The sequence below is a fragment of the Eptesicus fuscus genome, chromosome 20, assembly GCF_027574615.1.
Source record: "Eptesicus fuscus isolate TK198812 chromosome 20, DD_ASM_mEF_20220401, whole genome shotgun sequence".
NCBI lineage: Eukaryota > Metazoa > Chordata > Mammalia > Chiroptera > Vespertilionidae > Eptesicus > Eptesicus fuscus.
Window position 1 is genome coordinate 2,262,562 of NC_072492.1, and position 243,646 is coordinate 2,506,207.

The 243,646-nt window shown below is 54.1% G+C and overlaps 8 protein-coding genes, 2 long non-coding RNA genes and 1 other non-coding gene across 17 annotated transcripts; 6 read left to right on the top strand and 5 right to left on the bottom strand.

The window, feature by feature from the left end:
- Positions 1-910: 910 nt before the first annotated feature.
- On the bottom strand, positions 911-14,434 carry B9D1 (B9 domain containing 1). Its single transcript, XM_008156202.3, has 7 exons — positions 14,252-14,434; positions 12,822-12,890; positions 9,798-9,909; positions 5,005-5,101; positions 4,022-4,084; positions 1,519-1,586; positions 911-1,210 (listed from the first exon to the last, which is right to left on the bottom strand). The coding sequence occupies exons 1-7, from the start codon at positions 14,312-14,314 to the stop codon at positions 1,068-1,070; spliced, it is 615 nt and encodes a 204-aa protein (XP_008154424.2). The 5' UTR covers positions 14,315-14,434; the 3' UTR covers positions 911-1,067.
- Positions 14,435-27,674: 13,240 nt separating this feature from the next.
- Positions 27,675-31,798, bottom strand: LOC129147332 (uncharacterized). The gene is made up of 2 exons (XR_008554702.1): positions 31,015-31,798; positions 27,675-27,911 (listed from the first exon to the last, which is right to left on the bottom strand). It is a non-coding gene; the product is annotated as an uncharacterized LOC129147332 (long non-coding RNA).
- A 65-nt stretch (positions 31,799-31,863) lies between these two features.
- MAPK7 (mitogen-activated protein kinase 7) lies at positions 31,864-37,592 on the top strand. Of its 2 annotated transcripts, XM_008156204.3 has the most exons (7): positions 31,864-32,212; positions 32,492-32,728; positions 33,640-33,805; positions 34,662-35,743; positions 35,853-36,523; positions 36,896-37,029; positions 37,173-37,592. In XM_008156204.3, exons 2-7 carry the CDS (start codon positions 32,497-32,499, stop codon positions 37,324-37,326), a joined length of 2,439 nt encoding a protein of 812 aa, XP_008154426.1. In that variant the 5' UTR covers positions 31,864-32,212; positions 32,492-32,496; the 3' UTR covers positions 37,327-37,592. The 2 variants fall into 2 exon arrangements, with proteins under 2 accessions (XP_008154426.1, XP_027988010.1); XM_028132209.2 differs by lacking the exons at positions 31,864-32,212; positions 32,492-32,728; positions 33,640-33,805 and adding an exon at positions 34,393-34,567.
- On the bottom strand, positions 37,511-40,546 carry MFAP4 (microfibril associated protein 4). The gene is made up of 6 exons (XM_008156232.3): positions 40,493-40,546; positions 39,960-40,044; positions 39,559-39,713; positions 39,161-39,257; positions 38,910-39,092; positions 37,511-38,656 (listed from the first exon to the last, which is right to left on the bottom strand). The coding sequence occupies exons 1-6, from the start codon at positions 40,496-40,498 to the stop codon at positions 38,409-38,411; spliced, it is 774 nt and encodes a 257-aa protein (XP_008154454.2). The 5' UTR covers positions 40,499-40,546; the 3' UTR covers positions 37,511-38,408.
- Positions 40,547-63,274: 22,728 nt separating this feature from the next.
- On the top strand, positions 63,275-68,346 carry RNF112 (ring finger protein 112). Its single transcript, XM_054709657.1, has 14 exons — positions 63,275-63,328; positions 63,503-63,543; positions 65,009-65,243; positions 65,402-65,605; positions 65,717-65,842; positions 65,965-66,069; positions 66,428-66,478; positions 66,732-66,788; positions 66,867-66,941; positions 67,053-67,167; positions 67,311-67,477; positions 67,552-67,605; positions 67,703-67,777; positions 67,876-68,346. Exons 1-14 carry the CDS (start codon positions 63,275-63,277, stop codon positions 68,344-68,346), a joined length of 1,830 nt encoding a protein of 609 aa, XP_054565632.1.
- Positions 68,347-84,155: 15,809 nt separating this feature from the next.
- Positions 84,156-99,095, bottom strand: LOC129147302 (uncharacterized). 2 transcript variants are annotated; one of them, XR_008554667.1, is made up of 2 exons: positions 98,545-99,095; positions 84,156-84,664 (listed from the first exon to the last, which is right to left on the bottom strand). It is a non-coding gene; the product is annotated as an uncharacterized LOC129147302 (long non-coding RNA). The 2 variants fall into 2 exon arrangements; XR_008554668.1 differs by lacking the exon at positions 98,545-99,095 and adding an exon at positions 97,448-97,982.
- On the top strand, positions 98,198-219,695 carry ALDH3A2 (aldehyde dehydrogenase 3 family member A2). Of its 5 annotated transcripts, none has more exons than XM_054708804.1 (14): positions 98,198-98,201; positions 200,623-200,787; positions 201,501-201,524; positions 203,217-203,448; positions 204,103-204,188; positions 206,188-206,396; positions 207,827-207,944; positions 210,291-210,434; positions 210,561-210,702; positions 212,196-212,362; positions 213,586-213,685; positions 215,482-215,717; positions 216,445-216,547; positions 217,960-219,695. In XM_054708804.1, exons 2-13 carry the CDS (start codon positions 200,635-200,637, stop codon positions 216,508-216,510), a joined length of 1,677 nt encoding a protein of 558 aa, XP_054564779.1. In that variant the 5' UTR covers positions 98,198-98,201; positions 200,623-200,634; the 3' UTR covers positions 216,511-216,547; positions 217,960-219,695. The 5 variants fall into 5 exon arrangements, with proteins under 5 accessions (XP_054564779.1, XP_054564777.1, XP_054564780.1 ...); XM_054708802.1 differs by lacking the exon at positions 98,198-98,201 and adding an exon at positions 200,461-200,529 and having other exon boundaries at positions 200,624-200,787; XM_054708805.1 differs by lacking the exons at positions 98,198-98,201; positions 210,291-210,434 and adding an exon at positions 200,521-200,538 and having other exon boundaries at positions 200,624-200,787.
- TRNAW-CCA (transfer RNA tryptophan (anticodon CCA)) lies at positions 98,742-98,813 on the top strand. The gene has a single exon. It is a non-coding gene; the product is annotated as a tRNA-Trp (tRNA).
- SLC47A1 (solute carrier family 47 member 1) lies at positions 120,793-158,941 on the top strand. Its single transcript, XM_054708806.1, has 17 exons — positions 120,793-120,927; positions 127,287-127,388; positions 133,662-133,730; positions 138,253-138,401; positions 139,244-139,286; positions 141,909-141,953; positions 143,237-143,334; positions 143,613-143,710; positions 143,807-143,920; positions 144,000-144,067; positions 148,485-148,593; positions 148,698-148,773; positions 151,539-151,608; positions 152,250-152,382; positions 155,587-155,681; positions 156,601-156,676; positions 158,374-158,941. The coding sequence occupies exons 1-17, from the start codon at positions 120,793-120,795 to the stop codon at positions 158,601-158,603; spliced, it is 1,710 nt and encodes a 569-aa protein (XP_054564781.1). The 3' UTR covers positions 158,604-158,941.
- On the top strand, positions 176,947-180,671 carry LOC129147386 (cytochrome c oxidase subunit 7A2, mitochondrial-like). Its single transcript, XM_054709331.1, has 2 exons — positions 176,947-176,956; positions 180,268-180,671. Exons 1-2 carry the CDS (start codon positions 176,947-176,949, stop codon positions 180,522-180,524), a joined length of 267 nt encoding a protein of 88 aa, XP_054565306.1. The 3' UTR covers positions 180,525-180,671.
- A 1,876-nt stretch (positions 219,696-221,571) lies between the features above and the next one.
- On the bottom strand, positions 221,572-242,098 carry SLC47A2 (solute carrier family 47 member 2). Its single transcript, XM_008156236.3, has 17 exons — positions 241,988-242,098; positions 240,592-240,693; positions 240,280-240,348; positions 239,526-239,674; positions 238,692-238,734; positions 234,105-234,149; positions 233,788-233,885; positions 233,430-233,527; positions 232,420-232,533; positions 231,509-231,576; positions 230,537-230,645; positions 229,688-229,763; positions 229,277-229,346; positions 223,780-223,912; positions 223,617-223,711; positions 222,510-222,603; positions 221,572-221,792 (listed from the first exon to the last, which is right to left on the bottom strand). The coding sequence occupies exons 1-17, from the start codon at positions 242,096-242,098 to the stop codon at positions 221,572-221,574; spliced, it is 1,695 nt and encodes a 564-aa protein (XP_008154458.2).
- Positions 242,099-243,646: the final 1,548 nt, after the last annotated feature.

Below are 243,646 nucleotides of genomic sequence, written 5' to 3' on the forward strand. Positions count from 1 at the left end.
CGGGTCAAATTCACTGCCAGGCTGAGGAAGACAAGCTGGTCAGTGGCGTTGCCATGACAGCTGGAGGAAGACGGCCGTGCCCTTTGGTGGACATCAGAGGTGAGGTCCGATGGCCCGGGGGTCGGGGAGCTGATGGGGAGGAGGAAGTGCTCACAGGAAGCAAGGACCCAAACCCCATGTCTAAGCCCCTGTGGAGCCTGAGGGCTGAGGGCTGAGGGCCGCGGCTGCGTAGGGCCAGCGGTGGAAGGCACGGTCCCATCAGCAAGGATCGAATCGGGAGCCGCTGGTGACGGCGCTCCAGAGCGCAGCAAGGGGGGGCCGAGGCGGAAGGTCCCCTGTGCGGTTACACGCGGTTACACCTCTGGTGCCGAGCAGAGACGGGCAGGGCAGGCCTTCCCGTGGTCTTAGGACAAGTTCCGACGCAGCGAGGCCGTGGTCTTCGGAGCTGAGGAGCCGAAGCAGGCACTGTGGCTCCCCTGAAATCCTGGGGTGCAGGCTGGGCATGCCCCATCCCATCCCATCCCATCCCACTTGAAGCTGGGGGGCGGGAGGGACGCAGTCACTGCGGGCCCAGGGTTTGGGGGGTGGGGGGTAAGAAGGCCCGGCCTTGGGCGGTGGCAGGTGAGATGGTGCCGTGGGAGAACTCCCTCAGCCCAGGGTGCTGGGTGCCGCGCACCCTCCTCGTGCTGTGAGGCTGGCCAGGGCTGCGGGGCATGTGGAGGGCGGGTGGGGCCTCTCACCCACCTCCTCCTAACAGTATTCTCTCTGTTGCCAAGGAAGGCTGGTGATCGGAGCAGGACGGGGTGACAGGTGCTTCCTGGGAACAGCAGTGTGAGACAGGCAGGTCCCGGCCCGGCTCAGGCCCGGCGGGTGCGGTGCTGAAGGGGCGAGGAGGCAGCCCAGGCCTGGGTTCTGTGACAAAGCAACAATTTATTTTATGAAAATACCCGCCCCCCCCCAAGTGCACTGGAGTCAGGCGGGTGGGTCGGCGGTGGCGGCCTGCGTTGTGGGAGCCGCTCAGTCCGCTCGCTGCTTGGCCAGGCTCACTGGGCGGAGGGGCCGCGGCCTCACTGGGGCAGGCCCTGGGGCAGGCTGGGCCCCGAGACCCCCTGCGTGTCCGAAGGCCCGGTGTCGTAGCCCAGCTTCCGCATGTCCTTGGTCACCACGTTGAAGAGGAGAGTGACAAAGCCCTGGGAGCGGACGCGGGTCACTGGGGATAGAGGGGAGCGTCAGCCGCCGGGCAGACGAGCCGGCTGCTCGGGGCCCGTCTCCGTGCTGTCGCCCGGCCCGGCCACAGCGCGCCCTGCCCCCTGGAGAGGCTGTGGTGCTCACTGGCAGGTGGAGGCCGTTCCGGGGCCGGGCAGAGCGGCAGCCCTGTGCTCCGACCAGGCCTGTCTGGGAGACGCCCCGCAGCCAGAACCCGGGCCCCGCCCAGCTGTTCCCAGGGGTTCACCTAGTCCCTCCCGGGCTCCAACCTGTCTGCGGGGTCAGGGGTGGGATTGGGGGATCAAGCTTTACCTTCCCGGCCTTCACCCTGAGCCACCACCTTGGGGTCCGTGTACTCAGGCCTCCGTCCCATGAACCAGCTGAGAAGACAGGAAGCCAGGTGAGCCGCAGTGCCCGGGGCCCACAAACAAACTAAAGTGGGCGCTCTCCTGGCTTCTGAAACCAGCAGCCCCCCCACCATACCACCCCCCCTCCGCACCAGGGGCAGGCCCTGGGCAGAAACTGCCCCCACCTCCCTCGGCCTGTCTGAAAGCGAGGCCACCACAGGGGCGTCGAGCTGGCTTGACTGGCCCCGACACCCGCTGAGCCCACAACACCCGCACTAGCCGCTGGGCGAGGCCGCCTGCCCGGGCTTCCGGAGCCTCCTGCCCTGCGGGGTCACAGGCCTCCCGTGTGGAAGGCACGAGGCACCATGGGCGCGAGGTTGCTGCGTCCTGGAGAGGCCTGTCCTCAGCCTCCTGGACAGCAGCTGGCCTGCGGGAGGTGGGGGCTCCCCCAGCTCAGCCACCCTGGCGTCCACCTGTTCGAGGTGCGCGGAGGCCCAGCGAGGGGCGCATGGGCTCCCAGCCCCCCGGAAGGGGACAGGGACGGAGACGGAGCCCAGGCTCCAGCTGGGACTGACAGGTGCGTCACGCTCTGTGCCTCAGTTTCTCCATCTGAGGAGTGGGGCTCTAACAGCAGCCACCGCAGGCGCAGGGCAGCAGCCCCACGAGCCAGGCACGACCCACCGCTTCTCGGAGGGTGGTGAGGGCGCTGTGGAGGGCGCAAAGCAGGAAGGGCCGAGCTGGCTGGAGGGCCAGGCCGGGGCCAGGCGAAGTGAGCCCTGACCGCAGACGTGCCCACGGTTCCTGAAGCTGTGCCTGTCGGAGGGACTGTCACAGGCTGAGTGACGGCTCCAGGATGCAGGGCCTGGCCCGGCCCGTGCGTGTGGCCTCGTCTGGAAGACGGGACCTTGCGCGGGTGACCTGGGGGAGCTGAGCCCGGGCACACTTCGGCCTCCCGTGGGGCCGTCGATGCCACCAGGAAGGTCCTCGTGAGAGGCAGGGACTGGAGTGACCTGGCCACGAGCCGGGCCACAGCCCGCAGCTGGAGAAGGGGTCTCCCCCGGGCCTGGAACGGGTGCGCAGCCCGCCGACACCTCCCAGCCAGCAGTGCTGCCTGCACTTCTGGGTTCAGAACTGGAGGGGAAACCTGCGGGGTTCAGCCATCAAGGTCGCGGTAGTTTGTGCGCGGCGGCCACGGGAGCGGAACACTGGGCGGAAGAGAATGCAAACAGCAGGCCAGGGAAGCGGAGGGCGGAGAGCGGGGGCCGCGGGAGAGCCAGGGCACTGGAGAACGCCGGGACAGGCCGAGGGGACCGGCCACCCCAGGTCTCGGGCCTGAGCAAAGGGGCTGCTGGAGCTGGGCCCTCGGAGGTCTGCCTTCACCCCTTAGACCTCTCCCGCTCGGCCTCGCCCAGGCACCGGGCATCGGGAGGCAAGAGCCTCGACTGCTCTGCGAGCCGCCCGGCCCCCTCAGAGCTGGGAGCTGGGGGTGCAGCAGCGCGCCCCCAGGCAGGACGGCTGTGGCTCTCACAGCCCTTGACCTTCCCGTGCCCGCTGACGGGCCCTGCCCTGCTTCCCCAGCAGCCCAGGGGATGGTGCTGTCACGCCCCCACCCATCATGGTGGCCTCCGAGGGGCCTCTAGGGGCAGGAGGCACCCAAACTCTCCCCTCCCTAGGCCTCAGAACTCAAGAGGCCTGCTCGGTCCTGGCCCAATGCCGCCCCTCCGCCCCGGCCCAGCCCACAGGGGCAGTGTGCCAGCTGCCGCCCCAGAGCCTAGCTGGTCGTGCGCTTCCCCTTGTCCTGCTGGTGAACAGAGGGTCTGAGCCTGCTGACCTGCTGGGGAGCAGCGGTGGCTTGTAGCTGAGCTGAGCTGATGGAGGCTTCTGTCCCCACCCACTGGCCAGTCAGCCAGGGCCTAGCTGGTTCCCCACTCCCACTTGGAGGGAGTGAGGGCCAAGGCCTGAGGTTCAGCCTCCCTGGACATCCGCCACCAGCACTCCCTGTCGGCCCTGCTCCCCCAGCACCTCCACCCCCCCCTTGCTCACCAGCTGCGGGCTGGCTGCTCCTAACGGCTGAGTGCAGTCTCCTAGGGCCCTGCCATGCTGTTCCTGTGCCTGGAAAGTCCTTCCGGATCCACCCTCGCCGGCCCCACCCCTCAGCTCAGGGCTCTGCTCAGAGGTCACCGCCTAGAGCCCCAGGCGGAAGGCCTTTAGCAGCGCCAGGCGGAGGCCTAGGCGGTTCGGCGGCCGGCTCACTGCGGCGCCTCACGTGCTACCATCGGAGCGTTTTCCCAGCTGAGACTTTTACCAGCGCACACATGGACCCGCACGGCCGTGTGCTGCTGGGACCCGCTTCCGTGTGCCCCAAAGCTGGGCAGCTGGGCGGCCCGGCAAGGTCACCTGGCACAGAGAGGGCAGCTGTGACACACCCAGGGCAGGAGGAGGGGTGGAGCGACGTGTGGAAAACCCACCTTGTGAACTTGTGCAGCTTAGATGTAGATTCTGGGACGAACATGGGGATGGTCCTCTTGTGCCTGGAACAGACGTTTGGGGAGACGTGCTGAGGGACAGGGAAGCCACGCCGCTGCGGAGCCTCCGGCGAGCGGGCAGCCAGGACAGCCGGGGCAGCGCACGAAGCCAGGCTCGCAGAGCGGTACCTCAGGAGCCTTTTGTCCTTGTAAGCGGTCAGAAGGATGCTAAGGTTACACACCTCAAACCTGAGGTGCCGGCGCCCACGTGCCCTTAGAGAGCCGTCCTCCAAATGTCCAAATGCTCTGCCATCTTCAGGGCCCAGCGCGGTGCCCTCCCGCCAGGAAGCCCTGGCAAGCCCTGGACCTCGGCCCGCCCTGGTGCCTGCCCAGGCCGTCTCACCCTCAGAGCCCGGGGCCTGTCCCCCCTCCTCTCTTGGCCTTCGAGTCTGGCCCTTGTTTTAACAGCAGAACTCAGAGCAGCGCACCCGGCGCCTCCTCTCTCGGCCTTCCCCTGATCCACTCCGTCCTCCAGGCCAGCGACCTCAGCCTGCTCTGTGCGCCAGCCCACTGTCTACACTCCCCCTACGGTGCCTGACAGGGCTGCCCCTCCACGGCACGGCTCTGGGGCTCCTGTGTCTGACACGTCCGTGTCCTCTGCTGCCAGGAGCACCGGGCTGCAGGGCAGAGGGAGGGAGAGGAGAAGGGCTGAGTGCACTCCGACCCTAATGCCCAGGCCCCTCGGAGTGGGCGCAGCCCCGCAGGATGCCAGCACTCCCTCCACCCCGTGGTGTTCAGGCGGCAGCATGAGCCTCGCCCACTTAGGTCTCCTTCCAGATATGAGCTGCCCAGAGCCCTGGGTAACAGCACATTCCCGGCCTGGAGGTGAAGTCTGTCCCAGAAAAGGCCCTGCTGATGCCGGTTCCTAAGCCAGAAAGGCCCAGCGAGGGACGGGCGGTGCGGAGGGCAGGAGAGGGAGGGCCTACCTGCCAGGCGAGAAAGGCACATGCACTGCCCCGTAGCCTCGGACCACGTCGTTCCCGAACACGTCTGGTCCGTACACGCTGAGCACAATCTGTGGCCCTGGGAGGACACGGCAAGTCAGCATGCGGGGACCGTGGGGGAGATGCAGGCAGAGGGGAGGAGGGTGCTCAAGCCCGGGGCAGGGGCCTGGCAGCAGGTGCAGACCTGGGACCCCTGCAGCACCAACGGCTCCTGCAGCCCAGGTCCAGGTGCGGATGAGGGGACCCAGAACCTGCAGGGCAGGCCCCTTGCTTGGCCGATGCCAGTCAGAGCCAGGGTGCTGCCCGCCCGTCATTAGACACATGGAATGGCTCTGAGCCCTTTAGGGACGGGCCAGGAGGCTGGTTTCTGTCTGGGGAGACGTCAGAGAGAAAGCAAAGGCCTCCCTGCACCTCCCTTTACATATTAGCAATTATGCCGACTGGTGGGCTCGGTACCAAAAGGTTGCTGGTTCGATTCCCAGTCAGGGCACCTGCGGGGTTGCAGGCTTGGACCCTGGTAAGGGGTGTCCAATATGCAGCTGATGGATGTTCACGCTCACATCAATGTTTCTCTCTCCCTCTCTAAAAATCAATACAAAATATTAACTCCCGGGTCCAGGTAAAGCTGGATCCCGGGTCCGGGTGAGGCCACGCGCCCCTGGGTCCGGGTGAGGCTGGGTCCCCGGTCCTGGTGAGGCTGCACCCCTGGGTCCAGGCGAGGCCATGCGCTCCTGGGTCCGGGTGTAGCTGGATCCCGGGTCCAGGTGAGGCCGTGCGCCCCTGGGTCCGGGAGAGGCCACGCGCCCCGGGGTCCGGGTGAAGCTGGATTCCGGGTCCGGGTGAGGCCGCACCCCTGGGTCCGGGAGAGGCCACGCGCCCATGGGTCCGGGTGAGGCCACGCGCCCCGAGGCCTGGGTGATGCTGGGTCCCAAGTCCGGGTGAGGCCGCACGCCCCTGAGTCCAGGTGAAGCCGTGCCCCTGCGTCTGGGCAAGACCAAACCAGAGGGAGTCGGACCTGCATTACCACCATTTGTCCACCATCCAGAGCTGAAGGGTCAGTGCTGACAAGTACACATATGGAACTGGTGGACATTGAAATTGGGTCTCAAAAGAACTTCTGGTCCAGAAAGAAACTCACTACAGACTGATTCATTTGCCTGTCACCATAACTATTATTGCTCATCTCACATTCGGTTCTTATAAGTATACTAGCTTTCCCGTTGCAGGAAAAAATCCTGCAATAGGATTTCCTGCTGCACTCTACCCTGCCTCTGTTCCTCCCTTGTTCGCCTGCCTCACCTTCTCCTCGAGCCCGCCCGCGTTTCCCTTCGCCCCTGGCCCCGCCTCCACTCCACCTTTATCACCCGCCTCGCCTTCTCCTCCAGCCCGCCCGCCTTTCCCTGCGCCCCCGGCCCCACCTCCGCTCCGCCCGCCCCGCCTTCTCTTCCAGCCCTCCCTTGTTTTCCTTCACCCCCGGCCCCGCCTCCGCCCCGCCCGCCCCGCCTTCTCTTCCAGCCCTCCCTTGTTTTCCTTCACCCCTGGCCCCGCCTCCGCCCCGCCCGCCCCGCCTTCTCTTCCAGCCCTCCCTTGTTTTCCTTCACCCCCGGCCCCGCCTCCGCCCCGCCCCTCCCTCTCCCCCCCCCCTGCTTGCTTGCTTCTTCAAAGCTTTACTCCCTTCTGCAGCTGTTGGCTTCTTTGGACGCTGTCTTGATATGCAAATTAGCTGCCATCTTTGTTGGGGCAATTTGCATACTCATCCTGATTGGTTGGTGGGCGTGGCTTGGCTGGTGGGCGTGGCTTAGGTGTAGCGAAGGTGCGGTCAATTTGCATATTTGTCTATTATTAGATTAGATTTCTAGTAACACATGATCTCACTCATCTAGGGGAAATGATGAACAACATAGACTGATGAACAAGAACAGACCCAGAAACAAGGAGGCATCGATCGGACTGTCAGGCCTCAGAGGGAGGGTAGGGGAAGGTGGGAGAGATCAACCAAAGGACTTGTGTGCATGCATATGAGCCTAACCAATGGTTAAGGACAACAGGGGGGTGGGGGCATCCGTGGGGAAGGGTGGGGGATGGGAATGGGGGGATGAAGACAAATACGTGACACCTTAATCAATAAAGAAATTTTAAAAAATAAATATTAACAATTACACCTGTTTCCTATTTACATCAGGCATCTCGTCATGGCCCCTGATGATGGCAGTGGGGGCTGACCCGGCGGCCACCAGCAAGAGGCGCAGGCAACTCCCACCTCAGGTGCTCCCGCCTCCTCGAGGCCTGGAACAGGGCCTGAGGCCCAGTGTCAGCAAGTGTGAGGGAGGCCTGTGCCTTCCTGTCACTGGCCTTCAAGGTCACCACTACCCAGAGCTTCATGAAACCGCTCCTTTAAGGTTTCACTGCCAGAGAATGCACCCCAGCAGGCAGGTGCTTTGGTCCTGCCCCCTTTACTGAACTTTCCGGAAGTGAATCTTTGTACCCAGCTTCTTTAATCCAGTGTTTGTGAGACTCGCTCACGGAAGTAGGCTGGAGACCTTGTCCTGGCTCTTGGCCACCCGTGCCTGCTCGTCTCCTGCCCGTTTGCTACAGGACGGTCTTTCTCACGGTTTGGAATGTGTGTGAAATCTTCGCTCTCACTCTTCTGACTAGAAGCCTGTTGCCAGAAGCCAATTCCAGCATGTCAGCAGGGCTGAATCATCTGGGATGGCTGAAAGGCATTTCCCCAAACCTGAAAGGGATGCATTAAATGATTGCTTGCTGCCAGACAGCTCAGGGCATCTTAATCTACATGTTATTGCCTCCCGTTGGCCAAACACCTGAACAGCCATAGGCAAATCCTTCCATTCTGACAATGGACTCCGTATAGGAAACCCTACCCTTCGATGGGTGTCACGGGCGGGAATCTTGGTCAGGGCACATACCCAGGCATCTGGTCACCGCTCAGTCTCCAGTAGGGGGCGTGCAGGAGGCAGCTGATCAATGATTCTCTCTCATCATTGATGTTTCTATCTCTTTCCCTCTCCCTTCCTCTCTGAAATCAATAAAAAGAATGGATGTTGAATTTCATTACACGTTCTTCATTTATGGGGATGATCATGACTTTTCAGTGTGGTAGATCACATTGGTTTATTTTAGATGCTGAGCTTTGTATTTTTAAAATAAACACTACTGCCGAAACCCGTTTGGCCGAAACCCGTGGATAGAGCGTCGGCTTGCGGATTCAAGGGTCCCAGGTTCGATTCCGGTAAAGGGCACGTACCTTGGTTGTGGGCACATCCCCAGTGGGGGGTGTGCAGGAGGCAGCTGATCGATGTTTCTCTCTCATCGATGTTTCTGGCTCTCTATCCCTCTCCCTTCCTCTCTGTTAAAAATCAATAAAATATATTTAAAAAATAAAATAAAATAAACACTACTTGCTCATGTATTATCTCTTTTGTATCCTGCTGGATTCAGTTTGTGAAGATCTTGTTTGGTCAAGTCTGGATGGTCAGGAGCTGGGCTGCCATCTGTGGGGCTGGCCTGCCTCCACTGTTCCTCATGCCAGGGTGCAGCTCTCTGAGGTCTTGGCCCAAGTTGGGAGGACTGACCTGAGGCCCTGCACCCAACCCTTCTAGAGTTCTGCACACCGCTTCTTGGGCCCTGAACCAGGGAAGCTGTCAAGTCCTGATACCCCGGCCAGCTCTGCTCAGTGGTTAGAGAGCCAGCCTGCACACCAAAGGGTCGGGTTTGATTCCCGGTCAAGGCATGTACCTGGGCTGCAGGGTCACCAGTCGATGTGACTCTCGTACAGCTATTTCACTCCCTCCCCTCCCCGTCCTTTCAGTTGCTTGTTGGACTGGTTTCCTCCTAGATCCTGGCCTGGTAACTCACTGCTCTGCTCGCCACCGATGCCTTCAGGGGTTGTGTCGTTTTGGCCTTTCCGTGTTTCTCTGCCTCTCTTAGCCGTCCTCAGCAAGAGGAAGCTGTCACGATCTAGGCCCGCTCGAGGGAGCCATGGGAGTTTCTTGCTCGTGAGGATGATGGCAGGAGGGCCGTCCCTGCCCAGGAGGGCCGCCAGGCAGCCCTGCTCCAGACCCCCGCCCCGGGGAGCCTGCCCCGGCCAGTGCAGCAGGAAGGCGCGGACTGTGAAGTCGAGCGGCCGGAATTTAAGTCACGCTCAGCTACTACGGTAAGGCTGGAAGCGAGGAAAGGCTTTTGAGTCTGTTTCCTCACGCGAGGTACGATCGGAGAGTGCAGGACGGCCCACCACGCAGGGAGTCACCGCCGGGCACTGGCCCCGGCCTCGCACACAGCAGGCAGGAGGGAATCCTGTAGGCCAGGGAGCCTTTGAAAGGGGGTCAGGAGTAGGATGTGGGCCCTCGGAGGTGTGAGTAGGGGGTCAGGAGTAGGATGTGGGAAAGGTGTCCTGGGCGGGGAACAGCACGAAGCACCGCGCAGAAGAGGCCACGCCAGGGACTGCACGGAGGAGCAGGAGTTGGGGGTTGCTGGGCACAGCCTGTGCGGAGGCCGCGCAGCACCCAGCACTCCAGATCCCACAGCTGCGCCCCGGCTCTGCCCTTCACCTGAAGCTGGGGCCGCACCTGACTCACTCTGAACCTCGTGGAGAGGAACTGGGGTGGGAGGAGGAAGAAATGGAGGAAAATGGCCAGATGGCGGGTTCAAGGGCCCAGCTGATGGACCGTGGTGGGCAGGAGGCTGAGGCTGAGACTGCCCTGGGGTGGCCCCTCCCCCCCACGCCCCTCCGACCCGCAGGGCCCCTGCAGACTCACAGCCGAAGGGGTTGGTGCTTTTGAAGGTGACGTCGATGGGGAAGTTCCACACCAGCGCTTGCTGCACATCTCGGCTCTTCGATGTGATTTGGGAGATGCCCTCCTCCAGGCCCTGAGGACAGACAGGCCTGTGTCCCAGCGCCGGCAGCCAGGCCCTCACCTGGGCCGGCAGCTGGGCGGGCCAGGGTTTTCACTATCTCCTGCCAAAGCACTAACTTCCAAACAAAGGAACTAGGAGACACCGGAGCAGTTCCTCGCCTGTTGAGCCTGCATTTCATTAGACTGGCACCTTCAGGAGCCACCTTCGGCCGTGCCGAGACCTCGCCCCTGGCCTTCCCGAGGGAAGCGCCTCCAGCGGGGTTTCTCTCCTCCCGCGCCCCCCCATCACCCAGCATGAGTGTTCTTTTCTCTACACAAAACACCACCTGCTGGACTCCACTCCCCCCATCAGGCAGGCTTGCTCCCCTTCAGAGCAACCTTGAAAGAGCTGTCCAGACTCACGAGCTCCAAGTCCTTCTTTGTTTTTCTTTCGCGAATCCGCTCCAATCTGACCACTGTCCTCCTCTACCAAAGGGCTTTTGTAAATAATACACTCGGCTTCGGTGGTGACGTCTATTCCTCATTTTATCTGGCCACCGTCAGCACCTGATACAGACGGCCACTTCCTCACCCTCCTCCTGGCCACCGTCAGCATCTGATACAGACGGCCACTTCCTCACCCTCCTCCTGGCCACCGTCAGCACCTGATACAGACGGCCACTTCCTCACCCTGCTCCTGGCCACCGTCAGCACCTGATACAGACGGCCACTTCCTCACCCTGCTCCTGGCCACCGTCAGCACCTGATACAGACGGCCACTTCCTCACCCTGCTCCTGGCCACCGTCAGCATCTGATACAGACGGCCACTTCCTCACCCTGCTCCTGGCCACCGTCAGCACCTGATACAGACGGCCACTTCCTCACCCTGCTCCTGGCCACCGTCAGCACCTGATACAGACGGCCACTTCCTCACCCTCCTCCACTGGCCTCCTGGGCACCTCACGTCTCCGGGTCGCTCCTCCTCCCGCAGCCCCTGCTCCGTAGCTCCTCACAGCCTCGGTCGTGCGGAAGCACCTAGAGGCTCAGTCTGGAGGCTTCTTTATCTGTACTGGGGTTCTCATCAGTCTCTGAGATTTCAATGCGGTTTGTGGTTATGATTCCTAAATTCACCACCTTCAGCCTGGTCCTCGCCTCTCAACTCCCGATCAGCACTGCCCTGTCTCCAGTCGATTCCACGTCTCCATCTGGACCGCTCGTGGGACCCTTACACATGCCAGGCCCAACGCGGGAGAGTGCTCCAGTCTGTTCTACCACAGCAACTCCACGCCCAAGCGCCCCAGCTGCAAAGTGTGGCCTTGCTCTTTCTTTAAATCCTCACCCGAGGTTACTGTTGCCATGGACTTCTAGAGAGGGAGGCAGGGAGGGAGGCAGGGAGGGAGGGAGGGAGGGAGGCAGGGGGGGAGGGAGGGAGGCAGGGAGGGAGGGAGGCAGGGAGGGAGGCAGGGAGGGAGGGAGGGGGGAGGAGGGAGGGAGGGAAACACCAATCGGTTGCCTCTGCAGCGGGGGCTGGGGAACCGAGGTACATGCCCTTGACCAGGAACAGACTTGGTGACCCTTTGGTCTGTGGACACCACGCTTGCCCTGGCTGGTTTGGCCCAGTGCTTAGAGCGTCCGCCACTCCTAACTCCTCCTTTTCTCATGCCCACACCTGCCCAACAGGAAAACCTGTTGGCACTATCTTCAAAATATACTTGAAATTCAACCACCGCTCACCCCCCCACCGCCTCCCCGTGCTCACTGCCATCGCCCCACCTGTTTAGAGTTGATGGTTCCCTGCTTTGGCCCTGGTTCCCCACAGTCCACTCCAACAAAGAAGTCAAAGTCTCTGTTAGGAACACAGGTCAGATGGCCTTTCTCTCTGCTCACAGCGCTCGGAGGGAGCCCCAGCCCACCAGGGGGAAGGTCAATGGTCCTTATTCTGAACTACCACATCCTCCAAGACCTCCCTGGGGCCTGCTCGTCCCCAAGCCTTCTCCTTGCTCACTGTCCACCCGCCACACCGGCCTCCTCAACTGCTCCCGCCCGCCAGGCACACCCCTGCCCAGGGCCCTGGCACTGCTCCGTCTCCCTGGCACGCTCTTGCCACAAATGTCCGCATGGATTGTCCCCTCACTTCCTTCGGGTCTTTACTCGAAAGCTCCCCTCTCGGCGAGGCCTTGCCTCACCACCGATCTAGATTCATCTCCCTACCACCCCCCCAGCTCCCCTTCCTAACTTCGCTTTCTCCTCAGCACTGCGACTTGCTACTCACTGTCTGTCCCCAAGAACGTGCACCCCAGGAAGACAGGGACGGCAGCCCCAGCACGAGGCCCTGCATAAAGCCGTCAGTCAGCGGGCCCCCAGAAAACAAGTCCTGTCTCCTCGGAGACTCCAAGAGGTCACGGACGTTTGGCCTCCATTTCCTCAACTGCCTGTGGTCAAACGAGAGCTCTGCCAACAGTCAGCAGGGGGCGCGGCCACGGCCCTGGCCTGGGGAGACAGGCTGGTCCTGGGGAAGCCTTGAAGGGAGAGCTCCGGAGTCCCCACAGGCTGAGAGGCCAAGCAGTGAAGGACCAGCCCAGAATGGACAGCTCAGCCAGCACGCTGGCCGGTCTGCACTGCCCACCGCTCTGAGTGCTGCCGCGTGCCGCTCCCAGGAGAGGGTCCGAGAGCAAGCACAGCCCTGGGGGTGGAGCCAGGAGGAACACGCTCATTTCGCTCATTTCGAATGCCCTCTGAACGAAGTCTACCTTTCCAACAGTTCTGAACGGGGAAGGGAAGGGGTGTGTCTGGCCTTCAGAAACTCCAGGTCTCGAAGGTGTGAGGTGGGCCCGGGCCCAGCTGACCGCGGTGGGGCCCAGCTGACCGCGGTGGGGCCCAGCTGACCGCGGTGGGGGCCAGCTGACCGCGGTGGGGGCCAGCTGACCGCGGTGGGGCCAGCTTACCGTGGTGGGGGCCCAGTCATGGCCGTACACAAAGCAGTACTTGCAGTAGAGGTCATCGTACTCAGGAAACTGTGGAGACAAGCACACACAGGTTGTTCAGGGAACGCACGCTGAGCCAATGCGTTGGCTGCGCAGGGATAGCCAATAGCAATTCTGAACTTGAGACGTGGGCTAGGATCTTAGCGGCGGCCATGGATGTGGACATGGGGTTCAACGTCGGGGCTGGGGTGTGGGAGTGCAAGGGAGAGTCCCAGCTGCTCCTGCCCCTGGGCCTTTGCACGGCTCTGCCTTCCGTCTGACATGCCTTTCCCAGCCCTTCCTCTGGCACACTCCTCACCACAGGGAGCTGCGAATCCCAGGCTATCTCAGGGCCACCTCCTAGCTCCTTTGGCCCCGGTGCTTCCCTCCCTCGAAGCATTTGCCTGTGTTTATTCCTGTTGACCCCATCAGACTGTGAGCAAGGAACAGGTTGATGGCTTTCTGCGCCCCAGCGCCTGACACGGGGTGGGCACAGAGACGTAAGGAAATGGTGGGAACTGAACCCAGGTGCCATCAGGACAGCGTATGCACGGCTACAGCTGAAAGCCTGGAGTGGGGGGGGTGGGCAGAGGCTGGGCGGGTGCTTAGAGTGTGGACACACGACTGAGCCCAGCGAGAGCCCCTCAGCAGCCCGAAAGGGCAGTGTAGCCAAGCTCTGGCGCTACAAAGACCTGGTTCAAACCCCAGTTTTGCCACTTCCTTTGGGCAAGTTTTCCCATCTGTAAATTGGGATGCTAGTGATATCTACTTCACAGGGTCATTGTGAGGCTTGAATGAGCAGTGCTGAGCACGGAGCTTGGCACATAGCAAACACCAGGTGAACTTTTAAGACATTTATATATATACACACATATAAACAAATGGTTCTTATAATGTGTGTGTGTGTGGAGGGGTGGGAGAATGGAGAGTAGCGTCCCCTTGCGTCTGACAGACACGTCCTCCCTGGACCATTCCAAGGCACTACCATCGCAGGGTTGGAGTAACCAAATCCTCTCTATTCTAACCCAGGTTCAAAGACCTGAGAGTTCGGAGCGCGGGGCTGGGCGCGCACGGGGCGGGGCGCAGACGCCTCGGGCGCCCTCACAGAGGACCAGGCCCAGTGCGGGCTCCGCCCTCCCACCCGCATCAGGCTCCTCAACAAAGGGCGCACGACCCGAGCCCGGGCCACCACCTGGCCGGGTGTGGCCTCGCTACCAGGCCCGGCTCTCGTGTTCCACACCGGACATCAGGTTTAAGGATGTCCGGCAACCTCGCGCCAAGCTTCTCAGATGCTGGCCCCTCCCCGCCTAACTGAGGAATGCTGAGCCTCTGCGGGCCACACAGCAGCTGGGAGGTTGCGGGGCGGCCCCAGGGTTTGGGGAGCGGGCCCGGTCGGGACCCTGGCCGCTCACCTGGGCGCTCTCCACCTGCCCGCTGACCATGAGCAGGAAGACGCTGGGGCCCGCGGCCGCCATGGTAGAGGGCGCGGGGAAAACCACCCGAGTGCCGCAGGCAATTGCGAAGAGGCGCCCTAGTTGCCCTGGAAACAGACGGCGTGGCTCGCGTCTCAGACGCGGGACCTTCTGCGCAGGCGCGTGGGCGTGGGCGTGGCGGCGGTGCGCAGGCGCAGCCGGCGGCTCTCCTCTCGGGAATGCTGGGAGAGAATGCGCGCGGCGGGCGGCGCGGGGCGGGAGGGAGAAGCCGGCGCGGCGCTTCGTGGGTGAGTCCGCTCGGCCTCGGTCTGCGCGCCCCACGCGGAGGCGCGCCCGACGGGGGCAGGACTTCGGAGGCCAAGTGGTGCAGGCAGCCCCGGGCCACGAGACGGCGCTGTGGCGCTACAGCGAGGCCGGACGCGGGGAGCCTGCGGGGCGTGGGCCCGGCGGCGCTAGTCGCAGGTACAGCGCGAGCTGGAGCTGGGAGCTGGGCGCCGCCCGGGCCTGAGGAGCACCAGCAGCGCCCGTTGTGGCTTTTGAGACCTTCATCTCAAAATTATTTTTTTTTTTAATGAACAACACGCTACTTTTCAAGAGGAACACTCTATCTTTATTTTTTTAAATCCTCACCTGAGTTTGTTACCAAACTCAAAGGGTTTGCTGCTTGGGGTGCTCTATTCAAAAACAAGACATAGTTGCCATGGCTTACACACACCATTTGGTCAATTGCATGTTGATTTCTTCTTTGCAGTTGACTATACTTATCTGGTTGGGTTCCTGTCCAGCTCATCCTGTTCCCAGCTGGTCTGCAAAATACTGTGCTGCATTTTAGCTTTCAGCAAGAATAGCATTTAGTAATGGCCTAGGCTCTTATCCTGGCTAACAAAGGGGTGAGCGCTTCCAGACAGAGCACAGTGAATGCAAAGGTCCTGGGGCGGAATGTGCTTGAGGAACCGAGAGCAGACTGCAGCCTGCTTGCACTGGCTCACACGAGACAACTTGCCTTCAGTGCTGTCACGTTGGTGGCTTGAAGTCAGCCATGGAGGAAATATTTACACCATGAAGATCAGCAAATGCTAAAATAAGGGCTTTTGATTTTTTATATTTTATTTTTTTAGAGAGCCACTTTACCAGCAGACCCATGGGGATAGGAGATGGGTTTAGAGAGCTCACCAAGCCCAGATCACCAGGACCTCAGAGTGGCTAGAGGGTTTTGAAGCAAAACACTGAGGATGGATGTGAAACAATTGGGTTTTAACATGGTCTCTTTGGCCACCATGTGGGTGGGGGCCAGGGGATAACTGAGAGGCAGAAGCAGTCATCCAGGTAGGGTTATCAGATACAGCAAATGTAAATACCGGCTGCATACAATATTTGGGATATACATAACCAAAAAAATATGTTTATGTGAAATTCTAACTGAAATGGGCATCCTGTATTTTATCTGGCAGCCCTACCTGTAGGAGCCATGTAAGAGAGCTGAGGTCCACACTGCTTCTGGAAGGCTTATTGCTTGATTATGCCTCCCCCCACCCCAGTCCTTAGGATGGAGCCTCCTTCATGGCCATTCCCTCCTCCTGGGATGTTCAGAGCAAGATCTGTACCAACCCCACCCCACAGCCCACACCCCAACTGACCCTGGACCTGCACATATCCCTCAGCCATTTCCTCTGTGCTTTCCAGCATATCTGAAAGAGGAAACAAGGCAGCAGGTAGATCACAGATGAATGAAAGGGCTAATCTCACAGGAAACAAAACGAGCTGGAATTGCTGCCACACTCTGTACTCAGCCTCAGAGAAGATGGTCCCTTCACTGACTGTCCCCACCTCTGTCTCTGTTACCAGACAGCCCCCCCCGAGTAGGAGGGGAGGGCTGTCCCCTTCTCGGCTCGTCAATCTCATAAAAAAGGATTTCAGATGAGTGACAGAAGCATTGAAGCAAAGCAAGCAAAATTTTTAAAAATATATATTTTTATTGATTTCAGAGAGGAAAGGAGAGGGAGAGAGAGCTAGAAACATCAATGATGAGAGAGAATCATTGATTGGCTGCCTCTTGTATGCCCCCTACTGGGGATCGAGCCCACAATTTAGAATCAAACCCGGGACCCTTCAGTGCACAGGCCAATCAATGCTCTATCCACTGAGCCAAACCAGTTAGAGCAAAGCAAGCAAATTTATTAAGAATACACTTGGGGGAAGAACCAAGATGGTAGCAGTATGTAAACAAGGTACTCACTTCCTCCCACAACCACATTAAAATTACAATTAAAACACAACAACCATTATTCAGAACCACCTGAAATCTGGCTGAATGGAAGTCCTACAACTAGAGAAGAAAGCACATTGAGACTGGTAGGAGGGGTGGAGGCATGGAATGGGCTGTTCCAATACCCACATGTGTTGTTTTTTTAATTGGGAGGGATATCTTGACTGAGGAGGTCTCCCATGAAGAGCAAGGGGCCCTAGCCCCACAACAGACCCCCCACCCAGCCAAGGGTTCCAGAGCTGGGAAGAGAAGTCCTCATAACTTCAGGCTATAAAAACCATCAGGGATAGTGATTTAGTGACACGGATTTTTAATGGAGTTCCAGGCAGTTCCTCTTAAAGGGCCAGCACACGGACTTACTTGGACTTGCTACCTCTGAGTTCTAGCACTGGGACAGTGGCTTAGGGGGATCCAGGAACCTACGGGGAGGAACTGGATTGTCTGGCATCAAACAAGGACTTGGGGGCAGCATCAGTCCAGACAGGGGTTCTCACAGCGGTCATTGTTCCTATACTGAAAGCTCCTCTGTCACAGAGCTGACTGGCAGGGGCCATATCTGAATCTCCATCAATCTAACTCACACTGTTCACCCCACCTGGTGATTCCCTGAGACCCCCAACCCACCAAATTTGCAGCCCCACCCAAGCTGTTCGCAATGGCTTTCCCATATGAATGGCCTGTCCTAGCTCAGGCTTCACACTTTGCTAAAATCTCTCAAACAAGCAACAATTGGTGTCAGTGTACCTCATACCATTCAAAAAGAGGCTCCAGGCTGGGCACTAGCAGCAGCCTGCCTTGCTTCACAACTTGGCCTCTCCTGGGTACTTCCAAGCCCAACACAAGTAACAAGTTGCTCTGTAGCTACTGACAGGTGCCCCCAGGCAAAGCACAGGCAGTGGCAGACTTTGCACCTCCTGGGAGGCCCCAGAGCCAGTGCACCTGGTGGACAGCTTCAGACCACGCCAGATTACAACTCTACACATCCACAAGTGACACACTCAAGGGGTAGACTCAGTGAGCATCAAAGCCCCACTGAAGCAAGTCCTGCTCCATAGGGGAGTCTCCTGCATAGCAGCTCTTCCATTATAGTTCCAATTGGCCTGGAGGTCACCTCCTCCCAGTGACACCAACAACAATCAAGGCTCAACTACAAGACAGTGCACATAGCCCACATGGGTGTGCACTAGGGTTCCCAGCTCAATTGACTGAGGAGGCTGAGCCACTGGGCCCTACAGGACACCTACTACACAAGGCCACTCTACCAATTCCAGGAGATATAGCAGCTCTACCTAATACATAGAAACAAACACAGGAAAGCAGCCAAAATATGGAGACAAAGAAACATGTCACAAATTAAAGAACAGAAGAAATCTCCAGAAAAAGAACTAAATGAAATGTAAGCTAGCAAACTACTAGATACAGAATTCAAAACAATGGTTATAAGGATGTTCAAGGATCTTAATGAGAGCTTCAAGGGACTTAGTGAGAATTTCAAGGATCTTAGTGAGAACATCAAAGACATGAAAAAGTACCCGTCAGAAATTAAGGATACACTAACTGAAATGAAGAATAACTTATGCCCTGACCAGTTTGCTCAGTGGATAGAGCATCAGCCTGTGGATTGAAGGGTCCTAGGTTCAATTCCGGTCAAGGGCATGTACCTTGGTTGCAGGCACATCCCCAATAGGGGGTGTGCAGGAGGCAGCTGATCGATGTTTCTCTCTCATCGATGTTTCTAACTCTCTATCCTTCTCCCTTCCTCTCTGTAAAAAATCAATAAAAATATTTTTTAAATAAAGGATAACTTACAGGGAATCAACAGTAGAGTGGAGGATGCTGAGAATCAAATCAGAGATTTGGAATATGAGGAAACAACACCCAATCAAAAAAGCAAAAAGAATCCAAAAATATGAAGATAGTGTAAGAAATCTCTGGGACAACTTCAAGTTTACCAACATTCGCATCATGGAGGTGCCAAAAGGAGAAGAGAGAGCCAGATATTGAAAACCTATTTGAAGAAATAATGACAGAAAACGACCCCTACCTGGTGAAAGAAATAGACTTACAAGTCCAGGAAGCGCAGAGAGCTCCAAACAAGATGAACCCAGCCCTAGCTGGTTTGGCTCAGTGAATAGAGCATTGGCCATGGACTGAAGGGTCGTGGGTTTGATCCCAGTCAAGGATTGGTTTTGGATCCGGGTGAGGCCTCGCGCACCTAGGTCCGGGTGAGGCCATGCGTCCCTGGGTCTGGGAGAGGCCACGCGCCCCCGGGTCCGGGTGAGGCCATGTGTCCCCGGGTCCGGGTGAGGCCTCGCGCACCTAGGTCCGGGTGAGGCCATGCGCCCTTGGGTCTGGGAGAGGCCACGCGCCCCCGAGTCCAGGTGAGGCCATGTGTCCCTGGATCCGGGTGAGGCCTCAGGCACCTAGGTCCGGGTGAGGCCACGCGCCCCTGGGTCTGGGAGAGGCCACGCGCCCCCGGGTCCAGGTGAGGCCATGTGTCCCTGGATCCGGGTGAGGCCTCGCACACCTAGGTCCGGGTGAGGCCATGCGCCCCTGGGTCTGGGAGAGGCCACGCACCCCTGGGTCCAGGTGAGGCCATGTGTCCCTGGATCCGGGTGAGGCTGGGTCCCGGGTCCGGGTGAGGCCACGCGCCCCTGGGTCTGGGAGAGGCCACGCGCCCCTGGGTCCGGGTGAGGCCATGTGTCCCTGGATCCGGGTGAGGCCACGCGCCCCTGGGTCTGGGAGAGGCCATGCGCCCCCGGGTCCAGGTGAGGCCATGTGTCCCTGGATCCGGGTGAGGCCTCAAGCACCTAGCTCCGGGTGAGGCCACGTGCCCCTGGGTCTGGGAGAGGCCACGCGCCCCCAGGTCCAGGTGAGGCCACGTGTCCCTGGATCCGGGTGAGGCCTCGTGCACCTAGCTCCAGGTGAGGCCACGTGCCCCTGGGTCTGGGAGAGGCCACGCGCCCCCGGGTCTGGGTGAGGCCATGTGTCCCTGGATCCGGGTGAGGCCTCGCGCACCTAGGTCTGGGTGAGACCACGCGCCCCTGGGTCCAGGTGAGGCCATGTGTCCCTGGATCCGGGTGAGGCTGGGTCCCGGGTGGATGAGGCCGCGCGCACCTAGCTCTGGGTGAGGCCACGCGCCCCTGGGTCTGGGAGAGGCCATGCGCCCCCGGGTCCGGGTGAGGCCATGTGTCCCTGGATCTGGGTGATGTCTCGCGCACCTAGGTCCGGGTGAGGCCACGCGCCCCTGGGTCTGGGTGAGGCCACGTTCACCTGAGTCCGGGTGAAGCCGTGCCCCTGGGTCCGGCCGAGACCAAACCAGAGGGAGTCGGAGCTCCGTTACCACCATTTGTCCACCATCCAGAGCTGAGGGGTCAGTGCTGACATGTACACATAAGGAACTGGTGGACATTGAAATTGGGTCTCTAAAGATCTGTTGGTCCAGAAAGAAACTCACTACAGACTGATTTATCTGCCTGTCAGCATAACTATTATTGCTCGTCTCACATTCAGTTCTTATAAGTATATCTCTAGTGACACATGATCTCGCTCATCTAGGGGAAATGATGAACAACATAGACTGATGAACAAGAACAGACCCAGAAACAAGGAGGCATCGATCGGACTATCGGGCCTCAGAGGGAGGATAGGGGAGGTTGGGGGGACGGGGGAAAGATCAACCAGAGGACTTGTGTGCATGCATATGAGCCTATCCAACGGTTAAGTTCAACAGGGGGTTGGGGCATCCGTGGGGAGGGGTGTGGGATGGGAATGGGGGGATGAGGACAAATATGTGACACCTTAATCAATAAAGAAATTTAAAAAAAAAAAAGGATTGGTTGCAGGTTCCCAGCCATGGTCAGGGTGCATGCAGGAGACAACTAATTGATGTGTCTCTCTTACATTGATGTTTCTCTGTGTCTCTCCCTCTCCCTTCCACTCTCTCTAAAAATCAATGGAAAAATATCCTCAGGTGAAAATTAACAAAAATATAATTCTTAAAAAAGAAGAAAAAAAAGATGAACCCAAAAAGCCACACCACATCAAGACACATCATAATTAAAATGCCAAAGGTTAAGGACAAAGAGAGAATCTTAAAAGTAGCAAGAGAAAAGCAGTTAGTTACTTGCAAGGAAGCATGCAAAGGACTGTCAGCTGATTTCACAACAGAAATTTTGCAGACCAGAAAGGATAAGTAAGAAATATTCAAAGTGATGAATAGCAAGGACCTACAACTAAGATTACTCTATCAGCAAAGCTGTCATTTAGAATTGAAGGTCAGATAAGGAGCTTCACAGACAAAGGCTAAAGGAGTTCATCAGCACCAAACCAGTATTGCATGACATGTTGAAGGGAAGAAGGAGGAGGAGGAGGAGGAGGAGAAGAAGGAAAAAGGGGAGGAAGGGGAGGAAGAGGAGGAGGGGGAGAAGGAAGAGAGGAGAGAAAAGATAAAAATATGAACAATAAAATATGAACAATAAAATGGCAATAAATACATAATATCAACACTTGAATATAAAAATAAAAATAAACAAAGAATCTAATGAACAAAATAAACTGATGAATAAACTAGAACCAGAGGCATGGAAACATGGAACAGATTGATGAATCCCAGAGGGAAGAGGGGAGGGTGTGGGAAGAGATTAACCAAAGAATTTATATACATACATGCATTACCTATAGACTCAGCCCACCCACACAGGCCTCTGGAAGCCAGGACAGACAATAGGGTGGTGAAGACCTGGCAGGAACCAGGTGGAGGGGGATAATCGGGTGAGGAAAGGGGGACATCTGTAATACTCAACAATAAAGATATTTTTTAAAAGAAAAAGTAAAAAAAAAAGAATACACTTGGCATAAAGCACAAGTGGGTAACCCAGCTAGTCTGAACACATGCCTGAGGGGGGCTTAAGGGGGCTTTATATCCTTCTCCCTGTAAGTTTCAAAGCTCCCCAGCTGGATATCTTGGGTATAGCCAGACTAGCTGGCTAAATTTCAAAGTCTCCTATATTATTGTGGCTTATCTCAGAATGTTTGTACATACACCTGTCATCTTATTTGGCAAATCCTAAGATGGCTGACTTCTTGGTTCAGGGGGTGAGATAAAACTTTCCCCCTTTTCCCCTTCCCCTCCTCCTGCCTTCACAGTTACCTTTCCTAACATCCCCCAAGTGATATTTGTCCTTGGGTTTAGCTGGCACAAATGGCCTTAATTGGGTCATTGTTCTCTATTTTCCCAGGCCAGGGCGATTTAAGCTATACGTATAGTCTCTGGTTAGGCAGGAGAGGTATTAATCCTTTGCTCTCAAGTGTCCTTGGTTGAGGAAGATAAGGTCTTATGATTCACAAACTGGCTGCAAGCTACACAAACTATTTGGCCTTGTTTAATTTTATTGTCTCGGTTTCTCATTCTACTTGGCCAGGAATTTTCTAGCTTCTCACTGTTCTGCCACATCTCCTCCATTCTTCATGAGCAAGGCCTTGCAGGCCTGGGTGATGGACTTGATTCTGAGATGGGGGTACTACTGTAGGGACATGATCTGACCTGTGTTTTCGAAAGGTCGCTCTGGCTGCTGAGCAGAGAATAGATTATAGGAGCAAGAGAAGAAATCAAGAGGATGGTAGGAGGTGACTGCGATAGTCCTGGTAGGCATTATGGTGGCTGGGACCAGGCAGTTAGCAATAAGAATGGTGCTTCTCCTACCCGGTCTTCCCAACTCATTCTGCTCCAGCCAGTTTCCTTGCTGTTTCTCAAACACACCTCAGGGCCTTTGCACTTCTGTCCCCTCTGCCCAGAACGCCATTCCCTCAAATCTCTCCACGGGGCTCATTCCTGTCTTCCATCAAGTCCTTGCTATAATGTCACCATCTCTGTCATCTTTCTCCGACCATTCTATTTAAGATGATGACCACTCCCCCATCAGCACTCCCATCTCCTTCCCTGCTGTAGTTTTCGGCACGGAGCGCATCACCTCTGAGACACTGTGACTGAGTGATTTCTCTGGTTGCTTTCTCCCAACCAAAATCTCAGTTCCTCCAAGGCAGAGTTGGTGACTGTCTTTTTCGAATCCCCAGCACCTGGAATAGTGCCTGGTACATAGTAGGTGCTCAGTATTGTTGGATGAACTAAAGATTTGGACTTGGGCCCTGCTTTGGAGTTGTAGGTTGGAGTGGTAGATAAGGTGAGGGTGAATTCCAGGTGCCTGGCTGGGATGGAGGTGCCATTTGCTGAGATGGGGCCTGGGATGGTGAGCATGGTATCAGTCACAGGAATCGGCCGGCCTGGGTGTATCCCCTGGGGGATGTCTGAGGAGCACTTGGTATTGGATCTGGATCCCAGGGGAGAGAGCTGGGCTGGAGCAGGGCTGTCAGTGCAGAGTTGGGGAGAAGGAGCGGAGTGAGGAGAGGGCCCCTGGTCCAGCCTCAAGTTACCAACGTTCCAGAGGACAGAAGACCCAGAGGAGTGGGGATCAGGAAAGGTGTGTGGCCATGTGGTTGACATCCATGATGACATTCATCTTGTGTCAATCTCTCTTGCAGACCTGAGGACAGAGAGCAGATGCAAGTCTTTGTTCTGGGAGTCCAGGCAAGCACAGGCAATGCCACTTCAGTGTGTTTGCTCAGCTCCTGGGACTACGAAGGACTGCAGGGGCAATGGCAGAAGTCCAGGCACTGTGACAGACATCACCAACCTCCCACTCAGCTCTGCAGGGGGCGTGGGTGTGCTGAGGATGGAAGCAGTGGTGAGGAGGGGCTCGCTGAAAACCACACATGGCCCCACGCTGGAGCCAGTGGCCTGAGCTCAGCCGCCCACGCAGGCTCTGGAAGCCAGGGACAGCCACTTCCCAGCGGCTTTCTGCTGTCCCTCCACCAACACCGCATCTCACGGCTGCCCTTGGGGTAGCCCCTTCCTGTGGAGACACTGGCGTGCAAACGCTGCTGGTTGGATGAGCCAAAGATGCGTGCTGGGAGCGAGGCCTGGCTCTGCCATGTTCTGTGTCCTATGGGCAGGTCTGCCCTACCATTGAGCCACACTGCCTGGTTGCTGGGTCCCAGGCAGCAGTCCCTTGGAGCCCCTCCTGGCTCTGGGAGTTTATAAGCTCTGCCTCTCTCAGCAAGCCCTGGTCTCTCCAGGTTAAGCAGTGCCCACCATAGTCTCTGTTAGGGTCACCAAAGGAGGAATGCACGAGGCCAAAGTGGTAAGGGATTATAATTTTACTAGAGGCCCGGTGCATGAAAATTCATGCACTGGTGGGGGGTCCCTCAGCCCCGCCTGCCCCCTCTCAGTCCAGGAGCCCTCAGGGGTGGGAGGCCAGGGGAAGGCGACACCCCATCACACCTCTGCTGCTGCCACTGCCGGCAGTGCAAGCCTCAGCCGGCCCTGGTTACCTGAGCCTTGGGCAGCCCTGGGCGACTGGGCAGCCACCATCCAAGGCTTGCCTGGGCCTCGGGCCAGCCCTAAGCAGCTGGGGGGCTGAGGGGCTGAGGGGACTGGGGGACTCCAGAGGCAGGCGTGGAGCGGGCCCAGCCTTGCCGCGCACCTGCCGCCCTGGCGGGGCTGGGCTGAGGGGAATGGGCGCTGCCATCTTTGAGGGTGGGGCAGTCAATTCGCATATTCCCTCTTTATTAGATAGGATTAGGTCATCTGCCTACCAGATGGGCTGAGCCCCAAAGAGTCAGAGGTTTTTGTTTTTTAAATATATTTTTATTGATTTCAGAGAGGAAGGCAGAGGGAGAGAGAGAGAAACACCAATGATGAGAATAATTGATCGGCTGCCTCCTGCACACCCCCAACTGGGGATCGAGCCTGCAACCCAGGCATGTGCCTTTGACCAGAATCAAACCTAGGACCCTTCAGTCCACAGGCTGACACTCTATCCACTGAGCCAAACCAGCTAGTCAGAGGTTTTTAAAGGACTCTAGGTGGACTTTTTCTGGGCAGAGAATTCTCTGGATGGGTCTAGATTCTGGGAAACTCCGGAGGAGAGAGATAATGATCTTAGCAAGTGGAATGTGGCCTAAGCAAGTGGAATGTCCATTGTGAAGTGGCCTAAAGGTCAGTTCCCAGGGGAGGGGTATCGATTCAGTTATTTGATCAGACTTAACAGTCTCCTATGTGGAAGGCACTTCTCCATTCCTTCCTCTTTCCCTCAGGACTGTGGGGAGAAAGGTTGTTCTGGGCACTCCGTGTGCTGAGGCAAAAACAGACCAAGTAGAAGCAATGGAGGGGAGGAAAGGGTGTGTGTGTGTGTGTTCTATCTGCATGTGTCCCTGTGTACTGTTCCTGTGTGCGAACCTCTGTGCATGTTTGTGCAAATCTGTGTGTGAGTTGTGCGTTCCTGACTCCCCATGCACATGCACATGCACATGCGTGCATAGTTATGCCCCTGAATTGTGTGCACCGTGTGGGTATGAGCATGTCCTTGTTCCTGGGAACCGAAGTGGACTGTGAGCACTGTGGTGTGACGGTCACAGAGCAGAGACAGGCTGAAGCTGCCAGCCAGTGCCTGCCTCACACCCACCTGTGGCCACACTGCCTGTCACCTGGGAGACACTAGGCTCTGGACTAAGTGAAGCCTTGGCACCCGCCACCTTTTAGAAAGAGCATGGGAGCGCCCAGGGCAGGGTGAGATGAGGAGGTGGCTGCACTGGGGAGAAGATGGACCCTGGGTTGGGGAATCTACCCTAACCCCCACTCCCTCAGCCGGCCGGCCTTCAGGGTCTCCTAGAAGGGGCCTGCCCCTCTGGGTCGTGGGCACCAGGGCACCTCCCACCTGCCCTCTTGACCAATAGCTCTGGCTTTGCCTTTTACCTATTCAGTATCTGTTCTCCATGCATTCCTTCCTAACAAACCTTGATTTGGGGGACAATGTACCTCCGGGGCTGACCAGCAGCCCCTGAGCGGCGGACGAACAGATCGCTCTGACACACGTTTCTGTGAGAGAGGCTAAGGGGCTGTTTTACTCTAGAAGTAAAAAGCAACCCTGTTCGCCTGCCTCCTTTGGCTTTTATTGTCCTAACAGCTGGAACTCAGATTAACCTCTAGACACAATCAGCAGGTAGGCATCCTTGAGAAACTATGTGCTTCTACAAGGTCGGTCTTTAAAGACTAAACAGAGAGATTCTAGCAAAACATCCGGGGGATCGGACTTGTTTGGAAAAGTCAAGGCAGGGGCTGCCGCCTTTGGCAAGGTCCCCCCAGAGACCCCCAGCCTCTCAGAGAATCCTCCTTACAGACATCCCAACCAAGTCCCGTGCTTCCCCACAAGGTACCTATCGAAGCCCTTTATCTCTGGGCCTCCCTGGCAGCTGGTGGTGGCATAGTTCTAAGGAGATGTAAGTGCATGTCTGCTGGGGGCTACCAGGAAGGCGTGCTCTTGTGATGACAGAGGAAGATATAGCAGCCTCCCTCCTTTTTTGTGTTTGCAGCTTGAATCTGATGGCTGGAGGGCAGCAGCCATCTTGCAGCCCTGAGTTAAGAGAGGCCAACTGTCAGTAGGATACTGGAAATGCAGAAAGATAGAGCCTTAGTGCCCGACAAGCATTACTGAGCAGCAAAACCAAGGCCAACAAAGTCCTCTGGATTTCTTATGATGAAAGAAAAAGAAATCTCCATGTGTGTTTAAGCTAGGTTGGTGGGTTTGTTACTTGCAGCCTGATGCAGTCTTAACTGATCACTCCAGGTTGAGGGCAGGAGAGTAAGTGGCCAGGCATGCCATGCTCCCACGCCCACCACTCCCTCCAGCCTGCTGAGTCCTGCCCACTCCCAGCCCCTGCCGTTTGTGTGGTTAGTAGCAGGATCCACATTCAGACCAGGCCTAGAACCAGTTAGAATTCAGACCAACTCCCTATTTCAGTCTTCAGGAGACTCTTCCTGCGTGACAGGCCATAGCTCACTGCCCTCACCTCACAGAGGAGACAGAGGTTCCCGGGGGCGGAGGCTGGCCTAAGCTGAGGGGTCACAGCTCAGTCGCTACCTCTTGGTGAGTTCTACGGTCTCACAGAGGGAGTTCTTGCCAAACTCCCCTCGCCACCTGTTCCAGTGGTGCCTACGATGCCCCCACTGAGAACGGACAGGTCGTTTGCAGATTCATCCTTTAAACTGGCCCCCTTCTTGGGAGGGAGCGTCCCGTCTGCTAGTCCACAGGCCACCCTCCCCATAGGTGGCACCAGGAGCAGGAGCAGGAGAGCAGCTGAGGGAAGCAGGGAAGCCCTACCGCCCTCTGCAGACTAACAACCGCCCTCTGCCGGCCACCACCTCAGTGGTTGCCAGGGACTGGGTGAAGGGAAACGAGGGGTGATTATGAACGGGCTTCTTTGTGGGATGATGAAAATGTTTTCAAACTATGTAGCGGTGATGGTTGCACAACTGTCAACATACTATAAAACACTGAATTACACATTATCAATGTTTCAGAGTATGTGGATTATATCTCAAAACAGCTCTTATAAAAAAAAGAATAAGCCCAGCCGGCGTGGCTCAGTGGTTGAGCATCGACCCATGAACCAGGAGGTCACGGTTTGATTCCTGGTCAGGGCACATGCCCGGTTGTGGGCTCCATCCCCAGTGTGGGGCATGCAGGAGGCAGCCGATCAATGATTCTCTCTCATTACTGATGTTTCTATCTCTCTCTCTCTCCCCCTCTCCCTTCCTCTCTGAAATCAATTAAAAAAAAAAAAGTATGAGAGACCTCGCTGGTTACTGATACCTAATGATCTTCAGAAAAAGTGTGTAAAATGCTACCTTGTGTATATTAAAGGGGAGGTGGGTAAGAATGTGTATTAGTATTTGCTTGTGTTGAATTTATATTGCTTGTTTCTTACTTCCAGTAAGAAATTATAAAAGTGCCCCCTAGGGTGGGACCAAGATTTTTCACTTAAGCCTTTTGAACCACGTGCAACAATTTTTTCTTAAGAAGTGGTCAGTTGTGACATATGCAGCAGAGCTCAGTGAGCCAACGACAGAAGAATGTCCACTGGATCTGAATATAGTTGAGGACCTGATGACTTTTCCAGGAGTCAGGTGGGGGTAGAGCAGAGGAGCTCATGGTGGGGTGGAAAGTAAGTGAGAATCAGCAGGTTTTGCCAGAAGAATGTTGAGCTCTGTAACTTGTATAAAAAGCCTAGCTGAAATACTTACAGAGTAGAATTTATTTATTTAGAGTAGAATTTAAAGCATACAGTTTTTGAGTTTCTTCTGATATTTTATGTTTTGTTCCTGGACCAGACAGAACCATCACATAGCTGTCCACTTTGTTTCCCGGAAAGATGTGCTTACGTGTCCTCCGTTTGTACACCTCTGCTTACCCCGAGGACACCACAGGCCTGTGCTGCACACATTTCACCGTTAGGGGAGATCATCTACTGCATCACCTGTAGAAAAGCCATCAAAAGTTACTTTCAGGCCTCAGTGATACAAAACGTTCACTTCCCACAAGGATGGTTTCTTTGTGTTCAATCACGTAACTGATAATTTGGCTTTTTGCTATGCTGTCAGGAAAATCAGTAACAAATTTTATACAGTCAAACCTCGTTTCTCGAAGGTCTCCCATCTGGAACAATTCGGTTCTCAACCAAGTTGTTCACAGAAAAAATGTCTTGGTTGTGGACCAAAACTTGTTTTGGACCTGACAACCCTTTCATGCTGATGCCTCAGCAGGACACAAAGCATCTATCAGGCAACAAACAACGGAGAACGGTTAGCACAGTTTTAAAACACAGAGACAACCAAGAGTGCTAATGTTGCTAAGGCTTTGAAAGTGCTCACCAAAACAGCACAGCCAAGGGAACAGGCAGAAAAACTGCTGGTGACTGGATAAACGAAACGCAGCTGGTGACAGCATTTCAGAAGCAGATACATATTAAAAATTTGTTTAAGGCTAGTAGGGGTGAGTCAATAAATTTAATAAGTGTTTATTTATAGATTAAACAGCACATTAGACATGCACTATATATAAGAAAGATTAAAACAGGAATCATTTGGGGGTCTGAAACGAATTGATTCAATTTATATTACTTCTAATGGGAAAAATGATTCAGTTTTCAAACAAATTGCTTCTCAAACAGCCTTTCGGAACAAATTAAATTTGAGAACTGAGGTTCCACTGTAGTTCAACCATAGCTCAGGAGGCCCATATGATCTTTTTTCCAAAAAAATATTTTTATTGATTTCAGAGAGGAAGGGAGAGGGAGATAGAAACATCAATGAGAGAGAATCATTGGCTAGCTGCCTCCTGCACGCCCCCTACTGGGGATCGAGCCTGCAACCCGGGCATGTGCCCCTGACCTGAATCCAACCCGGGTCCCTTCAGTCCGCAGGCTGACGCTCTATCCATTGAGCCAAACCGGCTAGGGCTGATCTTTATGTGTCTAAATACTAGATACCTATTTGTTCTAATACTGATACTGACTTGTACGCCTAAATATATTTTTTCTAATGTTGATTTTTTAAAAATGTAGTATCTACTTTTCTATGACAATGTATCCCAATAAAACTCTTAAAATTCAATGCAAAAAAAAAATTGTGGAAGAGTTAACAAAAACTATTGATACCATTGTAATTCAACAGTTACTAGTAACAGGCAAGGAGCAGGGGGAAGGCCACATATGGGCACCCCACTTGTGCAGCTTTGCCAGGAAGCTGCAACTTAACACTCCCCAGGAAGCACCAGTCTATTCCCTCTGCAGATCGCTGGGGGGGGGGGGGGGGGGGGGGGGGACTGGACAGGCCAGAACAGACGCATGCCCAGTAAAGTGCCAGAAGGTAACTGTCAGTTATAGCCGGGAACAGGTCATTGGCCAGAGTAGGTGTCATTGGCCACTGCAAGCTCAGGATGATTTGAGAGGTTTATTTTTATTTATTAATTTTTTAAAATATATTTATTTCACAGAGGAAGGGAGAGAAAAAAAATCAATGATGAGAGAGGATCATTGATCGGCTGCCTCCTGTACGCTTCCTACTGGGGGTTGAGCCCACAACCCAGGCATTTGCTCAGACTGGTGATCTCCTGGTTCATAGGTCGATGCTCAACCATTGAGCCACACTGGCCGGGCTGAGAGATATTTAATCTCCTAAACAAGTAGTTTTCTCTTTTGTGCTCTTGCCCTGGTGGCTTCTAGCGCTCTCTTGGACACCACACAAAGGACTGATGGACTGCAACTAGCCTGATGGGACAGCTCCCCCAAGGAAAGGGAACCTGCACACGGGCTTTGCTTTTAGCTCTCGAATCCCCAGCTGCACATCCTCCAGGATTAGATGAAGGGAAATGGGACTGTGCAAACCTGGCTGTAATCCCACAGAAATAAAAATAAAGCTTTCTACCACATCTCATCCTGCCATGGGAGCCTCCAAAAACGCTTATTCCAGTCCCGGGTCCGGGTGAGGCCACGCGCCCCTGGGTCCGGGTGAGGCTGGGTCCCAGGTCCGGGTGAAGCTGGATCCCGGGTCCGGGTGAGGCCGTGCGCCCCTGGATCCGGGTGAGGCTGGGTCCCGGGTCCGGGTGAGGCCGCACCCCTGGATCCGGGAGAGGCCACGCGCCCCTGGGTCCAGGTGAGGCCAGGTGCCCCTGGGTCCGGGTGAGGCCAGGTGCCCTTGGGTCCGGGTGAGGCTGGATCCCGGAACCAGGTGAGGCCGCGCATACCTGAGTCCGGGTGAAGCCGTGCCCCTGGGTCCGGGCGAGACCAAACCAGAGGGAGTCGGACCTGCATTACCACCATTTGTCCACCATCCAGAGCTGAAGAGTCAGTGCCGACATGTACACATAAGGAACTGGTGGACATTGAAATTGGGTCTCAAAAGAACTGTTGGTCCAGAAAGAAACTCACTACAGACTGATTCTTTTGCCTGCCACCATAACCATTATTGCTCGTCTCACATTCGGTTCTTATAAGTATATTTCTAGTGACACACGATCTCACTCATCTAGGGGAAATGATGAACAACATATACTGATGAACAAGAACAGAACCAGAAACAAGGAGGCATCGATCGGACTGTCGGGCCTCAGAGGGAGGATAGGGGAGGGTGGGGGTAGGAGGGAGAGTTCAACCAAAGGACTTGTGTGCATGCATATGAGCCTAACCAGTGGTTAAGGACAACAGGGGGGTGGAGGCATCCGTGGGGAGGGGTGGGGGATGGGAATGGGGGGATGAGGACAAATATGTGACACCTTAATAAAGAAATTAAAATTAAAAAAAACAAACAAACAAACAAAAACGCTTATTCCAGCGGTACCCCCAGAGCCCCACTCCCACTGGAAACAGAGGAAGACCATCCACGCTTTTCTCCGACGACACTGTCACCACTAGAAAAGGGAGGGTCTTCTGTGTGTGGTTTTCTTTCATCTGAATTCAATACCCTGGCATATTAAGTTTGTGAAAATTAGTGGAACTTTATGTCTTAATAAAAATTTTAAAAACCCACAATAGTGGGGAGTATAAACAAAAGGAAAGTTTGGGAAGTGTAGCTAGGGCTTACCAAAACTCACTGTGATCCGGTCCGCTCTCCGCCGCGGCGGTGCCAGAGGAGACCCAGGGCCTCGGACCCCCGGCTTCCAGCGCGTCCCGCTTCGGTCGGGGCAAAGCTAGAACCAGGGGCTGCGTCCCCCGCCAGGCCGCTCCCCCCGGTGCCCGCCTTCCTTCGCCTCTCACCGGTGGCCCCGGCCGTCTGCAGACCTTCCTCGGGCCCGCGGACGCCGCCTCCGGGCGCGGCTCAGCATCTGCGGTGAGCGGAGGGCGGCCGCGCCGGGCGGAGGCTCGGTACCTGAGCTCCAGGCGGGCTCCGCCCTCTCGGGCTGCGGGGCGCGAGGGCCCCGCGGAGGCGAGAGGCTCGATGGCCCTGCCCACGCCCCGCCCCGCTCGCCGCCGCCCGCAGAGCCCGCGGCCCGGGGCAGAGCCGCCGCGGGGACGCCCGGAGGCGGGGAAGAGCAGCCGAGGCCCAGCGACGCCGGGCCCGTGAGGAAGACCGGCCCCGGGAGTACGCGGCGGCCTCGGGCTGGACGCTCTGGAATCCCGAGGCCCGGGAAGCTGCGAGGACGTGACGGATTCCCTCTGTGGGATGCTGTGTCCCGGAGCCGGCTCCCCGGAAGACGGGAAAATGGCGGGCACTATCCCCGAGCGACGGGGCTGACGACGGAGATGGGCCTAAAGAGGGGGTTTCGAGAGCCGGCCCCCGGGACAGCCCCGGTGTCTCAGCCCCTCGGCGCTCCCAGGCCCGCAGCCACCGGCCCGCCGCCCGGCGGATCGGGACGCGCGCGCACGGGGCGTGGCCTCCCTTTCAGCTGGGCCGGGGCTGCCTGCGCGCATGCGCCGAGGCCGCCCGCCGAGAACATCCCTGCGAGAGCCGAGCGCACACTGGGCGGCGTCCGCCCGGGAGCTGGACAGCGGCGCGCGGAGGGGTGGCGGATGGGGGCGTGGCTTCCTCGGTAGCTGGGCTCGTATTGGGCGAAGCAAACAGAGGGGGTGGGAACTCCGCAGAACCCCCCGGCGATTGGCCAGAGGCTGGAGGGAGCGTGGTCTTGGGAGGCGGGGCGGAGGGCCCCGAGGGGCACAGCGCGACGTTGAGGTGGTGGCGGCGGCCTTGAACAAGTGAGTTTTGGGGTCCCCTCCACTGGGCCGGAAGCCGGCGACCCGCGGGGACCTCCGAGAGCCCGAGGGGCGTCGGTGAGGCGCGATCGGTGAGTGTAAACCGGGGACAGCCGGTGCCCCGCCCCTCCCTTTCTTCCTGGACCGCGCCTCGGGCGCCTCCCCCACCCGACCCTGCGCTCACCGGACCTGGGCCCTGAGCTCCGAGTCCCGGTGTGGACATCTCCCACGTGCCAGCCACCCTCTTTTGCCTCCTACCCGGTCTCCATCGGCTTAGGGAACTTGGAAATTCCCTGGTCCTGCTCCCCAGCCTCGGAGGGGAAACTGAGGTCCTGGCGGGCGGGCCTCGCCTCACCAGCGTTTTCACGCAGGCGCCATGGCCGAGCCCCTGAAGGAGGAAGACGGCGAGGACGGCTCTGGGGAGCCCCCCGGGCCAGTGAAGGCGGAACCGGCCAACACCGCTGCCTCCATAGCGGCCAAGAACTTGGCCCTGCTGAAAGCTCGCTCCTTGGATGTGACCTTTGACGTGGGGGACGAGTACGAGATCATCGAGACCATAGGCAACGGGGCCTACGGGGTGGTGTCCTCTGCGCGCCGCCGCCTCACCGGTGAGCTTCCCAGGTGTCCTGTTCCCAGATGTGGAACCGCTTCCCGAGAGCAAGAAAGCTGCCCCGTCTCAAACAGCCAGGAAGGAAAGCTGGGATGCAGATTCTGGTTTAAGTCAAACATGGGTTAGGTGCCATCTGGTGCCAGGCTCTGTGTTGGGCACAGGTCTCAGAGACTCTGCCATGATGGTTTTGCCAGCACATCAGCCGACTTCCTCCTTAGAAAAATGACAGTCCGATTGGACCAGGTTGGAGATCCTGTGCTGGGTAGAGGTAGGGAGGTAGAAAGAGCACAGGCATTATGGAGTCTAGACTACCACTAACTAGCTATGCAACCCCCAATAAGTTACTGAGATGAGATTTCTTTTTTTAAAAATATATTTTATTGATTTTTTACAGAGAGGAAGGGAGAGGGACAGAGAGCTAGAAACATCGATGAGAGAGAAACATCGACCAGCTGCCTCCTGCACACCCCCTACCGGGGATGTGCCCGCAACCAAGGTACATGCCCTTGACCGGAATCGAACCTGGGACCTTTCAGTCCGCAGGCCGATGCTCTATCCACTGAGCCAAACCGGTTTCAGCGAGATGAGATTTCCTTATCGATAACTTTGAGCTATTAGTAACTGTCTCAGGAGATGGATGAGACGGGAAAACCTGATCATGTATGTAAAGTGCTTAGCACAGGGCTTGCACTAGTAGGTGCTCAGTATACAGTAGCTGCTGTTATTCAGTATGTGGTCGCTCCTTTGCTCGCTCCTGCCCCCAGCCCCCACCCCTGCATCAGCCCCTGCTCCTGTGGCCAAGTACACGCTGTTGTTATTTGCATCTTGGATGGGAGGTGTTGAAGGCGGCCTTGTGCCACTGCAGCTGCCCCAGGTACCTTCCAGTATCTGCCTTTCCTCTGCTCCCAGGCCAGCAGGTGGCCATTAAGAAGATCCCTAATGCTTTTGATGTGGTGACTAATGCCAAGCGGACCCTCAGGGAGCTGAAGATCCTCAAACACTTCAAGCATGACAACATCATCGCCATCAAGGACATCCTGAGGCCCACCGTGCCCTACGGCGAGTTCAAATCTGTGTAAGGAGGGGTGTTGGGAGAGGAGGCTGGATTGGGATGTTTTCTGAAGGCTGGGACAGGATTGCCACAGTTCTGGAAGGACAGCTGAGCCTCATGTAAGGCAGGCTGGAAAATTCCCACAGTTCCAGGACCAGTGTTCCCTTAGGGCAGTGGTCGGCAAACTGCGGCTCTGTTGACTAATGAGTTTGCTGACCACTGTCATATACTACCCTTTACCTCTTTGCACACAATATGCCACAATTGCCTAATCCTCACAGCTTCCAACTACACGGTAACATTTAGTCTAGCAGTGGTCAGCAAACTCATTAGTCAACAAGAGCGGCAAACCGCGGCTCTCGAGCCGCAGTTTGCTGACTACTGCCTTAGGGCATTCCCAGGGACAACTGTGATTCCTCAAGAAGAGTACAGGTGCTACAGTTTTATAGACTCAGTATATGGGATGGCAAACGTAGGACACTACTATAACCACACCCTCCTTTTCCCACAGCAGACATCACTAGTCAATCACAGAACACTTTCCTACAGAAAATGGACAAGATACCACAGTTTTCATCATAGTCTTTCAAGCAGCCACTCCCATATAATGGAAATCGCTGCCAAACGAAAACTATTGGCCAGCCCTGGTTTAGTCCAACCTCATCTTTTCTCTTATGGGGAAATAGGTCTGGAGAGAAAGGGCTTTAATTCACTTAAGTTCATGGAAAAGCTGTAGAGACTCTAGGATCTTTATACCATGCTGTTGGCCCCCTACAGAATCTGAGGGTAAGGCCCTTACATGTCTGGAGTCAGGAGGGCATGGTGAGGTTGGGGCTGGAGTGTGGGTAAGACAGCCATGCCTCTTCCCTGTCGCTTCTAGTTATGTGGTCCTGGACCTGATGGAGAGTGACCTGCACCAGATCATCCACTCCTCGCAGCCGCTCACACTGGAGCACGTGCGCTACTTCCTGTACCAGCTGCTACGGGGCCTCAAGTACATGCACTCAGCTCAGGTCATCCACCGTGACCTCAAGCCCTCTAACTTGTTGGTGAATGAGAACTGTGAGCTCAAGATCGGTGACTTTGGCATGGCACGGGGCCTGTGCACCTCGCCGGCTGAGCATCAGTACTTCATGACCGAATATGTGGCCACGCGCTGGTACCGTGCCCCTGAGCTCATGCTGTCGCTGCACGAGTACACGCAGGCTATTGACCTGTGGTCCGTGGGCTGTATCTTCGGTGAGATGCTGGCCAGGCGCCAGCTCTTCCCAGGCAAAAACTATGTGCACCAGCTGCAGCTGATCATGATGGTGTTGGGTACCCCATCGCCAGCTGTGATTCAGGCTGTAGGGGCTGAAAGGGTACGGGCATATATCCAGAGTCTGCCACCACGCCAGCCTGTGCCCTGGGAGACGGTGTACCCAGGTGCTGACCGCCAGGCCCTCTCACTGCTGGGGCGGATGCTGCGTTTCGAGCCCAGTGCCCGCATGTCAGCAGCTGCTGCCCTTCGCCACCCCTTTCTGGCCAAGTACCATGACCCTGATGATGAGCCTGACTGTGCCCCACCCTTTGACTTTGCCTTTGACCGGGAAGCCCTCACCCGGGAGCGGATTAAGGAGGCCATTGTGGCTGAGATTGAGGACTTCCATGCCCGGCGCGAGGGCATCCGCCAGCAGATACGCTTCCAGCCTTCTCTGCAGCCTGTGGCCAGTGAGCCTAGCTGCCCCGACATTGAGATGCCCAGTTCCTGGGCTCCCAGTGGGGACTGTGCCATGGAGTCACCTCCGCCAGCTCCACTGCCGTGCCCTGGCCCTGCACCTGACACCATTGATATGACCCTGCAGCCACCCCCCACGTTGGCCAGTGAACCAGCCCCTCCAAAGAGGGAGGGTGCCATCTCCGACAACACCAAAGCAGCCCTCAAAGCTGCCCTGCTCAAGTCCTTGCGGAGCCGGCTCAGAGGTGCCTTCCAGAAGCTGCTGCTGACTGGGGAATGGGGTGGCAGGAGAGGGACTCTGGGCTTGTACAGGGCCACAGGCCCTTACCTTCCCCCTGTCCAACTTCCCTGTAGATGGGCCCAGTGCCCCCCTAGAAGCACCTGAGCCTCGGAAGCCAGTGACAGCCCAGGAGCGCCAGCGTGAGCGGGAAGAGAAGCGGCGGCGGAGGCAGGAGCGAGCAAAGGAGCGGGAAAAGCGGCGGCAGGAGCGGGAGCGCAAGGAGCGAGGGACTGGGGCCTCTGGGGGCCCCTCCACCGACCCCCTGGCTGGGCTGGTGCTTAGTGACAATGATCGCAGCCTGCTGGAGCGCTGGACTCGGATGGCCCAGCCCCCAGCCCCCACCCCTGCACCTGCCCCTGCCACAGTAACAACACCTCCAGCCCAGCCCACCAGTCCTGCCGGCTCTGTAGCCCAGCCCACTGGACCCCCACCGCCACCTGCAGGCGCCACCCCTGGTCCTACACCACAGCCGGCCTGCCCAGCCCCTGGTCCTGCTCCCCACCCTGCTGGCCCTCCTAGGCCTGTCCCTGGCCCTGCTGCACTCCAGACCACCACCACCACCTCCAGCCTCCTGGCCCCCCAGTCGCTTGTGCCACCCCCTGGGATGCCTGGTTCCAGCACCCTGGGTGTTCTGCCTTACTTCCCATCTGGCCCACCCCCTCCAGACCCCAGGGGGACCCCTCAACCCTCCACCTCAGAGTCACCCGATGTCAACCTGGTGACCCAGCAGCTGTCCAAGTCTCAGGTGAGAGAGAAGCCCGGCCGTGCAGACCCTTGGACCTGGGCCCAGGGAAATGGGTGTGGGAAGTCCTTGCTGTTTGGTGGTATGTCTTGTTCCACGAAAAGTGAGCAACAGAGGCTTTATCTCTGAACGTATGCCCATGCTCGTAGGAGGAGCATAATGCTGATGAGCAGGTGGTTGAGAGATGAGTACAATGCTCCCCAGCAAGGGCCCGGCCTGGAGATGGGCCCCAGCCAGCTCGCAGGGATTGTCGAGGCTGGCACTGGTACCCATGGGCGGGCACGCAGGCGGAGTCTTGAGCAGTATCAGGACGGGTTCCCTGCAGACCTCTGCTCTTGGTGGTGCCTGCGTTGTAACCCGCCAATATGCCCGCAGGTGGAGGACCCCTTACCCCCCGCGTTCTCAGGCACTCCGAAGGGCAGTGGAGCTGGTTATGGTGTTGGCTTTAACCTGGAAGAATTCCTAAACCAGTCTTTCGATATGGGTGTGGCGGATGGGCCACAGGATGGGTGAGTTGGCTGGATTGAACTTCTGGAGCAGAGCTGGGTTCCTGAGGCAGGAGGAACGTGCCTGTGGCGGGGGGAGGGGGGCGGGGGGGGAGGTGGGGGAGCCAGCCCCGGTAACAACTCTCCCTGCTCCCCTTTCCCTGCAGCCAGACAGACTCGGCCTCGCTCTCAGCCTCCCTGCTGGCTGACTGGCTCGAGGGCCACGGCATGAACCCTTCTGACATTGAGTCTCTGCAGCGTGAGATCCAGATGGATTCCCCGATGCTGCTGGCTGATCTGCCTGACCTCCAGGAGCCCTGAGGCCCACAGCCTGTGCCTGCGTGCCAGGGGAAGCCCGGATCCCAGGCCCGGCAGGGGCAGCTTGGCTTGGGATTATCCTGAGGTTCCTCTGAGACCCACCCACAGCCTTAAGAAGCCACCTGAGCCACCACCGAGCCATGACAGGATCAGGAAACCCCGCTTCCCCGGGCGATCCTTCTCAGTATTGTATTTTTATTGTGTAATTTTATTATTAGTCATTCTCTTTGCCATAAAAATGAGGCCTGTGAAATAGAAGGCTCCCTCTGGCGCTAACTCCAGGTGTCTTTTTGGAGTGGAGGGTGGGGTGCTGTCAGTAAGGGGAGGGAAGAGCCAGGCCCCACATTCGGGGGCCAACAGATGCAGTTGCACGCACAACAGCCCCAGCCCGCTCGCTCGTCCTGAGGCCGAGACCTCCTCTCCCCTCCTGCTTCCAGCCTCCGCCAGCGTCCTGTGCTCCTCACGCGGCCAGACTTCACCCTGGGCCGGGCCGGACCTCGGCAGTGCCTGCCCGGCTTGTGGCTGTTGGGGGCGTGCAGTAGCTGTGGTGAAATTCAGTTTGGGCATCGAGCTTTGGAGGCGTGGGACAGGAAGCAGGGAAGCTAAGGTGCTAGATGGGGCGAGGGGCCCACGGTGCTCACCACTAAGAAGTTGGTGGGAGGAGCGAAGGGTGAGACATTCTCTGAGAACAGCCAGGGGTTGCTAGGGTGTGCGATGGCGGCCGTGCAGGTGGCCTGGCGTACTCTGGGTGCGGATCACACCAGGCGCACCCCGACAGATGAGCGCGGGAAGGAGGCTGGCCAGGGGGAACACCAGCCTGCCGCCTGGGCGAGCGGCTCCTGGCTGGGTGTTGAGCGGAGGCAGAGGAGGCCTGGGAACTGGCTGGCAGCTTCGCCTCGGGTGGAGGGGAAGAGGCCTGGCTGCGGTGGACGCCTGGTGTGACAGGCTGAGCAGGGGCTAGAGCCATAAAGCCCTGTGAGAAGCAGGGCTGACGGGGAGGGGTGCTGGGGGGCGCAGGCCCAGTGCGGGGAGCACTCCTGGAGGCCAGCAGCCAGGAGCGCGGACTTGGGGCCAGGCCTCAGGCCTCAGGCCCGGCGAATTTTCATCTCGGTGCGCTTGAGGGAGTAGTAGAAGCCCTTCCACTGGGCCCAGTTGATGCCGTTGGCGTAGGAGAGGTGGGAGCCCCCCAGGTAGAAGCCATTGAGGTTGGCGAAGTGGCAGCTCCGGAACCAGAAGGCTCCCGAGGACAGGGCGGCGCAGTTCTGCAGGAAGAGGTCCTGATCCCGGTCGAAGGTGGAGAACTTCTGGCCGCTGTGGTAAGACAGGGAGTCGCCTGGCGGGAAGAGGGATGGCTGAGCTTACAGGGGCGGGGGGGAGGGGGGGCGCCCTTCCGGAGCCAGAGCCTGGGTGCTGAGCTGTGCAAAGAGAAGCAGCTGCTCCAAGGCAGCGGGCGGGGCTGCGCCCAGGGCTGCGGGGCTGGTTGGGAGCCAGCTGTGACCCTTCCTGGCCCGGAAGGGAAAGGGGGCCCGTGGGGGGTCAGAGACAGCCCGCCTTCCCCCACTCCCCTCCGCCTGCCTGGAGGGTACCTGCCCCGCCGTCCTCGAAGCCGGCCACGTAGAGGGAGTAGCCGTCCTCCTCGGCGCTGATGGCGTTGGGCGCGATGGAGAAGTCGGCGTACTTGGCATAGGCCGTGTTGTTCTCAAAGTCTTCCAGGTCCACTCGCAGTTCGTACTTCTGCTTCAGCGTGAGGAGGTGCAGGTTCTGCAGCCCTGTGGAGGGCAGCAGGTCAGCCAGGTTCTGGCCCCGGGGCCCCCCACTTGCTTGGGCCCCGCCTTACCCAGCCAGTACTCCCCATCTGCGCGGCCGAAGCCCAGCTTGTAGTCGTTCCAGCCCCGGAAGAAACTCACTGAGCCATTGAATCGCTTCTGGAAAACCTGGAGCAGAGATGACAGGCCTGAGTTTTCAGGGTCCAGGGGACAGGGGCCTCGCCCAGGTCTGGGCCTGAGGTGCGAAGGTGGTTTGTTAAAGGACTGAGCAGGGACACTGGCACCCCTTGAGCAGCTGCTGAGTGCTGGGAAGAGGTCAGGACGGTTTCAAACGCCAGGGTAGGAGTCCGTGTTGGCTGTGTGATTACAAACTACGCCGCGGGGACAGAGATGGAGACATTGAGGCTCCCGAGGTGCGGCCTGGGCACGTGCTGGGACCAGACCGGGCCGCTTCCCTCCTCCCGCTCACCGTCCACTTGCCGCCCTCCGTGGTCATGTCGCAGAAGACCGGCACCGGCACGCTGGGCCCCTCGGGGTAGATGAGGTACACGCCGTCCGTCTGGTAGCCCTGGCTGTAGATGTCGTCGCAGTCCAGGGGTTGCTGAAGGCAGGACCTCTCCAGAGCTGGGGGCCGGGGAGGGGGAGGAAGGGGCTAAGGCATAGCTCACACCGTGCACCCCACAATTTGCCTCTGTCCCTAGGGGCAGGGTACTCTCACAAGAAATTGCAAGAGTTCTTAGAGGGGGTGCTCGAAGGGCATCTCATCCACCTGTCCCGTTTAGAGCAGCGGCCGAGTCCTGAGAGCTGGTGGGCTCCAGACGCTGGCTCGGAGCCTCTCCCGCCCGCCCGCCCGTGGGCCCGGCTGCTTACCATCTCCTCGGATCAAGGGAGTCTGGGGGGCACAGTGGGGAGTGGAGAGCAGCAGCAGCAGCAGCGGCGGCAGGGCCAGGAGGGTCTGATGGCAGGAAATCCGGGTCCTCAACACAGTCCTTCCGACGCCACAGAGCCCCCTGCTTTCTCTGCACTCCCCCCGCCGCCCCCCCCCCCAACCCTCCACACACATACACCCCGACCCGCCAGAAACCCGCTCTGGGCCGGCTCCGCGCCCTTGGAGACAGCGAGCTGCAGTGAGAGCCCCGGTGCTGTCCCAGTCCCCCCTCTGGCTAGGGTCCCCTCCAAAAAGGCTCAGTGCTGTCCCAGTCCCCCCTCTGGCTAGGGTCCCCTCCAAAAAGGCTCAGTGCTGTCCCAGTCCCCTCTGGCTAGGGTCCCCTCCAAAAAGGCTCAGTGCTGTCCCAGTCCCCCCTCTGGCTAGGGTCCCCTCCAAAAAGGGCTCAGTGCTGTCCCAGTCCCCTCTGGCTAGGGTCCCCTCCAAAAAGGGCCCAGTCCCCCACCAAGGCCCGTACCTTCATGCTGCCAGTTCAGCTCGGAGCGGCTGGGTGTCTGCTGCCCCAGACGGCGACCGCGCCGAGTTATGTGCTGGGCCCCCGCCAGCTGCCGGGCCCCACCCGCTGGAGCTGCAGAGCCCCCTCTCCCCCCCGGGCGCCGGACCAGCATCCGCTGGAGCCAGGGGACCACCTGGGTCTCATTAGGCCTGTCTGGTAGACGCCGCCGACGTTAACTCTCACTGGCTCGGCCCGAAGACTTTTCCTTTTCTCCCTCTGCTTCCCAGGCCTGTGTCACCCGCTGCGGGGGAGCTGGGGGTGGGGGAGGGGTGCGTGTGCCTGGGTTCTGCGAAGGAGAGGCCCACGGGGCACAGCTTCAGAGCCCCCTTGTCGGCCAGGCTGGGGTGGGCGAGGAGGCGGCAGGCTCCTGGCAGGGCTGGGGCATTGCTAAGCCATGAGCACGGCTCGCAGGCGTCCAACTGCTGTCTGCTGTCAGCTCCAGCTCCAGCCAGGGCCCTCTCAGCCCCTTCCTTCCCTCCAGACTCCCCCGGGGCCTGTCTGGCCGGCACACAGCACAGGGCCTCCTTTGTCTTCTTCCCCGCACTGTCTCCCCCCTTTCCCCAGACCCCTCACTTTGGCTCCCGTCCATCATCAGACTCCCCTCCAGGCCACTATTTGTCCCCCTGCCGCTCTGTCCCCCCCTTTGTCCCCCTGCCGCTCTGTCCCCCCCTTTGTCCCCCTGCCGCTCTGTCCCCCCCTTTGTCCCCCCGCTGCTCTGTCCCCCCCTTTGTCCTCCTGCCGCTCTGTCCCCCCCTATGTCCCCCCCTTTGTCCCCCTGCCGCTCTGTCCCCCCCTTTGTCCCCCTGCTGCTCTGTCCCCCCCTATGTCCCCCCCTTTGTCCCCCTGCCGCTCTGTCCCCCCCTTTGTCCCCCTGCCGCTCTGTCCCCCCCTTTGTCCCCCTGCCGCTCTGTCCCCCCCTTTGTCCCCCTTTGTCCCCCTGCCGCTTTGTCCCCCCCTTTGTCCCCCTGCCGCTCTGTCCCCCCCTTTGTCCCCCTGCTGCTCTGTCCCCCCCTATGTCCCCCCCTTTGTCCCCCTGCCGCTCTGTCCCCCCCCTTTGTCCCCCTGCTGCTCTGTCCCCCCCTATGTCCCCCCCTTTGTCCCCCTGCCGCTCTGTCCCCCCCTTTGTCTCCCTGCCGCTCTGTCCCCCCCTATGTCCCCCCCTTTGTCCCCCTGCCGCTCTGTCCCCCCCTTTGTCCCCCTGCTGCTCTGTCCCCCCCTTTGTCCCCCTGCCGCTCTGTCCCCCCCTTTGTCCTCCTGCCGCTCTGTCCCCCCCTATGTCCCCCCCTTTGTCCCCCTGCCGCTCTGTCCCCCCCTTTGTCCCCCTGCTGCTCTGTCCCCCCCTTTGTCCCCCTGCTGCTCTGTCCCCCCCTTTGTCCCCCTGCTGCTCTGTCCCCCCCTTTGTCCCCCTGCCGCTCTGTCCCCCCCTTTGTCCCCCTTTGTCCCCCTGCCGCTTTGTCCCCCCCTTTGTCCCCCTGCCGCTCTGTCCCCCCCTTTGTCCCCCTGCCGCTCTGTCCCCCCGTTTGTCCCCCCCTTTGTCCCCCTGCCGCTCTGTCCCCCCTTTGTCCCCCCCTTTGTCCCCCTGCCGCTCTGTCCCCCCTTTGTCCCCCTGCCGCTTTGTCCCCCCCTTTGTCCCCCTGCCGCTCTGTCCCCCCCTTTGTCCCCCTGCTGCTCTGTCCGTTCCCCCCCCCCCGCCCCGCTGCACTGTACCCCTCTTTGTCCCGCCTCCTGCTCTGGACCCCCTGCAGCTCTGGCTCCCCCTCTGCCCCCCCTTCTGCTCTGTACCACCCCCTGCTGCTCTGTACCCCCCTCGCTGCTCTGTACCCCCCCCCGCTGCTCTGTACCCCCCTCGCTGCTCTATACCCACCCCCGCTGCTCTGTACCCCCCCCTGCCGCTCGGTCCCCCCCTTTGTCCCCCTGCTGCTCTGTCCCCCCCTTTGTCCCCCTGCCGCTCTGTCCCCCCCTTTGTCCCCCCGCTGCTCTGTACCCCCCCCCCCCCCCCCGCTGCTCTGTATCCCCCCTGCTGCTGAAAGCCACCAGTGGCTCCTTCAGCCTCAAGGTTGAGGCTGCATTCCTTCCTCACCTTGGGCTTGAGAGGAACTTGAAGCCGGTGTACCTTAAGGGCCTTATCCCTTATTGCCCGTAGCTCATAAAGCCCAGCCCAGCCACTCCAGCCTCCCGGCCTCGGCTGCTCTGGGAGCTCTCTGGTGGCCACCTGTCGGCCTCCTCTGTTGGCCATGAGTGCCAAGGGCAGGTCTCACTCTGCACCCTCAGCGCCTGTCCCAGAGCCTGGCACAGCCCTCATTCACAGACCAAATGTCTTCTGAGCAGGGACTCTGTGCTGGCTGCTGGGGATACAATATCTGCCCCCAGGGAGAGGCAAACACAGGCGTTAGCCAGTCCATCGCAAATGTAGTGTGTTATAAAAGAACCTTGGTTGAGTGGATGGACAAAGGAAATATGCAGAAGTACAAAGTAAGAAAGCCGCTGTGCCTCAGGTCCCCTCTGAATCCCGTAGGCAAGCCCAGCTGGCCTCGGGACCCTTCTCCCTCGGCCCTGAGCACTCGGCTGTTTCAGCGGACTGACTGCCTAGCCTCCCTGGTGCGGCCACATTTCTGAATTTTGCCAACAAGATGCAAATAGCAGTGTCATAAAGGTAGGTTTCTGCCCCTGTCCTGTCACTGGGCAGGATGTGGGAGTGCCAGCTGCCAGCTTAGACAGTGAGAACGAGACCACCGGGGTGCTGGCAGAGTGTCCGGAGGAGCGGGTCCTGCCAGCATCATGGACTGGCCCAGGGCTAGCTTTGGCCTGACCTCTAGGCCTATTTTACGTGCAAGCGAAAGAAACGTGGATCTAGTTTAAGGCTCTCTTTCCTGTTCCCACTGCTGAATGGAACCCGAGTGCAAATGCCAGCTGATATTAGCACCGGCTACAAAAAGGAAATAATGAAAAACTGGCCATTGAAACAAAATAAAATGTGTTCTAAGCCGAGTATCAAAGACTTTTGCAGAATACAACTATTAAAGGAACCAAAAAAGAAAGAAAAATTAAGCAATGAGATATCAACCTTATTTTGCCTATTAATGTTCTTTTAAGAATTTTATATTTTTAAAATATGTTTTTATTGATTTCGGAGAGGAAGGGAGAGGGAGAGAGAGAGAGAAACATCAATGATAAGAGAGAATCCTTGATCGGCTGCCTCCTGCACAACCCCCACAACCCGGCCATGTGTCCTGACCAGGAATTTAACTGTGACCTGGTTCACAGGTCAATGCTCAACCACTGAGCCATGCTGGCTGGGGCTTGCCTATTAGTTTTTTTAAAAAAGTATATGTGGTTGCGGCAAAGCAGGTGGTCTGCTCACTGGGCGACATGTGAATGAGCATTGGGAAGAGAAATTCGGCGACATGTACCAAGGTCAGGGGCCAGGATCCTGTTACAGAAACCAGAGAAAAACCAAGCAACGCTTAGAGAAGTGGAGTTACACTTTATTATTATTATTATGCACGGGCCCAGAGAAAAATGTCTTTCAACTTTCTGGGCAAAAACATGGAGGAAGCTTTTCCCTATTTATACTTTTTCCAGTTCTTTGTCTCCCAAATATGGGGTTTTCCGGTCCCCTTTGCAAGTTCTTTAAGAGCCCCAGGTGCTGTGGCCTTGAGACCTCAACCAAAGGCCTGGCCTGGCACCAGCACTGATAACTCCGTCTGGGGTGGTTTATGGCCTTTCTAAGATGGGAGTAAACAGGTCTTGCAGGATCAGACAATGAAAGGGGCAGAGACTAGACTATAGGCTAATAAGATTGTGTATTAGGTTAATGGCACAGATTCAGATTGCTAGACCCCAAAACTGTTTCATTTTCCCCATCATTCCCTCCCTTTGATCCTCAAGCTGATTTTTCAGCCTTGGGGATTTAATAGAAGATGCAAAGCTAGCGAGTAGGGTGTCAAGTCTCTTTTATCTTTATTACCCAAGGGATTGTGATGATAGTCCAGAAATCTGGTCTGGAGTAACATCTAGGGCTTACTAATTCTATCTGTTAGCTGTTCTAAACCTGTTGGCTCTCTTAGAGGAAGGGAGAGGGAGTCTGCACAGGTTTCTTTATTTCTGGCTTCAGAGCAGTGGAGTGGTGAGAAGCACGTTTCAGGGTTCTATCTATTTCTTCTTCAGTTGGCCCATCGTCCTTGCTCTGCTCATGTCTATCTAACTGCCTAATATATTCCCTCAAGATCCTGGCTCTGAATTCTTTCAGGGAAAATGGATGTCGGTGGGCTTCTCTGACTACTTCCATGCTGAAGGGGGACAGAGTTGTTGTTTTTTTTTTTCTGTTTTTTTTCAGAGCCAAGATATCCTTGCTGTCTGTCAGAGGGATGATGAGGCCTGGGCACCGTAGGAGGTGGGCTTGTGACCTGGCGGAGACAAACTGTATTATAAAATTTAGTATTATAGAGCAATTAGAACAGCAAGAGTAACAACAAATGGTCTGGTGGAAAGGAAAGAAAACATTTCAGTTCTAATAACTCCTATTGAAATAGAATTTTTCTCCTTAAAATTATCCTTCTGTTTATTAAAAAGAGCCAAATTTATCTATTGTATTTGATTTGGCCTGATGGTTTGTATAAACATAAAAAGAATGGTAACTGACCACCTTTGCAGGAATTTCATGATTGAATCTTAATGTGCCCCGTAGGGCCGGGAAGCCAAGCCATCCAGCTGCCATCAGGCCTGCCTGCAGTATCACTGAATTAGGTAAATTCCTCTCCTGTAGTGACTCCACCCAGGCCCATGCTCCAGGCTTTAAGGCCCATCTCAGTCCTCCTACTCATCGTGGCTCAGAGTGCGTGGGGGTCCCGCAGGGACGTAGAGGCGCCCCTATTGCTCCCCTTCTACTCAGACCAACCACCAGTGATGGTAGGGTTTGGGCCTGACGCTCCAGCACCAGCCATTTTCAGGGCTACCAAGCAGGATACCAGGCTTTTCCTTGGCACTCTTATTGGCTTCAAGTCTTCAGAGTTCAGGCAGGGCTCTTTAAAACATGATACTCCAGTCAAAGTTTTTGGTCAATAAGACTACTATTGGAAACTGGCCTTATTGAATATATGCAAAGAAATGTATTGCCATGATTTGTTTATTAAGTATTGCCAAATTTCGGAGGAATTGTATAAGGAGGAAAATATACTGACCTGCTTTAAGATCTTCTGATTTTTCTTGCCAATCCTTCCTATGGACTCTTCAGAGTAATATTTTTCTAAATGTATTATAATAAAACAGTAACAGTCTTTAAACGACAAGAAGAAATTTAAAATATGTAACCCCTTCTAGGATAGCTAACACGGCCATAACAATGATGCTCAGTGCGGGAAACTGGACACTTGCCAGTTGCTCCCAAAGACTACCAAGGTCGGTAGACCGGCACAGGTCTACAGCAATTGCTGGCAGCTGTATTCAACTCTGCGAGAGAATCAAAGGTTAACATAACATATTAACACGATGAAGTATAACATTGGTACATATCAGGCAGCCCAATCTTATGCCATTAATGATGATACAGGGTAGGGATATATAAGCATTTCTGAGAGAGGATGACTAAAGTTCACTGTCGACCCTTTTATGTAAAAGTAAACTGTTCTTGACTCTCTGGAGTCATGTCCATGGAGAAGGCACCAATTAAGTTCATCGTGTAGTTTTCTGTAAGTCACAGTTATCTATTAAGTGCCATTGGCTCCTCTTCACTGGTCACACTGGACATCTGTAGCGCTGTGTGCGGGGGACCATCCTTCTTCACTCCAGCCGCAAACAGTCTGTCCAATCTCCCTAGAATGCTCCCTAGAATGTATTCTGGCCCGGGAGAAAGTTGTTCGGCTGTACACAGGCGGCTTAACCCCTATACAACGGGGCTCGCACATCTGCCCAGAAAGCTGTAGTCTATACGCTAAACATGTGGCCATAGGTCCTTCTAACCCAACAGGGTCTCAGGCAGTCCTCCAGTCAGACTCCTTCTGTCTCGGAGAATTTCAAAGTCCGGAAGGCTCTCCGATCCAGGGAGAGTGCCTTCCCTAAAATACCTCAGTATACATTCCAAGGGCGTTTTGGCCGTGCTGGCTCCCCCTCCCGTTGTGAAGCAGAGGAAGACAATTCCTACAGAGGGAGAAATAGAAACAGCGGGAGTTCTGGAGAAAACTACAGACCTCAGCTTAGCAGTCCTCCCTCCCGGGGACTGGGGTCCGACCTGTGGGGAAGAATGACTTAGTCGGCCTGGAAAAGAAGGCAGAGGATGACAAGGGTGTGCAGGGAAATTTCTTGTGGACTGAAAGCCTGGAGGGCCTCCTGAAAGAAAAGATCTTCGATCCAGTCACAGATGCTGGTCAGGATCAGGAGTGAGGAAGGAAGGGAAAGACCAGGTTATGTCCTCTAGGAGGATCCTAATAAATAACTGAAAATGGCAAGCCAAACAAGACATACAAGATATATAACCAGGGTAGACGGAGTTCATGAATAGATGATTATAATAATACTAGTTGGATTTCCTTTTAACATTTCTCCTTTTCTATTATATACATAACCTTTACAAATTTTATACTTTCAAATTAGACTTTCAACCTTCTTTCTATGTCCTTTTAAAAAAAACCCATATATATATAATCATGCCTCAGACCGTCTATTAAGTATTTTTATTTTCAGTAACTTGTACTGGCCTTCTTTTTCTTTTTTCTTTAAATTGTATTAGATTTCCTTATTCTTAGAAACCTTAATCCTTTAATGATTACCAAAAGGTAAACAGTCAGTATTTCTTAGATTAACATTTATGAACATTCTTTAAATATACTTTTGCTTTCAAGAAAATATACCTTTAACAAACTAAGAGCAGGCAAATTAAAATGTGTAATATTTTATGCTAGTTTTCTGTTTTTGCCTTATTTTTATGTACACAGATTTTCTGAGCCTTTTTAATAGTTTTATTAAAATTCTTTATTATACCTTAATAATCTTGGGATTTGGTCTTGACTATAGAATTAATTTTTTTTCTAGTAAGGCCAATAAAATATTATATCTTAAAGTTCCTTTGCTGAACATTCCGATGCAGCCCATGAAGCACCCACCCAGTAACCCCGCCCTGCCAGGTTCAGAGACAGAAACCTTTTTAATCAGGCTGGACAATGAGGTTTTCTCTGTGTGTATTGGAGAGGTTATAAAGAAAATAAAATGGGGCAGAGATTTATTGTGCTTTGCAGAAAGCTTGTGGCCTTGAGTTCAGCATAGCTCAGATACGCAAAAATTAACAAAACCTCTCTTCCTGTTCTCCCCGCCGATGCCCCCCCTTTCTGCATTAACTATTTACTCTGTCCTTAGCAGGGGAAACAAGGCAAATGGTCTGAGATCCTGTATAATTAAATGGTCTGAGATCCTGTATAATTAGGCTTTTTACATTTACAAGCCCTAGGCTAGGGCTTCTCTATCTCAGCAGGCTGAGATCCTATTACCCTACCTAACGAATCCCACCACCTCCACCTCATCTCACACCCTCTCCGGAGCAGTTTTCAGCTCTCTTCCTCCCCCAGTCAGATTGGATGCTGTCTCTAACAGAGACCCACTGTAAATCTGTCAGGAAGGACAGGCAGGTCGTAGGTCTCGGGACCACATGATTCTCTGCTTGCTAGAAGGGCTGAAAAAGGCAGCCCACAAAGCAGTTAATTATAAAAAGTTAGCAGAAATCACCCAGGAAAGTTACAAAAATCTGGCAGTCTTTCTCTCTCACCTTACACAAGCTGTGAGAACATGTACTAATCTTAACCCAACAAGCCTTAGTTCTACCTCAGGCAGGGGTGGGGCCCTGTAAATCTCTCTGCCCAGCCAAGTTTAGCAAGTCCTGCCTCTCTTTCTGCCTTTGGAAACCTCCGTCAGCCAGAGGAGATAAGAAAGCTGTAAACAACAGGTCCTTCGTTTCTTGAAATTTTAATGCGTCCTTTGCAAATGGTTACCTTGAAAGACTTTTCTCTTGCTTTTCCTTACAAGTAATCTTGGAACTTAGCCGGCCTCTGTTTTAACCTTCTCTGGGCTACAACCTTCAAAAATTTATACCTTTAAATCAACCCTAGAATTCCAAAATTTTAACCTAATACAGCAAAATCACAAATCAGGGAAGAGCAAACCAAAGCCCCTACTATACAAATATAGGCGGAAATTTTATTAGCTAAGCGGGTCGATTCCCCCCTGCCCCCTGACAGAGAACAAACATCCCTAAGAAAAAATCTCAGCAGCTGCTTAGGACTTTTGCAGTCTATCAGGGGGTCCAGCCTTAAATAAATCAAACGTTTTAGCCAGACGAGTTAACAAAGGTGCAGGATAACACAAAGTAGCTTTCCCTTCACCGGGCTCTCACACTTACATTTATATACCAGTCAGTGAACAGATAATTATGCTGAGACAAAGGAGGGAAGGGGTGGGGGATCTACTTTCATAGATCCACTTAGATGCCTGCCTGCACCACATAATGGATAGGAGAGTGCCTGCCCTCTCCTTCCTCACTCACACACTTCCACCCACTGTCTTCTGCCCCTAAAGGCAGGCTTGACCTTGGACTGGTCCCCCGGAGGGTGGGGGGTGGGGGAACTCACATGTCACACATCTGGTCCAGGAAAGGGCTTTCTTACACTCACATTCATACACCAGCCAGTCCAAGCTTTTGACTTCTACCAGAAATTTACTCAGAGTTGAAACAGTCCACCTGATTCCTGATTAATTTGCCTGAGGAAGCTGTATGGCTTCCGGGGAGGTGATCAAGCTCCCCCTTCCACTCAGAGTGGGCCTGACTGATAGGGCCCCTCCCTTACCGATTCTGACGACAGGTCCAGAAGTGTCCATCTACTTTCTCCAGATGCCGGCCGGGTCCTGGGCTGGAGTCCCCCAGTTCAATTCTGCTAACTCAGCAGAGCCATGCCTCCCGGAGGCCTATCTGGTGCCCCCGGGGCTCCAAATCCGGTCCACTTACTGGAGGCCAAAAAGACCAGCACAGTTGGTTCTCAGTCAGGGAGCCAATAATGTTACGGAAGATCAGAGGAAAACCAAGCAACGCTTAGAGAAATGGAGTTATTATTATTATGCACGGGCCCAGAGAAAAATGCTTTTCAAATTTCTGGGCAAAAACATGGAGGAAGCTTTTCCCTCTTTACACTTTTTCCAGTTCTTTGTCTCCCAAATAGAGTTTTTCCGGTTCCTTTTGCAAGTTCTTAAAGAGCCCCAGGTGCTGTGGCCTTGAGACCTCAACCAAAGGCCTGGCCTGGCACCAGCACTGATAACTCCGTCGGGGGTGGTTTATGGCCTCTCTAAGATGGGAGTAAACAGGACTTGCAGGAGCAGACAAAGGGGCAGAGACTAGACTTGTTTTATATCCACTTTGTCATGGTGTATAATTCTTTTTTTTCACTTTGCTGGATTCTATGTGCTGATATTTTGCTAAGGACTCTTGCATCTACTGATGAGGCATATTGGTTTGGGTATTTATTTTTTAGAATTTCTTTTGTTTTGGTATAAGGCAGTACTAGGTTTATAAGTAAATTGGGAAGTGTTTTCTCTTCCTTCCATTTTTCTGGGAGAAATTTTATAGAATTCATGTTGATTCTTCTTTAAAAGTTTGGTAGATTCTCGGAGGAAATCATGTGATCCTGGAGATCTTTTCCCTGGAAGACGTGCCACTTCGTTCTGGCCGCCATGGTTTTTGAAGAGAAATGTGTGTCGTCTGAAATGTTTTCCCCGTATATAAAGTGTTGTTTTCCTCTGGCCGCTTTACATACATTACCTTTGGTTTTCAAAGTCTGATTACAATGCATCTTGCCTTGAACCTCTTTGGGTTTACCTGTGTGTGGTTTGCTCGTCTTCATTAGTCTGTAGGTTATGTCTCTGTCAGATGTGGGGCGTTTCAGCCATTATTTCTCTGCGTACTTTTCCTGCCTTCCTTTCTGGGCCACTCCTTCAGGGCTGCTTTGTTACAGTTCCACAGGCCCGAGTCTCCACACCCCCCCCCCCCCTTTTTCGTTCTGTTGTCATGTTGGGTATTTCGATTGTTTCGTCTTCCAAGTTGCTGATATTTTCCGCTGTCCCCTCCATTCTGAGCCCTCCACTAAACATTCTATTTCAGTTGTTGTATTTTCAGTTCTAAACTTTCCATCCGGTGGTTCGGCGAAGCTTTTATTGTTTTGCTGAGACTTTCTCTGTTTTCATTGGTCTCAATGTGTTCGTAATTGCTGTTTGGAGCATTTATCACGGCCGGCCGCGTCACACTCTGTCAGGCGTTCTAACGTCTCTGTCATCCCGGTGTTGGCATCCAGTCACTGTTTTCACTCAGTGTGAGATCTTCCAAGTTCCTAGTGTGATGAGTGATTTTTCGAACAGAATCTGGGCAGTGTTGAGTTACGTTAGGAGACACTGATTCTGTTTAAACGTGTCTGCGCTGGCTGTCCCGGGCGCCCCTCTGGCAGGGCAGGGTGCTGCCTCGCGTGCCTGGGGAAGGGAGCCTGCAGGTTCCTCCTCCTGCCTTGCCCGCATCCCAGGGGCCAGGCTGGGAGGAAGGTCCGGGCGCTCCTGCTGGGCCTCCTCTGATACAACCTGGGGGAGCGGGGAGGTCTGGGCTCCCCACCTGGCAGTCTGCGGGCCTGGAGGGGGCGGGCTGCCCCTCTGAGGGGTCTGGCCGCAGTAGAGTACTTATTGTCCAGGAGTTTTCCGTCTTGCCAGATTTTCCCTTTCCTGGCTTCTTGGCTAGAGGGAGCAGGCTTGGGAGGAGGGGGTGGGGGTGGAGGAGGTGGGGTAGGTTGAAAGGCTTGGGGTGGTGGTGGTGGTGGAGGGGGTAGGGGGAGGTGGAAAGGCTTGGGGGGGTGGTGGTGGAGGGGGGTAGGGGGAAGTTGAAAGGCTTGGGGTGGGGGTGGTGGTGGAGGGGGTAGGGGGGAGGTGGAAAGGCTTGGGGGGGTGGTGGTGGAGGGGGGTAGGGGGAAGTTGAAAGGCTTGGGGTGGGGGTGGGGGTGGAGGGGGGTAGGGGGTAGGTTGAAAGGCTTGGGGTGGTGGTGGTGGTGGAGGGGGTAGGGGGAGGTGGAAAGGCTTGGGGGGGTGGTGGTGGAGGGGGGTAGGGGGAAGTTGAAAGGCTTGGGGTGGGGGTGGGGGTGGAGGGGGGGTAGGGGGTAGGTTGAAAGGCTTGGGGGTGGGAGGGGGAGTGGTGGAGGGGGTAGGGGGAGGTTGAAAGGCTTGGGGGTGGTGGTGGTGGTGGAGGGGGTAGGGGGAGGTTGAAAGGCTTGGGGGTGGTGGTGGTGGTGGAGGGGGGCAGGGGGGAGGTTGAAAGGCTTGGGGGTGGTGGTGGTGGTGGAGGGGGTAGGGGGTAGGTTGAAAGGCTTGGGGGTGGTGGTGGTGGTGGAGGGGGGAAGGGGGGAGGTGGAAAGGCTTGGGGGGGGGGGCAGGGTGGAAGGGGGCGGCGGGGCTTTCTGTTTGTCTCGCTGGCATTTCCAGGTGCCGGCACGTCAGTTCTGGGTCTGGGCAGCGAGGCAAACAGCAAACCCGGGCTCCTCCTGTGGTTGCAGGGACGCCCAGCCACAGCCTTCCCTCTCCAGCTCCCGCGCCTCCCCGGGTGGTAGCTGCTGTCTAGGCTTCAGGCGTCCTTCGCACCGGAGCGGGGAGCAGCCGCCCGCCGTGCTCCCTCGGGTGGAAGGCCCTCGGCCGTGTCCACCCAGAGCAGCGGACTCGTCCTCACGTCCTCCCGGCTGCACACCGCCAGCCCGGGGCGGGCGTTCCGGGCAGCCGCAGGCGCCCTGTTCGGGAAGCGCTCACGGATGTTCATTCTGGTGCAGGGGGAGGGCGGGTTGGTGAGGAGCGGGGGAGGGAGGAGCCTGGGGTCTCGAGCCTGTGTCTGTGCCAGGCGTGTCTGTGCCAGGCGGCCCGCAGGCTGCGTGGTGCCCATACCGCCCACAGCCTGCGGGCCGCCTGCCTGTTGGTCCTGGAGCGTCGGGCAGGCACGGCCGCCTGGACCGTGTGATCCGGCTCCTCTCCCTGCAAAGCAGAGGCAGACTGCAGCTGGGCAGCCTCCTTCCTGACCTCGGGGTCAGCTGTAACTTCCGCTCCCTGACCTTGGTCAGCCGCTCCTCAGGCCTGCCGTCAGCAAACACGCCGGACCGCGGAGACAAGGCCGCCTGGCGCCGCCCAGCCCCGGGCTGCGGGCCGGGAGGGGAAAGCAATTGGCCAGGGTTTAGAGAGAGGGAGAGACGTGTGTGTGTGTGTGTGTGTGTGTGTGTGTGTGTGTGTGTGTGTGTGTGTGTGACAGAGGGAGGGGGGAGGGGGACTAGAGGCAAGTCGGGCGTGGCTGTGAGTCCCTGGGTGCCCTCGGCTCCCCCTGTGCAGTGGAGCGCACCCCTCTGGAGGAGCTCAGAGCACTGGGGACCTGCTGGGCCAGGGCGGCGGGCAGAGCCCCGTGAGCACGTGATCGGCGTGTCAGCGGCACCAGTGGGCAGTGGTTACCTGTTGGGCATCTGTCCTCGTTCCCCGTGTGCTCCCTGAGATCCTGCTCCTGTAGGAATCTCTTGGCTTTTGGCAAAGCAAAGGAGGTCAGGCTTTGGGGGGAGGCTGAGAGCCACGGCAGGAGTTGGGGGGACGTGGGCACAGTGCAGTGAGTGGCATGGGCTTCTGTCAGTGAGCGGAGCCACTCCGCCCGGGAGCTGGCGGGACGAGGTCTGAGGGTGCTGCCCGGTGCCCCGCACGCTGCTGGTCTGGCCCACGCTGAGGACAGCCTTATGCGGGGGTCTGGTGCCCCCACGACTGAGGACAGCCTTATGCGGGGGTCTGGTGCCCCCACGACTGAGGACAGCCTTACGCGGGGGTCTGGTGCCCCCACGACTGAGGACAGCCTTACGCGGCGGCCGGTGGGTTCGGTTTGGCTGTCCGCCCTTGTCCAGCTGTGAGTCTCTGCCTCTCACTTCGGAGGGGCCGAGGGCCTGGGCTCAGCTGGGCAGAGTCTGCAGTGCGGGGTGTGCTCTCAGCGCCAGCTGGCCCAGCGCTCCGCTTCCTGGCTGACCGCCTGGGTGCTCCGGGCCTGGTGGGCAGCTTGGGAGTCGGAAAGAGGGTGGCACAGAGCAGGGGAGGGTCTGCAGCCAAGTCTAGATTCTGATCTGGGGGGAAGACGAAGCAGGAGGGAGGGCTGGTGCCAACAGCCACGGGCCTGCTGGCCAGTGTGACTCTCCAGAAGGACGCTGTGGTCTTGGCGCCCACCACTGGCATCGCCCTCCTCTCCTGCGGTGCCACCAGCAGGTACATTCCGCTTGGCCCTGCCTCTGCAGCCCGCTTCCTGCAGCCATGTTTCACTGCGGCTTCTCTGTTTTCTTCATTACACTCAGCAAATGGCTGCTGGGCTACCGCAGCCCGACCGTTTAGCTGTTGAAGCTTCAGGATAAGACACGGTGTGGCCCTGGCTGGGTGGCTCAGTTGGTTGGTGCATCGTCCCGCACACGGAAAGCTGGCACGTTTGATTCAGGGCACAGACTTAGGCTGCAGGTTCAATCCCCTGTGTATGGGCAGAAACTGATCAATGTTTTTTTCTCTCTTCCCCCCTTCCTAGCTCTAAAATCAATGAACATATCATGGGGTGAGGATAAAACACGCAGCCCCCCAAAAAACCTGGTGGTAGCATTGGGGAAGTCATTTAAGCTCTCCAAGTCTCATTTTCCTCACCTGTAAAATGGGGGTGGGGGGGTTAATTCCCATCTCAGGGAGTGTGAGAGTTAGAGAGGTGCCTCCTGCCTCTCCTCCCACGCCCATAGATGGTCTCCAGCTCCCTCCCCTCTGATCTGCTGAGCCGGGTGCCAGAGCGAGGGCCCAGAGGGGCTGCGGGAGTTCTGCCCACTGGTTCTCCGTTGTTTCTAGTTCTGCGCTCGAATGCAGGCCCTCCTGGCCCCTGCAGCCTCTGAGCTCCTCTCCCATCGTCACACGCATGCTGTCACTGTGCCTGTTCTGGGCTGAGTTGTGTTCCATCAAAATCCATCTGTTGCAGTCCTACCCCCAGCGTCTCACATGTGGCCGTGTTTGAGCTCGAGCTTCCAGTAGGTAATTAAGGTGACAGGAGGTCATTAGGTGGCCCTAAGCCAGTGACTGGTGAGCAGAAGAGATTGGGACACAGAAGTCACAGAGGGGAGACGAAGTGAGGACACGGAGAAGCAGTGTCTAGACGCCCAGGAGAGGCCTCTGGGCAAGATGAACCCTGCCGGCACCTGCTCTCCAACTCCAGCCTCCAAAGCGACGAGAAAGGCTGTGTCTGCCACCCAGTGGGTGGTGCCCTGTGGCAGGCCACCCGCCAGGGCCTCCCCCAGACCTCACTCATGGCCAGATGAAGTCTTTGCTGTCCAAAGCATCCATTGTAGATGTTTAAAATGTGCCCGGCTTCTGTAAGCTTCAACTAGTACTGTGCCAGAACTTCTGGCTGCGGGCAGGGACTGCCCATGCGCTGACCCCACCCTCCACTCGCCCGCCACACCCTCCCGGCCACCTGCTCCCCGTGGGCCTTCCCTACCCACCGCCAGCACTGCGGCCCTGCCAGGGGCAGTCTCTGAGGGCGCTGTGGCTGAAGGAGCCATGGTGGGCATGGTAGGTGAGACTTCTAATCAGGAATGGACTCATCCTGAGGTGCAGGCCTGGAGGTGCCAGAGACCAGCACCACACTGTCTAGTTATTAATCACACACCATCCTATCTAATAAAAGAGTAATATGCAAATTAACCATCACTCTGCTACACCCACAAGCCACTCTCACCAGCCAATCAGTAGCGAGTATGCAAATTAACCCAACCAAGATGGCTGTGGCCACAGAGAGAGCAGGAGGGAGGCTTGGATTTTCCCGGCAATGGAGGAAGCCAAGCTTTCCACACACCCTGGCCAGCCCAGGCCTCCGCTTAAGGCTACAAAGTTTCAATTATAGAAGATAAATAAATTCCAACAGAAATGGCTGCCACCACAGAGCAAGCAGAAGGCTTGGCTCCGCTCCAGGCTACAAAGTTTCAATTGTAGAAGAAAAATAAATCCCAGATACCAGGGTCTCCACTTCGGTTGCCAGGGGCGTGGCCAGCCTGCAAACCACCACAGGCCCCTCTCCCAGGCCACCCCACACCCCAAGGGAACCCCCACCCTGATCTGAGACACCCTTCAGGGCAAACCAGCTGGCCCCCACCCATGCACCAGACCTCTATCTAATAAAAGAGTAATATGCAGATTGACCATCACTCCAACACACAAGATGGCTGCCCCCATGTGGTCAAAGATCCTGCCCCCATGTGGACACAAGATGGCCAGCAGGGGAGGGCAGTTGGGAGGGACCAGGACTGAAAGGGAGGGCAGTTGTGGGCAATCAGGCAAGCAGGGGAGGGCAGTTAGGGGTGACCAGGCTGGCAGAGGAGGGAAGTTGGGGGCAAACAGGCTAGCAGGGGAGAGGTTAGACATCAATCAGGCTGGCAGTAGAGTGGTTAGGGAGTGATCAGGCTGGCAGGCAGAAGCGGTTAGGGGCAATCAGGAAGGCAGGCAGGTGAGCAGTTGGGAGCCAGCAGTCCTGGATTGTGAGAGGGACATCCGACTGCCCGTTTAGACCTGATCCCCCGCCCGTTTAGACCTGATCCCACTGGGGGCGCTCCCTGACCCACTGGGATCGGGTCTAAACGGGCAGTTGGACATCCCTCGAGGGGTCCCAGATTGGAGAGGGTGCAGGCTGGGCTGAGGGACACCGCCCCCCGTGCACGAATTTCATGCACCGGGCCTCTAGTCTCTCTGTATAAAAGCCTAATATGCAAAGTGTCCCTTCAGGAGTTCCATCGCTCGCTATGATGTGCACTGACCACCAGGGGGCGGTGCAGAAGGAAGGAAGGCCCTGGCTGGCAGCCAGCACTGCTAGGGACCCCACTAGTTCAGGTATAACTGGACATTTAGGATGCTTTACAACTTCCCCTTTAATTAAAAAAAACTTCTGTCTTTGGCCACATGGCCAGTGGAAAACCTCAAAGCTGCAGAGCAAACGAGAGCTGGTGGGGGGCTGAGAGCCTCCCTCTCACGCTCGCAGCCGATGGGGCGGCCCCCTTGGAGCGGCTGCGTGGGGGGCTCCCCCCACACCCACTCAGGCGTCAGACGGGGCCATGGGACAGCACGCTCAGACAGAAAAGTGCCTGAGCCCCTCCAGACCTCTGCCCCAGGGCTGGCTCAGGGCTGGTTGACACTCAAGGCGCCCGGGAAGCGGCTGTCTGTCATGACTCAGGACACACTCTGGCCACACGCCTCCTGCTTACACTGCTTATGGTTCCCAACATCATGGAGGTCAAGCCGGAGATCGAACCCGGCCCGGTGGGTGCTCCCTGACCCCCTCAGGCCCTGGCCCTGCCTCTGCTCTCACTCCAGCCCCACCCCACGCCAGCCTTCGCGTGTGTTGTTCCCTGCGCCCGGAATGCATGCCTCTCCTTCCCCTCCTGTTCATGGGGGTTCATTCTCACCCCCCAGCAAGGCTGGGTGAGGGCTTTTCCAGGTCCATGGTCCCTGGACTCTGCACAGCGCCGGCCCTGCTCAGGGCAGCTGCCGGGAGCTGGGGGCAGGGCGGGCAGGGTCTCCCTCTGTAGCCCTTGCGTCCAGGCCCAGGCTGGGCACACAGGAGGCATCTCCTGAGCACGAGGGACACCTAGGAGAGGGGCACGTTCCCTGTGGGAAGTCTGAGCCAGCTGGACCTGGGTGAGGCTGTGAGGGCCTCCCAGGGGTGTGGCAGGGCCAGGTGTGGCGACGCTGGGCTACGGGAGCTCACAAGGCGCAGGGGCAGGTGAGGGTGCCACACAGCCCTCCGTCCCTCCGTCTGTTGCTGGCTCCGCCTGGGCTGGCTCCGGTGAGGTCTCAGCTCTCCCAGCTGGGTTCCTGTTTCCCTGTCAGCAAAGGAGCTGAGTCACCTGTTGTGAGCATCATTGGGCAGCTCAGTGGAAGGCACTGTGACCCCTGAGTTGCTAAGCAAATGTTGGTTCATGTTCTCCTCAGAAATTCTTTCAGGAAGCCTGGGGTTGGATTGATGGGGGCCTTGGGAGGGAGGCGAGGAGCTCAGCCTTGCCTCCAGCCCAGCTGGAGCAGGTGTCAGGGTCAGGGTCAGGGTCAGGTCAGGGTCAGGAGCAGCACACGTGGGCCTGGCTCTCCAGGGTCTGGACAACTTCCGCCAACGAAGTGTCAGGGCCTGGCCTCAGTGTCCCTCTGCCAAGTGCCCTCCCGCTCTGAGCACAGAGGGCAAGAGTAGACACCACTTGTAGCCAGGCCGTCGGCGGGGTGGGCATGTGGCTTCATTCCTGGGGAGCTGAGCGGACAGTGGCCTCTCCAGCTCATCAGGGCTTAGGGGTCTGGCTGCAGCTTGGAATGGGCTGACACAGGGCCGGGCCCCTGTGAGAAGGGGCAGAAGGCCTGGGAGGGAATTCCAGACCCCGCACGGCCTTATCTTGATCTTCATCCAAACTAACAGATGCCAGCCGAGTGTGGAGGCTCCTGGGGAGCAGCGTGGCCCCCAGCTCTGTGGTCTCTGCTTCAACGTGTCCCAAGGCCTCTCCCCCTTCACCCCAAAGAGGCCTGACCCCCAGGCCCAGCTGCGCTGGCATCTCAGAGGCGTGCACAGGGGTCCTGGTGCGGATGCCCTGTGGCCAGGCCGGGATTAGCTCAGGGATGGCCGGGGGGGCCTGCGGATGCCCTGGGGCCAGGGCGAGGGGTGAGGGTGAGGGGCAGCCATGATGGATGGGCACCAGGCAGTTGGGGATCCCACAGCGCCCACCCCCCAGCTCACCACACCTGACAGCACCCTGAGGCCTCTTCCTGAGCCTGCAGGGGTCTGGGGGGCAGAGTCTGCAATGGTGCCCTGCAGGCCTGGGCCGCCCTGGCGCACGCCGCCCCCTTCACAAGCCGGGCTCCGTGTCTGGTCCCTCTGGGTCTGCGCAGGCGCGGTCTTCCCGCTGGAAATGTTTCCTCACCCCCAGCCTTCACCGACCAACGCACCCACTTTTCAGGCTGAGCTTGGGCACTGCTTATATATATATATATATATATATATATATATATATATATTTTATTGATTTTTTTACAGAGAGGAAGGGAGAGGGACAAAGAGCTAGAAACATCGATGAGAAAGAAACAGCGACCAGCTGCCTCCTGCACACCCCCTACTGGGGATGTGCCCGCAACCAAGGTACATGCCCTTGACCGGAATCGAACCTGGGACCTTTCAGTCCGCAGGCCGACGCTCTATCCACCGAGCCACACCACTGAGCTTGGGCACTGCTTTGCGGAGAGTCCCTGCGCAGGTGCCCAGACCGATGAGGTGCCTGCGGTCCTTCCACCTCCGCTCACCGCCCTCCTCAGAGCGCTTTCACCCGGGACCTGTCTGACCACCTCGCCGGGCGCCAGGCGGGGGGAGCCCGAGACCACCGTCCACTCCCCGGCAGGCATGGTGCCTGGCGCGCACTGCTCAATACAAATTTGTCCTGGGGCCCCAGCCCGCTGGCTCCATTGGTTGGAGCGTCATCCCGTGCACCGGAAGGTTGTAGGTTCGATTCCTGGTCAGGGCACATACCTAGGTTGTGGGTTCGATCCCTAGTCAGGGTGCATGTAAGAGGTGACTGATCCCTAGTCAGGGTGCATGTAAGAGGTGACTGATCCCTAGTCAGGGTGCATGTAAGAGGTGGCTGTGTCTCTGTCACATTGATGTCTCTCTCTCCCCCTTTCTCCCTCTCTGAAAATCAATTTGAAAGTCTGTAATATGGATGGATACATATAAAAATAGGTAACTGGATGGGCAGGCATGTGACCAGTGAGAGATGAAAGGATGGACAGTGGCTGGTGGACTCACTCACCTGGCAGGCATAGGGACGCCGTGGGTGGAGTCAGCACTCGGCACATCCTGCCCAGGGAGCAGGGGCTCTCCTGGGAAACCCCGCTGGCTGCCCTAGAGGCCTTCGCAGGCTTCTCAGTCTGAGGGCCGCACTTGCACCTCGGCAGAGACCGCGGAGGAGAAAGATGCCGTCTCGCCTTGGCCATAGCCAGAGGGAGCTGGGGCACTTGGGGAGAGGCACGGTGGACGGTGGACGGGGTGGTGAGGCTCAGGCTGGGGTGGGGGTGGCTTGGGGAGAAGCTAACAGTGCTGCTGGCTCAGGGAGGTGATAGGCAGAGGGGTGCCACCTCAGCCTCAGGGTCCCAAGTCTGGGCTTGTGTCCTCCACTTTGCCCAGGCACTCACCCAGCAGGAAGTGCCCCTGGGCAGCTGGGTCCTCCCGGGAGAGGGACACAGGGCTGGAGAGCTGCAGCCGGCCCAGGCTGTGCGACCCCCGCGTGGCTGCACCTGGCTGCAGCGGCCTCCAGGCGTCTCCCAGGAGCAGGGGAGAGGCGCTGTGGCTGTGCTCAGCATCCGCCTTGCAGGGCCGGCCTCCGCCCCCGCAGCTCCCAGGCCGGGGAGGGGGAAGGAGCAGGACTCTCTGGCAGAAGGGTTTCTGGTCCTTTGAGCCCCTCCATCACACGCAGGAGACCGAGGTGCTGTGCCCAAGGCCACACCGGAAGCTGGGCTCAGGACCACCCCAAACTCAGTTGCCTGCTTCGGCATAGACTGGCTGGCTGAGTCTTCTTCCCCCTCCCAGCCAAGTGGCTGAGCTGCAGTGAGACCACAAACTTCCCCATGCTGTCAGCACAGGGACAGGATCTGCCGCCCAAGAAAACCACGGAGCCCTGACCGGTTTGGCTCAGTGGATAGAGCAGGCGTCCTCAAACTACGGCCCGCGGGCCACATGCGGGTGTTTTTGCTGTTTTGTTTTTTTACTTCAAAATAAGATATGTGCAGTGTGCATAGGAATTTGTTCATAGTTTTTTTTAAACTATAGTCCGGCCCTCCAACGGTCTGAGGGACAGTGAACTGGCCCCGTTTAAAAAGTTTGAGGACCCCTGGGATAGAGCGTTGGCCTGCAGACTGAAGGGTCCCAGGTTCGATTCCGGTCAAGGGCATGTACCTTGGTTGCGGGCACATCCCCAGTAGGGGGTGTGCTGGAGGCAGCTGATTGATGTTTCTCTCTCATCTGATGTTTCCAACTCTCTATCCCTCTCCCTTCCTCTCTGTAAAAAAATCAATAAGATATTATTTAAAAAAGAAAAGAAAAGAAAAGAAAACCATAGAGTGTAGTGATTTAAAAGCCTGGTATGGGGCCCGAGTGCCTGGGCTTGGGTTCCAGCTCTGCCATTAACAGCTGTGTGACCTGGGACAAGTGATTTAACGGCTCTAGCCTCAGTTTCCTCATCTGGAACACAGTGCCTCCCTCGTAGGCTGTGTTGATGAGGGTGAGTTCATGTATATGCTTGGAACGGCACCGAGAGCAGGAGTGTGTGTTCTGTGTTTGCATATGGGAGTAAGTGTGAGCTCATGTGTAAGTGTGCGCGAGTGTGAGGCCCTCCGTGCACAAGCAGTGTGTGTGTCTGAGTGTTAAATAGCGAGCAGATGAGCGTGTGTGAGGTACAGTTGTGAACCCAAGTGCACTTGTGTGAACCGAACATACACATGCATGAGTGCTGGGGGTACAGAGAGAAGAGAGAGTAGTGAGGGTGTGTGTGCCGTGTGGGGAGTGGGAGCATTTTCCACACGTAGGTGTGTGAGTTACATGGAAGGCCGTGAACAGGTGAGGCGTGTGTGTGCCTGTGTCAGGGGACTCCGAAGCCTCCGCAAGCAGGGTCCAGTCTGAGAGACTGGGTTTTGGGCTCCGAAGCTGGTTTTTCCAAAAGTGACTTCACCTGTCACCTCCTTCTGGCCCAGCGGCTGCAGCTGGAGCGCAGGCTGGCAGGGAGCTGGGCCCCAGGAGACTGGTCCCTCGGGGGGTGGGGGTGGGGGTGGGGGTGGGGGTGGGAGCCCGATGGCTGCTGGATGGACCAGTGGACACAGGAATGAAATAATGACCGAATTCACTCCAGCCCCACAGCTCAAGCTCCTGAAACCAGGACCACCCCCTGCCCCGGCCCCTCCCTGTCCGTCCCCTTCTCACTGAAGTCACCTCTCAGCCCCAGCCGCACCAGGCCTGTCCACCTTGCAGGGCTGGGCCTGGCTCGGTGTGGCCTTTCCTTTCCCATGAGCCCTGGGGTGGGTCAGGGCCCATGGAGAGCCCGTGTGGAGCCCTCACCGTTATTAGAGAGCAAGGCGCATCCTTTCCTTCCAGACAGAGGCCCCGTGCAGGTGACGCGGCCAGGGTCGCCTCTGGGCAGGGCTTGCCTGCAGGCAGGAACTGGCCATGGGCCCGGCCCGTTGACCCGGGAGATCTTCCTCCACCTCAGAGTGAACACAGATAAGGAGCTGCCCATAGCCCACACGGAATTGATGCTTTCACCATGAATTTTTAAAAGAGGATTTAAAGAATCTTTACAATGTTGAATTTGGTAAGAACCAATTACTTACTATTGTGTAGAAACACTCAACCGCCATTCCTGCTTTGGTCACCCTGATATTCCAGAACCTCGTTCAGTGCTTGGCACTTCGTAGGTGTTCAGATACCTGTTGGCTCTGTGGCACCCGTGACTGGCTCTGACTTCACAGAAGACGGTGCGGCCGCGGTCCCCGGAGGACATGGTGGCGGGCAGCAGACACTGGGTTAAGCAGGCACTACCTTGATCTTGACGTTTCCTTTTTGCAGTTTAGACTCATTTTCTCATCAGGTTTCTGATAGGTCCTCCCTTCCCCCAACTGGTGGGCGGAGTCTGACGGACGCTGCGGCCTGGACAGACCTGAGCACCTAACCAGGCACCTTATGGACTGTACACTGAACTGCCAGATACCTAAGCCCTTGTGCCTATATGACCATTCATTAAGCCACCACTCGGCGCGTGCCCAGTACCTAAGCCCCCGTTCCTTCCCATTCCTCCCCTCAGAAGGCGTGCTCACCTCTGCACCGGCTGCTGCTCTCCCCTGCGAGACAGCCCGGCAGGTCTCTGTGCCCCCATAAAGCCTGTGGTCCCTGTTTTCACCCATCCCGCGACTGGACGCGCTCACAGGCCTATGGACCAGAGGACACGATGGGCCATCCCTGCCTGACCCCAGGAGCAGGCCAGGCCTTCCTCCGGGCACAGGCTCTCAGCGGGGTGCTCTCCCCTCCCGCTGCCCCGCTCTCCCCGTGTCCCACAGGGAGCCCTCCGGTTGCCCAGGCCTGGGGTGGGGGCTCTGCCGGGTGGCTGGGCCTCCCTCCTGCCCTGTCCTTCTAACCTGTTGTCCACGCAGCGGCCAGAGTGACAGGGCTGCATCCTGGGGGTGTGACCAGTCCGCACGTCGGCCTGAGCCCGGGTGGGGCCTCTTCTCTGGAAGTCACGCGCAGTGTGAGCTCGGAGTGTGTATTTCAAGAGAAGTCTGATGGGAAAATGGAGCATGCACCCTCCCCCTCCTGCCCTTATCTTTTCCGTTTCCATGGTGACTCACCACTTTGCCTGCCGCATGCATCCCAGCCTCTGCCAGGGACTCAGAGCCTGGCCGGTCCCTCCCTCCTCTGGGCCTGTTCCTGCAGCCCTGCCTCCTCCCCCAGAGGAGTCCAGGCAGCCTCCTCTTCCCCACCGACCTCACATCTATTTTTCAGCTCTGGCAGCAGCTCCTCGGGGAGACCATCCCCCACCCCCTCCGCCTGCCTGAGGTCTCTGGACGCACCAGCCCTTCCATCCTCACGCTGCCTCAAGGTCTCTGGGCCTCCGCCCTCGGCCTCTGGACCAGCCCCACGCCCAGCCTCCCATGCCCAGGTCCGCCTTCTCAGTCATTTCCTTTTGTCACCGGTTTGGCAAACAGGCAAGTCTTCTGCTAAGACGTGGGGAAAAGCATGGGGGTGGGAAGGGGCTCCCTGGAGATGGGGTGGAGCAGAGGGGCGATGGAGAGGCCATGAAAACCCAGGATTGAGACAGGAATCTGGATGCTTTCCTAATACCGTTTTTTGTTATTTCCCCTGCCACATTTCTCCCCAAGGAGAGAAACCAGAGCTTCATGGGAAACAGCAGCAACAGTTGGTAAGCGGCAGGGCCGGCTGGATATGGGTGAGGCCTCCTGGGTCGGCTGTCCGGGAGGCAGCTCCAGGTTGGATCTGCCCGGATCTGGAGAGGAGGTGGTGCCGGAAATGGCGGGTGCTGCAGGTGGAGCTCAGGAAGGGGAGCGTGGGAGCGTCTGAGAACCAGGCCTCTGCCCCCCCCACGGGCTCCACCCTAGGGGTCCCGCCTCCGGTGTGGTTAGGAGGTTGCAGAAGGGATCAGCCTTCGGCGGCCCTAACTCCTCCAGGGGCCCTGGCAGCAGGGGGCTGTGGGTGAGGTTTTCACGAGCATTTGAGCCAGGCGCTGATGGGGTGCAGGCGCTGATGGGGTGCAGGCGTTTGGTGGGGTGCAGGTGCTGATGGGGTGCAGGTGCTGATGGGGTGCAGGCGTTTGGTGGGGTGCAGGCGCTGATGGGGTGCAGGCGTTTGGTGGGGTGCAGGCGCTGATGGGGTGCAGGTGCTGATGGGGTGCAGGCGCTGGGTAGGGTGCAGGCGCTGATGGGGTGCAGGCGCTGGGTAGGGTGCAGGCACTGGGTGGGGTGCAGGTGCTGGGTGGGGTGCAGGCGCTGATGGGGTGCAGGCGCTGGGTGGGGTGCAGGCGCTGGGTGGGGTGCAGGTGCTGGGTGGGGTGCAGGCGCTGATGGGGTGCAGGCGCTGGGTGGGGTGCAGGTGCTGGGTGGGGTGCAGGCGCTGATTGGTGCAGGCGCTGATGGGGTGCAGGCGCTGGGTGGGGTGTAGGAGCTGGGTGGGGTGTAGGCGCTGATGGGGTGCAGGCGCTGGGTAGGATGCAGGCGCTGATGGGGTGCAGGAGCTGGGTGGGGTGCAGGCGCTGATGGGGTGCAGGCGCTGGGTAGGATGCAGGCGCTGATGGGGTGCAGGCGCTGGGTGGGGTGCAGGCGCTGATTGGTGCAGGCGCTGATGGGGTGCAGGCGCTGATGGGGTGCAGGCGCTGATGGGGTGCAGGCGCTGGGTTGGGTGCAGGCGCTGATTGGTGCAGGCGCTGATGGGGTGCAGGCGCTGATGGGGTGCAGGCGCTGATGGGGTGCAGGCGCTGGGTAGGGTGCAGGCGCTGATGGGGTGCAGGCGCTGGGTGAGGTGCAGGCGCTGGGTGAGGTGCAGGCGCTGGTGGGGTGCAGGCGCTGGTGGGGTGCAGGCGCTGATGGGGTGCAGGCGCTGGGTGGGGTGCAGGCGCTGGGTGGGGTGCAGGCGCTGGTGGGGTGCAGGCGCAGTGCCGGGAGCACCATCGCACCAGCTCACTCCGATGGCCCCTGGACGGTGAGGGAGCAGCCGGAGGGGGACCTTGCCCGGGGGTGGGGTTGGGGCGGGGGGGGGCTGGCCTGGCAGAGCCAAGGTTTCACCTCCAGGCAGCTCTCCGCCGCCCGCGGTTCTGACCCCAAGTCCCTGCCCCACGTGCCGCTCTCAAATGACCCGTCTGCCCGCCCCCCCAGGTCCCACGCACCGTCCCCCCGGCCGGAGCTGGGCCTGGGGTCCCGGCCCCCGGCGCCTCGGGAGCCGCCCGCCTGCGCCCTCTGCCCGGGGAGGCTGCGCGAGCCCCCGCGGGACCGCGGCCCCGACGCCCGCAGCCGGTGCCCCCAGCGCCGCCGGGGCCGCCCGCGGAGGGGCCTCCGGGGCCTGGAGGAGAAGATGGGGCGCCTGCTGCGGAGGCCGCCGCCCGCCGTGCAGGTGGGGACCGGCCCGGAGGCGGGGCGGGCGGGGAGAGGGCGTGGCTTCGGCCTGTCCCGGGGTCGGGTGAGAAGGGGGGCGGGGGGGGGGGGGGCCCGCACTCCAGCTTGGGGTCCACTCCCGCCAGCCGGGCGCTGACGGACCCCCCTCGGGCCCAGGAGAGCTGCGCGGGGCCGGAGCCGCTGCTGCTGGTGCGGGTCGGCGCCGCGGGGGGCCCGCTCCTGAGGATGGGGGCCGTCAACCGCTGCCTGAAGCACCCGCTGGCCCGGGACGCCCCGGTCTGCCTCCTCGCCGTGCTGGGGGCGCCGCGCTCCGGGAAGACCGTGCTCCTCAACCGCCTGCTCCAGGGGCTGCCGGGCCTGGCGAGGGTGGGCTCCGCCGGGCTGGGGCTGGGGCTGGGGCTGGGGCGGGGGCTGGGGCTGGGGCTGGGGGGACGGGCTGGGCACACCCTGACGCCCTCCTCTGCCCGGCAGGAGGCGGGCGAGGGCTGGCCGAGCGGAGGGGGCGCCCCGCCGGGGTGCAGATGGGGCGCCGACGGCCCTGACAGGGGCGTGCGTGTGTGGAGCCACCCCTTCCTGCTGGGGAAGGAGGGTCGGGAGGTGAGGGAAGGGCCCAGCAGGTCCGGGTTGGGGCAGGGAGATGGCAAAGGGGAGGAGAAGGGAGGAGAGCGGTGCGGGAGGAAGTGAGTCTGTCCCGCCCTCAGTGTGCCCGCCCGGCACAGGTGGCTGTGTTTCTGGTGGACACCGGGGACGCCATGAGCCCTGAGCTGAGCCGAGAGGCCAGGACCAAGCTGTGCGCCCTCATCATGATGCTGAGCTCCTACCAGGTGAGGCCCGGGACCTGGACGCTGGGTTCGGCCCTCAGAGCCGGGGACGGTCACTCTGCCTTACAGGCTTTTGTGTCCAGGGTCTCTGCAGATTCCGGGGTGCCCCCGCAAGGGAAGGGTGCCCCCAGTTGGTGAAGGTGGGAGCATCGCTTGTTCTAAAGGAGGTTGGAGTCCCTGGGGGGCAGTTGAAGTTCAGGATCATCCCCGCCTGCCTTCCGTCCCCCTGGGCTGTGCAGACCCCGGGGCTGGGCTCTCCAAGGTCCCGAGACCCACCGCCGTCTGTGAGCTCCTCCTCACCGGGATCTTCCCGGGATCTCTGCCTTCGCCGACCCTCCCCCATTTGTTCTCCTTGTTCCAGATCCTCCACACTTCCCAGGAGCTGAAGGACACAGACCTCGAATATCTGGAGGTGAGGACACATCTGGGGTTGGGGTGCCACCGTCCCTGCCCTGACCATAAGGCTAGAGGGCTGGACCCACCGGAACCAGGTCCTCCCAGTTCTGACCTAGCATCCATGACCTGCAGGTTTGGTGGGTTTGAGGCAGAGGAGGAAGCCCGAGACACCTGGTGGGAGGGGGCTGGGAGCGTGCACCGTATGTGGGCCCCTGGGGACGGAGACATCGGCCCTGGAGTGGCCCAGCGGTGACCCTCATTGCCTCTAGATGTTTGTCCACGTGGCTGAGGTGATGGGCAGGCATTATGGGATGGTGCCCATCCAGGTGAGAGACCCGTGTCTGGACTCGTCACTCAGACCCAGACCCCGCTGGCTGCCGGTGTCAGGAGCCCTTCTCTTCCAGCACCTGGATCTCCTGGTCCGTGACTCACTGCACCCCAACAAGGCAGGGCAGGGGCCCGAGGGGGACGCCCTCCGGGTGAGTGTGCAGCGGGAGGGGTGCAGGGGCGGGCAGGCAGAGGCGAGGGTCCTGCAGGTCAGCTAGAGAGGGGGCTGGACCCCCAGCTCAGCGATCTCCTCCGTCTCTCAGAAATCTGGCAAATACCCCAGGGTTCGGGAGCTGCTGCGAGGGAGGCGAGCCCGCTGCTGCCTCCTGCCTGCGCCGAGGCGGCCGTGGGCCGGCGGAGACCCCGGGAGCCCGGGCAGTAAGTGTCCCAGCAGCAGAGCCCCCAGCTTGCCCTCCTCTAGTGCCCGGACCCGCCTCACACTTGCCAGTGTCTCCCCGCCTCGGACCCCTCCTCCTCCCGAAGCCGGTCCCGCACCCATCCTCAGCCGAGTCTCTTCTCAGGCCCCGAGGACGATGCCTGCCCCCTGCGGGCCTACGTGGCCGAGGTGCTGCGTGCCGCCCCCCAGCATGCCAAGAGCCGTTGCCAGGGCTACTGGAGTGAGGGACGCCCCGTGGCCAGGGGGGACGGCCGCCTGCTCACAGGGCAGCAGCTAGCTCAGGAAATCAAGGTGTGACACCTCTCCAAAGACCCAGGAGGGCGCCCGGCCCCTCCCGCCCTGACTCCCTCACGATATTTCCGCAGAACCTCTCGGGCTGGATGGGGAGGCCAGGGCCCGGCTTTGCCTCTCCGGATGAGGTACAGAGCTCCCCGGGACCCAGGGGGCCGGGGGAGCGAGCTGGTGCACCGGGCCCCGGGGAGGCGGGAGAGGCAGCCTGGGTTTTCCTGTGGACAGATGGCCGCCCAGCTGCACGACCTGAGGCTGGTGGAAGCTGCCAAGAAGGAGTTTAAGGAGTATGTGCAGCAGCAGGTGAGTCCCGGCCTGTGGGGCGAGGTGTCCCACGAGGTGGGCCCGGGGGAGAGGCTCTCAGATCTCCGGTCAGGGAGCCCTCTCTCCTCCCGGCACAGGACGTGGCCACCAAGCGCATATTCTCTGCGCTCCGGGTCCTGCCGGACACGATGAGGAGCCTCCTCTCTGCCCAGAAAGACGCCATCCTGGCTCGCCACGGAGCGGCCTTGCGGTGCCAGGGGAGAGCGCCGGCCTTGGAGGCCCTGGAGGCTGAGTTGCAGGCCCAGGCCAGGGCCTTCATGGACACCTACACCCTGCGCTTCTGCGGCCACCTGGCCGCCGTGGGCGGGGCCGTGGGGGCCGGGCTCATGGGCCTGGCGGGGGGCGTGGTGGGCGCGGGCATGGCCGCAGCGGCGCTGGCCGCGGAGGCTGGGATGGTGGCCGCTGGAGCTGCGGTGGGCGCCACAGGGGCCGCCGTGGTGGGGGGCGGCGTGGGCGCGGGGCTGGCTGCCACCTTGGGCTGCATGGAGAAGGAGGAGGAGGAGAGGCTGCAGGAAGGCGACCGAGAGCCGCTGCTCCAGGGAGAGTAACGGGCCCAGCAGACAGGAAGCGGAGGGAGGTATGCGAGGTGGGAGGGAAGGAAGCGGGGGTTCCGAGGACCCCCATGTCCCACACTGCCTGAGTGAGGGCCCGGGTCTGGGAGGCTGGCTGAGCTGAAGAATCCGGGGCCCCGGGAGGGGTCCAGGGGCAGGAGCGGGTGGGTGGTAAGTAGGATGTAGGGCTGTTTCGGTTGCAGGCCATTGCTAACTGGCCATTGACCCAAATAAACCTGCCACGTGTCCCCACAGTTGTTTCCTCCCCCCTCCCTGCCCCGGCTCACCCCTGGGCGGACGCAGGAAGCTGAGCGAGCTGGACCTCCCCGGGGCAGAGGGCTTGTCCTTTCAGATGGGGGCAGCCCTGGGTTCAGTGACCTTGGTGATCAGTATTGGGGAGCACTAAAGGGGGGCTGGGGAGGAGAGAGCAGGGAGGCCACTGGACAAACCAAAGACTCCACGTGTGGGGGGCAGTGGCCTGCCCCCCGGAGTGGGGAAACCTGTCCCTAGGACTGCTCCCAAGCTGCTCAGAGGACTGAGGGGTGTCCCCACGCCTGAACCTCGGGGAGTCGGCAGCGGGCCTTGAGCGAGGCCTCGGGGCTGTGCCCTTTGCCACGCTGGTCGGGTGCAGCGTGCCTGTGCTGTGTGTGGAATGCCGTCCTGGCGCCGGGCTAGCTGCCAAAGATGAAACCCCCGCGATCGCATCCGCGCTGGACAGCCGGCCCTGGGAGCATCTGCGAGTCCTCAGGCCTCGGCGAGGGGGCACGCGCTCTCCTTGCCCCACCAGCCTCGGGAAGACCCTCCGCTCCGTGTCAGCAGGAGCCTGGGTGCAGCCCCACAGGGAGCCCGAGGGCCCAGGGCCCTCCCAGGGGGCCCGGAGGTCCCACCGGGAAGACTTGCAAGCGTTTGAACTGTAAAAAGCTGATGGGCACATTATACGAAAAATAAAATGTGTGCTTGAATGTCCGCTTCCAGTCAGTTATTGAAACAGGTCTTTGCAGCCCCCAGAGGGTTTGGGGCAGGAGGAGGTGAACCAGGCGCTCCATATGGGGACTCATGGACGGGAAGAGGGCGCATGAAATTCAAGAGCTCTGGGAGCTGCGTGTCCGAGGCCCCCACGGGGGTGAGGGGATTGTAGGGGGGCTCAGGCCAAAGGCTTGTCCACTCGGACCTGGGGCCTTGCTCCCCGGGTCTCTGCTGCTTCAGATGGGCCTGTGATCAGGTGGCCCCGCCTCCGTCCTGGCGGGGAGAGTGGAGGTCTTGTGGGAAGCCCTTGCTAAAGCGGTGGGAGAGGGGGAGCCCAGGCCACTTCTGTGGGTCCATGGGCATCTCCCCCTGACCCAGAGCTCCGGGTCAGAGTCGCCGCAGTGGTCATGGTGTCCGGACCCCGCCTTTCACAGATGCAAATGCAGAGAGGAAGTCTCAGCTAAGGCTCCCCAGCTGCTGGCAGCAAAGCAGGAGGCCCCGAACGCCTGATCCCAGCTAGTGTTCCTCACAGACACAGCCTCGGCTGTGCTGACATTGAGATGCTCCCCTTGGTGATCTTGCCCCCACCCCCCAGTCCAGCTCTGAGAGGCAGTGTCGGGGACAGAGGCAGAGGGCGCGGCTGGGAACACGTGGCTCAGCGGCAGAGGTTGCAGGTAGTAAGATGGGGGCAAAACAGTGACGCAGAGAAACCTCCAGCCAGGGTGGAGGACAGGTGGGTGAAGACGAAGGGCCGAGGGGGACCTTCTGAGGACGGAGCCCGAGTGGGGTGGGCCCACATTTTGTGAGGAATTTGTTGAGAAAGGCTTCCTGAAAGCATCTTCCGGTCCTTCCATCTGGCGGACACAGAGCTGCAAATCCTCCCAGACCTTGGGACGCAGGGTTAGGACTTGGGGGTGTGGGGCGGCATTAGGAGGAGCCACCCAGGCCGGGTGCTGTGTTCAGCTAGAGTCCACCCAGTGGCGCTGGAAGGAACTGCAGCGGCTGCTCCCTGCTCTTTGGCAGGGGAGAGGGGGCGAGGGGGGTCGGAGGGGGGCGGGGGGGGCGCGCTCTGCAGAGGCAAGAGGAATTGTATTAAGTGCTGTTTGTCTTGTGCCTGATAGCTTTCTTTTCTTAATCCTCACCCGAGGCTATTTTCATTGATTTTTAGAGAAAGTGATGTAGGGAGGGAGAGAGAGACACACACACAGAGATACACCTACGAGAGAGAGAGACACATCAATTGGTTGACTCCCACACATGCCCTGACAGGGCCCGGGGGACAAACCTGCAACCCAGGTATGTGCCCTTGATCTGCAATCAAACCTGAGAACCTTTGGTGCGTGGGCCCGATGCCCTACCACTGGGCCACACTGGCCAGGGCTGTGCCTTGTAGCTTCCAAAGCATTTTCCCAAACATTATCTCTCCTAAGCCTCAAAACCATCTCATGCAGTATGTACTTATTTTTTAAATTATGTTTTTATTGATTTTAGAGAGAAAGGGAGAGAGAATCATCAATTGGCTGCCTCCTGCACACCCCCTACTGGGGATGGAGCCCACAACCCAAGCATGTGCCTTAATGGGAATCGAACTGGCAACCTCTTAGTGCATGGGGTGATGCTCAACCAGCTGAGCCACGCCCACCAGGGCTAGAGGACTGATTTTTACAGAAGCTCAGGGGAATGATGTGATCAGTTGAAACAACTAGTCCAAGATAAGCCAGGACTTGAACCCAAGTTTTCTGGTGCCAAATTCCTTGCTCAAGTGAGCCATCTCCCACAAGTCCAACCAGGCTCCACGACCGGCCTCTTGGTCCCAATCCAAGTAGGGGAATCTCTGGCTCCCAAAGTGAATTCACAAGAGCCTCCATGACGCTGTCCAAGGTGCCAGACGCTTGCTGAAGTCTGGCTGGTTCCAACTCTGTGACCTGTTGAGGGTCACTCCAAGATTCTTTAAGATTCTTGTGCGACAGGTTTCTGGGTTAGAGATCTGGTGACTTACTTTCAATTCCTGCCTCTGAGGGCTCCCTCCTGTTGAAGACGGCAGTGCCACAGCACAAAGGGACGCAGCCCTGCTTGGACTGAATGCTTGTGTTCCTCAGATTCACGTTGAACTCAGTCCTCACTGTGATGGAATTAGGTGGTGCGGCCTTTGGGGTGATTAGGCCAGAGGGTGGAGCCCCATCAGTGGGATTAGCGCTTCCACCACGCGAGGACATGGCCACCGTGAGCTGGGAAGCGGGCTCTCAGCTACTGTTACCAGCAATGTTGGGCCTCGGTTCTTTTTTTTTTTTCTTCTTTTTAATCTTTATTGTTGAAAATATTACAGATGTTGCCCTTTTTTTTGGACCTGGGTTCTTGAGCTCAGCAAAGAAAGAATTCAGAGCCAGGAACTCAAATTATAAAAGGAAGTTTAATTAGAATATTATAGAAGGAAGTGAGCCAGATGGGCTGCGTAGGCTCAGGAAACAAGCTACAGAAGCAAAAGAAGGGCCCTTGGAGCTTAGGAGAGGGAAAGGTAATGCTCGGGGGTGGGACATGTGGGGTGTGCTCCTGGGAGGGAGGGCATGCTGGGTCCTTTCTCATGAGATTTTTGTTGTTGTTGCTGTTAATCCTCACACGAGGATATTTATTCCATTGCTTATGGGACACACACACACACACACACACACACACACAGAAAAACATTGCTGTGAGAGAGACACACCGATTGGTTGCCACAGCATGAGCCCTGACTAGGAATTGAACCCGTAACACTTTGCTGCATGGGCTGATGCTCTAACCACTTAGCACACTGGCCAGGGAGCGTTTTAAAGACTGAGAGTTTAGGGGAGGTCTTATGGGAGGACTCAATAAAATTCAATAGCTTTATGCTGATGCACCAAAAAAAAAAAAAAAAAAGAAAGAAAGAAAAAGAGAGATTTATTTCTCTGACTTAATCTGTCCTTGGGTGTGGTTGGCACAGAAAGCACTGAATTGGAGTTCTGCTGTCTCCTGAGTAGGGTGACTTAAGCTATTTTCCCTCTGGTTGGGGAGGAGAAGTGTAAACCATTATTCCTAAGTGACTTGGGTAGGGAAGACAGGATTTTGAGATTTACTAGATGGCTGTAAACTGCTTGGCCGTTTAACTACTTCAGTTCCTCTATTGCACGGTCCTGGCCTACTAGCTTGTCTCAGTATCTCACCGCATCTGCTGCCCTCGGATCTTGGACTCCGGATATTCAGAACCGTGAGAATAATGTTGGCTGCTTTTAGCCACCTAGCAATGTGTTTTGTTATAGCAGCACCTTGGCTGCGTGGAGCAGGAGCCCCTGCCTGCATGAGACCATGTCATGAGCAAGAAGAACCCACGAGAGCGGAGACACCGCGTGCAGGAAGGGCTTGGAGATAGGAAGGAGGACCTGGGCTGTAAGACACCGGAGCTGGGGGTGAGGGAGGGCACCTTGGGGCCGTGGCGGGCCATTGCAGGACAACAGGAAGAGCAGGTGCTTAGTGAATAGAAGTGTGTCCGCCCCGTAGACACAACCTCTGCCTGGCCAGCGTGGCTCAGTGGTTGGGGTCATGAACCAGGAGGTCACAGTTTGATTCCCAGTCAGGGCACATGCCTGAGTTGTGGGCTCCATTCCTAGTGGGCAGCATGCAGGAGGCAGCCAGTCAATGATTCTCTCTCATCATTGATGTTTCTATCTCTCTCTCCCTCCTCCTTCCTCTCTGAAATCAATAAAAATATATTTTCAAAAATTATCTCCCGCTGAAACCAGTTTGGCTCAGTGGATAGAGCGTCGGCCTGTGGACTGAAAGGTCCCAGGTTCGATTCTGGCCAAGGGCATGTACCTTGGTTGCGGGCACATCCCCAGTAGGGGGTGTGCAGGAGGCAGCTGATCGATGTTTCTCTCATCGATGTTTCTAACTCTCTATCTCTCTCCCTTCCTCTCTGTAAAAATCAATAAAATATATTTTAAAAAAAATTATCTCTGATAACCTCCCATAGTGGGCAGGGTTCTTAATTCAAGTTCTTCTAGGCAGTCAGGGAGGAACAGAAGTTTCTCTCGAGCCTGTGGCAAAAGCTGCCTCTAGCACAGAGCAACCTGCGTGCCACAGAGGCCCAACTTGGGTGACTCGTTCAAACGCCACAGTTCGATATGTAGGTTTATTTATTACCGCACTCCAGCCTCCCCTACTCCAACTAGCACAGAAATGTGTCCCCTGAAGTGGGTGATGCTCTAACAAGAACCCCAAGTGTCAGCGGCAGAAGGAAGCACTGCTGGCCCGCCTCGTGCACGGACACAGCGGTTTGGAAGAACTTGCCCACAATAACATGGGGGCAGACCCGGAGCTGTTGAGGGAAACTTTTTAAAACTATGCCAACCTAGAAAACCTCTGCAAATGTAGAAAAGAAATAGTTCTGGTATTGAATAAGCATTAAACCAGACTGGGCTGTGTGAGGAGTTAGGAGCGGGCCAGGCAGTTAGGGGTGGGACTACGGGAGAGGGATGTAAAAGGGAGGTGCAGCTGAACCCCGTGAGCAGAAACCAGTTCGTCAGCCACATCCTGTCCCATGTAAAATCACCAGAACAAAGGGCCCTGATCCCAGGCTGAACACACAGGGCCCAGAAAATGAGCCAGAATCCTGAAGTGTAAAATGTATGGATGTTGCTGGGATCACATTTTTAGAACCAGCCAATGGGAAGTTAGCAGGGCACATATCAACCTCTAGACAAAGGAGCGGCCCCCGGCAGCCCACCTGGGTCCCCATCCCGCAGCAGGGCGTCTTTATATACCAGTAATAACACTTTGCTTTCACTCATCTCTGTCCCTGAACTCATTCTTCGATTTCGTGAGACAACGAACTTGGACCTGAACAGAAATTTTGGATACCAGTGTCACATGTAATCTAATATTTATAAAGGAGATTACACAGAGAGAAAAGAAGTCCCAGCATTTTCATACAGCCAAGCAGGAACAACCCAGCAGGTGAGTGTTCTCAGGCGTGAGGACTCGACCTTGGGTGAGAGGGCTTGGCAGTGTCGTCCGCTCTGTGCTTTCCTAGTTCAGCCTACTAGCAACTTCTCCTGGGCCTGGAGTGGCGCCTGTGCTGGTATAGCCTTGTTGGAAGGAAAAATAGAACTTGTATCTATAATGAGCTGGCAGTCAAGGTGTCTCAGCTACAGGCCCAGGTGACATGGGAGTTGAAGAGTTGACTCCCAGGCCCTTCTGAAAAAAAATTCCTGGGTCTTAATTCTGGTAAAAGGCATATTTAGCCTTTAAACAGATTTGCATATATATTAAAAGGACAAAGTACTCGCAAATACAAGTTTGCTCTAAGAAAAAAGAGGGGGAGAAAAGATCTCTTTCCATTTTTGTAATGGGAAAACTCGATCTTGTTTTTATTTACCCTTACAATTCCCCCCATTCGTTACTATTTTGTAGCAGCCATGTCAGCATACTAGTAGGTGGCGAGTTAGTTAAGGGAGCAAATGGAACCGGACATTAAGCCTGATTCACTCGGAGGCCACAGCATCCACAGGCTCCCCAGAGGACAGCTGCGTCCTTCCCCAAGGGGACTTCGTCCCCAAGCGGGCAGAAAGAGTCACTGCCGGTTCTCCCAAACTCCCAGCCTGTAAAACCCCTCAAAACAAAGGTCCAGGGTGCACCCTCCTTCCCAGGAGCCACCCGCACCTCTTCCCCCCTGCCCCCCACAAGCATGCACGTCCTAAACTCTAGGGGACCCCACGAGGCTTGCGACCAGGGCAGCAATGGGCAGTGGCAGTTGGTCTCAGGCTACCCCCCTGAACCCTGTCCCAAAGCCCCCTTTTCTCTGACTTCTTAGTGAGCCAAAGCAGCCCCGCGAGGCTCACTCCCCGCCCTTCCTCGTTTGAGGTCCCAGCTCTAATGCACGACCTCTACACTCACCTGGACTCGCGATGGGAAATCTTTCCTGCGCCAAGTCCAGAATACGCTCACGGGCAACCTGCAGCAGGGAGCTTTTCTGTAATAAAACTTTGCTTTCGCTCATCAAAAACAAAACAAAACAAACAAAAAACCCCCCCCAAAACAAAAGCACACTCATTACCGGCTGACTCTAGCAGGCCCGCTCAGGGCCCGGTCCCCTTTCTGGGAAGAGTCATGGATGAACCCTGGCACCATTTTGCTCCATTAAATCTTGCACTAAAACTCACCTTCCCAGCGTGGCCCCGGAGGAAGCCTATTTCCACCGGCGACACCAGCACAACGTCTGATGAATGCCAGCGGTTTCTACCCTTCGCTTGGCATTTCGCAGCCGTCAAAATAGTCCGCGATTCTATAGTAGAATGCAAAGAAATGACCGGACTCACAAGGGATGAGTTAGAAAATTAAGTACAATATGTGGCGTGGTGAACAATCTTTAAACACGTGCACCAATTATGTTAGGGAGGAAAAAATACTTTTCTTCTGCTTGTTAAACACAGACAACAGCCCCAAATGGCGTTGTTTATGCTAAGCTCTGCATCACTGAACGGAGACTGAGTTTAAGTAGAGTTTTAACTCCTTCAGAAATGGAACCTTAGCTGGTCCATCAGGAATCCCGGGGTCAGCACTAGAGAGGTCACGGGCCTGATGGACCCTGCCAGCCCGGAAGGAAAGTGACCTTGCAGTGACCGGTTAGATTTTTCCGAGTACAGCCGTCTTGTTCCTGCTCCCTTCTGCCTATGAAGGTCTTTCACTTTCCGCTGCTCCTCAGAACTCCCTTCCATCTGCTAGGCGGGAGGCTGCCTGATGCACGAATCATTGAATCTAATCTAATAATAGACAAATATGCAAATTGACCGCACCTTCGCTACACCTAAGCCATGTCCACCAGCCAAGCCACGCCCACCAACCAACCAGGACGAGTATGCAAATTGCCCCAACAAAGATGGCAGCTAATTTGCATATCAAGACAGCGTCCAAAGAAGCCAAGAGCTGCAGAAGGGAGTAAAGCTTCGAAGAAGCAAGCAAGCCAGGGGGAGGAGAAGGGCGGGGCAGAGGCGGGGCCGGGGGCGAAGGGAAACGTGGGCGGGTTGGAGGAGAAGGCGGGACGGGTGACAAGGGTGGGGCGGAGGCGGGGCCGGGGGCGAAGGGAAACGCGGGCGGGCTGGAGGAGAAGGCGGGGCGGGCGACAATGGCGGAGTGGAGGCGGGGCCGGGGGCGAAGCGAAACGCGGGCGGGCTGGAGGAGAAGGCAGGGCGGGCGACAAGGGAGGAACGGAGGTGGGGTAGAGTGCAGCAGGAAATCCTATTGCAGGATTTTTCCTGCAATGGGAAAGCTAGTAAAGTTAATAAGATCTTTAAAGTGTACTCAGTTGGTTTTTAAAAAATATATTTTTATTGATTTCAGAGAGGAAGGGAGAGGGAGATAGAAACAGCAATGATGAGAGAGAATCATTGATCAACTGCCTCCTGCATGCCCCCCACAACCCAGGTATGTGCCCCTGACCGGAATCGAACCCAGGACCCTTCTGTCCGCAGGCCGACACTCTATTCACTGAGCCAAACCAGCTAGGGCAGTTGACTTTCTTTCTTCCTTCCTTCCTTCCTTCCTTCCTTCCTTCCTTCCTTCCTTCCTTCCTTCCTTCTTTTCTTTCTTTCTTTCTTTCTTTCTCTCTCTCTCTCTCTCTTTCTCTCTTTCTTTCTTTCTTTCTTTCTTTCTTTCTTTCTTTCTTTCTTATTCTTTTCTTTTTTTTAGATACTTTTCTAAATTCTTGGCTGGGTCCATGTAACAAAAGGCAGATTAATAAGATAAAAGCATGCACATTTGTGTAATATAAGTTTTATGTGACATGGGGGCCTTCGTAAGAAAACGGACACCCAGGGCTGGGACGAGGGTTGGCGCTGTCCCTGCGGTCGGGAGGCTTGCGGCCCTGGGTGAGAGCGTGCGTGGGGAGGCAGGGGCTGGGGGCGGGGGCTGCGCGGGCCCCTGGGCCGGATGAGGGGCAGCAGTCTTCGCATCCAGGGGCCGGGCTTGCGTCTCTCAGGCTGCTGTGGTGGGAGGAGAGATGTCTGCAAACCCTAGGCCTCCCAGCTCAGACCCTGGGACGCCCCAGTTGCCCCCGTTTACAGTTTCCCTGGAGAGGCGCTCCTTGCCATCACCTGCTCTCCCGTGTTGCAGAAACACCTGCTGAGGGATGGAGCGGCTGAGGTGCCGCTCGCCGCATCCTCCGCTCCACCGCGTTCCTGCGGGCACGTGCGACAGGCCCCTCACAAAGTGCTTGAGTGGTGTCTACTCCGGAAAGGTGTTTGTTTGATGACATTTAAACGGATTCCCTGCCGTCCTCTCCATCTTACCCCCCTCCTCCTAAAAGAAGAAAGATCACAAACTAAACAACAATTAGAGCTACAGCCCCCGCCCGAGGACTCAAAGTCCATGGTCTCTCTAGGCCAGTGATGGGCAACCTTCTGAGCTTGGTGTGTCAAACTTCGCCAAAAAACTGAGCATAACTCGGGTAGTGTGTCCCTTTGAGGAAAAAACTAACTCCAAGACTCTAGTCGCAAATGTTTCATCCTCAGGAGCAGCAAATGTTTCATCCTCGGCATGCGGCCGCGTGTCATCAGAAATGGCTACGCGTGTCAGTGCTGGCACGCGTGTCATAGGTTCGCCATCACTGCTCTGGGGAAATATTTCCTCAGGGTCTGCTTTTTGTTTTTGTTTTTGCTAATCCTCACCCGAGGATATCTTCCCCACTGATATTTAGAGAGTGGAAGCGGGAGGAGAGGGAGAGAAACGTCAATGTGAGAGACACAGCGATGGGTTGCCCCGATCAGGTCCAGGGATGGAATCTGCAACCCAGGTACATGCCCTTGAAGGGAATCGAACCCAGAATGAGACCCTTCAGTGCTCCGCTGCCGCTCTAACCACTGGGCCGCGTGGGCCAGGGCTTATCTCAGGATCTTCAGGAAATGTTTTCCTGAGGCCTGGCTGCTCTGATTAGCTGTAGAGCGGGTGTGTGGGAGGGGGCCACCTTACCAGACAGAACTGACTGTGCTTCTAACTCAGGAGAAAAGTGTCTTTTCTGTGAGGTTGGGTGGACTGTTTGGGAGTGAATGCATAGCCCCACGCAACCTGTTTGCAAGAGCACCGACATTTTGTCACTTGGTGGTCTGCATGCAGTTTGACCTTCCTCAGCCTCATTTCCAGTTTCAAGGTTTCAGAGCTTTCCTTGTGCCGGTGCACAAACTAAACTCGAGAAATAAAAGCATGCCACACGTGGCCAGGCTGGTCTCAGCTTTCTGGGTCTCTGGGTGACATTTATATAATACAGGCACCCCTTTTCTGGCCTAGTAGATGTCTATCAAGTGTTGTCTCTGCACCGAGAAAATCAAGTGCACCCCTCAAAACTGTCCTTTTTGAAAAAACTCTGGTCCCTTCACCCGGTCTTTAACGCACTTGTGTTCTTCGCGTGACGGCACACGAGGCTGTGGCACCACAGGGACCACGCACCTTAAGGAGCTCTAACTGAGCTTTGGCTGAAACACACTCCGCCTCTGTGCAACTCTATAGAGCAACACAAAAACTTCAGGAGGACGATTCCTTTAGGAGACAATGGAATGGTAGCATAAGGCCAACCTGCCACGGGAGGACCTGAGATAGGAATGTCCTGTGGAGCCTGGACAGTGTGGCTCAGTGGTGAGCATCGACCCCTGAACCAGGAGTCACGGTTCGATTCCCGGTCGGGGCACATGCCCGGGTTTCGGGCTCGATCCCCAGTGGGGCTGTGCAGGAGGCAGCCGATCAGTGATTCTCTCTCATCATTGATGTTTCTCTCTCTCTCTCTCTCTCTCTCCCTTCCTCTCTGAAATCAACAAAAATACATTTTTAAATATGTCCTGTGGAATCTGCTTGTGGCAAGCACTGCAGCCCCCAGCCGCACGTGGTCTCTCCAGGACTGCCCCAGAGTGCCCCCCGCTCCCAGCAGGGGTTTCCCTCGGTCACCACTTCAGACACGGGACCAGCATGTCTGCGGTGCCTCAGCAGACGCCAGGCCGCCGGTGGGAACCAGGACTCGGCGGAGAGCCGGCCTCCTTCCCCTCAGCAGCCGCTCCTGACCGGATGCTGAAGGACATCCGGACAAATTGAAATCCCAGCGGCACCACAAAAAGACCCGTGTAGAAATATGACAAACCTAATAAAGAGCAGGCTTAACTAATGTGCACAAAGTATGAACATTTTGCTTATTTATTGACATTACAAATTATGTTAAAAAAAAAACACCAGTCAGAATTTTTAGAAAATGTAGCATTTTTTCCCAACATTTAGGTAAAAACTTTTCAGTCCGGAAATATTGTACATTTTGAAAATGAACAAAAATGAAGTAGAAAACACACAAAGAGATATTGATACATTTTAAAACAAAAAATGATGAGGCTTTTGCAGAGACTACAGGGAACAAGCAATCAACCGGAAATCCACGTCAGGGAATCAGAATGACGTCATCTCAGAGACCACGGGCGTGGGGACAGACAGGCACCGGTGAGCTGCGAGCACAGGCCTGACTCCGCAGCGCTGGCCTTGGACGTGTGCGCCCTGGCACCAGCTGTGGGAGTGCCCGGTGGTCCCCACACGCTGCTCCCTGAGGCCCATTCATGCAAGAACCGGGCCTGAGGCCTGCGTCCTGGGCTCTGAGAGGGACTCGCCGTGTCCTCGCTGGCCTGGCAGGGCTCCCTGAGCAGGAGCCGACTCCCATCTCTTGGGCCTGGGGCGTGAGCTGAGCTCAGCACCGGGGCCCAGGGACCGCCTGGCGCTGGGTGGACGCCTGTTGCATGAGCGCCTCCTCTGGCAGAGGGTGGGCAAGAAAGGAGGCCTGGGCAGCCCAGCTCCGCTGTGGGGTCAGGAGTGTGCGCCATCCCGGGACCCCCTCCTCTCAGTACTCCTCTCTCACGGCACAGGCAGGAACGGCTCCTGAGACCAGGTCTTAATGGCCAGTTTCTCTCCGTTTACGGTCAGTTTCCTAAGAAGCTTTATCCTGGTCCTGGCCGGTCTCTGACGAGTGTCTGTCTGCAGGTTCCCTCCGCCAGCCTGTGCTGACTCAGCCAACCTCCTCCGCCTGTCCAGGGACAAGAAACAGGCTCACCCGCACCCTGAGGTGCGCCAGCGTCGGAGGCTTTGCTGGAAGAGGGCAGCGGAGAACCGCCCGTGCCTCCTGTGGCGGACCTGCCTCAGGGAAGTCCCAGGGCTCCGGGGTCCAGGCCGCGCTCAGATGTTCTGCACATCACTGGGCTGAAGCCTGAGGCCCAGGCTGTTACTGTGAGAGACGGGACGGCAGCCGTAAGACTGGCAGCGTTCAGACCCACGAGGACGGGAGGCCAGCGTCTCCCTGCTCCCCCAGCGGGTGCAGGCCCGCCTGGCCCTCCGGCCGTGACGCCCGCTGTCAGATCTCCGTTGCACCTACTTCTCCTTGGACCCTTAGTTCTGACAATGTCATATCCTTGTCTTCATTACAAGCAACTATTAGATTTATTTACTGCTCTTATTCTCACTATGATCATAGTTTTTACAAGCAGAATTTTCTAGATCAGAGATAACAATTTCCCAATGGGGACATCTGAGGAGGTCAAATCAGGTTGGTCCGGGCGATGCCAGCTCAGGGTTGAGGCGTGTCAAGATGTGCCTCTGGTCCGGGTGCTCATGCTGAATTTGAGACAAGCCACATGCAGCAGTGAATCGTGTTCCCTGTAGCAGCAGAGGATGGCCAGAAGGTTTGGCATCAACATCGATACCATTTGTAACAACAGCTCGCTCCCCCGCCTCCTTGGCCGGCACCACACTGTTGTCGTGCCCAGGGCTGTGCACTGATGTCCTTCAGCTGATCCTGTCAGCGTCCGTGTCCAGGCACCACCCCCCCCCCCACCTCCTCCTGGGCTCTGGCCAGGCTGTTCCATGGGGCCATGCTTCTCCTTCCATTTTGTCAGTTTATTTTGTTCATTACCTTCCACCAATCTGAAAATGTGCCAAAGGGGGCATGATTCCCCAAAATCCTTTTAGAGGCCAGGTGGACCGAGCCACCTGAAGGCCAGTGACCTAGTTCAAATCTCTTGGGGAAGATGAGGAAACAGAGGCCGAGAGGAGGAGACAGACTTGCCCACTACCGCACGGGGTGTTGGTAAGACAGAGGCAGGGTGTAAAAATGACCAGCGGGCCTGGGAAAGATGCTAAGCGTCCTTTGTCATCCAGGAAATGCAAACCCAAACCACCAGGAGATGCCACGCCCCCGTAGCAGGGCTATAATCACTTTGAAAATAAATATCCTACCTAATAATAGAGTAATATGCAAATTGACCGTACCTTCGCTACACCCACCAGCCACGCCCACCAGGAAACCGTTGCAGGGATGCTGGGGTTCGGCCCAGCCTTGGGCACCAGCGGGAAGCCTGCATGGATCTCAGGCAATCACTGGAGGTCGGCTCCTGCGATCCTTAGCAGGGACGCTGGGTGCTGCCGAGCCCAAGGCCGGGAAAGCCTGGGGCGGAGGCTTTCCCGGCCTTGGGCACCAGCAGGGAGCCTTCGATGGATTGCAGGCAACCACTGGGGGTCGGCTCCTGTGATCCTTAGCAGGGACGCTGGGTGCAGCGGAGCCCAAGGCCGCCGCCCGGGGCCAAGCCCCCACCCTGAAAGAAGGCAGAAGGCAGTGTCCACAGCCAAGGCCTGGGTCCCTGGTGCCAGCAGAAAACTGGTGCAGGCAGCCAGGTGAATGAAGGTCTACTGCATGAATCTTCGTGCAAACAGGCTGCTAGTATATATATATTTATTGATTTCAGAGAGGAAGGGAGAGGAGAGATAGAAACATCAATGATGAGAGAATCATTGATCGGCTGCCTCCTGCACGTCCCCACACTGGGGATCGAGCCCACAACCCAGGAATCAAACCTTGACCTCCTGGTTCATAGGATGCTCAACCACTGAGCCATGCTGGCCAGGCAATCCTGTGTATTTTGAGTAATTGTTAGAGGTATCCAGATATTGAAAACTACCATCTCTCCAGTTAGTCATCCTATATAATAAAAGGGTAATATACTAAGTGTCCGACCGATTGGTCGACTGTTCAGTCTACTGCTCAACCAGTCGCTATGACATGCACTGACCAACAGGAGGCAGACGCTCCGGTAGTTTAGCTTTTTGCTGAGGTCTGATGCATTGGGACTGGGTGAGAGGGCCGGACATGCCCTGGAGCCCTCCCGCAGTCCCTTCCTGGCCGGCCAGCCCCCACTGGCCCCAATTGGAACTGGGTGAGAAGGCCCCGATTGGCCCCCATTGCTGGCCAGGTCGAGGGACCCCACCCACCTCTAGTCTATCAATATAAAAGGCTAATATGATAAGTGTCCTTCCCACTATCCAACCAGTCGTTATGACACACACTGACCACCAGGGGGCAGACACTCAACGCAGGAGCTGCTCTGAGGCACACTTGCCATTTACAGAGAAACGGCAGCGTGGACCTGGCCGACAAAGCAACACTCAGCTTCCCCCAAGTGGGACACAGGCCTCGCCACCACCCCAGAGCAACATCCACCAAATTGCAGCCAACGCTGCCGAGACTCCATGGCCAGCCTGGAAATGGCTCTGGGTAATGACATCATATAGCAACGCCCGGCTTCCTCTCCCTAGTGACGACTAGCCTTCTTGCAGTTTCTTCAGCCCAGGAACACGACTTGCTTTATAGCCAGGTGCAAACATTTCACACTTTAACCAAATGTCTGTGAAGCATTTTCCCATGCCTCATCTCATTTGATCCTCAGAAGTCCTGGAGTAGGTAGATAGGAGACTCGGTGGAATCCTATTTCCTTTTCATTAGCTGGAAAACCGAGGTTTATTTATTTATTTATTATTTTTTTAAATTATATATTTTATTGATTTTTTACAGAGAGGAAGGGAGAGGGATAGAGAGTTAGAAACATCAATCAGCTGCCTCTTGCACACCACCTACTGGGGATGTGCCCGCAACCAAGGTACATGCCCTTGACCGGAATTGAACCTGGGACCTTTCAGTCCGCAGGCCGACGCTCTATCCACTGAGCCAAACCGGTTAAGGCGGAAAACGGAGGTTTAGAAAGCTTAGGAACTTGACCTGACTGAAAAGAAGTAAGAAATGGTGGACCTTGAAAATGACTTCAGGTTTTCTCACTGCACAGAATATAGTCGAACACTGCTGCAGTTAAATATTTTGCCCTTTGTTCTCCTTGCATGATCTACAATAATAATCTGCTTCGTGTTGATATTTATTGCTGTGTTGCTGACAGTTACCTGAAAGAGAAGTTGGGGTGCTTCACTGGGCTGGAAACAGTTTAGCTACATCAGAAAGCAGGTCTAATTAAGCAAGTTTGTTCTATATCTATTAAAAGGCTAAGTTGACTCGTGCATGCGTGATACATATAAAGCTCTTGCTGGTGCCAATTGCACGCGTGTGTTTCCATCTGTCATTGTTGATTGTGAATTTGGTTGACACTTCTATTATAGAGAAAGGGCGAATAGCATTATTAAAATATTTCTTCTAATTAATTTATTTTCAACCAAGGTACATGCCCTTGACCAGAATTGAACCTGGGACCTTTCAGTCCGCAGGCCGACGCTCTATCCACTGAGCCAAACCGGTTAAGGCGGAAAATGGAGGTTTAGAAAGCTTAGGAACTTGACCTGACTGAAAAGAAGTAAGAAATGGTGGACCTTGAAAACACGGCCAGGCCACTGTGTTCTGTTGGACATGAAATTCTCACAGACCATCGGCTCAGAGGTTACCCTGAGACCAGGACAAATCTGTGCACTGGACCACTAGTATATCAATAAGAAGATATCCAGAAGCTTCTAAAACAAATGAAACACTAATTATTCTTACAAATTTCTAGAGAGGATAATTTATTCCCTTTCCATGCATACCCCACAAAAAACAATTCCCACAAGTGGAATAAAACAACTAGAAAAGATGGCTCAAAGCTGTCTCTAACCTTCATAAGTCATAAATGTCGCTTTAGTTCCCAAGGCCCAGCAAACTAAAAACTGTTAACTAAAGCAGTCATGTGGTCTTTGATTTGCTCTTAGTCAGTCGAGGGGAGTTCATGCTATAGCACATAGTCAGGCCTACATAGGGACCCCAGGGCGAAGAGAACAGTGTGACTGAGCTGGAAGGACACGAAGAGAACAGTGTGACTGAGCTGGAAGGACACGGACCCAACTCTCCAAAACAAACGCACCTAGGTTCTGGGCCCCCTGGCTCTACGCCCGTTCCAGCTTCAATCGTCCTTTTGTTTGTGACACTTGTCTACTTCAGTTGGTTTCCATGTCTTGTCTGTGGAGTGTTAATGCTGCTGCACAGCCATTGTCACGTCCAGTGGTTCAGCAACTCATCCTGCAATAAAAAGGAAAAAAGAGATCTACCTTGGATTAACTACAGAGTGTATTTAAAACATGTGCTCTGATAGTAACAAGATGGTGACCAGGGCAAAAACCTGGACCTCGTGAATCACAGGCCTGTGGCCTGATGTTTGTGCTTGGCCGAAGGAGAGCCGGAGAGAGCAGCTGCTGACATCTGGCCCAGATCTGAGCTCCTGGGGCCTCACACGACATGAGCCTGCCGGGCTCACGGCCAGGCCACTGTGTTCCGTTGGACATGAAATTCTCACAGACCATCGGCTCAGAGGTTACCCTGAGACCAGGACGAAATAAAACAAAGCAAGGCTGCTTCATAATTTACCTAAGAGCAACACGAAGTGCCAATCACGGACCTGTCCCTGCTTTCTGATAGCATTCCATCTAGATCCACTTCCTGGCTTCCTTGAGCCCTCTGTCAATCACCACCCAACAGCCGAGGCCTGCCCTAGGCTCTTTCTAACACCTTCCCGCTCAGCGCAGGCCCGGTGTGCTCGCTCCCTCCCTGCAGCCAGTCAAAGCGCAGTGCCCTCAGTGACACCGGCTCCTGGTGAGTGGCTGAGGAGCGCTGAGGACTCAACGGAAATGCGACACAGGCTGCGAGTGGGCTGAGCGGGCTGGGTGCGGGCTCCCACGCCTCCTCCCTGCACCCCTGTCCCACTCACTAGTGATCTTCACGCCTTGCTTTACCCAAATGCATGCAACGGGAGCATTCCATCGCAAAGGGGGTGGTGTGAACAATAATGAGAAGAGGCAAAAAAATAACAAAAGATATCGAACAGTGACTGTTAGTATTTCTTCTTACAACTGCAAATTATTCCAATCACAACTCAAGATCCGAGGTCTGAAGTCCAGGTGTCGCTCCTGCAGGCAGGGCCCGGAGCCCCACAGCCGTCCCTGGCGGGCCACGCTCGCTCAGCGTGGGCTCACCCTCCAGCTGTGGAGAGGGGCCCACAGACCCGTTCCCCCTCCATCTCACCAGGGAGCTCGGCCAGTCTCCCCAGCCCCCTACTCCTACCCTGAATGGAAGCATTACCGTTAGCTTTATTGTATATATGACCAACCCTTCTGGGGTCGACAGTTCTCTCCTAATTCCCTCAGGAGAGGGAACGAGTGGCCAGACCCTGCCTTCTCTGGGACTGGACCGTCTCTAGTTCATTCTGCCCATGGCAGGGAGCAGAGTGTGGCAGCAGATGTCGCCTCCCACCTCAAGCCCGCGTCCCTTCCCGTGACCCAGGGGTGGATTGAATGTTTTAATTCACCCAGCACCCTTAACATTTTTTCAGTTAAAAATTAAGTTATTTATATTTGTTGTGGTAAAATATACGTAGCATAAGATTTACCATTTGCCTATCTTTCAGCGTACAGTTCTTTACGTACACTCACACTGCAGTTCAAGTCAGCAGCATCACAGAGGAGTGGGGTGCTTGTCTGTCTCCCCTATAACTCCACGGAGATTCCTCTGCTCAACGCACAGGATGCCTGAGAGACCCACACACCTGCACCCCGAAGGTGGAGGCGGGACTAGGGAAACGGCAGGGGTGGTGCCCACAACCCCATGGGCCTGCCATGGCAGCTGAGCCCATGGCCCCAGCCAGTGTAGTGGGGATGGCAGATGAGGCCCACGGCTCTGCCCCACCCCACCAAGCCCTAACGAAGGAGAAAGAAGGCGGCACCACTGTGCCTGCCACTCTGGCTCCCTCCCGGGCTGCGGCAATGCTTGGTGGCAGAAGTGGAGGCAGCGCAAGTGGCTCAGGCGTCGCAGCTGCAGTGGCACTGGGCAGCGGAGCAGCAAGCCCCCCCCTCCCCCCTTGGTGCAGAGACCCCGACGCCCCAGGAGCAGCAGCGACACAGGCTGTCCTGGTGCCCCGCGGTGATACCTGCAACTGCAGAAAGTGTGCGACAGAAAATGCAGTGACAGGGGCAGCAAGCAGTGACAGAGGGCGCCTGGGAGCCTCGCCTGGCCGGCGAGGAGGGTGGGAAGCCTAGCTCTCAAATGTAAGGAAGCACAGGCGAGAATAAAAAGATCGGTGCTGTAGCGCCACCTAGGGAAGGCAAAAGAAAGGCCTCTAACTACCAACTTGTTGAATTGTTAAATGAAACAAAAATGTACCTAAGTAAGAAGTGTCTGCTACCGCAAATGTGCGGACAGAACAACCCACCGAGAAGAGAACCACGAATAATCACAGGAACACTGTCTCACAGAAAGGACGTGCAGTTCTCCGGAAATCAAATCCAGCGCAGAGCTGTGATGTGAATGACAGAGAATTAAACGTAGCTCTCATGGAATAACGCACCGAGGCACAAGGAAATGGAGAAAGGCAGTTCAGTGAGTTCAGGAATAAAATTAATGAGCAGAAGTAGTACTTTACCAAAGAGATTTAAACTCTGAGGAACAGACAAATTCTGAAGCTGATGAACTCATTAAATAAGATGGAAAATTCACTAGAAAGCAATGGAAACAGCAGACCGTAGGGGAGAGAGTAGCAAGCTTGAAGATAGAGATAGAAATGTCCTGCAGAAGAGAGAACTAGGGTTTTTTAATGAGGGAACTCTATGAGAACTAGCTGACGATTAGAAAGGGCAACAGAAGGGTCATGGGCATCCCGAAGAAGAGAGAGAGAAGAGGGATCAGAAACTGCTTGGAGAAATAATAGAAAGAACTTCTCAAAACTGGGGGAGCGGCAGGGCATAAAGGCACAAGAAGCTAATGGAACACCTAGTTGTCTCAACAAAAAAGGCCTTCTCCAGGACATTGAAACAGCGACAACGTTTATAGTAAAGAGAGAATTCTAAAGTCAACCAAGCGGGAGAAAAGAGTCACAGAGAAAGGAACCCCCTCTCCGGCTGTCATCAGATTTCTCAGCAGAAACTACAGACTAGGGCAGGGGGGAATGCCATGTTCAAAATAGTGAAAGACGAAAGCTGCCAGCCAAGAATAATCTCTCTAACACGGTTCTACTCCAGTTATGAAGGAGAAATAAAGGCTTTCCCAGACAAACAAGAGTTGAGGAGTTCACAAAAAACCTTCTAGACATGAAATGTTGGGAGGAGCTTTACTGCCAGAAAGAAAAAGGCAAAAGTGCATAACACTTTGAGTAGGATGACAGAGTCAGAAAATGGAAACTCTGTTGCAGACCAGGGTGTTAAACACAATTACAGCACAAAGGTAAACGGGGGAAAGCATGAACACAGCTTCAGCCACTTCAGTTTGGTAATGGATGCACAACTAAAGGGACAGTCTGTGACAGCAGAAAGGAGGGGAGGAAAGGTCTGAAGATGTACAGGCAAAAGGAAACGACATGCTATTGTCTATGAGACACTTTATGTAAACCTCAGGATAACCACAGGACAGAAACTTAGAGCAGAGACATAAAACATTTAAAAAAGGAAAATGGAGAAAAATTATACAAAACCACCAAACTAAAATGGAAGACAGAAACACAAGGGTAGAGCAACAATGTAGAGAGAACCAAGCTGGCGGCATAGGTAAATGCCTGTACTCGCCGCATCCCACAACCACATCAACATTACAACTAAAATACAGAACCTCCTGAAAGCGGGCTGAGTGGAAGTCCTACAACTAGAGAAGCAAAGAAGAAATAGTAGGAGGGACGGAGGCGTGGAACGGGATGGTCTGGCAGCCACGTGTGCTGTTTTTCAGTCGGGCGGGAGATCATCTCTGCAGAGGCCTCCATGAGGAAGGAGCAAGAGGTCCCAGCCCCACACCAGACCCCGAATCCAGGGTCCCAGAGCTGGGAAGAGAAGTCCCCACAACTACAGGCTGTAAAACCAGTGGGATTGTGGCTGAGTGACATGGAGGCTGCTGGAGACCCAGCTGTTCCTCTTAAAGGGCCAGTGCATGAACTTACTTGGACTCACTCCATCTGAGCTCCAGTGCCTGGCACTGGGCGGTGGCTCTGGGGGACCCAGACACATATGAGGAGGAACTGGATTGTCTGGCATCCGGGCAGGAACTTGGGGTGGCTTTCTCCCAGATGGAGGTGCTTGCAGGGGTCATTGTGCCTGTGCTGAGACCTCCCAGTCTCAGGGCTGACTGGCAGCCATTTCTGTTTGCTCCACTCGGGTGATTCCCTGAGACCCCGCCCCATCCAATTTGCAGCCCCTCCCACCCTGTGTGCAGTGGCTTTTGCATGTGAATGGCCTGTCCTTGCTCAGGCTTCAGACTTTGCTAAAATCTCTCAAACAAGCAGCAGCTTGGTCAGGGTGCCCCAAACCCATCAATAAAAGGCCCAAGACCTGGCACTAGCACCGGCCTGCCTTACTCCACAGCTGGGTCTCACCTGAGCACCTCCAAACCTAATACAAATAGGAGGAATCCGCAGATCTCTCTGTAGCTCCTGCCAGGTGGCCCAGGCAGTGACTGACTTTGCACCTCCCAGGAGACTCAAGAGCCACTGCATCCACTGGTCAGTGTCAGAACACACAGGATTACAACTCTATACATCCACAAGTGACACACTCCAGGGGAAAACTCGGTGAGCACCAAGCCCCACTGAAGCAAGTCCTGCCCCATAAGGGTGTCTCCTGCACAGCAGCTCTTCCACTGTAGTCACAGCTGGTCCTCACAGCCAATTGGCCTGGAAGTTATTTCCTCCCAGTGATACAAACAGCCATCAAGGCTCAATACAATAAGACTGTACACACAGCCCACAAAGGGGTGTACCTAGAGTGCCCAGCTCAGGTGATGGGAGAGGCTAAGCCACTGGACCCTAAAGGACACCTACTTCTCAAGGCCCCCCTACCAATTCTAGGAGACACAGCAGCTCTACCTAATACACAGAAACAAACACAGGGAAGCAGCTAAAATGCAGAGACAAAGAAACATGTCACAAATGAAAGAAATGGAAGAAAGCAAACTACTGGATATAGAGTTCAAAACCACAGTTATAAGGTTACTCAAAAATCTTCTTGAGACCTCCAAGGGATTTAGTGAGACTTTCAAGGATCTTGGTGAGAATGCCAAAAAAAAAAAAAAAAAAAAAAAAAAAAAGGAAAAGGACCAGTCAGAAACTAAGCATACACTGACTGAAATAAAGAATAATATACAGGGATTCAAGAGTAGAGTAGAGGATTCCAAGAATCAAATCAACGATTTGGAGTATGAGGAAGCAAAAAACTCCCAAGCAGAAGAGCAAAAAGAAAAAAGAATCCAAAAATATGAAGATAGTGTAAGGAGCCTCTGGGACAATTTCAAGCGTACCAACATTCACATTATGGGGGGTGTCAGAAGAAGAGAGAGTACAGAATATTTAAAATCTATTTGAAGAAATCATGACAGAAAACTTCCCCTACCTGGTGAAAGAAATATACTTACAAGTCCAGGAAGCACAGAGTCCCAAACAAGAGGAACCCAAAGTGGTCCACACCAAGACACATCATAATCAAAATGCCAAGGGCAAAAGACAAAGAGAGAATCTTAAAAGCAGCAAGAGAAAAGTAGTTAGTTACCTACAAGGGAGCGCCCATACAACGGTCAGCTGATTTCTCAACAGAAACTTTGCAGGCCAAAGGGAGTGGCGAGAATTATTCAAAGTGATGAATAGCAAGAACCTACAACCAAGATTACTCTACCCAGCAAAGCTATCATTCAGAATTGAAGGGCAGATAAAGAGCTTCACAGATAAGAAAAAGCTAAAGGAGTTCATCACCACCAAACCAGTGTTATATGAAATGCTGAAAGGTATTCTTTAAGAAGAGGAAGAAGAAGAAAAAGGTAAAGATAAAAAATATGAACAACAAAGTGGCAACAAATACATACCTATCAACAATTGAATCTAAAAATCAAAATAAATAAGAAATCTGATGAACAGAATAAACTGATAAATAAAATAGAATCAGAGGCATGGAAATAGAACAGACTGACAATTCTCGGGGGGAAAGGGAGTGGGGGGACAGGAAGAGATTAAACAAAGATCTTATATGCATACTAGAGGCCTGGTGAACGAAATTCATGCATGGATAGGGTCCCTAGACCTGGCCGGTGATCAGGACTGATCTGTGGGGTGACCGTTGGGGTGATTGGGGCCCCTGCTCACACCCACCTTGGCTGGCCTGGCCCACCAGCTCATCAGCCCCGCCCTCTGCCACCACCAGTTGCCTCCTCTGCGGGGCAACCAGAGGGGCAATTGGGGGGCCCCCACTGGCACCTGCCTTGGCTGGCCAGGCAATGCCTGCTTGCTGTCCCCGTCCCCCACTGCTGCTGCTGGTCACCTCCCTCTGCGGGATGACAGGCGGGGCGATCGGGGACCCCACTGGTACCTGCCTTGGCTGGCCTGGTGCCACCCGCTCGCCGGCCCTGCCCTCCCTGCTGCTGCCGCCAGTCGGGGCCTGTGGGCTGGGGGCAGCTCCTGCATTGAGCGTCTGCCCCCTGGTGGTCAGTGCGTGTCATAGCGACCAGTCGTTCCGCTGGTTGTTCCACGTTCAGTCTATTTGCATAGCAGGCTTTTATTACATAGGATATGCATTACCTATGGACACAGACAATAGGGTGGCAAAGGCCAGGGGCAGGGCGGAAACCACGTGGAGGGAATGGGGAGAAAAAAGAGGCACATCTATAATACTCTCAACAATAAAGATTAAAAAAAAAAAAGAAACCATGTAGATACAGAGCAACTGGAAAACAAAAGATAAAATGGCAGTAGTAAGTCCTCTTATATCAATAATCACCCTAAACATAAATGGACTGAACTCACCCATCAAAAGGCTCAGAGTAGCTGGATGGATGAAGAAATAAGAGCCGGGGGTGGGGGCAGGAGGACGGGAGCAGGCTGGAAGAGGTTTATGGGGGAAAGAGGACCTATGTAATACTTTCAACAATAAAGATTAAAAAAAAAAAAAAGGAACAGCTAACATTTACTAAAAAAAATAAAAGAAAGAAAGAAAAAGAAACAAGACCCAATTATATGCTGCCTTCAGGAAACCCATCTCAGTTGCAAAGACAAGCATAGGCTCAAAGTGAAGGACTGGGAGAGAATACTCCAGCCCTGCCGTGCTTTTCAGTGGTGAGAGCACCGGCCTGTGCACTGAAGGTTCCTGGGTTCAATTCCTGCTCAAGAGCACTTACCCAGGTTGCGGGTTTGTTCCCCGCCCCTGGTTGGGGTGCATGTGGGAAGCAACCAGTTGATGTGTCTCTTTCACATCAATGTTTCTTCCTTCCTCCCTCCCTCCTCCCCTCCCTCCCTCCCTCCCTCCCTCCCTCCCTCCCTCCCTCCCTCTCTCTGAAAAGCAATGGAAAAAATATCCTCAGGTGAGAATTAACAAAAAATAAAAGAGTAATATCTCACAAAAAAAGATGATACTCCAAATAAATGGTAGCAAAAAGAAAGAGAGTGTAGCTAGACTTATATAAGACAAAATAGTATTCAAGCCTAAAAATGTAACAAGAGACATAGGTGGACATTATATAATGATGAGACAAGACATAACATTTATCAGCACCTAACTTAGAAGCATCAAAATATATAAAGCAATTCTTTTTTTTAAAATTTCTTTATTGATTAAGGTGTCACATATTTGTCCTCATCTCCCCATTCCCATCCCACACCCCTCCCCACGGATGCCCCAACCCCCTGTTGAACTTAACCATTGGATAGGCTCATATGCATGCACACAAGTCCTTTGGTTGATCTCTCCCCCCTCCCCACAACCTCCCCTATCCTCCCTCTGAGGCCCGCTAGTCCAATCGATGCCTCCTTGTTTCTGGTTCTGTTCTTGTTCATCAGTCTATGTTGTTCATCATTTCACCTAGATTAGCGAGATCATGTGTCCCTAGAGATATACTTATAAGAACTGAATGTGAGACGAGCAATAATAGTTATGCTGACAGGCAAATGAATCAGTCTGTAGTGAGTTTCTTTCTGGACCAACAGTTCTTTAGAGACCCAATTTCAATGTCCACCAGTTCCTTATGTGTACATGTCAGCACTGACCCTTCAGCTCTGAATGGTGGACAAATGGTGGTAACGTAGGTCCGACTCCCTCTGGTTTAGTCTCGGCCAGACCCAGGGGCATGTGGCCTCACCCAGACCCAGGGGCGCGTGGCCTCACCCGGACCTAGGTGCGCGAGGCCTCACCCGGATCCAGGGACACATGGCCTCACCCGGACCCAGGGGTGCGTGGCCTCTCCCAGACCCAGGGGCGCATGGCCTCACCCGGACCCGGGACCCAGCCTCACCCGGATCCAGGGACACATGGCCTCACCTGGACGCAGGGGTGCGTGGCCTCTCCCAGACCCAGGGGCGCGTGGCCTCACCCGGACCTAGGTGCTCGAGGCCTCACCCGGATCCAGGGACACATGGCCTCACCCGGACCCGGGGGCGTGTGGCCTCTCCGAGACCCAGGGGCGCGTGGCCTCACCTGGACCTAGGTGCGCGAGGCCTCACCCGGATCCAGGGACACATGGCCTCACCCGTACCCGGGGGCGCGTGGCCTCTCCCAGACCCAGGGGCGCGTGGCCTCACTCGGACCCGGGACCCAGCCTCACCCGGATCCAGGGACACATGGCCTCACCTGGACCCGGGGGCGCGTGGCCTCTCCCAGACCCAGGGGCGCGTGGCCTCACCCGGACCCGGGACCCAGCCTCACCTGGATCCAGGGACACATGGCCTCACCTGGACCCGGGGGCGTGTGGCCTCTCCCAGACCCAGGGGCGCGTGGCCTCACCCGGACCTAGGTGCACGAGGCCTCACCCGGATCCAGGGACACATGGCCTCACCTGGACGCAGGGGTGCGTGGCCTCTCCCAGACCCAGGGGCGCGTGGCCTCACCCGGACCTAGGTGCTCGAGGCCTCACCCGGATCCAGGGACACATGGCCTCACCCGTACCCGGGGGCGCGTGGCCTCTCCCAGACCCAGGGGCGCGTGGCCTCACTCGGACCCGGGACCCAGCCTCACCCGGATCCAGGGACACATGGCCTCACCTGGACCCGGGGGCATGTGGCCTCTCCCAGACCCAGGGGCGCGTGGCCTCACCCGGACCTAGGTGCACGAGGCCTCACCCGGATCCAGGGACACATGGCCTCACCTGGACCTGGGGGCGCGTGGCCTCTCCCAGACCCAGGGGCGCGTGGCCTCACCCGGACCTAGGTGCTCGAGGCCTCACCCGGATCCAGGGACACATGGCCTCACCCGGACCCGGGGGCGCGTGGCCTCTCCGAGACCCAGGGGTGCGTGGCCTCTCCCATATAAAGCAATTCTTAACAGACCTTAAGGAAGAATCTGACAGCTACCCAATAATAGTAAGAGACTTTAACACCTCACTTACACCAATGGATAGATTCCCCAGACAGAGTCAACAAGGAGACATTCATTTTAAATGATACATTAGAGCAGACAGACTTACTATATATATATATATATATATATATATATATATATATATATATATATATATAGAACATTCCATCTAACAGCACCAGGCTATGCATTCTTCTCAAATGCACATATAACATTCTCAAAGATAGACTATATGTTGGAACACAATACAAGTTTCAAAAAGGTAAAAAGACTGATACCCTAGCTGGTTTGGCTCAGTGGATAGAATGTCAGCCTTTGGACTGAAGGGTCCTAGGTTTGAGTCTGGTCAAGGGCTTGGTCCCCAGTAGGGGGCATGCAGGAGGCAGCTGGTCAATGATTCTCATCTTTGATGTTTCTATCTCTCTCTCCCTCTTCCTTCCTCTCTAAAATCAATTAAAAAGAAGAAAGACAAGAAAAAAGATAAGATTTTAAGCATCTCTTTTAAAAAATATGTTTTTCCCCCCAGTGTTTTTTGTTGATTTCAAAGAGAGGAATTGATCGGGCCTAAACCGGCGGTCGGGAGAGGGAGAGATGGAAATATTGAGGATGAGAGAGAATCAATGATTGATCCTGCACGCTACAAACACGAAAGTGGCCATGACTTCTTTCGTGTTTGACAGAAAGAGCTTGTGAAGCTTGGGTCTTAGCTGCCCCACAGTAACCAGTGTGGCGAGAGCCCTGCACCCCACAGCTTCTCTCCTTTGTGCAACAGACACAGCTCCTCTTCCTTCTACACCCAATCCAGATCTTTCCTTCTCTTAAGAGCACCAGGCTCTGGCTCTGTGGGTGTGTTATTTGTTGAATTAAGATTGATACTTCATGTTCTTTTTACAGGGAAGGGAGAGAGAGTTAGAAACATTGATGAGAGAGAAACATCAATCAGCCGCCTCCTGCACACCTCCTGCACACCCCCACTGGGGATGCACCCACAACCAAGGTACATGCCCATGACTGGGATCGAACCTGGGACCCTTGAGTCTGCAGGCCAACGCTCTATCCACTGAGCCAAACCGGCCAGGGCGATACTTCAAGTTCTTAAATAGACTAAGGGCTCCATCCCCATTGGGGACGTGCAGGAGGCAGCCAATGGTGATTCTCTCTCATTGCTGATGTTTCTGTCTCTCCCTCTCCCTCTCTGAAATCAATAAAAATGTTTAAAAAGATAAACAGACTAGGATAGTGCTTTATCTATGTAATTGCTTTTTTATTTAAGTGCTTGGTTATTTTAATGGTGATGACCAGGCTCCTGGCAACTAACTGGGCCCAAATTAATAAACAGAGATTCCCAGCTGCTCCTGAACCGGGCCTCTCTCAAGGGGCTTAGGGTAGAAGCCTGCCCTGAACTGCCTGCTGCCTGTCCCCGCCTCCTGAGCCCGCAGTAGGTGAGACTTGCTCATCCAATTGGAGATGTGCAGCTACTTCATTAGTATATCCACCAAGCCATCAAAGCAGTTCCAATCTGACCAATCAGGACAATGCTTTTTGGACCAATCAAATGTGACAAGTGAAGTCCTCGTTGACATGAGGAATGTTGGGAGCGGTTATAGGGTTAAGCCTCGGACTGACCTGCTGGCAAAGTCGCAAACAAGTCCCAGCTTGGAGGGCACAGTCCTCTAAGCATAATCAAGCTTGATCTTGTGACTGCTCCCTAGATCTTTCTTGGGTAGCTAGTGGGCTGTGGGAGGGGCAGCAAGTGCTGCCAAAACAAGTGAAACTTACAACAACATTGTCAATTGCCTTGTTTGTCCCTGATTATAAATAAAGCACCAGCTTTGCAGTCTGGATCTGTTCTGTGGCCTCATCAAAGCACAGAAGATCCACCTAGACCAGCTTTTTCTCTTTGTCTATCATCTCTCCATCCTTCGTCGCCCCCGCTCAGGCTCCCCGAACCCTTGGCTGTGCTGGTGTGGCACAGAGGAGGACAATCAAGGACCAGAAGTGGGGACTTTGCTCTATTGGGTCAGCTCAGGGAGCACCAGGGGCTGACTGCAGCCCTGCTGTTGTAATCAGAAGAGCATTAACTCATAGCTATGTGACAACTGGCTGCTGGCACTGAATAAAGTTCCCTTCTTCACGGCACCCCAAATGGGAGATTCCTGCTGAATTGGCACCAAGGACACTTGGTTGACAATAGTTTTATCTTTTATTTAATAAAATGAAAAAATGCTGTCCAAAAGCAGGAACTTAACAGAATGGCTACCGTCAACAAATGACAAGTGCTGGCGAGGATGTGGAGAAAAAGGAACCCTCGTGCACTGCTGGTGGGAATGCAGACTGGTGCAGCCACTGTGGAGAACAGTATGGAGCTTCCTCAAACAATTATACTAGTATATGGAATTGCCATTTGACCCAGTGGTCCCATTTCTAGGAATATATCCTAAGAAACCCGAAACACCAATCAGAAAAAATGTATGCACCCCTATGTTCATAGCAGCGCAATTTACAATAGCTAAGATCTGGAAACAGCCCAAGTGCCCATCAGCAGATGAGTGGATAAAAGGCTGTGGTACGTCTACACAATGGAATACTATGCAGCCGTAAAAAAAAAGAAAGAAAAAGGATCTCGTACCCTTTGAGACAGCATGGAGGGACCTGGAGAGTATCATGCTAAGTGAAATAAGTCAGTCAGAGAAAGACAAGTATCACATGATCTCACTCATATGTGGAATCTAAGTAACAAAATACACTGATGAACAGAGAGCATCCAGAGACATGGAAAATTGGAACAGAGTGCGGAATCTCAGAGGGAAGTGGGGGGGGGGGGGGGGAGGGGGGGGAGGTGGGAGGTAATCAGCCAAAGACCTTGTATGCACATATGCATGGCCCCTGGACACAGACAACAGGGTGCTGAAGGCCTGGGGCAGGGGGTGGGGTGGGCTGCAGGGGATCAGGGGTCAATGGGGGAAAATGGAGGACATATGTAACACTTTCAACAATAAAGAACTTTTAAAAAAGAATTAACATGAAGAAAGAAAAAGGGCAGGAACTTAAGATTCCCTTGAGGTGGGCATGCCCCACTTAACATGGTGCCAGGGAAAGACATGAACTCTAGGGGCCAATATAACAAGTGAGAAAGTCAGCATCACGTACAATGTAATCTCATCTCAGTAAGGAATCTGAAGTGACTGGAAGTTCTCTTTCTTATCCTTGTGCTGGACCCAAAGTGTTTGCAGTTTGAAAGAGTAATGGCTATTCTGTCAACTGAAGATTCAAAAACATATTTGGAGATACAAAATCAACACCCAAAAATCGATGGCTTTTTTTATACACCAATAATGAATCCTCAGAAAGATAAATTAAACAATCACATTTACTATTGCAACAGAAAAAAAAAATTAAGATACTTAGGAATAAACTTAATCAAGGAGGCAAAAGACCTGTACTCGGAAAACTACAGGACGTTGAAAAAAGAGACAGGAAGACATAAACAGGTGGAAGAACATACCATGTTCATGGATTGGTGGAAGCAACATCATTAAATGTCCATGCTACCCAAGGCGATCTTCAGTCAATGCACTCCCCATTAAAATACCAACAGCATACTTCACAGATCTAGAACAAACTCCCCAAAAATGTATGTGGAATCAAAAAAGACCCCGAAGAGCTGCAGCAATTTTGAGAACGAAAAATAAAGTTGGAGGAATCACAATGTCAGATTTCAAGTTATAGCCACGGCAATAAAAACGTATTTGGGATACATGTGTAGCCAGTGAAAATCCTGCTTCAGTGCTGTTCTTCCGGAATTCCGCAAAGAAATGTTCACGGTTAAAACAACCAGCTACGGTTTCCGAGCTCCTGATCCGCCTCTCCGCTCCTCCTCCAGGGGGGCCCGCGGGGCTCGGCGCCCAGGGCTCGTCCGTCCCCCACCCGGCGGTGACCCCGCCATTTTAGGAGTTGGAACCGGCGAGTTACGCCCCACGAAACTCGGAAACTCAGGGACCCCCTCCGGCCCGGGAGCGGCGCCTCTCTTTCCCCGCTGCCCGGGGCCCCGCCCCCTCCGCCTCCCGCTGCCCCCCATCGCCCTCCCGCTGCCCCCGGGGGTCGCCGGCCCGGCGGTGGCTCCGCTTCGGCGCCTCACTCCGGCTCGGATGCCCCAGAAGCGCCGCTTCCCCAAACCCCACGGGACCGCGTCGGAGCGCGTTCTCTTCCCCGTGTTTCGCTCCGCTCCGCTCCGCTGAGCTGCGGCCGGGCGTCGGGCGGTGCGGGAGCCGCTGCGCGGGGTGCGGGGCGGGGGCCGCTGCGCGGGGTGCGGGGCGGGGGCCGCTGCGCGGGGTGCGGTGCGGGAGCCGCTGCACGGGGTGCGGATCCGAGCAGCTGACGAACCACCCGGACCGGAGGCGGCGCCACCCCGGGCGGGGCCAGCAGAGGGGCGATGCGGGTTCGGGGTACGGGGTTGCACCTGCAATACTCTCAGCAATAAAGATTTAAAGGAGGAAGCAGCAATCAAAATGGAAAGCAACTTGCGGAATGGGATAAGTTATTTGCAGATCACGTATCTGATAAGAGGTTAAGGTCCGAACTATACAACTAAAAGCAAACAACCTGATTTTTAAACTGGCAGAGGCGTTAAGCAGACATTTCCCCAAAGAAGACAGACCGGCGAACAGCAGGCACGGGAAAAGGTGCTCTCCTCCCCGTCAGCGTGCACCGAATCCGGGAGGGGCCGCGCGTTCCGCCGGCTCCAGCCGGCCCTGCGGCGCAGTAAGGACTTCAATGAAGCGGAGCCACCCGCCCGCCAGGACCTCGTGGCGCAATGGTAGCGCGTCTGACTCCAGATCAGAAGGTTGCGTGTTCAAGTCACGTCGGGGTCACAGCGGCTCTTTTTCTCCCCCGGCCGCGGGCGAGCGGAGCACACGGAGCAGCAGCCCCCGAAGGAGGAGAACCCTGGCCGCTGAGGTTCGCCATCTCCCGACAGCCCAGGAGAGCCCGCTTTTTCTTTCTTCACGAACAGGAACACAGAACCCAGCGCGCGACGGCGAGAGCTTCTTCCGGCGGCGGGCGGAAGCCGCCACGCCGAGCCCCGGCGGAGCCCCGAGGGGCGGGGACCGGCCCGCCCCCGCCGCCCCCGGCAGCGGCCCCGCAGTCGCCCGCCTGACCGCGGCCCCGCCCCTGCCCCGCACCGCCACGCCCGCCTCCCCTTCCGCCCAATTCACGCCCCAGCCTTCCCCCCGGAGGACGCGCCCTCCGCGGGCCTCCTCCGCCTGGCCTCCGCCAGCTCCCGGCGTCCGGTCCCCCTCACCGCTGGACGGCCCCACTCCGGGAGCCCTAGGGATTCAGTCACATCCATAGGCCTAGAGATTCACGTCAACGTTGTTGGTTAAGAGTTAAAAAAAAAAAAAAAAAGCTCTGCCTGCTCACCCGCAGAGGAATGTTTAGGAAAAAAGCAGGTTGCATAAGATATTAAAAACAAAGAATGTAAACACATCCTGTACATGTAGCCATATTAACGCTGTGAATGGGCGTTACACACCAACTATGGAATATGGTTACCTCTGCGGAATGAGGAAGAAGGGATGAGGCAATTTCTAACTTTTGTTTTTAATGAACATTTTCAAAATGTTAATATTCATTAAATTTGGTTAGAGGGTTCATGGCATCTAGTGCTTTGAAGCACGAGTTTCAGGTTGGAATTCCGTCTACATACATGGTCCAAAACCTCCCAATCAAGAAACTGATGTATAATTTCCCAGGTTAGTAGGACCCAGAGCATGCTGGCAGAAGTAGAGTTAAATTCTCTCTGAAAGAAATACATCCTCAAAACAGACCTTCTAGTTTTCACATATATAAAATTCCAATCAAAATTTGCTCATAATATATTTTATTTTTTTAAAAAAATATATATTTTTATTGATTTTAGTGATGAAAGGAGAGGGACAGAGAGATAGGAACATCAATGATGAGAGAGAATCATTGATCAGCTGCCTCTCCATTGGGAATTGAGCCTGCAGCCCAGCCCTGGCATGTGCCCAGACCAGGAATTGAACTGTGACCTCTTGGTTTCTAGATCGATGCTCAACCACTGAGCCACACCGGCGGGGCAAAATTTGCTCATAATATATTTTAAAAGAAAATAAATTGATGGAGAAGCCCTTATAAATAAGAACCAGCAAAATCAGATCCACAGACTTCAGATATGGGGATTAACAGTTACAGAATGCACAATTATACATTTAGTTTTTTAAAAATAAAAGAGAATTTTTAAAATAAACAATAATAAAAGAGAGGACTAAAAAATGGACCAGCGAATAAGGGGCAAAAAAACTGACCAAGTATACTAGTATTTTAAATAACTGAAACATATATATTTCTAGAAATGAAAGATTTGTTTGGAATTAGGAGCAATAGTTATATTAAACAGCAGATACACAGAGCTGAAAATAAAGATTAATAAATGGAATATTTTGGTGGTTCAAAATATGCCCACTAGTTCTTGACACTCCCTTCAAAAGGTGAGACCTAGTCCTCCTTTCCTTGAGTGTGGACTGTACTTAACGCCTTGAGTCTAATGAAAAGAAAAAGCAGAAGTTGCAGCCTGTGACGTGGGAGGCTAGGTCATAAAAGGAACTCTGGTTTCCTGTTGCTGTCTCTGGGACAGCCGGCTGCCATGCTGGAGGACACTTTAGGAAGTCCTATGGGGAGATTCACGGGATGCAGAACCGAAGCCTCTAGCCAACCGCCGTGTGACTAAGCTTTCCCACGTCTGTGGCCCCAGCCAACATCTTCTCCAAACTCATGTTAGACTCTGAACCAGAACCAACATGCCAAGTCACACCTGAATTCTGGACCCTCAGAAACGGATGCTTGTGATATAATAAATGTTAAGATCTTAGATTTGGGGGGGTTCTTGCTTTCTTAATTTTTTCTATTATCTTTTTATACTCTATTTTATTTATTTTTTTCTTATATGATTGTTATTATTTCCTTCCTTTTACTGAGTTTGGACTTTGTTTTCCCTTTTCTAGTTACTTAAAGTATAAGGTTGGATTATTTATTTGAGATGTTCCTTCTTTCTTGAGATAGGCCTATATTGCTATGAATTTTCTTCATAGAACGACTTTGGCTGTGTCCCATAGATTTTGGTCATTGTGTTTTCATTTTCATTTGTCTCACAAGGCACTTTCTTGATTTCTTCCTTGATCTCATTGTTAACCTATTAATTGTTTAGTAACATGTTACTTAACCTCCATGTGTTTGTGTGCTTTTCAGTTTTTTTCTTGTAATTGATTTCTAGTTTCATATCACTGCGATCAGAGAAGATGCTTGATATGACTTTAATTTTAAATTTATTGAAACTTGTTTTATGGCCTGAAATGTGGTCTATCCTAAAAAACATTCTATGTGCACTTTAAAAGAATGTATATTCTGCTGCTTTGGAGTGCAACGTTTAAAAATATCAATTAGCCCTAACCAGTTTGGCTCAGTGGATAGAGCATCAGCCTGTGGACTCAAGGGTCCCAGGTTCGATTCCGGTCAAGGGCATGTACCTTGCTTGCAGGCACATCCCTAGTAGGGAGTGTGCAGGAGACAGCTGGTCGATGTTTCTCTCTCATTGATGTTTCTAACTCTCTATCCCTCTCCCTTCCTCTCTGTAAAAAAATCAATAAAATATATTTAAAAAAATAAAAATATCAATTAAATCCATCTGGCCTAATGTATCATTTAAGGCCACAGTTTTCTTGTTGATTTTCTATCTAGATGATCTATCTACTGATGATGATGGGGTGTTAAAGTTCCCCACTAGCTTTGTAGTTAGTTGATCCACTGCTTTTACTAAGTGTTTGCGTTTGTTAGTTAGAATATATTTCTTTCCTATATCTTCTTTTTCATATTTAGATCTATGCTTTTCTACTTAAAGAAGTCCTTTCAATATTTCTTGTAATACTGGTATAGTGGTGATGAACTTCTTTACCATGTTCTTGTCAGGGAAACTATCTCTTCTTCAATTCTAAATGATTACCTCTGGCATGAAATATTTCTGTTGAAAAATCAGCTGATAGTCTTATGGGATCTCCCTTGTGGGTAACTAACTGCTTTTCTCTTGCTAATTTTAAGATTCTCTCATTGTCTTTAACCTTTGGCATTTTAATTATGATGTATCTTAGAGTGGGCCCATTTGTTTTCATTTTTTAAAATTAATTTATTATTATTTATTTTTATTAAATATATTTTCTATCGATTTCAGGGAGGGAGAGAGGAAGAGAGAGAAGTGAGGAGAGAGAAAGAGAGAGAGAGAGAGAGAGAGAGAGAGAGAGAGAGAGAGAGAGAGATACATCAATGATGAGAGAGAATCATTGATTGGCTGCTTCCTGCACGCCTGCCACTGGGGATAGAGCCTGCAACCCGGACATGGGCTCTAATGGGGAATTGAACTGTGACCTCCTGACCCATAGGTCAGTGCTCAACCACTGAGCAACACCAGCCAGGTTATTATTATTATTTTCAGTCCTCACCTGAGGACACATTTTTCATTTAATTTAGAGAGAGAGAAAGGAAGAGGGAGAGAGGGAGAGAGAAACATTGATGTGAGAGAGAAACATCGATTGGTTGCCTCCCGTATGTGCCCTGACTGGCGATAGAGCCCGCAGCCGTGCCCTGATCTGGAATCAAACCTGGGACCCTTTGGTGCACAGGACGATGCTCCAACCAACCGAGCCACACCGGCTGGGTGGGTTGGTTTTATCTGGGACTTCCTGCACTTCTTGGATTTGTGTGTCTGTCTCCTGCACCAGGCTAGGGAGATCCTCAATCATTACTTATTCAAATAGGGTTTCCAACCCTTGCTTTCATTCATGATCTCACAGTCTTTGCATCAGTCTTAGAAGGGATTTAGTCTCTTTCTTCAGACGGTAGTTTACATTCAAATAGCTAAACGGCTTGCTCAGTGCTCAGTGGCCAAAAGTGCCAGAGAGAGGACTGGAAATAATTCTGCCTCACTCCAGAGATAGAAGCGGGAATAAAATGTCATAATTTAAAACCAGATAATTGAGAGACAGGAATATCCAACTCTGCCCATTTGGTCATCCGTCACCTAGCAAATGTATGTGAGCACTTGCTGGCCCCAGAAACTAACATCCTATATAATAAAGATGTAATATGCAGCCGAAACCGGTGTGGCTCAGTGGATAGAGCGTCGGCCAGCGGACTCAAGGGTCCCAGGTTCGATTCCGGTCAAGGGCATGTGCCTTGGTTGCGGGCACATCCCCAGTGGGGGGTGTGCAAGAGGCAGCTGATCGATGTTTCTCTCTCATCGATGTTTCTAACTCTCTATCTCTCTCTCTTCCTCTCTGTAAAAAATCAATAATTAAAAAAAAAAAGATGTAATATGCAAATGGTCATTATGCTGTGAAGCATAATGACCAACCACTTACCGACCGGATCACGGATCAGCAGGAGGGTGGGGCGGAGAGCTACAGGAGGGGGCAGGGCATCAAGCTATGAGGGGGAGGAGGGGGGCGGGGGGAGCTACAGGAGGGCAGGGCAGCTGGCAGAGAGCTGGATTCGTGTGCAGGGCTACTAGTTAAAAATAAATAAATTCTATACCCTCTATTGTGAGGGGTCAGAAATAAAGGCCGTCATCTCTAAAACGTCAGGAGCAGCCTAGCCCGTAGAGTCCATGAAGTGCCTCTATCCGTAGTCATTCTGGCTGTCTGGCTCTCTCTTTAAGATGCCTCACATTCATTTAAGCTAGAATAGTAGAGCAGGCGTGCCTACTATTTTTTTCCCCAGGGTGGAATATTTTTAAATTTCTATTGCTTTTAATAAATACTTTATGGGTGTTTTCTTTCTAATTTACCATATGAAGAAATGTATTTCTATCTGTATCAGGAAAGACTTGTAAGGGAGTACTCTTTATCAGTAACTGTAGACTGGTCAGCACCGATGATCACTTATAATAACCAAGTGGAAAAGGAGCCCAGCACTTAACTAACACTAACAATCTACGCGGCACAACTGTGCGTTTCAGACATTTAATAAATTAGCAAAGTATCTAAAGGTAGTAACTACGCAGAAATAGTTTCTTATTTCCTGGCAGATAAAAACTTAATAGCTCTACATAATCTCTATGTATAAAAGCCTAATATGCAAAGTGTCACCTTGGGAGTTCCACCTACTGGGAGTTTGATCGCTCGCTATGACGTGTGCTGACCACCAGGGGGTGGCGCAGAATGAAAGAAGGCCCCAGCTGGCAGCTGGCAGCCAGGGAAGGGAGGCCCCAACCAGCAGCCAGCAGCCGCTAGGGACCCTACCCGTGCATGGATTTCGTGCACTGGGCCTCTAGTAAAGATATCATCATGAAAGTCCATGAGTTTTTAATAACATTAATATACCAGGCACATATACAATAACAGGAACACTGGTATGTAACACAAGCAATTGGAACTTAAGCAAATGATTTTGTGAGGGGACACTAATATTGGATAAAATTAAAAGCTGTCGTTGAACTTTTAAAAAAAGGCCTAACAGCATATAATAAGTAAAATTTACTTGAAGTAAAGTCCAACCTGATGGCCATTATCTTGAGTTCAAATCATCTCTGAATGTACAACAAATTCCAATGACTAGACAAAAGATTATGTAGTTAACAACCCAGAAACCTAGAATACACAACTTTTTTTTTAAGCATGGTATGATTACTAAATCCAAGGGAAGTACAAAAATAGACTCAGGTATTTCTGAAATCTCAGGGAAACAGAAATCTTTTTGAAATTCAGATTGAAAGTTAATAAATCTGAGGTGGGTTCTGACTGCATTTTACTCCAAGACATGCCTCTGCTTCAGGTGTAAGGACCACATTCTGAGTATCAAGGTTGGAGAGAGTTAAGACTGGAAAGTGTGAACCCTGGATGGGCCTTAAAGAGTATTCAGTCTAGTCCTTGCACTGAGCCCACTGGGTAACTAGTCCTAAGCGGGAGAAGAAACCTGTGGATGACCGCACAGGAATCCAGGGGAAGAGCTGACCTAGAAGTCAGTGACCTTAGACCAATCGCTATAAAAACAACATTGGTCAACATTAGTGTAAGAGTAACCAACATTCTTTAACATCTCCAGGCCCTGGAACACATTACGCCATTTGATTCCTGCTGGGGGAAAAGAGAGCAAGTTAGGCATGTTATTCCTTATTATTGTCATTCAGTTAAAAATATACAAGGCTTGCCCAACTGGCATGGCTCAGTGGCTTTGCATCGACCTGTGAACCTGTGTATTCCTGTGCGGTCATTCACAGGTTTCTTCTCGCGCTTAGGCCTAGTTACCCAACGTGTTCAATGCAAGGATTATATTGCAAGGTTCGATTCCCAGCCAGGGCACATATCTGGGTTGCAGGTTCAGTCCCCAGTGTGGGACATGCAGGAAGCAGCCAATCGATGATTTCTCTCTCATCATTGATGTTTCTATCTCTGTCTCCCTCTCCCTTCCTCTCTGAAATCAAGAAAAAAATATTTTTAAAAAATGACACTCACAAGGCTTATAGCTCTACATAATAAATATATAATCATGAAAGTACATGAGTTTTTAATAACATTAATATACCAGGCATATATATCATAATTATAGCCCAGTGCATGAATTTGTGTACATTAAAAGGAAATTAATTAGAAGAAATATTTTAATATCACTATTCGCCCTTTCTCTATAATAGAAGTGTCAAATTCACAATCAACAATGACAGATTGAAACACACGTGTATGATTGGCACCAGCTTTACATGTATTGCTCATGCGTGAGTCAACTTAGCCTTTTATAGATATAGAATAAACTTGCTTAATTAGACCTGCTTTCTGATGTAGCTAAACTTTTTCCAGCCCAGTGAAGCACCCCAACTTCTCTTTCAGGTAATTGTCAGCAACACAGCAGTAAATATCAACATGAAGCAGATTATTATTGTAGATCATGCATGGAGAACAGAGGGTAAAATATGTAACTGCAGCAGTGTTTGACTATATTCTGCGCAGTGAGAAAACCTGAAGTCATTTTCTAGGTCCACCATTTCTTACTTCTTTTCAGTCGGGTCAAGTTCCTAAGCTTTCTAAACCTCCGTTTTCCAGCGAATGAAAAGGAAATAGGATTCCACCGAGTCTCCTATCTACCTACTCCAGGACTTCTGTGAGGATCAAATGAGATGAGGCATGGAAAACGCTTCACAGACATTTGGTTAAAGTGTGAAATGTTTGCACCTGGCTATAAAGCAAGTTGTGTTCCTGGGCTGAAGAAACTGCAAGGAGGCTAGGGAGAAGAAGCTGGACATTGCTACAAGATGTCATTACCTGGCACCCACAGTGACCATTTATGGGCTGGGCTGGGCTGTAGGCTGCATTTTGTGTCATGGGGTCTTGGCAGCATCAGCTGCAATTTGGTGGGGTGTCGCTCTGGGGTGGTGGTGGGGCCCACTTGGGGGAAGCCGAGTGTTGCTTTGAAGGCGTCAGGTCTGCAGTGCAGTTTCTCTGTAAATGGCCATTGCACATCATGGCAACTCCTGCATTGAGCGTCTGCCTCTTGGTGGTCATTGTGTGTCATAGTGACCAGTCGGACAGACACTTAGCATATTAGCCTTTTATATATATAGACTGGTGGCCCGGTGCATGAAATCCGTGCACATTAAAAGGGAATTAATTAGAGGAAATATTTTAATATTGCTATTTGCCTTTCTCTATAATAGAAGTGTCCAGCCGGCCCCACCCCCATTGGGCGACACCAAGACCCGGCTGGCCCCACCCCCGTCAGCCCTGCCAGGCAGGGACCCAGCCTCATGTCCCTGCACCGGTGCAGGGTGCGCAGCCTCAGGTCCCCTGGCCCTGGCGCCAGGGTGCGGGGCACGGCCTCAGGTTCCCTGCCTCAGCCCAGGGCCACACAGCCTCAGGTCCCTGCTGATTGATCGTTATGGCATCATGGTGTGATGACCATTTGCATATTAGCCCAGGAGACTCAAACTGCATTCAATTACAAACTATACCTATTTTTCACAATGAAAAAAATACGCACACCAATTAGATGGTTTTCAAATATTTTAGTTTTCCCATAATCAAATTCTACTTATGTGGCTGTAAACGGGATTTAAAGTTCTGTACATTACTTCAGTGATCCAAGTAAGGTAATTAAATGTAATATATACATTAGTAATACTTATATAATAAAACTACTTAAAATAATATAAAACATTTAGAGTAATAAAAACCAATAGAACTTGACAAATTTCAAAATCATTTATGATAAAAACTCTGCAAAGTGAGAATAAATGAGCCTGTGTAGCTCAGTGGTTGACCGTTGACCTATGAACCAGGAGGTCACAGTTCAATTCCCAGTCAGGGCACATGCTGGGTTGCTGGCTCGATCTCCAATATGGGGCATGCAGGAGGCAGCTGATCATCATTGATGTTTCTATCTCTCTCTCCCTCTCCCTTCTTCTCTGAAATCAAGAAAATTATATTTTAAAAAATAACTCAACATAATAAAGGCCATATGTCACTAACTGAGATCTAACATCATACTCAATGGTGAAAAGCTGCCAGCATTTTCCTTAAGGTCAGGAATATGACAAGAATGTACCCTTTCACCATTTTATTCAACGCAGTATTGGAAGTCCTTCCCACAGCACCTCAGACACCAAAACTAACTACAGACAGACACATTGGAAAGGAAGAAGTAAAACCGTCAATATTAGCAGATAATATAATACCATATATAAAGAACCTTAAATATTACACCAAGAACTATCAGGACTAAAAAATGAATCCACTGAAAGAAGCAAGATAAAATTAATATTCACCAACACAAACTTTTATATGCCAATAATAAGCTACTATAAAGAGAAATTAAGAAACTAATTCCATTTACATTTGCAACAGCAACAACCTATGAAAAAATTTACTCTATACTTGAAAACCTATAAGACAATGAAGAAAGACAATGAAAAGATTAAATAAGTGGAAGCATATATTGTGCTAATGGATAGGAAAATTAGCATAGTTAAAATCCCCATATTATCCAAAACAATCTACAAATTTAATGCAACCCCTATCAAAATATCAATGGCAATTTTTTAATTATCTATACTATTAATAGGGTAATATGCAAATTGTTCAGGATGCTGTCACAGTAACAACCGATCAGCAGGCTGTGTGTGCAGCATACACGGGTGGGTGTGGACCTGCAGCTTCGGGGAGGAGGGTAGGGCCGGCTGGACACTTTGGGGATCTGCAAGTGCACGGAGAGGCCTCCGCTGTGGGCCCAACCCAGTGGGCGGGGACTTGCAGCATCGAGGAGGGGGGGGGGGGGGAATAGGGGGGGGCGGCGGAGGCGGGGCCGGTGGAGGGCGGGCTGTACTCGCCACCTGGCGGTGGTGGCTGTGAGCGGCACCAAGCAGAGCCTGCAGGCCGAGCTGAAGCAGCACCTGCGGGCCATCAGCACCGAGGAGCGGCTGCGCCAGTCTCGCCTCCTGGCCCAGAAGGTGCATGATTGCAGGGACAGCCATGGTGGAGGGCCAGAATGACGTCCTCCTGGCCATGTCGCGTGGGTTTGCGGATCTCCGCAGGCGCAGGCCTCTGGTGCACGCATCCTCTCCCCTCCCCCCATGTGCGAACACCCCCCAGCGCTGTCACCCACGTGCGCATGCAACATTCCGGGACCCGGCGCATGCACGTTCCCCCCGCCCCGCTGCCACACTTCCGTCAACCGGTGTGCCTACGCCCCCCACACCATGTGTGCACGTCCCCTCCAGCATCTCTCGTCCTTTGGCGTGTGTCTGGGTGCTCGGGGTGGGCGACTGTGACGTGACAGTGAGAGGGCGGAGCGGAGGCCAGTGCGGCGATGAGATGGCCTCCGTGGGGCTAACGCAGGTGCAGAGGCGGAGCAGGTGCGGACAGACACACCTGGTGGGCGCGGGCGGCCCTCGCTGAGGTGCCTTCGGTCAGCGTTCAAGGTCGGGAACCCAGAGGAGGCGAGGAATTCCATCCTCTCAGTGAAACGGTGGGAGAGTCGGGGTGACTGCAGGGGAGGAACGTGCACTTTGGGTGCCGGCACCCATGAGCGAAGGCCGCCCTGACTGAGCCTCGCTCGCTCGGGGCCTAGCGCGCTCCTGCCGGGCAGCGGGTGACAGGACGTGCTTTTCCGAGTTAATGAGAGAAAACATTGATTCTCCCGCTGCTCGCGAAGGTGGAAAGTGCAGTGGGGAGACATACAGGGAGTGAGCGAGTTCCCTGTCTGGGGGTTCCAAATCCGCCATTGGTTCCTTTCACCGCTGACTGGAGATATACAGGGTGTCCCCCCAAAATGTATACACACTTTGAATACCTACTAATTCCAATGGGTTTAAGCATGAAAAGAAAGAAACAACAATGGAGCTGTCATCTGTTAAAAGTGCAGGCACAAACCGGCAGTCGGACATCCCCTGAGGGGTCCCAGATTGGAGAGGGTGTAGGTTGGGCTGAGGGACCCCCTGCCCCCATGCACGAATTTCATGCACCAGGCCTCTAGTATATACACACACATATATGTGTATGTATTTTTTAAATACATTTTTATTGATTTCAGAGAGAAAGGAAGGGGGAGAGAGCAATAGAAACATCAATGATGAGAGAGAATCATTGATCAGCTGCCTTCTGCACGCCCCACACTGGGGATCAAGCCCACAACCTGGGCATGGGCCCTTTACCAGAATTGAACCCGGACCCTTCAGTACACAGGCTGATGCTCTGTCCACTGAGCCAAACCAGCTAGGGCATCAATAGCATTTTTTACAGAGCTACAATAATCTTAAAATTTATATGAAACCCAAAAGTGGAGGTATCACGCTACCTGAATCAAACTGTACTATAAAGGAGGCAAAACTATATAATAAGGTAAAGACAGTCTCTCCAATAAATGGTATTGGGAAAACTGGACAGATACATACAAAAGAATAAAACTGGATTACTTTCTTATATAAAAATAAACTCAAAGTGGATTGAAGACTTAAATGTAAGACCTGAAACCATACAACTTCTAGAAAGAAACATAGGCAGTAAACTCTTTGACATCGCTCTTGGTAATACTTTTTGGATATGTCTCCTCGATCAATTGAAGCAAAAGAAAAATAAACAAATGACACTACATCAAACTAAAAAGTTTTTGTATAGCAAATAACTTATTTATGTAATTGGAAATTTGTTTTGTTATCCAGGATTGATGTTCATTTGCTTGCATCTCATAATAATTTTTTAAAGTTTTTTATTAACAGCTCTGTCTTAGCTGATTGTTTTGTTTTATCTTTCAGCCTCATCCCAAGTGTAAAATTAATGAACTACAATTAAATTAATGTACTTTCAAAAAAATCCTCACCCAAGGATATATTTTTTCCACTGATCTTTAGAGAGAGAGTGAACGGGAGGAAGGAAAGGGAGAGGGAGAGAGAGAGAGAGAAACCTACTTGTTACCTCTTGCACGTGCCCCTACCAGGGCCAGGATTGAAACTGCAATGAAGTGTGTGCCCTTGACCAGGGACCTGCAGCTCTTTGTTCCTCAGGCCAACGCTCTAACCATTGAGCTCCCAGCCAGGGCAGCTTGCTACTTTGTTGTTGGTAATCCTCACCAGAGGACATTTTTCCATTGATTATTAGAGAGAGTGGAAGGGAGGGGGAGAGACAGAGAGAGAGAAACATCAATGTGAGATGAAATCCATTGATTGGTTGCCTTCCACACTCGCATCAACCTGGGGTGGAGATTAAACCTACAACCCAACCATGTGCCCTTGACCGGAATCGGACCCAGGATCCTTCCGTCTGTGGGCCGACACTATCCACTGAGCCACACCGGCCAGGCCGCTTGCTACTCTTCATAGAGGAAGGTGACAGTTGCCGCTCGCATTGAATGAGGCAAGCGCACCGTCTCTCCTTTCCAGAAGCAGCACTGTGCTCTGCGTGTTGCCAAGCTGCTGGGAGGAGGTGACGTTTCTCTAAAAACACAGGACGTAAGAGGCCCGCCCCACTTACCTTATTTTTCTTGTTTCTTTAATTAATTAATTAATTTTTAAATGGTTTTCTTAAATGTATTTATGTTTTTTAAACATAACAGGAGGAGGTGTTAAAACTGTTGTAATAGCTCAAGAGGGTAAGTATTCCGGATTTCGGGGAGGGGTGAAGAGGGAGACATTCAGAAGCCTTCACCAGAGGCCCCCCAACTTGATCATCGGGGTTAATGATGTGCTCGGGCAGGTGTTTAGTCAGGACACCAGCCTGACGGGTCTTTCTTCCTGCACCCACCCCTCTGAGTGCCTGGTCCCCTGGGGAGGAAGAACCCCTGGGCCAGGAGCGATCACTGATGGACGGGTGGTGGAGCTGCCACAGGCTGGGGCCCTCGCAGACGCCCTGAGGTTACAAGTGCCGCCCCTGCCAGGGCACCGATTGGGAAGCACGAAGAATCCGGGTCCAGCCTTAGCTCAGCGCCTCCCGGACGGCTTTCACCTGGAGGAGAGCTGCTTGTGTCTCCGTCTTCATGGTTAACGAAGCCAAACCGAGCTTTCACACACGCCACCGTGGCCCTGCACAGGGGTGATGTAAGCCACAGGCTGCATTTTGGCCCAGAACAACTGGAATTTGACACGCTCCCCTTTCTTTTTTAAAATATATTTTTCTTGATTTCAGAGAGGAAGGGAGAAAGAAACAATGATGAGAGAGAATCATTGACCGGCTGCCTCCTGTACCCCTCCCTCCCCCCACTGGGGTTGGAGCCCACAACCTGGGCGTGTGTCCTGACCAGGAATCAAACTGTGACCTCCTGGTTCATAGGTTGATGCTCAACCACTGAGCCACACCGGCCTGGTGACACTCTCTCCTTTCTGCAGGCAGCCCCCTCTGTCAGCCATTCCAACTGTGCCCAGTGGACAGGGCCCCCCTCCCCCCACACACACCCCTTCCTCCACGAGCTCAGTCTTCCCTTGGTTCTCAGCCTGTGTGGGACCGGCATTTCTCAGGGGCGATGCCGTCACCAGAGCAGCTGGCAGGATGAGCTCACAGACTGCGTTCGTTGACTTTCTCTGCACCGACTTTGCCTTCGGGCAGGATGGACTCGACCGTGTCCCCGGTTCCAGGCTATCGACCTCCCAGAGGACCCACTGTGATGGAAAAAGGTTTCCTATCAGTAAATCCAAACGTTTCCTTCAGAGTTGCCACATCACCCAAGAGCCTCTTGGAGTTAGAATTATGACCTAAAAGTCACGCAGGTTGCAACCTGCTGTCCAGGCCTGTCAGTAGTGCTAAATTCAACCTTACCCCCTGTATGAGGTAGGTCCGTCCACATCCTGGGCTTGAAAAGTAATAGTTCACGCCACAATCATCGTCAGCAATACCATCCTCGGCCTCCTTTGTCTTGCCTTTGTTTGGGCTGGTGGTTTCAGGGTTAGGAAAAGTGGCTTCTTTTCCTACAGGGCCCAGAAAACGGAGATCTGAATGGGGATGGAACGAAACGGGGCCCCCGGAAGCTTTTTAATCCTAACAGTGTGGTGGGCAGTTAGACAGACACGAGCAGAGCAAGGACGGCCAGGACCGGGAGGCCACCAGGTGGAAGCCAGGTGCCCAGCAAAGGACAACCAACTGTAGGGCGGGACCTCGCCCCCAGGCGACCTTTCCTCCCCAGCATATCGCTGGGCACGGGTTTGGACTCCTGACCTTTCTGCCCAGAGATAACATCGAGGCCTCACTGTATTCAGCTCCAGGCCCAGAGAAGCAGCAAGACCAGCCCCTGCTGACCTCAGGACCAGCGGCATCCGGATAACGACCCTCCGCCCTGGTGCCCAGCAGTCCGTGGAGACCACAACCCTGAGAGGACACCCGGGGAACTGCTGCATATTCTACCGAGGAGCCCTGCGTCTCCCTCCAGGGAGCTAGCCTGTGCCTTCCCTTTTCCTTCCCCTCCCGCCACCCTCTTCCCCCTCCTCCTCCCAAACCCCCCTCTCCCCCTCCTCACCTTCCTCTCCCCCTCCCCACCTCCTTCTCCCCCTCCCCCTCCCCAACTCCCCTCCCCCTCCCCAACGCCCTCTCCCTCCCCAATCCCCTTCTCCCCCTCCCCACCCCCATCTCCCCCTCCCCCTCCCCACCCCTTCTCCCCCTCCCCACCCCCTCTCCCCCTCCCCTTCTCCCCCTCCCCCTCCACCTCCCCCTCCCCCTCCTCACCTTCCTCTCCCCTTCCCTACCCTCCTCTCCCCCTCCCCACCTCCTTCTCCCCCTCCCCCTCCCCAACCCCCTCCCCCTCCCCAACGCCCTCTCCCTCCCCAATCCCCTTCTCCCCCTCCCCACCCCCTTCTCCCTCTCCCCCTCCCCACCCCCGTCTCCCCCTCCCCACCCCCACCCCCGTCTCCCCCTCCCCACCCCGTCTCCCCCTCCCCACCCCATCTCCCCCTCCCCACCCCGTCTCCCCCTCCCCACCCCGTCTCCCCCTCACCACCCCATCTCCCCCTCCCCACCCCCATCTCCCCCTCCCCACCCCCTCTCCCCCCTCCCTTTCTCCCCCTCCCCACCCCCCTCTCCCCCTCCCCCTCCCCTTCTCCCCTCTTCATCACCCCCCTCTCCCCTCCCCACCCCCCTCTCCCCCTCCCCCTCCCCTTCTCCCCTCTTCATCATCCCCCTCTCCCCCTCCCCACCCTCCTCTCCCCCCCTCCCCCCTCCCCCTCCTCACCTTCTTCTCCCCTTCCCTACCCTCCTCTCCCCCTCCCACCCGTCTCCCCCTCCCCACCCCCTCTCCCCCTCCCCCTCCCCTTCTCCCCTCTTCATTACCCCCCTCTCCCCCTCCCCACCCTCCTCTCCCCCCCTCCCCCCTCCCCCTCCTCACCTTCCTCTCCCCTTCCCTACCCTCCTCTCCTCCTCCCACCCCCCTCTCCCCCTCCCCACCCCCCTCCCCCCCTCCCAGGCACATTTCAGCCTGGAGCTGAAATACAACTGAGGCCTGGACTGTCCTGCCATCAGCTTCCTCATTCTCAATCTCCAAGGGCCCTTTCTTTGCCTCTAAAACTTGTTTCCTCAGCCCATTTCTTCTAGGAATTACTTCTACTTCTGCCTCTGTGATTCACCCAATAAATGTTCTCTCCCAGTTTGGGTCTGGACCTGAACTCTTCCCCAGCCAGAACCCACGTACTGAGGTTGCTGAACCCAGGTTTGGCCTGACCCCAATGTCAGACACAGGGTGGCGGGCACCCCTACAACCATGGCCTGCCTTCGGGGCGGAGAGCAGGAGGGCAGCACAGGAACCCCTCCCCCCCCCCCCCCCCCCCCCCCACTGCAGCACGGAGCTGGTCCTCGCCCTGACCCTCCTCGCATCGCAGCCACACACTTGATGGAGCCCAAACCCCCTCTCGTGGCAGCGGTCACACCATTTCTCCGGCTTCACTAGTGAATTTAAATGTGTTTGATGGAGCCTGTTCTAATTTGTCACGTCAATCTGTTGAAATATTAAACCTAACCTGGTTGCCTTTGGAAGATACAAAGATTTTCTTTGTCTCAAAAGGAACGTTGTTTAGGAATCACAAAGTTAACTTTAATTCGTCTGGCAATGGGTCATTCTGGTTTTTATTGGCAACTTTTAGGATAACTTTGGTTACATTTCCCTCAAAATGTCCCAGGCTGACATTTCCACAATGACCGTACCTGGAGGCAGTAGTCTGACAACTGTTGTGACTTCTCACCATTTCTGTCCTGATGGTGACCTCCACGTCCTCTCAGGCTGCCAGGCTCGGGTCACCCTGAAATCACGGAGAAAGGTCTCTCTTCTGCACGCCCGCGCCTCCTCACGCACAGACACCCCTGGCAGCGGGCACTCACAGCACCAGTGAGCTTATTGTCATCAAGAACAAAGTTATTTTACCTCCGGCTTCCAAGGCTTCAGGGTGGGGCCAGACGACACACCTCCCCGCAGCCGCTCCCCGTGGGACTCTGACCGGCTGCTGCCACCCCGCCTCTCCCTGCGAGGAGCAGCCACCAGCCTGTCCGTCCGCTCGGTCTTCAGGAGGACGGCCCGCTCTATCTTCCCCAGTTCAACAGCAGTGGGCTCCCGGCCCCAGGCCAGACGGCACTTCAAATTCAGCACCGTCTCCTCCTTTTACGTCTGCAGACCGGTGGCCATTGGCTGTGAAGGTGGAAGACACGCCTAGCTTGACGTCATGAACTTGAACAGACCCACGAGAGGTTAGCAGTTCCTCAGTGCCCGCTCCGCAGGGCTGCCCGTGGACCCACGGGGCATTGCTGCGGAGGTTTGGACCGATGCCCATCTCGCAGGGAAAATCAAACATTGCACTCTCAGGAGGATGTGCTGATTCTTCCTTTCAGCACGTTTTAAAGGGTGAGCATTGCTCACATTAAAAAAAGCGCGGGAGAAAGTGGCCCAGCAGTGATCTATTCCTTCTAGTGAAGACAGCGTGCTGCTGCCCGGCTCCAGCCAGCACTGCCGAGTGAGGGAGCGGCCCTCAGAGCCGCCGGGGCACCGCGGCTCCTTCCGGACCAGGTGCTGTGCCTGCAGCTAAGGGCACTCTCCCTGGCCTTGCTGGCTGCTCCCAGGCTGTTCTTCGCCTGATCTGCACCGGAAGCAGCTGCTTCCGGTGTGAAGTCTGTTCTGTTGCACTTCACACCCACAGGGCGGCGCCCGCTCTCCAGCGCCCCGTGCGGCGCCCAGTGTTAGGCTCTTCTGTTTAAAGGATTAAACATTATGTTACTTCTGTGAGATGAAGTACAGCAAACTTGGGAACGATTGGAGGAGGCTTACAGGAGGCACTTTTTAATTTAATTTTATTTTTTAACTAGAGGCCGGTGCACGAAATTCGTGCACTGGAGGGGGAGGTCCCTCAGCCCAGACTGCGCCCTCTCGTAGTCTGGGAACCCTCAGGGATTGATCGCCTGCCGGCAGATGGACATCCCTCTCACAGTCCGGGGCTCTCGCAGTCGGGGACCCCTCGCTCCTTACCGCCTGTCTGCAGCGGAGGTGGGAGAGGCTCTCGCCACCATGGCTGCGCTCGCCAGCTGAGAGCCCGACTTCTGGCTGAGTGATGCTTCCTGTGGGAGCCCACTGACCTCCAGGGAGGGGGCACCTCCTGCGTTGAGCGTCTGCCCCCTGGTGGTCAGTGGGCATCATAGTGACCGGTTGTTCCACCAGTCGTTCTGCCGTTTGGTCGATTTGCATATTAGGGTTTTATTATATAGGATACATTTTTATTGATTTCAGAGAGGAAGGTAGAGGGAGAGATAGAAACATCAATGATGAGAGAGAATCTTTGATTGGCTGCCTCCTGCACACCCCACACTGGGGATGGAGCCCGCACCCCAGGGCACGTGCCTTGACTGGAATTGAACCCGGGACCCTTCAGTCCATAGGCCTACATTCTATCCACTGAGCCAAACCAGCTAGGGCCGTGGTTGGCAAACTGCAGCTCACGAGCCACATGCGGCTCTTTGGCCCTTTGAGTGTGACTCTTCCACAAAATACCACGGCCTGGGCGAGTCTATTTTGAAGAAGTGGTGTTAGAAGAAGTTTAAGTTTAAAAAATTTGGCTCTCAAAAGAAATTTCAGTCATTGTACTGTTGATATTTGGCTCTGTTGACTAATGAGTTTGCCGACCACTGGCCTAGGGCAAGGGGTGGGAGGGACATTTTAGAAGCGATTCCAGAAGGAGACGGAGTCACACACTTCACGGTCCCTTTCTCTGCTAAGAGTTCATCATTCAATGAAAGATTTCAGTTTTTTTAATGTGTTCTTGTCATTTTATTATTTTCTGAAAACCATTTCCAAAAATTTGAAAATAAAATCACGGTCTTTTCTTCTTATAAAAAAATGAATGACAACCTACTGAATGGAAGACGATATTTGTTAATGATATATTGGTAAGGGGTTAATATCTAAAATATATAGGGAACTCCTACAACTTAACATTAAAACACACACACAAACAATCCTATTAAAGAAACGGGCAGAGGGCCTACACCTTAAGTGTTCTCATGTTTCCGTGTTTGGACACAGCCGTGGCTGGTTTGGCTCAGTGGATAGAGCATCGGCCTGCGGACTGAAGGGTCTGGGGTTCGATTTTGGTCAAGAGCACACACCTGTGTTGCGGGATTGAGCCCCAGTGGGGGGCATGCAGGAGGCACCCGATCAATGATTCTCTCTCATCATTGATGTTTCTCTCTCTCTCTCCCTCTTCCTTCCTCTCTGAAATCAATAAAAATAAATTTTAAAAAATAGTATCTTGCCATTTGCAACAACATAGGTGTGTATAGAAGGTATTATGCTAAGTAACACAGGTCAGACAGAGAAAGACAAACACCATGTGATTTCGCTTACATGTGGGATCTAAAAAACAAAATGAACCAACAAAACACCTAAACTCGAAGGGTCCCCCTTGTAACCAGGGGAGCAGTGGGCAGCGGCAGCTCGTCCCAGGCTCGCCCTCTGGTCCTGTCTCCAGGCCCCTGGCCTCTGACTCCTGCGGAGCCCTTTGTTGTCTCCCTGTCCTGAGGGTGCCTCGCTGCGGCCAATCCATCCTCGCTTGCTTTGCCGCACTTTGTCTCTTGATTGAAAGCTTTCCCTCAAGAAGGTAAGAATGTATCCTCTCACCAATAACAATACGTCAATCTCTGGAATGTTAAAAAGGCAAAATAATATTTTGATGGGGCCTAAAGCAACATTGTGCCTCAAAACCCTGTGTGTAAAGTTAACAAGAAAGCAGTTATTATGACTACTGGACTGAAAGGTGGAAACGTTTGTTAGAATCAGCATCAGTATGTATGTTACCTGCACCAATAGAAATGCCTTCCTCTGCATCGATGTAATTGTCCCCTTTCCTTTCTCATAAGTACCCCTCGCCTTTGTCTCCTAATCACAACACTGTTTGGACCTCTGCCTGGACCAGTGCTTCCCATGTTGGTATTCTTATTGATCTCAATAAATGCTTGTGGCCTCTCCCTTTTATTTTTAGGTTACCAAGACTCTATCAATGCAGGCCCAGACTTAAATCTGCTTTTTTCCTGGTCACCTCCCTTACCTGACTCCCTCTGAAGCATAGTGGTCCCTTCCTTTGGAAAAACTGCTGTTTGAACTACTCTGTTATTCTTAGACAGTCTCTTATTCTGTAGGTCAACTCTGTTATTTTCAGACTGTAAAATAACTTTGTTTTTTGCTTGAATAGAAAAGATAAACTTAATTGTCTGACCTTGCAAGCTAGCCATCTAACTGATACGCTGATATTGATGCCAGGTGCCTGTATAGATATGATACTCAAGGTTACAGGTGTCTGTATAGATATGACATGTACTCAAAGTTACAAGCTGTTTACAAAAATAACTTACACAAAGAACTAGAAGGATATAAAAGGGAAATACTCCCTCCTGTGTTTGTTCAGAATGTGACAGAGGTAATCAGCTCTGAACCTGCACGCAATAAAGATGACTCCTAACTATTGGTTCATTAAGGCGTCTTGTCCAGCTCGCTGATTTGTGATACAACTCCTCAACCCCCAATATCTTCTTTTGTCTTCAGCTGAAGATGGTATTTAAGGTAATGGCTCCAGCCATTTTGATGAGTTACTTTTATTTGTTTCTCAGCCAGGAACCCAGAGGGTGGAGGAAAAGTTATTTTTCCTCCCCTACTGACGATCTTATAGTACCTGGAAATCACCCTCGGAGGCCTTTCTCAGAAATCCCATTACTAAGCAGCAGCATTTAGGGGAATCCCATAAACTGACTGGATTAGGGGTGTGATTAACTAGAAGACTCAGTATTTAATCAGGTACATTCTTTCTGAATAGATTATGGATGCAATGTAATGTCAATCAAAATCCCAGCACTTTCCAGATCAAGCAGGTTTTCTTCAGCTTCTGAGACAGGTTGAGCCCTCATCATCATAGCAAAAAGCACACCTCTGGGTGGAGAGTCAACATCCTAATGAGACACGAGACCCATGAAAAAGCAGGTCGTTCCACTGCACACGCGTGACTCTCAGCCTCTGCACACTTAGACCTGATCTTTCCGGCCTCAACTGCTTCAGAGCTGTTCCAGCCTTTTCCTGGGGCCGCTCCCTGGGTGGGGCGTGTTGTCATAAACCTCCCGGCTGGTGCTGTTTTTGTGGTGAACTACCTTCATTTCCATCTTGGGAGGCCCCAAGAACCCTGCACCCTTTACACTTGTAGTATAAACCTTTTCTTCTTCATCAATTTCAATGGCCTTCTCAGAGGTGACATTAGAATATAATTGCTCCCTTGTCTAGTTGTATAGTCTTGTGCTAACTGCATATTGTTTTAAAAACTACTTATTGATTAATAAAGTTACTTCTTTCCCCATTACTCTGTGTGTTGATGTTGTTTTTCCAGAAAATGGTTTTTTTTTTGTATCCTTGCCTGTTTATACTCAAATTTTTTAGAATCACTATTAAAATTTTAAAATATGAAGTAGAGGGTGTCCCAAACACATGTACACACTTTCACAGCTGGTAGCTCAATTGATGTTGCTTTCTTTTCAGCCAGACTAAGCTTTGAACAAGGGAAATTCATCCAAGGGAAATGCTACGGGGAGTTTGGGAATACAGTTGAAGTACAAACACTGTCTTTATAATTATTCAAAGTGTGTCTCCATTTTTAGGATGTCCCCCAGTAATGGGTGAAACCAGACTAAGCTTTGAACAAGGACAGTTACCCAGTAGATTTTTATGGGCACACAGAAAAGACAAGTCTATGGCACAAGACCAGCAACCGCTGGCGACGGTGCACGAATATCAAACTAAAGAGTTCTCGGCGTTTGCGACCCCATTGCTTCGCGTTTCCGGCAGTGCCTGGGCCAGAACGGTCATCAGCTTGAAACCAGACACTGACAAAAAAGCTAGTCATCTCTGTGGGTTCTTTTACATTTTGAAAATGAACTGTATGATTAAGCGCCGACTTTAGAACCATTCAAAGGGTGAATACTTTTGGGGGTCACCCTCTCTGTCGGGAAGGGTTAAAACCTGGCGCCGTGATGGGAAAAGGGGGGCCCTCTTCAGGGACCGCATGTGCTTTCCACTAACGCAGGTCTTTCCTAAATTCATAAATAAACACCACCTATATTCCACGTTAGGTTTATTCACATTAAAAACGCACCAACAAGTGTTTGGAGGCTCAGCCACGACACGAAGTGACTGGTCCGCCGCCTGGTCCGCCGCCCGGGGACCCTCCCGGCGCGGGAAGGGGAGGCCGCGGGCCGAGAGGCCAGAGTCCCCGCAGCGCGTGCTCCTCAGTCACGCACCCTCCAGGCGGCCCTTAAAAGCCACAGTTCTCCCTGCCGGTGCGGGCGTCAAACCGGGAGAGGAACCCCTGGCAGAGGACACCTTCTTTAATGGAACAGCGGGGGCGGGCGCACGGAGAAGCGAGTTCCAAGCTCAGTCTCCAAACGCGCCAAGGCGTGCTGAGGGCTCTCCCGGGGCCTCCGAGGCCCGCGGTGCGGGTGCGGGCGTGCGCTTAGCCTACGCCCCGGCGCCAGCGGGGTGACCATCCCCTGCGACCCCCAGTTTCAGCCCCTCAGCCCCCGCCCCCGGCGCCGAGCCCGGGACACAGCCCGGCGTCCGAGGCTCGGGAACTCAGAGCCCGCAGCTCCCGTGTGTTCCAGAGCGCTCCCGAGCGCTGTCCCCCCAGCCTGGGAGCCCGGCGCCTTTGCCAGAGCCGCGCAGAGGTGCAAGGGTCGCCCCGATCACGGGCTGGCTGGCGGCGCGCCCACCTGGCCCGGCGGCCGCGGGGAGGGCGGGCCGGGGCGGGACCGCGAGGAGCTGTGGGCCCTGCGCCTCCCGCTGCAGCCTCCGCACTCCGGGCGCGCGGCCGGCCACATGGAGACGCCCGAGGAGCCCGCGGCCCGGCGCCGAGGCCCGGAGGCCGCCCCCGAGCGCCGCGGGCCGCGCCGCCTGCGCTGGTCCCACTTCGGAGAGGAGCTGAGGGCGCTCCTGGTCCTGGCGGGCCCCGCGGTGAGTCGCGGCGCGTGCGAGCGCAGGGAGTGACCTTGTCACCTGGGGCGGGGAGGGCGCCCGGGGTGCGTGCCCAGCGCCCGGCGCGCGCGTCCCGGCGGCGCCCTGCCCAGCGCGGAGCTCCGGGCGCAGCTGGCTAGCGCAGGGTTTGGGGGCCTCTGGGAGCGGGACCTGCGGGCCCGGAGGGGCTCGGCCCGCCTTCCCCTCCGGGTGCGTATTGTGGGGAGCAAGCCAGTTACCCGGAACGCAGCCTGGGGCCGAGGGATGGAAATTACCCCAGGCAGGGCGGCGAGTGCCCCGTCCGGGTTAAGAGCTCCGAAACTTGCTAACCCAGAGCCACTCAGCGCGAGGACGCGGGGGCACCCAGTCCCGCTGGCCCCGCCCCCAGCGATCGTGCTCAAAAAAGTTTGGGGTTGAGTTTATTTATTGATTTCTACCAGGGTGCGCTCTTTCTGCGTTCTCTAGTTAAAGTAATGCGGGTTTTAAAAACCACAAGACCCACCCCTGTGCCCGCCAGGCGGGGTGGTTTTCAAGTCCACAGGGTAAGCGTGGGTGCTGCCTAAGAGCCTGTGTGGCTTTAGGGCGCAAAGGAGCCCCTGCACCCGGGCAGCCTGTGGCGCCAGCGTGCCCTCCGGCTGGTGGCCGTGTCCGGTCCTGTGGTACCCACTGTGGGTGCCCAGCGCCCCAGCGGCAGGAAGAAGGTTGCCGAGCTCCTGCAAAGGGCAAGAGAGAACGCAGGACGAGGAGTCCACACCGGGCCCAGGTCCCCAGGTCCCAGCAGGAGGCCTAGGAAGCAGGGCTGTCTCCTCCCCTGTCCCCTCTGCGCACTCGCCCAGAACGTGAGGGACCCGCAGAGCCACGGTGAGGAGGGCCTGGCAAGGCTGTCACTGCTCCAGCAGCGCGACCATACAGAGGGCAGCTTTGGGAGACCCGGCCGGACAGGCCCTCCCCCTCTGCCGACTCCTGCAGTCACCAGCCCCCTTGACCTAGGACAGTGGTCGGCAAACTCATTAGTCCACAGAGCCCAATATCAACAGGACAACGATTGAAATTTCTTTTGAGAGCCGAAAACTGACTTCTGCGCATGGGCCACGAAGTTTCCATCGCACTGTATGTGCGCGCCCGCACGTGGTGTTTTGTGGAAGAGCCACACTCAAGGGGCCAGAGAGCCGCATGTGGCTCGCGAGCCGCAGTTTGCCGACCACTGACCTAGGGGAGCTTCCGGGTCTCCAGGGATGAGCCCTGGACCGACATGCTACGTCCTGTATGTTTGTATGTCATCCTGTGTATGTACATAACCGTGCTGAGTACCACTGTGGTCATGCCTTGTAGAAAAGCAGAAAGCCAAGATAAGCAAGAGAAAAGCCCCGACACTTCAGCGCTGGGAGAAAACGTGGCACTTTCCTTCCAGTTCTGAGTGTGTTTCTGTGGCTGCTTTACCCCGCGAGGCCATGGGCTCTGGCACCTGCTTAGTCTCTTAGGAATTGTACACGAGCCGCTGCTGGTCCCCGTCTCCGTTCCCACCTGCACAGCCCTCCCAGGGGCAAGGAGAGGGGGATGTCCCGGTCCTCCATGCTCGCCCGCGCTCTGCTCTCCCGGGCCCCCCTGTGCCTGAGGCGGGACGCCTGGTCTGGGCTCCTTCTGACCCCTCTCCCGCCCCATCTCCCTACAGGCTTCCAGCTCAGCACCGAGCCCTGCGCATCCCAGAGGACTGGAAGGTGTTAGCGCTCAGCACCCTCCCGTGGGCTTTCCCTGGGCAGAGAGCAATGCAGGACGGGGTGTGAGCTGGCCCGCAGGGAGCTGTGGGGAAGGGTGCGCTTGTGAGGGAGGGAAGGTGGCCAAGCCTTGGGTGTTTCCACCAGACTTCTCTTCGTTGTTAACAACGCATTGCCCCGCTGAATTGTCAAAAAGCTGGAAAATAGTCCCGAGGAGGGCCTGCCTGCCGCTGCGTGGGCTGTGCCAGCGAGACGAGGGGCTAGTCTGGGCCCAGACCAGGGCGCTGGTTTTCGTCAGCGGAGAAGCGGGTACACGGGCGCCGAGAACAGAACGGCCAGGGCTGCGGGCAGAGGCCCCGCGGAGTGAGGAGCAGCTGCAGGCACTGGCTGGGCTGCGGGCAGAGGACACGGGACAGGCGGGCCAAGACTTGATCTTTCTCTCGTAGGCAGTTTGGCAACATCTGAGTCCTGCCGGTTCAGGCGGCTGAGAGGTCTGGGGGACAAGCCAGGGTGCGGGCGGTCAGTTCCCTGGGCACACAGCGTGCCCGGGATGGGCAGTTCTGAAGGGTCTGGTCCTTGACTAGGTGAGGGTGTGCTCCCGGGAGGGAGAGCCCACTGGGTCCTCCATCCTAAAAGCTTTTAAAAATATATATATTTTTATTGATTTCAGAGAGAAAGGCAGAGGGAGAGAAAAGATAGAAACATTAATGATGAGAGAGAATCATTGATTGGCTGCCTCCTGCACACACACTTCTCCCCACTGGGAATCAAGCCTGCAACCTGGGCATGTGCCCTGACCGGGAATTGAACCATGACCTCTGGTTCATAGGTCGACATTGAACCACTGAGCCACACTGTCTGGAATGATTTTTTTTTTTTTTTTCAAGAAAGGGGAAAGGAGAGGGAGAGAAAGCAACATCGATGTGAGAGCCAAAGTGAAACTTTGATTGGCTGCTCCCTTCATACCTCCTATCAGGGATCAGCCTGCAACTCGGGCAAACCAGCAACTCCAAGCACACGAGATGACCCCCGACCAACTGCCACACCAGCCAGGGCAAGAGGCTATGTTTTTGTTGACTTTCGAAAGAGAGGAAACAAGGGAGGGAGATGGAGAAAGAGAGAAAGAAACATCCATCGGTTGCTTCCTCCCATAGGACCCCGACCAGGGATCAAACCTGCAACCTAGGTATGTGCCCTGACTGGGAATTGAACCCGAAAACTTGTGGTTTACAGGGCAACGCTCTAACTAACTGAGCCACCTGGCCAGGGCATCTTGAGGGCTTTACAGGCTGGGAACTTCGGGAAGGTCGTATGGGATTATCTCAACAGAATATCCATCGGCTTTATGCTGAGGCACCGAAATGGGATTTATTCCCCTGACTTCATCTGTCCTTGGGTGGGGTTGGCACAATGGCACTGACGGGGTTTCTGCTTTCTGTCTCCCTGAGGTGGGTGATTTAAGCTGCTTACCCTCTGGCTGGGGAGAAGTGTAAACCCTTATTCTTAAGTGTCCTTGCTTAAGAAGGCAGGATTTTGCTGTTTACTAGATGGCTGTAAACCGCTTGTGTGTGTAAACTGCTTGGCCGTTTAGCTATCTGCCTCAGTTTCTCTGTTCCGCTTGTCCTGGCTTACTGGCCTGCCTCAGAGACACAACAACGTGCGTGAGACTCCTTTCCGGGACGCTCCCCTGCTCATGGCAGCTCGGATGTCAGGTCACTAGGTGAATGTTCAGCCCCACAATAACCCTACGGAACCGCCGCCGTGTATTAGGTTCCTCATAGGCCATGTCGGATGAAAAATAATATTGACTTGGTGTTTCATTGCCAAAAAGGATTAATTTGGGGGAAAATAAAAAAGTTGGGATAGACCCAGGACTAGGCCAGGAGCCTGGAGGTTCTGCGCCCCAGGCTTCTGCTTCCTGTCCAGGAGTCCAGGAGCCGTGGGCGGGGTCCCAGCCAGAGGAGTCAGGGGTTGCCCGAGGGGAGATGCAGGGCTTCGGGCCCCAGGTCTGTCCCCAGGTCCCTTCATGCATCACTCCTATCTCAGCCCGCCTCCCTCCAGTCCTGGGAATTTATCCTGGGAGTTCGCCCACGCTGCCTGCGCCAGTGAGAAGCCCTCACCACCTGCCCCCTCTGCCAGCTGCAGGCCGGCCCGGAGGGGCTCCATCCCGAGGCGCAGAGGGCCAGCGCAGCGCACGCCCAGGCCTGCGAGTCTTCTGCCAAGTGCTGGTGGCTTTAGGTCCTTCCTCCACAAGCAGGGAGCTGCAGTACCTCCCCTCACAACACGCCCCTGGTCTGAAGGGGCCTTGAAATCTGGGGATGCGGAGGCTGGGTTAAATTTTCCTCCCTCTCCTCACCCTCTCTCTCTCTCTCTCACACACACACACACAACCTTGGGCACTATCTATGCAAACTTGAAATACTATACCCTTTCACAACAGTTATACCTCTAGGAATTTCTCTGAAAGGGTATCTTCCCTCAAGTGTACAAAGAAATATGTGTACGTAAGAAGTTCACTACTGTGGACAATCTGTGGATTTAATTCATAAGTGATGGTGCATTCATACAATGGGGAAAAGGGTTGCAACCATTGTGTGCAGACATTACAAGCTGTGTGCACGCTGCTCCGTGTGCTTAGGTGGGGACGTATATGCAGAGGGAAGAGGAAGTTAAACGGAGGGACAGTTACGGCCAGAGAGCTTTGTCAGCATGCTTTCCTCCGCGGGGCTCTGGTGGTGAGGAGTACAGTACGGCTCCCATGAGCCTGGCTCCTCCCACAGGCCCTGGCTCCTCCCACAGGCCCATGTTCACGAGTCTCAATCATAATATTTATCAACCAAAATGTCATTATGCGGCACGTGACCGTATTCCCACCCGTGGACTGGGCATTCACCCTAAGAAAATGCCGGTTCTCCACCCATTGTGACTGTGTTCTGTGCAACGTGATTTGTAACATGAAAACCTGCGAAGCCATCCAAAGGCCTGGCCGTGGAGGGGCCGCGCAGGCTGCATGTGCAGCCGTGGGAAGTGTCCGCGTGGCGGCCGGGAGCCAGGGCGTGGTGGAAGCGCCGAGCTCCGTGGAACAGGCGAGCAGATTCTGGGCCGCTGATTGCAGTGGGGTGAGCGCATGAAGGCTCAAAGGACAAGGACCGGAAAAGATGGGAAAGATGCTGAGTTTACAAAAAAAGAAAAGAGAGGGGACCCCGAGACCTTTAAGCTATATAAATTCACAGTTAAAGAGACACCAAGCTCCGGCGAAGGAAGCCACGGGGCATGTCTGCGAGGGGCTGGCCCCGGCCCACAGGGCCCGCTGGCTCGGCTCCCGCTGCGGGTTCTGCAGCGCTGGGAGTTTCAGACCAGCCTTTCCCACATGCAGCCGCCCCTCGCTCCGCAGGCTGTCTTCTGCCTCATTTTGGCTTACTTTTGCAGTACGTTCCCGAAGCAGCCCCTGCGAAGTAGCAGGAGGCCACGGGAGATTAGCGTCACCCCTGTTTTCTGCAGTGAGAGAGGCACTGGGACATGGTCTGGAAGTCGGTGCAGAAAAGATGCCCCCCCCCCCCCTCAAAACAGGCCTTCCAGGGTGTGAGGGTCTGGGTCCACCCGCAGAGCTGGAAACTGCCCCCAGATGCGGATTTGGGGAAGGAAGGAGGGCTGCCATCTGAAACATCGGGGGCGGGGCGGGGGCTGGTTAGGTCCCAACATCGATAATTGGACCTGGCAGTGCTGGCCGTGGCGGGCTGGCGGGCTGGCGGAGGGGAGGGCCAGACGCTCCCTTGGGAGCCAGGAAGACAGTGTTGTCTGAGCCCCAGAACCCAGGAGGCCTTTCCCCTGAGGAGCTGAGGCGGCAGCGCAGCGGGTCCGCAGGCCCCTGTTCGCTTGCCTCGCAGTGGGAGTCAGGTGAACCCACCTCCTCGGCCACAGGAGCCTCCCAGAGAGGCTTTCCCGAGGGGCCCTGGGTTTTCTGGGTCTGGGCCTGAGGGGCGGTGGGAGGTGGTTTTAAATTAATGGAAGGAAATAAGATAAGAGCACAAACCTGCAGCTAAAGCACGAGAGCGGTTCCTGCTGGCGCTGGAACGGGAGGAAGAACAGCTCCCTGTCCCAGAGGCTGGGCTTGCTCTCCTAGCGGAGGCGTCAGAATCCAGGAATTAACGCGCTCTGCAGACCGGTCACCTGTCCCCCAAATCCCAGATCCCGCTGGTCTGGGCGGGTGGTCTTACTTCAGCCTCAGCTGCTCCTGCCTGTGGAATTTCTTGCTGGCTATTGGAGGCTGTATTCTCTCCAGTTCTCACTAGGAATCTGGGAGAGCAAGAGGCTTGTCTCAGAAGGCAGCCTCTGAAAATCTCAGAAAAAATATACAAGTGATCTATGGCATGAGAATCTAAAGGGAAAACAGATTTGAAAAGCTGGGAGTTTTTAAAAATGTGATTCTGATAGCAGTTACAAGTGGGCTTTTTAATGTTTTCAAGAAGCCCACCAGAACCTGCACATTCCCTGTAGGACCTGGCAGTGCTCCCTGAATCCTGGCGCCTCACTTCTAACGAGTTGATTCAGAGGGCCGGGGGAGGGCACCCCAGGAATCGCACTCCGCTCCCTCTGTGATGGTTGGCATTCATACGTAACTTTCTGTTTTCTGTCTCTTTCCAGTTCCTGGCCCAGCTGATGGTGTTTCTGATCAGTTTCATAAGCTCCGTGTTCTGTGGCCACCTGGGGAAGCTGGAATTGGATGCTGTCACACTTGCCATCGCAGTACGTGTGGGACTGTTCTGATACGTCCGTATTATTCATGAAAGCCATCTGTACGCGCTGCCTCTTGCTATGCTTAGGAATGACACAGCTTAGCAGCTTAAACCGATGCGGTGTGTTAGCTCGCAGTGCTGCAGGTCAGAAGTCTGGAATGGGCTCCACTGAGCTCACTAAATTCAGGTGTTGGCAGGGCTGTGGCCTTAATTCTCCTTTGCCGATAACGTCACATTTCCCCACATTCTGCGGGTGGAGATAGGGACCTGTTTGAGGGGCCTTTATTCTGTCTACCACATCAGCTTATTTGTAATCCGTGGAGATCTGGCTCCCATTCTTGGTCTCACATCTGGGAGAAGGGAACCGGAAAAGAGGGTTGAACTCTGACTTCAGGAGAAACTGTGGACCGGGCCTGGTTGGAGGGGCATGAAGTACGTGGGGGCATGAAGTCCCGAGAGCATGAGCGCACGTGTGGGAGCGCTTTCTCCGGAGCCACGGCAAGGAGCTGGAGCTCTTCTCCGAGCCGTGACCGGTCGGTCGTGGTCCAACATGCAGAGTGAGTCCTGAAAAGCCGCTGAGGTCATGAGGATGTAGGTGTTTGAAGGCGCTCGCACCCTCTACTCCAGGAACCATGGGTCAACTGGAGGACAAGGACCAGACGACGCCCGGAAGAGAAGTTGACAGGCCCTCTATTGCCAGCGGTTAAGGGTGGCATTTTGACAAACAAAAGGCAAGACCCTCCATCAACAAAAAGACTATGATTTGATTTATTGTAATAGCGCTTTATTACGATGTTCTGGAACCAAACCTGCACTATCCCTGAGGTGTGCCTGTATTAAAGAAAATAAAGGAGAGCGATGCCAGAGGAATGGCGGCGTGAGAGAACCCTTTGGTTTCTTCCCGTAAAGTTTTAACAGTTTGAACAACTATAACTCAGCATGGGATTCCCTGCTCAACGTCCAGGCACAGCGGAGAGATCTTTACATGGAAGCATCTGAAGGTGGGCAAGTGGGAACAAATGGGGGAGGCGGGAGGGAGGAGGGCTCAGGCAAGCCATGGATGAAGGGGAGGGGAGGAATCCGGTTGTGGCTGGTGTTTCCTTCAGCCCGGAGGGGCAGAGAGACTTGGTGAGCACTCCTGCAGAAGTGAGCAACATGCGCTGCAGCTGAGCCCAGAGACCCGGGCAGGGCACAGCACTGGCTGCTGCCGCCGTTGTCTGGCCGTTGGAATTCAAGACAGAAAACAAAGCCATGGAGGCCTGCCCCCCGTAGACGCCCAGGACTCACCTCCCTTCACCCTGGTGTTGGGTTGTGGAGCACATTCTTCACAAACCTGAGAACTGGTACGATGGGGTCACTATTTCCCCTGGCAAAGGATGTGCTCTGTGACTGGTCCCTGCTTGGGGCTCCAGAGGGCCTTTGCGGAGGTCCAAGGTTGCCATTACTGGGAGGGCAAAACAAAGAAGGCAGATGGGTTCCCTCAGCCAACCCCATTTCCAAGCATCGCGGCTATACTGATGGCAGCCCGACCACTGCTGGGGGTCAGCATTCTGACTTTTCAGAGCTAAAGAACTTGTGATTCATTGCCACCTAGTAGAAAATAATGAAAAGACCTCTTCATAGTAATCAGCTAGAAAATATCATTCATATATAGATGCCTAGACAGAGAAGAAATCCATCTAATATAATGAATAACCAAGATAGTGAGGCAACTCAGAAACAAAATGAAAAACCTCCAGAAAACAAACTTAAACACATGAAAATATGTGATATAAATGACAGAAAATTCAAGATTGCTGTTCTGAAAATACTCAATGAGATGCGAGAAAATACAGACAGGCAATTTAATGCATTCAGAAAACAAATTAAGAAACAAAACAAGTACTTTACCAAAGAGATCGAAACTTTATTAAATAACTAAACAAAAATTCTGTAGATGAAGAACTCAATAAAAGAGTTTAAGAATGAACTAATGAGCATAGGAAATAGAGCAGACCAGATGGAGGAAAGAATTACTTTATCTAAGATAGAAATATCGAAATGATGCAGAGGGAAGAAGAGCGAAATTTGAGCTTAAAAAAATATATGGAAGAACTCCCCGAGAACTATCTGACTCCAACAGAAACAGCTGTCTGAGAATAATAGGGCATACCAGGAGAAGAAGAGAGAAAGCAGGGAATGGAGAGCCTATTCAAACAAACAGTGGATGAGAACTTCACAAATCTATGGAAAGAAGTAAACAGAACACCTAGTTAACCCCAATCCAAAGAGGCCTTCTTCAAGGCACATTGAACTCAAACTGTCAAAAATTAATGACTTTTCTAGACAGCCAGGGAAAAGAGGAAAAGAAATCCCTTTAGGTTATCATCAGATTTCTCAGCAGAAATTCTACAAGCCAGAAGAGAGTGGAACCAAATGTTCAAACATCTAAAAGAGAGAAGTTACCAGCCAAGAATAATAGCCAGCAAAGTTATCGTTTAAATATAAAGGAGAAATAAAGATTTTTCCAGACATACATAAGCTGAGGGCTTTTATCACCAGAAGACCTCCATTGTAGGAAATACTCAAAGGGTCATTCTACCTGAAACAAAGAACATAAGGTCACAACACTACAGGTAAGATCACCAAAAAACTTACAGCATTAACAAGGATAATTTGTGACAACAAAAACATAAAAGGGGAGAGGGAAGGTCTAAATTTGCAAAGGAGGATGAAGATCAGATGCATTCAAAAGAAAAAGGACTACAGTATATATGCAACTTTATATTGTATAAATCTAACTAGAGGCCCGGTGCACAAAATTCACGCACTTGGGGGTGGGGTGGTCTCTCAGCTCAGCCTGCGCCCTCTCACAGTCCGGGAGCCCTTGGGGGATATCCGGGGAGTGAGCCTAAGCCAGCAGTCAGACATCCTTAGCGCTGCCACAGAGGCAGGAAAGGCTCCAGCCACTGCCGCTGCACTTGCCAGCCATGAGCCCAGCTTCTGGCTGAGCAGCACTCCCCCTGTGGGAGTGCACTGACCACCAGGGGGTAGCTCCTGTGTTGAGTATCTGCCCCCTGCTCGTCAGTGTGCATCATAGGGACTGGTTGTTCCGCCATTTGGTTGATTTGCATATTAGCCTTTTATTATATAGGACTAGAGACCCGGTGCACGAAATTCGTGCACGGGGGGGGGGGGTGTTCCTCAGCCCAGCCTGCACCCTCTCCAATATGGGACACCTTGAGGGATGTCCAACTGCCTGTTTAGGCCCGATCCCAGTAGGATTGGACCTAAACGGGCAGTCGGACATTCCTCTCACAATCCAGGACTGCTGGCTCCAAACTGCTCACCTGCCTGCCTTCCTGATTGCCCCTAACTGCTTCTGCCTGCCAGCCTGATCACCCCTAACCACTCCCCTGCCAGCCTGTTTGCCCCTAACTGCCCTTCCCTGCAGGCCTGGTCACCCCTAACTGCCCTCCCTTGCAGGCCTGGTCCCTCCTAACTGCCCTCCCCTGCTGGCCTGATCACCCACAACTGCCCTCCCTTGCAGGCCTGGTCCCTCCCAACTGCCCTCCCCTGATGGCAATCTTGTGGTGGCCATCTTGTGTCCACATGGGGGCAGCCATCTTTGACCACATGGGTCAGCCATCTTGTGTGTTGGAGTGATGGTCAATTTGCATATTACTCTTTTATTAGATAAGATGGTAACCACACACATAAAACAAAATGGAGAAACATAGCGTAAAAAACAAAGAGAAAACAGAGAAGTATGGAATACCACCAAACAAAAACAAAAGACAGAAACACAAAGGAAAACAACCAATGGAGGCACAGAGCTACCAGAAAACAGAAGATAAAATGGCTACAGGAAATCCTCATACATCAATAATTACCCTAATGTCAATGGACTGAATTCACCATTAAAGGGGCACAGAGTAGCAGAGTGGCTCAGTGGTTGAGTATTGAACTATGAACCAGGAGGTCACGGTTCGATTCCCAGTTAGGGCACATGCCCAGGTTGTAGGCTTGATCCCCAGTGTGGGATGTGCAGGAGGCAGCCGATCAATGGTTCTCATCATTGATGTTTCTATCTCTCTCTCCCTCTCTGAAATCAATAAAAACATATTAAACACACACACAAATAAATAAAACCCATCCATATGCTGCCTTCAGGAGACACAACTAAACTAGAAAGACAAAGGTAGATTCAAAGTGAAAGGATGGAAAATGATTCTCCAAGCAAATCACATCCACAGATAAGCAGATGTAGCCATGCTTCCATCGATGAAATAGATGTCAAGATAACAAAGATATCAAGAGACAAAGATGAAAATTTTATAATGATAAAGGGGACATATGTCAAGAAGACAAAACACTTACCAATATACAGGTGTATACGCACCAACCAGGGAGCACCAAAATATATAGAGCAACTCCTAACAAGACATACAAAATGCCAACAGATATGAAAATATGTTTAACTTCACTAGCTATTAGGAAAATGCAAATCAAAACTACAATGAGACACCACCTCACACCTGTTAGAATGATTGTTATCATTAAGAAAAGTATTAACAAATTTTGGGAAGGATGTGAAGAAAAAAATAATGAACCCTCATTCACTGCTGGTGGGAATGTGGACTGGTACAGCCACAGTGGAAAACAGACTGGTGCTTCCTCAAAAAATTAAGAAATTAAGAATAGAGTTAACATATGACCTAGCAATCCTCTCCTGAAGAACTCGAAAACATTTATTCACAAAGATATATGCACCCCTATGTTCATTGCAGCATTATTCACAGTGGCCAAGGTATGGAGACAACCAAAGTGTCCTTCCATAGAGGACTGGATAAAGGAGATGTGGTCCATATATGCTATCGAATACTAGTCAGCCACAAGAAAAGATGAAATAGTGCCATTTGTGACAACATGGGTGATCTTGAGAATATTATGCTAAGCAAAATAAGTCAGAAAAGCTAAGAACTGTATGATTTCACTCATGGGCTATAAACTGAAATTCATAGACAACAGCATGGTGGTTACCAGAGGGAAGGGGGTAGGGAGGAAGTAAAGGGTAAGGGAGGCCACATATATGGTGACGGAAGATGATTTGACGTTGGGTGGTGGGCACACAATGCAATACACAGATCATGTATCATAGAAATGTACACTTGAAACATGTATGATCCTATTAACCAATGTCACCTCAATAAATTTAATTAAAAAAAGAAGAAACCGAGACCTCTACTCCCATCCCAATGACTTGTCTGTCTTACTGAGAGTCCTGATCTAGAAATTAAACTGGAAAATGAAATCCTGTAACCTATTATCTAACCCTAAAGTCAGAAAAAACCCCAAATCCTCTCTGTATCTTAGATCAAATCCCCCCAAACCAGAGAGAGATGTCCTTGACTTCTGCCAGGGATGAACTGGCTCTGCGTGGCCCAAGGGCCTACTCTCAGCACGCGCTCCTGGTCTCCCAGCCTCCCCCACCCCCAGCTCCTGCGGACAAGGCACACATTCGCCTTCCCTGCCTGCGCCCTCCAGGCTGTGAGCTGTGTCGGTGAACAATGTGAGACCAGCACTGTGCACTGGTCCCCAGCATAAAGGGACCATTTTGCTTTCAGGGAGCAAGTGGACAGCCCAGGCTTAGTTTTCCTTTTTGGTTTTTGCTGTTTGGGAATTGGGGGGATAGAAACGTACCCAGCTAGCCCCAGGATTCTCTTGGTTAAGGACGTTTAAGAAAGCTGGTGCTTTCAGGCTGGCTGGTGTGGCTGCTGCCCGGCCCCTCCCTGCAGACTCTGGCGGAGGTAGCAGGTTCCAGACAGGCCAGCCTCAGAGGTCCTGCCACGCCCCTCCCTGTCTTGGGGCTGCAGCCATGGGCTCCCCAGAGCCCAGGAACCCCAGGCTTTGCTGACCTGGTCAAACCAGCACATGTGGGAGCCCCGGCATTGGCCTTGACTTCAGAAACCGGCTTCTGCACTCCCAGAGTCCTTCGGGACGTTGGAACAAGCCAGGCTTGGTTTTGAGCAGGTGGACTTACCCGCCTGGCGTCCTGCTATGTGCCTGCCCCTTGGGAAGGATCTGCGTTCCTCTGAAATGAGGGAGCGAACGGTGAAGACTAAAGAAGAACAAGGCTGGGGTAGCCTCTGGCCTAGACTTCTCTTCTCTAAGCGCGTGCACGTCCTCTGTACCCGCCAGCGGTCTCTGCAGGCGGAGGCCCTGCGGCTCTCCCGAGGCGGCCTAGCTCGCCCTCCTGTCTTCCCTGAACGCTGAGCGGCCTCTCCTTTGCATCTCTTTCCAGGTGATCAATGTCACTGGTATCTCCGTGGGATTTGGCTTATCTTCTGCTTGCGACACCCTCATGTCTCAGGTAAATGGAGCCCAGGCCACTCTCTCAGTGACCCGGGCGTCTCCCTGGGTGTCTCCCTGGGCGTCTCCCTGGGTGTATGTGGAAGAGCCACCGGCAGGAAGAGTCGAGTGCACAGAGGGACACAATCTGAAACCCTGCGGCCTGCGGGCCTCCGATTCCAGCTCCCTTCCTGCTCCCTCTCAGTGTGGCCGTCGCCCCTCCGGCTGTGCAGGTCGTGCTCACGGGTGCGGCTTCCTCAGACTGCATTTTGACCAAAGAGGGGGCATCTTATAGAAGTCCCTTCTGTCGCTTTCCGCCTCAGTAAGTGTGGGTTAGCCCGTGCTTCTCCAGGCCCACGGGGCTCGTGCAAACCCTGGGTGGCGGCTCCCCGTGGGCGTGTGGTAAATGCTGCAGGGCCGGGCCCTGGGTGGAGGGAGGAGTGCTCCTACCAGCCCCCGGGGCCAAGGGCCCGAGGAAGAGGCTGACCCCTCCGCATTCCCTCGAGCTGGTTACAGAGGAGGCGCGGCTGGCAAGTCCTCTGTGCCCGGGGGGCAGGCAGGATGGGGAGGGCCCTGCAGCGGCCCGCCCAGGTAGGGGAAAGACCTTGCATGCTTGCCAGGGCAGGGCCGGGTCAGCATCACACCACCACGCACGGGGAGGGCCCATCAGACGTCCCTGTTCCGTCCCAGAGCTCGCTGCGGCCTGGCAGGGCCAGGCAGTCACACCAGGGCAGCGTCTCTCCGCCTTCCACCCTGTGCCTCTCCCATGAGGTGCCCTGGGTGCCAGCAAGGGGCTTCATTAGCAGGGAGGCAGCTCGCTTAGTCGCCAATTGCGCACGTTAGGGACAGAGTCCACAGCAACAATATAGAGGTGCAAGAAAGAGAAAAACATTAAAGCAGGGATCCAAGTATTAGAAACAACGTTTCCATCATGGCCCTCAGGATCCGAGCTGGGTGCTAGGTCACCTGGACATGGGGTCGGGGCACTGAGGCGTTTACATGTGTTAGCAAAGAAGAAATACGAGCAGATTTATCTGGTATAAAAAACACCACATGCAGCCCTGGCCTGTTTGGCTCAGTGGATAGAGCATCAGCCTGTGGATTGAAGGGTCCCAGGTTCGATTCCAGTCAAAGGCACATGCCCAGGTTGTAGGCTCGATCCCCAGTGTGGGGTGTGCAGGAGGCAGCCATTCAATGATTCTCTCTCATCATTGATGTCTTTATCTCTCTCTCCCTCTCCCTTCCTCTCTGAAATCAATAAAAACAACAACAGTAACAAAAAACCCCCAACACACCACATTCAGTTGGGGTGCCCCTCTGCCCCATCACTGTTGGATGCCACAAGAGCAGCAGAAGTCCAAGGTCAGGAGGGACTTGAGTTGGGAGGTCTTCCTGTATGAGTGTGACACTCACAGCCTGGTCTTTGGATGTTGACGTAGCCACGGCCGTGGGAACCTGGCCAGGCTGTGCAGACTCTACGTGTTGGCCAGGGGGGTGGTGCTTCCTGGCACGAGGAGGTAAAGAGGGGGAGGACTAGCCAGCCCGGGACCCCTACCTGCTCCCCTCTTTCAATGGTGTGTGTGCCAGGCCACATATGGCTCGTCTCCATGGGTCCCTACCTCCCTAGGGTGACAGGGTCCCCCAGGGACTGAGAAGTTCCTCTCCATCCAGGGTCGTGAAGTAACTGACCCTTCGCACAGAACCCCATTGCAGATTCCAGTAAATGGTCCCTGTTCCAGGGACAGCAGTCTTGTGTCCTTATGACCACGCCCTCTGGCCCAGGGCAAGCATCTGTGCCACCACTGCGCCTTGGTTTCCACACCTTCACGTATAGGGCCTCTGGCTGAGTCCCCAATGTGGCCATGGGGCAACAGCAACCACAGTTTGGTCATTTAAATGTAGTAAGGCCTGGGGCCCTGGCCAGGTAGCTCAGTTGGCCAGAGCATCGTCCTAATATGCCAAGGTTGCGGGTTCGATTCCCAGTCAGGCACATACAAGAATCATCCAATGAATGCATAAATAAGTGGAACAACAAATCTCTTTCTCTCCCCTTCCTCTCTCTCTAAAAACAGCAACAACAACCAAAACAACAACAACAAAAGCCCATAAATGTGTAATGTCTGCGAAAGCACCTTTGTTCATGCAGCCAATGCAGGTTTTCCAGCTCCTAATTTTATCTGTTGCTCAAGGACATCGTTTTCCTGATTTATCCGCCCCACTGCCTGTCGGTTACGGGGGAGATGGAACCTCCATTCAGTACCGTGTTCGGCTGGCCGTGCTTGCACATCATGTCCTCTGAAATGTGACCCCCACCGTCACTCTCTATGATGGAGGTCCCCGTACATAGATGGGACTTGGACTTTTCTAGTCCCTTTGTGGGAGCAGCCTCATTAACTGCCATCCTATTCAGACACTAGGCCCGTGGTCGGCAAACTGCGGTTCGCGAGCCACATGCGGCTCTTTGGCCCCTTGAGTGTGGCTCTTCCACAAAATACCACGGCCTGGGCGAGTCTATTTTGAAGAAGTGGCATTAGAAGAAGTTTAAGTTTAAAAAATTTGGCTCTCAAAGGAAATGTCAATCGTTGTACTGTTGGTATTTGGCTCTGTGGACTGACGAGTTTGCCGACCACTGGCCTAGGCTGTCCACGTCAGTGTTCCCATTTGCTGTGCCTGCTGACGCAGTTGCCAGCGCGTCTGCTTCCTGCTCACCTGGAAGTGTGGACGCCTGCGGGCAGGGGCAGGAAAAGCTCAGCTCTGCCCCTGGCTTTTGCAGGTGAGCCCAGATGTCTCCCCACGTCTCCTGTCCCTATATAGGCTTGCTCATTGCTGTCCCCCCCTCTGCCTCCCATGGTCAAAGCCACAGAGTCCATCCATTTAGAACAGCCCAACTGGCTGCACCAGGGTCAGGGATCAGACAAACCACTTTCAGCTCAGCCCACTGGCTGCTGTGATTGGTTCCTGCTGCCCTCCGGATAGTGTCAGTGGGCGGCGGAATGGCGACAGCACCCAATAGACAGATTGTCCCGGCTAGAGCCACCAGTTGCAGCCAGAATGTCCCTCCTTTCTTGCAGGTCACAGGGCTGACACAGGGGTGGGGAGGCGCTTCGGAGGTTCTGTGTGCTCAGCAGGCGCAGTAGCTGCTGAGCCCGTGGAGACGGGACTGTTTGGCGGGCACTCCCTGTGTGAAGGCGTGCCGTGCAGTCCGCATCGGAGTGTGCCCCTGGCAGGGTCGGGCGATGAACATGTTGACCCTCTCCTTGATGGGAAGGGAAATTCTTATGACAATTGGTTTCTATCAGGGAGTGTCTGCTCACTGCCCTCTTCCACAGTTGGAACCCAAACCCAGGGGCACTCTTTCTCTGCCATTTTTGCCACAATGCCCAGCTCATGCCTTCCAGGGTGACTGAAACATGTCATTCACATGGCACCGCACCTGTGAGATTCCAAGAGCTAATCTGTTTGACCAGCGTTTTGCTTTTTGTTGTTGTTGTTTTTGAGAGAGAGAGAAAAAAGAGAGAGAGAGAGAGAGAGAGAGAGAGAGAGAGAGAGAGAGAGAGAGAGAGAGAAAGGGGAGACAGGAAGAGAGAGAAGCATCCACGTGAGAGAAACATCAACCAGCTGCCTTGGGTATGACACCTGCCCCCACCCAGATAAGGGCGAATGCCTTGCATACTTCCTGAGGCAGGGCCACAGCCTGTTCCAGAACCAGCCTGCCTGATGTGATCGTCCGGGGTCCGGGATTGCCAGGAAGCAGCGTGTGGCCAGCATCCGGCGGGTGGTGGGCGAGGCAGCAGTGGGCAGCGGTCAGGCCGTGGCGTAGTCTCCACGGAGAGAAGCATTTTGACTTGTGCGTGGGCTGATCCCAGTGGTGTGAGTAACTCCCTCTGTGGCGAGTCAGTCTACCACACACGTCACTGAACGGGGCATGGGAAGGGATGCGCAGTTTGGTGTGGGTAAGCCAATAGCCGCTGGCCCCAGCCAGCACCGTCCCTTCCCCCGGAGTTTCTGCTTAGAAGGCTTGGGTGGGGCCCAATATATTGCATTTCTAACAAGTTTCTAGGTGATGCAACCCTAACCAGAAAGCTTTTATTTATTTATTTTAAAAACATTTTTATTGATTTCAGAGAGGAAGGGAGAGGGAGAGGGAGATGGAAACATCAATGTTGAGAGAGAATTATGAATCAGCTGCCTCCTGCACGTCCCACACTGGGAATCGAGCCCAAAACCCTGAGCATGTGCCCTGACCGGGAATCGAACCATGACCTCCTGGTTCATAGGGCGATGCTCAACTCCTGAGCCACACCAGCCGAGCAGAAAGCTTTTTAAAATTATGATATTTGGGCCCCACCCTGGACTGGTCAAATCCAGACTACCTTCAGCGAGACCCCGCCTCAGTGTTTTGAGGATGCTCCCAGGTGATTGTAAGGGACAGCGGAGAAAAGAATGCAGCCACGTCTTTAGGGCCACTTGTCCTCCATGAGGCGCGATCGAAGGCCTGGGGGGCGTGGGGTACTGATGGCTTTGCTTTGGCTGTGTGCCCCCAGACATACGGCAGCCCCAACAAGAAGCACGTGGGCGTCATCCTGCAGCGGGGCGCGCTCATCCTGCTGCTCTGCTGCCTCCCCTGCTGGGCGCTCTTCCTCAACACCCAGCACCTCCTGCTGCTCCTCAGGCAGGACCCGGCCGTGGCCAGGTAAGAAGGGCCGGGCAGCGCGGGAGGGCCGTCCCGGCAGAAAGATGCTCCCATCCAGGTCTGGCCTCTGCAAATGCCAAAGGCCAGGGCCGCGGCCCCACACGAGGCGGCAAGCTTCCCCCGGTTGATTCTGCCAGGCCTGGTGCTGCGCACGCCTGCACCTGTGATCCAGACCCCCTCACCTGGTGACGGCAAAGGCCAACAGTCCGGGGAGAAGTAAGATTTGGCAGCCTCTCCGGGAGAGGTGGTCGCGGACGGTGTTTAGTGTGGGCTGTGCTTACGGACCCTGGGTGCTAGGAGTCGCCTCAGTGCTGTCAAAGCCCACCCCTGCGGTCCTCCTCCCCCCCCCCCCCCCCCAGCGCTCTGTCTCATTGGTCCGGGGCAGCCGTGGCGGCAGTGGCTCCAGAGGTCACCGAGATGACCTCACAGGCTGCCAAGATTGAGACCTACCAGGGCAGTCCTTGTCTCAGACCAGCGGCTCTGAACCCAGGGGGCAGGTGGCAATGTCGGGAGACATTCTGTTATCAGAACTGGTATGAGGGCATTGCTCCTGGTAGAAGCCCAAGATGCTACAAACCACAGGGAAGCTGCCCACAGCAGACAATTCAGCAGCCACAGTGCTGAGTTGGGAAAATGCCGCCCTAGAGCTAAAGGCAGAACCAGAGAGGTCCTTGGGTTATGCGATGACAGTTCTGTTGTAAATGTGCACATCTGCTCCAGCAGTTTAGTCCATTCATCTAGAAAGAGCCACGACTGCGAAAGGCAGGGACAGCTGGATTGTCCTGCCTCCGTTTTCCTTGAGATGGAGACCTCGCCACTTTCCTTTTCTTTTCGTTGTGCAGGCTTACCCACACCTACGTCATGACCTTCATCCCAGCCCTCCCCGTAAGTTTCCAAGCGTTAAGCTGTTTCTCCTCGGGGTTCACTGAGAAACGCAGCTGAGACACCACGAGCTCGGTGACTTGGATCTGGGGATCCCCCATGTGACGGGGGCTCATTCCGGAAAGCGCGGTTTTCATTATGCTCAGGAAGGACACAAACATCTGTCCCTCAAGGAAGCCCAAGGTCCAGGTGACCCCAGTGGGCACTGTCCTGACTCCTAGAGCTGGAGGGACTCTGGGGTCATGCAGAGAGGAGCTCGGGCCTTCTCTTCGGTAAGGGGACACGCTTCCGCATCTCAATCACCTGAGGCCTCACTCGGACCCTTTAGATTTGTTTTGCGCTTGCTCACTGTGATGGCACCGACCACGAGTGTGTGTTCATGTTTGACACGGCCGTGAGGTTGGGGCGTAGCCGCCATGCGGTTGGGGCGTAGCTGCCGTGAGGTGGGGCTTAGCCGCCATGGGGTGAGCTGCTCCATGAGGTTTACGGGGAGTAGGGGGGGTTGGGGAGTGGGGGGGTGGGGGGGTGGGCACGTATGCGATGCTGGTCCCATAAGATTTTAATGGAGCTTGTGGGGGAGGAAGAGTTTCCTCTACCCTCAGGGTTCCTCTGGCTGGTCTAATAATCAAACAGACATGGGACAGATTAGCAAGAGAAAATAACCACATTTAATACATTCTGTGGACGAAAAGGGGCCACATACTAAACCTGACAAGCTCAGGGGAGGCCTGCATGGCAGGACTGGCACCTCAGAGACCTAAAGGAACCACAAAGGATGGTCTGAAATCAAAACTTCCTAACAAAAAGCGAGCCATGGCCGGCAGCCCTGGAGCGGGCCAGCGTCTTCCCTGACAAAGGCTAGTCTTTACCTTCACTGCGCCTGTCTACTGCCTTTGCACCTCGGATAACATACCTTTGGAATGTCAGGGTAACCCCTTTTTCCAGACCCGTCAGGGCACAACCTCCCCCCAGAGCAGGAGCCCACAGAGCCCCTCACTGTTCCCCTGTTCCCCACATACCATCTCCATGTGCTGTGGAGATGCCCACCAGTCAAAAGAAGTTTGTGTCTATTCATTTTTCTCTCTACCCACCAATCTCGGTGGTTTCCCCACGTTGCTCTCTCCCCTCCCTACTCCATCACCGTGGACCTCCCCCCCCGCCCCCCCGCGCGTCTTCTCCTTTGGTGCTAATGCATAAAACAAGGTGCACGTCGCCGTCCTCTGCGCGTTTGCTCCCCCGTGGCGGTTCTGCTTCCTGCAGCTGCCGCCGGTCTGGCCCAGACAGACTCACCAACATTCTCTAGAGGTTTGGACATTTCTTACGTCGACACTACATATGAGTGGGAACGCCGGGTACACGAGAGAGTCAGGAACCCCACATGCAGGGGAAGCTGCGAGATAGACGGGGATCTGGGTATATAAGCCGTCTGAGCTGGGACGAAGCCAAGTGTGTTGGGGACTTCAAAGGGTCATTGCAGGGTGACGCAAAGAGCAGATGTTCATGAAATGAAGGCTTTCCTTGCCATGTAGGTGAGAATCTCTCGTTACGGGCAACAGCCCTAATCAAGCTCTCGGTAGTTACAGGAAGGAGCAGACGTTTCTCTTGAGCCTGCAGTTCAAGTTCTCTCCAGCTCAGAACAATCTGCATTCCACCGAGGCAGTTGTTTTTCTCCGTCAATCTGCCTTTTATTACAGGGGTGTCTCAGCCAAGAACCCAGGAGGGTTAGAGGGAAATGCATCCCCACCCTTCAGAGTCGTGGGCTCTAGCGCACAGGCTGGCGTGCCGTAGGCCGACCCCCAGGTTTATGTAGCACACTCAGGGTGTTCGCACAAGGACGAAATCGCCTGGGGATGCAACCCTCCGAAGCATTCCCGCAGCTAAGCCAGGGCTGCCGTGACGAAATGCCACGGACGGGGAGGCTCAAACCCAGAAATCTAGTTTCTCATCATTTTGGAGCTAACGTCCCAGGTCAAGGTGTCGCAGGCTGGTTGCCTCTGAGACCTCCTCTTTGGCCGGCAGCCGCCCTCTCGCCTCTGCCCACGGCCGTGCCCTTCCTTGCGCAGGAAACTGTCGTGTCTCTTGTCTTCTTAGGAGGACACCAGTCCAGCTGGGTCAGGGCCATCCTCAGGGCCTCACTTCCACTTAATCACGTCTTTAAAGATCGTCGGCAAATTCAGTCACATCGGGGGTTGGGGTCCAGCACACGACGGGGACACAATTCAGCCATTGAGAGTAGTCGCCTGCTCTCATCCGTCCGTGTTGTGGTCTTGAAGGCGGCCTGAGACCTAAGCAGTTTACTTTCGTTCCTGTGTTAGCGGGAGGACTGCAGGCTGGCCTATAGCAGGAGCGTCCCTAGAGCTGGCCCAGGGCTTGCTTTCCAGCCCATCACCTACGAGTCCTCACTGAACCCGGGAAGCTGTCCCCCGACCCAGGGCCAGCCGGGTCATGTGCGTGTTCAGGAGAGGTGCCGAACCCTCGGCTCTGGACCCCCCTCTCCCCGCCCCCTCCCTGATGACACAGCTCTGTGGTCCCTGTGGGAGCAAAGGGCAGTAGAGCAGTGGCTCTCAGCTCTCTCTACAAGGCCAGGCCACAATGTGAACATCCGTGTCTGTTTTTCTCTTGTAGGCGACATTTCTTTACACATTACAAGTTAAATATTTGCTCACCCAGGTAATGCCGACTTTCCTCTTCCTTTGGGGGCTAATAGGAGTTCACAGCTTTCAGGGATGGGGGGCCGGATGGGGAGCCGCCTGCCAGCACTGCCTTAATGCCCCCAGCTGCCGCTCCGGGGTACCTGCAGTGGCCTCGGCCTCTCCCCGCTGCGGGTCCTGCCCTCCTGTACTCACTTGCACTTCACTCTATCTACTTCCACCTCCCCCCGAAATGCAGCTCGGCCCACCTAACTCCCTCGCTTAAACTAACCAGGGTCTCCTGATAAATAAGTGGCCCACGCAAATGGTTGGCCAAGACCTTTGTCCTGGCCTCTGAGCCCAAGACCACCGAGGCCACCGAGACAAATGCACAGCCCGACAGTCAGGTCTGTCAACCGGAGCTTCGACAGATCGGAAGGGGCCGTGGCTTCTCACCAAAGCTGGTGGAGTTCAGTGAAATCCCAAGGAAGCCGGCTTCGGGAGGTCGGAGCAAGCAGGCCGAGTGGAGACATTGAGGCCAGGCCTGCGCGCTCCACCCAAGTCCCCTCTGCGGGAAACCGCCAAGCTCAGGTCCAGTCGGTGGCTGTGCGGGAGCTCGTGGAGCGTTGCCCGTGGGTGGGACACGGAGACGGCCCTGTTTGTGAGACTCTGACTTCAACCCTCCAGGCAGAGGGGGGTGCTCTATTTTTACCGACAGGGTTTCAAACAGCAAGGTTTTTACAGATGTGGGTTCAGAGAACCAGGTTTCCCAGAGATGAGAAAGGACTCGAAGGGGCGAGGTGACACCGCAGGTGGGAGACATTGTTCCCTATGAACTCACCGGCTTTCGCTAGTGGCTGTTTCCTGCTGCCTGGCAAGCAGCTGTTCCCTTCCTCCGCCCACTGCCGTGTTACTCTCACGCGGCAAGGCTTAGATTTGAGATGCCAGATAAGACTGGACGCTTCTGCTCTGAGCTTGTGAGCAGAGCCAGATAGGATGGAACGCATCCCACACTCGTTTCCAAATCTCCGTTTTGCTTGAGAAAGTGCTGTTCTTTCACCCACAGTCCAGTGTGGAAAGCAACTTGTTTATGCGATTCAATCCCTGCCGGTGCTGGCACTGCTGTGGCGTTTCTCCTCTTTCCCTCTGCGTCCCACCTCCCGCCCTGGCCTCTCCGTGGCTCAGAGAGGAGGAGGGGAGGTGCGGGGAGGGTGGGAAGGTAAGCGCAGCAGGAGGAACCCACAGGACGGCGGCTCCCGTGGCAGCCTGTGGCCCGCCCTGTTCCAGGGGTCTCCAGCAGGGTGCGGTCTCTCCTCGCTCTAGGGAATCATACTGCCCCAGATCCTAACCGGAGTTGCAGCCAACCTCGTCAACGCTCTCGTCAACTATCTGTTTCTCCATGAGCTGCATCTTGGGGTGATGTGAGTCCAACCAATTCTTGGGACAGGGAGAAGGCATGACGGCATGTGGCTTCTCCAAGGCTGGGGGCAGTGAGACCTTTACCTGGCCGTGTCCACGTGTGGTCCCCTCCTTGGACGCTCGGGAAAACGGTCCGGTCGGGGGTGGAGGAGAGTAATGCTCTGGAAGGATGATGGCAGGGCCGACCTCAGCTATCCCAGCGCGGGATGGCGCTCCCCCTGCTGAGGGAGGCTGGGAAGGGCGGAGAACGGCACTCCCCTCACAGGACTGTTCTTCCCAGGGGCTCGGCACTGGCCAACTTGATTTCCCAGTTTTCCCTGGCTCTGCTCCTCTTTCTCTACATCTTCCTGAAGAAGCTGCATCAAGCTACTTGGGGAGGTAAAGGCTGTCTTTTGTTTTCCACCTGGACGTGGGCTCTGCCTCCGGGGAGCTCCAGGACGCCCAGCTGTGGTAACGGTGTGTGTCCCGCCTCAGGCTGGTCCCTGGAATGCCTGCAGGACTGGGGCCCCTTCTTCCGCCTGGCCGTCCCCAGCATGCTCATGCTGTGCATGGAGTGGTGGGCCTACGAGATCGGCAGCTTCCTGAGCGGTCAGTGCCGGAGGGGAGGGGACGGCTGGTGGCGGAGGGGGCCTTGCCCAGAAGCGTGGCACCAGCGCTCTCTCCTCAGGTATCCTCGGCATGGTGGAGCTGGGGGCCCAGTCCATCGTGTATGAACTGGCCACGATTGTATTCATGGTGAGTGTCTGAGACGGGCTGTGCGGAGGGGCTAAATGTGTCTCTTGACAGGGTCCTAAGTCAAGCGTAGGCCTGTTCATATCATTCAGTCCTACGTAAAATTTTATCCCAGAGCCTGAGAGGTCCTTTTGGTTAGGTGGGGTCTTCCTGTGGGCTCACTGGCAGGGGGTGGGGTCTTCCTGTGGGCTCACTGGCAGGGGGTGGGGTCTTCCTGTGGGCTCACTGGCAGGGGGTGGGGTCTTCCTGTGGGCTCACTGACAGGGGGTGGGGTCTTCCTGTGGGCTCACTGGCAGGGGGTGGAGGGTCTTCCTGTGGGCTCATTGACAGGGGGTGGGGTCTTCCTGTGGGCTCACTGGCAGGGGGTGGGGGGTCTTCTTGTGAGCTCACTGGCAGGGGCTGGGGGGGTCTTCCTATGGGCTCACTGCAGGGGGTGGGGTCTTCCTGTGGGCTCACTGACAGGGGGTGGGGGGGTCTTCCTGTGGGCTCACTGGCAGGGGGTGGGGGGGTCTTCCTGTGGGCTCACTGGCAGGGGGTGGAGGGGTCTTCCTGTGGGCTCACTGGCAGGGGGTGGGGTCTTCCTGTGGGCTCACTGGCAGGGGGTGGGGTCTTCCTGTGGGCTCACTGGCAGGAGGTGGGGTCTTCCTGTGGGCTCACTGACAAGGGGTGGGTCTTCCTGTGGGCTCACTGGCAGGGGGTGGAGGGTCTTCCTGTGGGCTCACTGGCAGGGGGTGGGGTCTTCCTGTGGGCTCACTGGCAGGGGGTGGGGTCTTCCTGTGGGCTCACTGGCAGGGGGTGGGGGGTCTTCCTGTGGGCTCACTGACAGGGGGTGGGGTCTTCCTGTGGGCTCACTGGGAGGGGGTGGAGGGTCTTCCTGTGGGCTCACTGACAGGGGGTGGGGTCTTCCTGTGGGCTCACTGGCAGGGGGTGGGGGGCTCTTCCTGTGGGCTCACTGGCAGGGGGTGGGGGGGTCTTCCTGTGGACTCACTGGGAGGGGGTGGGGGGCTCTTCCTGTGGGCTCATGGCAGGGGGTGGGGGGGTCTTCCTGTGGGCTCACTGGCAGGGGGTGGGGGGTCTTCTTGTGAGCTCACTGGCAAGGGGTGGGGGGTCTTCTTGTGAGCTCACTGGCAGGGGCTGGGGGGGTCTTCCTATGGGCTCACTGCAGGGGGTGGAGTCTTCCTGTGGGCTCACTGGCAGGGGCTGGGGGGGTCTTCCTGTGGGCTCACTGACAGGGGGTGGGGGGGTCTTCCTGTGGGCTCACTGACAGGGGGTGGGGGGTCTTCTTGTGAGCTCACTGGCAGGGGGTGGGGGGTCTTCTTGTGAGCTCACTGGCAGGGGCTGGGGGGGTCTTCCTATGGGCTCACTGCAGGGGGTGGGGTCTTCCTGTGGGCTCACTGGGAGGGGGTGGGGGGTCTTCCTGTGGGCTCACTGGCAGGGGGTGGGGGGTCTTCTTGTGAGCTCACTGGCAGGGGGTGGGGGGTCTTCTTGTGAGCTCACTGGCAGGGGCTGGGGGGGTCTTCCTATGGGCTCACTGCAGGGGGTGGGGTCTTCCTGTGGGCTCACTGACAGGGGGTGGGGGGGGTCTTCCTGTGGGCTCACTGACAGGGGGTGGGGGGGTCTTCCTGTGGGCTCACTGACAGGGGGTGGGGGGTCTTCCTGTGGGCTCACTGACAGGGGGTGGGGGGGTCTTCCTGTGGGCTCACTGACAGGGGGTGGGGGGGTCTTCCTGTGGGCTCACTGGCAGGGGGTGGGGTGGTCTTCCTGTGGGCTCACTGACAGGGGGTGGGGGGGTCTTCCTGTGGGCTCACTGGCAGGGGGTGGGGTGGTCTTCCTGTGGGCTCACTGACAGGGGGTGGGTGGGTCTTCCTGTGGGCTCACTGGCAGGGGGTGGGGTCTTCCTGTGGGCTCACTGACAGGGGGTGGGGGGGTCTTCCTGTGGGCTCACTGGGAGGGGGTGGGGGGGTCTTCCTGTGGGCTCACTGGCAGGGGCTGGGGGGGTCTTCCTGTGGGCTCACTGACAGGGGGTGGGGGGGTCTTCCTGTGGGCTCACTGGGAGGGGGTGGGGGGGTCTTCCTGTGGGCTCACTGGCAGGGGGTGGAGTCTTCCTGTGGGCTCACTGGCAGGGGGTGGCGAGGCTCCTACTGATGTGTCCACTGCTGGGCTTCCGTCCTCCAACATGATCCCCATCTGAAAGATCTCATTTGATTGCCGGACTTGCCAAATAGTTGTCACAACACAAATGCCTGAGGGCAGGCCGTGTTACCTTTCCCTTTCCTATCTTATCTTCCTTCCTTCCTTCCTTCCTTCCTTCCTTCCTTCCTTCCTTCCTTCCTTCCTTCCTTCTTTCTTTCTTCCCCTCTCTCTCTCTGCCTTTCTTTTTCCTAAGCTCTAAAGGCCCTTCTTTTGCTGCTATAGCTTGCTTCCTGAGCCCACACTGCCCAGCTGGCTCACTTCTCCCACCTCTGTGACTTTCTAAATAAGCTTTCTCTTATAATTCGAGTTCCTTGGCTCTGAATTCTTTCCCAGCCAAACTCAAGAACTGAGGTGCTTAACCAAGGTCTAACACCTGGTGGCATTTAGCCGTTACCAGATTTGTCCCATTGGTGATGTTAACTGGCTACTTGGTGAAAGCACTGTCTGCCCGGTTTCCACCATCAAGTCACACTCCTTTGCATTGTGATGATAAAGAAGTTGTCGGGAGACCCCTGTGTTTGCTCCCACTAGGGCCTGGTCTCCCATTTCTTTTATATGCCTGCTCTGCCAGTTTCTATAGCCCTTCCTTTAGCGATCCTGATCCTAAGGCAAAATCCTTGTTTAAATGAGTGATAAATATTTTGCCTTAATTAATACTTAATTTCTCACGTGGTAAATTTATAGATAACACGTGCACTGGTGGGGTCCCTTGGCCTGGCCTGCGCCCTCTCGCAATCTGAGACCCCTCAGGGGATGTCGGAGACCTGGTTTCAGCCTGATCCCCGCAGGCCAGGAGGAGGGACCCCACCAGTGCACGAATCTGTGCACCAGGCCTCCAGTATACATATAAGATCTTTGGTTAATCTCTTCCCACCCTCCCCTCTCCCCCCTTCCCTCTGAGATTCATCAGTCTGTTCCATGTTTGCATGCCTGTGCATTGAGCGTCTGCCCCCTGGTGGTCAGTGTGTGTCATAGTGACATTTCGACTGTCCAACCGGTCACTATGATGCACACTGACCACCGGGGGCAGAGGCTCACTGCAGGAGCTGCCGCCTGGTGGTCAGTGCACTCCCACAGGGGAAGCACTGCTCAGCTGACGGATGGGAGCCTCTCCCATGAACACGCCCCCTGTGTGCCCCTCCTCCATCTGAACGGGGGAGGGGGGGATCTGGACCAGCATCTGGACTGACTGGGCATGAGCCCGCAGCTGCTTCTCAGTCATGGATGCGCTCGTATTGCCCTAGGATGGGCACGTGGAAACCGCAGTGGAGCTGCAGCGAGCCTACTGAGCAGCGGCAGGCGCAGCGGGCTGGGATGAGTGGGAGCGGCACAGCGCCCCGCCCAGGCTTGGGCTCCTCCCCGGCCGCCTGCCACTTCCCGCACTACTACATCCCTTGGGGGATGTCAGACTGCCGGTTTAGGCCCCATCCCAGCAGGCCACGCCGCGGGACCCCACCAGTGCACGAATCTGTGCACCAGGCCTCTAGTATATAGATAATAATGGCTATTTGCTCCTGAATAATTGCTATGTTTGAGGCACTGTTCTAAGCAGTTAGCATGATGGACTCATTTAATCCCAACATAACCCTAATATGCAGGTCCTCTTATGAGGTCTCTTTCACAGATAACTGAGGGCTAGTGAGCGCAGGTGCCTGGACGGGGACCTGAACCCGGGCAGTCTGGCTTCAGAATCCCTGTTCCTAACCGCAGGCCACGCTGCTGTCCTCTGTCTCCGCTGGCACCACCTCTGCCCTCCAGAGGGCAGCACTGCTCTTGGCTTGGTCTGGGGTCTCTGTTTTCCTAAGTTCTTTTTATCCAACATTTGCAGGGGGAGGGGTCATCATTTTAGGATTCTGTTTTCTAAACTTGCCCCCTTGAGGGTCTTTCAGAACAGACCTGTTTGGGCTCCTGGCATCTATCCTTTCACGCCCACGGGCGGAAGTGACGGTGCAGCCCTCCCAGCACCCAGGCGGGAAGCTCTGCCGCAAAGCCAGGCTTGTGACAAGGATCACAGCCCAGGGTTCCAGGTCCCATGTTAGCCTGGCGGCTGCCAGCGAGACACAAGGATGCTGCAGATCACCCTTCTTACAGCTCTAGGACCAAGTTCTACCAACGAGGCGCGAAGCACGGTTTGCCGAGTCCCTCTTCCCTGGGAAGGTGCGGAGCCAGGCTCAGGAGCTGGGAGGCAGGGCTGGTTCCTGCTCTCACGGTTCCCTTCTCCTTGTAGATACCCACGGGCTTCAGCGTGGCTGCCAGCGTCCGGATTGGGAATGCGCTGGGCGCCGGAGACATCGAGCAGGCCAAGAGGTGCTCCACCGTCTCCGTGCTGGTCACAGGTGCTCATTCCCGCCGGGACTCCCCTGAGCCGTCTGCGCGGACCGCAGGCGCCCGGCCCACAGACCTCCTTTCTCACGGGCTGTTTCTCTCATTTCGCCTCCAGAACTCTTTGCCGTAGCCTTTTGCGTCCTGCTGTTAAGCTGTAAGGATCTGGTGGGGTACATTTTCACTACGGACCGGTGAGTGCCGAGATGAGACACCTGCGGTAGAGACACGCTGGCAGATGCGTTCCCGCTGGGCCTCCTGGGGCCTTGCCTCTTAGAGCGGTCCATTTGCAACATCAGAAACGCACTGATGTTCCCTGGGGAGACTGCCGGGCGAGGAACCCATTTCCTGGCATTGGTGGTGGCATATGCTCTGGTGCTCAGGATACTCATAAAGGAGGAAACTCCTTTCGGGTCCCATTGATGACCTTTTCAGTTAGTTATTTTGTTCCAATGACAAAAATCATCGTGATATCTCAGAATTTGCCGGAGCTCCTGGTTTGTAGTATTTACATAAGACGCCTGTCAAACGGGATGGCAGTTAAAGTCGCCCCTGAGGGCTGTGGGTCAAAGCTGCATTATCTGATTGATTCTGAGGCAGAAATCTAACCCACGATGAACGCCCCTGCGGCGCGGCGGCTGTGGCTGGCGCTGCTGCTTCCAGCCCGGGCATTCCTCTGTGGATAGACTGTGGGGCCACCTCTGATCTGGGGCTTTTGATCAGCAATTACAAAACGCAAACCGACTCCCATCACGGAGGCGAAAAGCAGGTGGAGGGGCAGGACTAAGCTTCTGGACTATTCTCCAGGCAGGAGGTAGTCAGCTTGGCCTCAGCCCCTCCGCAGTGGGAGGCGAGGCTGTGTAACTGTCGCCCCTGCAGCAGGAGTGGGAAGGCAGCCATAGGCCCCTTCGTTCTCTCCAGAGGGATCAGAAGTCCTGTATCAGATGTGCTCGCTGCGCTGTGGCTTCAGGGGGAAAGTGGGCGTTTGGTTCGGAGTCCGTCCCCTTCCGGAAACCATGCAGAGCAGGAAAGTGAATAAGCAAAAGGCTCCCAGACGATGCCTTGGATGAGATGAGAAGACGCCATTGAAAACGTGCAGACAATCGGCAGGCTGGCCGGGTCGCTGAAACTGGCGGAGGCGACCACAGAGGTTCCAGCAATGACATACACCGGACCCGATCGGAGAGGGACGGAGACACCCCCCTCAAAGTCGGGGAACACAGCAATCATGCTCAAAGCACAGGCCACTAGTGTGCATAACGTGTGCACGTGAATTTAAAAATCTGGAAGGAAAAGATCATTTTCTAGGAAAATAATTTATCAGAACTTGCCCGAGACAACATAGAAGGTCTAAAAAGATGGATTTCCTTAGAAGAAATAAGAAAAAATTGTTTTAAAATTTCAAAATCACCAACCCTAGAGGGTTCCAGAGGAGGATTTTATAAAACCTTAAAACTCAGATAAGGCAATGCTGTCTGAGCCGTTCCAGAAAGCAGGGACAGGGAAAGCCCACCTTCTGCTCATGAAGCGAATGGGAGCTTGGAACCAAACTGACCGGTCCGCCCCGCAGAAAAGAAGGCAGGGCATTGCCACTTACTCACACGAACTTTAAACCGTAACAGCACCTTGGCGGGTAGAATTCACAGCACATTAAACAATGTATTTTGGTGGAATATAAAAGGGCATGGGACGTGTTAGGTGGAAAATAGAAGTGCAGAGCATCATATAGCGAATGCTACAGTATGGAACAGTAGAGTCTAGAAGGGGAAAATAAGAATATATATTTGTATTTCCTATTTCTCATAAACACTGAACTAATACAGACAGTGGTGGAATCGTTATCGGTTGTGGGGTGGTGGGGTCAGGACGGGGGTGGTGGGGTTAGGAATGGGTGTGGTGGGGTCAGGGCGGGGTGGGGGGGTGGGGTCAGGACGGAGGTGGGGGTTAGGACGGGAGTAGTGGGGTTAGGAGAGGGGTTAGGATTGGGGGCGTGGGGGGTCAGGACGGGGGTGGGGGGTCAGGACGGGGGTGGGGGGTCAGGATGGGGGTGGGGGTTAGGACGGGGTGGTGGGGTTAGGAGGGGGGATCAGGATGGGGTGGGGGTTAGGACGGGGGTGGTGGGGTTAGGAGGGGGGGTCAGGACGGGGTGGGGGTTAGGACGGGGGTGGTGGGGTTAGGAGGGGGGGTCAGGACGGGGTGGGGGTTAGGACGGGGGTGGTGGGGTTAGGAGGGGGGTCAGGACGGGTGGGGGTCAGGACGGGGGTGGTGGGGTTAGGAGGGGGGTTAGGACTGGGGGCGTGGGGGGTCAGGACGGGGTGGGGGTTAGGATGGGGTGGTGGGGTTAGGAGGGGGGTTAGGACTGGGGGCGTGGGGGGTCAGGACAGGTGGGGGTCAGGACGGGGGTGGTGGGGTTAGGAGGGGGGGTTAGGAGGGGGGTCAGGACGGGGTGGGGGTTAGGACTGGGACAGGAGTGGAAGAGAGACTCTTCTGTTTCCTTTTCATTTCGTTTGGTTTCTCTCAGCCGTTTGCACATTACAAATGGAGTTGCCAATGCAAAAACTACAATCAATTTTGAATAAAATAACTGTATTTCTATCCTTTATTGGGGAGGCAGTCCTCTTGTTCAGAGCAGGGTTTCTTCTTTATTGATTCGCTCAACAGCTATTCACTGCCGGCCAGGGGCCTGGCTCCTGTGTGAGTTGCCGAAAGGCGGTGCAGTGGCCTCCCGGGTCGGGTCTCCCCCTCTCCGGCTGTGGGGTTCGGCCCTGAGGACCGTCTATGTTTGCAACGTGCCAGCCGGTCCCCGGAGAGAACCTGGCTCTCCCGTGCGCTTCCCTCGGGCAGACGGAGCCCGTGGCCCCGAATCGCTGCTGTCACGGACCCGTGGGCTCGGGTTCTCCTAAAAGCCGGAGACGGGCGTGGGGCCTGCCCGCCGGCCTGACCCCGCCCCTTCCCTCAGGGACATCCTGGCGCTGGTGGCGCAGGTGGTGCCGCTGTACGCCGTGTCCCACCTCTTCGAGGGCCTCGCGGTGAGTAGGCGGGGCACCTCCGGGCGGGGGCACCTCCGGGCGGGGGCACCTCGGGGCGGGGGCTCCTCCGGGGCGGGGGCACCTCGGGGCGGGGGCACCTCGGGGGGGGGGGCACCTCGGGGCGGGGGCACCTCGGGGCGGGGGCACCTCCGGGCGGGGGCACCTCGGGGCGGGGGCACCTCCGGGACGGGGGCTCCTCCGGGCGGGGGCACCTCGGGGCGGGGGCACCTCCGGGCGGGGGCACCTCGGGGCGGGGGCACCTCGGGGCGGGGGCACCTCCGGGCGGGGGCACCTCCGGGCGGGGGCACCTCCGGGCGGGGGCACCTCGGGGCGGGGGCACCTCCGGGCGGGGGCACCTCGGGACGGGGGCACCTCCGGGGCGGGGGCACCTCGGGGCGGGGGCACCGCGGGGCGGGGGCTCCTCGGGGCGGGGGCACCTCCGGGCGGGGGCACCTCGGGGCGGGGGCACCTCCGGGCGGGGGCTCCTCCGGGCGGGGGGCACCTCGGGGCGGGGGCACCTCCGGGGCGGGGGCACCTCGGGGCGGGGGCACCTCGGGGCGGGGGCACCTCGGGGCGGCGGCACCTCGGGGCGGGGGCACCTCGGGGCGGGGCTGCCGCCCTGACCGCGTGTCCGCCCGCAGTGCACGGGCGGCGGCATCCTGCGCGGCAGCGGGAACCAGAAGGTGGGCGCCATCCTCAACGCCGTCGGCTACTACGTGATCGGCCTCCCGGTCGGCATCTCCCTGATGTTCGCCACCAGCCTGGGCGTGGTCGGTGAGCTTCCCCGGGGGCGGGGAGACGCGGGGGGCGGGGAGAGATGGGGGGTGTCGGTGAGCTTCCCCGGGGGCGGGGAGACGCGGGGGGCGGGGAGAGATGTGGGGGGTGTCGGTGAGCTTCCCGGGGGGCGGGGAGAGATGTGGGGGGTGTCGGTGAGCTTCCCGGGGGGCGGGGAGACGCGGGGTGCGGGCGGGCGGCTCCTGCCCAGGGCCGGCTCCCAGCCCGCGGAGCGCTCCCCGCCTCGCCCCCTGCCCAGCGCTCCCTCCCGGACGTCCTCTGGGGCGCAGCTGCGCTCGGGGTTCAGCCCCGGAACGGCAGTGGCGAGCCCTGAGCGTGGGGCCCACCGAAGCCGCCCCAAACTGGCACCGGAGTGGGAGTGAGGCGGGACGCGGCGGGACAGCCGGGGTGCGGGCCCTCCAGAACGTGGGGAGCAGCGCCCGTGCATGCGGGGCGCCGAGGGCAGAGCAGAGTGACCCCAGAGCTGTGCTCTCAGGGCGCCTCCTGCCGTCCTGCCACCGCCTCCAGCTGCGCAGCCTCTGACCGTGTCTCCCCGCGAGGCCGTGGGCGAGGCGTGTGAACCGCAGGAAGGGGGCGGGGGTGGAGGGGACCCCATCACTCACCTCACCGGAGGAGAGAGGGTCACCAAGGGCTCGGCGTTACCAGAGCCAGTTTTTTAAACAGCAGGAAAGGAAGGAGTGCGCAGCTTGGGTTCTACAACAATGATTGGGAGCGCATTAGCCTGTGAGCGCCCTCCGGGGCGGAGCCGTGCGGCCCAGTCAGTGCGCGGGCTCCGAGCCCAGCGGGAGCTTGGGGTCCAAAGAGCCCCCGTGGGCGGGACGTTTTTCCTCAAGTTCAATAATATTTTAATGAAAAATAAAATACTGGGGATGTACAAAGAATGGAGTTGCCAATGCAAAGCTCACTGGGCTTGCATTGTGGTGCAGAAAGTTGTTTCGCAGAGTTCCTGGCGTTACTCGTATTTCAGTTTTGACAATGGTGGAGCTGGGGGGATATTAGAGGAATCCACTGAGAAATACAGATACATCTGTGTCCCAAGTGCTGTGCTGGCCCCGAGGCATTTCACAAACAAACCTCCTACTACGTGCAAAGCACCCGCAGATGAGAATCAGGAAATGCTGGGTCCACACTTCCATTTATACACTAAGTGCTGGGGGTGTGCTGTGCAGCGTGGCGGCCGTGGCTGTTAATACGAGGTCGCATACTTGAAGGTTGGTAAGAGAGCAGCTCTCAAAGGCTGCCATCGTGAGAAAACACTAGCTGCATGGTGATGGGTGTTACCGGGCTCACTGTGGCCATCACTTCACAGGACAGCTGACCCTCGAACAACGTGGATTTGAACTGTGCACGTTCATTTATATGTGGGGCTTTTTCAATAAATACAGTCAGCTCTTCATATCCACAGATTTCACATCTGTAGATTCAAACACCCATGGATCAAAAACAGTATTTTTGTGATCCCAATAGCGGTTTCCCAACGGTGAAGATACTGTTTTCGATTCATGGTTGGTTGAATCTGAGGTTGCAAAGGGCCAGCTATGGTTAAGCTGTGGGAGAGTCAAAAATCATATGCAGACTTTCAACTGTGCAGGCACCTGCGCCTTTAACCCCGCATTATTCAAGGGTGGCCTGTATATATCCGTGTGGGATTATCATGTTGTGCGCCTGAAACGAAGGTAATGCTGAGTGTCAATTGCATCTCAATAAAAAACTCCGGGACTCTGGGGGCGGTGAGGGCTCTGCAGGAGGACCACAGCCAACCTCTGACCCACCACGCAGAACGGGACGCGAAGCCAGACCCCACCCATGCACGAATTCATGCACCGGGCCTCTAATATATATATACTGAGTGGCCAGGTTATTATGCGTTCAGAGATCATAATAATCTGGCCACTCAGTGTATATGTGCTTCCATTAGTCCATTATAGGAGTGACAGTTAGTCACCAACTTCATTCTAAATATCAGAATGATTGGCACTTTGCACTGAATCTGGTCACCTCCCTGTAAACCATTAGCCCAGCCTAGCCACCTTACCTTACCCAGATTCAGAAATAGCCAAAGACCAACCAAATGGGACACGCAAAGGCTGCTCGTTCAGAGCTTGCTCTGCACAGCCAGCCACTGCAGTGTGTTTGGCAAAGACTTAAAGGCAGGCGGTGGGGAGGGAGCGCTCTGCAGCGGGACGAAGCGAAGGCTCCGCTGTGCCCTGTGGAGGCTGTTGGCCTGGGAAGCTGGAGCCGGCTGACTAGAAGTGGAGTATCCTGCAATTGATTAGGGGTGCATGCTTGGTTTTCTCTGGCTGGTCCTAAGTAGGAAGTAGGGACAAAATTTAGGGAAGCTGCCAGTTATTGGTCAAATCCTGGTCATTTGGATCAATTGGTGCAGAAGTTATTATTTCATTTCCTAGACTGTCCCTAGCAGTAGCCATGTGGCCTCGCACGGGCCTGGAGCAGAGCAGGCTGGCTTCTGGGATGTTAATTGCAGATACAGGTTGGTTTAAGACAGGTTGCTTTAGGCTGGGGGCCAAAGTTCTATTTTTCCCTGTGGTTTGACCTTTGTCTGTATATTTATTCTCTCACAGCTATTGTTAGAGTTTCTGATGTCATTAGTTCACTGTTGACCAAAAAACCCCTCATCCCTTGGAGTCTCCCTCTGGCTTTGTGCGGTTTATTAGGTGGAGTATGGATGATACTTGGGGATCTACAAGGCTTTTCCCATCCTCCATCTTCACTCAGATACCCTGCCCTAGAGCTGCGAGGTGGGCGCCTGAGCAAGCGAGGTTCTGTAGGTAGCGCCAGGGAGAGAGCGCGGCAGCACTTTAGGCGGCTGTCGCGTCTGCTTATTTAAAGCGTTAGTTCCTTTTTCGAATCAAAGGGGGCCTGGTAGTCTGGTAGTACTATTAGAGACAGGACATTGTTTGTCCTGGAAATTTCCTTTCCTTGTAACTGTCACTTTTCTAATATGATTCTGAACATTTGTTCTGAGATCCAAAACTCCAAGAAGTAGCCCAGGGAGCCCCGGGCCTCCTGGAACCTTCTGGAAACTAAAGGAGAGAGCAGGATAGAGGCTCTGGCTCAAGCTCGGCCGAGAAAGCAGATGCTGAGACGGAGACATGAGAAACAGACTCCGCAGGTGGCTGGTTTCCCTCCCAATTAACCTCTGGTACCTGCTTCCGCCCCCAGGTCTGTGGGCGGGGATCATCGTCTGCACCGCCTGCCAGGCCGTGTGCTTCCTGGCCTTCATCGCTCGGCTGAACTGGGAGAAAGCCTGTCAGCAGGTAATGCTCACCGCGTCCCATCCCGGTGAGGCTCCTCCCTGGAAAACAGAGTCCGCTTCGCTCTCCTCTCTCCCCTCTCCCCGCTCCCCTCTCCGCTCTCCCCGCTCCCCTCTCCCCTCTCCTCTCTCCCCTCTCTCCCTCTCCCCTCTCCCCGCTCCCCTCTCCCCTCTCCGCTCTCCCCGGCTCCCCGCTCCCCTCTCCCCTCTCCGCTCTCCCCTCTCCCCTCTTCCCTCTCCCCGCTCCCCTTTCCCCTCTCCCCGGCTCCCCGCTCCCCTCTCCCCTCTCCCCTCTTCCCTCTCCCCTCTCCTGTCTCCGCTCTCCCCGGCTCCCCGCTCCCCTCTCATGCTCATTTAGGAAGGCTCTTTTCACTCTTTTGTTGTTGTGGTTTTAACTGCACCTAATTCAGACTTGAAGGGCCAGATGACCCTTGCTTTACTCATTCCCCTTTTTTATTCATTGACTAGAAAAATGGGGGGTTCCTTTCTTCCCTATTTGAGGGGAACCCATGCTGGACTCCTTCCCTTGTGTCTGGAAAGCCAATTTCAGGACGACGTTTGGAACTGGGAAGGTGGTGGGCCCTCATGTGTATCCTGATCCTGCTTTTCTGATCCCAAAATATTCTGTTAAGACACCTGTGTGCATCTTCCTCCCCACTGTCCTGGGGTCAATGTGGGGTTTGGAAAATTGGTGAAAGATGGAGATAAAGGGAAAGAGGGGTTAACTCTAAATGCTCTCGGACCCCATCTTCCCCCTCATCTTGTGCTTTTCTGTCCGACCTTCCCCCACTCACTGACCCCTGTCAATCATCATGAACTCATCGTGAACTAGAGAAGCTCCAGTGTTACCGTGAATGGAAGAACATGCTGGGCTTTTCCTGAACCGGGGAGAGCTGGGCATTCACGCTGCCTCTCGTTTGTAGGCTCAGGTACATGCCAACATGAGACTGCCTGCGGCCCAGGACGGGACTGCTCTGGCTCAGGACCTGCTTCGCCCAGGTACGCTCTGGCTGCTCCCCCGGAACAGCCTCTCCAGGAGGTCCGGGGTGGGGGGGGCTTTGTGGGCCACAGCTCGATTTGCTGCCGTGAGTTTCCATTCGAATAAGGCAAGAATCACCCAGTTGGGCGTAAAAGACTTGAGATTCATTTGCTCTCACCCCGGACATCAGCCTGCTGCTACGGACGATTCGGGTCTGCAGGTGGCCACTGGGGCCGGTGGGTGGTGCTCCCGCAGCATCCCGAGGGGCCTCTCGTGCGTGCTGGCCCCGTGCTCTGACCTGCCTGGGAACGGGCATTGTGCGTTCGTCCAGTGGGTTTCCTGTGCACCAGGCAAATGTGTGAGCCTTAAACGGATCGTTGGCTTGACTGTTGCTTCTGATAAAATCATGTCAGCTTAGTAATTCCCGGGCTCCCGGTTCCGGAGGCACTTAGTCAGGCGCTCACACTGGTCCTTCGCTCCTTTAGGACGGAAGCCCTTTGAGCTCGCGGTTGGCCCGGTCACAGTCAGTGGGCGGGTCTGTTTTCTGCCCGTCTCACCGCGGTGTGCAGCCCGGTGCCTCGCTGTCGCTGATCGTTTTCCAGCTTTTCGCATCTGAGAAGTGTTTGTCCAAGTGATTGAGGCCCAAGATGGTGTTGTCTGTCTCCAGAGAGGGTTCTCCTTTGCTTCTAACTCTTGCTTACTAGCCGTCCAGGGCAGTGGCAGAAATGGAAGTTCCGGCCCCCACCCACCCCCCCGCCCCGGCCCTGGCCCCGGCCCCAGCCCCGGCCCACCCAGAGGCGGCCGCCAGGTAAGGGCTGGCGTCTTCCGGTTCGTGCTTCTTCTCGGCGCAGCCCTTCAGAGCTCCAGCCCGCGGGGCAGAGGGCTCGCCTGGGGCGGGCTGGGCTCTCCCTCTGCTCCTCCAGGGGAGACTCGGCCAAAGGCTCCCTGGCCTGGTCCCCGCCGCCCCAGGCCTTGCACTGGGGACCGCCTGTCCATTGCGCTGCTGAGCTCCGGCGCCTTCGGGTGGTTCGCTGGCTTCGCCAGCTCCCGGCTGGTCTTCAGGGAAGGGCTGGCCCGCGCCTTCTGCCCCGCGTGTGAAAGGCAGGGAGCAGCCTCACCCCGCAGCGCTGTGTGAGGGCAGTGGCTGCACGTGCCGGCCTCTCTGACCTCTGAGGGCACTGTAGCATCCCTCACGCCCTGTATGCTCATTGACAAGTCTGTTCTTGTTCCATTACGTGACCTGCCTTGGTTTTCCTCTTGGGAAGCTTTTAGGAAGTTGTTCTCACTCTCACTAGCTAAGGGTCAGAGGCTAAATCCAGGCCGGCCCTCGGGGTGGAGTCACCTCCCTCTTCGGTTTCGGGAACGGCCCTGAATGACTGGGTTTTCCTCTCTGCTGGCCTCCTTCTCTTTCTGAAACGACTACATTGGTGTGGCCCCTTGAAAAGTCTCCTCCGAATTTTACCTTCGAGAGCCACCACCTGCCCCTAGGTGGTGGGTGGGCAGGGCTCCCTGGGCCCACGCGGCAGCAGCCGTCCGGCCAGGGTGTGCGGTGGACGGCGGAAAGGCGCTCTGAGAAGGAATTTCTTTTATTTCTCTGTGGAGCAAGTGCTTCCAGAATCACCTTTCTCCGCTGGTAACAGTGCACAGCGCCTGTCACATCCCTTTTATGCTGATGGAAATTTCCTTCCGAGCTGCTAACCGAGTTCCCTCCCCGCAGCGGGCCCTGGGCGCCCTGGAGAGACCGGGACGAGAGATGCTGGAAAGAAGGACGAAGCCCAGTTGGACCAGCAGCTGCACCAGGGAGCGAGCCTCGGGGCCCCTCGGGGGCCCAGGCCCAGGCGGCTGGCGGGGCTGAGCGGGAGGCAGCTGGCGCTGCGGCGGGGGCTCCTGCTGCTGGGGCTCCTGGCCGTGCTGCTGGCGGGCGTCGTGGTGAGGGTGTGTGTCTGAGCTGAGGGCGGCCGGAGAGGCAGGCCAGTGAGACTTGAGCTCCATCATTCGTAGGCCCAGGAGGGAATTTGTCTGCAGGTAAGGCCCGTCAGCCGTGCCCCTGGATCTCCAGAACTGAGTTCCAAGATGTGTTTTCTAAGGAAGAAACGAACCGAGGTAAAAGCCTCGTCTAGTCCACGACAGTCTGAGAAGCGCACCGGAGGAAAGTGCGTCCACGGCCTCGGCCAGCGACCACCGTGCTGACGCATTGCCGCAGCTTTGCTATTCTGCTCGCCGTTTCTTCGGATACAGACCCCTGTGCCGAGTGCGTAAGGGTTGCTGTCTGAATTATTTAAAAGATGTTGCCATATGTCTTTCCTTGTGTCTTAGGTGTTATTCAGCGGGAAACGATACTGTTAATTTTCATTGGGGTCAGATCTCAGGCAAGAGGGCACGGGAGATGCTTGAGAAACGAAAAGAGGAGACCAGGTTATTCAGAGGCGGAGCAGGCCTCGCGAGGAGCCGTGGCCTCCCAGCAAGGAGGGGGACGCCGAGCAAAGGCCACTGGAACCGGCACTTGGGGTTTTCTGGTGGTGGGCGGCCGGACAGAGCCAGGGGCTGGGAGAGCTGCTGGAGGACGTGGGCCTTTTCACATTTTGATGCCGGGAGGGTAAAGTTGGGGCACCCCCCACGCAGCGGCGCCTTCACCTGTCACCCTGCGGTCCGGGAGGTGCCACCTTTGTTTTCGCCCTTTGTGTGCGGTGATGGGGTGCGGGGCCGCTCTAACGGCTGCTTCCTCCTCCTCCCTCCGCAGTGCTTGCCCAGGGGGTGCTCTCGCTGGCATCGCCATGCAGGGCAGTGGGGGAGCCGAGCTGGATGCCATCATGGCGCTGTGTCTGCAGGTTTTTAAATGTTAATCTTTTTCTTTGGGCTGACAACACGGTAAAGGCCCGGATTTGAATTGCGTTACGTCCGACGTGCCTTCCTTTACAGCAGTGGGTTTCAGCCAGCTGCTGAGAGAAGTGTAAGACATGCAGACCTGACTAGTCAGGGGCGCGAACCTCTTCCCTTAGATTGCCAAGTAAAAAACACGACAGTAGTCCTTCGGTATGAATGAATCACAATGATACCTTTTTTTTTGTCAGATCTGCAAAATATCTATTTTTTGGTGTGCTGCAGAATTGTATTAATTAGTTTATGTGCCATGAGATACAAAGGGTTGAAAATCACTGCTTTACAGGGTTGGAGCTTGACTAGGGATGCCATTACCGAAGCTTCAGATCTGAAACTACTTACCAAGCTGCCAACTACTTACCAAGCGGCACTGGGAACTCTGACACTTACCGGGGGCCAGGCCCTGCTTACGGGGGGGCCAGGCCCTGCTTACCGGGGGGCCAGGCCCTGCTTACCGGGGGGCAGGCTCTGCTTACCGGGGGCCAGGCCCTACTTACCGGGGCAGCTGCTGCGAGGAGTTGGTAGCAATGAGGGAAAGTGCACTGGGAAGGGAGAGCACTTCACTTTCTCTGGTGTGAAGTTAAACCAAAGAGCTTCTGGGTAACCAGGTTGCCTGCTCTCACCCGGGCATCGCAGCTGCATGGCTCCACCCTCGCTGCAGAGTCTTCCGACGAGAGGCGATGGAATTGCAAGAGGTCCCTTGTGCTGCTGTTTTTGGTTGGCAATTCAGTGGGCAGTTGCCTCTCCCTTGCATTTCATCCAGGCTTTCAAAGAAGATGAAAAAACTCCTCCTGCTGGGGATGGCAGTTGATTTTTCCCAGGCTCAGAACATAGCTCCCCAGCCCTGGCTGGGTAGCTCAGCTGGTAGAGCATTGTCCTGAGACGGCCAAGGTCACAGGTTCAATTCCGGGTCAGGGCACATACAAGAATCAACCAACGAATGCATAAATAAGTGGAACAACAAATTGATGTTTATCTCTCTCAAGTCAATTTTTTAAAAATTCCCTTGTCCCCATGTGAGCTGGGCATATGCCCTAAGATTCTGGTGGGGCCGCAGAAATTTCTCTTTCAGCTTTACGATGGAGTGAGCTTGGTATGTGAAATCACATTTTATGTGCAGGCTGTTATGGGGCGAGCTAATTCCTGCTTCCTTTGAAAGCTCAGATTTGGAACTGGAACCATGATCAGCTGCCTGACGCACCAGCGTCAATTAGTATAGACAAGGTTGAATCTTTGAGGTGATTTTATTCAGATGCCGGCGATCCGGCAGGTGTAACACCCCGAAAACCCGCTCTCTCGTCTCATCTCAAGCAGCCATTATGTAGGGCTAGAGGGTGGGGGAAACCTACAACTATGTGAGTTTCCAGGGCCTGTTTTCTAACATTGTCCTCGCAAAGATTAGCCCCAGACGTTTCTCCCCCTTCAGCGTGCCTGTCCTTGATCTGCTCTCAAAATGTACCTTCTCTCTGAGTGATGGAGCCACCTGGACTTCAAGGTCAATTTATCTTCATGACTCTGTTTTTCTTCTTACAGCACGTCCTTCACCATCTCCCAGAATCTGTAAGAAAAAATCTCTTATCCATAGTTAGTGCAGTGACTAGCCATTAATCAACTATGATTCTGTTCTTATTGCGTACCCTACCCCTATCCTTTCCCCAGTTATTATCAAATCTCAGGCCTATGGGATTGGTTTCATATGGAAAGTGCCTGCTGCTGAAGTGCATTAGTCCCGGCCTGCCTGTCTCCCTCCCTCCTCAGAGACAGACTTCCATCCCTGAAATCACTTAGGGGGGAGGAGGGAGGACAGTCTATCTTTAGTAGCTGCTTCCTGTCGGCCAGGGCTGAGGCCCTGCCTCCACAGGGTGTGGACGTCTCTCCCTGCCTACCTAAGGGACACAAGGGAATGGGGTCAGAGACTAGAACAAAGGCTGTTAGCTGATTCTCCCAAAGGCGGAACAGGCTGGAGTCCCCAGAGCATCATCATCTTTATGGATTGCTCCATATTTCACTGATTTAATTATTTAGTCCTGAAAATCAGTCAGTTCCCTTAATCGTTGAGTCTCACTTCAGGAGGTGGTGATGCAGATGGGCTTTCAACGTGAGACCCACGTTGTGTGAACAGTAACCAGGTATTTAGTAAGGGGTCTGCCTATGAAAATAGAAGAAAAACACAAAGGTTAATGATCAGAGCAAATTATAAACCCGTTTCTGAGTTTGTGAGACTGTCCGTTGAGAAGGGTTGAAGTTTCTCTTGCTGGAATGAAAGCAAGCAGTGAAATCTGACAGATCCTCTTTATCTGCAGTTTAAAACCTCTGGTGATGTCATCAGGTGCCCATAGATTCTTTATGGTTGACATTGTCTGTAGTTCTCAGTAACTCCCAAGTCAAAGGATGGGAGAAAAAATGAAACATTCACTTGGAGGGTTGAAGACATCTAGAACAGTGGTCGGCAAACTGCGGCTCGTGAGCCACTTGCGGCTCTTTGGCCTCTTGAGTGTGGCTCTTCCACAAAATACCACCTGCAGGCGCACACGTACAGTGTGATTGAAACTTCGTGGCCCACGCGCAGAAGTCGGTTTTCGGCTCTCAAAAGAAATTTCAATCGTTGTACTGTTGATATTTGGCTCTGTTGACTAATGAGTTTGCCGACCACTGATCTAGAAGATTCGGGAACCAGTCCAGTTCACAGATAAAAACAAAACTTTAAACTTTGAAGACAACCAACTGTATTGTGATTTCCATTAAAACACAATTTTTCTCCCTAAAATTGCTGTCATTTTTTATTAGAGACTTCATTAAATCTAGTTTTATTTTGGCCTGATTATGAAACCTGGGGTTTGGAGTGCAGATTCTTCTCGTGAATTCTTGTCCAACAAAGTTGAAGAATAAATTTATGGGTTAATAGATTTCTTTAATAAAAATGTAGACGTTTATTGGAAGCATATACAAACTCCATCTGGGCAGGGATGTCCCCAAACAGGACCCCTCTGGGGAGGGGCCCCAAATGGAAAAGGCCTGCTCTCCCTCTCTCTCTAATGGGAAAAAAATCCAAATAATCTGAATCTCTCTTTGTCTCCAGGTTTATAAAGGTTGTAGCTCTTTGTCTGAACATGACCTTTTCTAATTGGTCCCTTTCCTTACTTTGGGACCCCCATGCTTTCCTCATTGGTCATTTTGCTACATACCATTAGTTTCAAAGCTCAAAGCCCTCATGGTGCCCTTCACATAGCCATCTTATCTGTTCAGGGTGGAGTTGCTTTTGCTCTCCCTTATGGTTCTCTCTTTGTTGTCCTGGCCGGAGGTGTTTGTTTATCCCCATGGCTCTCCCAGCTGCTCAGGTCAGGGCTGCTTTAATTGCTCAGGCCAAAGAGACCTCTATCCTTCCTGGACCCCCCTTCCTGTCGGCCTAATTAAGCTAGCTAGCTAACCCTTATTAATTATTTGCATAAACACAACAATAAATTGAGCTTTAGTCAACCCCTCAGGGCACAGAAGCCAAGCCACAATGTTGCCATCTGGTTTTGCTTGTGATATTTATAGGTTAGGGTGCATTCCTCAAGTTCTTGAGGCCCCCAAATGTCTTGAGGTTCTTTCTTTGCCATCTCCCAGGAAAGCAATCTTTACTCCTTACCAAGAAAGACTGCCATGAACCATATGAATAAGCAAGGTACCAGGATGTTTATCCCAGGGGCTTCTATCAGCATTAAAAACAATCCTCATTTCTTAAAGCTTTCTGGTGACATCTAGATTTCTGGCATTCTCTCTCAGACATGACATTTCAGTCAAAGTCTTGGTTAATAAAACCATAATTGGAAACTGGTTTATATCCTGTTAAGAAATTAGATTCTTATTTGATTTATATGAACAAACATATTGCCATGAGATTAACAATACTTATTAAAAGTTTTCAAATTATGGAGGGGTCAGGTAGAAAGAAAAATATAAGTGTCTCAATATTGTTTATGAAAGTATAATTTACCAAATTGCTTTAAGAAAAGAAGCAAGTTTTCTTATGTCTGGAAAACAGAAAGATAAAAATCAGCAATATTTTCAACAAAAAGTTAGTAAAATTACAATTATTTTCAGTTCATTCAGTCCCAAAACCAATTTTTGTTTCTCCTGATTTTTGCAAGTATTTTCATAAGTCCAGATATTCCATAGAGTTTGAGTTATCTTTGTCCAGTTTAAGGGTATGATCTGAAAATGTATACTTAGAGACATGTAATTTAAAATAAGTCAGAATCCTTTCCATGGATTTTTCAGAAGATGTAACATTTTTGTAAATGTATTATAACAATACTGTCTCTAAATGACAAAGAAAACCAATCTTAAAATGACATGATTAGAGATCTGATTATAATGCAATTGACACAGAACCCTATCCTTTCTGTAAGACACAACATTCCAGCATAACAATCAGAGTTATGAATGAAAGTATATAAGAATTTGTAGACCCTTGGAGATTTTTATGTAATTTTTAGAATATTCATTTTAATAGTATGTGTATACAAATAAAATGTAGCTATTATTTCTTTATTTGACAAACTTCCCATGTATTTTAAGCATATCAAACAAGCCTGAATAGTTTTAGATTTCTCCTTCAGAAGGAGAAAGAACAAATCCTTAAGACTTTCAGGGGCCCACCAGAAATACCCAAAGCCAGTTCTAGGTTAAGAAAAAGTCTCTTAAAATTAAAACCCTGGGAAGGTTGCCAAACATATTTGACCGAAAGATCATACATCATTATGAAATAACTAGAGGCCTGGTGCACAGATTTGTGCACCGGTGGGGTCCCTCCGCCTGGCCTGTGTCCTCTCGCAATCCGGGACCCCTCAGGGGATGTTGGACTGCTGGTTTTGGCCTGATTCCCGCAGGCCAGGCCAAGGGACCCCACCAGTGCACAAATTCGTGCACTGGGCCTCTAGTATGCATATAAGATCTTCAGTTAATCTCTTCCCGCCCTCTCCCTCTTCCCCTCTAAGATTCATCAGTCTGTTCCATGTTTCCATGCCTGTGCATTGAGCATCTGCCCCCTGGTGGTCAGTGCATGTCATAGCTACTGGTTGAACAGTCGCTTAGGCTTTTATAGATAGATAGATAGATAGATAGATAGATAGATAGATATTAAATTATTTATTCAAAATGATGATAAAAGGTATCAAATATAAACATAGGCTAGCAAAACTTTAGTTCTTAGGATTAAGGACAGGCATCCTCAAACTACGGCCCGCGGGACACATGCGGGTGTTTTTGCCATTTTGTTTTTTTACTTCACAATAAGATATGTGCAGTGTGCATAGGAATTTGTTCATAGTTTTTTTTAAACTATAGTCCGGCCTTCCAACCGTCTGAGGGACAGTGAACTGGCCCCCTGTTTAAAAAGTTTGAGGACCCCTGATTAAGAAGATGGGTTTTTAAGTAATCAATTGCCTGATTAACATAACATAACACATCACTACTGCAATAACATATAGAACCTTTGCTTTCCAGGCAGATACAGGAAAAACTTTTTCCCTTTTAGCAGACGGGAAAAGGTCCAAACAAATTCTGTATTAGTTTATGTTTGATATTTAGACCCCTTTACCTAATTAAATGTGTTATTTAGCTCACCTATGTTTCTACCCTCTATGCCATCCTTCTTCAACCTGCACAGACCCTCTGCGACTTGCATGAATCTTTTGTGACTTTCCTAGTCCCTTTCAATTTGTTTCTTCTCAACTCATTCAGAAATAACCAACTTTAGAGCAAACTACTTTCATTTCTATATTATTCAAACCATACATTTTCTTTCCAACTTAATTATAATTCTTAATTCTTAGAAACCTTGATCTTTTAGTGACAAGTAACTAATGAACATTCCTCAGATTGGCAAGTGCATCTTATAACTTCCAGAAACAGGTTCTGGCAAATATACTCACATCTTTAAGAGAAGTACTTCAAACAAAATGAAAGACATATTCATCAACAGACCCAAATCCACCGCCAGCTTCTCTGCAATAAGAAGCCAAAAAGTAGGCAAATTCAGATCAATTAGTATTTCAGTATCTTGTTATTTCAAAATATCTAGATATTCAATAACCCAGCAAGACTCTAAAGCTTTAAAGTTACTAAAAACATTGCAAAACTATGTTTTGGTTTATATGACTACTAGAGGCCCAGTGCACGAAATTCATACACTGGTAGGGTCCCTAGCAGCTGCTGGCTGCCAGCCAGGGCCCCCCTCCCTTCTCCCAGCCGGCCCCGCCCCCTGGTCGAACTCCTAGACAACTCCCGATTGAGGAGACAATTTGCATACTATGCTTTTATTATAGAGGATTACTAAAAAGCTTTATCAAACTCCTTCATTTTAGTTATATTTATGAGTTCTTAACAACTTTTTGAGATTTTAAAGCCAATTATTATCCAAGCTATTTTTCTGACAAATTTTGTAACAGAAATAAATAACAAATTTATTTCTGCAGAGAAAGAGAGAAAGGAAAAGAGAGAGATTTGTTGTTCCACTTATTTATGCATTCACTGATTGCTTCTTGTATGGGCCCTGATCGGAGATTGAACCTGCAACGCCCAGCTCTCTTTCGGTTACTCTGCACAGAATATTTTTTTCTGTCCTCTCATTTTCAGCCTATTTGTCATGTTGTGAGTCACTTTGTCATTAAAATGAGTCTCCTATAGACAGCGTATCCTCTCTAATAAAAGAGTAATATGCAAATTAACCATCACTCTGCTACATAAGCCATGCACACCAGCCAAGCCACGTCCACCAGCCAATCAGGGCGAGTATGCAAATTAACCCCAACCAAGATGGCTACCAGAAGGGAGGCTTGGGTTTCCTGGCAACAGAGGAAGCCAAGCTTTCCACACACTCTGGCGGGCCAAGGCCTCCACTCAAGGATACAAAGTTTCAATTATTGAAGGTAAACAAATCCAAACAGAAACGGCTGCTGGCCATGGAGTGAGCAGGAGGCTTGGCTCCGCTCCAGGCTACAAAGTTTCAATTGTAGAAGGTAAATAAATTCCAGATACCAGGGCCTCTGCTTGGGTCACCAGGGGCGTGGCTGGCCTGCAAACCACCACAGGCCCCTCACCCAGGCCTCTCCACACCCCAAGGGAACCCCATCCTGATCCAGGACACCCTTCATGGCAAACCAGCTGGTCCCCACCTGTGCACCAGGCCTTTATCCTATCTAATAAAAGGGTAATATGCAGATTGACCATCACTCCAACACACAAGATCAAGATAGCTGCCCCTATGTGGTCAAGATCCTGCCCCCATGTGGACACAAGATGGCCACCACAAGATGGCCAGCAGGGGAGGGCAGTTGGGAGGGACCAGGCCTGCAAGGGAAGGCAGTTGAGAGGGACCAGGCCTGCAAGGGAGGGCAGTTGGAGGCAATCAACCCTGCAGAGGAGGGCAGTTAGGGGTGACCAGGCCGGCAGAGGAGGGAAGTTGGGGACAAACAGGCTGGCAGGGGAGCAGTTAGACATCAATCAGGCTGGCATGGGAGTGGTTAGGGGGTGATCAGGCTGTCAGGTAGAAGCAGTTAGGGGAAATCAGGAAGGCAGGCAGGTGAGCAGTTGGGAGCCAGCAGTCCTGGATTGTCAGAGGGATGTCCAGTGGGATTGGGCCTAAACGGGCAGTTGGACATCCCTTGAGGGGTCCCAGATTGGAGAGGGTACAAGCTGGGCTGAGGGACACCCCCCCGCCCCCATGCACGAATTTCATGCACTGGGCCTCTAGTAGTTAGATAATGTTTTTAATCTGTTCTGTCAAGATCTGTCATTTTTATTAGAGATTTTTTAAAAAATATGTTTTTATTGATTTCAGAGAGGAAGGGAGAGGGAGAGAGAGAAACATCAATGATGAGAGAGAATCATCGATTGGCTGCCTCTTGCACACACCCTATTGGGGACTGAGCCCACAACCCGGGCATGTGCCCTTGACTGGAATTGAACCTGGGACCCTTCAGTCCATAGGCTGATGCTCTATTCAGAGCCAAACCAGCCAGGGCTTTATTGGAAATTTTGTCCTATTTTATTTAAAGTAACTACTAATAAGGACAGACTTTCTTTGCCCTTTTACTATTTGCTTTCTGTATGTCTTACACTTGTTTTGTCTCTCATTTTCTCCATTACTGCCTTCCTCTGTGTTTAGTTGATTTTTTTTAGTGAACTGTTTTGAATCCATTCTCATTTCATATATATATCGTATTTTCCAGCATATAAGATGACTTTTTAATCCAGGAAAATCTTCTCAAAAGTCGGGGGTCGTCTTATATGCCGGGTGTCATCTTATAGGGCAGATATATCCCAAACTCTATATTTTAACTGGAAAAGTTGGGGGTCGTCTTATATGCCCAGTCGTCTTATACGCTGGAAAATACGGTATATATATTCTAGATATTTCCTTCATGGTTATCATGGGGATTATATCTAACATCTTAAATTTATAACAATGTCTTTTGTATTGATACCATCTTAACTTTGTTAGCATACACTATCCTACTCTGATACAGATCTGCCACCCACCTCTTACATTGTTGGTGTCAAAGTACATCTTTACACATGTGTGTCCAATAACATATTTATAATTCTTTTCCTGCATTTGTCCTTTAAATTATGCAGGGCATGAAATGTGGATTCATTTCTTTTTATAGCTGGCTTTTATCTTTGTCCAAGTTCCCTTTCCTGGGGGTCTTTATTTGTGCATATAACTTTAAGTTACTCACTAGCATCCTTTCCTTTCAACCTGAAGGACTCCCTTTAGCCATTCTTTTAGGGCAGGTCTATTGGCAAAAAATATCCCTTAACATTTGTTTATCTGAGTGTGCTCTAAATTTCTCCTTCATTTTAAAAAACATTTTTATCGATTGTAGAGAGAGAGGAAAGGAGAAAGAGAGAGAAACGTTGATGTGAGAGAAGCATCCATCCATTGCCTCCCGTATGCACTTGGACCAGGGATTGAATCCGCAACCTGGGCATATGCCCTGACTGGAATCAAACTTGTGACCTTTTGGTTCATGTGAAGAAGCTCAACCAATTGAACCACCCAACCAGGGCTCTCCTTCATTTTTTAAGATTACTTTTGTCAGTCAAAACCGGTTTGGCTCAGTGGATAGAGCGTCGGTCTGCGGACTGAAAGGTCCCAGGTTCGATTCCGGTCAAGGGCATGTACATTGGTTGCGGGCACATCCCCAGTAGGGGGTGTGCAGGAGGCAGCTGGTCGATGTTTCTCTCTCATCGATGTTTCTAGCTCTCTATCCCTCTCCCTTCCTCTCTGTAAAAAATCAATAAAATATATTTAAAAAAAAGATTACTGTTGTCAGATATAAAAATTTTGGTTGATATATATATATATATATATATATATTATATATATATATATTTTAGTCATCAAATTTGTCATTCCACTGCCCTATGGCCTTCATGGTTTCTGATGAGGCTGCTAATCTTACTGATGATACCTTTTATATGATGAGTTCCTTCTTTCTTGCTGATTAAAACTTTCTCTTTGTCTTTTGACTATTTGATTGTAATGCATTCTGCTGTGGATGTCATTGAGTGAGTTGAGCTTCTTGGATGTGTAGATTTATGTTTTTCTGGTGGCCACTAATCTACTCCAGTCTCTGTGGATTTGCCTATTCTGGACATGTCACATAAATGAAACCATCTATAATAATAAAATCATAATATGCAAATTGACCGAGTGGCTGAACAGCTGAACGACCATGACCTTCCGGATGAAGCCGGAGCTGTAAGGGCCAAGGCAGCCGTCACGGCTGTGAGGGCCAAGCCGCTTGCACGAATGTTGTGCATCGGGCCTCTAGTCCAATATGTGGTCCTTTGTGACTAGTTTATTTCACTTATCATAATGTTTTTAAGGCTCATTCGTGTTGTAGCATGTATCATACTTAATTTCTTTTTATAGCTGAATAATGGATATATCACATTTTACTTACCTATTCAACAGTTCATGGATATTTGGGTTGCTTATATTTTGGGCTATTGTGAATAATGCTGCTACAAACACTCATCTACAACTTTTCGTGTGGATATAGCTTTCAATTCTTTAGGGTAAGCACTCGGGTGGGATTGCTGGGTGTACAGTAATTCTGTGATTACCCATTTGAAGAGCTTCCAGACTGTTTTTGAAACTAGCTACACCATTTTATGTCCCTGCCACATTCTTGCCAACGTTTATTTTCCTCTTTAAAAAAATTATTAAAAAAACAAACACACACACACACACACATGCACACACACACACACACACATACACACACACACACACATAAATAAAATAAAAAGGTCCAGTGCCCTCCTTGTTTGACGGGCATTTCCCCATGGCTCATGCTGTTGAGCACCTTTTCTTGTACTTCTGGGCTTGTCTTTTGCATTTCCATCTCTCTCTGTACATTGGTTTAGCTCCCTGTCTGGTTTTAAGGACAATTGCCGCCATGCCATGCCTCCACTGCTTTCCAGCTTTATGTCATTCTTTGAGCGTGTTCTGTACCTTTGTCACTGACGGGATTCTGTAGTCTTCCAATGCCCTCCGGTCTAGCTGGGGCAGAAATGTAAGTTGCATCTGATTGGGTTTTGTGGGTTTGGCCCTGTGAGTACAGCGTTAAGGTCACAAATCACTAAATATTTAAATGTTACAGAAAGCCATAAAGAATATAGAATACCTGTAATTTACAATACTAGATGTAATCGATGTTAACATTTTATTTTCTTTCTGCTGTTTTTTTTTAAAGAAATTAAACATTACAGTAAAATTTGTTTTTAGTTATGATTGCATTCTTCTGTGAATAACAGGAAAAATCAAATAACTTGTTAGAGCAGACTGGCTGCAGGAAATCCGGCCGTGGCTGTGGAGGGCAGTGCCTGCCGCAGGGTGAGGGCCTCTGCAGGGCCATCACGGGGGTGAGTCACAGGTGTAGCTGGACTGGGGGCTGGGACACCACCTGTGCTTCCCGGGATGCTCCACATCCGGGCAGGGGCTGCAGCACCCTCTCCTCAGCACAAAGACGCATCTGCTGCCAAGCCGTGTGCGATGGGTTGGATCAACCCATAGAAGGGGCACTGTATGGGCTAATTAAAGTCCTGGTCCCAGGCTTAGCTTATCGTGTTTCTCTGACATACATGGGTCATGGACCAAGATGGCTCCAGCGTTGCTACTGTATTCAAGTTAGTAGGAACAAGGAGGGAGGGGAGAACAAAACACTCACACACTCTCTTTAAAAATATGTCCTGAGTGTAGCCCTGGCTGGTGTGGCTCAGTTAGTTGAGTGTCGTCCTGTGCACCAAAAGGTCACCAGTTTGATTCTTAGCACATGTCCGGGTTGCAGGCTCAATCGCCGGTCACAGTGCATGCCAGAGGCAGCTGATTGATGTTTCTCTCTCACATTGATGTTTCACTCTCTCTCCCACTTCCTTCCTCTTTCACTCTAAAAAAATAAAATAAAATAAATCAGTCAACAAAAACTTTTTATTTATTTATTTATTTATATTTATTTATTTATTTATAAGTATTTCCTGAAAGTTGCCCATACCAATTTTGATTTTATCCTGTTGGCCAATATTTAGTCACATGATTATACCAAGTTGCAAGAAATGTACAAGTAGCCTTTAACTCTGATGAGCTTATTTCTGTGAAAGATAAAAAAATGGATTTTGGTAGACAAATTGTGGTCTCTGCCAAGAAATGTTAACAGTTGTGGCTCTTAAAGTCCTCATACATTCATCTTGCCAAATCTCAGGCATGCTCCTGCTTGAAAAAGAAGTTCCCTGAAAAAGTTATCATTTTATTAATGGGAATGTTAATGTAAGAAATGTCCTGACCTGTGGAGAATGTTTATAGGAGTTTATCTGAGCCAAACTGCTAACATAGGACAGGGAGAAAGATCTCAGGTTCTGCAGAGAGTAACAGTTTGCAGCTTCTTTTATGCATTTGAAAGTAAGGATGATTACATGGAGGTGGGAGAAAGCGAGGTGGGGGTGGGATTTTAGGATAGTTAACAAGTTTATGTGCTTTCTTGAGGGTGTTATTTCAAAGGTGTATTAACCTAAATGCACACAAACAGGGACAGGGCTAGCTTAAGGCAAAGATATATATATAAGAACTAGAGGCCCGGTGCATGAAATTTATGCATGGGGTGGGGAGGTGTCCCTCAGCCCAGCCTGCACTCTCTCCAATCTGGGACCCCTAGAGGGATGTCCGACTCCCCGTTTAGGCCTGACTGGGCCTAAATGGTCAGTCAGACATCCCTCTCACAATCCAGGACTGCTGGCTCCCAACTATTTGCCTGCCTGCCTTCCTGATTGCCCCTAACTGCTTCTGCCTGCCAGCCTGATCACCTCCTAACCACTCACCTGCCAGCCTGATTGATGCCTAATTGCTCCCCTGCCAGCCTGATTGCCCCTAACTGTCCTCCCCTGCAGGCCTGGTCACCCCTAACTGCCCTCCCCTGCAGGCATGGTCACCCCTAACTGCCCTCCCCTGCAGGCCTGGTCACCCCTAACTGCCCTCCCCTGCAGGCCTGGGTTCTCCCCAACTGCCCTCCCCTGCAGGCCCAATCGCCCCCAACTTCCCTCCTCTGCTGGCCTGGTCACCCTTAACTGCCCTCCCTTGCAGGCCTGGTCCCTTCCAACTGCCCTCCCTTGCTGGCCATCTTGTGGCAGCCATCTTGTGTCCACATGGGGGCATCCATCTTTGACCACATGAGGGCAGCCATCTTGTGTGTTGGAGTGATGGTCAATTTGCATATTACTCTTTTATTAGATAGGATATATATATATCTAATATATATATCCTATATTGATTGTAGGATATATATATATATATATATATATATATACACACACACATACACACACACACATATATATATGTATATATATATATATATATATATATAAATATTTTTTTTTTTTTTAAACTAAAGGTTATATGCCTAGGGAGTGACTTACCCACTATAACATGCCCAGTTAGGAATTTATTATCAGACTGGAGGCCCAGTGCATGAATTTGTGCATGGGTTGGGTCTGGCCGGCCCTGCCCCAATCAGGGTGGATCGGGGCCGGGCCTGTTGGGAGGAGGAGATGGCGGGAAGTTGGCCGGCCAGCCCACCCCAATCAGGGCCCAATCAGGTCCGGGCCAGCTGGCGGGGGTGGGGGGTGCATAGGTGATTGGCCGGCAGGCCCTGCCCTGATCAGGATGCGGGGGCCAATTGGGGGTCAGCAGCCGGGGGAGGGGCCGTGGGAGGTTTGCCGGCCAGTCCCACCCCTATTTGGTTTGGGGGGGGTGATCGGGGGCAGAGCCAGCTGGGGGTAGGGGCTGTGGGCCAATCAGGGTGGTGGGGGCTTATCGGAGGTGGGGCCGGCCATGGGGAGAGACTGTGGGTGGTGGGCTGGTTGGCCCCACCCCCAAATGGGGTGCAGGGGGCCAATCGGGGGCCAACCACCTGGGGGAGGGGCCATCAGTGGTTGGCTGGCCGGCCCTGGCCCTGATTGGAGTGGGGGGTATCGGGGATGGAGCTGGCTGAGGGGAGGGGCCACAGGCCGATTAGGGTGGTAAGGGCTCATTGGGGGTGGGGCCAGCTGGGGGGAGGGGTTGCAGGAGGTTGGCCAGCTGGCCCCATCCCCTATTGGGGTGGGGGGGTTGATCAGGAGTGGGGCTGGCTAGGGGGAGGGGCTGCGGGTTGATTGGGGTGGGGCCAATTGGGGGGAGGGGCCATGGGAGGTTGGCCAGCTGGCCCCACCCCACGATCGGGCCAGTTCGCTGGCCGCAGTGGGCATCATAGCGACCGGTCGTTCCGGTCATTACAGCTTTCCGGTCACTGGCTTTTTATATGTATATAGACTAGAGGCCCAGTGCACAAAATTCATGCACATTAGTGTCCCTAGACCTGGCCAGAGATCATGGCCAGGCCCATCAGGGCCAGGCCGGAGAGGAGGTGATGGTTGCCAGGCTGGGCGTAGAAGGAACGGATGCTGGATGTCGCCGTGACCATCGTCAGCACCCTGCCACCATGTGGTTCCTCACCACTGCACAGTTCCCTGCCTCCCCCCCTTCTCCTTTTCTCGCCGCAGCAGGTGGACAGTAGGCCAATCGGGGCCTGCCAGCCAAGGGGAGGAACAGGCCATGGGAGGTTGGCCGCCGGCCCTGAGGAGGGAGCCTGCCCTCAGACCCTCTAGGAAAGGGGCCATGTCTGCTGCCACCCACCCCTGGTTCCTGATCCCAGCCCGGGGCCTGGCCCCAATCAGGCAATCAGGGTCTGTCGGCCAAGGGAAGGGACAACGGGAGGTTGGCTGGGGCAGGGAGGTTGGCTGTGAGAGTGCACTGACCACCTGGGGGCAGCTCCTGCATGGAGCGTCTGCACCCTGGATGTCAGTGCGCATCATAGTGACCGGTCATTCTGGTCGCTTAGGCTTTTATATAGATATAGATATAGATATAGATATAGATATAGATATAGATATAGATATAGATATAGATATGGGTATGGGTATGGGTATGGGTATGGGTATGGGTATGGGTATGGATATAGATATAGATATAGATATAGATATAGATATAGATATAGATATAGATATAGATATAGATATAGATAGATTACCTTGTGAGTCACTTTTTATAAAACCCCCTTTTCATCCACATGTCCCCCTTTTGGTCAAAAATCAATCCAAAGGATGCAATGATAGCAAATATTTTGGTTGGATACTCTCTTTTCTGTAGTCTCACAGCTCTAGGAAAGCTCATTCCTAGGAAGTTTCAGTATTTTTTTTATTTTTTAAAAATGTATACTTTATTGATTTTTTACAGAGAGGAAGGGAGAGGGATAGAGAGTTAGAAACATCGATGAGAGAGAAACATTGATCAGCTGCCTCCTGCACCCCCCCCCCACTGGGGATGTGCCTGCAACCAGAATCGAACCTGGGACCCTTGAGTTCGCAGGCCAATGCTCTATCCACTGAGCCACACCAGTTAGGGCGGAAGTTTCAGTATTAATGTCATCTTGTTGATGATTGGAGATGGGGCAATACTGTAATTACGGGTTCTGAGTTGAGGCTAAATTTTTTTCAAAAAGGGAATGCAGGTAAATGAAGGGCAGAAAGGGAGCTTCCAGTCAAGATGGCAGAGCAGGTAAATGCAACTCACTCCTCCACAACCACATGAAAAATGCAACAAAAGAATAGAACAGTCATCATTGAGAACTGCCTTAAGTCCAGCTGAACAGAAGCCCTGTAACTAAGGACATACAGAAGAAGCCACATTGAGACTGGTAGGAGGGGCAGAGACATGAAGCAGACTAGTCCTGCATCCATGTGTGGCTGTTAAAAACTGGGAGAGGTATCTTGGCTGTGGAGGTTCCTCCTGAGGAGCAAGGAATCCCAGCCCCACAGCAGGCTCCCCAGCCCACGGTTCCAGGGCCAGGAACAGAAGCCCCATAACTGTTGGCTGTGAAAACCAGCAGAGATTGTGCTGAGTGAGACAGGGCTCCTGGAGTCCCTCACATTTCTCTTTAAGGGCCTGTGCACAGACTTACAGACAGAACTCACTCGCTTTGAGCGCCAGCCCTGAGGCAGCAGCTCAAAAGGCACCAGAGACGTAGAGGAGGGACCGAATTGTCTGGTGTCAGGGTGAGGGCTGCAGGGGCAGCTTTCTCCCAGACAGAAGTGCTGGCAGAGGCCGTTGTTCCTTTGCTGAGCTCTCCCACTGCAGGCAGGTGCCATATCAGAGTCTCCATCAACCTGCCTAACGTGGGTTGCCCCTCCCCGGTGATTCCTGGAGACCCTGCCCCACCCAACTTGCAGGCCTACTCAAGTTGCTTCCAGTGTCTGTTCATGCAAACCTTGTCTTGGCTCATGCTGTGGACGTTCCTAAAATCTCTCCAAGGTTCACAAGTCCTAAACAAGCACCATCTGGCTTTGGTATGCCCTCTATCTCTTGCTAAGAGACTCAAACCCGGCACTAGTGGCATCCAGTCCCCAGCCCCCTCCAAGCCCAGCACAGTGGCAACAATCTGCAGATGACTTTGTAGCTCATACTGCGTGGCCCTGCCAGGGCAAAGGCAGTAGCTGATCTTTGCCTGCACCTCCCCAGAGGCCCAAGAACCAAGAGACTCAAACCCGGCACTAGTGGCATCCAGTCCCCAGCCAAGCCCAGCACAGTGGCAACAATCTGCAGATGACTTTGTAGCTCATACTGCGTGGCCCTGCCAGGGCAAAGGCAGTAGCTGATCTTTGCCTGCACCTCCCCAGAGGCCCAAGAACCAACACACCTGGTGGACAGCTTCACACACCAGAGTGCCACCCAACCACCTCCATGAGTGACACGCACAAGGGGCAGACTCAGCAGGCACCAGAGCCCACTAAAGTGAATCCTGCTTTATAGGGTCAGCCCTTGTACAACAGCTGTACTCACAGCAAATCCTTCCAACCAAGCAACCTGAGGATCAATCCCTCCCACTGACATTCCAACAGCAATGAAGGCTCAACTGCAATCGAGGGCATACACAATCCACACAAAACACACACCTGGATAATGTGGCTCAGGTGACCAAGGAGACTGCAGCCCTAGACCCCACAGGACACCTACTACATAAGGCCACTCTGCCAAAACTGGGGGTGTAGTAGCTCTACATAGAAACAAACACAGGGAGGCAGCAAAAATGAGGAGACAAAGAAACATCCCAAATGAAAGAATAGAACAACATTCCATAAAAAACTTATCCAAAATGGAGATAAGCAATCTACCAGATACACAGTTCAAAACACTGCTTATAAAGATGCTCAATGAACTTTGGCAAAGAATAGATGAACTCAGTGAGACATTTAACAATGAGAGAGGAAACATAAAAGAGAATCAGTCAGAAATGAATAAGACAATAACTAAAATGAATAATACACTAGAGGAAATCAATAGTAAATTAGATAAAATAGAGGACTGAATCATCAATTTGGAAGACAAGGTAACAGAAAATACCCAATTAGAACAGCAAGAAGAAAAAATAATAGAAAAAATTAAGATAGTTTAAGGAGCCTCTGGGCAAACTTCAAGTGTACCAACATTTACATCACAGGGTACCAGAAGGAGAAGAGAGAGACCAATAATTGAAAACCCATTTGAAGAAAATTTCCTTAACCTTGCAAAGGAAATAGACGTATAAGTTTGGGAAGTGCAGAGAGTCCCAAGCGATATGAAACCATATAGTCCCACACCAAGACACATCATAATGGAAATGCCAAAGTTAGAAGGGATCCAAGATTGTGTGGAGTAGATGGAAGTTACACTCACCTCCTCACAGGACCAAACTGGAACTACAACTAAAATATAGAACAATCAACCTGGATAACCAACTGAAGACTAGCTAAACGCGTCTTTTGACCAAGGATCTACAGAAGAAGCCACATGGAGATTGGTAGGAAGGGCAAAGATGCAAAGAGGGAAGGCCCCTGCAGCCAGCTGAGGTGGCTGAGGATCTGAAGGGATATTGCAGCTGCAGGGGTTCCCAGGAGCAGTGGTAGGTTTCAGCCCTATGCTAGGCTCCCCCGCTTAGAGCACAAGAGGTGAGAAGAGGTACCCATATAACATATGGCTGTAAAAATCAGTGGGGATTTTGATTGCCAGAGAGAGACAGGAATTGAAGAAACCTTGATGTCATCTTAAAGGGACAATACACAAAATATCATTTGCAGTCACTCACCCTCCACTCTGGTGGAAGGTGGAGAAGATGAGAGTCATGTGAGGAGAGACTGGGTTTTGTGGCTCTGGGAAGAGAGCGGAAGGGAGAGCTGCTATGGACCTTGTGCTGGGTTCCTCTCCCACACCACAGATGCCATCTTCCTTGGGTTGAGCACTTGCCTCCATACAGCATTAGCCTGGGAGAATGCAATAGCTCCATTCTCCAGACTCCCCGTCACCTGCCCTGCAGAGCTCATGCCCTGCGGATAAGTCCACTGTCTGGGCCTAAGGCGTAGCAGTCCGGGTGGACTCAGACCTTACAGTGACAGAGTTGTGTGGCTCTGGGGCAGAAGTTATTGCCCCCACCATCTCACAAGCCAGGCCAACCACTCCCCCTCACAGCGGAACCACCAGCCCCACCCTCCCAACTCCCAGCGGCTCAGGTTACTGAGCTCAGGCATTCCAGGATGTCCAGGCAGAATTAGGGACAGACTGATTGTGTGGCTCTGTGACAGGGACCATTTTGCCATTGCACACCAAACCTCCTTGCATATAGCTGGATCCTGTTTTTTGGGGGGCCCTGATACACTCTTCTGGCCTCACTCTGATGATTCCCTGAGACCCCACATGACCACAAAGGTCTGGGGGAAACTAGTGGGTGGAAACTAGCTTCAGTGCACCCTGGGACTTTTGCTGAGTGGCCTCAGACCCAGCACTGGCACCCAGTTTGAACATATAGCAATCTGGCTAACATCACTTGCCCCTGCCTACCTGGTGCTACTGAGGACCTACCTCACACAACTTGTGTACTGCCAGAGGCTCTTTGAGTGACTGAGCCTGACAGGCAGCAGGCAATTGGAGGCAGCTCTTGAGGTTCCTTGGGCCTTTTGATGATCTACCTCTGCACTCTGTGCTGGTGGAAGCCAGCGTTAGTGCACAGCGTGGCAGTTCCCACACACATCCAGGCATAGCGAGGTCGTCACAAACTCTGAATCGCTTTGTAGCTCCAAGCAGGTTGCTCAGGGCCAGTAACAGGCAGTGTCTGCCATTGACCTGAACCAGAGTCCCTCCAAGAGCTCCCAGAAACAACACACCCAGTGGCCAGCTTTAGACCTCAATAGAGCATGATCCAATTAGCTCCATAGCAGCACCTTCAAAGGAAGACCTTGGCAGGCACCAGAGCCTGCTGAAGAGAATTCCACTTCGTGTGGTCAGCACCCACACAGCGGCTCATACACTGTGGTCAGGGCTGATCCTCACATTCAGCCAGCCTGAGGGTCAACCCCATGAGTAGATGGGCCCACAGCAATCAAGACTCAGTTACAACAGGGGACTCACATAATGCACACAAGGGACATTTCTGGAGCACCCAGCTAAGGAGCCAAGGAGACTGCACCACTTGGTCCCACAGAACAGCTACTACGTACTGGTAAGGCCACACTACCAAGACAGAGACATGATAATAAAACTGTATTAAAAAATAATACTTTAAGGGACATTTGGGACCACATTTAGTGTAACGGCATCTGAATCATAGAGATTCCAAAAGGAGAACAGTAAGAGGTTGAGAATCTATTTGAAGAAATAGTGAATGAAAACTCCCCTAGCTTGGTGAAGAAAAAGATACACAAGCCTGGAAGCACAGAGAGTATCCCACAAGATGAAGCCAAAGAGGCCCACACCAAGACACATCAAAATTAAATGGCAAAGGGTAAAGACAACAAGAGAGCTCTCATAAGACTGTCAGTTGATTTCTCAACAGATATTTCAGGCCAAAAGAAATTGGCATAAAATATTTAAAGTGATAAAAAACAAAGGCCTACAACCAAGACTACTTTACTCAAACTTTCACTTCAAATTAAAAGATAAATTAAGAGCTTCCCAGACAAGAACAAGCTAAAGGAGTTTATTACCACCAAATCAGTATTATAAGAAATTTTAAAGGATCTTCTTTAAGAAGAAGAAAGAAAAAACAGAGGAACATAGTTTTAATCATTTTAAATAAAAATGACATAAATGTTCCAATCAAAAGACATAGGTCAGCTGAATGGATAAGAAAGCATGACCCTTCTATATATGCTGTCTACCAGAGACCCCCCTCAAAACAAAAGACACACACAGACTAAAAGTAAAGGGATAGAAAAAGGTATTTTATGCAAATGGAAATTTTTAAAAACGCTGGGGTGACAATACTTATATCAGGCAAAATAGACTTTAAAACAAAAACTATATTAAGAAACAAAAAAGGTCATAAAGGGAGAGACCAACAGTAATACAATCATAGTAGAAAAATTTAACACCCCATTGACATCAATGGATAGATCTTTCAGAAAGAAAATCAACCACAACACAGCAGCTTTAAATTACACACTAGATCATATGGATTTAGTTGATATCTTCAGAGCATTTCACCCTAAAGCAGCAGAAAATACATTTTTTTCAAGTGCACATGAAACATTTTCTAGGATAGACCACGTTAGGACACAAAACACGTATCAATAATTTTAAGAAGATTGAAATCATACCAAACATCTTTTCTGATCACATGGCATGAAACCAGAAATCAATCACAAGAAGAAAACTGAAAAACACGAAAACACATGGAGGCTAAAAAACATGTTACTAAACAATGAATGGGTTAATGATGAGATCAAAGAAGAAATCAAAAGATACCTTGAAACAAATGAAAATGAAAACAACACAACCTAAAATCTATGGGACACAGCAAAAGCAGTCCTAAGGGAAAATTCATAGCATTACAGGCCTACCATAAGAAATAAGAAAAATCTCAAATAAACAATCTACACTTAAAGGAACTAGAAAAAGAACAATTTACAAAGCCCAAAGCAAATGGAAGGAAGGAAATAAAGATCAAAGTGGAAATGAATGACATAGAGAATTTTAAAAAGTACAAAAGATCAATGAAACCAAGAACTGGTTCTTTGAAAAGATAGACAAGATTAGCAAACCTTTAACCAGACTCATCAAGAAAAAAAGAGAAGGTTCCAGTGTTTAGTAGTCGCGGTTGATTGGTGGGCAATAACCGAGCCAACGTGCTGCGGAATCTGCTGTCTCTTCGTCAGATTTCCCAGAGGACCGTAAGTACTGCTTCACGCAGGCAGTTTGAGAATAAAGTTCGAGAGAAACAAAAGCTATTTCAGGAGGACAATGGAATTCCAGTGCATCTAAAGGGTGGGGTAGCTGATGCCCTCCTGTATAGCGCTACCATGATTCTTACAGTTGGTGGAACAATTTATGCCATATATCAGCTGGCTGTGGCTTCATTTCCCAAGAAGCAGGGTTGACTTCAGTTATCCTCCCAGCAATCAGCTGGTTCAGTTTCATTCAGCTCTCTATGGACCAGTAAGCTGACAATAACTGAGTTCTTCTTTGGGATCAATATTTACTGACTTGTACTAACTGCCACCAATAAAGCAGTCTTTACCATGAAAAAAAAAGAAAAGGAGAGAAGACCCATATAAATAAAATCATTAGTGAAAGAGGAGAAGTGACAATTGAACCAAAGAAATACAAAAGATTACAAGAAAATATTTGAACCACGATTTGCCAACAAGTTGGACAATACAGAAGAAATGGCTAAGTTCCTAGAAACATACAATCTCCAAAACCAAATAAAGAAGAAACAGAAAATCTGAAGAGTTGATTACAACTAATGAAATTGAAGTAGTAATAAAAAAATTAAAAAAAACCTTTCAACAAACAAATGTCCTGGATCTGATGGCTTCACAGGTGAATTTTATCAAACATTCAAAGAACTAACACCTATTGTTCTCAAACTATTTTTTTTTTCATCAAGGAAAGGGAAGACTCCCAAGCTCATTTTATGAGGTCAGCATTATCCTAATTTCAAAATCAGATAAAGACACTACAAAAAAAGAAAATTATAGGCCAATATTCCTGATGCACATAAACACAAAAATTCTCAACAAAATATTAGCAAACTGAATCCAGCAATACATTAAAAAGGCATACATCATAGTCAAGTGGGATTCAAGGTTGGTACAATATCCAAAAATCAATTAATGTGATGTACCACATAAACAAGGTTAAAAATCATATGATCATATCTATAAATGCAGGGAAAGCATTTGACAAAAACCAACACCCATTTATGCTGAAAACTCTCAGCAAAGTGGAAATAGAGGGAAATATTTCAACATAATTAAGGCCATCTGTAAGAAATCCATGGCTAAAATCATACTTAATAGGGAAAAAATAAATCATTTCCCTTAAGATCAGAAATAAGAAAGGGATGTTTATTTTCACCACTCTTATTCAACATAGTTCTGGAATCCTAGCCATAGCAATAAGCCAAGAAGAAGAAATAAAAGGCATCCAATTGAAAAGGAAGAAGTAAAACTCATTGTTTGCTGATGACATGATACTGTATAGAGAGACCCCCTAAAGATCTCACCCAAAACTACTAGAACTGATAAATTAATCCAATAAAGTAGCAGGATACAAAATAAGTATTCAGAAATCAGTTTAATTTTTATACACCAAATATGGGAACCTAAGAAAACAATCCCATTTACAATTGCATCAAAAAAATAAAATCAGCCCTAGCCCATGTTGCTAACTGGTTAGAGGGTCTGCCCTCAGACTGAAGGATCATGGGTTTGATTCCTGATCAAGGGCATGTACCTGGGTTGCAGGTTTGATCCCCTGCCCTGTTTGGTGTGTGTGCAGGAGGCAACCAATTGATGTGTCTCTCTCACATCAATGTTTCTCTCTCTCTCTCTCTCTCTCTCTCTCTCTCTCTCTCTCTCTTTCTTCTTCCTCTCTCTCTCTCTTCTCTCTCTCTCTCTTCTTCTTCTTCTTCTTCTTCTTCTTCTTCCCTCTCTCTCCCTCTCCCTCTCCCTCTCCCCCTCCCATCCTCCCTCCCACTCTGTCTAAAAATCAATGAGGAAAATATCCTCAGGTGAGGATTTATCCCTGAAGAAATAAATTGAAGAAAATACAAATAAATGGAAGTATATGCCATGCTCATGAATAGGAAGAATTAACATTGTTAAAAATGTTTATGCTCTCCAAAGCAATCTACACATTCAACTCAATTCCTATCAAAATATCAATGACATATTTCACAGAACTAGGAAAAAATAATCCAAAAATTTATATGGAACCATAAAAGACTCCAAATAGCCCCAGCAATCTTGAGAAAAAATAAAGTTGGAGGAATCACACCATCTGATATCAAATATATTCTGGCATGGAAACACACCTATAGATCAACAGAACAAAGAGCCCAGAAATAAACCCATGTCTATATGGTCAATTAATATTTAACAATGGGGGGAAAACAGTCTATTCAATAAAAGGTGCTGAGAAAACTGGACAGATACATGCAAAACAATGAAACTAGACCTCCTTGTTACACCATATGCAAGAAAAAACTCAAAATAAATTAAAGACTTAAATTTAAGATTCAAAACCATGAAACTACAGAAGAAAAAACAGGCAGTAAAATTTTGTACATTTCTCCTAGTAATATTTTTTTCTGACATTTTTTCTCACACCAGGGAAACAAAATAAAAAATAAACAAATGAGACTATAGCATAATAAAAAGATTTTGCACAGCAAAAAATATTATCAACAAAAAGACAGCCCACTGAATGGGAGAACATATTTGTCAATGATACACATTTGTTAATGGGTTAATATCCAAAACTCATAAAGAACTCATGCAACTCAACACCAAAACAAAATCCACTTAAAAATGGTTAGAGAACCTGAATAGACAATCTCCAAAGAGAATATACAGATGGCCAATAGACATGTGAAAAGATGTTCAACATCACTAATCATCAGAACAATTCAAATTAAAACCACAATGAGATGTCACCTCACATCTGTCAGAATAGCTACCATCAATAAAACAACAAACAATAAGTATTGACAAAGATATGGAGAAAAGGGAACCTTCATGCCCTGTTGGCAGGAATGCAGATTGATGCAGCCACTAAGGAAGACAGTATGTATAGTCCTCAAAAAATTAAAAATGTAACTGCCTTGTAACCCAGCAAATACACTTCTGGGTATATATCTGAAGGTACCCAAATTACTAATTTGAAATAATATATGCACCTCCATGTTCACTGCAGCATTATTTACAATAGCTAAGCTATGGAAGAAACCCAACTACCCATCAATAGATGAGTGGATAAAAAAGCTGTGGTACACATATACAATGGACTATTAAACAGCCATAAAAAATAATGAAATCTTACCATTTGCAAAAGCATGGATGGATGTAGAGGATATTGTGCTCAGTGAAATAAGTCAGTCAGTGAAAGACAAATACCGTATGAGTTCACTTATATGTGGAATCCAAATAACAATATAAACAAACAAAAAAACAGAAACATACTCACAGGTACAGAGAATAGACTGATGGTTGCCAGAGGAGAGGGGCATTGGGGGATTGGGTGAAAAAGATGAAGGGATTGAGAAGTACAGATTGGTTGTTACAAAATAGTATTGGGGATGTAAAATATAGAATAGGAAATATAGTCAATAATATTATATAATAAAAGGCTAATATGCAAATAGACCAAAGGTGGAACAACCAGTTGCTATGACGTGCGCTGACCACCAGGGGGCATGTGCAGAACATGGCGGGCGTTGGCCACAGCGGGATGGTGGAGCAGGTGAGCGGGGGTGCCAGACCAAGGCGGGGTGCCGGTCACTGTCATTGGGGCGAGCCTCTGGTGGTTACTGACAATTCTTTGCTCCTGCACGCTGAGGTCCTGCCTGGCGTTCGCACATGCTGCCAGCCCCGCTCGCACCCGCTGCTGGCGCCGGCCCCACCGCTCGCACCCACCGCCAGTGCTGGAGCCACCGTTCACTCCCACTGCCAGTGCCCAGCGCTGGTCTCAATCACTGGGCGCTGTCAGTGGGTGTAAGCGGCTGCTGGCCCCCATTGCCCCTGTGGGCTTCTCCATCTCCCCCTGCTCCTGAGGGGCAATCGGGGCAGCAGCCACCGCTTGCACCCACTGACAGCGCCAGCCCCGCTTGCACCCACTACTGGCGCTGGCCCCAATCGCTTTGCGTCGTCAGCGGGTGCGAGCAGGGCGGTGCTGTCAGCGGGTGGGAGCGGCGGCGGGGGTGGGGTTGCTGGCAGACAGGGGACCAGGGCTGCAGCAGGAGAGGCAGGCGGGGTTGCGGAGGATGGGCTGAGACCCACCCCTGTGCCTACCACAGCCTCACCACCCACAGCTCCTTTCAAGGTGCATGAGTTCATGCGCTGGGCCCCTGGTATTGTAATAATTATGTATGGTGCCAGTTGGGTACTAGAAATATCATGGGAAATGCTTTGTAAATTATACTGTTGTCCAACCACTATGCTGCACACCTGAAACTGGTACAACATAATACTTAATGTAAACTATAATTAGGAAAAAAATTTAAAATAATAATAAAATGCCAAAAGTTGAAGACAGTGAGAATTGTAAAAGCACTAAGAAAAAAAGAAGTTAGGCCCTGACTGGTTTGGCTCGGTGGCTAGAACATCGGCCTGTGGACTGAAAGGTCCCAAGTTTGATTCCAGTCAAGAGCATGTACCTTGGTTGCGGGCACATCCCCAGTAGGAGGTGTGAAGGAGGCAGCTGATCGATGTTTCTAACTCTCTATCCCTCTCCCTTCCTCTCTGTAAAAAAATCAATAAAATATATTTTTTTCAAAAGAAGTTAGTTGCCTACAAGGAAGCTCCCATAAGACTGTCATCTGATTTCTCAACAGAAACTTTGCAGGACAAAAGGGATTGGCATGGGATATTTATAGTGATAAAAACCAAGATTATTCTACCCAGCAAGGCTATCATTTAGAATTGAAGGACTGATAAAGAGCTTCCCAGGCCAAAAAAAGATCTAAAGGAGTTCATCACCACCAAACCAGTATTTCGTGAAATGTTAAAGGGTCTTCTTGATGATGAAGCAGAAGGAGAAGAAAAAAGAGAAGAAGAAGGAGGAGGAGATAGAAGAGGAGGATGAGGAGAGGGAGGAAAAGAGAGAGGAGGAAGAAGAGAAAAAGATAAAAAATATAAATAACCAGCCCTAGCCGGTTTGACTTAGTGGATAGAGCATCAGCCTATGGACTGAAGGTCCTGGGTTTGATTCTGGTCAAGGGCTCGTACCTCGGTTGCAGGCTCCTGGTCCTAGTCAGGGTGCATGCAAGAGGCAACCAGTGGATGTTTCTCTCTCACATCAATGTTTCTCTCTCTCTCCCCTTCCACTATCTCTAAAAATCAATGAGAAAATATCCTCAAGTGAGGATTTAAAAATATATATGAATAACCAAAAGACATGGCTGAATTGATAAGAAAACAAGACCCACACATATGCCACCTAAAAGAGACTTACTCCTGTTAGACACACGCAGACTTAAAGTAAAGGGGTGGAAAGATATATTTCATGAAAATGGAAACAACAAAAAAAGCTGGGGAAGCAATACTTACACCAGACAAAATAGACTTTAAAACAAAGGCTATAACAAGAGACAAAGAAGGATCCAGCAGTTCCACTAATGAGTCTTTATCTGAAAAAATCCAAAACACTAATTTGAAAAGACGTATGCATTCCACGTTCATTGCAGCATCATTTAAAGTAGCCAAATTATGGAAGCAACCTAAGTGCCCATCAATAGATGAATGAATAAAGAAGATGTAATATACATAAATGGAATATTACTGCACCATAAAAAGGAATGAAATCCTGCCTTCTGCAACAACATGGATGAGCCTAGAGGGCATAATTCAGTCAGAGAAAGACAAATGGCATATGATTTCATTTATATGTGGAATCTAAAAAACAAAGTAAATGAACAAAGAAAACAGAAACAAACTCATAGATATGGAGAACATTTTGATGGTGCTAGATGGGAGTGGGGTTGGGGGAATGGATGAAAAAAGGAAGGGATTAAGAACATAGGATGAAAAAAGGAAGGGATTAAGGGGAAATGATGAACAACATAGACTGATGAACAAGAACAGACCCAGAAACAAGGAGGCATCGATCGGACTGTCGGGCCTCAGAGGGAGGGTAGGGGAGGGTCGGGGAAGGGGGGAGAGATCAACCAAAGGACTTGTATGCATGCATATGAGCCTAACCAATGGTTAAGGACAACAGGGGGTTGGGGCATCCGTGGGGAGGGGTGTGGGATGGGAATGGGGGGATGAGGACAAATATGTGACACCTTAATCAATAAAGAAATTTAAAAAAAAATAAATAAATTAAAGGAGAAAGCAAAAAAAAAAGAAAAAAATATTTTATTTTTTATTTTTTTAAATTTATTTATTATTATTTTTTTTATTTTTAAATTTCTTTATTGATTAAGGTGTCACATATTTGTCCTCATCCCCCCATTCCCATCCCCCCCCCCCCCCCCCGCATGCCCCAACTCCCCGTTGAACTTAACCGTTGGATAGGATCATATGCATGCATACAAGTCCTTTGGTTGAACTCTCCCCCTCCCCCCACCCTCCCCTATCCTCCCTCTGAGGCCCGATAGTCCGATCGATGCCTCCTTGCTTCTGGTTCTGTTCTTGTTCCTCAGTCTATGTTGTTCATCATTTCCCCTAGATGAGCGAGATCATATGTCACTAGATATATACTTATGAGAACTGAATGTGAGACAAGCAATAATAGTTATGCTGACAGGCAAATGAATCAGTCTGTAGTGAGTTTCTTTCTGGACCAACAGTTCTTTTGAGACCCAATTTCAATGTCCACCAGTTCCTTATGTGTACATGTCAGCACTGACCCCTCAGCTCTGGATGGTGGACAAATGGTGGTAACGGAGGTCCGACTCCCTCTGGTTTGGTCTCGGCCCGGACTAAGGGGCACGTGGCCTCATCCGGATCTAGGGACACAAGGTCTCACCCGGACCCAGGGACGCTTGGCCTCTCCCAGACCCAGGGGCACGTGGCCTCACCCGGGCCTTGGTGCACGAGGCCTCACCCGGATCCAGGGACACACGGTCTCACCCGGACCTAGGGACGCCTGGCCTCTCCCAGACCCAGGGGCACGTGGCCTCACCCGGGCCTAGGTGCACGAGGCCTCACCCGGATCCAGGGACACATGGTCTCACCCGGACCCAGGGACACTTGGCCTCTCCCAGACCCAGGGGCACATGGCCTCACCCGGGCCTAGGTGCACGAGGCCTCACCCGGATCCAGGGACACATGGTCTCGCCCGGACCCAGGGGTGCGTGGCCTCTCTCAGACCCAGGGGCACGTGGCCTCACCTGGACCTAGGTGCACGAGGCCTCACCCGGATCCAGGGACACATGGTCTCATCCGGACCCAGGCGCGCTTGGCCTCCCCCAGACCCAGGGGCACGTGGCCTCACCCGGGCCTAGGTGCACGAGGCCTCCCCCGGATCCAGGGACACATGGTCTCACCCGGACCCAGGGACGCTTGGCCTCTCCCAGACCCAGGGGCATGTGGCCTCACCCGGGCCTAGGTGCATGAGGCCTCACCCAGATCCAGGGACACATGGTCTCACCCGGACCCAGGGACACCTGGCCTCTCCCAGACCCAGGGGCACGTGGCCTCACCCGGGCCTAGGCGCACGAGGCCTCACCCGGATCCAGGGACACACGGTCTCACCCGGACCCAGGGACCCCTGGCCTCCCCCAGACCCAGGGGCACGTGGCTTCACCCGGGCCTAGGCGCACGAGGCCTCACCCGGATCCAGGGACACACGGTCTCACCCGGACCCAGGGACGCCTGGCCTCCCCCAGACCCAGGGGCACGCGGCCCCACCCGGGCCTAGGTGCACGAGGCCCCACCTGGATCCAGGGACACATGGTCTCGCCCGGACCTAGGGGTGCGTGGCCTCTCTCAGACCCAGGGGCACGTGGCCTCACCTGGACCTAGGTGCACGAAGCCACCCGGACCCAGGGGCGCATTACCTCTCTCAGACCCCTGGTCGCGTGGTCTCACCCGGATCCAGGGGCGCACGGCCTCACCCGGACTCGGGACCCAGCCTTACCCGGATCCAGGGGCCCACGGCCTCTCCCGGACCCAGGGTTCAGCTTCACCCGGACCCAGGGGGACGTTACCTCTCTCAGACCCCTGGTCGCGTGGTCTCACCCGGATCCAGGGGCGCACGGCCTCACCCGGACTCGGGACCCAGCCTTACCCGGATCCAGGGGCCCACGGCCTCACCCGGACCCAGGGTTCAGATTCGCCCGGACCCAGGGGCACATGGCCTCACCCAAACCCGGAATCCAGCTTCACCTGGACCCAGGGGCGCGTGGCCTCACCCAAACCCAGGGGCGTGAGGCCTCACCTAGACCCAGAGGCGTGTGACCACATCTGAGCCCAGAGGCTCGCAGGCTCGCCTGGACTCGGGTCTCAGCGGGGTTTCGTCTTCTTGATCCCAATTCCTGTTGGTCAATTCCCTCTCAGCAATTCCTTCGGTCATTTTCTCAGAGCTCCAGGGCGGCTGCCGCAGAACTCGTTGGGCGGTGGGCTCGGCAAGGCTCCGGTGTGCCCGGTGCACGGCGGTGGGCTGGTCCGGTGTCGCTGCGTCGGCCCTTGGGTCTGCAACGGTGGCCGGTCGCTGAGCGTGCGCACCTGGCCACTTCGGGGCATTGAGATTCTTGAAGGACTCGGAGGTCAGCAAGCACGGAGTCTCCCACCCCATGTCTTCCAGGGGCTCGTCTGTCCGTGCTCGGCAGCGAGTGGAGCCGTCCCCTCAGCCGGAGACCGCCGGGGGAACTGCGCCGAGCACGTTCCAGGCCGCCATTGTGTCGCCTGAGCCATAGTTCTTTTTTTTTTTTTTTTTTTATTTTATTGATTTTTACAGAGAGGAAGAGAGAGGGATAGAGAGTTAGAAACATCGATGAGAGAGAAACATCGATCAGCTGCCTCCTGCACGCCCCCTACTGGGGATGTGCCCGCAACCAAGGTACATGCCCTTGACCGGGAATCGAACCCGGGACCCTTCAGTCCACAGGCCGACACTCTATCCACAGAGCCACACCAGCCAGGGCAAAGAGCCATAGTTCTTAAAGTGTGGACTTTGGGTCACCGGCATCAGCATCATCCTGCGTACCCCTCTCTTTTATTCTAGTTGTAGAGCATCTGCTCAGCCAGCCCCCCGGTCTTTCTGGCTGGTGTCTGCTCTGCTCTCCCGTCGTAGTCTCAATATTGTTGTGGTAGGCAACGATCAGGCTGCCGCCCTATGTCTCCATCTTGGTCCTCCTTTGTACAGTTAAGTCTTGATTGTTGTTGGTGTCACTGGGAGGAATTGTCCTCCAGGCCAATTTGTCTATATAGGAAGAGTTGCTGTGCAGGAGACATGTTTGTGGGCCGGGTCTTGATGCAGCAATGCCTTGGCGCTCACTGAGTCTGCCTCTAGAATGCCTCCCTTATGCAAGTGATTGAAATCTGGTGTCATCTCCCACCAACCACTAGATGCCCTCGTTTCTGGGTCTCCAATGTAGTGTGGGTCAGCCACTACCTGAGGCACTCAGCAGGAAAAAGCTTCTGCTCAGCTTGGCTGGGGCGGAGCTACAGGGTGGAGCCTACAACCTTGGCTTCCTGTCAGCCCCGCCCTATGAGGCTCCTGTGTCTGTGTCCCTCTGTATTCCTTGCAAACACCTCTGAGAGAAACGCGCCCTGGAGTTTCGCCCACTGCCAAACAGTCCAGTCCCTCCCCTAATGAATCTGGACTCCCAGATTCTCGCCTGGAACTGGGTTTCAGTGTAGTTGGAACTGGGTCTCAGCGCAATCTGGCGTCCCTGTCTCCTTCCCAGCAGGGCCACCCAGTGGCGCAGGCAAAAGTCCGTCCTCTGCGCACCTTCCAGTGCGCGCGTCTGGAGCCGCCGCTTCTCTGTGCCTCCGCCACCACAGCCCAAATTCATTCCCCCAGCGTGCACCTGGCTTCCCAGGGTTTCGCCCGGAAGTGGGGTTCAGTGCAGTCGGAACTGGGGTTCAGCACGGTCCTGAGCTTATGTCTCCTTCCCGCTAGGGCAGTTCAGTGGCACAGGCAACAGTCCGTCCTTTGCGCCCCTTCCCGTGCGCTCCTCTGTGCCTACGCCCCACAGCCCAGATTCATTCCCCCAGCCTGCGCCTGGCTTCCCAGGGTTTCGCCAGGAACTGGCGCTCAGTGCAGTCGGAGCCGGCGCTTAGCGCACTCCGGAGCCTTTATCTCCTTCCTGCCAGTGAACGCCGGCCAGGCCGTCAGCCGCCCCTTCCTCTCCGGCTCCATCCTCCCCGCAGGCGCGCGTGCTCTTGTCTCCGCCAGTTTCTCCATACCTCAGGCTTTTACGGCTCCCCCGATTGTCCCCGTGGCCTTCTCCTTCCCCCCAGCTGTGGGCATTTCAGTCCGCCAGCTCTCCTGTGGTTCTGGACGATGTCCGTTCTGACCTCTAGTTGTGCCTTTGAAATTGTTGTGCCCGGCTGCAGGTTAGGTGTTTAACCTATGCCGCCATCTTGGTTTCTCCTCGAAAAAAATATTTTAAATATATATATATATAGAACTCATACAACTTAACAAAAGGAAGATAAACAATCCAATTGAAAAATGGGCAAAGGGCCTAAATAGACACTTCTCTAAAGTGGACATACAGATGGCCAGGAGACATATGAAAAAAAAATGCTCAAAATCACTAATCATCAGAGATGCAAATTAAAACCACAAGGAGGTATCATCTCACACCTGTCAGAATGACTATCATCAACAAATCAAAATGACAAGTGCTGACAAGGATGTTCGATCCCTAGTACACTGCTGGTGGGAATGCAGACTGGTGCAGCCACTATGGAAAACAGTATGGAATTTCCTCCAAAACTTTAAAATGGTTATGGCAGGCAAACAAAAACAAAAACAAACAAACTTTAATGGAACCGCCATTTGACACAGAGATCCCACTTCTAGGAATATATCCTAAGAAACCTGAAACACCAATCAAAAAGAATATATGCACCCCCATGTTCACAGCAGCACTATTTGCAATAGCTAAGATCTGGAAACAGCCCAAGTGTCCATCAGTAGATGAGTGGATAACAAAGCAAAGCTGTGGTACATTTACACCATGAAATACTATGCAGCAGTAAAAAAGAAGGGTCTCTTACCCTTTGAGACAGCATGGAGGGACCTGGGGAGTGTTATGCTAAGCGAAATAAGCCAGTCAGAGAAAAACAAGTATCACATGATCTCACTCATATGTGGAATCTAACGAACAACATAGATCCAGAGACATAGAAGCTTGGTACAGACTGTGGAATCTCAGAGGGAAGGGCAGGTGGGTGTGTGGTTGGGAAGTGATCAACCAAAGAACTTGTGTGTGTGTGTGTGTGTGTGTATATATATATATATATATACACACACACATATATATATATGTATATATATATCCCATGGACAGACAATAGGGTGGTGAAGGCCTGGGTGGGTGCAGGCTAGAAGGGGTCAATGGGGAAAAAGGGACATATGTAACACTTGCAACAATAAAGATTTTTATTAAAATAAAAAAAATAAAAAGAAGTACAAATTGGTAGTTACAAATTAGTGATGGGGATATAAAATGTAGCATACAAAATATCCTATGTAATGAAGAGGGAATATGCTAATTGACCCTCACACCATCACAAAGATGGGAGCACCCACAGCCAATAAGGAGGGAAATATGCTAATTGACTGTCCCGCCCTCAAAGATGGTGGCACCCACAGCCAATAAGGAGAGAATATGCTAATTGACTGCCACGCCCTCAAATATGGCGGCACCCACAGTCACAGTAGCGGCAGGCCCAGCCACTCTGTGCACCTGCCTCGGGAGTCCCCCAGTTCCCTCAGCCCCCCAGCCGCCCAGGGCCGCCCGAGGCTCAGGTAACCAGGGCCGGCCGAGGCTTGCGCTGCCGGCAGTGGCAGCAGCAGAGGTACAATGGGGCGTCGCCTTCCCCTGATTGCCGGGTCGCCTCCCACCCCTGAGGGCTCTGGGAATGTGAGAGGGGGCAGGCCGGGCTGAGGGACCCCCCTCCAGTGCATGAATTTCCATGCACTGGGCCTCCAGTAGTTAATAATATTGTGATACCTATGTATGGTATTAGATGTGTTGTAGATTTATTGGGATGATCACTTCATAAGTTCTATAAATGTCTAATTATTATGTTGTACACCTAATATTATGTAAGCTAATAAATATTTTATGTTCACTGTAATTGAAAAATATATATACATTTTAAAATAATTGAAAAACTCAGTTTTTCTGACTTTTATTGTAAAAAAAACACTGGCTCATTTCTATCTTGTAAGCTATCATGATTTACGTTCTGCCTTCTGTCTCATTTTTCTGTATTTGGCATCTAGCATAACATTTACATAAGTTATGAAAAGATTATTTACAGTTAACTTGTACATGTTTGGTGATTATAAACGTTGAACTGTATACAGAAAACTAAAGAGCAGTGTAACTGTTAGCATGACTAGTGTCATTAGCAGACAGACAAAGACAATCCAACGGGATGGACTCTGAGTTCACTGTCAATCCGCAGGCATGAAGGCCTCATAGATTGATTGGAAAGCTGATATGTCTGCTGTCCGCAGCTTCTCACTCCTGAGGACTTAGATGACCGTTGTAGGTAAAGGCAGGAGTCAGAAACAGGGTATATGTTCATTCGTAGTTGGGCATCCCATAGGGTAAAGTCTCTTCCAATGAAATTGGAATATCTTTTATTTCGTGTCCTTCCCCGCCCCTCCTTTTCTCACCGCCCCCCCCCCCCCCCCCCGCAAAAAAAATCTCCAGGTGGAAGTTAGTGACCTTTAAAGTTGTGGTCTCCTGGGACTCGCTGTGAAAGGAAGCAGTTACCAACTTGGCATTTTCTTGAAATGACTCTGTCAGCTGCCCCCTTTCAATGACGTCAGTCTTGGCAGGCTCCAGGCTTCCTGAGGTAAATCCCACTCTGTAAGCTCAGCCCCCACCCCACACAGCAGATCATATATTGTGGTTGTGGCTAACCCTCAAAACCAGTAAGCCTGAGGGTCAACCCCACCCACGGACATGCCAACAGCAATCAAGGGGCCACCACAACAGGAGGGCACACACACCTGCAGAAGGTGTTCTCCTGGAGCACCAGGCTCAGGTGATAAGGGAGACCATGACAATGGGCCCCGCAGGTCACCCACTACGTAAGGCCACCCTGCCAAGACAGGAGATGCAGCAGATCTACCTAAAGCATAGAAGCAAACAGAGGGAGGCAGACAAAAATGAGGAGACAAAGAAACTTGTCACAAATGAAAGAACAGGAGAAAACTCCAAAAAAGAAGTAAATGAAATAAAGACAAGCAACCTATCAGATACAGAGTCCAAAACACTCACGGAACTTCGGGGAAGAATAATAGATGAAAAGACCTACAACCAATTCTGCACTACCCGGCAACGCTATCACTTACCATTGAGCAGGAGATGACAGCTCCCCTGACCAGAACAAGCTAAAGGAGTTCATCACCACCAAACAGTATTACAAAAAACATAGCAGAGACTTCTTGAAGAAGAGTTTTAGAAAGATAAAAAATATAAATAATAATGACAATAACTTCATACCTATCACTAATCACTTTAAATGTAGGTGGATTAAATGCTCCAATGAAAGGACATTGGGTAGCTAAATGGATAAGAAAACGAGAACTGTCTACTATGCTGTCTACTAGAGACCTACCCCAGATCCAAAGACACACACAGACTAAAAGTGAAGGGATGGAGAAAAATACTTCATGCAAATGCAAACAAAAAGAATGCAGGGGTAGCAATATTTATATCATACAAAAATAGACTTTAAAACAAAGGCTATTATAAGAGACAACAAGGACATTTCATATTGATAAAGGGGTCAATCCAACAAAAGGGTATCACCTTGTAAACATGTGTGACCTCAACCCAGGAGCACCCAAGTGTACAAAGCACAGCTGGGGGGACATAAAGGGAGCAATCGGCAGTAATAGGTCTACTTAGCAGGGAACTCATTTGACAAAATTCTCAACCATTCTTGTTGGAAACATTTAATAAAATAGACTCCATGAACATGTCCTGAACAGGATTTTAAAAAGCATGCACACACAAATGTGTGTGTGTGTGTGAGTGTGTGTGGTGTGCGCGTGCGCATAATACATAGAAGAGAAACTTGGGAAGCATTATCTCTGAAGTCCTGAACAAGACAAGCACACTAACGCCACTGGTACCACGACACTAATTCCAATAATAGCGCAACGATGTAGTATACCAATAGAGGCACTAGGGCAGGAAAAAGAAATCAGTGATATAAAATCGGAAAAGGACAATATAAAATTAAGATTATTTGTAGAACATATGATTGTGTCTTTGAAAACCCCATGAGAATCAACTGAAAACTAGTGCAAACTATGAGTAATTCAGAATTGTAACAATATACAAAATTCTCGACAGCCATTAACAGCCCCCCTAACAACAGCCACTTGAATTATGCAACGAAAGGGAAGACCTCATTTACAATGGCAACAAACGGATAAAAAGTCTGGGAATAAACTTAACAAGAAACGTATAAAAGCTTGACAAGGAAATGAGCGGAAGCTAGCACTGCCAACCTGCTCAGCAGATACCTGAACATGAAAGTTGAGAGAATCAGAGAAGCGCCCATTTTATGAAAACACAGATGGTGTCCAGGTCTTGGATCAAGATAACGACAAAGAAAATTTTACTTCTTCCCTTCCACTAAGGGTGCCTTTTACTTTGATTTTTCTTGCCTTCACCTTTCAGCACTATGTTGAATAGAAGTAACCGAAGTAGGCATCCTTGCCTTGTTCCTGATCTTGGGGGGAAGCTTTCTGTCTTCCATACTGAGTATTATGTCAGCTGTCAGTTCATATATGGCCTATACCATGTTGAAGAATCTTCCATCTTTTTTGAATCACTTTTACATCTTCTTCTCTCCAGTTTCATTTTTAAAATTGATGTAAGATGTACATAGCATAGCCCTGACCAGTGTGGCTCAGTGGATAGAGCGTCAGTCTGCGGACTGAAGGGTCCCGGGTTCGATTCCGGTCAGGGGCGTGTGCCTTGGTTGCGGGCACGTCCCCAGTGGGGGGCGTGCAGGAGGCGGCTGATGGATGTTTCTCTCTCATCGATGTTTCTGGCTCTCTATCCCTCTCCCTTCCTCTCTGTAAAAAATCAATAGGATATATATTTTTTAAAAAAAAGAAAAAAAAGATGTACATAGCATAAATTTGCCTTTTTAAAGTGTACAATTCAGTGGCATTAAGTACATCCACCCTAGCCGAGCCCCGTGTGATTGATTTTAATGCTCCTAGTATTTTGGCAGCTAGCATTAAATGATTTAATTATTGATTAGGCCTTGGTTCACATGTTCACCCCTCTTCCTGCTCACCTCCTTTGTCCTCACAGATGTAGTCAGAGTGTCTCACGGTCAAGCAGAAGGAGGTGCCTTCAGAGTCGCGAGGAGGGTTTGTTTTGCAGAAGGAAAGAGATCCTCAAGGTAGCTGCAACCAGCTGCCGACGCCCAGGAGTCTGTGACTAAAGACACAGACTTCTCTCTCTGTTCCTGGAACTCCCTCGCTGCATAAAAACTCCCTACTTCTGCTTTTTGAGAGACGAATTTGAGAGACCTTGCTCCCCAGTCCTCTCACCTCGGCCAAATCAAATAAACCTCTCACTGTCTTCAAGCTCCACACCTCAGTGTTTTGGCCTACCAGTGCACTGGGCACAGGAACCTGAATTTTGAGGGGTAATTTGGTCCCATCACCACCATCCATCCATCTCTCAAACCTCCTCCACACTCCTCATTAAACAGAGCTCCCATCACCCCACTGCCCTCCGGTCCCCGTGACCACCGTGCTGTTTCTGTCTCTGTGAACCTGACTGCCCCAGGTACCTCAGAGAGGTGGGATCAGCAAGGAGGTCCTATGCAGAGGTCCTATGTTTGTTCCTTCTGTTGCTGAACTGTGGCCATGACAGCTGCGTCAGGCATTATCTGCTGGCGAAGGCGTGGGAAGAGTTCGGACAGGCGGCCAAGGCCGTCTGAGGCTGCGATGCAGGTTTGCTGTCCTAACACTTTTCATCAGCTCTGCTATCCCCGGCCATGGACACATATGTAAACAGCCATCAACAAATGAAAATGTGACCTTATCATTAGCCACCAGGGAAATGCAAGTTAAAATCACAATGAGACAGCATTACACACCCACCAGAATGTTACGTTTTAAAAAGTGACATTATCAAGCCTTAGAGAAGCGGTGAAGCTACTGGACTGTCATATTACTGGTGAGGAATATGAATTGTTGGAAAACTATCTGATGACTGGTGAAGTGAAACATGCAAAGCATTTTTTTGCTTTCACCCAGAAATTCTGCGGTAGCGCTTGGGAGGAGCGTGAGGACGCTGGCGATGTTCCGGGTGGCAGGTGCATCGGTGGCTGACGGTGGTCACTCACGGCACACAGCTACAGCTATGACTGCTTTGCATTTATCCCATGTCCAGTAAAAATGCAACATTCAGGCCCCCAAAAAGGTGTTTGCAAGGCCTAGATGTTGGATTTCCTCAGTTGTGATCAGGGAGAGCTTTCTTAAAGGCAAGGGTGAAGCAGACACTTACTCTCTCAGCCACGGGGGCTCTGGTTATAACATAAGCCGGGCCGTCTATCTCTTCTGGCCCTAATGTGTTCTCCCAGGAACGCGAGTGATTTGCCATGACGTCTGCTCCCCTGCAAGGAACACACCCACCGCTCCCACAGGCTTCAGACCTTCACCCCACGGGGAGCTAGCCTGAGGGCCTGGCAACAGAACCAGTGAGATGTGACAAGTCGCTCTGTGATAAAAGTCTCTGTCGGTAACAAGTGGCAAAAATTCAAGTTTTGGTTCCCTAACATTTGGGAAAGTATTGGCTCGTGGGACTGTGAAGGTGTGCCCACAGGCGTGCTTTCAGCGGCAAGCCTTACCGGCCACCTGAGCTTGTCGAGACTGCCCCTGGGCTGCTCCTTCCCCTGCATTAGCTTTATCCTCGGCAGCTCTTGCCTTCCGTGTGCGGGTGGCTCCATAATTATGTCACCCCCAGGGTAGAGAGCCCCCGGGGAAAGCTTGTCTCTTCTGCACTGGTTCTAACCAAGTCCCAGGGAGGCTGAACGCCGGGCCCGAGCCGCCTGCACATTCCTGAACCGATCGCTGTGCTGGGAAGACTTGATTCTCCCATCCTACGGTTGTGAAGGGGAGGGGTGACGGAGTGGATCACCCACAATAAAGAAGCTCCTTACGAACACAGAAATTGGGGAGAATAGGAAAAGGCCTGCGGCACACTAATATGACCACAGTCCGCATTTCCTGAAAGAAGTTGCTTGTGAGCGTTTAGCCCCTGGTCCTACATCCTGCCGAGGTGATTTCCTTGGCCCACAGTACTGAAATCAGTGAGTATATCATATTCAAAAAGTTGGGAAAATGTTTCAACTTGGAAATTTGGTAAAAAAAAATTCCCAGGCCTCTTTGGTTACATAAATATATCACATTGTTCTATTACAGCATTTGGATGTGGTTTTAAAATATGCCCAACAAAATGCCATCAACTGATTTCCACAGTAAAGAAAATGTTCAAGAGTTGGTGAGGAGTCAAACTCTTGGTGATTGTGTCATTAGAATAAAAATAGATTCTTTTAAAGAAATGCCCACATCTTTTCCTTAGCAGAGAAGTAGCTCTTTGCTACTCAGAGATTAACTTGCCTTAGATGATACTGATTTCTGTTCTATTTTCACGTTGAAATTCCGTTCATTATTTAAAAATTTTTTTAAAAAAATAGTGGCATGGCCCGGCTGCGGTGGCTCAGTGGTTGAGTGTTGACCTATAAACCAGGAGGCCACGGTTGGATTCCCGGTCAGGGCACATGCCCGGGTTGCAGGCTCGATCCCCGATCGTTCAGGAGGCAGCCGTCAATGATTCTCTCTCATCATTGATGTTTCTCTCTCTCTCTCTCTCTCTCTCTCTCTCTCTCTCCCCCTTCCTCTCTGAAATCAATAAAGGTGTTTTTTTTTTTTTAATTGTGGCATGATTCATACCTCAAGTTACCTAATCCCTTACATAATGTTTATTAGCTCGGGGTTACCGGTCCTCAGATCAGAGTAGAGATCATTGGGACCACGGTGGTGAACTTTGAGCTGATTTTAGATGGAGCTCCACAGTCCAGACGGCGGCAGTACCGCGGCCAGCTGTGCACAGGCCAAAAACGCAGCTCGCAGGGAGCCGGTAACGACTTGGTGTGTGTGGGAGGCTGCAGCTTTCCCGGCCACGTAAGATAGCTCACCTGCAGTCTCCCACTTAACCATGGCATCCCTGTCGGACTGTCCTTTTTTCCTTTTTCTTTTCCAAAAGAACACAGAGTAAAAGTAGAGGTAAAGAGTTTGATGTTCATGCCAACTCCCTTCCTTCATCAAGAATCTCTTTAAGCCTCTCATTTTACAGGCTGTTGAGAAAACCACAACAGTGGAGAGTGCCAAGACACTGAGACTAGAGTATTTGATCGTTTACTGTCCATCCTTTCAATAATTTATTGAGTACCTACTACTGGCCAGGTTCTATAATAAACACTGATACTGCAGTGAACACGAAAAAGCCCCTGACTTTTAAGACTTTCGGTGGGGATTCCAGACAGAAACAAATAAACTAAAACATGGCAAGGGACCGAGTAGCAGGCTACAGGTGGGATTTAAAGCCATGGTGATGGCGAAGGCTTCTTTAAGAGGCAGCCCGTGAGCAGAGGTTGAACTGGGAACGGCAGGCAGAGAAAGCAGCGGAGCGCCAAAGCCCCGAGGGCTGCGGCCAGTGCACCGTGCGCCGGAGCGGAGCTGGGGCCGTGGCGTCCCGGGCTCACCGCCTGCGGTGTGCTTTGGGGCTTCCTTCTCTCTACATGACAGAGGAAGCCATTGGAAAGTTGTGAGCAGGGAAGGAGCATGGTCGAGGCACCTCCCGAAGGATTGCTGAGAGCAAGTTGTTCCAGCCGGGGCCCCGCCAGGAGGAGAATCGCTCCAGCCTTTCGGGCAGAGGGCATGTAAGAGCAATGCGTGGCCAAGGAAGACAGGGCACGGACCAGCAGCCACAATGCCCGCTGGAACCCGTGCCACTGGGAGCCGCTGTCGCCGCCATCCTCCGCGTCCTGGGTGGCCATCGGGACCACGGCCGGCGCTGCTAGCCCGGAGCCATCCTGCCTCCCTCCTCTAAGCCAGTGGCCACACACTGACCCCCGGAGCAAAAGGAACGCTCCCTTCCCGCCTTAGTTCCCGCTCGCGCCTCCTCCGTGGGAAGCCCTGGGGCGCGAGGGCCTGGGGCCGCGGTTAATCCGCTCGGGCTGGGGCCCTGCCGGGCAGCACACAGCATGGCAGATGCGGAGGAGTGCAGAGTAGAACGGGGAAAGCCGGAGGGGGCCGGGCCGGGCCGGGGCCGTGCCCAGCGCAGAGGAGGCTCAGGACGGGCCAGGGCGGGAGTGGTGGGTTCCCTGTTTTGGAAGACGGCGCCAGAGAGGAGGGCACGGCGGCCTGGGAAGCGGGTCGAGGCGGGCCCCTGACGGAGGCGGGCTGGTGTCTAAGTGCAGGAGGCCCGTGTAAGTTCAGACGAACACGGGGCAGGCGGACGCGCCCCTCGCGGCTCAGAGGAAGGGTGCGGCTCCGGGCGGGCCCACAGCCTTCGCCGCCGCCATCGCAGGGACGGCGGAGGAGGAGAGCGAGGCCGTGTCCCGGAGGCCGCCACCGGGGCCTGGGGCCAGCGAGGGCCGAGCCTGCCTCGTGCGTTCGGCAACTCGGAGGCGGAGGGGGCGGCGGCTCCCCGCGGAGCTCGCTGGGAAGGGCGGATGGGAGGGAGCGGAGGGTGGCGTGGGCGGGGCGGCCTCTCCCTCCGCCCGGCCCGCGGCCGTCCGCTCCCCGCAGGCCCCGAGCCCGGCCCGCCCGCGGCCGGCGGGGAGGGGGCGGGATCGGCCCCGCGGGCGGTGCACCCACTCTCCGCCGAAGGGCCGCGCCCGCGCCTCCGGCCTCCCGCGAGCGCCCCTGCCCCGCCCCGTTTCCCCTCCGGCGCCCCCCACCCCCCCACCGGCACCTAGGCCGCCCCGGGATCCCCCCGCCACCCGTCGGGTTGGGAGGCCGCACCCCAGCCCGGACCCGCCCGCGGTCAGCTCCCGGCGTGGGCGGTGGGCGGGGCCTCCGGCGGGGTCACGCGTCCCGCCCGACCAATAGGCGCGCGGCTCGGGTGGATGGGGTGGAGCCCGCCCCCGGCGGCTGCCGGCAGTCCGGCTGGGCGGGTGCAGAGGACGCGTCTGGCGGGTGAGTGGGGTGCGGCCCGGGGTCCGCCGCGGAGGGGGCGAGCGGGGGCGGCCGCCGGGTCCCGCGCAGCGCCCCGACCTCCCTCTCTCCTCAGTGCGGGGAGCCATGGAGCGCCTGGTCCAGCGGGTCCGAGACGCTTTCCGGAGCGGCCGGTCGCGCCCCCTGAGGTTCCGGCTGCAGCAGCTCGAGGCGCTGCGCAGGATGGTGCAGGAGCGCGAGAGGGACATCCTGGCGGCCATCGCCTCGGACCTGAGCAAGGTGCGCGCGCGGGCACTGGGCCGCAGTGGTGAGGACGCCAGGACTGGGGGACGGGGATGGTCTCCAGCGGGGGGGCGGGGGGTGGAGCCGAAGGTGCCCCACTCTCCCGGCCGCCCCTCGCTCAGGCAGCCCCGCGGAGCGTGTTTGCAGACACAGAAGTGCGTGTGTTTTCTGGCTTCTGTCAGGGAACTGCCTTTTATAGTTTTGCCTGTTTTTCTGTTGCATTTATGGTCCTTTTCCCGTAGGAATGTTTTTATATCTTGGATTTCGGTAATTTGTCGGCGTAATATATTGCAGATGTTTTTCTCAGAGTCTGTTTCTTGTCTTTTAACTTTGTTTACTGGTTCTTTTGAAGAAAGGTCTGTTGGTTGCCGTTGTTGCGCTTACATTTCCCCCCATGACTTCGTTTTAGGTCAGTGCTCCTTAAACCGGGGCCCTGGCGAGTCCCTGGGGATCTCGTTAGAACGCGGACCAAGGTTCAGAAGGTTGAGGGGCGGGTGAGAGCCTGCGTTTCTGATCAGTTCCCAGGTGATACCGTGGCGCTGTTTGGAACCAAGCTTTGAGTAGCAAGGGTTAGGGTGGTGCTTAGGGCATAAATATATAACCCTGTGTTTTCTAATAATATTGTCGTTTTGGTTTTACTTTTTTTTTAAATAGTTGTCCCCTTTCTGTTTTTACTTTTTATGTTTTTACTTTTTATGTTTATTCCACAGGGAACAAGATTTTGCTCTGGCTTTGTGAGTCTCCCTCTCCCTCACTTCTCCCAAAAGATTATTTTGAAGGGTAGTAGTATCTTAGTATTAGTAACAACAGGAACTATACAATTCCCTTTAGTGTGCTTTAGGTGTAGAGTGGCTGTGGTATCAAATAAACAAGATGGAATAATTAAGATTTTTAAAAGTCTGAATCATTTATTCTACAAGCATGAAATGTTTGTGTGAATCTATCTATCCTCCTATATTATAAAACCCTAATATGCAAATCTATTGAAAGGCAGAACGACTGGTCTTTATGACGTGCACTGACCACCAGGGGGCAGACGCTCAATGCAGGAGCTGCCCCTTCGTGGTCAGTGGCCGGGCTCACTGCGGGTAAGCGCAGCAGCGGGGGCAGGAGCCTCTCCCACCTCCGGGGCAGCGCTAAGGACCCCTCATGGGATGTCCCACTGCCAGCTTAGGCCTGCTCTGCTCCAGCATTCGGACATCCCCCAAAGGGTCCTGGACTGCGAGAGGGCGCAGGCCGAACTGAGGGGACCCTCCCCCCCCCCCTGCACGAATGCTGTGCACCGGCCTCTAGTCTTCTATATAATAAAAGCCTAAGCGATCAGAACAACTGGTCACTATAATGCGCACTGAACACCAGGGGCAGATGCTCAGCAGGACCTGCCCCCTGGTGGTCAGTGCACACCCACAGGGGGACTGCCACTCAGCCAGAAACCGGGCTCATGGCTGGCGAGCACAGAGGTGGTGGTGGGAGCCTCTCCCGTCTCCGCGGCAGCGCTAAGGAGTAGCAAGCTGAGCAGTAAGGAGCATTGAGCAGGCAGGTGATTAGGAGCGAGGGGTCCCAGGCCATGCTGAGGGACCCTCCCCCCCACAGGCCTCTAGTATGTATGTGTGTGTGTGTGTGTGTGTGTGTGTGTGTGTGTGTGTGTATAAAAGCCAAGCAACCGGAATGACAGAACAACCAGTCGCTATGACACGCACTGCAACAGCCAACCGGCCCCATCAGGGCCCTGATCGCCCCCCCCCCAACCTCCCGTAGCCCCTCTCCCGGCCGGCCCGGCCCCTGATCGGCCCCCCACCCCAATCGGGGGCAGGGCTGGATGGCCAACATCTTGCATCCCCTCCCACTGGTCAGCCTGGCCCAGCCCTGATAGCCCCCATCGGGGCAGGCTGGCTGGACCCCACCTGTGCATGAATTCGTGCATCGGGCCTCTTGTTAGTGTGTGTGTGTGTGTGTGTGTGTGTGTGTGTGTGTGTGTGTATGATTACTAAAGAAATACAGTAACTTCCTTGTCCTTGAGTGTTTTAAATTTGGTTGGGAGACAAAACATACACAGATAAAATATGAGAATAGTTACAAACGACTGTATTAGGGTGAAATATTAAGATGCAGGTCAAAAGCATAGTTGCTATGGTTTATAAAGTGTGATCAAGGCAAGCCATTATTAATCAGGGAAGTCATCCTGAAGGTAGTATTTAAGCCTGATTTTAAATGCCTTGGATGAGCAAAGAGGTTTTAGAGGGATTGAGTCTATTAGAGAGGGAATTAGCAAGTCTGACAGCTTGGAGGAGCAAAAAGAATCTGAATGGCAAGCCCGCCGGTCTGATAATGCCAGTTTTCACTGCAGGTGTACCCGGCCTGAAGTGTTAGACACTCGGGTTGAATGTGTCGTACTTATGCAAGGTTTACTGTGACTCTTCGAACAGAGTGAGCTGAACGCATACAGCCAGGAAGTCATTACCATTCTCGGGGAAGTTGATCTCGTGCTGGAGCAGCTTCCTGAGTGGATTACTGCTACGCCCGCCAAGAAGAACCTGCTCACCATGATGGATGAGGCCTATGTCCAGCCAGAGCCCCTGGGGGTCGTCCTGATTATAGGGGCTTGGAACTACCCCTTCGTGCTCACCATGCAGCCACTGATCGGAGCCATTGCTGCAGGTCTGATGTCAGCTTATGTCTCTATACCTTTTTAGAGGGTCCTGTTCTCATTGATTACAAATTAAGGATGGTGGCTAATTAAGTACATTTGCTTTGATGGCATGCCTTGGTTGACACCAGCAATGTATGGAGAATGTAAGAATATAAAGGCATGAGCTGACAGGCTCAGGAATTGGAGTCAGGCATCCATATTCTAATGTGGTTTCAGTTGCCAGCTGTGGCCGTGGATGAACCATCTGACCATTTCTTCACTCAGATAAGGGCGATGGGAGCAAGGCTGGCCTGGGTTTGTGCCAAGAGATTAAGGTCTCAGTTCTGCAGGATCCAGAATGGCAGCTTTATGTTGACAAGGCCTGTTTGCCCGATAATTCCAGGGCAGAGAGGAAAGTCCAGGCGTGGGAGTAGGAGAAAGGTGATGGAAATAGAGAGGAGTGGGGGTGGTTAGTTATCTGAAGATGCTGAGAACTAAGAAGTTAGCATTTGGAAAAGAGAAACTGAGATAAGCTCTTATGCTCACAAGGAAGAACAGAATTAAGAGCAGCAGAAATAATTGGCATACTTAGCCTGTACTCCCTGCATGAACACCATTTTGGTAGCTATTAAAACATTTAATTAAGTATTAGGTGATACTGTTCTGCTTTTTGCTTTGTTTAGGAAATGCTGTGATTATCAAGCCTTCTGAACTAAGTGAAAATACAGCCAAGATCTTGGCTAAGCTCCTCCCCCAGTATTTAGACCAGGTAAGAATGCCTTGACCGTCTGCCAAACATCTGTTTGTGGTGGGAAACGCCCATTAGACCTCTCTTCCAGTGCCTGTCGTTGATGGCGGGCCATCAGTTTGCAGTGTCCTAAGCCTCCAGCAGTTGGCTTGATAAAAGAAGTTAGCTCCAAAAGACCCTGAACAGCTCAGCTGCTGTGCTTATGCCATGCATTGGAGCCAGTAGCTGCATGGGCCCCCCTGCTATTACAGACCCTCTTCTGCCCTTCGGCGTTGGATCAACCTTTGTTTTTAGGTTAATCCTAACGTGATTTTAGGTGTATTCTTTTGGTGAATTACTTAATGAGGGACTAGCTCGGTGCTGGGTTCTGGTCATCTCTTGTCTTAATGGAATAGGTCTCTATAAGAACACTTCGCTTTAAATGGGCCTGTTTGTGGCATGAAGCTACAGGGAGAAAATGGCCTCCCAAACCAGAGTTGTCCCTCGGGTTAAAGTGCTGGCATTTAAGGGTGTCAGCGTTGGGTAAAGAAGATGCGCTCCAACCACAGGGTTCCGTCTCTGTTCGAGTCGAAGGTCCTCCTGCCACCATCACGGAGCTGGGACTGTTTAGTTCGACCTGGGACTGCTGCAGGGAGGAGGCCTCACTTCACTGTCATTGAAAGGCAACTTTAAAACATCATACTTGTAGTTGTACGCGTTAACTTATAATAATCTAACTCGGCCCTTGGAATAATACTGTTCTTTGTCGTCTTAACCACAGAACAGTTTTGTTCTAATAGCTGTGGTTATCTAGCTCAGAAGGATGATGAAAACAGAGAGATGTCGTGGATTGAGTAGGATTAGAAACCAGGGGTAAATTCTTCACTATCTGACTGTCCAGATGGGCATAGTGATGCCCGCCCTGCCTCACCTAGCTGTGGGGGCATCAGTCACACACGCTCTGTAGATTGAGCCATACGCAATAACCTGAAACAGCTGGGCAGGTGAACTCTGAAGTGAATGAGGACTAATTAGCCCTGATTAGCAGGAGACCAAGTGGAAACATGAGGCCCACAACCAACTTGTACTTCACGCCAGCACCTCAGAATGTTCTAACACACCTCCCTCTGTCTTCCTCGTCATCTGTCCTCTGTCGCTGCTCTTCATGTCGTTTTTCAAAATGTTCCTTCTTTCGTAGTAGTGCTGATGGTAGCGCAGTCCTGTAAAGGCTCAGCCCAAAGCCGTGGGACCTCCCAGTAACAGACGAGGAAACTGCCCCAGACACGTAAACTAGTAAGTCACAGAGCGAGGAGTTAGTCAGACCTGACTTCAAAGCCAGTGTTCCTGCCTGCTGCGCTTTGCACCCGTCATTCAGCAGGCAGTTACGTGGTTCCTGCCGTGGGCTGAGCCCGCGCTGTGTTGTAGAGAGAGAACGTTCAGGGTAAGACTTTAAGTGGGGGCCTGTTCTGCAGTCATTCACAGCAGCCACGTTTTTCTCACCTAAATCCTCAGCTTGCACAGTCCCCATCTGACACAGTTCCCTGGTCCAGTCCAACCATTTGCTCTCTTCTCTTTTGTCTTCATTGCTGAGCTCATGTAGAAAACACTGCACTCTCCAGTCGTCCCACTGTGGGGTGATGGCTCTCAGATGCCACTGGCCTCTGTTCCACCCTTGTCCTCCATCTGCTCCCTCTTCTATCCTCACAGGGCTGGTCTCCACCTTTTTGCGGTTTTACTGAATATTATATGTCCATGTTGAAGAAACTGCTCTTTAGACAATTGATTAATTTGGCAATGCAAATGTTTATCTTTCTTTCTTTTTTTAAGATTTTTTAAAAATTGAATTCAGAGAGAGAGAGGAAGGGAGAGGGAGAGAAATGTCGATTGGCTGCTGCCTTCATGACCGACCCCCCAGCCCTGCAGGGGGTTGGGGGTTGGGGTTCGAGCCCTGACTAGGAATTGAACTAACAACTTTGAGGTGGGCAGGACAACACCCACCCAGCTGAGCCACACCAGCCACGGCTGTTTTTCTCTCTTTAAGGACCTGTATGTTGTGGTTAATGGTGGTGTTGATGAAACCACCGAGCTCCTGAAGCAGCGATTTGACCACATTCTCTACACTGGAAACACTGCGGTTGGAAAAATTGTCATGGCAGCTGCTGCCAAGCATCTGACCCCTGTGACTCTGGAACTGGGAGGGAAGAGTCCGTGCTACATCGACAGAGATTGTGACCTGGACGTCGCCTGCAGGTGAGGCTGGCCCCGTCCATGGGGCTTTCCCAGCAGAGTGGGGACTTTGGGTTGATGTATCCTCTTTGCACTGGAGCCCTGCGCCTCTTGACCCCGAGAGACAGGAAGCTTTGGTGGTTGATGTCCTCACGGGTAACAGAATTCTTGCACAAACTGTCTCTGCTGCCACTGCCAGCAGCGATGAGCAGTGGGTGCTCACTCCCTAGGAGTCATGGGAGAGGGTCTTCTGTACTTGAGATTATAGATCTACAAGAAATTTTACTTTTCTGCTGGTAGGTGATCCAGGAAGTAGGTAATCCAAAGTATTGTGTACGCCTAATGAGATCTTTACATTCCCAGCAGAAAGGGTATTTATTGTGTCCGTTTCTTAACTGAGCTCCTTTGTTGATAAACCAGTATTACTTATCTTTTAACTTAGATTAGCATCTTGCTCTGGGAACTAGTAAACAAAAGGTGTTAGGTTCTCTCTGCTAAATCAGGTTTCGCCAGCAGGAAGGACCAAAACCCCGAGGGCTGTGTGCTCAGGGGGGTGTGGCTTCTCTCTCCTTCGGAGACACGAGCAAGGAGGAGGTCTAGAGGGTTAGCTGGGGTCCAGGTTGTCTTCGTAAGCAGAAGTCTGCTTGCCAGAATATGGGACTCTCAGTGGGTGAATGTCCGTGTCCCAGACTTTGACCCATCCATGGGCACAGCTCTCCAGGGGGGCGGCTGCTGTTCTGCCTGCCTGAGCTTCCTGCCAGCAGGACCAAAGCCGCAGCCAGGAGGCGGAGCCTGTGTGGAACTCCTGCCGTCCCTCAGGTCCCTTTGGCGGGAGTGGGGGAGGAAGAGGGCGTTGAGGCTATTTCTCTCTTTCCTGCAGCGGGCAGAGGTCTCTCTGCGCGCAAAGGGCTGTTTCCCGTGAGTTGGCATGAGAATTCCCTGCTCCTTAGAGCACTTCACATCAGCTGGAAAATGCATTCCAAGTTCCAGCCAACTGATTTAGAGACGAGTTCTTAAAATATTTTTATAAAGATTGCCAAGTGCCATGGATGGTGAGCTCAGTGGTTAGAGCATCAGCCTACGCATGGAAGGGTCACAGGTTTGATTCCCAGTCAAGGGCAGGTACCTGGGTTGCAGGTTCGATCCCTGGCCCTGGTTGGGGCGCATGCATGGAGGCAACCAATCGATGTGTCTCTCACATCGATGTTTCTCTCTCTCCCTCTCTCCCCCTCTCTCTCACTCTCCCTCTCTCTCTCTCTCCCCTCCCACTCTCCTTCCTTTCCACATTCTCTAAAAATCAATGGGAAAATGTCCTCTGGTGAGGATTAACAGCAACAACAAAAGATTACCAAGTAAGTGTTTGAACACACGTTAGTTGAAAACATTCAAACACCAAAGTGTGTAACAAACCAAGAGTAGACTTAATCCTGTGGCTCTCTGGGCTTTCCCCTCAGACGCATCGCCTGGGGGAAGTACATGAACTGCGGCCAAACCTGCATTGCTCCCGACTACATTCTCTGTGAACCATCTCTCCAGAGTCAAATCGTGCAGAAGATTAAGGAAACTGTGAAGGTTAGTGGTTAACGTGTCTGACGCCGTTGGTTTCGTGAAGATGAGTCAGATCAGCTGTTTGCAGGCAGCATCCTTACACCCTCGCTTCCCCGGGAAAATCCCAGAAGTCTGTGTTCGGCATTAACCCACTGGCTAATTAAAATGCCCGCACCCTTTCCGTGGAGTGTCTGCTGCGAGTAAGGTCAGGTTGGTGTTAGGTCCACTTGTCTAGTTGATTTGCTGATGGATAAGCGGGTTAGCTGTGGTACATGCTTTAAAACAGCAATTTCAGCCTTTTTCATCTCATGGCGCACAGACTAATTGCTGAAATTCTGCAACACACCAAAAAATTTTTTTTTCCTAATTTGACAAAAAAAATAGGTATAGTTTTGATTCCTTCACACCGGATGGCTGTTGTTGTGTTTGCTGTTGTCATTTTTTTATCGGAAAAGCTAAAGGGAAAGAGGTCAGTGCCCCTGACTGAGCAGTCAGGTATTGCGCGTTTTAAAAACGCTGCACACCGGGTAGATGACTGTGTGGGTGGTTTTGAGAGAATGTTGCCCGTCCTTTGAGTGTAATCAGGTGGCATAGTGGTCATGCCAATTAAGGTTGTCGGTGATTGTGTATGTAGAGTATTTGGAGGAGTGAATTAATCAACCACCTGTTTATAGTATGTTCTTGACATGGTTATTGGTCTTCCAGGTGTTTAAAGTGAAGATCTCTAGGGAGGAAATCAAGGAAGGCTGTATGGGAGTGTCCGAGTGCCTTGAAGAAAGGAAGGGATAAACCAGTGTTCCCCGGAGGGAGGGGTCACTAAGCCCCCTGGGTGGGAGGAATTATTTGAACGATCATAGTTCACTTGACAGGCGCTAACTGAGCACCGGACAGAGGATCCAGAACACCAGAGAGCACCGTTTGTGACCAGAGAACACAAACCACACCGGGAATGTAGGGAAGTGCACTGCTCCAGGCAGGGTCACTGGCCTCAGGTGCCGAGGGGCTTGGACAGAAGTGATGGGAGGGAAGATGGAGCTAGACAAGGAGAAAATGAAAGCAGAATTGGCCAGACTCAGGGGATGTGAGATGGCAAAGAGGGGATTAAAAACCCCTGTGAGACGATGAGGACGTGAGAATTGGGAAGTCGTGCTTTGTTGAGAACCTGGCTTCAAAGGAATAAGACGCCGTGGCCTTTGAGGCATTTATTCTCTGAACACAGTAGTTCTCAACTGAGGTCACCAGGGAGCCATGTAAGAACAGTTCCCGGCCCTCACCCTCCAGCTGTGGTTCAGTTGGTCTGGCGTCTCCAGGTGATTCTAAGGTGCCACCAGCATGGAAAACGGTGGTTGGTGGCACGGGTCGGGGGGCAGCGGGGGGGCAGGAACATACAGGTCCACAAGCTGCTGGGATGATGCTTGTTTGTTTGGGGGGGTTGGTTGTCTGGGTTGAGAGGATGGTTATTAAGGCCGGGGCAGTGAAACAGGGCGGGCGCGGGAGAGAAGAAGCGGCAGGAGAGCCTGGCCGGGCTGCTCTGGCTCTCTGGGGTCAGGGAAACGGGGCCCTGGAGACAGGTTCAGGGGTCAGCCCGGGACGGGCTCCGCTGCCCATTGCTCCCCTGGTTGCAAGTCTCCTGGGGTCCCTTGGAGTTTAGGAGGTGCCCGCCTGAGAGGGAAGGAAGGCGTGGCTGCTCCTGCTTGGAGGTTCTTACCCAGACAGAGCTGTGTGTGGAGGTGGGCGAGCAGTGCTCACTTTGACTGGAGAGTAAGTTGAGAGCTTTCATAAGGCTTTGAAGTGATGCAGCAACTCAGTAATTTCGTGTTTGTTTTACATAATAATATTGTAAAATATTATTGGCCTTTGAGGTTTTTTGCCTTGTTTAATTGACTAGGCTGTATTTGGATCTTCTGAGTGGTTGCCCTGTTGTCTATGACGGGTGGAAATGCCCGTCTAGAGAACACGGAAAAGCGCAAACTCAGCGACCTGCATGAAAAGGGCGAGGTGGCAGATACTCTAGGCTTTGCAGGTCATGGGGTCTCTGCTGCAGCCACAGCCATAGGGAAACAGGGTCCTCAGATGGAGCAAGACCTCTACCTGCTCTCGCGGCCCCGCTCGGGCCCACAGGTAGACGCAGAGATCCCTCTGAGCCCGGAGACGGAGAGTGACACACGTGTGCGGCTGCTTGACATGCCAGGAGGCCTGGCTGTGCCACTGTTGCAGGTTCTCCGTGACGTGCAGTGGGGACCTGATAAGCCGTTTTAAGGTGGAAATAAGTGGAAATGGGTGTGGCACCTAACCTGCCTGACATCCTCGCTTAGTGCAGCGGAGCTTCCCCGCGCTCCGCCACTCACGCTGGCCTGCTTTTGGGCACAGTCACCGCGCTGCCGCTGCCGCCGCCCACGCCTCACCGCCCGGGAGAAGATCACAGTTCGGGATACACCTTCTACTCAAGTCGTACCACTTTTGTACCGGCATAAAGTCCACAAATCTGAAGCTGAGCCCTCAAAGTTGGAAACAGTCAGTGCCGTTAAAGCACTTGGTGGGGTGGAATGTGGTGATTTTTGAGCATGAGTGGATTTTGTACCTGTAAAGAAATGGAAATATGGGTCTTTTGTGACAGTGAAACACTATTGTTTTAAATAGGAATTTTATGGAGAAAATATAAAGGAATCTCCTGATTATGAAAGGATCGTCAATCTTCGTCACTTTAAGAGGCTCCTGAGTTTGCTTGAAGGACAGAAGATAGCTTTTGGTGGGGAGACTGATGAGGCCACCTGCTACATAGGTAAGGGAGCCCCCTTCCTCGTGGGAGAGGGCAGCTTGACAGTATTTATTGACACTAAGCAAACAGATCTTTAGTGTAAAATAAACTTAAATGCGCTTCGGGTAAACTGTAAAGATGATCACACACACACACACACACACACACACACACACGTTGAAGTAAACCACTTGTGTGGCACTAGCTTTTCTGTGTTTATGCATAGTTTTTTTCCTGCCTACCCTGAGAAGCAGAACTCTGGAATTACTTCCAGGTTACGCCTGGAAAAACGGCTCAAAGAAATAGCCTAGCCATCATTCCACAACTAGCCACTGGCAACGCTTTCGCAGAAATTATTTTTTGATCTGTCATGCTTGACATTGTTTACTTTCTGTGGCTTTTATTTTCTGCCATAAATCTGTATTAGTTTTGAATTTTAAGCACTTTTTCCAAAGTAACATATAACAGGAGAATGACACATTTAGTTGGCAAAAAGTCTGCCCCAACCAGCTTTACTTGTCTTATCAGATAGGATGCTGTGCATTCCAAACCCCACTTAAAACTCACAGGGCTCAGACCATAAGGAACACTGTGTTCTCAGGTAAGGCGCAGCCGAGGGCCGGCCTGTGAATTCAGTGGCTCGGTCATAGCTCGGGAAGCCCCAGTTGGTGGTCTTTCTGTCCCCCATCCTCAGCGTGTTGGCTTGCCCACCGCTCGCTAATCAGTGGCCTGGGAAAGGGCATTCATGATGAGCTCAGACTAGGCAGGAGCTTTCCTCTGACCTGGAGTCAGGGTCACTTTATCTGAGCTCATGGCTAGGCCAGGAGGGTGGACACCCAAACCGAGTCCGTTCTCTGCCCCGGGCAAGCATGGATGGGGGTGCACATGCACCCCCCCGAGTGCTGGCAGGACTGTCCACCGTGCTGCCAGGACCCGGTCGGAGACAGTCGCTGCTGTCGGGTGCTTCCTTTAGTTGACCGCCCAGCGTGTGACAGGTGCTGGGGTGTGCTGCCCGGGACGGCGCGGCATGAGGCTGGGGTGCTTGCCAAGCTCCTTCCGCGTCCACAGTGCCGCCCTGTGCCCCTGCCCGCAGTGGATGGAGCATTGACTGAGGGGGAGGGAGTCTTGGCCACTTAAGTGTGTTTTCTTAACGTGGAACAGAATGGACTCAGCTCAGTGAGACTCTGCAGGAAAGCACTGGTTAAGAAATGTGGATGTGACCCCGAGGGGCTGTCTGTGCTCCCAGAGAGGGGTGCACACCTCGTGTCAGGCGTGTGCTGTGGCCAGGGAGAAACACGAGTAGGCTACGTCCAGGCACAGCTCTTCCTTGGTTTGCATGATGGCCCCGAGTCTCGTGCTTGCGGACATTCAGTGAGCACTGGCTTGTCCCATACTCGGGGCTTTTCCACGGCGGGTCCCTGGGGGAGGGAGGGGTGGAGAGGTGGCCTGCTGAAAGGTAGGCGGGGTTTTGCATCTCTGTCTCCTGTAGCATTTTCATTTGCTTATTTTGTTTTCAGCCCCAACAGTACTTACTGACGTTGACCCTGAAACCAAGGTGATGCAAGAAGAAATTTTTGGACCAATTCTTCCAATAGTGCCTGTGAAGAATGCAGACGAAGCCATAACGTTCATAAATGAGCGCGAAAAGCCATTGGCTCTCTACGTGTTTTCTCACAACAGCAAGGTAAACGTTACAGCGCAGCCGCTGAGTCGTGTCCCTCTTGGCAGCAGAGCCAGCGGCTTCCTTTGTGTGATACCGGGACCCACCGCCGCTTCCCGGGAGGCGTGGGGCGGTGACCGTGCGTACCCCTTGGGGATAGGTCTCCGGGGGTGCGTGTCCGACTCCTCCCCTGTCACTGGGAGCCTCATGGACCAGCGTTAGAAGCTTTTCTGACATTAATCCACTGGGCGTTTCTGTGCGAGCCCCCCTTACCACGCAGCGTGCCGCCGCGCGGGCTGTGGGGCAGGGTCTCTGGTGCCGCCGGGGAGGTGGTGCGGTGTCTGCAGTTCCTCGTTGCTGAGCTGGCCGCCTCGCTTGCCGCTTGCGGGGGAGCGTCCGGCAGGGGGGTGGGCACCGCACTGTGCCCCCCGCCTGCGCAGCCCCGCCCCTTTTCGGAGTGGCTGGCCTGCTTGCATTAAAGGGGGCTGGCTGCTGCTGAGGGACAGTGGCCTCGAGGTGGGCGCGTGGGGTTCAGAGGCCTCCAGAGAAAAGCGAGGCTGAGGGGAGCCCACGGTCGAGGTCTGAGGCGCCCCCCAGGCAGCGCTCAGGTGCGGGGAGACGGTGAGCGGTGAGCGGGCTGCGTGGAGCGTGGGCTGTCCACACGCGCAGGCCGACATCTCAGAGGCCGCAGGCTTGGCGATGCGGCCGGAAGCTCAGTCCCCGGAGGCGCTCGGTGGGTGGCCGTGCACAGTCCCCACGGCGGTTCCTGTGAAGAGCTCCGGGCTTGTCGGCTCCCACGTGACGTGGCGCTTACCGCCAGGTCTCTGTCCCCATTCAGATCTTAGGACAACCATTTCTTCAGAAACTGGATGCCAAGTCTTACGTGTTTGTTGCATTCCATAAAAACTAAATGGCAGCTAGAAGTCATGATCTGTATCTTAAAGCAGAGATGGAGACGTATTGACAGTTTTAAAAACCGGAGTACAGTCCGAACGCGCCCTTACTTTTAAAAAGGCTTTGCTACCGTCTGGGGAGTCCGGCTCTGAGGGCGATTCGGGCGCCTCCGTGGAGTGCCTGCGAAGTTCGGTGGGGACGCGTTTGCTGTCTGCCCTGTGCGGGCGCCTCTCCTTGTTCGGGCTCACGTTTGAGCAGAGCAGGGGCTCCCGAGTTCCGTTGGCGGTGAAGCGCGGCGCCCCCTCGCCCGCGTGCAGCCTGAAGCGCTGACCCAGCCTCGCTCTGTCCCTCAGCTCGTCCGGCGGATGATTGACTGCACGTCCAGCGGGGGTGTCACGGCCAACGACGTGATCATGCACTTCACGCTCAGCTCCCTGCCCTTCGGGGGCGTGGGTGAGTGTCCCCGCGGACGGTCCTCTCCTCAGCGCCTCCCCGGTGGCAAGGCCCCCCGCTGGGGCTCCTCTCTGTCCTGCCCCCCCCTTTCGTCCTGAGCCGCACCTGCCACAGGCTCTAGTTATTTTGTTCCTTCCGTTGCTTTACGTGTTGCTTGTCCTTCTCCCAGATGGAGGGGATGTTTGGAGCCAGCAGTCAGGCCCCCATCTTGGTTAGGGAGGTAGTGGGTGGCAGGGGAGAAGGCCAGGAGCGCAGTGCCAGGGCTGCTCGCCCGAGCTGTCCCCCGGCACTCACCTCGGTGGCGCCCTTTGGGCTGGGACCCGCCTGCCTCTTCCACCCCTGGGAGGGCGGACTCAGCTTTTATTTTTCCTTTGGGATCTCGGGGGTGGCTTCCTGTTACCGCTCAGAGAGGTTACGAGCTGACAAGTGCGCAAACATGCTCATAGCAAACAGCACACAGCACAAGCCCTGTCTCACCACGCCTGCCTCCCGCCCTCTGTCGTGACATAAACGGCCGCATGGGCAGCACCTGGCCCGCTTGGCCCGGTAGCACCTATCCAGGTTAAGGCAAGCCTGTCCCAAGAAGCCCGCTGCCTCCCCCGATGCCAGGGCCTCGCAGGATGTGCGTGCACTGCCAGTGCCCAGCGCGTGACTGACGGGAGGGGCGGGGCGGGGGCTGCAGGATCCAGACTGGCGGGGTGGTGGTTTGGGCGAGGATGGTGGCGGAGAGCTAGTGGGAAGGGAGGGATCTTTTGGGGGTCGAGCAACATGATTTGCTGATGGATTGGATGTGTTTGGGTGTGGAGAGATGGTGAAGGAAGGAAAGGATGGCTGGTGAGATTTGGGCTGTAGTTATGTGGTCTCGCTGCCCACATCCTTCAAGGATTAGAGTAGACTCCATTGTGTCTGGTTGCTCAGTGCCCACGGGATCCCCGCTCCCACCGGCAGGGGCAGCCGAAGACTCCGGTTGCGCCCTGCGAGGCCACAGGGCCGCTAAGTGCTGATCCTGGGACGGGCTCAGTCCTGTCTGAGTGGGTACATTTGGCACCATTGACCAGACCCTCTTCTTTATAACAAAACAAACCTTCCCCCCAAATGCGAAAGGCATTCGGCTTAGTAAGAAAACCTGGGGAAGATGGAAGAGCCCAAAGAAACACTCAGATTACCCGTAACCCACTGTTTAAAGACGGCCTCAGGTGTGTGTCTTCAAAGTTCTTTTCAAAATGCTTATCTTTGGATCCATCTCGCAGATTTCCCTGCAGCTCAGCTGCCATCCAAGTGCTGGGCCACTGAACTGCCTCCCGCGCCGGGTGCCGGGCTGCGCACGGCGCCGGACACGTGTCTGTCCAGCACACACAGTAGATCTGAGAAGTGAAAACGCCCAGGGCAGGCTTTTGAGAGGGCAGAGACTTACCTTGCCTGTCACCACCCAGCGGTGTCGCCGGCCATTCTGGTCTTGGGTGCTTTCTGGGAGCTTGGAGGAAGCCAGTGGGTGCGTAGGGCTGTGGAGTGGAGCCACGAGGCGGTCTGGGCTCCATCCTGGCTTTGCGTTTTCACCGCGGGCAGTTCCCGCCCCTGCTGGCTCCCTTGCCCTCGGGACGTGGGGGTGGTGAGTGAGGTGAGAGGCCGCACGGCACTGTCCCTGCCGGGGAGCGTCCTGTTTGTAGGGAGACCGCCTGGCGGGGACGCTGGGAAGAGTGTCCTGAGCAGAGCCCGGCGCGGCCCAGAGGTGGAGCCGTGTCCGAGCCGCAGTGCCGCCTGCGGCGCAGCCACGGTGTCTCTTCCCTGTGTTTCAGGTTCCAGCGGGATGGGAGCCTATCACGGAAAACATAGTTTCGATACTTTTTCTCATCAACGTCCCTGTTTATTGAAAAGCTTAAAGAGAGAAAGTGCTAACAAACTCAGATACCCTCCCAACAGCCAGTCAAAGGTGGACTGGGCAAAATTCTTCCTTTTGAAACGATTCAGCAAAGGGAAACTCGGTCTCCTGCTCCTCGCCATCCTGGGCGTGGTGGCCGCCGTGCTGGTCAAGGTAAGTCCCGTGCCTGCCTGGTGGTCGGGGCTCCTCGGGTCTTTCCATTAACTCTGGCTCAGGTTAAGCGGCGGGCGCACGGCCTGCTGGCCGGCCTCCTGTTTCTGCAGAAAGGTCGGGCACAGCCCCGCCTCGCTGGCCTGGCCACTCGCTGCTGTTGTGCCGAGACTCGTGGCCACAGAGCCCAGGTCCGCGGCACAGTCGCCGACCTCTGGTCTCGGACTTCACGCTGCGAGAACCGCCGGGCCGGCTCTGAGCTGCCTAACCCTCTGCCTTGGCTCCTGGTGCCTCCGTTTCGGTTTCGTTCTTGAATTGCCTGAGAGGGAGGAGGAGTCCTGGTGGCCATGGTGGTGGTGAGCGGCTTCGGTGAGGGAGGTCTGACTCCCGTGGAACGTCTCTCTTTGGCGACTAGCGGCAGAGCGACGGGCTAAGGCCCCTCCTGCCCCTCCCAAGGCAGCGCGTGTCCTCGAGGTGCGGGCGATGGAGCTGAGGTGGAAGGGAGGCAGTGGTTCTGGGGGCTGTCACTCCGCCCCCGAGGCTGCATTGAAGGGGCACCACCTGTGAAGAGCAGGCTTGGGAGGGCGGAGCTCGAGCATGCAGTGGGAATAGCATGTGTGTGTATCTGTGTCCTGTCCCACCTGAACGCGGGGCTGGCTCCTCTTCCAGCTGCATGGCTTTGGTGGGGCGGAGATCCCAGCTGCATTTGAGGTCATTTGGGTTTTCTCAGAAACACCGGGCTGTGCTGAGGAGGGAGGCCCTGCTGGGCTTCCTGGCCGCCCCGGGAGCCGTGTGAGCGGACGTGTCAGGAACCAGCTGTCTGTGGGAGTGAGGTAGGGACTTCTCCTTCTCTCTATGCAGCGGGCTTGGGGCTGTGGAAGAAAGTGTTCATTTGCCTTCGATTATGACGTTGGGCAAGGCCTTTCCTTAGGCCTCCGCACCCTCACCTGTAGCGCGAGGGGCGCACCGGGCTCCCCGGTCACTCCCGGCTCCGCCGCTCAGGCCTCAGCGCTGTGAGCTGGGGTGAGGGCAGTGGTTCAGGCTGGTTGAATTCAGGGTGAGACTCTGTAAAGATTTGGTTTTCTTTTCCTCTTAGCTGCTTCTCTGCTATTCTCTCTGAGCTTTTATCCATTTTCTTTAAGTCACCTTTTATTGTAAATAAATGACGGAGCCTATATTGGTCATTTACTTGAGGAAGCTTTATTATAATTATGTGTGGATGTGATTGTATTCGTTTTGCTAGAATTAGGATGGACTTAAAACACTTTTTAAAAATCCTCTCCCAAGGATATGTTTTTACTGATTTTAGAGAGAGAGGAAGGGAGAGGGAGAGAGAGACAGAAACATCCATGTGAGAGAGAAACATCATTTGGTTGCCTCTCACACGCACCGACCGCGATCGAACCCGCAACATTTGGAGTCAGGACGATGCTCCAACCACCTGAGCCACGCGGCCAGGGTGGGTCAGAAACACTTACTGGTACGTGGGAAACGGAGAGCGTGCGTGCTGCCTCCACAGAGAGCCGTCAGCTCCGGCAGCTTCCACAGCCAGCGGAGCACGCGCACAAGCACGCGCACAAGCACGCACAGCTCCATGAAGTGCAGGCCAGCGGAGGGAGCCTGCGGAGGGCGGGAAGAGGGCGAACGTTGATCAGTGTCACTCGGCCTTTGAAACTCAAACATGACAGTTGAACTCTAAGGTGTGTGGCAGCGCTCCTTCAGCCTCACTAGTACGGATTGGAGTTAGTAGGACTTGGAATTTTAGTAGTATTTTTTATTAACTTTTAAAGGGCGAGAGAGAGAGAAACATCGGCTTGTTACTCCACCTCCTTCTGCGTTCATTGGTTGACGCTTGTATGTGCCCGGCCCGGAGCAAGCCCTCAGCCTCGGTATCAGGGTGGCGCTCTGACGGGCCGAGCTCCCGCCCTGGTGAAGTCTTAGTGGCATTGAGCTGTGAGCAGTTTTCAGCTTCACGGAGAGGCTGCGGCTTCCTGCTCGCAGTGTGAGGACAATGAATAAGCATTTCACCGCCCGTCTCTGCCAGTGCTGTCCCGCCGGCCCGGAACGGGGCGCCGCCGCACCGCCGTGCGGCTACAGGTGTGGGGAGAGCATGATCTCCACCCAGCTCAGACCGCACTGAGGCTTCGGAGGGATACGGTTTGGAGTTCGCATAGGCAGCTCACGTTCCAGGCTGGTCGGGTAGTTTTAAACCAGCAGAGTAACCGGGTCTCTCTCTCCTCTCCAGGCTGTGTACTACTGAAGAGTGATCCTGTTCCGCCTCCTCGCCGCCCCCACTGAATTATTCCTCTGTGAAGCAGTTAATGAAGCCATCGGTTTAGCATCCTCCCCAAAATGGAAAGAGAATATGCAGCACTGTAATCAACCCTGACGTCATTGCCAAGCGCCATTAATGCAACTTGCATTTCAGCCAAATCCCAGCATTCCCCACTGAGGACACTCAGCACCTCCTCCAGACTGTGCTGCCCGGGTTGGGGCCAGGGAGGGAGGACGTCTGGAGCTGCCCCTGCATCCCTGGCAGCTTAAAGGCGTCTCGGAACCAGCTCGGGGACTGCTTCCCCCCAGGTCCTGGGACATGGGACACCCCGCCCGTCCCTGCTGTTGCCTCCATCACTCTGGAAACTTTCAGGAGTTCAGTCCAGGGAGGTGAGGATAGACTGTCCCAGGCTCTAGAACCGGGGAGAGGGGTCCCTGTCCCTCCTTCGCCCCTGGGGACCTGCGGACCTGACCTCCACGAGGCGGCCCACCCGGCAGACCAGGTGCTCCCTGGTTCCCGTCCACTCACCGTCCGGCCTTGTGTTTGGTTTGTGGCATCTCTGGTCCCTGCCCACAGAGGCTTCCTGTGACGGCAGCCCCGAAGCCCCTGTAAACCCTGGGGCCTCCTGGAAGACGGCGCCCGTTTCGCTCGGGTGTCACCGTCACTCGCACGGTGTAGGCGTTCTGGGATCTAATCTCACAAACCCTGACTGGCACTTTAAAGGGAGTAGTGGGAGTGTGTACTTACAAGGCTTACCCTCTGTCAGGGCCCGGAAGTTGCAAGTTAGTGGTTTTCCCAGGACAGATCTTTAAGTTTTTTATTTCTGTAGCACAATGCAAGTAAATTGTACTTTTTTAAGCTTCAGAGAGGCCCCTTTTGGGGAACCCATTTCCTGTCTGTCTTGGACAGGAGGCCTTGGATGCTCAGGACCTCGGGGTGGGTCATTTGGAGAAATCTGCAGGAGGACTCGACGCCGTAGCAGTTGGCCAGGCTGAGGGGGTGGAGGACCGAGCAGCTCACCGGAGGGTGGCAGGACCTGCGGGCCCTCAGCCGGGGATGAGCTAATCAGGAGCCCCGAGGAGGGCGGGCTCCCCGCGGGGCCTGCTGAGGGACTGGCGGCCAGAGCCCCACCTTCCCCCCATTTGAAACAGACTCCGCCCACTCAATGAGAATGTAGTTTACTTGATGGAATGTATAATCAGCTTTGTTGAATGAGTTTGTTCCATGAAGACTGTCTGAAGTATCTTTATCACAGAATGAGGCGTCAAGAATTAATCACTACACTGGTTTAGGAGAAAGTTGCTTAAACTGTAACAATAAAATAATCATAATTTCAATATGGCATTTTCATTTAGTAAATTGTAATTATAATTTCTAGTTAAACTAAATTATTGGCTTGTCTAGTAGTATATTCTGCTTCAGAATAAACCATTATATTTGATGAAAGTGGTATGATTTCCATAACATTCTTAGCGTGGAACCTCAGACATGGTCTTTGGGAGAGAATTCTTTGATCATGTATTTTCTCCACCTATAAATACATACTTTGTCTTTACCAAAGGCGGGGTCTCAGCTTTCTTTAAGACCTGCGTCCTCGTTTTAAATTCCAGCTAAGGAGGTTTTCTCAGGCTTTGCTTTCTGCCCTTCGTGAGTTTGGTTTTTGTTTTTTAAAATACCTATGTAGTAAATAGTTTTTTCCACCTACATCCTCTGGGCTGTTGTAATTTGTGATAAGAAATAGATACGGTCTTTGTCCCTGTTCCTGCCACAGAATTCCTAAGTGATGGGAGTGACTAAGGTGTTGTTAATGTTGATGATGAGGATTTTAGGACAGGGCCTAAGGATGAGGGATGGGAGGCGGTTGCCAAGGAAAGCAGCTGTGTGATTAGAGGGGTGGAACTTCCCCCCCAGACCTCAGAGGGGGAGGGGTGCTGGAGGGTGAGTTAAGTCGCCCGGTGCCAATGGTTCGATCAGAGCCTCGGATGAAGCCTTCATCAAGCCCCAAGGCCAGGAGTGGGGGCAGGCGGGGGAGCCCTCCCCCTTTCCTGCTCTGTGCCTCCCATCTGGCTGCCCCGAGTTATATTTTTTAATAATCAACATCCAGTCAGTAAAATATCCCTCCGAGAGTTCCGGGAGCCACTCTGACACGTTAATTGGGCCTGAGGAGGGGTCACTGGAACCTCCCATCCGTGTCTGGTTGGTCAGCAGCTCAGGCGACACCTGGGCTTGTGTTCAGAGCCTGAAGTTGCCGGTGAGGGCGGGGGGGGGGGGGGGGGGGGGGGCGGCATCTTGTGGGACCCAGGCCCTAGCCTGTGGGATCTGATGCTGTGTCCGGGTAGATGTCAGAGCTGAGTTCAGTTGTGGGACATCAGCTGGTGCCAGAATTGCTCTGGCCTGGGGAAGGAAACATCAGAACCGGTGTCAGACTCTTACCCTCCAATCCCCATTTGCTGATCTAAGAGTGTTTTTGTGAGCGCATTCGTAGGACACTAATCCCACAGCTTTCACACAAAAGGGCCCCCCACGGGTCTGCCCCGGGGGCTGGTGGAAGACCCCCGTGTATTCAAGTGCCCACGGCCCAGGGCCTCCCAGGTGCCCGAGTGTTTCCACGGCTCGCTTGACGATGGACCCTTTCCCTCCTCGCCTGGGAACCACGGACACGGCGGGAGAACCAGTGGCATTACCTCGCCGCGCTCTGTACCTGGTGGGTGACGTGGGTGCTAGAAGCTCGCGAACAAAAGGCGTTTGTGTCAGACAAGGGTGCAGGCTTGCCTTCCTGCGGGCTGGAGGCTGGGTGTCTGGACGCTGCGAACAGGAGACTGAATTCACAGCACGTTGGCCTTCAAATCAGGCAGCTAGACTCCATCCTTGTCTCTGTTGTCCTTGGTCACTCCATCTGGTCGGTTTGTGAGCGGTTATAGCCGCTGATGCTGAGGGACTGGCCAGGAGGCCGGACTGCCCTCTGCCCTCAGCGGCGGTGTGCGGGCGGCGGAGACAGCAAGGAGCCCGCAGATGTTCACCAGGCTCCGCATTCGGGTCAACACCGCGTTCCTCCTGCGGCAAAGGGAGCCCGGCTCTGCGCCCTCCTGGTCACCACTGCGGTGGGAACGAGTTTCTCGAGGTTCTGACACGGCAAATGCCAGTGGGATGAGGGGGGGTGGGAAGGTGAGGGCGGGGCTGTGGACAGCCTCGCTGGCTGCCGGTGGGGCCGTGGGGCCGGCAACGGGCGGGGTCTCGGCCCACTGGCCCCTTTCCAGAGCTTCGCGAAGGCCGCGGACAGATTGGGCAGAAGACGGGCTAGGAAATGCATCCTTTTTAATGTGATGGCGTTTGTTTTGATTTGAAATGTCCCATTGGAAGCCGTTTGCGTTATTGAACAGGCGGCGATCCCGGAGCCTCGCCTTCCAGTCGGGGGCGGAGGAGAGAGCCATTGACCACAACGGAATCGCGCAACTCAGACCTGCCGGGGCCGCGGCCCAGTGTGGCCTGGCACCGCATCCCGGGGGTGCATCGCAGGGGGGCCCTGGGTCTGGCTGTGCGGTGGGGCGGCCTCTCGGCTTCCTCCGTCAGCAAGCCGCTCGGCTAGCGCCTGGAGGCCAGGATGCTGACCACGAGCCCCACGGTCAGCGTGGCCGACGCGGCCCCCAGAGCAGCGCCGCGGCGGATGGCCAGCTGCTTCCCCGACAGCCCGCCGGGAGGAGCTGGGGGGGCCAGGGCTGCGTCTGGCGTCCTGAAGAGGTCCGCGTGGCACCCGGGGCTCGAGAACTTGGTCAGGGAGACGCCAGGGCAGGTGCCTGTGGCCACTGCGGGGCAAACGGGAGCAGCTTAGCGACCCCAGGCAGGGAGGGCGGCGGGGAAGCCCGGCTGCGCCCTCAGCCGCAGGCCCGCTGACGGCTCTGCCCCCACAGCGAGCGGGTTCTGGGCGGGAAAGCCGTCCGCTGAACTTTACGCACAGATAACGTTACTACGGAGGTCGGGCGAGGCGTGTCCCTGTCTGAGCCTGCCTTTGTCATGACAGGGCACGCGCTCAGTGGTTTCGGGTGCGTGTGACGCGCCTCGTGGGTCATGCGCCCGGGCTGCGGCGGCCACTGTGCCAGCTGGGGCGGCTGGGACCAGCGCAGCCGGGGCCGCAGCCTGTGCCCTGAGCAGGGCCGTCGTTCACCACAGACGCCGGTGTAAGCAGAGCTGCCGCCTCCGGTGCGGTGCAGGCAGACCTGCCCCGCCGACAGGACAGCACAGGACAGCGTGGGCCCGGAGCGGCCTCCTGCCCTGAGCGGCAGGACCTCTATGACGGCCCGCGGGCCTCAGCTCTTGCCTTTGCCAGAGGAGGGCGGCGGGGAAGGGACTGAGCTCCCCGTCTGAGAGCCGCGCTGTGGCTCGCGGCCTCGCGGTGAGGGCGTGTGTGAGGGCGCCTTCCGGGGCTCAGGCCTCCTGTCGCGCTGAGCGCACTGGGCTCCGGCTTCGGCCGCCGGCGACAGGCCCTTGTGGTCTGAGCCCAGCAGAGGCGCCTCGGGCATTACCTGCAGACACGGCCGCTTCCTCGGGCCTGGCTCTGGGGGCCCCGCTCGCGGGGTGCTCGGTGCCCTGCCGCCGCAGCCCCGCGTACTTCTCAGCCTGCAGGGGAGAGCCTGCGGGTCAGCCTGCCAGCCCTCCGGCTCCAGGGGCTGGACCCCACATCGGGAGCCCCACGCCCCCCACCCCTCGTGCTGGGACTGCGCTCCGCTTCCCTCCCTGCTCCAGCTGCCCCAGAGCGCGGCCCTCAGAGCAGCGTGGGGGAGAGGGGCCCGTGGGGGGAGAGGAGGCCGTGGGGGAGAGGGGGACGTGGGGGAGAGGGGGACGTGGGGGAGAGGGGGACGTGGGGGAGAGGGGGACGTGGGGGAGAGGGGGACGTGGGGGAGGGGGGCGTGGGGGAGGGGGGGGCGTGGGGGAGAGGGGGAGAGGGGGACGTGGGGGAGAGGAGGACGTGGGGGAGCGATGGGCCGGGTGCGGCCGACGGTCAGGGTGAAGGTCCTGGCGGGGCGCGGTGGTGCTGGACCAGCTGCGCCTCAGGCGGCCTCACGTCCTGCTGGGTCAGCCGGCCCCGCTCTGCCCTGCCTGCCTCCCGTGGCGGCTCCCTGCTGCGGGGCAGCCTCCCTGGCCGGCCTGTGACCCCGCGGCCGAGGCCGCACACCCTCGGGGTGGGCAGGCCTTAGCGTGGTGCTGCTTTGAATGCGTGTTACCGTGGTCTACATGCCGGACGACTTGCTCCCCGCATGAGGGCACAACCGTACCCCTGGGGCCGGGGCTTGGAGGGGACACACCCTCCTGCTCTGCCCGCGGGCGGCCTGCGCGGTGTGGGCAGGGGGTTATGACCGCTCCCCAAGGCTCGCCCCGTCCCGCCCCGCCCCGTGGGGCAGTTGCACCAGCTCTCTGCCTGGGGCTCGGCGCCGGGCTGGCTGAGGGGGTTTCTGGGGGTTCCCGTCTCTAATCGGAGAGCGGGCCGCTCCCACGGCACCGTCTGGGCTGCGGTCCAGCACCGAGCAGCTGGGCCCTGAGGCCCACGAACCTGTGCCCTGGCCTGTCCGGTGGGCAGCCGCTGCACCTGGCTGGCCAGGCGGGCGTGTCCCCGGGCCGGGGCTGGCACTCACCTCCGCGGCCGCCCGCGCCCAGTCCATCCGCGCAGTGTAGGCCGCCAGGGCCGCCGCCGCCAGCACGCCGCAGGCCAGCATGCCCAGCCAGAGGCCTGTCGGGACAGTGACAATGGGCGCGTGTCCAGCGCCCACCCAGCCCTCCCCTCCTTCCCACACATACCCATGGTCCTCATTCTGACCACAAAGGCCAGAACGATGCCCAGCGGGAGGCCGACGACGTAGTAGGCGATGGCGTTCACCACGGCCCCGAAGGCCTGCCGGCCGGTGCCCCTGAGGACTCCGCCGTAGACACACTGCGGGAGAGAGGGCGTTAGCCGGGGTGGGACGGTGGGGGCGGCAGGCGCTTGCTCGGCGGTTTGCTGACTCTCACACATGCTCTCAGCCCTCTGCTCTGTGCGGAGCGGAGCCCGGGAGCCCAGGTCCCGCCCGTGGAGCCCAGCGTGGCTGCGTTTGGAGCGCAGCTCAGGGCCCGCCTTCGCCTCCGCGGCCTCGCCGCCCCAGAAAGGGGTAAATCGGAGGCTGCCTGCCCGCTGGCCTGGGAGACGGGCCTCACTTCATTCAGAGAGTGAGCTGCTGTTTTCTGTTCGTGCCATAGCAAATCACTGCAGGCTCAGTTCTAAAACAAGACGCTGTCATTTTGTAGTTCTGAGACTGGAAGTCCAATGGGTCTCACCACACTGAAGCCAAGGCTGAGCCACCTGCGCCCTGGGCTCCGCAGCCCCGGCAACAGCGGCGTGGCTCCCACCTCGCTTCCCCCACACGTCTCCTTCTCTGGCTCGCCGCCTCCCGCGCAGGAGGCCCCTGGGATGGCGCTGGGATCCGGATAATCCCGGATCGTCTCCCATCCCAAGACCCTTAACGGCACCGGCAACACCCCAGGCCCCGGGGTTAGCACGGGGTGCTCCTGCCGGCCGCTCTTCTGCCACCACCTGCCGGCGAGGGTGCGGTGCGGTGCCGTCTGAGAGGCAGCCGTGCCGCCGGGGAAGCACGGCTCCCGCTTTATCTCCCAGCCTCGTCCTCCGGGACCCGGAGCTAACGAGCTGAAGAAGCGCAGGCACAGCTCACGCGCGTCCGCCCCCCAGTCGCTGGTGTTTGGTTATTTTTACTTTGTTAAGATGAGGGCTACGAGTATTCGATGGCTTCTACACATTTGAGCAGAGCGGTCACGCCCTGGGGACAGGAGGTGTTGCCTCTTGAACTTTGAAATCTGTGCACATTGCTCATTGTTATGCATCAAGATATAGAAGATGAACTTCTGATTAGAAAAAGACGTCTCCAAAATTATGCTTCACATGCTCTGGACCAGTATGTCTCAACCTGGCCGTTTGGCCTCCTGGAGGTGTTTGGCAATCACTTTGACCGTCACAACTGGGGGGAGGGTGCTCCTGGCATCTAGTGGGCTGAGGCCAGGGATGCTGCAGAACATCCTCCAGGGCCCAGGGCAGCCCTCCTACACCTGGGAGTGGGCCGGAGGCCAAGCTCGAGAGGCCTTTAGAGCACGGGAGTCACCATGCCACGCGGGGCAGTGCACAGGGGGCCTGCGGCTGCGGGTCTGCTTAGGAGAAGCAATGGGCCGGCGGACTCAATAGCGAGCTCATTGCGCAGAGATGGCCAGGGGCGTGGGGGAGCTTGCTCAGTTCTCCATGTACCCACGTTGGCTGGAAGCTGAGCGTGTGTGTAGCAGGGATGAGAAGACCCGTGCCACACACACCTCCCAGGCAGTGGAGCCTGGCATGGACAGAAGAGACACAAGAGGACCCAGGCGGAAGTCAACACTGAGCAGACTTAAAAAAAACACGCCTGAGTGTGCCCCCAGCCCACACTCGGATCCTCCAGCAGGAAATGGGAGCCTTACCAATGGTCAGAGGTATCTGAACACAATCTCCAATCAGTACTGGCTGGCCATTGAGCTATGCAGACAGGGAAGTGACCCCTAGGAAGCTAAGCTTAAAAAGACACACACACACACACACACACACACACACACACACATACCAGCTGCAGGCTGTGGAGGCAGGATTCATAGAATTAGTCCAGGAAAGTTACTAAACAGAACCACAGTGCTTGGGGAAAAGTCACACACGACATTCTCCAGGATGGACCTAGGCTAGGCCACCCAACAGGTCGCAGTCCATTTTAAAACACTGAATTCATATAAAATGTCTTCTCTGGCCATAACAGAACTAAATTAGAGATGCCTACCAGAAAGGACCTGGGAACAGCCCAAACACTGAGACATTAACTCACTTCTAAACCATGAGTCAATAACTCACAAGATAAATTTTAAAATATTTTAAACTGAATGAAGAGAAGAACAACACACCAAAGCCCACTGGCTGCCGCGGAAGCAGTGCGCACTAAGGGGAACGTGTGGCTATAAAGGCCTGGATCGGGAGAGAAGGAGCTGCGCCGATAGCCGGTATTCCACCCGCGAGGCCCGTGAGAGGAGCAGCCTGCGCCCGCGGAAAGCCGGCGATGGGACAACAGCGGTCAGAGGATTGTCATCAGAACCCAGCAGTCTAGTCTCCGATGAGATCCACAAAACCGCAGACACCAAGGGCTGACACTGGTGAATAAGACCGAGAAAACAGCCAAGCGAAGACACAGATTACCAAAGTCAAGAATGAGAGAAGGGACGTTGCTGCTGACTATAGAGAAAGGACTATGAGGGAATATTATGAGCAACTTCGTGCCAAAGAATCAGACTGCTTTGTTGAAGTGCATACATTCTTAGAAAGACACAAGTTACTAAAACTAACGCAATAATAGAAGGTAAATATACCTATGACAAGTCAATAAACTGAATTACTTTAAAATCTTCTGACAAAAGCTCAGGCCCAGATGGTATCAGTGGTGAATTCTATCCAATATCTAGAGAAGCAATGCCAATCCTTCACAAACTCAAAAAGTATAAGAGTAGAGAACACTTTCAAAATCATTCCGTGAGATCAATGTTTCCCTTACACCAAAGCCGGATCAAGATATTACAGGGAAAAGATAAAACTGCAGATGAGCACTGCCTGCATGGCACAGCTGGTTGGAGCACCGTCCTATACAACAAAAGGTTGCAGGTTTGATTCCCAGTTGGAGCATGTATGGGAGGCAACTGATTGATGTTTTTCTCCAACATTGATCTCTCGCTCTCTAAAAAAATCGATAAAAACATATTCTTGGGTAAGTATTACAAATAAATAAATAGAAAATGTAAAATTACAGGTGAATATGCCTCATGAATGTAGATGCAAAATCTTTAACAAAATATTAGGAAGCCAAATTCAGCAATATAGAGAAAAGATATACACCATGATCTGGAGGGGTTTATCCTAGGAATGCAAGGTATAGCATTTGAAAATCAGATCATGTAATTATACCATATTAATAGAACAAAACCCGTGTGATTATCCCAATAGATTCAGAAACAACATTCTTCAAATCCATGAGAAAATGTTTCAGCACAGCAGGAGGAGAGGGGCTCGTCCTTAACCTGGAAAAGGGTGTTGATAAAAACCCTGCAGGTAACGTATTTGATGCTGAAAGACTGAACACTCCCCTCAGCACTGGGCACAGGCATAGAAGAAATTCTACTCGATATTGTACTGAGATTCTAGCCAGATGAAAAGGAAAAAGCAAAACTCTATTCACAGCTGACACGGTCCCATATGTAGAAAATCTTAAGGAATCCACATACAGAAAATGACTAGAATGAATTAACCAGGCCACGGGAGAAAAGATCAATAAACAAAACCCCTTCACTTTAAGCTCTCTGTTGGCGATAGTTTGAGTTCTTTTCTACATGAAGCCAAGAGCCCAAGTGGGTGGTGGACCCCGGGCCCCCAGACCCCGGGATGCCTGCACCACAGCCACTTCGGGAACAGTTTGGCAATGTCTTGGAAATTTAAACATAAGCTTATTATTCAACCGAACAACTCAAGTCCTAGGACTGTACCAAGAAAAAGGAAACGATCCGTTCACGCAGAGACTTGTATGAGAATGTTCCCAGCAGCCTTCGAATAGCCAAAACCAGAACCAACCAGAAGCCCACCCACTGGTGACCGATAAGCAAAAGGTGCCACACCCACACAATGGGCTATTACTTACTCACAAAAAGGAATGAAGTCCTGAAAAAATACTGCAACATGGATAAACCTCAAAACATCATCCTAAGTTAAAAAGCAGCCACAAAAGACTACATATGTTTCATTTACATGAGATGTGCATAAAAGGCAAAGTTCACACCAATGTCGGAAGCACCTCAGTGGGCGCCTGGGGCTGGCCATAGGGCAGGGACTGACTGTGAAACAGGCCCCCGGAAATTTGGGGGGTGATGGAAAGATTCTGAAATTAGATTGCCGTGATGGTTGACAACTCTAAATTTACTTAAAATCATTACATTATTCACTTAAAATGTGTGAATTTTATGTATGTGATTATAATTCAACGAAAGTATAAAAATGAAAATAATGTCCATGGAAAACATACATGAAGAATAATGTCAATATAGCCAGGCGGAAAGGCCCCTTGCAATTGCCAAGTTGTTTCCAAGTTCCGTGAGCGCGAGCGTGAGCGTGAGGGTGAGCGTGAGGGTGAGCATGAGCGTGAGCGCGAGCGTGAGCGTGAGCGTGAGGGCGAGCGTGAGGGTGAGCGTGAGGGTGAGCATGAGCGTGAGCGTGAGGGTGAGCGTGAGCGTGAGCGTGAGGGTGAGCATGAGCGTGAGGGCGAGCGTGAGCAGAGCAGCGCTGCCCCGGGAGGGAGGCCGGCTCAGCTCCCTGAGAGGCCCAGCCCTCCAGCCACTGTCCGTGTCAGGAGGAAAACCGTGGCTCGTGGCCCTAACAGCATCCTCTGACGAAGGCAACGCCGGGCCCCACAGGTAGTTCCCCTTCGTGGTCCATGAGAAAAGCTACAGACGTGACGACGAAACACGGCCCGGAGGACGCGTGCTGCCGGGGCTGGCGGTGGCTGAAGGCCCGGCCAGGCTCAGAGGGAAGTCCCAGGAACCAGCAGCCGGGCGGGCGGGAGCCTGGGCCCTGGGAAAGCCCACCGCAAACCGCTCTCCCCGGGTTCGGGTTCGGGTTCGGGAGCTGGGCTCCGCGCTGCTGGCTGAGCACACGCCTGCGCAGAGCTGCTGGCTGGGATGCAGGGATGCCTCCCAAAGGGCTCGCTAACTCCGATGCAGGAGAAGACACAGGATGCCAAGTCCTGCGTGTGAATGAGGCTGCAGTGCTCCTTCTCTTCCGCCATGCTGTTTTAACCCGCCCCCCAAGTTCAAATCTGCGCTACGTGGAACCTCCCTTTAGTGGGCAAAGGAGCAGGAAATTCAAGCCCCTCTGCACTCTGGGTTGACTCCCACCCTCTCCGAGGTGTCCCTCTGCACTGGCTACGGGGTGTGGCTGCTGTGGAGCTCCCGGCCAGGCAGGCCCAGGTGAGGGCCTGTGGCCCCGGCTCAGAGGAACCAGGACGGACAAAGGTTTGTGAGCTTACACTGGTGCAATTTTTCAGTTTGGCTTATCTGCATTCACCGTTTGGCTGGCTGGAATTGCAGGAGGCAAGGGAGCCATTGTTTTGAATAAAAATAGACCTCTTATGAGTAAAGACTCTGGGCGCTCACTGTCCAGGTAGCCCTCTCCGTGTGTCGATGCTAATCCTCACAGCGTACTCACACAGATGGCCTCAAACAGGTGGAAGACGATGTAGACGGGCATGACCTTGTCCACCAGGGCGATGACCTCCCTGCAGGGGAAGCAGGAACGAGCCTGAGCCTTCGTTGGGGCCCTGAAGCAGGACTGTATTCGTACAGACCTGGCTGTATTCCCTCTATCACACCTCCTCCCACATTGTCACCCACGCAAACCCTGGCCCCGTGTCTCCGTGTCTGTGGGTCACTGGACGGCAAGTGATGGGGCCAGGCCTGGGGGAACGAGCCCAGATGCTGGCGTCTCTCTGTGAGGGCAAAGCCAGGGCTGGCCCTGCTCCCTGTGGATCCAGGGCCAAGCCAGGCACGTGACAAATCTCCGAAGACCGCGGCAACCCACTGGGCGTTTCCCGGAGTCGGTGAAGAAACGACTGCCTACTCATCATGGGTGAAGACGGAGCCCAGGTCGTTTTTCAGGAGGCTCAGCAGGGCGCCGATGACCAGCGAGGTGCCAACTGAAAGAGACAAAGGAAGAGCATTTGGCTAAACACCGCCCATGGAGAGTCCAGCGCGGGCGGTCGGCACAGGCCAGCCCCGCCCCCCACACCAGGGCCTCGCGTCCTGCATTAGAGCCAGTCACTTGGACGAGGACATTATTTGCCGTCCTGTGGGAAGGACAACATAGAAAACGCCTTTCCCGTGGCTCTCCGAGTGGGGGTCCTGGGCAGCAGCATCAGGGTCGCCTGGTCACGGGCTAGAAATGCAGCCGCTCAGACCCCATCTCTAACCTGCGAGCCAGAAACTGCGCAGGGGGGGGGGGGGCTGTGCCGTGGGCTGCCTCTAGGGGACCCAGTGCCACCTGAAGCCTGAGCACCCTGCGCTCCGCAGAGGGGCTGATCTGCACCTGTCGGCCAGAAGGCAGAGCCAGGTGAGGACACCAGCTGGTTCCTTCTGGGGTGGGGGGCCTGGGGGCCCAGCTCCTGGGGCTGCTGGAGGGCAAGCTCAGAGCTCCCTGGGCCGCCGGAGGGAAGCGCCTGGGGAGTCACACTAAGGTGCGTGGTGGCAGGCTGCCGGGCAGAGGGGCGGGAAGGAGCACAGCAGGCTGGAGTGGGGGGTGAGGTACCGTCCACGAATCAGCTGGGGCCGCTCTGGGCCCGACGCAGGTGAGGCCGGTGGAATAAGCCTGGCTGCCCCACGGCTAGCCGTGCCGCCAGCACCCAGGCCTCCCCGGCCAGGCCCTGGACCCCCAGCTTGCCGAGTCCCCTCCCCCCGGAGAGGACGCCCCCACCTGTGCAGAGGACGCCTGAGGCGGCGGAGCGCTGGGCTTGCACCGTGTCTGCAGCTCCCAGGGACGTCCCCACTCGGACGCAGACAGAGATGCTGAGCCCCATGGGAATCTGGGATCAAGATGAGAAGGTGCGGTCAGTGGAGCCAGCCTGGGCCCCTGGGATGGGTGGCTGCTGAGCCAGAAAGAGGCCGGGCTGGCTGTGAAGCAGCCTCCCAGCCCCCCGGCCCCCCGGCCCAGGCCGAGGAGGAGCAGGAAGGCAGGTGGATCTCAGGCAGGCGGCGTGAGAAGAGCCTGCTGGCACAGGTGGTGGCCTCTGACAGCTGGGTGATGGGGTGGGGATACCCCGAGTGAGCCAGCCATCGCCGCCCATCCCCTCCATCAGACGTCGCAGGCAGACGGGCCTGCAGTCAAACTCACTATGTTCCCCAAACTCATGAGAAAGTGAATGTTTAAATGGCCCTGAGTTGCCAGGAAAGCTCCCTGGAGGAAAACTGTTTCAGTAAAAACCATCTGTGAAAATAAGAATCACCTTATAAATTAGTTCTGTAAGTGTAGGTTTTTACGACCCTCTGCTAAGCCTGGGGTCTCAGCCTGCATCCCGGGGGCCTGCCGGGGTCGCACAGGAGAGACACCGACACCCGTGTCTCCAGAGAAAGGAGGGACCGTGTGGGAGAAGAGGAACCCCCCAGGGGACTCTGTCACCCAGTTCTCTCTAAGGGTGCAGGGATATGGGCCCAGTGCTAAATAGAAGGTCCCATTTTTTCAAGAAAATGCAGAAATCCAGATCATGGTGTAAAACCTCCTAATTTTAAAATCGTGTTAATTAGAAAAGAATTCTAACACCACTGAGCCCCGGGGTGGCTGCGGGTTGTCTGTGTGAGTCTGGCAGGGGCCCCTTGGGACAGAGTGACAGCCTGCTCCCTCCTGTGACGCCCAAGGCAATGGGGTGCTGGTCGGGTGGAGGACACTCACCATGTAGGTGACTGTGGACACCTCGTAGATGATGGCCTGGGCAGAGAGGTCCACTATGCTCAGCAGGCCTGGGGGGGGGGGAGGGGTGAGCAGGCCTGCAGGGGCGGGGGGGGGTGAGCAGGCCTGGGGGGGGGGGGCGGGGAAGGTGAGCAGGCCTGGGGTGGGGAGAAGGGAGCAGGCCTGCGGAGCGGGGGGGAGAAGGGAGCAGGCCTGCAGAGGGGAGGGGTGAGCAGGCTGGGGCCAGCCCCGAGGCCCTCAGCTGACGGGGCACCCTCCGCTTTGGGGTAAGTGGTTTTGAAGGGCAAATTCACAACCAAAATGTCCTGCTGGGCCTCCAGCCTTCCGGGAAAACCCTGCCAGCATGGTATTTTCTGCAGGCTGTTCCCGGGAGGTTTGGCTTTCGAGTTGAACCGAAGCATGTGGCCTAGTGTGGAAAGAGAACTGGGCCAGGACCAGGAAACCCAGTTGGGCCGCTGTGCGAAACCGGCTCTGGACAGCCGCTCCGGCCTGGGGCCTGGCTTTCCTGTCTGTCCGTGGGGCGGGCGGACTAGCAGGTCTCTGGGGGCGGGTGCTGCTCGGCCTGGGTCTCAGGCAGTGTGACCCCGCGCTGAGTGCTCAGGTGAGAGCCCACGCCAGCCAGGCCCACGCACACTCGCGCACCGTCCATTCCACCTCCCACTCGCTCGGTGACTTGCCACCTGCACTGGGTACCCACTCGGTGCCAGGGCAGTGCTGGCATTCACCACGGGAGGCCCAGGCCTGCCCCCGGGAGCTCACAGACTGAGGGGAGAGAGTGCACCCCCGACCTGGCCTGAGTGACTGGCCAGCTACCTGTCAGGAAGGGGCTTCTGAGCTGGGGGAGCCGCCCACGGGGTCCCCCGCCCCCACCCCCACCCCACCCTTCCACATACCCATGAGGAAGCTGCCGATCTCGTAGGCCCACCACTCGATGCAGATCATGAGCATGCTGGGGAGGGCCAGGGAGAAGAAGGGGCCCCAGTCCTGCAGGCACTGCACGGACCAGCCTAGGAGCAGAGGCCGGAGCTGAGCAGCAGCCGCTGCGTGCCCCCTGCCAGGCCCGACGGCCGTGGCCTCTGCCCACGTGGCATTTTACCCAGGGCATGCCGCTGGCCCAGTGTGGTGGGAGCATGGAAAAGGACGTGGGGACAGGGCACCCTCCACCTGGCCAGGGCCACGGAGCAGCTGGGGGGCGGGGAGCCCCGGGTGCGGGCGGGGTCTGCTCCGTCCACAGGATCTAGGGAAAGTGCCCTGCCCTTCTGGGCTCTGTCTGCTCCTCTGGAAATCCGCGTCCTTATCTTTGCCCTGCTTCCCGGAAGGGTCACGGTCACGGAGGCGCAGGATTGAGGCCAAAGGACAAGCCCTAGGGCCGTGCAGACGTGGGAGGGGCACCCTGGCCTGGAGGAGGCGGGGCCTGAGCTGTGCCTGAAATGCCTGGAGACGGAACCCACAGGCCGCCGTCAGGTGTCAGGAGGCAGAAAGGCTCGGAACCGGAAGCCTGGGAGTGGACAGGCATGGGTTCGAGTCCAGCCCCCACCGTGTACCATCTTTGGCACTTGGGGAAATCGCTTAGCCTCTCTCGGTTTCCCCAGTGAAGGAAGTGGGAATGATTAGGTGTGCCGGCCGCCGGGCTGACACCTAGGGTTTTGCCTGTTGCTACGATCACTCCTGGGGTCCAGGGGCCAGTGGAAGGCTCCCTGAGCCTGACTCCTGCGGGCTCTGCACCGGGGTGCACGGGGTGAGGGGCCCCAGGACTTCGAGGTGGGAGTCCTGAGGGGTAGAGCAAGGCCCTGAAGGGAAACAGAAGCAGGTCGGGGTGGGGCTCCTGCAATGGGGCTCCCGCGGGCCCTCTGCCCGCCAGAGGAGCGCCCTGGGCCGCGCGGGGCTGACGCAGGCGGCCCACCTGCCCACGTCTCCAGATGCAGCTTCCTCAGCACGATGTAGAGCAGCAGGAAGACGGTCTGCACGAACTGGGAGAGGGTGTTGGCGTAGGCAGAGCCCCTGGGGGGGAGACGCGGGGCTGGGCTGAGGCCAGCAGGGCAGAGGCAGGCAGGGCCCCCTCCGGCCCCCGGGACCCCTCTCGCCCTGTCTCTTTGGTAGGGCGTCCCCATCAAATTCCGCATGACCTCCCACTTCTGGACGGTGTGAGCAGCCTCCACAGCCTTTGTCGTGGGTGAAGCAAGGATGACACCTGACCTGCCCAGGCGGGTGGGCACTGGGTGCGCATGTCCCCGACAGGCCCCCGAAGCCAGCGGCCTCACCTGACCCCCAGGCTCAGCACCAAAACCAGGACGTAGTTGGCCAAGGCGTTGATGCAGTTGCCCACGAGGCCGCTGAGGACTTGGGGCCAGACGATCCCCTGAAATAAACGAAAACTGGCCTGGCCTTGCTATGGGCTGGGCAGGACCAAGGTGTGGGCACATCTAGGGGGTGCAGAGAGGCTGGAGATATGGGCTCCCCTCGGGCCCTGTACCCGAGATCAGGGTGTGCAGACTCAGACTCGGACACTGAGAGGGAGAAAGCCCCCGCCCCGGGGCCTGGGCAGTGTGCTAGCCACCCTCCGGCCAGGGACTGGTACCTGATTTTGCAAATATTTTGCCAGCAGGTTGTAAAGAAAAATCACCTGCATGAAATAAAACACACCACAGGTAAACAACTACCAAAACACGACCAGATGAACATTAACAGGGATTTCTTAGGGATCTGAGTTTGGGGCAATTACTTCACCAAAGTACGTAGGGACCCCACAGGTAGGCTTCACCTGGGTGCGTGCTCTGGCCCTGCCCATGGGAGAGGCCGCGTTCCTGCTCGGTCTCGGCCTCGGGTGACAAGCCGGCAGGGAGTGTGGTTCTGAGAGCACAGGCAGCAGGCTCCTGCCAAGGCCGAGGGCCTCCCACCCGCTCAGGGAGGCTGCCCAGCGGCCTGGGTCAGGACACACCAATCCTGAATCCACAGGTGTGACCACCTGGCGCCTGGCTCTGGTCGCTGGAGACCACAGTGTGGAGGGAGTGGTGGGAGCCGAGCAGGCTGGCCGTACCAGCAGCCTCTCTGAGCGGGTTTAAGGCCCCATGAGGGGCAGGGCCTTCTTTCTCTGTGGAGCACACGGGTCTGGGGGGGTGTGCGCATGCGTGTGTGTGTGTGTGTGTGTGTGTGTGTGTGTGTGTGTCGGGGCACTCTCTGTGCTCTCTCTGTCCTCTGTCAGCCTGGCCCCGGCCTGTGCCATGTGCCCGTCCCTTCCTTTAGCCTCTCCTGTTGAAGGTAGCAGTGTCGGGAGCATGGAGCTAGAGCTGCACTGCCTGCGCTCAAAGACTGGCTCTGCCACTCAGGAGCTGTGTGGTTCTAGGCATCACACGCCTTTGCCTGTCTCCCCGTCTGTCCTGGGGATATTATGTGCACCTATTGTATATGCACATACATAAGCAAAGTGATTACACAACAGCATCTGGCATCTTTAAGCATTCCAAACGTTAGGTAAGCATTATGTAAGTCTTATTATTGCTCATTAAAGTTCGCAGCTGCATCTCGTGGGAGGGACTTGCTTTACTTAACACAGGAGTTTCCCTGGGTAACTTTGTAGGACGCTTTCCCCTGCGCTGGCACATGGCCCTGTTGGACAAAATACCACCCTCTTGGACTGAAGAGCAAAGCCTGGTTTCTAGGGAAGACGTGGAGGAGAAACCACCCTTTCACGTGGTTTCCATGATACAAAGGAAATCCGGAGCTGGCCTTTCAGCGTGGGTGGCTGGTCCGCCCTGCCAGACCTGGGCGCTGTAAGGCACTCTGAAGTCCCGCGGCCCCTTCCTTCCCAGTTTTCTCCTCAAGAACATCGCCCCCTGGTGCCGTGGAGGGTAAAGGGGTTTGAGAGACAGGAAGGCAACTCGAGCTGGCAAGGCCAACCCTGCCTGCCAGGGAGTGAATGTATCCCTGAGCTTCAATCCCCTGAGCGTGGCCGTGGACTCCAGAGCAGTCGCAGGAATTGGCCCAAGTGGACATGCTGCTCATTTAGCTCTCAGTAAGTTCACGGAGAGGAAAGAAGGGAATCCTAGCTCGTAAAAGAGTAATATGCAGATTGACCATCACTCCAACACACAAGATGGCTGCCCTGTGTGGTCAAAGATCCTGCCCCCATGTGGACACAAGATGGCTTCCACAAGATGGCCAGCAGGGGAGGGCAGTTGGGAGGGACCAGGCCTACAAGGGAGGGCAGTTGGGAGCGATCAAGCCTGCAGGGAAGGGCAGTTAGGGGTGACCAGGCCACAGAGGAGGGAAGTTGGGGGCGACTGGGCCTGCAGGGAAGGGCAGTTGGGGGGGACCAGGCCTGCAGGGGAGGGCAGTTAGGGGCAATCAGGCTGGCAGGGGAGCAGTTAGGCATCAATCGGGCTGGCAGGGGAGTGGTTAGGGGGTGATCAGGCTGGTAGGCAGAAGCGGTTAGGGGCAATCAGGAAGGCAAGCAGGCAAGCAGTTGGGAGCCAGCAGTCCTGGATTCTGAGAGGTATGTCCGACTGCCCGTTAAGGCCCAATCGTACCTGGTTCGGGCCTAAACGGGCAATCGGACATCCCTCGAGGGGTCCCATATTGAAGAGGGTGCAGGCTGGGCTGAGGGACACAACCCCCGTGCACGAATTTCATGCACCGGGCCTCTAGTAGTCAATAATGAGTCTTCGAAAAAGTTTGTTAAATGGATTAAAGTCTTACATGTAAAAATGAAAACCATGAAGGGCTTCAAAGAGAATGTACACAAATCTACACTAATAAAAGAGAAAGATGCAAATTGACCATACCTTCGTGACACCCACCAGCCAATGAGGAGTATGCAAATCAACCCAACAAAGATGGTGGCTTAATTTGCATATGCAGGCACAGAGTGGCCGGAGGTGGGGTGGGAGGCTTGTGTCGTCGCCATGGCAACAACACAGGTGTTTGGCACCGCCCCAGCAGCTCCGGGCCTCTGGGCAGCGTGGGAAGGAGGAAAGGCGGCTCTAGCCAGAGCAAAGGCGGTGCCGGCAGCCAGGGGAAGGAAGGCCCATTCTTGCACGAATCTTCGTGCATCAGGCCTCTAGTGTTTATATAATCTTGATATAGGTTAAGTGTTTTTAAGCTCATCAAATACAGATACTATAAAGAATAGGATTTATCGATCTGTTCTGTATATATTAAAAATTCTTTAAGTGGCCCTGGCCAGTTTGGCTCAGTGGATAGAGCATCGGCCTGTGGACTGAAGGATCCCAGGTTCGATTCCAGTCAACCATGCTCAGGTTTCAGGCTCAATCCCCCAGTGGGGGGCATGCAGGAGGCAGTTGATCGATGATTCTCTCTCATCATTGATGTTTCTATCTCTCCATCTTCCTTCCTTTCTGAAATCAATAAAAATATATTTTTAAAAAATTCTTGTAGTCAAATATACCAAAAAATTGAAAGGCAAGTGACAAACTAAAAAGTGCAACATATGTGTCAAAGGGTTAAGCTATTATTTAACAAATTAGAGGCCCAGTGCATGATTGAATCATGCACGTGTAGGGTCCCCTACACGCTTTTGCTTTCTATCACGGGGGAGCTGGGTGCCTGTCCGCTGGTGCACCAGGCCTTTCAGAAGCCTCCGGTGTGGCAAAGGCTTCTGAGAGGCCTGGTGCCTGAGCGGACAGGCACCCAGCTCCCCCGCTTTTGATGGTCCGCAGTGGGACATGAGCTCGCTGCCCCAGAGGCCCCTTCTGTGCCGCAGCACAGCCATGGCGCAGATGCTGAGCTCAAGCCGCTGCTGGCGATGCGAGCTCAGCGTCCCGCCAGCCCAATCGGCCACCCGGCCACTCCGAGTCCCGCCCCCCCCACGCCTCCTGGCCAATCACGGGCATAGCGAATGTACGGTCAATTTGCATATTTGTCTATTATTAGGTAGGATTATAATTAGAAAAAGATTAACCCATTATAATAAGCAATTCACAGAAGAAAAACAAATGATCAGCCTGGCCTGTGAGGCTCAGTGGTTGAGCATCGACCTATGAACCAGGAGGTCACGGTTCAATTCCCAGTCAGGGCACATGCCCGGGTTGCGTGCAGGCCTACAGGAGGCAACTGATCAATGATTCTCTCTCATCATTGATGTTTCTCTCTCCCCTCCCTTCCTTCTTGAAATCAATAAAAATATATTTTTTAAAAAGAAAAACAAATGATCGATAAATACATGAAAAAATGTTTAATTTCATTGGCAATAAAATAGATGTTAAAACAATTTATTTCTAATTGGAAAAAAATAATACTCTGCTGATGAGAGTGTTGTGAGTGGGAGTAGAAATGCTATAAATTGATATCAAAAGCTGTTAGCAGAGTAACTCCAATTCTAATAATGCATCTTAAGGAAATCATTACAAATGTTCACAAAGTTTTTCTATAAGAATGTTTATCAAATATTATCCTATATAATAAAGATATAATATGCAAATGGTCGTTACTCCGTGAAGTGTAATGACCGACCACGTAACAACCGGATCAGGGATCAGCAGGAGGGTGGGGCAGTGAGCTACAGGAGGGTGGGGCAGCGAGCTACAGGAGGGGGCAGGGCAGCAAGCTATGAAGGGGGGGTGGAGCTACAGGAGGGCAGAGCCGCGGGCGGAGAGCTGCTGGAGGGCAGCAGTGAGCTAGTTTATAATAATGAATATAGGGAACAACCCAAATACCTAACATATGGGGATTGGTTAAAAAATTGTGGCACAATGAGGTACTATGTAGCCTTTGAAATGGGTGTGTAGGAGGCTGTTTAATCATATAAAGGTACTAAAGACATATCTGAAAGAGCAGGTTATGATACAATATACACAATATGAGTTTGGCCTCATTTCAAACTGCATATGTGTCTGTGTGTTTGAAACCACGCATCCGTGAGTAGAAATAATCATGGAAAGAGAACCTATGTTCTCTCTGGATGGTAGGGTTATAGGTGATTTGAAATTTTTCTTCCCCAGGCTTCCACAATAAATGGTTTTCTAATCAGAAAAACATGTTCTGTTATTTTAAAAGTTCAATCTGCACGGACCTTCTCTCGGACCCCTGCCGCCATCCTCACTGCAGTGGGAAGTCGCTGCAGGCTGATACCTCCCAGCAGATCGGCGGAAAGGCAAAAAGCCCGAATTTGGGAGAGGGGAAGCCCACCGCCCCCAGGCTCGGCCCTTACCGGAAGTGCGGGCATGAAAATCAGCACGTATTCGTGGGTTAGCCTGCAAGAGAACCAGAGCTCCAGCGCGGGCAGGCGGCGCCCTCCTAAGCCGGGGACACCCTGGAACCCCGGTTTGTGGAGAGGCTCTCCCAGGCCTGCAGATACCCGCCAAGAGGAGTGGGGTGCTGCCACCACGTGCCCGAGGGGGACGAGGACCGAGCACAGGGCTCAGGACCAGGGCACGTGCATTCGGGGTAATGTGTGGCTTGTAAGGGGGTGAAACGTTCTCCTGTCAAGAACTAGCCAGTGAGTGCACATCCTATAAAGTGAACAAGGCATTCCTACGAGGGGACGTTTCCCAAATTAATAATAACCGAGGAATTCATCAGAAATTGGTTCAGTCCTCTTTCTCCTCTTTGGAATATGGGGTGGTGCACACTTCATTTCTTTCTTCTTCTTTTTTAATCCTCACCGAGGACATTTCTCCATTGATTTTTAGAGAGGAAAAAATTGATGTGAGAGGAACACATTGATTGGTTGCCTCCACACGGGCCCTTGAGCAGAATAGAACCCGGGTCCACAGGCCAACGCTCTATCCACTGAGCCAAACCGGCTAGGGCCACACTTGTTTCTTCAAAAAGCATCTGTGATGTTCCAACTGGTGCTGGGACACAAATGCAAATAACATGCAAATCCCTTACTGGTCTCTTTCCTCCGGAATTAAAACTGGCCGTTTGTCTGCCCCCTGCTGGTCGCAGGCAGAGCAGCATGCTGTGCCAAAGAATCCCCAAACCTGACCTGGACCCCTCCCCCAAGCTGCACCTGTGGGGTCCCCTGCCCGGCCCTTCTTACCTGGCCACGGCCGGGTCCTGCCTGAGGAGCAGCAGGAGGTGCTGGGTGTTGAGGAAGAGCGCCCAGCAGGGGAGGCAGCAGAGCAGCAGGATGAGCGCGCCCCGCTGCAGGATGACGCCCACGTGCTTCTTGTTGGGGCTGCCGAAGCTCTGCAACAGCCGCCGGCTCAGCGCGCCTCGGCTCCGGACCCCGCCGGGGCCACCCCAGAGCCTCGTGCCCGGCCAGGGGCTCCGGCTGCAGGGGCCGCGGCCCAGCATCTTCAGAGCTCTTCACCGAGCACCACCCAGGTCCCCCGGACTCCCCGTCCCCGTGCCCCAGTCCTTACGGAGCCGGAGAAGGCGCTGTTTCCCCTCCAGGCCAGGCTGGAGGCTGGGGAGCATTCGCCAAGTCCCCTCTAGTGATGGCAGCCAGGGCCCAACCCAGGGCCCCAGGTCCACAGGAAGCCCGAGGCTGGGGGTCCCCGGGGCAGGAGTCCTATCTGTGCACCCTCAAAATGTGACACACCGGGCAGGGAGCCTCTCCACCCCTTCCTCCAGGCTCGCTGGCCCCTGCCCGGGCCTCCGGGAGGGTCTGTGTGCCTGGCAGCACTCGGTTCTTAGGGAGCAGGTGGGAGGGGGAGGCAGCTGCCCCACCAGGTCTGCTTGACAGGCTCCCACTCCAGGGAGCACCGAGGAGCCTTTGGGGGTCCCCACCCCGCTTTGGGCAGCAGTGGAGGGACCGCTCTGCCCTGCCCGGCTCCAGGAGGCCCGCCTACCTGGGACATCAAGGTGTCACACGCTGAGGAAAAGCCGAGGCCCACGGAGACTCCGCACACATTGACGAACTGATGCCAACGGGAGGAAACAGGCCGGTCAGGCGCTGCCCACGGAGGGGCCTGCATCGGGGCAAGGCCACCCAGCAGCAGCTGAGACCCCCTCTGGGCGGCCGCCCGCAGGCTGTGTGCCATCTGGTGAGGGGCCCGGTCCCAGCTGGGCTGCAGCTGTCAGCCCTGTGCTGGGTCTTCTCCAGGAAGCCCTGGGGGGCTGGGGGAGGCCAGGGGGCGCCCTCCAGTCCTGGCTGTACTTACGGCCACGGAGAGGGTCACGGACGACAGCTCCACTGTGCCCAGGTGCCCACAGAACACCGAGCTCACGACATAGATCATGAAGGACAGCAACTGGAACAGGAACTGGACAGGCCGCCTGGGTCAGGGGCGCCGTCACAGCCCCGCACTCACCGGGGACCGTAGAGGCCCCGAGCCCGGCCCAGCGCCGCACCCACCCGGGAGCTGTGCCCTGAGCCGGCCCGGGAGCCGGGAGCCGGGAGCCGGGAGGCAGCGCTGCTCCCACTGCTCTGTGGACCCCGGCGGCGGTTTTATTGCCTAAACGGGCAGGAATGAGACGCCGGGCAGGAGCCCGGGACTAACGCAAGCCTTCGCCACTGCTACCCGTGTCACGGAACCATTGGCCAGGCCACATGTAAACAAAAAGGAGGAGGAATAAAACCCAGCAAAATCTTAGCAATGGCCCTGGCCAGTGTGCTCAGTGGTTAGAGAGTCTGCTTGCTCACCAAAGCGTTGGGGGTTCGATTCCAGTCAAGGGCATGTACCTGGGTTTTAAGTTCGATCCCCAGCCTGGTCGTGGTGCTTGTGGGAGGTAAGCAATCGATGTGTCTCTGCCACATCAATGTTTCTCTCCCTTACCCCCTCCTTCCCACTCTCTCTGAAAATCAATGGAAAAAATATCCTTGGTTGAGGATAAAAAACAATCTTAGCAATGACTCTGTCCAGGTGGTGGGATTGGAGATGAATTTCTTTCTTCTTTATAACTTTTTGTTTTGTCTGAAACTTTTATAAGGAACACATATCAATTAGCTTTTGTAATCAGAAAAAAAATGTATCTGAAGGCATTTTCCTTTGTCAATACAAAGGGCAGTGCCCGGCTGGTGGCTCTGTGGTTGAGTGTTGACCCGTGAACCAGGAGGTCACAGTTCGATTCCCGGTCAGGGCACATGCCCGGGCTGTGGGCTCCATCCCTGGCAGTGGGCGTGCAGGAGGCAGACAATCAGTGATTCTCTCTCATCATGATATTTCTCTCTCTCGCTCTACCTCTCCCTTTCTCTCTGGAGTCAATAAAATATATAAATACGTACATACGTACATAAAGGGCAGCGGGCTCCCTCTCCCCCTCACACACCTCAGGGGAGGCCTGTGGGCTCCTGCCTCAGTGGCTCTCACTTGTCCCTGTAGACCTTCCACCCCCACTGCCTGTGGGTTTCCGAAGGACAGGCCCCACCTCTACCCCCGGCACCGTCCAGGGACAGCCGTCTGCTGTCACCCGCTCCGGGCGGCAGCCCCCGGTGCAGTCTGAACGTCCGGCCTGGGGCTTCTCTGGGGAAGGGTTGTGAGCAGCCCCTGGCACACCCAGGTCATGCCTGGAGCAGCTGGCCCCCGGCCCCCTGGCCCCGCACTGCCCCCTCCTTACCAGGGGTCCAGACAGGACCAAGAGCCTCCACGCCTCAGCCCGAAAGCCGACGGGGACCAGCTTGCAGGGGGCAGGGCAGCGGCCCCCGCGCTCCCGGGGCCCTGCGTCCATTCCGAGCCCTGGCTGCTGGCTGGGCTCCCGCACGCCTGAGCACCCCCTCGCCCAGCCTCGACCGACCGGGCAGCCAAGTCACCTTGCGGCTGGCTAATGAGTAAGGAGAGGGAGGAGTGCTGCCTTGCAGACCAGCTGTGGGATAAGCCTCGCCTCCTGGGCAGCCCACGGGCCCGGGCCCTGGCCCAAGAAAGGACAGTCCAGAGCCCTGGCCCCCTGGGAGTCACCTGGGCTGACCCTTGGGGTGCCTTGTGTCTGCTCTCCCCAAGGGTCAGCAGCGAAACCTCGGAGGGGGAGCCTGGGGCAGTGCAGGGGTGTGCTGGGCCTGGGGGGGGGGCCTGGGGCAGTGCAGGGGTGTGCTGGGCCTGGGGGGGGGCCTGGGGCAGTGCAGGGGTGTGCTGGGCCTGGGGGGGGGGCCTGGGGCAGTGCAGGGGTGTGCTGGGCCTGGGGTGGGGAGGGGGCGGCCTGGGAGCCTTACAGGTTGGTGTGATCGTGCCCAGGTGGCTCCCATTTCACAGATGAAGAACTGGAGACAGAGCCAGGCGGCAGAGCCCAGGCTCCCTCCAGGTGGGCTGCCTCAAGCACCCTGCCCTGAGGAGGGAAGGCTCAGGCGGGAGCCTGGGGTGGGGGCTGGGGCTAGGATCCCTGGGCGGAGACCCCTCGCCCTCCCTCTGCCCCCACCCCTTTGGGCAGCAGCCCTGAGAGCCAGGTGCCCCGGCCTGGGCAGCCGGCCCCCTGCTCTCCGCATCTATTTTCTCAGTGAAGCTGCCCCTGGGCCTCCTGCAAGGTTCCTTCTGCCCCCGGTCTGCGGTCTCTTCCCGTCCACGCAGGGTTGGTGCGCCCCCAGGACCAGCAGGCAGCCCAAACTGGGGAGCTCATAACCGCCCCTCGCTGGGCTCGGGCCTGGATGGGGCTTTCAAGTGTGGGCTGACCCAGGAGAGGAGGAGTGAGTGAGGGGCCCGCAGGACTTGCAGGCAGGACAGCTGGCCTGGGGAGGCGAGGCTCCAGTCCCCCGAGCGCCCAGCCGGGAGCTGCATGGAGGAGGAATCAGGACACAAACCGGAGGTGCTCATCACGCCCTCCCCGTGGCTGCGGCCAGCGTGCCCCGCCCACATTCACCGGGCCTCCTCTACAAAAGGGTCCCTGGTTTGGGCATCTGGGCACCTGGGTGATGTATTCTCCCTCACTCAGCCAAGCTCCTAGTGGAATATTCTGCAGCCTGTGCACTAAGTGCATTTACCACCAACCCAGAGGAACGAGAGGACGGCATTGCCACTGTCATTGCCGGTATATGACACGAAAGGGCGGGGCAGAGAACCGCTGCGCTAGGCGCTAGGCCCCGCGCCCCTCCAGGGCCTGGGCAGGGGCTCAGCTGTTTGGCTTCCTCTTCTGAAGGGTGACTGAGCTGTCACCGTGGGACCTGAGCCTCGGGGTCCCTGTCACGTGAAACCTGCTGCCCCCGCGCGGCAGGGCAGCGGGAGGGCCGGAGGCTGGCAGTGGTGCCTCCTGTCGCCGGCGCTCCTCCGAGACTGCCACGTGGGGACGTGG

What these genes read in the sequence shown, in the direction of transcription:
- SLC47A2 (XM_008156236.3), bottom strand. Translation starts at nt 242,098, where the DNA reads ATGGACGCAGGGCCCCGGGAGCGCGGGGGCCGCTGCCCTGCCCCCTGC. An exon ending in TCCGTCTTCACCCATGATGA is followed by an intron (nt 229,347 to 229,687) that starts GTAGGCAGTCGT and finishes CTTCCCCTGCAG; the next exon opens with GGAGGTCATCGCCCTGGTGG. An exon ending in ACCTGTTTGAGGCCATCTGT is followed by an intron (nt 223,913 to 229,276) that starts GTGAGTACGCTG and finishes TCTCTCCCGCAG; the next exon opens with TGTGTCTACGGCGGAGTCCT.
- MAPK7 (XM_008156204.3), top strand. Translation starts at nt 32,497, where the DNA reads ATGGCCGAGCCCCTGAAGGAGGAAGACGGCGAGGACGGCTCTGGGGAG. An exon ending in TGCGCGCCGCCGCCTCACCG is followed by an intron (nt 32,729 to 33,639) that starts GTGAGCTTCCCA and finishes CTCTGCTCCCAG; the next exon opens with GCCAGCAGGTGGCCATTAAG. An exon ending in AGCAGCTGTCCAAGTCTCAG is followed by an intron (nt 36,524 to 36,895) that starts GTGAGAGAGAAG and finishes ATATGCCCGCAG; the next exon opens with GTGGAGGACCCCTTACCCCC.
- RNF112 (XM_054709657.1), top strand. Translation starts at nt 63,275, where the DNA reads ATGCCCAGGTCCGCCTTCTCAGTCATTTCCTTTTGTCACCGGTTTGGC. An exon ending in GTCACCGGTTTGGCAAACAG is followed by an intron (nt 63,329 to 63,502) that starts GCAAGTCTTCTG and finishes TTTCTCCCCAAG; the next exon opens with GAGAGAAACCAGAGCTTCAT. An exon ending in TGATGCTGAGCTCCTACCAG is followed by an intron (nt 66,070 to 66,427) that starts GTGAGGCCCGGG and finishes TCCTTGTTCCAG; the next exon opens with ATCCTCCACACTTCCCAGGA.
- B9D1 (XM_008156202.3), bottom strand. Translation starts at nt 14,314, where the DNA reads ATGGCGGCCGCGGGCCCCAGCGTCTTCCTGCTCATGGTCAGCGGGCAG. An exon ending in GGCAGGTGGAGAGCGCCCAG is followed by an intron (nt 12,891 to 14,251) that starts GTGAGCGGCCAG and finishes TTGTCTCCACAG; the next exon opens with TTTCCTGAGTACGATGACCT. An exon ending in GTGCCTTTCTCGCCTGGCAG is followed by an intron (nt 4,085 to 5,004) that starts GTAGGCCCTCCC and finishes CGTCTGTTCCAG; the next exon opens with GCACAAGAGGACCATCCCCA.
- MFAP4 (XM_008156232.3), bottom strand. An exon ending in TCCCTTGATCCGAGGAGATG is followed by an intron (nt 39,714 to 39,959) that starts GTAAGCAGCCGG and finishes CCCGGCCCCCAG; the next exon opens with CTCTGGAGAGGTCCTGCCTT. An exon ending in CTTCGAGGACGGCGGGGCAG is followed by an intron (nt 38,657 to 38,909) that starts GTACCCTCCAGG and finishes TCTTCCCGCCAG; the next exon opens with GCGACTCCCTGTCTTACCAC.
- SLC47A1 (XM_054708806.1), top strand. Translation starts at nt 120,793, where the DNA reads ATGGAGACGCCCGAGGAGCCCGCGGCCCGGCGCCGAGGCCCGGAGGCC. An exon ending in CCTTCATCCCAGCCCTCCCC is followed by an intron (nt 139,287 to 141,908) that starts GTAAGTTTCCAA and finishes TTTCTCTTGTAG; the next exon opens with GCGACATTTCTTTACACATT. An exon ending in GAGCTGCATCTTGGGGTGAT is followed by an intron (nt 143,335 to 143,612) that starts GTGAGTCCAACC and finishes TGTTCTTCCCAG; the next exon opens with GGGCTCGGCACTGGCCAACT.
- ALDH3A2 (XM_054708804.1), top strand. Translation starts at nt 200,635, where the DNA reads ATGGAGCGCCTGGTCCAGCGGGTCCGAGACGCTTTCCGGAGCGGCCGG. An exon ending in AGATTAAGGAAACTGTGAAG is followed by an intron (nt 207,945 to 210,290) that starts GTTAGTGGTTAA and finishes TTTTGGGCACAG; the next exon opens with TCACCGCGCTGCCGCTGCCG. An exon ending in TGGCCGCCGTGCTGGTCAAG is followed by an intron (nt 215,718 to 216,444) that starts GTAAGTCCCGTG and finishes GGGTTTTCTCAG; the next exon opens with AAACACCGGGCTGTGCTGAG.